The 288,358-nt window shown below is 40.3% G+C and overlaps 2 protein-coding genes across 5 annotated transcripts; both read left to right on the forward strand.

Annotated features, from left to right (window-relative positions):
* The first annotated feature begins 74,907 nt into the window (after positions 1 to 74,907).
* API5 (apoptosis inhibitor 5) lies at positions 74,908 to 96,750 on the forward strand. 2 transcript variants are annotated; one of them, XM_063289631.1, is made up of 14 exons: positions 74,908 to 75,100; positions 77,432 to 77,593; positions 78,015 to 78,108; positions 78,904 to 78,969; positions 79,612 to 79,763; positions 81,324 to 81,530; positions 83,546 to 83,650; positions 84,090 to 84,179; positions 85,136 to 85,317; positions 86,983 to 87,076; positions 87,956 to 88,012; positions 88,316 to 88,392; positions 89,125 to 89,261; positions 94,757 to 96,750. In XM_063289631.1, the coding sequence occupies exons 1-14, from the start codon at positions 75,032 to 75,034 to the stop codon at positions 94,834 to 94,836; spliced, it is 1,572 nt and encodes a 523-aa protein (XP_063145701.1). In that variant the 5' UTR covers positions 74,908 to 75,031; the 3' UTR covers positions 94,837 to 96,750. The 2 variants fall into 2 exon arrangements, with proteins under 2 accessions (XP_063145701.1, XP_063145702.1); XM_063289632.1 differs by lacking the exon at positions 74,908 to 75,100 and adding an exon at positions 76,506 to 76,525.
* A 1,164-nt stretch (positions 96,751 to 97,914) lies between these two features.
* On the forward strand, positions 97,915 to 191,604 carry TTC17 (tetratricopeptide repeat domain 17). 3 transcript variants are annotated; one of them, XM_063289639.1, is made up of 25 exons: positions 97,915 to 98,133; positions 108,968 to 109,057; positions 111,568 to 111,737; positions 112,036 to 112,147; positions 114,276 to 114,407; positions 114,940 to 115,049; positions 116,210 to 116,354; positions 116,635 to 116,774; positions 117,130 to 117,290; positions 117,885 to 117,997; positions 119,418 to 119,564; positions 119,984 to 120,099; positions 120,628 to 120,802; positions 121,879 to 121,956; positions 135,864 to 136,088; positions 136,808 to 136,994; positions 151,542 to 151,712; positions 155,697 to 155,959; positions 158,563 to 158,728; positions 162,612 to 162,732; positions 164,684 to 164,843; positions 166,156 to 166,239; positions 184,239 to 184,358; positions 185,259 to 185,402; positions 191,255 to 191,604. In XM_063289639.1, the coding sequence occupies exons 1-25, from the start codon at positions 97,915 to 97,917 to the stop codon at positions 191,384 to 191,386; spliced, it is 3,681 nt and encodes a 1,226-aa protein (XP_063145709.1). In that variant the 3' UTR covers positions 191,387 to 191,604. The 3 variants fall into 3 exon arrangements, with proteins under 3 accessions (XP_063145709.1, XP_063145710.1, XP_063145711.1); XM_063289641.1 differs by having other exon boundaries at positions 97,936 to 98,133; positions 116,686 to 116,774; XM_063289640.1 differs by lacking the exon at positions 166,156 to 166,239.
* Positions 191,605 to 288,358: the final 96,754 nt, after the last annotated feature.

Below are 288,358 nucleotides of genomic sequence, written 5' to 3' on the forward strand. Positions count from 1 at the left end.
TCTTAAGGAGGGTGCACACTACCACCTCTTTCAAAGAGGGGGTAAACAACCCCTCCTTCAGTGAAGCTGACACCATTGCATGGACCCAAATACATTCCAGGCTGCTTTAATAACCCAGAAAGGTCCTGGATCTAATAAGCAGGTAGCTCAACCCAGAGATCAAAGGATCTTGTCCACTTCCTCATGAATCACAGGTTCATACTCAGTCCAGATAACCCCACAAGACTGTGCCCCAGGAAACTCAATTGGATCTGCCTAGTTGGTGTCCAACTCTGAGTGAAACAAATTCCTCAGAGCAGCCCTGAAGATGTTTCTGTGGCCCTCCCTCCCTAGCAGGAAATGGTCACTCTAAGCCACCAGGCAGCTATCAGCAGATGCAATAAAGATAGAAAAATAATGAAATTTCATTGCACTTATCACCATGATGTTAGACTTAATATGGACTCTTACTTGTGTTCGATCAGACTCACTCTTTGTCTTCCTCCAATAGCACTCAGGAATCTCTTCTTGTGCTTCATCTCCCAGAGATCCTCAGAAAATCAAGAGGCATCATGGGATTGGCACTGAAGAGGTGTCAGTGCCTGCCAGCTTCTGACCAAGGCTTGCTTCATTCATTCATTCATTCATTCATTCATTCATTCATTCATTCATTCATTCATTCAATTTATATAGCTGCCCATATCAAACCAGTGACTCTGGGTGGCTAACAATCATAAAAACAGTTAAACAATGAAAAAGGTACAAAAAGAAATTAAATACAGATTCCAGATCTACTACCGGATCACATCACAACATCTCCCAGGTCTAATGTCATGTCAGCTTCATTAGGCAGACCAGACCAGGAAATCAACTCCACAGGAAGGCTAAAACTACTTTTATTGAGATTGGCTATAATAACAGAAACTTGCAAGTCTGATTGTGTCGGCCTCGTGGAGTAAACCAGGTAGGAATCACAACCAGGTGAGCTAATTCTAAAGTTAGATTGTCAGGAGGGATGAATGTTTACTGATGCCCATGCTGCTCTGATAGTCCCTGATGCTGCTTTCTGAGCTCCAGAGGTATCGCCACATGTAAAGTTACATTTACAGAATCTTGCAAGTATGAAAATACAATTCCCCCCCCCCATCTCTTTTACAGCCCAAGAAACTAGGGAGGGTTTCTTCTGAGCCTCTTGCCCCACCCAATATCCAACTGCGGGCTATGCTGTCTCTTATCTGACCATTCCCTTGGCAGCATCTCTTCACCCAGTCTCCCAAGGTCTTTCCCACATTTCATTATAGATTATGCTGTACCTCCTCCTCCTTATAGTTCAGTGAAATTAGGGAGATCTATGCCTGAGCTGCTTCCAAATGTTATCTCATTCTGGACTTTAAAAATGCTTCAGCCCCTTTTGCCTAGGTAATAGTTCCTGCATATCTCTGTAAAGGTCATCTTCCTTACTTTCTACAATACCCACCAGACAGTCTGAGACAATGTCAGGCCCCACTGAGAGCCAGTCCCACTAAAGTCAGCATCACTGCCCCTGCCACCAGTCTCATTCACCTTGCAGGCCAACCGTTTGCCATGATGTTTCCACCATTTGCCTTGCTGTGGCCAGTTGGTCCAAGTATCACATTACCTCAGGCCTCTGACTCCTCCACAGCATCTCCAGTACCCCACCAATCCCACAGCTCATGTCAGGGCTTACTTGCTTCTGGTCAGCCCTAGGCAACTGCATGTTGGTAGTCCTGATGGTCCTGCTGACTCCACTGACTCTGCTGGAGCTGCTAACTTTGCCAGTTCCAATGGCATAGAACTGTAGTTCTGAAGTCCACTTATAGGCCACAAACAAAGCCTCCCACTCCAATCTTACTCAGTTTTGTTGCCATGCACCACTCCTCCCATGTGGCGATACCTCTGGAGCTCAGAAAGCAGCATCAGGGACTATCAGAGCAGCATGGGCACCAGTAAGCATTCATCCCTCCTGACTTACTCTCTCACTGACTAAGGGCCCCTGTGACCCCAAGGCAACACAACAATCAGCAAACAGGCAAAATTAACACAAAATAAAATCAAATAAACCAACCAAAACCTGACAGAATGGCAGATAAACTCCAAGCCTCTCAAACTAACCAACATAGCTGGGGGCACTGTCATCCTTGCTTCCCAAGCAGCTGAACAGATCATGTTTGCTTTATCCATTGAAGTTGCCAGCACAGCCTGGGGATAGGCACCCTGCCAGGGTCTTTCTCTCATTATCTGTCCTCACTGCTCCTGCCATTGTCATCCTGGTCTCCTTCAGGTGACTAATCACCTACCAGCTTGTTAGATCAGCTCCTTCAACCTTTGAGGGCAGATCTGCACTTTCTGCTTAGCCCATCACCAGTATAGGGCACTCACTGCTTCCTGAGTGCAGGAACAGATGACATCACCTTCCTCCCACTCCAGCCCTTTGCAAATGCAATCTGGGCTTGTATTTTCCAGCTTCAATTCAAAATGGCTGTTTAATGAGCCAAGCCAGCTTCAGCCTTTCAGAAGGGATGGTCTTCAGCACTTCATTCCAATCTAGTAGCAGCCCCAATCTCCAATTGGCTAAAGTGCCTGGCATGAACTCTCTCCTCAAACAACTGGTTACTGCCCACTTCATCCTGCATTTTTTATCAACTTGAAGTTGTTCCAACAATAGTGCACTAACTCAATGAACTACCCTACAAGCTCATGCTCCTTGTTTTCCCACTCCTTCTCACAGTACTACAAAGCTTCCCTTCCTTTCCTTTTATTTATTTATATTTTTATACATCTTTAAATTGCAAAGAGAAACACTGCTATTCTGATTCTATGAAGTTCTCCTTGTTGCTTTGATTAATGTAGCAATGATGCTACATTCAGAGGAAAAAAAGAAAAAGAAAGGCTCTGGATTAGTGTCAAAACAGCTAATATGGGTAGAGGGTATGAAAGCATTTGTGTGTGCAGAAATCTGGGAAAGCAAAGGAAAGGCACAGGGACTAGTGGGAAAGGAACAGCCCCTAAAAGGAAAAAGCAGGTATTGGTAGCTGGTCCACCTAGGGGCCAGCCAGAGAGGCTTGCCTTTGCTGTGTGGGTGGGAAGGGCAAAAATCAAAGAATAACCAACCAGGTGTTGTGAAGGACATAGTCTGAACTGAGTGCCGTGGCAGCCCTGTTGCAAACCCACTGCAATCTGGACTGGAATTTCTGGAATTGGTTTAGGAAATAGTTGTGAGCTGCATGGGGGAGAAGCAGCTTAAGCTGCAGTGCAATTCCCCTGACTCCGAGCACAGAGTAGAGTATAACAGTTTATTGATTAATACTTACCTACTCTTATGTTTGTTTCTCCCATTGTGAAAAGTTGGAGGGAGGGAGGGAGGGAGGGAAGGAAGGGGAAATCATTGCTAATGTTGGGTCACACTGAACCAAAATCCTGAGACAATGGTTGCTTCTCATTAAAGATTTTAATTTTGCTTCTAGCAAATTGAAATACAATTGTGCTTTGTGAGGCTAAAGAATGTTAGTGTAGATTCTTTTATTGCACTGAATAGGATTGATGGAAGTTTCTAATAATAAATGTGTCCATGTAACACAATGCAGTCTGGAGCTTTTTCTTCTGCTACCTTTGTATAGTTTTTGTAAAAGACAATCAAATAATAGAAGGCATTTGTAAGTTCTCTTTGAAGGCGTAACTGAAAATAAAGTGATTCTAGTTTCTTCACAACACAAGGTTCATTGAGGAAAAGAAACTGCCTTCACCACAAAGCATCAAAGTGTTCTGGCTTCTAGATTAGGTCATTTAGCAACCTCATGGGTCAGAGAATAAGAGAAGGAAAGACAACACAACATAGAGTGGGGGGATGAGAAAACAGAAAGAGAGCAAACTGAACTTTTTAAGTCCATTCATATGTGAAAATTTAACAATTTGTTATAGAATGTGATCAATTGGAAATAATCGCACAATGCAGCCTTTCCAATATGGCATCACCTAGCTTTGCTGGGTTGGAAACTGTGGACACCCTGAAGAACAAGTTAGGAAAGTCAACCTACTGCAATGGTTTTCATGACAAGATAAGCCCTAACACAGTCCGAAAAAATACTGTCCTTTCTGCCTTTATCCTGTGCTTAAGGGGAGTCTATAGCAGATTAATGTCAAGATGAAGGATTTCCACTGACCTCTCCTGTACAAATACTTGATGTAAATAAAACTATTACCTCATACCTCTTTGCCCTCAACAATCCTTCCATGTCCTCTTTTATTTTTATTCTTCTGGTTTCTTAGTTATTGCATAGGGATTATCATGGGAGGGGGAAAAAAAGACCCAGAAATAACAAAGGCACTCCAAAGAGCTTTAAAGCCAGGTACATTAGTTCCAAAACCATGTGGTTGAACATCCAGAAGAAGAAGGCATGATAACCATTCTTTTCCAAAGCTCCTTGGGTATAAGGAAAATGCATGTGCTCTTTACTGCATCTATCCAGCCATAAATAAATAAATAAGATTTGTACTCTGCAGATATCTCATAAGGTCAAAGAAGAAGCAAAACCCAGAAAAAAATGAGCTGTTTTATCAGAGATAAGATTTACCTTTTGTCTACCAATACCTTGCACTTAGTTCTAGTGATATTCTTAATAATGAGCAGAAAGAGTTTGACATTGTTTGTGATGGGGGTAACAAGACACCAGATTTTAGGTTTCTATCCCTAAAACAGTAGACATTGCTATGCTGTCTAACATATATGAATAAGGACATAGCTACTCATACCTGTTATAGTACCTACTAGATGTAATCTTCAGAAATGAATCTTGTTACTCCAGATCACTTGGATCTGTCACTTGCTCCACAGGGAGTCATGTTCTGCATATACCTATCTGTGCACCTTTATGTGATCTATGATTTATGAATATATGGATATGGGATATTGTTTCTGATGTTGAGAAGTTCAGATGAGACTGGCAAGAAAAATGATGTGATTCATGAAAAAACTTAAAGAAAAAAAGCATGGACATGCATAAACTTATACACATTTTAAAGAGGAGGGGTGATAAGGGATTATATGGAGCTCCCTGTAAAACACAAAAGGCCAAAAACAGAAATCTTCACACTATTAGTTATGGGCTTTTCCTGAGATACAGAAGCAATAGGAACACAGTCTGTTAACAAAATCAGAGATTTGGCAAGAAAAAATACCTCAGCTCAGAGAGGAGAAAAGTGGCTTGGAAGAATTAAGCTGTTCTGAAAAAGTTGTAAAATCCAAAAGATATGGAAAGTGGGATAGTGCAGACATAGATGAGCTGGATCTGATCTCATAGAATCCAAAATCCATATTAAAGCAGTATCTTTACCAGATCAGTTTAAGGTTTACAAAATCATATGCATGCTTTTGAGTTCCCAAAAATTCTTCAGCAGGCAATGTGCTACAAAACAATTAGAAGGAAGAATGGAAAATTTAAAACAGTGTTAAGTATTTATGTCATGTCTGCATCATTTAAATCTTAGATATAGCATGGGAGGAATTTGCAATAAATGAATGAAGGGTGGGAGGAAGGTAAATAGCTCCTATCAAGTGAAGTTGTAATTTTAGGTTAGGTAGTAAAGAAAACTGTCTTAAATCACTGGTCCATAAAGCCCTGGATTGTTTAGAATGATTGGCAACATCTTTCCCTGTTTTCAGACAGAACATTTCCCAGCCTGTCAGGAGATGCAGGGACTGACCTTAAGATTGTCCACATGCAAAGGTTCTGCTTTACCACTGAGCAGTAATATCTAGGATTCACCCAAGACATGCTGGAAAGAAGAAACCAAACTGTTGGTTCTCCATTTTAGGCAATATAAAATCGATTTTTTTAGGTGAAATCTGTTTCCTTCCTAATGCCAGATATATAGATTCCATGGTTGACATAAAACAAGAGAGATTAATTAGGTGGGGTTTTTTATCACAAAGATGGAGATAATCTCTGTGTATGCCACCTTATCTGATTTTTAAAATGCTTTGTTGTTGTTGTTTATTCGTTTAGTCGCTTCCGACTGTTCGTGACTTCATGGACCAGCCCACGCCAGAGCTTCCTGTCGGTCGTCAACACCCCCAGCTCCCCCAGGGACGAGTCCGTCACCTCTAGAATATCATCCATCCATCTTGCCCTTGGTCGGCCCCTCTTCCTTTTGCCTTCCACTCTCCCTAGCATCAGCATCTTCTCCAGGGTGTCCTGTCTTCTCATTATGTGGCCAAAGTATTTCAGTTTTGCCTTTAATATCATTCCCTCAAGTGAGCAGTCTGGCTTGATTTCCTGGAGGATGGACTGGTTGGAACTTCTTGCAGTCCAAGGCACTCTCAGAATTTTCCTCCAACACCACAGTTCAAAAGCATCGATCTTCCTTCGCTCAGCCTTCCTTATGGTCCAGCTCTCGCAGCCATATGTTACTATAGGGAACACCATTGCTTTAACTATGCGGGCCTTTGTTGTCAGTGTGATGTCTCTGCTCTTAACTATTTTATCGAGATTTGTCATTGCTCTTCTTCCAAGGATTAAGCGTCTTCTGATTTCCTGACTGCAGTCAGCATCTGCAGTAATCTTTGCACCTAGGAATACAAAGTCTTTCACTGCTTCTACATTTTCTCCCTCTATTTGCCAGTTATCAATCAAGCTGGTTGCCATAATCTTGGTTTTTTTGAGGTTTAGGTTTAGGGACGCGGTGGCGCTGCGGGTTAAACCGCTGAGCTGTCGATCGGAAGGTCGGCGGTTCGAAACCGCACGGCGGGGTGAGCTCCCGTTGCTCGTCCCAGCTTCTGCACACCAAGCAGTTCGAAAACATGCAAATGTGAGTAGATTAATTGGTACCGCTTCGGCGGGAAGGTAACGGCGTTCCGTGAGTCATGCTGGCCACATGACCCGGAAGTGTCCTATGGACAACGCCGGCTCCAAGGCTTTGAAACGGAGATGAGCACCGCCCCCTAGAGTCGGACACGACTGGACTTTACGTCAAGGGAAACCTTTACCTTTACCTAGCTGCAAACCAGCTTTTGCACTTTCTTCTTTCACCTTCATCATAAGGCTCCTCAGTTCCTCTTCACTTTCAGCCATCAAAGTGGTATCATCTGCATATCTGAGATTGTTAATGTTTCTTCCAGAGATTTTAACTCCAGCCTTGGATTCCTCAAGGCCAGCTTGTCGCATGATGTGTTCTGCATACAAGTTGAATAGGTAGGGTGAGAGTATACAGCCCTGCCGTACTCCTTTCCCAATCTTAAACCAGTCTGTTGTTCCGTGGTCTGTTCTTACTGTTGCTACTTGGTCGTTATACAGATTCTTCAGGAGGCATACAAGATGACTTGGTATCCCCATACCACTAAGAACTTGCCACAATTTGTTATGGTCCACACAGTCAAAGGCTTTAGAATAGTCAATAAAACAGAAATAGGTGTTTTTCTGAAACTCCCTGGCTTTTTCCATTATCCAGCGGATATTGGCAATTTGGTCTCTAGTTCCTCTGCCTTTTCTAAACCCAGCTTGTACATCTGGCAATTCTCGCTCCATGAACTGCTGAAGTCTACCTTGCAGGATCTTGAGCATTACCTTACTGGCATGTGAAATGAGTGCCACTGTTCGATAGTTTGCACATTCTTTAGTGTTTCCCTTTTTTGGTATGGGGATATAAGTTGATTTTTTCCAGTCTGATGGCCATTCTTGTGTTTTCCAAATTTGCTGGCATATAGCATGCATTACCTTGACACCATCATCTTGCAAGATTTTGAACAGTTCAGCTGGGATGCCGTCGTCTCCTGTTGCCTTGTTATTAGCAATGCTTCTTAAGGCCCACTCAACCTCACTCTTCAGGATGTCTGGCTCTAGCTCACCGACCACACCGTCAAAGCTATCCCCGATATTGTTATCCTTCCTATACAGGTTTTCTGTATATTCTTGCCACCTTTTCTTGATCTCTTCTTCTTCTGTTAGGTCCTTGCCATCTTTGTTTTTGATCATACCCATTTTTGCCTGGAATTTCCCTCCAATGTTTCTAATTTTCTGGAAGAGGTCTCTTGTCCTTCCTATTCTATTGTCTTCTTCCACTTCCGCGCATTGCTTGTTTAAAAATAATTCCTTATCTCTTCTGGCTAACCTCTGGAATTTTGCATTTAATTGGGCATATCTCCCCCTATCACTGTTGCCTTTTGCTTTCCTTCTTTCTTGGGCTACTTCTAGTGTCTCAGCAGACAGCCATTTTGCCTTCTTGGTTTTCTCTTTCTTTGGGATGTATTTTGTTGCCGCCTCCTGAACAATGCTGCCAACTTCTGTCCAGAGTTCTTCCGGGACCCTATCTACTAAGTCCAGTCCCTTAAATCTATTCTTCACCTCCACTGCATATTCCTTAGGAATATTAGTGAGCTCATATCTAGCTGATCTGTGGGTCTTCCCTAATCTCTTTAGTCTGATCCTAAATTGTGCAAGAAGAAGTTCGTGATCTGAACTACAGTCAGCTCCAGGCCTTGTTTTTACCGACTGTACAGATGTCCGCCACCTTTGGCTGCAAAGGATGTAATCAATCTGATTTCGGTGTTGTCCATCTGGTGAAGTCCATGTATAAAGCCATCTCTTAGGTTGTTGGAAGAGAGTGTTTGTTATGCAGAGTGAATTGTCTTGGCAAAATTCTATCAGCCTGTGTCCTGCTTCGTTTTGTTCTCCCAGGCCATACTTACCTGTAATTCGAGTTGTCATTTGACTGCCCACCTTAGCATTCCAGTCTCCTGTGATGAAAATAACATCTCTTTTAGGCGTGTTGTCCAGTAGGTGCTGCAGATCCTCATAGAACTGCTCTACTTCAGCTTCTTCAGCATTTGTGGTTGGGGCGTATATTTGGATCACTGTGATGTTAGATGGCTTGCCCTGAATTCGAATTGAGATCATTCTGTCATTTTTTGGGTTGTATCCAAGCACTGCTTTAGCCACTTTACTATTAATTATGAAGGCTACTCCATTTCTTCTGTGGTCCTCTTGTCCGCAGTAGTAGATCTGGTGGTCATTTGATGTGAAGTGGCCCATTCCAGTCCATTTCAGTTCACTGACGCCCAGAATGTCTATCTTTAATCTTGACATCTCACCAATAACCACATCCAATTTGCCCTGGCTCATAGATCTTACATTCCAGGTTCCGATGGTGTGTTGATCCTTAGAACATCGGATTCGCCGTTCACCACCAGCACCGTCGGCCGCTAGCCGTCCTTTCGGCTTTGAGCTAGCTGCGTCATCACGTCTGGAGCTAGTTGAGCTCATCCTCTGTTCCTCCCCAGTAGCATTTTGACCATCTTCCGACCTGGGGGTCTCATCTTCCGATGGTATACCGACATATCTCTGGTTGTACTGATCCATTTAGTTTTCACGGCAAGAATACTGAGGTGGGTTGCCATTACCTTCCCCAGGGATCGCATTTAGTCTGACCTCTCTGTCATGACCTTCCCGTCTTGGGTGGCCCTTCACGGTTTAGCGCATGGCATCATTGAGGTGCTCAAGCTCCAGCACCACGACAAGGTAACGATCCTTTGCTGAAGTTAAAATGCTTTAAGATTCTAAAAAAAACCAACTACCATTCCAAGCAAATCAAAAGCAGATTCTCTCATCCATCCTTCCAGGTAAAGCAAAGATTAAGAGGGAGGGAAAATGGTGACTAAAAGAAAAGAATTAGTTGTGGGAGAGCACATAGAGTTCTTGGTCATATGGAGATTCGTATAGGGTAAGGCTTGGAGCTTTGACCATGTCTGGATAGCACACTTGTGCTAATTAACACATTGATAATCAAGGAAGTCAAACTTCAAATGGAAGTTCCAAAGCAGTAATTGGGCTCTTGATTTGTGAAATTCAGTAGATTAAAAAGATATCTACTGGGATGACCCACTTCCTCTCCCACTCTAGAAGGCTAGTAGACTTATTTCCTTTGCCATGAGCATCTGAAATTCTTCTGGCACCTTAACCAATATTCAGTGTCAGCTAAGGAAAGGAAAGGGAAGGGAAGGGAAGGGAAGGGAAGGGAAGGGAAGGGAAGGAAAGGAAAGGAAAGGAAAGGAAAGGAAAGGAAAGGAAAGGAAAGGAAAGGAAAGGAAAGGAAAGGAAAGGAAAGGAAAGGAAAGGAAAGGAGTTTTGCTAGATGAGGAGGGTAAATTATGACCTCAAAATAAGAGCTATTTACAGTTCCATAAGCATGTTTGAGATGGCTAGGTTTTCAATGCTAGGCTTGTTCGAATACATTGTTGGCCTTGTAATTGACTGTCAACTTGATTTACAATGGCAGCTGTGATGGGTTTGGTGATTTCATTCCAAAAAGCTCTTTGAAATATGGGAGGAGAAAAGTCAATCTACTGCAGCAACTCAATTTGTTAATATCATCAAAGCCTACAGAAGAGTTTATGTGCCACATCAACTCCAAATACTTGGCTCAAAGATGCAACAGCCTAGGAAGAAGCAGTTTATCAACCCAACTACCGTAGCAGCCAGAATGAGAGATAGGAAGGAAGAAGTACAGGGAAAGCAAAGCTTTTCACGCAGTTGTCTCCTAATGAAGAAAATATTCCAGTCCCTCACAAAAAGAGCAAATGGGAACTTGTTCTGTCACTACGGGCCCAAACACTTTCAAAGTCAAGACAGTGGCTATCAAAAATTATGAAACCCTGACATCTAATTTTCTTGAATTCTCTAAAGAGCTTGTATGATGTAAATAATAACTGGAATTATTTAGCAATTGTAAAGATTACAATGTTGTTGCAATGTTACAATGTTCTTTCTTTCAAATACTGCAGTACATATCTCCCTAGTTCATGCCTTGTCCATCACTTGATCTTCTACCTCCTAGCAACCATTCACTTTGGGGTTTTTTTCCCAAATGGCCAGGTAAATGTATACAACATAAACTATACAATGGGGTAGGTGTACTAGTAATTTATTTTGTTTTCCTTTTGTGTAAAATGATAGGAGGAAAAACATTACTACATGACAGTGGCCATTCCAGATGGGTAACCAATTAAATGATATTCATAGTATTCTCTTATTGGTCAGTTAAAGAGAACACTGGTTGGCCTATATTGATCTTAGCATGTTCTCAGTGTTTTGAAGCCAGCAGAGGTGAAGATAATCATAAGTGGGGTTCAAATTTCTTTGGAGTAGTAGGGAGAGGAAAACATGGTATGGAAGTACCCTAAGCATCCCTAATTATAAAAAGCACATATTACTTTCTTATTTGTTTACTTTTTCTTCTGCCATTACATTCCCTGGATTGAATATTAGGGAGAGCCAGTTTGGTCTAGTGATTAAGGCATCAAGCTAGAAACCAGGAGACTGTGAATTCTAGTCCCACTAGAATGAAAGCCGTCTGGGTGGCTTTGGGCCAGTCACTCTCTCTCAGCCCAACTCACCTCACAGGGTTGTTGTTGTGGGGAAAATAGGAGGAGGAAGGAGTATTAGGTATGTCTCCCCCCTTGAGTTATTTATAAAAATAATAAAGGTGGGATTTTAAAAATCTAATGATAAATACATTTAGGTTGAATGCTTCTGAGGGCAGGATTTGTCATTCTGAAATATTGAATAAAGAGATATATTCTAAGAGACTGAGCAGCCAGTTTCCAGAAACAGGAGCTCACCAAGGATGCAAATAGGGAGAGCTAACATAAATTTGGCAGCGTGATCAGTGGGGGAGTTTAAGGGGAAGTGCCTAACAAATTTTCCCTCTAAATCAACAATGTATAATTGGCTGATCTGAGATCCTGAGAAGAGAACAAAAAGAAATAGAGCCTTCTAGTGATGGTACCGTTAGTAATGAAAGTGAAGATTAGCAGACAGAACTATGTGGAAGTGACCCACAATTCATGTGGCACGTTTATCTTCTTGCTTGAAAATAACCTGCCTAGGGATGTGCAGCTATTTAGATCCAAAGCCGTTCTCCTGCTTCCAATCCAAATAGCTGCACATACAGAACCTGTTATATATATTTGCCATATGTACAAGCTTGCAGCAGGGGTTGAAGAAAAAGCATTGAAGCTGTGAGTAGACATATTCAGCTAACACGAAGGTATTAAATTTTATTAGATCACAAAAGGGGGCACTACAACAGAAGCAGATAGAGGAAGCAACTATCCACATTGATGAAACAAATGAACAACCAGAATAGACAAGAGTCACAACCACACATCAGAGACACAGAAGATATTTTGCATTGCCCGAAGTCAGAAATTGCTTTCAGGCTCTTGCAGAAGAAGCAAGCTCTGAGTCTCCAGATAAGGAATAAGGGGCTAGCCTAACCAGGAAATGAAACTGTGTTGTCTCCTAAAAGTGCAGAGGAGGGATGTGATGCAGCAGCTACCAAGACTCATCAAGCCAGATTACAGATATGCCTTTCTGCTTATCCACATGGAAACAAATAATACCAAGAATGGCTACAACCATATTTTATTAGGATTCAACACTCAAAGAAGGAAGCTAATGCACTTGGAAGTTTGGGTGGTGTTCCCAATGTTCCTTCTAGTCCCAGGAAGAAGAAAGGGAAAGAATACTGCAGATGGATGACTGGCTAGGGAAATGATGTTGACAAGAGGACTGGCTTTCTGGAACCATGACCTGGGTTACAAAGTTGATGAGCTGCTGGGATGAGATGGATTGCATCCGCACAAATAATGGAAGGAATGGGTTTGGCTAAAGCATTTTGAACTTCATCAAGAGGTTTTAAACTAAATCCTGTGTGGATTGGATATAGGATTCCCAAATTAGGAATTTCAGATAAGGATTTGTCCACTGCTGGAACACATGAGTGAATAATTAAACTGAGATCTAAAAAGCCATTCAGTGGAAAAAACCAGGAAGCAAATTCATTCATAAAGTTAATGGCTTTTATTGTCTATATTTTAACCCTTTCCCTTTTTTATCCTTAGGGTGGAGTGAGGTGGCTTAGCCTAGCTGGTTATGGACATTGTCTCATCCATGAAAAGGCCAGGGTGTGGCTAAACTAGCTACCTGTGAATTTTGTTATACTGGCTGGCTGGAACACCAGTGTAGATGTAGGTGAGGTTGGTCAATCTGCCTCTCTCAGCAGGCTTGGATGATTGAGCAGTCTTTCTTTGGGTTCTCTGACAAAGCCTGGACAATAATAAATCTTGTGTCTCTGCTTTTTCTTTTTTTCTGGAGGGAGTTGTTACGCTGAGCTTGGCTTTGAAAAGGAGTTTCTGTTTGCCAGTTGGGTGACTTCAGCACTGAATCTTCCAAGTGCAGAGGATTGTTTTCAGTCATGCTCCTCCTTTCTCTCACAGGCTTGTATGAAGAGGTGGAGAAAACTTTATCAAATTTGCATATGATAAAAAAATAATACAGTCAACTAATATGATACAAAATAGAAATAGTGTTCAAAATCATCTTGATAGATTAGGGCAGAAGATCTCAAAGTGTAGGTTGCAATCTCATGTGCGGTCATAAGCAATTTAGAGAGGGGTCACAGCATTTTATAAAGGTCTTCAGGCTGGGACAGGCAAAGCAAGAGCACTGTCAAAACCTGCATCTGCTTTTAGCAGACAAAGCCACAGCAGGCTTGTGCAGGGAAAGAATGTAGCAAGTTTTGAGAGTGTTCCCACTTCCTTCAAAACAAAGCCAGAATCAATGCCCACAGTGGGTTTTGAGAGATGGCCAAACCCATGGGCCCAGCCTTCTGTCAAAACCATCCAGAAATCACGGTAATTGAAAGATGGTTTCTTGCTGCCTGCTAATTCCAATGTGGCATGTACTAGTATATCCTTAGTCTTTGCAGTATCTGTAGAAATGCACACATTAATGAAATTCTGGGTGTTTTTTTTCCCATTATTTTGAAAGTAGAGCCTTTCATATTGGAAAAGGTTTTGTTGGGTGGTAACAGAAAAAAATAAAATGACCAATTTACCAGTAGTGTTGATGCAAATAAAATCAGTGAAGTATGATGAGATGTGCTGTACATATTTATTAGTAAGTGGTATATTTATTTATTTCCTAACTCAAATGAAATTTTTAGTTTTATTCATAGGAAAGTTGCACAAATTTCATATATCACCTTATAGGTCATGGTTGTTGGCAGATTGCTGGGAAAGCCTTTAGCCCAGGAGAGATCAGAAAAGTCACACACACCAGGCATATCTATAAAAATAATTTATTTACAGAAAGCAGAACAAAAGCAAAACATATTTAAAGGACTTGGCTCTCACTGAGAGCAACCTAGCTCTCCTACATGCCTGCACAGAAGAGAAAGAGGAACTGAAACAAGTCTGGGCAGGTTCCTCCCCCCAGGTGCAATAATTAACAAGCACGTGAAAGGAGACAATTAAAGTCAACCTCTTCACCCAGCCAAAATGATTAGAGACAATAGCACCTTAATCTGTTAGTAGGAAAACCATTAACAATGGTAACATAAAGTTTGAGAACTCCTGGATTACAGAAATAAGATGTAATTTATAGAATTAAATTTAATAGAAACAAATACGAAGTTTTTCAGTTTAGAAAAAGAATCAAATGCACAGATACAAGATGGGAGATATCTTTACAACTGTACATGCAAAAAGAGTTCTTAGCATCCTGAGCATATCAGCACAGTGCATATACCTTGTAGTTTATGGGATACAGGCAACTGTATAGTGGCTTGCAAGGTAGTCTCAAGAGTAAAGATTGTAGTTTGCATATTGAGTGAGCACATTGGGGAATGTGAAGGCAGTTGTAGCATACTAGTCAAAATGTGTTAAAACTAGGGCTGTCCTTATCAATAGCAGAGAAGAGTTTATGTGGCACAGAAGTGACTAAGGATAGTATCCAATATATACTGTTTCTATGTTTCTGAAAAGTTATGTCAAAGTCTTGATTGACCAAAACCATGACAAATGGATGGCAGAAGTTGATATTCATACTCCATGTGGCAATGACTATGTCATACAGAAGATTTCAACTTGAAATATAAGAGGAATAAATGGTAAACAACATGACTTTACTAATGAAAGAAACAACAATAGATCTATTGTGTCTTTAACAAAAGGAAAGGAAATAACAGAGCTGAATGAAGGTGTGATGACTGCCTACTCAGTTTGCCATTAAGTCCAATTCATATGTGTTAAGTAGAAATCTCTTTAATGGATTGTAGTGTGCAGTACAGAGAAAAGTTGCGAATAGAAGTTCCTGTGCTTTCATCAAGTTTAACAGCCCAATAAACTCAACCCCTCCCCCTTCTTCTGTATGCAGCCCCCCCCCTTTTTGTGCCACTCCGTTCAGTTCTGCGCAGATGTCTCCAATGGCTCTGCCGGTTGACCTTGGATGCCAGAGTTAGTCCAAACAAGATGCTTTCACACTCCTGGCTTGTCCCCCCTCCCACTTCTACTAACTCGCAAGTCTCAACCCGTGTTGATTCCATTCATGCATGCGAGTCGCATCAGATGTTCTGGGAACATTTGATTTGGGGGCATGACAGAAGTTGATCTAATCTTGTGGAGTGGAGTTGATGAATACCTGCATGGAAGTGAAGATATAGGTCTAATTATTATTATGAATAAAAGGGCTAAACGTATTTCAGAATGTATGAATTGATGTCATCTAAATTCTTGTGTGTATGAACATAAAAATTCACAGGCTAGTGACAGTGGCATGCTAAGTGAATAGTAATGATGAAAGAGTTGAGGGATGAATTTTGGAAAAATTGCACAACATTCTGAATGAATCCAATCTGATGGAAAAATTATCCTGATAGGTGAAAGAAATGGATAGTTGGAAACAAGGTGAGAGAGTATAGAAAAAATATTGGTCTATTCTGACATTCAAAACTGAATGAATATGATGACTGTTTGATATATATCTGTCCTAACTGCCAGGAAACACTCTGAGACAAGGAACTGGTCTCTAATGTTTTATTGCTTGTACATAACAGGAATCCTAACAAACTGAAGAAGCGTGGGAAAACCCCAGCCATATAAACCCCAAAGGTTAAGGCGGTTCCGATCTGTGTCTCTTTGAATGGCTACCTAATTCCTCAGTGCTACGCATGCGCTTAACAGTCTGGATGGGAGCCCCCTGCTCGCCATCCTTACTCATGACAATATCCCAGCCCTTTGGAATAGCCTCCCACATGAGATCTGAGGGATTCCTACCCTTCTAGCCTTCTAGCGGGCCATGAAGACGCCCCCCCCAAAGCATTGGGCTAGGATGGGGGTTGAGCTGGGAGGCTGTTTAGTTTGGCACTTGGGGGGAAGGGTACTTCTGTTTTTTTCTGTGTTTTTATGGATTGTTGTGAGCTGCCTAGAATAATTATATGAGATAGGCTGCCATATACAGGAAGTCCTGTAAATAAATAAATAAATCCTCTTAGAAAAAAAATGTTTCCTATATATAGATTAAGCATAAGGTTACTCATGTGCACATATGACAAAGGAATTATTGAAACGCATTATTGCTTTGCTTGTTTATGATGAAAGATGGAGATAATTTGTGAAAAGTAATACCAGGTTCTGAATGTGAGACAGACCATTATTTGATAGGATCAGGATTAGATTTTGGGAAAAAGTATCCATGGAAGAGATGAAACTAGAATGGAAGTAAATGATGACTGTGGATAAAGAAAAATGCATATTAGAAAATGCTGCAAAAATTAAGTTGAGAAAATATATTTGATAATATGTATCTAGAAAAAAGATAAATTGAAAAAAATGTAGTCAAAGAGAGCAAGGAACAGTTAACATTAGATAAAGCAGAGAAAATGTAGAGTGATTTTTATAGAAATTTAAAAATTAGATTTGGAAGCCAGTGAAAAGGGCTAAACAAGAAGAGTCAATGTAATTAAAAATAAAAGCCCTTACATTTTTTAGCATGAAACTGAATGAGGGAATGCCAGAAGGAGTGTTTTACAGATTTCTATGGGAATGACAGTGGTATGCAGAAGAGTGGAATTGAAATTAATGCTATAGATGTCAGCACCAAAGAAAATATGGATGAAAAGGAAGCCACAGATGCTGTGAAAATGTTGAAAAATGGTAATGCTGCATGGTGTAACTGCAGAAATGTTCACATATGGATGTGATGTGCTCATGGGGTGGATGCATGATTTGTTTAATTTATGTAAGGACTTCACTCGTGCCTGACAATACTGTTATTGTTCCCCTATTGAAAGAAAAACCAGAAATCTAACATTACAGTGAGATACTGAAAAAGAGGAAAATATAGGCTAGAAATGTGATTAGACAACTATTTTAGGGAAGAACATAGACAGTCATACTGAAGGACTATAGATTTCATGTGGAGAATTAGGCACATACTTACATTACAAGTAATTATGTTTAACTTTGGCTGGACTGTGGTTTATATTATCGATTTTGGTCAAAGCTCAGAATGACTTGCCACTATCAATGTATGCATATTTTCCAGAAAAAGATTAATTCACCACTTTGCAAATGACTGTCTTCTATGTTTTTCCTATGTTCTGGAGTTCATAACTGTGGCTCTTCTTCATCCCTAAATGGAAAGTACATTTTTGTTCCAACATTATTATAAGACTAGCTGAAGTGAATAGCAGATTGTTTTTTCAGTCTCTTGAGACATGTCTCTCACTTTGTTTAATTCTGGCTCTGCATATTATAACATACCTGCTAAAACCTAAGGGAGCTCATTAAAATGCTTTTCTTCTGCCTTCTACCCCAGAGGATAAAGTAGGACAACTGTATTAATTAAACCATAATTAGATCCCAAAGTCCCATTAACATTTCCCAAAAGGCATTTAAGCATGAAACTCCCTCAGTTTAACCTCCCAGGTAGAAACTTTATTTATTGTGTTGTCTGAAGTACTCCTGGGATTATTCTCTAAGAAGTCTTAAAAAGGTGACAAAGCAGTGACCAACTATACAGTACACCTGAGGTAAATCTGTTGGAGATTTCCTCTGAATTCCATATAAGAGCTGGGATTAATATACCAAAAGTAACAGTGAAAAGCAAACAAAAGCAAACTGTGGAATGAATTTCCTTGAAGAGTAATATTCCAGATACAACACACAGAATCACATCCAATCAGAAATAGGAAAAGTTGTAACTAGAGCAGGCAATAACAAAATACATTGTAATATGCCCTCCAGAAGTGTTAGACTACAAATTCTGTCACCCCCAGCATACATATCACTGAAGCAATATGTAAGTCAGCACCTTTGAAGGATACTCAATTGAAGATTACCTATTTATTTATTTATTTATCAAACTTTATCACCGCCCATCTCCCCCACACAGGGGGACTATATGTATATTAATAATATTGGTGTAACTACTACTGAGGACACTTTCTTGAGCTTCATGAAATTTCAAAATCAAATTCTAGGGGCAAGATTCATTTGGGAATTAGACTTTTTATCCCAGAATATAGGTAGGCATGATTCAAAGTTGCCCTCTTCACTAGACCTCAGAGTGACCTAACTGTGAAAATACAGAAGTGTCCTTGTAAATAGCAGTTGATACGGACGGATTTGCCCTTGTAATTTGCAAGTGTCTGGCACAATTCTGTCATTGTTTGGCGTACTTCATAAATATGTTCCTGATCTTGCCAAGATGTATCTGGCAAGGAGAATTCTACCTATAATGTGTGAAATAATAAAATCTCAGTCTTTTATCCTTGGGACAGAAAAACAATTCTTCTCAGGATCACTAAGGGTAAATATAAGGTTATTTAACTGATAATACTTCAGACAGTGTTTTTTACTTTACTTTTAATTATTAGTTTGCTTTACATAGTTCTTCTTTTCATCTGCACCTATTTTCACATCTTGCCCACTTGTACATGAACAAAGTAAAAAATGCCTATTAAAGCTTTGAGTGATTTTGATATTATTATAATGTGTTCTCTAAGTTATTAAACAATTCTGAAAAGCTGCCAAGAGCAACATATTGTTAAACAGCTCTCAGGATAAATTAATTTTTTTCTCTTTTCTCTGGAAGAAAGGTCAAGCTTGTCACCAACTGATTGACTGTGAAGATTCAACAGGATATCTCACTGATCTCTTGAACATTGCTAGGTGGCGATCTAAAAGAAGCTACACATTTTTCCTATACTTAATTGGATTTTTATTTTATTTTGTACAAGAGACTCAGAGTGTGAGTCTCTGCAGCTTGATAATTTTACATCCCTGTAATGATGTTTGGAGTCCAGTAAAGATTCCAGAGATAGTCTAGAAAACATTAACAATGCAAATTCCTGCGTTATTTTGAAAACAGCAGCCATCTCATTGGCTCACAGAAAAGCCATTATTAAGAAACTGGAGAAGTCTCCACCCTAACACACTGTGAAATAAATTGGACTCTAAAGTGAAAGTAATCCAGATGCTGAAAATTCTGTAACCTTATCCTGTTCGCTTTCAATAAATCTAGCTAAAGAAGATTTTGTGGAAATCTTGCTTTGGCTGAATTGGCTACCAAGATCCTGACAGTTCCACTTATCTGGGACCTCAGAGTGTCAAAGAAGAACATTTTTAGCATGCTTGGCAGTCTTTATCATGCCTTTTTCATGGCAGTCTTTAGCCTGCTGATTTCAGACAGACTGTTTAACATGCTTTCAGCTCTTGCCTATATGGGCCTTGAAACTAGATGAACATAAATTCTTATTCCTGATACGTATTACTCCTCAGCACTTACTATGCCAAATTAATAATGCTTGAGAGAAGCTGGAGGAATACACATCAGATCTAGCTTTTCAGCTTCCTGATGTGATTGTTTAATAGTAGGGGATTTTAATGCCACATTTGGTATAAATTATTAAATGTTGTTTAATGCTACGATAGTATTCCCCCCTCTTTGTAATGGGTGTGGAACACTCCATCCATGTTTTTCCCAAGTGCTGTGAAGTTCTTTGACCCTGAAGATGTAGAGAATCTAGAAGATGCTCAGACTACAGCTCAAGAGGCAGCAAGCAATCAGCCACCTATGAGTGTTGGGTCTGACTTAGTGCAGCTGGTCATTGGCTCTTTTTATTAGAGTTTTATTAAACATTTTTGGAAATGGAAAAAAAGACAAATAAGAAAAAAGAGGCAAAATGAGAAAAATGAGAAAAATAAAACACAGAGTAAACAAACAGGGAATGTACAAGTGTCATAGAATTAGATAAACTTCTTCAATATTCCATTAAAAAGGTAAAGGTAAAGGTTTCCCTTGACGTAAAATCCAGTCGTGTCCGACTCTAGGGGGCGGTGCTCATCTCCGTTTCTAAGCCTTAGAGCCAGCGTTGTCCGTAGACACTTCCGGGTCATGTGGCCAGCATGACGACACGGAACGCCGTTACCTTCCCGCCGAAGCGGTACCTATTGATCTACTCACATTTGCATGTTTTCGAACTGCTAGGTGAGCAGGAGCTGGGACTAGCAACGGGAGCTCACCCCGCCGCGCGGTTTCGAACTGCCGACCTTCCAATCGGCAGCTCAGCGGTTTAACCCACAGCGCCATCGCATCCCATCAATATTCCATTAGTTAGTTTTAAATAACTGATTACATCATTTAAAAACCTACAGGTCATTATTAAAATCCAAGTCATATATAAATAGCAATAGCAATAATCAGCATAGTATAAATCATAAAACCAGACTAGGAATTACATTAATTACTATCTGAGCGATGAAAGATCTATCCTTATTTAATAGATCACTGAAAGTTAAAATATTAAGATTGTATGCTTAAAAAGCCCTGCAGTTTAGATGGCACACAAGCCCATATATAGAATGATTGCCAAAAATAGTTTCCAAGTTGACAAAATGTCAAATTTACTTTGGAAATAAAAAGTTATTTTGCACATGGAGGCATTCTCCCACAACTTAATTAGCCATTCTTCTGTAGAAGGAACTATATGGTATGTTTGGTATACTTTATGGGAATATAAAATTTAGTAATATTTAGTAAAATAAAATTAGTAAAAAAAAATCAGGTTTTAGAATTTATTTCATTTTATTATAAATCATTTTCCAAAATTGTTGAGCTTTACAAAATTTCCCCCAACATGGAAAAATAATTGAATCTGTTACATTTATAACCATTTTAATATTTTAGCAAACAATACTGGTGTAATACACCAGTAGAAAAACTACTTCTACCAGTTTTTTTTAATATTGTATGAATTTAATGTTTTACTTCTGTTGAAATTTCCATTGCTGCATGTTGTTTATAAATTATCTAAATTCTGCATCCATTTAATAGCCTTTAACTTGTTCAGGCATATGGGACGCAGTGGCGCTGCGGGTTAAACCGCTGAGCTGCCGATCGGAAGGTCGGCGGTTCGAAACCGCGCGGCGGGGTGAGCTCCCGTTGCTAGTCCCAGCTCCTGCACACCAAGCAGTTCGAAAACATGCAAATGTGAGTAGATTAATTGGTACCGCTTCGGCGGGAAGGTAACGGCGTTCCGTGCAGTCATGCTGGCCACATGACCCGGAAGTGTCCCTAGGGACAACGCCAGCTCCAAGGCTTTGAAACGGAGATGAGCACCGCCCCCTAGAGTCGGACTCGACTGGACTTTACGTCAAGGGAAACCTTTACCTTTACCTAACTTGTTCAGGCAACTTGTTTTGAGTCATGTTTCACTAACAGCTTATAAATAAGGCCCAGCAAATGCTCTGAATTTTGTGTTATAAGGTTTTCAAATTCAGTCAAATCTCTAAGTGTTCCTCCTTGTTTTTACAGTTTTTTTTTTTAAGTTATATTAAGTATTTGAAGATACCGAAACCAGTCAAGTGATTCTGGCTATCTTTAATTGTCTTAATAATGAAATCTTGGAGTCTATGTGATTTGTTATCTCTCCCATGAGCAAATTTCTTTGTGCTTTCCTCTTCATGGAAATAAATGTTTAATAATGACCTGAGAGGTGATATGTTGGGACTGATTATTTTCCTGTGTTTATCCAATTTTTAAAAAATATACTTATTATTATTGCATCTCTTATAAGCTGATTGTTTCTGTTTGCATCAGTTCATAGATATTTATGCAAACCACTTGGGAGTCCTGTTCTATCAGTAGAGGTAGCCCAACCATAAACTGATCCAATCTGCAATCCAGATAATACAGTTTGAAGTTCAGGACTGCCAGATCACCTTATTATTTTGAATCCAGTAGTAACTTAAGCTTAATCCTCAGTCTTTTATTAGACCATATAAAGTTTGTTCCTTGTCTCTGCCAGTCAGCTAAGGAAGGCTGAGCAGCAGAGGTCAGCCCAGCTTTTCAAGAGGAGGAGGCATTAACTCCCCTCATTAAGCCCAACCAGGAACTTTGGCTTCCTTTGCTGGAAACGACGTTGCTGCTTGCAACATGTGTTCCTGTGATGTCCAGCTCCTAGTTCCTCCTGTTTCTTGCCATGGTCAGATCTTTGGTTTGACATTTGGACCAGCTTCTGTGGAATTCTCTGGCATACAGCCTATGGTTTTAGACTCCTCTCAGCATTCCTGCCTCTGAACTCTTCAAACTAGCAGCTTGTTTCACTGGCATAATTTACAAGGCCAGCAACATCTCTTTGAACTCTCGAAGTCTTTGTCTAAATTACCAGCTCTTAGCTCTCTCTGGGCTACTGGTAGAAGATTTACAACATGCTAATAAAAGCTCTCACACTGGTAATTGCCTTACTTTTTGTTTGCATCAATGTGAGGCTTGCACAGAAGACAAAGATTCAGGAATTAATCATGGGGGAATTGAGGTTGTCTTAGATGACAGTTAAATTTGATTTTCTCTTTTATATGGATCAGTAGAGAGGGCTTGTGAAAGGGAAACTCACCTACAGGGTTGGATATGATGCTAACACCATTGACTTTTTCCTGTTACTTTCAATCTTATTGCGTATCATTTTATTTTTCTTTTCAATTGGCAGTCACCCATATTGTAATAATCTTCCTCTTGCTGCAAAATTAGCTATAAATGCCCATGTTTATCTACAGGAGTTATATTGCCAAGCAAATCCCTGTTTGGGAAACGATCTGAAAATTATGTCAACTAAAGAAAGGGAGAAATCCACTTCATTTTCCCTTAATTTAGATGAAGCAATACAGTTTTAGCATACCATCTGTACAGGACTGTCTCTTTCAGCTGTTATATGGAGTTTTCAGCTTTTAATTTCTGACATCTAAGAGTCCCTAGCTAAAGCTTCCAATGAGAAACCCAAGACTAAACATAATACTATGATTATCGTTGATTGCAAATGTGTTGAAACTAGGGCTAGGTCAATTGAAGAACTTTGTATCATCTAAGATCTTTGTATCAGGGTATTGCCTTAAGAAAGTAAAAAATACATGAGGCCTTACTAGAAAGAAAAAAACTGATGTGGGCCCAGAATAAAAAGTGGAGAAAGCTTGTCCAAAAAGGAAAATAATTCCATTTTTTTCTGGTACCTTATAGCAGGGTTCCTCAACCTTGACAACTCTAAGCTGTGCAGACTTCAACTCCCAGAATTCCCCAGCCAGCAAAGCTGGCTGGGGAATTCTGGGAATTGAAGTCCGTACAGCTTAGAGTTGCCAGGGTTGAGGAACCCTGCCTTATAGCCTCTATCTTCCCAAAAGCTCCTGCTAAGCCACGTTGTACTGTTTATCCTGAGATTTTGATTGAACGTTTCAGCACTCTGATTAGTGATGCATTGGGTGCTATGGTTTTACCAAAGTTTGCCTTTGAAGTTATTGCACGCTGGCCCCCGTGTCTCCAAACTTATCTTACAGTCAAGGAATGGCAAAGTCACATAGGGAGACTTAATTTCACCTGAGTTGCTAATGGCAAGTGGTGATTGGCAAGAACCTCTAATGGCAATGTTGTTTACACATACAGATTGCTCATTTCAAATCCCAGCAGACTAGAGCAGATCCGTTACTATCACATTACATGAAAACAGAGACAATGTCTCATCAAACTGCCACCCAATAAGCCTATGAGCATAGTAAATAAATTCAGTTCATGGTGAATAACGGATTAAATGTTGCAAGATAGTATTTTCACAGAAAACCAAGCTAGATTGAAAGAAGGGTGATCAACATTTGATTAGTGCCTGGTTCTCCATCATTTAACATGAAGCACATTTCTCACACTCAAGAAAAGGTTTATGTTGCCTTTATTAATTTAAAGACCACTTTCAATTTGACTCAGAAACAAGTTCAGGGGAAAATTAGCCACTTCTTCCATTCACCAGCATCTTCTCATCCTAATCATAAAACTACCTGACATTCAACGCAGGGCTTCTGAAGTACTTCTGAGCATTTTTCTCTCTCCCCTCCAATTCCTAATCAACAAGAGGAAAAACAAAGATATATGTTGACACCATGTCTTTTTCCATTTCTATATCAATTTCTTGATGCAAGCTTTATCAAAACTGGAATTTCACTTTGTATTGGGACCAATAGACCTCTTTCAGTCCTTTGGTATATTGATGACACAGCCATCCTCCCTAGATATGAGGTGAATATTCACTTCTACCAAAAAGAGGCAAGTCTAATCATCAAGCATGACAAAACAAAAGTTGTTATATTCTTTAGAAGACCAGCAATTTGCCATCGTTCCTGGAAAATTGGAATCTGAACTGACAAATCCAAGATATTCAAATACATAGATGTCTCTTTTCAAACTTCAGCAATTCAGAATGAACAATTATAAACCTGAGTCTATAATATTGCAATGCTATTCTACATTATAAAAATCATAATGATAATAAAAATGTATTGATCAAAGTTCCTGAGCCTTTTGGCTTATTGCACTCAGAACTGATCTGCAATTACCATAATTTGTTTCCTCTTGGTTAGGTCCAATCCAAAAGTTTAGGAACTCTACTGTGAATCCTCCAATGTGTTTCCAACTCATTGGAACCCAGTTTAATTTCCACAGAGACAAATATGCAGCTTTGCCACTGAAACTTTGGCTTAAATTAATTTTCATTCAGAACTCCTTGCCACCTCGACCTTACAGGATAATTTCACATTAACATGGATGATAGATATTAATTTGTACCAAAAACTGTGCAGTGTATCTGCTCAGTATCTCATTTCAACTAGCTTTAAGAGAGCCTTGCTTAAGTTGGCAGCCCTTTGAGGTAGGTCAAGTCAGGAAACAGACTCCAGAAGAAATATTAGAATTCTACTTTATTGATATACACTATAGTAACAGAATCTTTAACACCTGACATTTTCCCATCCTTCCTCTTATACTGAAGAGAGTTAAGGTAAAGACAGTTTATGTTTCGTTCTAATATTTGCTTCTTTTCCTGGCTTTAAATCATGTTTTGCTAACTGTTACACTCCTTCTCCAAGGTCCTCTCTGGTTCTCTACATAAATTGAAACATATTTAAGTTCTACCCCTATGCTTTTTAGATCAGGTTTGCTGCCATTTACCATGCTAATAATTTATGCCAATTCACAGGAGAACCCTTACTTTAGATAGATTTGTCATTTGGCCGTTATCACAGATTTCTTTGGCAAGAGAGCTTTGCCTGTGCCCAATGGGGGACATTGAATCTGTTGTACACATACGTCTTCACTGTCCCTTTTATATGACTTGGTGGGAGGATCCAATAATGCTTTTGTTATTCAACTATAATGGAAAAAAACCAAGATGGCAACCGCAAGCAGACGCCATTCACTGCTCTAGGGGGGGTGAGTTTGAGATCACCCGAACTGCAGCCCCAGCCTTCGTTTGCAGGTTAAGGTTTTTATGGGGGCTGAAGACAACAATCTGAGCCCAAATTGGGAGTTGGCGAAATCCACCCCCCCCCCGGACAGAGTGGTAGGAAGCAGTGGGCCCTGTTGCAGTGACCTCTTATCAGAGCCAGAGCTGAAGCCATTCCTCTCTCCCCTCCTGTCCTTGCCTCCACCGGAGCCCCAGGTTGAAGCAGTGGAGGTAGCATTTCCACGGCAAGGCTTTGTGGCTTTGAGTCTCTGGGGCGCCTGGTGGTGGGCGAAGCAGCAAGCAGCCTGGCGGCTGGCAGCAAGGCAATCAGGCTGCTGGCAACCGGGTTGCTGGCAGCAAGCAGTGGGCAACCGGGCGGCTGGCAGCAAGCAGTGGGCAACTGGGCGGCTGGCAAAGCAGCAAACCTGAGATGCTAGTCCAGCCTTGGCGGGGTGGCAGAACCAGGCAGTGCAGTGGACTCTGGAGGCTGGAAGAATATGGCAGCAGTGGATCAACCAGCTGGTCGGGGGCGTTGGGTCGGCCTTGGCATTGCAACTTGGGACGCAAGACAATGGACAATGAACAAGAGGCTGGAATTGAAAATATGGCAGACTGGGGTCTGAGGCACCGATGAACTGCAGCACGATAAAGCAAGCCAGGCAGTCTTGAGAACATCGAGATAGAGACTATAGCAAATTAACTGACCATCCCTTCCTAACCGTCCCAGGATATAATTAGGCTATTAGGGATCCCTAAATGGTGAATGGTGGGCCCCCTCAGGTGTGAGAGATGTGAGAGGGTGCCCAGGTTTGGGTGGGTAGTGTGAGAACACTCACCTTCTTGAGTGAGAGGCAAGAGGTGAGGAGTAGTGGTTGGGTAGCCCCCCTGCTGACTAGCTAGAGAAGCCGAGAGGGGGCACAGTGTGTGAGTGTGGGCGGTGGTTGGGCTCTACTAGTGCCAAGAGCGTGAGCTGGTGCACTGGGGCGGCCTGCCATCGCCCTGTGATTGAGTTGAAGTGTGGTTGTGCGAATGAATGGAGGGGTCCCTATCCTTAACCAGTGATCTTAGGAGTCCAGGAGTGGAGGCTAATGGACCTCGAGATCCCGGGGGCTGTAGGGCAGGGCAGGTGATTGAGGTGGTGACAGGCAGGGGATGATATGACGGGAGCCAGAGGGCGGGTCATCATAGAGGAAGACACCCCAGTGCTTATTACCTGTAGCATGTTCTGGCCCTCTGTGCTCGAACCCAGGTCCTGGACAGCAGACTCGTGGTTGTCCTGACTGCTGCTCTGTAATGCCAGGTCAATAAACAACAAGGCCCCCTTCATATGTGACTTGATCACAGAAGAGGGGGCAGACCTGGCGTGTATTACTGAAACCTGGCTGGGCGTGGAAGGAGGTGTTGCTCTTTCAGAGATATGCCCGGCTGGGTTTCAAGTCTGGCATCAGCCGCAACCTCAGGGCAGGGGAGGAGGGGTGGCTGTTGTCATCTGAGAATCCCTAGTGGCCATCAGGGGTCCTGCTCCACAAGTGGCCGGGTGTGAGACCCTGTTCTTCAAGCTGGGTTCCCAAGAACAGTTGGGAGTGTTGCTACTGTACCAGCCTCCCTGCTGCGTAGCAATCTCCCTGCCTGAGCTGCTGGAAGCTGTCTCAGGTTTATTTATTTATTTATTTATTATTCAAATTTAATTACCACCCATCTCCCCCAAAAGGGGGACTCTGGGCGGTTTACAATAAAATCAGGCTCAAAATATAAACATTAAAATCTCATAAAAACAATGCTATCACAATTATTATAAAATACAATAATAAATATAACATCCAAGAAGACATAAAATCCAAGCTGGTGGGAGGGACTCTAGGGTGCGAGCCACCCCCAAGAATGGTTACCCACTTTCCCGCCCCAGGCGAGACAGCAGAACCAGGTCTTCAGGACCTTCCGGAAGGTCAGGAGTGAAGGGGCCTGCCTCACCTCCAGGGGCAAGATGTTCCAGAGGGTAGGGGCCACTGCAGAGAAGGCCCGTTTCCTGGACCCTACCAGATGAAATTCTCTTATGGACAGGGTCCACAACATGCCCTCTCTGGATGATTGGGTGGGGCGGGCCGATGTAATGGGGATGAGACGGTCCCTCAGGTAACCTGGCCCCATGCCATGTAGGGCTTTAAAGGTGATAACCAACACCTTGAATTGGACCCGGAAGCAAACTGGCACCCAATGCAGCTTGCGCAGCAATGGTGTTATATGTGCCGACCTAGGAGCACCAAAAATGGCCCAAGCAGCTGCATTCTGGACCAGCTGAAGCTTCCGGATACTCTTCAAGGGTAGCCCCATGTAAAGCGCATTGCAGTAGTCTATATGGGAGATGACCAGGGCACGAGTGACAGTTTGGAGGGCTTCTCGTTCCAGGAACAGGCATAACTGGCGCACAACCCGAAGTTGCGCAAAGGCCCTCCTGGCCACGACTGCCACCTGCTCTTCGAGCAGGAGTCGTTAGTCCAGGAGAACCCCCAGATTATGCACTGAGTCTGTCTGGGGCAGTGCAACCCCATCCAGAACTAAGGATAACAATATCCCGGAAGATGAAGCGCCATCAATCCACAGCCACTCTTTCTTACCAGGGTTCAGTTGAAGCCTGTTGTTCCCCATCCAGACCCCCACAGCACCCAGGCACTGAGAAATGGCAGTCACTGCATCACTTACCTCACCCGGGATGGAGATGTATAATTGGGTATCATCGACATACTGATGATACCTCATCCTGTGGTGACAGATGATCTTACCCAGTGGTTTCATGTAGATGTTAAATAAGAGAGGAGAGAGAACCAAACCCTGTGGCACCCCACAATGGAGGGGTCGAGGGTCGGATCTCTCCTCTCCTATCACCACCAACTGGGACTCGCCCTGGAGGAAGGAGGTGAACCAGTGCAGAACTACGCTGCCCACCCCCAACTCCCTGAGCCATCCCAAAAGGATACCATGGTCGATGGTATCGAAAGCTGCTGAGAGGTCAAGGAGAGCAAGGATGGATGCACTGCCTCCATCCCGCTCCCGCCAGAGATCCATAAGTGCAACCAATGCATATCCTGGCCTGAAACCTGACTGAAAGGGGTCCAGATAATCCGTTTCATGCAGGACCCTCTGTAGTTGCAATGCCACCACCTTCTCAACCACCTTCCCCAAAAAGGGGATGTGGGAGACTGGATGAAAATTGTCCAGCACGGTTGGGTCCAGTGATGGCTTCTTGAGGAGGGGGTGCGCCAGTGCCTCTTTAAAGGCAACCGGGAACACCCCCTCACTCAAGGATGTATTTACCATCGCTTGGACCCAACCACACGTCACCTCCCGAGATGCCTTCACCAGCCAGGAGGGGCATGGATCTAAATGACAGGTGGTGGCATTCACAATCTGGAGGATCCTGTCCACTTCCTCAGGTCCCACAGGATCAAACTGCTCCCAGATAACAAAGCTAAAACGTTCCCTCAGCATCTCCTCAGATCCTGCTTCACACATGGAGTCCAACTTGGACCGGATCTGAGTGATTTTATCCTGCAGATGCTCAGAAAACTCTTCCGCACGGCCCTGTAGGTGGGTGACTGGGCCCACCTTCTGATCTTAAAGAGGGCCGTCAGATGGCAATCTGCAGATGCAATAAGAGTGGAGAAATACTGACGTTTCGCCGCTCTTACCGCCACAAGGTGGGACTTAATAGCGGCTCTAGCTTGTGTTCGGTCACATTTGGTCCTGGTCTTCCTCCAGAGGGGCTCGAGGCGTCTCTTAAGCCTCTTCAAAACCCTCAGCTCCTCCATGAACCATGGGGAGTGTCGGATTGGATGAGGCAGGAGAGGCCACACAAGCGCAATCCTGTCTAAGGCCCCTGGCTACCTCCCTATTCCAGGCAGCGAATGTACATTAAAAAGGAAAGATGGAACAGCTGCACTTTGATTAGCAGTAACAATGAGAACATATATAAAAGCAAACTGAGTTTCCAGCTTTTATGTGTCCATGTTGGGTTCTATTCCTAAGTAGTATTTTAAAAGAATCCAGATCCTATTTAACTAGGCAGTAGCTAGTGCAATGTCTGTTGTAGGTCAGCTTCCTGAATCCTTGCTCTTTTTGGCCCTTACTTCTACCAGATACTGAATCAAACGTAATTGTTGGAACCCTTTATTCAGCCTTTTCTTGGCCTGGGTGAAGAGCCAGGTCTCCACAGTTCTTCTACACAACAGCAGAGTTGGGGTCATCTGGATTTGGTGGGGGGGGGGGACCTAGTTTCACAGGACAGGCACTGCTACAGAGAAGGCATGCTTCCAGGGTCCTGAGAGATGACATTGTTTAATTGAAGAAACCCAGAGTGTGCCAACCCTGCAGGATTGAATTGGCCAGGCAGATGTTATAGGAGACAGGTGGTCCCTCAAGTAACCAGGCCCTATGCCATGTAGGGTTTTAAACCAGCACCTTGAATCATACCAGGAAGCAAATTGGCAACCAGTGCAGTTCATGAAGCAGAGATATTATTTGAACATACCAAGGCATGCCCGTTACTGCTTGTGCCTCTGCATTCTGGACCAGTTGAAGTTTCCAGGTGGTCTTCAAGGGCAGCCCCATGTAGACAGCAGTGCAGTAGTCAAGCCATGAGCTAGTACTTTCCTAGTATTTCCAACGCCATGGTCAGCTTGCATTACTTCAGATTTGGAGGTGCCAGCCTAGAAAAAATCTGAGTTTACACAAAACATTTATTTAGAAAATCAGTGTGGTCTTGTAATTCACTGTGGGAGATAGAGGTGCTTTTCTTCTAAACTGCATCTTTTCTTGGGTAAAATCATGACTTTTGAACACTGCAACTGCAAACTATGCTTGCTGAAAAAATATTCTTCCTCCTTGCCACCTGAGAGATGTGCAACTTTGTTGTGCGACTATCATAAATATTCCACTGAGAACATTTCACTATCAAGAAACACAAAAATCTCTCACCAAACACACGTATGCACTTACATACACAGCATAATTTGGGTACTGCACATTAAGGTATTACGTTTATTTTTTTCAAGCATTATTTGTTTTAAAATTCGCTGCAACTGAAAATTGGTATGCTAGCCTTAAAAACCAATTGATACTGCAAGACTTTCTTTCTGCTTCAGCATTGCCTAGTTGTTTGAAAAATGTGTACTCTCTCAAATAACAGTCTGTTGGCTTTATTAAATACTCAAATGCATTTATTTTTATACTTACTTAATTTTATTACTCTTATTTCTTGCCCATATTCCTTATCTCCGTGGAAAGAGTGACTTAACCAGGTTGGTCTAGTGGGCTTGCAGCTGAATGAATGGGAACTTGGACCTCTCCAGTTCTAGGCCAACATTCCAGCGGGTGCATACAACACACTACAGCCAGCAGTTTCCCATTTTTAAAGTTGCAAATTGGATGTTCTTTTTAGCAAAGGTGAACCACAACCCATTATTTATTCTCCAGAGCTCCCCAAGACTGCATCACTGAAATTCAACAACAAAAATGAGACTGGCAGGATTTTTTCGTTAACAAATTGTACCCTAAACCGGTCACGTTGACCCTCTGAAAGGCTTAACACCCCTATTTTTGTGTAAACTGAACTCTCTCTCCTTCCCTCTCTCCAAAATGAAAATTTGTGCTTCACCATATAGACATTGGAAAAAAATAAAGTAGAAAGGCATGGTCCCTTGGCAAAACCGGGGGTAGCCTGTCCCTGTCCTGTGGTAAGGCTATATACTTCTACTGCAAAAGCACAGTTTTTACACTATTGCTTCCTGAAAGCAGAGCTAAGCATGAGCATAGTCTTAAATTGAAAATTGCTTTCGTGGCTCTCCAAAATTTATCACTAATAGTATGATTGCAGATTTTGGGATCAATGAAAGCCTATTGCTCTTGGGAACAATTTTTTTTTAAAAAATCATTTCTAGAAGAGAGAACAGGATGCAGATTCAAGAGGAAAGAAAGAGAAACTTTTGTATTCACAGTTCAAGTGAGATAATGGGTCAAAAATTAAAAAGGAGGAATCTCCAGGGATCATTTATAGCCTTTAAAATATTGCTTGAATTAATGTTCTATAATTTCCATTTCATGAAAGATGGAAACACTGGATGCTAGACCCCCAAACAGATAAAATCAGATTTTAACCATACCTCTTGAAAGAATCAGCAGTTTTTTGGTCTCTATGTATAAGAATCAATTACTATTTTTAAAGTTAATATTTAGAAGGTAAAAGAACTTGATTGAAAAAGTCATAAAAGGCAAGCAAAGGTCCTCAAAGGCAGTAAAGGGGTGGGGGGGGGAGAAATAAAGGAAAGGTAATGAGGTCAGTTTCATCATTATCAACAAGCAGTAATTCCACTGATAATACAGCTGTTTTTACCCCTAAAACTGCAGGTAGAATGTATCTAGAGCCCAACCATTCTCTAGTGAATCTCTGTAAAAGGCGCATCTCTCATTAGAATATATGAGCCCTATATTTTCTTTTCCTTTTGCCAAAGTAAAATTGGGGTTTCATGATGCATTTACATGAGAGATGCAGGTATCTCTCATGTAAATGCATCATGAAATCCCAATTTTACTTTGGCAAAAGGAAAAGAAAATCTTTTTCTTTTCTTTTTCCATATGTTGAGGCCTGCATATTGGCTTCCTCTGTAGGAAACTAATGCTATTTACATTTTCACCCAGCCATTTTTTAAATTAGATCTTTTTTTTTAAAAGGTGAACACACAGCCACTACATTTTTTATCCTCTTCTCGGTTTTTCTTTGGATAATTGCTTGGAGATTACAAGTTAACAGAAAATATCATGCGCTGATAGAATGCCAGGAGAAAATTATCTAGCTCTGACCCTCTTCCTGGTATTGAGGTTTACAAAGCTGTTCACTTAAGTTTGCCTTTCTAACCCATTATTTATCAGTGAGATAAAGACACTGGATATAAACAAATCCTCTTTTTTATTCTTACATACCGAACTGGAGAAACATTTTGACCTCTGAGTCTGAGAACTGTTCTGAGTGGTTCTGAGACTGGTACAGGCTTTTAGAACTTGGTGTTAAACTGTGTAGGCTTTATGGACTTTTTTTGTAAATAAAGTCACTTGTATTTGCTGTCAGACTGACAATACCTGAATTCAGGTACGTTTGAGGGTTTGGGGTTTGTGGAAGTTTTCAGCCAGTGCTTATTCTTTGTAAAGGGTTACATGCAAATGGAAAGGAAAAAAAAGTAAGTTAGCAAATAATGCATTGTCAAATGATAAAAATCCAAACTTCAATGAAGTTCATAGCACTTATTGCAAAGGAGTTCAGGAAAATAAGTCCTGGTCTGGTCACTTCTAATCATCCTGTTTTGAGTAGAAAAATCAGAAAACCTTTCCATATGACACTTTAACCCTATTTAACCCTATTCAGATTTTTGAAACTATAGTCCTTGGAGAAATTATGGAGCTGCACATACAAGCTCTGCCTTTTCCAATCCCAATTCTGTGCTGAGGCTTTGCTCATAATTTCTATATACTATATACTAAAACTCTTGTGTCTGTTTGTCTGTTTGTAACGTTCAATTGGGCAAAACGGTGCGTCATAGGGCAACGATTTTTGAAGGTATCAAGGCTATCTCAAGGTATCTCAAATAGGCTAACTTACAGAAGGCATCCAAAATCCAGGACCCATTACTCCTATGGAATTGAAATTTGGCAAAGTAGTGGCTGCTTCAGTGCCACAGTGCCTTCCAACTAGACTTCCCAGAAACCCATAGGTTGCATACCACCCAGGAAGATGGGAGGGTTGTATTCCTGCCCTCTTTCCCACCACTCTCTGGCCCCTGCGCCCAATGGGCTGGCAGCAAGGCCTGACAGGTGAGCAGTGATTGGCTGCTTTGGAACCGAGGACTAAATTTGAAATCACTTAACAGCTATGGGTGGCAAGGGGACTTCCAGTGGGTGATTGGCAACTTGAGACATGTCTCCGCGAGCTCTACAGTTGACCCAGCAATACGGACTTTTCTAGGCTCAGGCAGGATTTCCTAGAGCCCAGAAGTGTTCTCTGGATTAAGGAGAACCCCAGGGATTATCCCACTTGTCCTCCAGACGGCTGGAAGCAGCCAGATCACAAAACAGCATTTCGCAATTGACTGGTAAGCTAGCAGCTGGGAGGCAGGGATTGCCATCACTTCCTAAGCCATGTTGAGGCCTTAAATGGACTCAAAAAACACCTACCCCATTTCTAAAACACCATTTTTTTTCTTTTTTAAATTATTATTAAGGACAGGCTCTTTGCAACAAAGAAATGCAGAATCTCTTGGTAATTTTCATTACTTTTGGAAGTTATTAATTTGTTAATTTGGCTTTTTCTTTCTAAATATATATATATATTCTCTCTTTTTTCTTTTTAAATTGTATTGTTGGATATAAAGACTTTCATCTGTTTACTGTTACTTTTTTTCAAAGTCTGAAGGATTACAAAAGAATTAGCCACTTCACTGAACTTGCAGAGCTGACCTTTGATCTATCTGCTTTCCGGTAAGAAACGGCTTTGTTCACCTTTATTTTTCCACCGCTGCTGATTAACACTTTCTTTCTGAAAGACAGCCTTTTGTCTAATATCCTGAGGCACTAGAGGGCGCCATAACGTTCCATGGAGGGAAATGGAAGATTTTAAAGATATTTTTAAGGAGCTGTACCTCAAGGTTACTTACGCTTTGGACCACCTCTTAGAAAGTTATTTGGAAAATAAGGTCCCAGTCTCAAAGAAAAAAATGAGGAGTAACGTCCCAGAGCCAAAAAGTGAAGGGAAGAAGATGCACCTCCAGAATGTTAATTTTGAAGAAGGAAAAGCTTTGGGTGTAAAAGGAACAGAAATGGCTGCATTTTTGGAATATTGAGATTAAAGACAAGATTTAAGCCTCAAGGGATGGAAGGTCCTTGAAGATGAATTGGACTCTACAAGGCAGGTCGAGGATTGCAAGGAGAAAGCCTTGTGTGTAATAGCGTGATATATAAATGCCTTAGTTTACTTTGAAGTGAGTTAACTGTTTAATTGTGTTTATTAGGATGGTCTTTTAAAGGTTTAGACAGATGTTTTTGCTTTTGGGATAATGAATTTATCTTGGGTTAAAATGATATTAATAAGGTTATTGTTTAAATATGTAATGGTGGAGATATAATGTTTAACTATATAAATGCTTTGGTTAGGAGTAAAATTGTAATGAGGAAGGATAATATTTGTTTATCTGTCTATTAAGGGGGGAATTTTTTATGTTATAAAAATGTTTATATATATATATCTCCATCCATCTATCCATCCATCCATCCATTTCAAGGGGGAAAATAGTGTTTTGGAGGAATTGTTATATTGAGAATGGAAATGTTTTATGGAAGTAATGCTTATTCCAGTTTGAACTAGAGTAAAAGATTGATATTGACTTATTTATATCTTTGTTGTAGAAAGTTGGAAGTTAGCATGTATGTATTATGTAGTATGTAGTAGCCTTTTTTTGTATTTTCATGCTTTTTAGTTTTTTTTTCTTATAGTATACTTTATTTCATTTCTTGTAGTTTTATGTGTTTGTTGAAAAACTTAATAAAGCTTTATTTAAAAAAACAGCTGTGGGCAGCAAGGGAAGGACAAGGGGGCGACTCAGATGCCTGGTGGCAAAGGTAGGGCTGGCTGGGGGGCACCAGCAGTCAATGGGTGAGCCTCTTCCTCTCTGGAGGGAGGGGGCCCTTGGGGACATGCTGGGATGGGGAATGGGGGTGCAGTTTGCCTCACAGTCTGTGGCTCCCTTTGTTCCCCCTCACCCCAGCAAAGTGGCAGACAGTTCCACAGGTCAGCCAAGGGGGAGGTAGAGTGATTTCCAACACTCCCTGCCAGCTTCCCACAAGGAAGGTCAATGGGGAAGCTAGCAGGAAGTCAGAAGTCATTCCCACTTCTGCTTTTTTGCCCGCCCATGGTCATTCTGTTTCTCTGTTTAGGTAAGAAAATATCTCTGACAGGATGACCCAATGGGTTATGGGTTGTCTAGTTCATTACTGTTATTACATTCAACAGAATACAGAAAACAAATATAATCATCCTTCAGAACATCCTAAATCCCAGTCATTGCAAGAAGGCCCATAATAGATGGGTGGGACCAATAGGCACATCCCTAAGTCTCTTCAATAAAGGGAGTTTAAGAGCTTGTTAGGGCTGAAATGAAAAGATGTCCTTCAAATAGGGCATCTCTCTCTGCCCCTGCGGACATATCAGAGACCAGGTCCATTTCTCCATTTCCATAATCCCATCAGACCTAAGGAAACCACTCCCTTCCCAGGACAAAGCCCCTTAATCCTTTCCTACTGAAAAGAAAGAAGTGTTATTTATCTTAACAAAGGCAGAATGAAACTGAATCAAGGCAGTGGAGGTCCAGCCTCATTTAATTGTTTAAGGCAAACCTAGTAAGGGAAAGATCAACAATGTTGCTCAGCAAAATTGCAGTTGCTCTATGTAAATTAGAGATATGTTCCTAATCCCATCAGCATTTAACTGATCATCAACAAGGATACAATAGCTACATCCACTGTTGCTGCCACTTCCAAAAAGTGTTTTTTCACTTTTTTCACAAGCAGCTCTCCTTAAAACTTGCCTGGTTTTCCTTCTACAGTATGGTCCTAAAATGTTGACACCAGATGAAAGCCCTAGAATTTCCGACTCCACATTTTAAAATGCCTATGAAAGATCTTACCTTTCCATTGTGCTTTGTTCCTCTGCTTTTGTAAGCTGAAATCCAACAAGTGTTGTTTCAATAGAGTGTGATCACCCTCTTCAGAGTTGCCCTCCAATTTTTGCCATCCGCAACAAAATTTTACAAATGCCCTAAAAGGGGTACTGACAATGTAGAACCACTTTGACTGACTTCCTAGGACTAAATTACAATCCATTCATGTACAGCGGTTTATGAATCCAAGGATATTTTTTCCCTTACTTCTAAAAACTTTTGGAGAGGAAAACAATAGAACTGATATGTGCTATGATGCTTTTTACCAAAGCAATTTGATACATACTTTTATATTGTGGTACTTTTGTAGCCTTATATGTCATACATTGCTTTGAGAAACCCAATAAAAAATAAAACAAGGAGAAGAAAATGGCCACCCATTTACTGTCACCAAGAAAACTACATAGACACAAAGGAGTCAAGCTTGACTTGAGGGAGTCTTTATTTTTTTATGATGGTGTACAAAGTGAAGATAAACAGTACATGAAAAAATAGCAATCTGCCAACACATCCATTCATTTTCTCACCAAGTCATTTCCAATTTATATTTTATTCATATAAAAAAGCATCCTGACTGGTAAAGTGATCCTTTTCCTACCCGATTAATACAGCTCAGGAACAAAAAGTATAAAACAGAACATTTTTTTCTACCTATCCCCCCTTATCACAGAAAAACCCAAAAAGATTATGTTCCTGCATAGTTTGAAAATACTTCGTTGCATCTCTCAGTCCTCCTTAAAAGACTTCCAAAAAGATAGGAAGCTGGCCCTGACTGATTTTCAAGTAATAGTTCCCTACCTCCTTTCTATAGGGCCCACTAGGAAGCATTTATAAAAGCCAATAAATATATTCTGACACATTTGCAATGATTACTAAGTCGGCAGGACTGGAACAGACCCAAACCCTATTTTCAGCTTTCTCAGAAACTTATTTTTAAAAGCTGTTTAGATTTGGTTGAAGAAGTTCAGGAAGGAACCAGAAAACTTTATTTTAGAGAATCTCAACTTCAGCATTGGAATTGCTTCACTCAGAATTGCTTTCTGACTGGGAATCAGTAGAGTGCATATGAATATAATTGTTGTTATAATCTATAAGAAGGAACCCAAATTTCCTGATGCTTTTGACATATACCAAAGTCTTTTTTTTCTGCTTTGTTTTGGTCTGCAAAAACACTGGGAAACACTAATAATACTTGGCATTCTCAAGATGCATTTCAGATAAAGTACAGCAGTAAGATGGACTAGCCTTATTATCGCATTTCATGGAATGAGATCTGAACACTGAGGCGGCATTTCAGATGTGGCTTTTATAACCTAATCACCTTGCCTGATTTCACTGAATTGTAAATGGGGTCCAGATATTGTTCCACTTGTATTCCACAAAAGCTTCATATATAACTGTCCTGGGGTTTCTTTCTTTTCTTTCCTCGAAAACAAGTCCATTAAAGAATTGGTACGCAATGTCTTCTGCACTGTAGAACTAGTTACCTGATAGCAGCTTGAAATATTGTCAGGTCCAGCTCAGATGAACACCAACTAGCAGTCAGAAGACATGATGAAAACTCCTTAATCTCGCAACACATGGACAGACTCAACCATAGTTTCAACTGGGAAACTGTAAGCATCCTAAACCAAGCCAAATCCAAAAACGCCAAAGAATTCCTAGAAGCCTGGCACTCAGACCAAGCAGCCATCAACAGACACATAGAGGTAAACAACATTTACATACCATTCAAAAGAGACAATAGAAAAGCCAAAAGACCAGAACACCTCCTCGCCAGCAATCAACACCCAGGTATGCAAAAACCAACACTAGGATCAACACCAGATAAACCATAAAACAGCACAATACACCCTAATCAAGGAACTATTAACTCAGTCAATCAACCAAGCAGCAAACAACAGCCCAATCAAAAAACTCCCAAGGAGAGAACAACACCTCCACCAACAAAAGCTGGACAGTATATAAACTGAGAGCAAGGCCCACTCCCTCTTCGCACTGAAGATGTTGCCTAGTCTGGCAATGAAACTTCTGCAAGAAAACAACAAGGCTCAGAGAGCAGCAAGGACTCCACAGTTCAACCCTGAGCTACAAATATTTGCTTCAACTGATATAGGCTTAAGCTAAAACTCAGCAGCACATTCCTCTGTTTAATTTCTGATTGTTCAGACCAGTGAGTCCTTGGGGGCTGGGATAAGCTTGTTGCCCAACAAGCCACATTTAGAGCATTTAAGCTTGCAAAATGCCCCTTTCTCACATGGTTGAGAAGGAGTGGTGGTGATCTTAACATGTTGGCCACATGCAAAATGGCCAGATTCTCCTAAGAATCCTAAGAAACAAATCACATGTAGGCCAAACCAGCTTTTAGATGCTGTCAGTCGCCAGAGGCATTTTCAGTTCACTACGTAAGTACTGCTGGGGAAAAGACCCATCTGTCCTGGCCACCTGAAGTGTAAAATATAATTTTACTCTTTTGAGTTCAAGATCAATGTATTACAATTGTGACTTTCTGGATGCCAGAAATAGGAAAGATGCCCTGGAACAGTTACTAATAGATTTTAATGTAGAAGCACATGAAACTTCAGTATATGTTACTTGCAATCGTAACATGAAGCCATAGTGATAGTTGGCAAACAAATACTGTAGGTATCAAATATAACCTCTTGACTATAAATTAATTCAGGATCCACTAAAGCTGACAGAGTTTCTGTTCCACCCTATTCTTACCTGTATAACTACACAAGTCTTCATACATTTTCAAAATACATTGAAATATTAAAATTTTGTCCAAAAAAACTGTTATTTCCACTACTGAAGTTAAAAGAGAAAACAAAAACAATCAGAACTGATTTTTACCTTCCTGGCTGTTCTATATTTTACTAGAAAAGACCCAAAACTTGTAGTCTAGAATATGGTGCAATATTTTATGTCACTAACCTAGAATGAACTGCAACAACTGCTATGGCAGAAAGTGACATGTGGCTTTACCAACACCATTCTATCTTTATAACGTTTTTGTGCTAGAAGCAGATTTTATTTAATTGAGAAATTCAAAAAACACATTCCAGTTCACCATTCAGACTTCTTTTTACTTCATCTGTTGGGCTTGCAAATTCATAGCCTAGTAAGCTGGAGAGCATGAACACACAATTTATTCTCTGGACCATGGCTGCTGAGGATTTAAATATCATTTTTAAGCTGCCTGCTTCCCTTAAGTCTCTTGAATTCTCAGTCCTAGTTAGCTGAGGATTCCAACATATACATGGTACTGTGGTGCCAAGGCTATTCCATGGGGGAATGAAGGCTGAATACAGCTCAACCCTGATCTGTATTTGATCAGTGGATTTCGGGGTTTCTCTTGTACAACATTTTTACTCTAGTATGAAATCTTGCTGCTGAATTTACTTACATGTTCCTGTGTAATGTCCAAATTGTTTGCAAGCCATCTTTCCATATTTTATCTCAAAAGGTTCTGACTTCAATTAATTTGGTACAGTTACTCTATTTTGGCTGTAGCCCATAGGGTTAAAATCCAATGCCATTTCTGAAAACAAACTATACTAATAAATACTAATATTTAGATATTAATATAAATATATTCCTTCATATTATATATCAATCTAATAAATAGTCTATAAATAACGGTGGTGAATTATAGTTTTGTTGCCCGGTTTTATATGGAGTGTATTTATACGCTATCTTATTTAAAATTAAACACTCTAGCATTCCAACCTAAGTCACTTAATTGTTTTCTGATCTCTCCAAAGTCTTTCTGAAAGTCTTAGAAACCCTACTTTTTCTGTACCTGCCTAAAAATCTGAGCTTTGTGAATTCTCAGGGTTTTTTTCCTTAGTTCTGTAATGCTCTATTGTTACTGTCCAGCAGGGAGCCTCAGGTGGGATTCAGGGCTGAGACATCAGCTGCTTAAACAAGTGGAACGGCTATCATTAATCTTTGCTTGTGAGGCTCATAACAAGAAAATGAAGCACGCAGGGAATCTGCTCGCAATAAAAGAAGCGTCCTTCAGTCTTACAGAGTTTCATGTCCAGTCTCTAATCAATATATACTGTTCCCATAGATCAAAACAGTAGCGGTTGAAGAATTGCCCAAGCTAGAGACCTGTGCAGGGTGGATAGAGAAGCATTTCCCAGTCATACAGCGATCAAATCACTCACAAGGCTCTAAGAAAAAGCAAAGATAGGTCTGGGGTGACATTTCAAACCAAAAATTGGACTTGGGTGGTAAAAACATTGAAAGTAATAGCATAACCTGTGTATAACTGTGAGTCTTCACATATGTCTCTAAATATACTTTTATACACATACAGTACAGCATATTGAATAAAACCAATATTGTGATTGTTTACAATCCTTGGACGAATTCGCAAGGGGCAAGGTCTTCCCTAAATTCCACAGGTTTAATATAAAAGAGGTTGTACAGGAGAGAGAACAGTTTGCCTAATGCTCTTTTTTCCTGTAAAGACATCAGTTGGAACGCCAAAGGCAAACCAAGCTGATTTGGAGCCCTGCATGGTGTAGAAAGTCCTCTCCAGAGACCTTACCTAACCTGAAGAAAAAAAGAAACAGGTAAGCATTCTAGCAAATCACAAGATACCCATGATAAAAGATCAGCACTGGTTGCCGATTGTTTTTCAAGAATTTAAGGAGCTGATGCTAGCCTTTAAAGCCCTAAATCATTTAGGTCCAGATGCTAAGGTCTGCAGGAGAGGTCATTCTGAAAGCGACTGTTCTCAGAAGCCCATTTATCAGGCATACAGGAGAGGTGGTTCTCCTGTATCATTCCCAAACTTTGGAATGCAAGGAGTTGCCTTTGGCCTTCACTGTCTCTGCCTTTGGAGGAGCATCCAAAGAATACAGTATCTTTTTTGTCATGCCTTTAGCTCTTAATATTTTTAACGTTTTTAAAATATGTATTTTGTATTTTTGAATTATAATTGGTTTTGGCCACCTTGAATGTTTAATTGAATAGAAAAGCAGGATATGATTTATTATTTCTTTGACTACATTTATAGCCTTTGCTCTAAATGTCAAAGCAACATAGCATCTTCCCTAATTTTATCTTCATTTCAGTGACCTGTGAGGGCCGTTGGACTGAAAGAGACCGGGCAGCTCATAATCAGCACTTAACTCAGTGGTTGACTGGGGACTTAAACCTGGGTTTCCCCAGTCCAGTTCCAACAGCTTAACAATTTTATTGCACTGATACTTTATTTAAAACAAATGAAGAATGAATCTGGGACAAGAACGCAAGGTAAGGAGAGTACATAAATAATGAGCATACATACTTGATACTCTGAAAAGGTCTTTGGCTTACAGCTTGGCCTAAGTCTTAGCTTATCTTGGCCTAAGCTTGGCCTAAACCTCAGTGAGTTTAAACCTAACAATCCTTAAATGTCATGCCACTTGTTCTCACAGTGGCACACATGCTTTCTGAATATCCATAGCTACAATACTGTGGCTTTGTTCACAGACTGTTTGGCCCTTAAGATAAACAAATGGTGTCTTTGATGTACCAGAGTTTTATTATTGATTTCTATTATTATACCAGTATTTAATGCATTCGTTTGGACTGTGTTATTTCCCACCCAGAATCTATTAGGGTTGGGGTATGCTCTAAACATTATGAAATAAAATAAAAATAAATATGCTTGAACTTAGGCTAGCTAGTTAAGCATGCATGGCATTCTAAGGGACCAATTTAGGTAACTGTGAGTAGAATAAAATAACTACAGTGGTGTTTTAATGAATAGTACATTTAAAGCTGAAAATACTTCAGGATTAGAGGATATATCCACACAGGGCTGTACATTGGCCAAATGTAGATTACCTCATGTGTTGCCAGACTGATGACTAGACTCTCGGGAAAGTATCAACTTTTATCTGGAGTTCATATATTTTCAGAAGGGCAATTCTAGCAAATTCAATTAAAACAGGGCATAAGGAGTCATAAACTTTAAGTATATTAAGTTCTAGTGATTCACTGTCATGAGTGCCGTTGAGCTGAAGACATCAGCGCAATGGCACACATGACAATAGCAAGGAAACAGGGGAAGGGGCTCAAGATAAGTAGCCATCAACTCACAAAGACTGAAGGACAAGAAACAATGGCTAAACGGATCGCGAGGCACACCCAAGCTGTTAGCGCTAACGCAACGGAGATCGCCCAGCTGACAGCAATCACCGGAGGAATAGAGAAACCGATGATGGGCGATCCCGGAACGCCAGCGGGGCCTCGCAACCCCTCACCTACCGGCAGGACAACGTGTTGGACAAAGGGGGGTGACGTAACCGCGAGTGAGGGGGCGCTGACCGGCGCGGGGTATTTAAACCCCGCACCGGCGCGCTCCTGTCACTCTCAGCTTTTTTCCTATACTGTACCTACACCGTGAATAAATCAGAGCCTGTTCCACAGAACCAGTGTCTGAGCATTATTCAGAGGTAGGCAGCGCATGACATTCACACATTATCATTTGGATTCTTTTCCTCTTTGCTGCCCTGCACAGCCTTCTGAACAAACTGTTTTGATGCTGTCACTGTGGATATTTGTAAGAAAAACAAAGAGCATAATTAGAGAGATCTGAAGTAGCAATTGCTATATTAATTGCCACAGTCAGTTAAAACATAAATCTCACTTCTTCTCCCACTTTGAACAAAATCATATAGGAGTTTTCTAAGGCTGGGTAATACCGATTTCACCCTGTCTGTCCCCTGCTGATTTTCACTGAGGTCTCTAACCTAGAGCCACAGGATAGGTGGCATATAAATGTGGGTAAATAAATAATTTTATAGGGCACAGTGACAAAGATGAGCTGGGTTTACAAGTATGTCCAGAGAAAGAGTAATACAATCCCATGTATTATGACCCTTGTTTCATGGCATTTGGAGAAGGTGGGGTCTGTAGAAGTGCTTTTATACTCCTGTTTGTGTATTAGGGTGCCAGATATGTGACCCTGGGAAACTTATACGTGGTTGTATCCCCAGCTACAGTACTGCTTCAGCATCCTGTGTTCTACTACCATAAGAACTTCAAGGACAGAAGAACCTACCTGCTACTCCAATAAAATATTATTGCTCCATCTAGTTTACAGGTGCACTCAGTTAACCTGCACAGACTCTGTAGTCTTTCATGCCTGACAGTATATTTGTCTCTTGCCAGAGACTGAACTGTAGTTTTAGATACAGACCAATGCTTTTTGCTACTAACTGTAAAAACTACTCTACTATTTGGATACATTACATTTCTCATCTTGGGCCAATGACTTTGGATTCCTCCTCCCAAATCTGAATCTCCCTTATTTCTGACAATGATGAAACTAGATCACAAGCTGGATCTTCCATTTCCATAGTCCTTTAATTAAAATTTAAAAATACAGTACAAAGTCTCCTGTAATATGGTGGTGATGGTGACCCAGTTCATTAATCAAAGGAAGACAGCCTTCCAGTCATAATAAGTTTTGCCTTCTATTGTCAAATTATGCACATTCTGCTGGAAACTATGACAGCTGCTTTCTCTTTTCAGGGTTGTCATGTTCGCTGTTTCAATGTGCACTGTACATCGTAACGTTTCACATGCCATGGTGCTGACGCGCGTTTCTGTTGGGAGGGAGCTGCTGTGAATCCTTGTGCCAAGCTCTGTGTCTATATTCATTTCAATGGAATGTGCTTGGGTTATGTGCTCTGTTCAAGGACTTTTTCCCGCGGACCATCAGAAGCCATTAGGAGCACCTGGGATTGTGAGCCTGGGAAGATTCTACGGGAGGAGGGATCTCGTTTGCACCGAGGGTTTTTGAGTTTGCATTTGGCGTGCTTTTCCCATTCTCAGCTTTCTTTGTGATCCTGCATACTATTCTTTAATAAATCAGATACCTTTATGAACCTGTTCATGAGTCTGATGGTGTTTTAGGATAGGCAATCGTTACAAGGGTGAGGGTTCTTATAGCCAGAGTGGCAATATTAACCAAGTCATTCTGGAACCGGCCTTCAGATATCAAAGAAGTGCGAGTTTCATGGTAACAGATTTGTCTGATAAGTGATGCAGATGCCGTTTTAGTTCAAAAGTGGTTAGAGAACAGGCACTTGAATCCCCCAAAGGGCAAAAGTAATTCTGGTTGCATTACCAAGACAAATAGTGCAGTGAAATCAGTTCATACAGGCAAGAATGGGTCCCCAAAGGTTGGCTAAGCAAATTTTCAATCCAATCCAATCTCTATGTTTCCCTGGTGTATTCTGATTTTTTTTTTCCCCCAGGCAGAATAGTGTATGGCAGACTCCTCGCTTCTTGACTGAATGAGCATCTCTTGTCCTACCTCAAGATCTTATTCTTATATCTTTGTGACCTGCAGACTTTGCGGTTCAAGACCTTCTGATTTCGGGCACTAAATCAAGCATAGCACTGTCTCCTATATTTTCAGCTTGACAGCTGGAACACTGTGAAAATTACAGCTCTGATTTTTCTCCTAAACTTACTTACAGTTTACACGTATACAAGCATCTGTTAAAAGTCACCCAGCCATTTGGATTTAAAGAGCAAATTCAATGGCAATTTATAAACTTCTGAAGGGGATCTGAAAGAATGGCCACTGCTCTGAGTATTGTGCTATGTATCAGGATGAGGCAGAAATGATTTCTAAAATATTTTGCTTTGTTGCTGACATTTTAAGTACAGTTTAGTATGTTAAGACCAACTTTCTTCCATGTGGCATTCTCCAAACTGTTGGGCATTGGCTGTACTTTTGGAGGATTGTTAGGAGCTGAAGTCTGACACAGCTGGGGCGTACCAATTTAGGAAAGACTGGTACAGACATAACAATGCAAGCAGGTGGATCAGGATGAAATTCTGGTAGAAAATAAATTGGGACTTATACATAAAGTTCTTGCCTCTATTGTTGAATGGACTGCTGCCTTTCACTTTTTAAAAATAAAATATTTTCAAAAGGAAAGCCAATCCATAAAGCAAGAACATTCACAATTATGTTTGGTTGCCTTTTGGGGACAGGATGGCGCCTGTGCCTAGCACAAGGTTATCTTGAAACATATGCTTCAGTGTTGTGCTGCTTTTCATCTGAAGTCCTAGCCTCTCCAAAGTGATGGATGATGTTTCAAATGGATTCTCATGGCCAAGAAGTGTGCAGCTGGCTGATAAGCCTAGCCTTTCCTTCTTTGCTGTCAGGAAGACTATGGTTTGTAACATACATACCCATGTCTAACTTTGGTTTCTCTTTAAGGTATTGAAGATAAAAAAATGCAGGTATGTAGAAAGCGTGCAGCACTAAATTTTTCTGACAATTACTTATCCAAAATGCCACTCTAGCATAGAAGAGGAAAGAGCATAAAATATACAGTAGTGATAAGGCAGGGCAGGCTGAATTCCAGAAAACCTTTCAGCTGGTTAAAAAGCAGCAAGGACAGTATCTTTAAAGGTGGCTTTGAGAAAGGAGCAACCGTCAGTACAACTATCATGAAATGAACTTTCCATTTCTTGCAAAGCCCTGAAAATTCTTAGAACAGTCTTCTCCACCCTGGTGCCCTCCATCTCTGTTCAGTTCCCATAATTCCCAGCTCACATGGCCAATACATTTGGTTTTATAAAACCACAATTAAAACATATTTAAAACACAATTAAAATACACTCACCCACTCAGCAGTAACCCAGTTTACCTTTCACATGGATAGGCACATTTCTGCCTTGGCTGGATTAACCTTCAAGCTCCAGCCTATTATCAATATCAGATATCAATTTAGGACTTGAAGAGTTCCTTTGTGACAGAGAAGATTCTGTTAATGTAGCCTTACAATAAAGTTAGAGCTCGTACTTCTGGGTGTGCTTCTTGTCTGGACTACCTCTCAAGGCTGGCATCAGTCTTGCAAGTCTGAAGGCACATTTCTCCCCCCCTCACCTTTACAGTCCAAGAAACTGGGGGGGGGGGTTCCCTTCTGAGACATCTGCCACATCTCCATTCCTTCTGTGGAGTCAGCTGCCTCTTATCTGACCACTGTCTAGTCTGCAGCTCTTCCTCTGGTCTCCCAAGATAATTCCCACGTATCATTACAGAGGGAGATTCAGAATGAAACATTGTGAGGGACTGTAGGGGGACAGATGGCTGCCATGGCAATCCTAGCCGCCATGACTTGCTCTGAGGATCCTCTCAAAATGAGGCATTTAGGCTTCAAAGGCATTCTCAGGGAGGGTCCAACAAGGCAAGATGGCATTCACAGCAGTGCACTCAAAGCCCCACTCCTTTTGTACATGTGTTGAAGGACTGATGGGAGGAGAGGCACTATTCTGACAACTAGCTTGCTAGTTAGACAGAGAATAAGCAGACAGATAAGGAAATTAGCAAGGTAGCTATGGGGCAGGCAGGCAGACAAGAAACAATGGATTGGTGATGAAGTGGAGGCAGCAGAAGATGGCAGTGAATTATGTCCTAGTTCCAATCCTTTACCATACTTTCCTTTGCCTTTAGCCACCATTTCCCCTTATTAATACAAGATTCAGCCCTTAAATGAAATGCTCCAGTACATTCTTCGCTCAAGAATGGAATATTAGGAACTAATTGGGAATTGTTCCTGACCCTACAATCAACTAATTCAGAACAACAGAGCATAGAACATCCATTAATTTAACTTATAAGACCAACATGTCTTTTATCAGAACTCCCAACATAAATATCTAAGCATATCCAAGATATTTTAAAAATTGTACACCCTTAGAGCATCAGGCTCTATGGCCCAAACTTGGCAGAAGTTATCCAGATACTTGACATGACACAGTAGGTAAGAATGTTTTCTGTGTCCTGGGATAAAGCCACTTTAGATGGTCGATTGCCCTCTGTCAATATGAAGTGTTCCCCAAACAATAGTCACTATTGAAGAATTTGGTTAGAAATAACTCATATAAATACTCCAGTACAGAGAGGTTCAAAGTTTAACAGGAAAGGAGGGAGGGAGGGGAAGGAGGAAAAAAAGAGAGAGAGAGAGAAAAACATTTCACCATTACCTCTGAAACATAACAGAATCACATTTTGTTGCAATGAAATGTTCACCACTATTTTCATTCAGCTGGTTCCCTCAACCATTTTTTAAGCCAGGCAGGACAAGGCTGTAGTACAAACATTATCAATTTCACTTCACCAAGTCCCGCTTGTATCCATGGGCTGCATCAGTTGGAAAGTGCAGTTACCCCAGACAAGCAGAGGTTACTGAACCTGTACCAGCTGTGATAACAAAGTCATCTTGTTCATGATTAAGGATGAAAATTCCAAGATGTATTTCAGTAAGAGAACATTGGTGAGATCTGCCAAAATGGATTCCCACATGACAGTCAGAGCAGCACAAATGTATTTGTATTAGATGAGCCTGAAAAAGAACTATTTCTGACAGTTGCATATTGAGAGGGGTAGTTAGAAAACAAAAATAAAGATCTGAGGTTGGATAAATAAAAAGCCTGCACTGAGGAAATTTATGTAACCAAGAATACTCTCAAGGAAATTTGGCAGTTTGAAAAAAAGGTATCTCTGAGAATTTACATTCACAGCACAAATCAAAGGGAATTGCTTATGAAAGTTCTATATGTGAGAAAAATTAATGAACAAAACGAAGTGTTTTTACCAAATAAAACATAATGGACTGGAATACAAAGGGAAACCCACATAATGGACTGGAATATAAAGCTAGGCAATAAAAAGGACTAGATTTATACTGATCCACATTTCCCTAACCATTACCATCATGCTTTTCTGCTCAGAGGAAAAATACAATTAAAACAATTTCATAGGCATTTAAAGCAAAGCAATCTAACATTGAAATCAGTTTGAAGCTGCAGCTTTAGGATCTTTCCAGTAACTCAAAAGAAGGGAAGAATCAGACAGATTTATGATATTAATGTTTCCAGGATGTTCATTCCTACAAACCATGTTTGTAGAATTTAGAAATTTTAGAATAATTACTGAGTGTCTTTATTGATATAGACCTTGTAGTTCAGTTATCCTAACTCTTGACTATTACCCCAATGAAGGATGCAAAAGTTCTCAGGACCAAAAAAATGTTCTTCCTCGAATTCAAGAAAAAATGAACATATATTATGGAACTCTCTGATTGGGCCTTGTATGGCACTGTTAGCCTTATCACTGAAAAACAGGCAATTCCCACATCCCTTTCTCTCATTGCTCATCTCAATCTTCACAAAATTTTGTTCTCTTTAATCATCTCTTTGGATCTGCACACTTTTTTCTTCTACTAATTAACTAAGAATTGTCTTTATAACATTGTGAATCACAATGCATGTCTATACTGAGCTGATGCAAAAGCCTCTTCCTGGGTATAGTACAATTATATGGTAAAAATGTCTCCTGGTGCACAATCTATTGAATTCAGCTTCATAATGCCTGCACCTAAATTGAATGATGCATTCAAAGTCATAGAACAAGGGCTAAGGTCCAGAAATGCTAAGCTAGAAGTGTTTACTTTATCAGCTTGTTAATGCAGACCTCATCATCCTCTGCTATTTGACATGTTGGAAAAATCTGAAATCGGTATTTGTACGTTTGCTTCTCTTTTGAGTTTAAAGGGAAAAAAAAACAGGGAGTGTGGGTGTGCACATGTGATCTATCATTATTGCACTCCATTCCTATAGGAGTATACCAATGGCAACAGTTGAAGCAAACCACTAATGGGTGAATAGCACTGCCAGGAGGAAAAAATGACATAATGCTTTCACTGGTTTGCTAAGCAAAACTCGGAGAATTGCTAATATATTTCAGACCTGCTGCCATGGAGAAAGCCTTCAGTCATATTGCCAAAATCCATGTTTGAACAGAAAGGACTTGCTCAATCACTTTTATTTATTTATTCACTTAATATCAACAAAGCCTCATTATGGAAAAGGCAAATCATTTGCTTTTACTTCATCAAGCATTCCGTAAGAACTCTCCATTACTTTTTTAGAATAGAATTGAACAATAGTACGTCATATAACAAGGGCTAAAGCAGAACAACGAAAATGAAGCCTACAAGATGTAACTTTCATCTGTATACTAAATGCCACAGAAGCCACACCACTCCAAAAGAAATTATAAAAATGGAACAGTGCTATAAAAAAAACTACACATGAGAAGTCTGTTTGAACAATGGAACTTCTACTCTTCTACTCTCCTTATATCCCTTCCTTCAATTTTGCTTTCCCAAACTATCCTATATGGGTTGCAAGGCATATTTTGCTTTAAAAATATGACCTCTAGGTTGAACCTGGGACAACAAGAAGGCATTTGTATTTACCCTGTTTTCCATTGGGACGTGCATTGCTTCTCATATTCTGATGTTTTAAAATCCAAGGCCTCAGTTAAGAGAATTACAAAATCTATGCATACTTGTTGCATTTACACATAATCCTAAAATGGCATTTGTTTGTTGAACAACTCTGGCTTGCATATAACACAAAGCTTTGTGCATGATACTAAGCCAAAAGCAGGTATACCATATCATGGTTTACAAAGCAGTCTATGGTATTATGTTCAACCAGATTTGACTCTCCAATAAAAGAACTTAAGATTCCAGCCTAAATTCCAATCCATACATTAATCTTAGAAGTGTGCATCAGCATGTCAGTTTGTATCAATATGGGCAAAAATCAAGTTCATTAATCACTTCCCATCCTCTCTACCAGACAACTAAAAATTAAGAGTCTCATCAGTGTATATTCACTTCTCTAGACAAATAGCAATGAATGGTACAGTCTTGTTCCTTACTGCATCTGTGTCCTAAGTTATAGTATGTACTTGAAAGTAGGATCTATTTAACATCAGTTAAAATTGCCTAGGCTGCAAAAACCATAAGTACATTAGGAGTGAGCACAAGATAATGTGCCATGGAAGTGCATGATATTATCCACTTTGGGGCTGCCTTTCCCAGGACAGCCTGAATCTGTTTCAGCAAGATAATTTTAATAAACAGCATTAGTCTCAAAACACTTTGGTGTAAAAGTGTATCATTATTTTCTCACATCTGCTACACAGCCCTCCGTGTGTTGTTGCAATGCTGTCCTTAGAGCACCTGGTGTTTGCAATTAGAAAAAAATGTAACCCAGCTTCCTTCTCAAGGAGAAAAATCAGCTCCTTTGGAATTGATTCTCCTTGCAAGACTTTATTATGTACTAGTTGGGTCCCTACAGATAAATGCGACTCCAGCAAAGAAATCTATGAGTTCTGACTGCATGTGTGTTGTGAGTGGAAAGATCCAGCTAGCAAAGAAACAGCCAAAGGCCAAAATGCTTGAGGTGTTTTTGCTATAGAAAAGCACAATACAAAGTGTTTTTCTCATTAGTCTTTTCAGCTCTAGTGATGCACTCTTGCTAATCCCCAGCTCCTACTGTTCAACCCAGCAAATCCAGCAATCGTTTTCAGTGGCCTCAAATTAATGATATTCAGTACAGGAAAAGGGACCAGAGAAAACAAAAGCTGGAACACTAAACTTAACAAGAGTTGCCAGAAGAGGCTAGAAGGCTTGTTAGGAAAACCACATATTCTAGGCAAAGATATATCTTTCCAGTATAAAGATTTTATTTTTCCCAAAACTATTGGCAAAGATTGCCAAAGACAGTAAAGGCTTAAAATCTATTTTAGCTGAATGAACAAAAGATTTGCATATCATGGTCTTTACCATTTCCACAGAAATTTTGTTCTTTATTTTCAATAAAAGGTAAAGGTGTCATGTTCTCATTCTAATGTCTGGTTAACATTGTAACGTTTCACATGTCATTCTCTGTTCCGTGTTCCTTCACCCGGAGTTTTTTCATTCTTTCGCCCTCCATTGTTTTGAGGGCTTGGAATGCATGTTTGGGTTTGCGTTCCTGTTCAAGGTTACTTTCCCAGGCGCGTCTAACGGCTTTCAGCACCTGGGAGGGGGAGCGTCCTGACGAGCGACGGGGCGGGACCTGCTCACAAGCAAGGCTTTTAAGTTTGTATTTGGCGCGCTTTTGCTCATTCTCAGCTTTCTCTGTATTTGCATACTATTCCTTTAATAAATCAGTTATCTTTAAGCCCGAGCTTGTGAGACTGAGTATTTGGGTTTAGGCAATCATTACATAAAGCTGAGAATCATTTTATCCATTTTCCGCTAGCCCCATCCAATCATTGGGTAAGAGGGAACGCTAGCGATGACAGAACCTCAACTTCGCGCAAGTGAGGGAAGCGAAGAAGAGCGGGAGGCGGCCAAAAGCCGGCCAGTGCTAACTTCAAGAGCGCAAAGAGCAGCACGTCGGGAGTTGCGAGACATCCAATTGGACGAGCTGCTGATATCCATGCAGGAGAGTCTTAGGAGTGATCATAGAACCGTTATGGAAAGAACACAGGGGAGGGGGTCTCCACAATTGACCTGGGAGCACGAAGTCCCCTTGTCACCGAGGGTGGTGGTAACTAACCAACCCTCGGAGGAGCCAGTCACTCCGGCCCGAATGAGGGCATTAGAAGATAAAATGGAGTTAATAGTGACGATCCTCAAGGATCTACCCAAAGAGGATCTACCCAGAGAGGCAGAGCCCAACCTGGAGGATTGGGAGGAAGAGCCGTCACAGTACCCCAGGCATAGTACCATGTCGGGGGAGAAGCAAGACTCGATCAGCCCGTCAAGGAGGGGAGAGAGAGGCAAGACCTCCTAGGGATCGACCACCCATGGGGGCTCGGCGCACGCTGACATTCGCGGCACCGCCACAGCCAGCTGAGCCGGCAAGAACCTTCCCACCCTTTGGAGTGAAGTTCGATGGGGATCCCACAACGCTCTCCTTCTTTATTACTAATGCCAAGCACTATATAGAAGATTGGGGTCGAAACTTTCGGTCTGAACATGGCAAGGTCAATTTCATCGCCAACAAACTGAGAGGAAAGGCAGCGGATTGGTATGTGCAACTATGCCAAGCTGAGGCAACTGAGTTAGAGGACTTCGATGAATTTTTGTGGGCACTTAAAGAGCATTTCGAAGACCCCCTGGCTCAAGAAACGGCCAAAAATGACCTGCGGAAACTCTACCAAGGGTCCCTCTCAGTTGCCAAATATGCGTTGGAGTTTAAAGCTTTGGCAGGAAAAGTGGAAGACTGGTCTGAGCCAACAATCATCGAATTGTTCAAGCAGGGGCTTGAACCCGAAATCCTTCGATGGGCTCTGGGCAGAGATGATCCGAAAACGCTATATGGGTGGATTCAGTTGGCGGGCAGCGCCGAAAATGCCCTACGAACCTATGCCCATACCAAAGAGCTTAGACAAACACGTCTCGCTAGAGGAGCGCGCACATCTGGACTTGCCAGCCGCCCCAAACCAAAAACCTGGGAAGAAGAAAGGGAGCAACGGTTCTCCAAGGGCCAGTGCCTCAGATGTGGGAAAGAAGGACATCGAGCCACGTCGTGCCCAAGACGCCGTCCAGAGGAACGACAGACGAAACCCACGGTAAAGACACCTGCTCCTGCTCCACCGCGAAAACTGAAGGCAGCCCTCGCGGAACTGGACCCCCCAGACCTTCCTTTCGGAGAAGAGGAGGAAGAATTGGAATTCGACCAGCCGGCGGGAAATGCCTACCACCTGCCCTGAAGGGCGCCCTAGGGCAGGTGGAAGAAACCGGGCGTAACCATGATTCGGTGAGTGGAAACTTCCCCACACTGACTGTTAAAGTTAAACTGAGCTCAAAAACCAAAACGGTGGAAATGTGGGCCATGCTAGACTCGGGTTGCTCCCGTTCCCTAATGCACCCTGATGTCGTAGCGGCTCTGGAACTGGCCACGTTCCCTTTGTCAAGACCCATGATTTTCACCCAATTGGATGGAACTATGGCGGGAGGGAAAGCAGTCAACCTTTCCACGGGACTGGTCGCCTTGCAGATGGGCTCACATCAGGAAAAGCTGCCATTTGTGGTAGCTCCAGTGGGGGGTCCTCTGGTAATCTTGGGGATGCCTTGGTTTGTGCAACAAAACCCTTTTATCAACTGGCTGCATAGAACTGTTACGTTTGCAGATGGATTTTACAAAGTACCCGAAAAGGACCTACTGGAGGACATGGAGGGTGGAGGGCTAGCGTATACCACTGTGCCAACGCTACAACCTCTTGAGGGACTACCCAATCAATACCAAGATTTTGCTGAAGTATTTGGGGAAAAGGAAGCGGATCGCTTGCCACCCCACCGAAAAACGGACTGTGCCATTGAGTTTTTACCAAATGTAAAATTGCCTCACCCAAAAATATACCCCATGTCTCCCAAAGAGCTTACCACGCTAAGGGAGTTCATTGACAAAAATCTGGCGAGGGGTTTCATTGAGCCGGCAAATTCCCCGGTAGGAGCTCCTGTCCTATTCAGGCCAAAAAAGGATGGGTCATTAAGGCTTTGTACCGATTTCCGCGGGCTCAATGCGGTCTCAATATTAAATAAATATCCTTTGCCCCTGATCAAAGATATGTTATCACATCTGGCCAGAGGCAAAATTTTTTCAAAACTGGATTTGAGAGAAGCCTACTTTCGCATTCGCATAAGGGAAGGGGATGAGTGGAAAACAGCGTTCAACTGTCCTCTTGGGGCTTTCCAATATAAAGTCTTACCATTCGGTTTGTCCGGGGCACCTGGAGTTTTTATGCAACTAATCAATGAGGTCTTGCATGACCACCTATTTAAGGGGGTACTGGTATATTTGGATGATGTATTGATTTATACTGAAACCATGTCAGAACATATCCACTTGGTGCGTCAGGTCCTGGCTAAATTGAAAAAAGCAGAGTTGTACGCAAAACTGTCCAAATGTGCTTTTCACCAGTCGCAAATTGATTACCTAGGGTACCGAATTTCAGCTCAGGGCATTGAAATGGACCCTGCAAAAGTAGAAGCTATTGTGGCATGGGAGCCTCCCCGTACCAGGAGACAATTACAAAGTTTCCTTGGATTCTCTAATTTCTATAGGGCATTCGCCCAAAATTTTGCAGAAATCGCCCTCCCCCTTACTGAACTGTTGAAACTTAAAGGACAGGGGGATACGCGACGTTCAAAGAACCCAGGCGCGCTCCTTACATGGACTCCAGCCTGTCAGCAAGCGTTCGAAGCGCTCAAACAAATCTTTACCACAGAACCAATATTACAGCATCCAAACCCCTCTAAACCCTTCGTTGTACAAGTCGATGCTTCTGATTTTTCCATAGGAGCAATTCTCTTACAATCTGACCAATCTGGCGCTTTAAAACCCTGTGCCTACCTCTCTCGCAAATTTACGGAAACAGAGAGAAGATGGCATGTTTGGGAAAAAGAGGCTTTTGCTGTAAAAACAGCTTTAGAGACATGGCGACACCTATTGGAAGGCACTTCAAACCCTTTTGAAGTCTGGACTGACCATAAAAACCTGGAAGCCTTAAGCACCAGTCGAAAACTCAGTCCCAAACAGCTGCGCTGGGCTGAGTTTTTCAGCCGATTTGACTTCACTCTTAAATTTATACCCGGCAAGAAAAATTTTTTAGCTGATGCACTTTCGCGCAGACCCCAAGATGCTGGCCCAGGGCCAACGGTCCAGGGCACCGTCTGGACCGACAAACAATTAAGTTTGGCAGCTGTGACTCGCAGCCAAACCAGAGCGCAATCAACTCCGCCTCCAGCCGCTCCGCCTTCTAGCCGCCCGCCGTCCTTGTCAATTCCCTCCGATTTGCAACAACAGTTACTTTCCCACCTTAAAACAGATACTTGGTTGCAAACCAATAAACACATTTTAACTTTCACCAATGATCTTGCCTGGCGCAACGATCGTCTCTATGTACCCGAAGCAATGCGAAAAACCATACTCCAGCGCTGCCACGATGACAAGCTAGCTGGACATTTTGGCTACGTAAAAACTTTGCACCTCGTTCGCCGCCAATTTTGGTGGCCAACTTTACTCAAAGACTTAAAGGAGTATGTCACTGCGTGCCCTGTATGTGCGGCGATAAAGCGCAAACCAGGCAAGCCCCAAGGTCTTCTTCAACCCGTTGCCACTCCATCTGTCCCGTGGCAGGATATCTCCATGGACTTTATCGTTGATCTACCCCCTAGTCAACGGAAAACCGTCATTTGGGTCGTTAAAGACTTTTTCTCCAAACAAGCTCACTTTATCCCATGCGCTTCTATCCCCACCGCACAACAGCTGGCACGCCTCTTCCTCATCCACGTGTACCGCCTCCACGGTATCCCCGCCCGTTTGGTGAGTGACAGGGGCACACAATTTACGTCACAATTTTGGCGGGCATTTTTGAAACTTTTGGGTACGAAACAGTCGCTGTCTACAGCCTGGCATCCAGAAACGGACGGATCTACAGAGGCGGTTAATTCTACATTGGAACAATACCTCAGGGCTTTTGTTAACTACCAACAAGACAACTGGGTCGATTTACTCCCATTTGCTGAGGTCGCCTACAACAATTCTATTCATCAAACCACCGGTCAAGTTCCCTTTAAAACAGTTTTTGGACGTGAATTTGTTCCGATTCCTGAACTTCCTCATCCTCAACCGCTACCAGCCACCCTCGCTGGATGGGCAGACTCTCTCAAAGACTCATGGTCTAATATTCTCCTTGCTCTCAGCCATGCCCAAGCTACCTATAAACGACATGCTGATGCGAAGCGTTCCCCAGAACCATCCTTTGCGGTCGGGGATAAAGTTTACTTATCAACTAAGTTTATCAAGTCCCCTCAACCCTCTAAAAAACTTGGTCCTAAATTTGTCGGTCCTTTTCCAATTGTTGCTCAACTGAACCCTGTTACGTTTAAACTTGATTTGCCTCACAATCTTAAACGTTTACATCCTGTTTTCCATTGTAGCTTACTCAAACCCTGCCTGTCGTCAGACCGTTGGCATCCACAACCCATTCCTCCACCTCCCCTCATGATTGACAACCAGCAACACTTCGAGGTAGCATCTATCCTCGACTCCAGACGCCAGCGCTCCGCTTTACAATACCTCGTCCGCTGGAAACATTTCCCTCATCCTGAATGGGTTGCTGCTCCAGACGTGCATTCTCCTCGTCTCGTAGCCCACTTTCACTCTGCCTATCCTGACAAACCAGCTCCCTAATTTCTTTTGGGGGGGGCAATATGTCATGTTCTCATTCTAATGTCTGGTTAACATTGTAACGTTTCACATGTCATTCTCTGTTCCGTGTTCCTTCACCCGGAGTTTTTTCATTCTTTCGCCCTCCATTGTTTTGAGGGCTTGGAATGCATGTTTGGGTTTGCGTTCCTGTTCAAGGTTACTTTCCCAGGCGCGTCTAACGGCTTTCAGCACCTGGGAGGGGGAGCGTCCTGACGAGCGACGGGGCGGGACCTGCTCACAAGCAAGGCTTTTAAGTTTGTATTTGGCGCGCTTTTGCTCATTCTCAGCTTTCTCTGTATTTGCATACTATTCCTTTAATAAATCAGTTATCTTTAAGCCCGAGCTTGTGAGACTGAGTATTTGGGTTTAGGCAATCATTACAAAAGGTTTCCCTTGACGTAAAGTCCAGTCGTGTCCGACTCTAGGGGGCGGTGCTCATCTCCGTTTCAAAGCCTTGGAGCCGGCGTTGTCATAGACACTTCCGGGTCATGTGGCCAGCATGACGACTCGGAACGCCGTTACCTTCCCGCCGAAGCGGTACCAATTGATCTACTCACATTTGCATGTTTTCGAACTGCTTGGTGTGCAGGAGCTGGGACGAGCAACAGGAGCTCACCCCGCCGCGCGGTTTCGAACCGCCGACCTTCCGATCGACAGCTCAGCGGTTTAACCCGCAGAGCCAAAGTCTAGTTGTTGTTTTTGACATCCAACTAGCTTCTGACCCAAGTGGAATGGTAGCCATCAAACTGCAGGTATTCATATTTAGGGAGAGCCTCCAAAGCAGATGTTGAGGATAGTAGAGGGTTGCCAGAGAAAAAGAAGTAAGGGTTTGGACATCAAGTATTGCCATCATTGTTGTTTCATTTTGGAGCAAAAGACAGTTGCATGCTAAAGTCTAGGTACCCTGGTCATTTTGTATCTTTACTGAATCCCTAAGTGAACAGAAACTTACAACCTCTTCATGGTTCAGAGTTACACATATCTTTCTGCAGATGGTTTACAGCTTCAAAATAAGAAGACAGTAAGCACAGCAGATGCAGATGTTTGGACACCCTTCTGATCAGTACTGCATTCCACCCCCACCCCCACTATTCTTTACCGAAATCTTCCAGCTCAAGAATCTTAAGATCTCCTTTATCCAACCTCCTTTCAGCTTCAGCTTCTTCACCCACTGTGAACCCATTCTTCTTTCCTGCACAATATTGCTTAACACCTGGTAAGGTGCTTAGTTTTTTTCCTTCAAAGAGGTTGTCTATTTCAGCAAGGCAAAGCCTGAAACAGCTCTCCAATTAATTATGAAATATTTACAGGAAACAAAGATAAAGATGTTAACATGGGCTTTGCACATGGTCCCCAGGCTTGAACATTTCTGAAAACCTGGGGAGAATATCAGACACACAATGCATGCAAAGAGACCTAAGACTACTTTTGTACTACACCACAAGCAAACAAAACACATGATTGAGCCCAATGAGTGAACCCAGTCTCTGTCTTCAGTTTATACCTTTGAATAGATGGTGCTTCACATTTATCGTGTATCTGTATCAGACTGCCAAGCAGGGCCGCAACTAGGGGGGGCAACCGGGGCACGTGCCCCGGGCGCCACACTGGTGGGGTGCCAAAATGAGCACGGGGGGGTGCGCCAAAATGGGTGCGGAATCCATGTTTGCCCCGGGTGACACAGACCCTAGTTGCGGCCCTGCTGCCAAGTTTTGCTGTTTGGGTTTTTTTTTTTACATAAACTAAATGTAGAATAGCCCATCTGAGGGCATAATTATGCAGATACTGGTTAACTATATCACTTGTAAAAGCACCGATCACATTTATCTCACAGTAGTTTATACATGAGATTGGTGGATCCAGAAGAGATTCATGAAGATACTATATATTGGTGAAGCGATTCACTCCAACAAGAGGAAAGATACCAAAATTCCTGAAATGTAGTGTTTTTCTTCTTTTCCTTCCTTCCAGATCTATGCCAGACAAGATCATTGGAAGCTTTCCCAACAAAATATTAGCCCAGTAACAATTGCCTCAATTAACTATTCCATAAGACTTTGGGAGATCATTAGGGATGCAACTATATACTGAAGGTTCTAGTTTTATCCAAAATCTTTGGGATTGCTACTTTTGTATAACACACAACTGAACCCTGCATCAGGATTCTTAATACATTGTATAAAACTGGAACACTACACTGTTCTAATTCAGACCTGTCTCCTTTTGCGCTGAGCTCTTGCTTAGCAGCAATTCAGAAACAAAACATTTTGTGGCTGCGAAATCACTGCCAAATTACAGCAAGGTGATTTCTAACAAGGGGAAAAGCCTGTTAGTTGACAAGCAGCTACAAAGGAGGCTGGGCTACCCAGTTCTTTCACATGCTGGTTCATCCCCACCCACTTTCCATTGAATTGGCAGCTAATTGGACATTATGCGTTTAATTCCAAGCTGCCTTCTAATTCTGTATTGTTTCAAAGCACTTAGGGATCCTGTAGCTTACTAAATTTGCAATATGCTTTCTATTCATTTTTAGGGAAGACAACAGAGAATCTTATCAACATTCTGTTGGCAGGGCTTTCACTCAGACTTGGCTGAAAAATTACAAAGGCTGCTCCATGCACTCGGAAGAATTATTAAAAAGACATACAGAAGGGATTCTAGCCATTTTAGAATTTAGGTAGCCTACCCCCTACTGTATATTAGGATTGAGTAGTGCTTTGGGTTCAGTCAGCTTAGTCCAGGCAAGTTTCCTGCATGCCTGACTCTGGAAAGGGATATGGTTGCTTTAAGGTGTTGCAGATAGTTGCTCAATTCATACTCCCTGAATCGTACTCTCCGAAGCACCTTTTGGAGACAATCTGAAGTGCTGCACAGCTCTACTGCTGTTTTTCCCCCGTTATTCTTACAATGAATTAATTCTCCAAATGCCTGTCACTTGGCCATAAAGTTGCCATCTGCAAACAAGAATGAAGAATCAGCAAATGTGGAGGGCCCTAAGTTTAGCAGAAGTCCCCTCAAAAAATTCATGAAGAAATCTAGTGACAAGAACTCTCACAAAAACCTATGCAACAATAGTTGACCATGTTCAGCAGCTATGAAATGCTAACTGGCTGGCTGGCATCTTTAACAGAAGCATTCCACATTGCAAAATTTATTTCAGATCCACTTTTTAGGATGGATGGATGGATGGATGGATGGATGGATGGATGGACTATCCATCAAAATTTCCCTAATTGTACATTTTTCCTGTCAAGGAAAAGACTTGTCCCACTAGAATATAACCAGTAGATGTTTGCAGCTACCAAGCATCACATTATTCCACATCTGAAGCCTGATTCCACTCCCATCTTTAGTGACTCAGTCATAGGCTAAGTATCTACAGTAGGTGCATGAATAATTGAAAGCTAAGGTCATACAGTATTGATTTATTAGTGAATTCAAGCCTCTCAATGGGAGTTCCCACCCTCAAGTGGAATCTTCGTTTAGTATCAAGAGGTCAATAAAGAGACAAAGCTAGGTTTTCCAACTTGCACAGTCCCACTTGCAAAATAATAATAATAATAATAATAATAAAGAGCATGTTGTTCTTTCTCTGTGAGCTTTCTATCATTGCTCTGCTGAAGCTTAAAAGTCCCCTAAAAGAAAACACTTCCTAGTACCCCTCTTAGGAGCTAATGTATATTGTGACTAAGCCATATAGATGGGGGCTTCTCTCCTGGGCTTCCAAAAAGCCCTTAAAACCTGGCTTTGTTCCCAGGTCTGTGCGTAATGTGTTGGTGTGTGTGTTGTGTTTTGTTTTAATGGTTGTTTTTAGTCCAGGCTGTTTGCTTTAATTTGGTATTACATTTTGTAAGCCACTCAGAGTCTGTTGGAGTGGGCAGCTATAATGCATGCAATTAAATAAATAAATAAATATCCAGGGCAATCCAGAAGAGATTCAAAAAAGGCTTATCATCTGGGAGCTAGTTAGATGCTAGGCCTGAATCAGAAAATTAAACTAAGATCATGCCTCTTGCTGCTCTAGTTTACACATCCGGAATGATGAGCAAAGGATAAGAAACAAAAATGACTCTCTGAGGCCTCTTCTGTACTAACCACAACCAGGTAAAGCTGTTAAGTCCAAACTCATTCCCAGTCTGATTTCTTACTTTTTCAATCACTTTTTTTTACTAATTAAATGTCTTTCTTCAGCTTTGCTACCCAGCTCTGCCAATTCCTCTTAAACAAGAAAAGATTAGATGAACGTAGATAGCAAAAAGGCATCAGAAAGGTCATCAGAAAAACAAACTGTGAAGTAAAGATACCCCCGAAACTTTCCCCTTGCAACCCTTCAAATCAAATGCCAATTCACAGATGAGCATGATGGCAAAATGCCAAGTTAAAACTGGTCTGACACCAACTGCAAGAGAGAGAAATTGGGTGGAATTGAACTAATTTTGACACACCTCTACCAAAAAGAGTAGCTAATTTGCTTCATTTATTTGCTTGGCTTTCATGTGGCCTTCCAATTCAAAACAGATGTCAAGGTGGCTTACAAATTAAACATGGCACCTGGAGTTTGACTGCCTCCTTTGAAAAATGCTGGTGCTACCATGCCTAAGTTCCTAACCTTGCATATGCATTTATCCATGTTGTATCATAAGTACTAAGCAAAACGTTGACCTACAACACTAAATGACAACTTCCACTAAACTAAGTCTCCCACCTTGTCTCTGTTTCCCCACTGTGTTAAAGAAAAGACACAGAAAAGGACAATCAAAGGGATCAAAAGCAAAAAGGAAATATAATGTTCGGGGTTCTTTAACCTAAGAAAAGGGTGAAAATGGGAGTCATCATAGAGGTATACAAATGGTATGGGAAGAGAAAGGAGAAGTGTGTTGTCCTCCTGTCATGGGGAAGAAACCCAGGGTCATCCAATAAAACTAAGAACAGGATATTCAGTGGAGATAAAATGAAATACTTTTTCACATATGTATATTTAAACTATGGAATTTGCTACTCTAAAATGTAGTGATGTCCACCAGCTTAGGATGCTTTAAAAGGTAGGACTACCAGATCTGGGCTGAAAAAAGCCAGATGACCACTAGATGGCACAAAGAGATACAGACAACTCTAACTTGAAGCTGCTATCTTGTCTGGATTTTTGTATTCTAGATCTGGTAGCCCTATAAAAATGAAGAGTCCTATTATCAATGTCTAGTAGTCATGATGATTCTATCACCTCTAGGATTAGAAGTATGGAAGTGCAGCACTTCCAATATGAAGCAGGAAAAATGCTTCAGAAGAGTAGGGAATGTGCACACCACTCCCAGAGGTACCACCTTAAATAAGCTGCTGCATCTTTCCCTGGACTCACACCATGTATATGTGTCTTTGAGTCAGTATTGATTCTTGGCGACTGCCTGGAAAAGTCCCTGCAGTTCTCTTGGCAAGATTTTTTGTAAGTGGTTTGCCATTGCCTGCTTCCCAAGACTGAGAAAGAGTGACTGGCCCAAAGTAACCCAGTTAGCTTCGTGCCTAAGGCAGGACTAGAACTCACAGTCTCCCAGTTTCTAGCCTGATGCCTTAACCCCTACATCAGACTGGCTCTTGACTCACATAGTAGCCACTGGGGGAAAAAATCCATCTATGAAGTAAAGAGGGGCCTATTGTATGCACACCTCCACTCCAAAGCACTTGTCACACCCTATCAGCACCTCCTTCCTCTCTTTTCCTGGGATTGTGCAAGACCAAGAAAAGATGCAACTTCTTTAAAGAGGTGCTGCCAGGTGCAGTGTGCACATCCACATACCCCCAAAGCATCTTTTGTGCTTCAGACCAAAAATGTGGCATGTCCACAATTAGAAATGTTGGCCTCTTGACACCAGTGGTGAGAAACAAAAGCACTGCATTGCTATTATGCCCTGTTTCTGATTTCCATAGGTTTCTGGTTTTCCAAGTAAAAATTACTAAGTCTTTGGTCTGATTCAACATGGTTCTTTTTACATTTCCCTTGCAAAACATAAAACAGCTGGGGAAGGGTAATTTAGATCCATGAAGTTATGTGAGATGTAAAGAAGGCTTAAACAACCTCTTGTTTAACTACCTGCTGTTGGTACTTCGATGAAATTCAGAATTCCTCCAGAATTCTTTTAACTCAGAATTAAACCATTAAGAAAATCTATCACAGATTGCTACAAGAAGAGCTATTTTCACACACACATGCACACGCACACACAGAACCACAGACTGACCAATCACATTTTAGCCTACTAAGTTCACAGTCTTCCAGGGAAGCAATGGCAAACTGAAGACAGCTCCACTGAGATGGAGCCGATGGCCACTGTGGAAAGAGATGCTGGTGAAGGACCAGCTTCTCAGAATTCCTCTCTGGACAAGGAGAGACTCGGGATAGCTCACATGCACTCCATATAGCAGGTCCTCACAAGGAGACCATAAGACAAACCCATCTCCAGCGGGTCTAGGGCTCTGGGAGCTGAGGGATTGCCATCTTCGCCCAAGCCACGGTCAGCGCCTTTCAAAGAGACACTGGGTTCGCATGCTTCCTTTCTTAATCACTTCTGAAAATTGCTTGTAAACGACTGTTTGGGTATTAAGAACCTTCAGAAAGACAACTTTCATTACGGGTGACTTTCCTTCAATCCTTGGTGAAAGAAGTTTTATGCAAGTTTAAGGACTTAAAAAATTTTTATTTTGGAATAAACAGCAAAAGGGTGATTAGAACGTTGATTTTGGAAAGTTATAAATGGACTAAGGGGCCAGATGGATTTAAAATAAGATTTTGAAATTAATTACAAGAATCCTTTCTGTGGGTTGTTTAGAATTCTACAAAAATTGAAGATTTTGAAATCAGGTAGAAGAAACCTTCCCATGGAAAAATGCAGTTGATTAGAAAAAAAACATGGTAAGATGGGACTCTGAAGGTTGGACACTAGGGGGAACCAGAAAGAACTAAAAATTATAGTTAAAGGAAAAGAGACCTACTAATACAGAATGGAGCAAAACTATCTGACTTTGGAAGAAATCAAGGGTATTTGGGAACAATGCACTCAGAAATTACTCTTAAGATTGTCTGCTATTATAAAAATGAATTTAAAAGAGATTACATAAGAAGAACAGATTTTACTGGACAAAACAGAGACTGTGGCTGATTCAGATATGGATCTGAAATATGGATTTAAAAAGAATGATATGGAAAAAGGTGTTATGCTGGATTTACAAATGAAACCAGTTGATGTCTTAATAATTAAAAGGGATATAAAAATAATAAACCAGAAGAATGAGTTGGATAACTTTCTTATTTTGGATTTACAAAAGAAATGCGTTGAAGCTTTGAAGAAGCTTCTGAGAAGAGACAAAGAGAAAATGAAAAGAAATCAAGCACTGGGACATTATTTAAAAGATTTAAATATCAAGACTGTTAAAAGCAAAGGGGAAGAATATAAAGTCGGGTTGTTCAATCAAGATTAAAATACTGTATATGTTGTTATTTCTGGTAACTCTTATTGGATTTTTGCTGACCAGGACCAAATGACAAGGCTTTAAGAATTTTTTTATAGATAAGAGATGAGATATGGAAAGATCTTTTGCGGTAGTATCAGAGAAGGTGATAAGTTATTGAAATTGTTTGTACTTGTGATGAAGGGGGAAGTCATTTCTTTATATATCTCTTTTCTTTTTTCTTTAATATATATTAAAATGACGTTTTCCTTTTTTTCTCTGCACTTTTTCTTTTTGCCTTGGAGTAAGCAACTGTATAGTTATGGATAAGTATAAATTAGGAACCAGACAATGCATACTTTGATCTTAAGGAAAAGTTGTAAATGCCACTGGGTACCATATTCAGGACTATGACCTCAGTAAAAATTATTGTACAATCTTATACTAAGTTAGCACATTACATTCAATAAAATCAATCATATGATGACAATTGGTTGCACTCATAGCATCAAAAATTATTCTAGGACTTTTTCATTCCTTTCACATAGAATATTGTTGTGGAGCTGCCTCCCAAGAGCAAAACAACAGATTGACAAAATTTTAAAAAACATATTACAGAGCTAATTATTTTTGTAAAAACTGTCATACTATATTATAATACAAAGGAAAGAAAAGAAGGAAGATAACACATAGAAATACCCCAAAATAACCTGTAGCAATTAGCTAATTGTAGTAAATTGTGCAATGCAATGTTGTAAAGTTGTGTAAAACAACCTCCACAATTCATGCATACAGATTTGTTGATGTTCAGAATAATTTCTTGTGGTTTCCCATTTGTTCTTCTTTCTGCTATAAGTCTTTCTCCCTTGCCAAGGATCAATGATAATTATAATTAGATTTTTTATAGGTTTTACGTTTGCCATGCAGGTGTTATCCCCAGGAACCATCACAGTCTTTTCTTCTCTTTTATATCCCCCTAGCAATTTGAATCAGATTTTTCATATTACAGATATATCCCTTTTCCCAACTCATTCATCTCTGTAAATAAAGATCTGTTAGCTCCTTGATTGGGCACTTAATTAGAATTGCTAGAGGCGGTCACTACCTAGGAGATTAATTATCACAGAGGGAATTCAGTCAGTTGTTAGAATGACAGGAGAGGAAAAATAAGTCAAAAGAAGAGGAAGAGAGTAGATACACCTCTAGAAGCACAGAAATACCAGGAAAACTCTTAAGCAGAAAAATTGCTGCATTATTTGCATGAAGAACAGAAGAAGCGAGCCATAACCTAAAATAAGACAATATGAATTATTGTAAAGATTATTCAATGGGTACAACTGTCAGCCTGCAAAAACCGTCCTCAGTTTGTTGCTCTAGATATGTTGGACTATATAATCTCCAACCAGCATCATCACTAGTTCTGTTAACTAGTTATCATGGGATGAGGTTCATCATATCTAGAAAGCATCAGGTTGGAAAGGATGCAGCTTTTCAAATTGCTATTCTTGCGGATTTCTTTGAAGAGGAACATGCCACCATACTAACTGCACTACATATTAAGTTAAATATTGCTCCTAATAATGCAATTGATATTTAAGGATTATTGGTACGGTGCTACAAGATAGATAGTTTTAGCTTCTTTTTCATTCCAAGTCTGAATAATCTCTTTTCATACTACAGATATGCATCATCTCCGTTGAGAAAAGATTGTAGTAACAAGAAAAGTGTGAGTATTGAATGTCATCTGCTGGGGAAAGAAGGAACAATGTATCAGTAAAGACTCCTATTTTAACACAATATGGTTTTGAGAGCCCAGTGCACAAACTAGGTAATCTAAATATCTTGATCTAAAATGGTATTTTCATCACGTCTTAATGGGATTAATGCAGTTTAAATTCCAGCTTCGCATTACAGAAATGGCTAAATGCATTTACTTGGAAATAAACCTCACTGAACCCAATGGAAATTACTACTGTGAAAGCACACATATGATGATATCTGTTAACAGAAATGTGGAAAAGATCTATAAATAAATAGCTCTAGTCTTTTAGGAATAAAGCTTTGAATGTTCTTAGAGAAAACTCGTTGAAGGGATTCATTCAATGGACGAGCAAGGCAATAATTGGTTGCATTAATCAGAAAGATAAGTAATCATAAGCAAAATATTATAAACTGAGATATGAGTTTATGTTGTGCCTTCACTCTGAATAATTCATATAGTCATATTCATAAGACATAATATGAATAGCAAATTCACAGAGAATGGTAACAGCAGCCATTGGAGGCACCAGAGAGAAAAGGAATAAAATTACTGTTTACAATCAGGCAAGTTGGCACACCTACAGCACATCTTAATATGCTCTACAATCTTGTGAATCTAACCACAGTGGAGCAGTACTATAGAATTATTGGAGTCTTTTAAAACATTTATGGGAAGTATGTATTCCTAAGCATTGCTTCAAAAACAAGGCCTACCATTTCTGCGCTACCAAAAAAATCTGGATAATCACAAGAAGAAAGAGATAGAGAGTTTTCTGTATCTGTTTGCTGTCCTCTAGTGGTTGTTTGGATTTCTGCCCTATTGGAAGCCCCATATCACACTAATATTCCCTCAGTGCCTTGCATTCAGGTAAAGGTAAAGGTAAAGGTAAAGGTTTCCCTTGACGTAAAGTCCAGTCGAATCCGACTCTAGGGGGCGGTGCTCATCTCCGTTTCTAAGCCATGGAGCCGGCGTTGTCATAGACACTTCCGGGTCATGTGGCCAGCATGACGACTCAGAACGCCGTTACCTTCCCGCCGAAGCGGTACCTATTGATCTACTCACATTTGCATGTTTTCGAACTGCTAGGTGAGCAGGAGCTGGGACGAGCAACGGGAGCTCACCCCGCCGCGCGGTTTCGAACCGCCAACCTTCCGATCGGCAGCTCAGCGGTTTAATAAAGTTTTTTCAAGTAATAGGGAGATGTGTTCCCAGCTGACACGCACAAATCTGCTCATGACATCCAGTCAGTTGATGGACTTCAGCTTCACTGAGTACTTTTTCAAAACATACAGTTTCTAATTTCAATCTGTGTCTTAACGAATGATTGTCAGTATTAACAAATGCAATATATATGCAATTGAATTTATGAGATTTTGCACTGGCAGGCTGTACTAATGCTGGGACGTAATTCCGGAGCTAGGGAGAGTGTAGTATTAAATCACAAATACATCCATACATTATTGGGTGGCACTGGTAAAGCTCAACCAGTTTTTATGTGCACTGCATACTTACGCATGAGATGCAAAATGCCAAAGTGATACTAGTACTAAAAACCTAAGAGTCTTTTAGAATGCTTTCAAATGGACAGATTTTCTGGTGTGAGGCACACTTGCTCTACACTTTTGCCACTTTCAACCCTTAAATAATGTCAAGATTGAACCAACCTCAAGCCCACCTACCATTGTCCCTGGAATCAGTTTGATCAGCCAAGCTGATCAGAGGACTGAATCCAGCAAAGGCTTCCCACAGAACCAGCCACCAGAGCCTTTAAAAGACTTGGAGGGGGCTGGTGCAGAATCTTTGTTAAAGCATTCCCCTCCCCGCACAGACAAAGCATGCACTTTCTTCTCATTGCCTCCAATGTCAGTGTTTTTCCTCCATTGCTTTGTCCACTGACATCAATAACCAGAATGTGGAGAAACGTGAAATACTGAAATTACTCTTGCCATTATATTTTTAAAGATTTGTTTTGCTTTGAATGAAAAATATTGATCCATGACCAATCATTTCAAATACGAAATCATACTTCAGATAGGGCCTCCTCCATGTGGGGTCTAGGCAATTTTCCTCATTATGCCCCCTTTAAAATGCCTTGACAGAGAGTTCATTAGCAGGAGACTTTGGGTCCAGTAATACTTTTCTTCTGGCTGAATAAAGGAAGGAGACTATTTTTGCCAATTGCCCCTTTATTCAATGTGTTCCTTAAATCTGCTTCAGAGGGTTGGAGACCCTCTGAAATAGCGCTGGAAGAAGCTCCAGAATGGCAGAGTGAGGGGAAATCAGTTAAGACTGATCTCCTCTTTTCTGACAGCAAGACCAGTGCGAAGGTCTGATCCAACCAAGTTCATTGCACAAAATGCCAGACTAACCAGTGTTTCTGTTTGTGCCAATGTTTCCTTCACCTCCTCTTTAGGGCCAAATAGCCTGCTAGCGCAAGGCCAAATAGCCTGCTAGTGTAAGCATCCTGGCATGGTTGCATGAAAGACCCAAAAATGAATGAAAGTAGGACAGAAAATTACTGGAAAAAGCAGAGGGCACCATGGAGGACTATTTCCTGTCCTTCAACCTACTAACTGCAGTGAATATATAATTATTACTGTTTATACAACCTCTTTGTGTGCGTATGAACATGTATGCCTTCCAGTCAGTCTTGACTCCTGGTAACTGCCTGGACCGGTCCCTGCAGCTTTCTTGGCAACGTTTTTCAGAAGTGGCTTGCCATTGCCTCTTAATAGGGCTGAGAGAGAGTGACTGGCCCAAGGTCCCCCAGCTGGCTTTCATGCCTAAGGTGGGACTAGAACTCATGGTCTCCCAGTTTCTAGTCTGATGCCTTAACTGCTACACCAAACTGGCTCTCTTTATACAACCTTATACAACTCTGAGAAATACAAATGTAATAAAGATATATTGGTCAGTAGTGGAGGGAGAAAATCCAAACGTCCTACCTCTGCCATAGGATATCTTTAATAGGACCAACCAAAATGTTCAAGAATATTGAACCCATTTTGGGAAGCGTTGGATTTTTAAGCAACCAGGAGAGATAACATGTCATTGGGTGAAAGACATAACATCAGCAGTCATAACAGAGACGGCTTGGACTTCATGCTAATCCATAATATGGTTTGCTGGTTTGTGGCTTAGCATGATGTATAGACCAACCCCCTATGATTTAGTCAGTAAATCAGGAGAACTAAACCATGGCTTCACCAGTTATGCAAAGTCAGTCATACAAGGATTCTCACTAGTAATTTATGTATCTTCTAGAGTTTTCCAACCATTGTGCTGAAAAATGAGGGCAGTTTATATTGCCTCAACAGTGGCTGGTTGATGCTAGAAGATCCTGTAAATCAGTAGTGAGGAAATGACAATGATCTTAACTAATGTGCTGGAAGAAATCATCAGACTCAATGGGGATGGAATCAATTAGGCATTCATGGATTTCAGGCACAAAGAATCAGTCATGGCAGCCCTTTTCTGCTTTCATTTAGCCATATAATTCAGGCTCATCTCCAGCTCTGAATGAAATGCACAGGTTCGTTATGAAGCAGAGAAAAGAAGTGAAAGGAAACAAGGCAGTCATTTATAATAGGCAACAATAGAGAGTAATTTTTCGATAGTGTGCAAAAAGAAATTACTGGAGAAGAGCCTGAGAGATCTATTTAAGTCACTACTTTAGATAAAACCCAGCATAAGAAGTAAGATAGTTCAATAAAGGACTTTCCTCTGATTAGAGAGAAACAGATGCGGCATATGTATCTGTACAACTTTGAAATTTCATTATGAACGCTTCCAGCCAAACAGTTCAAAAATATCCTGGGAATCCAGTATTATAAGCATTTTCACCAGCCATGGAATTGAAATGTTTTGCTCCCTACTAGTGCCTTTTTTTTCTTATGACATAAATTGCAGGCTACCATGGATTCCTACTGCCATCTTGTGGCAATTAAATGTGGCTTGTTGTTTTTTTGTTCATGAGAAAACCCTTAAAAGTCAGCTTATGCCATAACAGGGACATAACTATTAAGGTCCAAGCCTGGCTCATTACAGCTGTGAATTCCTCAGATGCCCGATTCTGTTTGTCAGAGCCTTTGATGTTAGAGCTGACAGATCTGGTCTGGAGAAATTCAGATGATCACTAGATGGAAGTATTGTTTTCCTTATCTCTTTGCTGTGATCAGGTGATCTGTACTTGCAGAGTTTAAGCAGAGCCCCTAAAAGTTTGGAATTTTGAAATCATGAGCACTCTCACAAAATGGCTGCCCTGGAAGGCATGGGCAGTTATAAAATACCATTTATTCCACAAGAAGGCAAATTGTTGAGGTTGCTTCCCATTATCCCCTCTAGCCCTAAAGATGGTTTAAGGCAGTTTCTCAAACTTGGCCTTCAGCAAAGGATCGTTACCTTGTCGTGGTGCTGGAGCTTGAGCACCTCAATGATGCCATGAGCTAAACCGTGAAGGGCCACCCAAGACGGGAAGGTCATGACAGAGAGGTCAGACTAAATGCGATCCCTGGGGAAGGTAATGGCAACCCACCCCAGTATTCTTGCCGTGAAAACTAAATGGATCAGTACAACCAGAGATATGTCGGTATACCATCGGAAGGTGAGACCCCCAGGTCGGAAGATGGTCAAAATGCTACTGGGGAGGAACAGAGGATGAGCTCAACTAGCCCCAGACGTGATGACGCAGCTAGCTCAAAGCCGAAAGGACGGCTAGCGGCCGACGGTGCTGGTGGTGAACGGCGAATCCGATGTTCTAAGGATCAACACACCATCGGAACCTGGAATGTAAGATCTATGAGCCAGGGCAAATTGGATGTGGTTATTGGTGAGATGTCAAGATTAAAGATAGACATTCTGGGCGTCAGTGAACTGAAATGGACTGGAATGGGCCACTTCACATCAAATGACCACCAGATCTACTACTGTGGACAAGAGGACCACAGAAGAAATGGAGTAGCCTTCATAATTAATAGTAAAGTGGCTAAAGCAGTGCTTGGATACAACCCAAAAAACGACAGAATGATCTCAATTCGAATTCAGGGCAAGCCATCTAACATCACAGTGATCCAAATATACGCCCCAACCACAAATGCTGAAGAAGCTGAAGTAGAGCAGTTCTATGAGGATCTGCAGCACCTACTGGACAACACGCCTAAAAGAGATGTTATTTTCATCACCGGAGACTGGAATGCTAAGGTGGGCAGTCAAATGACACCTCGAATTACAGGTAAGTATGGCCTGGGAGAACAAAATGAAGCAGGACATAGGCTGATAGAATTTTGCCAAGACAACTCACTCTGCATAACAAACACTCTCTTCCAACAACCTAAGAGACGGCTTTATACATGGACTTCACCAGATGGACAACACCGAAATCAGATTGATTACATCCTTTGCAGCCAAAGGTGGCGGACATCTGTACAGTCGGTAAAAACAAGGCCTGGAGCTGACTGTAGTTCAGATCACGAACTTCTTATTGCACAATTTAGGATCAGACTAAAGAGATTAGGGAAGACCCACAGATCAGCTAGATATGAGCTCACTAATATTCCTAAGGAATATGCAGTGGAGGTGAAGAATAGATTTAAGGGACTGGACTTAGTAGATAGGGTCCCGGAAGAACTCTGGACAGAAGTTGGCAGCATTGTTCAGGAGGCGGCAACAAAATACATCCCAAAGAAAGAGAAAACCAAGAAGGCAAAATGGCTGTCTGCTGAGACACTAGAAGTAGCCCAAGAAAGAAGGAAAGCAAAAGGCAACAGTGATAGGGGGATATATGCCCAATTAAATGCAAAATTCCAGAGGTTAGCCAGAAGAGATCAGGAATTATTTTTAAACAAGCAATGCGCGGAAGTGGAAGAAGACAATAGAATAGGAAGGACAAGAGACCTCTTCCAGAAAATTAGAAACATTGGAGGTAAATTCCAGGCAAAAATGGGTATGATCAAAAACAAAGATGGCAAGGACCTAACAGAAGAAGAAGAGATCAAGAAAAGGTGGCAAGAATATACAGAAGACCTGTATAGGAAGGATAACAATATCGGGGATAGCTTTGACGGTGTGGTCAGTGAGCTAGAGCCAGACATCCTGAAGAGTGAGGTTGAGTGGGCCTTAAGAAGCATTGCTAATAACAAGGCAACAGGAGACGACGGCATCCCAGCTGAACTGTTCAAAATCTTGCAAGATGATGCTGTCAAGGTAATGCATGCTATATGCCAGCAAATTTGGAAAACACAAGAATGGCCATCAGACTGGAAAAAATCAACTTATATCCCCATACCAAAAAAGGGAAACACTAAAGAATGTTCAAACTATCGAACAGTGGCACTCATTTCACATGCCAGTAAGGTAATGCTCAAGATCCTGCAAGGTAGACTTCAGCAATTCATGGAGCGAGAATTGCCAGATGTACAAGCTGGCTTTAGAAAAGGCAGAGGAACTAGAGACCAAATTGCCAATATCCGCTGGATAATGGAAAAAGCCAGGGAGTTTCAGAAAAACATCTATTTCTGTTTTATTGACTATTCTAAAGCCTTTGACTGTGTGGACCATAACAAATTGTGGCAAGTTCTTAGTGGTATGGGGATACCAAGTCATCTTGTATGCCTCCTGAAGAATCTGTATAACGACCAAGTAGCAACAGTAAGAACAGACCACGGAACAACAGACTGGTTTAAGATTGGGAAAGGAGTACGGCAGGGCTGTATCCTCTCACCCTACCTATTCAACTTGTATGCAGAACACATCATGCGACAAGCTGGCCTTGAGGAATCCAAGGCTGGAGTTAAAATCTCTGGAAGAAACATTAACAATCTCAGATATGCAGATGATACCACTTTGATGGCTGAAAGTGAAGAGGAACTGAGGAGCCTTATGATGAAGGTGAAAGAAGAAAGTGCAAAAGCTGGTTTGCAGCTAAACCTCAAAAAAACCAAGATTATGGCAACCAGCTTGATTGATAACTGGCAAATAGAGGGAGAAAATGTAGAAGCAGTGAAAGACTTTGTATTCCTAGGTGCAAAGATTACTGCAGATGCTGACTGCAGTCAGGAAATCAGAAGACGCTTAATCCTTGGAAGAAGAGCAATGACAAATCTCGATAAAATAGTTAAGAGCAGAGACATCACACTGACAACAAAGGTCCGCATAGTTAAAGCAATGGTGTTCCCCGTAGTAACATATGGCTGCGAGAGCTGGACCATAAGGAAGGCTGAGCGAAGGAAGATCGATGCTTTTGAACTGTGGTGTTGGAGGAAAATTCTGAGAGTGCCTTGGACTGCAAGAAGATCAAACCAGTCCATCCTCCAGGAAATCAAGCCAGACTGCTCACTTGAGGGAATGATATTAAAGGCCAAACTGAAATACTTTGGCCACATAATGAGAAGACAGGACACCCTGGAGAAGATGCTGATGCTAGGGAGAGTGGAAGGCAAAAGGAAGAGGGGCCGACCAAGGGCAAGGTGGATGGATGATATTCTAGAGGTGACGGACTCGTCCCTGAGGGAGCTGGGGGTGTTGACGACTGACAGGAAGCTCTGGCGTGGGCTGGTCCATGAAGTCACGAAGAGTCGGAAGCGACTAAACGAATAAACAACAACAACTCAAACTTGGCAACTTTAAGACAGGTGGACTTCAACCCCCAGAATTCCCCAGCCAGCCATGCTTGAGAAACATTGGTTTAAGGTGTTGGACAGGAACCAGTGAGATTCAAGTTCAAGTCATTTTTTCTGCCTAGAAACCATGGAGGCCAGTCATTTTTTCTGCCTAGCTTACTTAACAGGGTTCTTATAAATAAGATGCTTTCTACCACTGCAGCATACCTTGAAGTTTTTCAGTGTAGTTGTAAATAAAGCATTGGGCTGCCATTGTTTTTACCATGTAAGAATGTCTCTGGACTCAGGAGCATTCCTGGAATTAAAGATTACACTGGAGGTTGTTGTTTTTTTGCTGCATAGACTCTTCCTCTTTTTGTTTGAACTAAAAGAATCCATAAAGAAATCAATGAATGTTTTCAGGTGGGGCACAGACTTTGAGAAGTACGAGGGAAGGGTCACCTGTATATTTGATCCCCTTAGATATTACACTGAAGTCTGTTCGTAGGGAATACCCTCTTCATGGTCAATGCAACTTGGTTATTCTTTACCTCATTTAGATTTCTTTAATGGTATTTTCAAATAGTTTGCTTACATCTTTCTTACGTATCTTGGCACAGTGAAGAAGATTGTTTTAATTCATTTTTCCTATTAATTGCCCCTCAATTGTGGCTTTGAAGAGGGAGCCAGCTTCAAGATGTATGTGTGATGGCATGTGCATCCATGGGTTGTCATGTTGACATCATTGTGATTTGCTGCAGCCAAATGACACATGGATGAGGACATCATGCAAAAAACTATTAACTTGCATACTTGTATCAGGCATCAAAGCATTTGTGCACCTTGGTCATCACTCTGATGCACTGTTTGCTACAGACACTGTGTGTAAGCACTGTATATGTTTGCTGGCTATCAGCATAGCTAACAAAGCACATAGACACAGGAAAATAATACAAATAACAATACTTTTATTTCAGCTATACAGCAACAAAACTTATGCTAAGCTCTTAAGATTTTTGCAGTAGAATACTAATATTCCTCTGCTACAGAGTGCATTAAGCCATGTGCGTTAAGGTGATTCCTCTGATCAGGGTAACCAGAGCAAAAGAGACTATTCATCCAAAATGCAAACTGCGAATTTAAACCCCTTGAATAATAATCTCAGAACCTTATAATAGCAGCGAAATGTATAAAAAGACACCATAACAATCCCATCAAACATTCAGAGAGACGGCTTGGGTTTTCTTGACTTCCCATTTTGCCCTTCTTGGTGGTCTTCCGTCCAGAGATGGAACTAATATAGTCTGATCTCTACGTGTATAAACTAACATTTTAAAAGATCAGAATTACGATGTGTATAAAAATCAAGAGCGGGTTGACTTACAGCTTTTAACGTGAGCCGTTGACACAACACAGCCTTTCAGGGCTGTTATTGGAGCCAGGCAACGCCCACCATGGGTAGCGCTACCAGATGCCCCCTTCAAACTCATAGCAGTCACCCGCGGCCACCCGCATGACTAGAGTTCGGCAGAGCAGAATCACGTCCCTCGCTTTCGGACGCTGCTGGACGACGTCATCCGCGCAGCCCCGCGAGCTGTATGGCTGCATTGTGACCTCCGCGACTGCAGGGCCGCTGTCGGGCGGGATGCAGCCTCTGCCACCGGATGCTGCGTAGCTGTGCGCGGCCTGCCTTGGCGGTATCGCTGGCTTCAGTTTGCGGTGTGGAGGAGGGTGGTTGTCTTCGCCGCTGCAGCAAAGGCGTCGGGGGCCAGAGGAGCAGACGCCCGCGCCGCACCATGCCCACCGTGGAGGAGCTGTACCGTAATTACGGCATCCTAGCCGACGCTAAGGAGACCGCCGCCGAGGTGGGGCGCGACGGGGTTTGCCCGCGGGGCTTCGGGCTCTGGGCCTAGCGGTTCGGCAGGGCCCAGACGGTCTCGAAAGCGTCCCCTTGGCCGCCGAGTCGTAAGCGGCGCGAAGGAGCCCGTAGACCGACCGAAGTCGCCGGGGGGGTTCCATCCCTCTCTCCCTCTTAGCTCGTTTTGTTTCCCCCAATCCAGATTTCATTGCCTTACTGCCAGTTTACGAAGGCGAGTGCCCTTGGAGGCTTATTCCTAAGGGGCGCGTGTGGAGATTGCTGCTGCTGTTTCTCCCGCGCTCGCCAGTTGTGCCAGGTGGATAGGATTCAACTTAAAAAAGAACAGAGTAGCAGACGCTGCCAGGGTTTGCATAAACAATCATTGGCCTGCCCTAAAATCCTCTTCCCCCTTCTCGCTTGGTTAGATTTTGCGAGCATCTATATCTGTCTAAAAATACCCTATGGCGGACTCCAGACCTAAAACGAAGTGGTAGGCTTCTGGAGTGTTACCATATCAGTCTGCAACTGGAAGATTTTGTAAACGGGGTAACGGAATCCTATGAAAATTGACATAAAAGTGTCCCTTTAAATTCTGTGGAGTTTTCTCTAGGATGTGGTTTGATTTGATCCTTTGTAACTGCTGGGAAGGAGCAGTGTCTTGTTAGCCCTGATCATTTCATTACAGGATTTATACAGACATTATACAAATGTTATACATACAGGCTTTTTCCTAGGATATTGTCACCTGTGCAATAGTAAGACCTCCAAGTTTCAGCCACTTGCATTTACTTTTCTTTCTGTTAATTAAGAAAGGGTGGAGAATGGAGTGCTTTTTTGTTGCACTGGACAATGTAAAATGTTAAATTTTTAAACAGTCTGTAGAGTTTTTCAAACAAAACCTGGTCCAAGGACACAAACCAAATTCTACTTCCAACAAAGTGTTCGTGGTTTTCTTTGAAAACATTTCTTAAAATATATTGGGATATGATGGTAAGATGTCATGTAAAAAAAAATCAAGTGTGTCTCAAATATTCAAGATCCCTTTTCTGCTTGGCAGCTTCTTGTGCCTTTAGGCTACCTATCATTCTATAAAACATCAAGTGTGTTTTTTTTCCCCTTCAGCTTGCCATTATCCCTTTTGGCACTGCAATTGGGGAAGCCTTTTTTTAATTTACAATTTCTGGAGAAAAGGGCTAGACAGTTACAGCAAAAAAAATGTTACAGTGGATCTAATATAGTACTCTTTAAGGAGTCACAGACACACTGTTCTAACTTACATGATTATGTAGTTTATATTACACAAACGTTTTCTATGTTAGATATGCCTCATAGAATATAACAGAAGTCCCTTTTGTCTGTATTTCATTTCAGTCTTATACTGAAGTTTTCAGCAGATTAGAAAAGAAAACTATCCAAGTAGTGCATTTATATGGTAAGAAGACTAGATTCCCCCTCTCCCCCCCCCCCCCCCGCACCTTTAAAATGAGTTGGCCATTTTAGTTTTGCTGAAAGTATAGTAACTATGTGTTTTATGTAATCTTCCCTTTTGGGGAGAGATGCATTCTTAAATTTACAGGTAAATACAGTATAATTGGTTTTAAAAAACATAGAACCTATTAAGTAGGGAAAATATGATTAGGCAAACACATCACAACTGTTGGCATCTCCTTAATTAAGGCAACACGATCCAAGGAGGAGATGAAATTGCTTTAAGGACTTGCCAGTAAGTGCAGCATGAATTTCCATGTGTATGCTGAATCACCTTTGCATTTGGATAACTACAGCCCTAGTCCTTTATCAGATTAAGCTTGGTACCCAAAAGCCAAAACAAATAAGGTATTGGAACAGCTATAAAAGGTGCTTACCCTCATGAACTTCAAAAGAAAGGCCATTCTTTACTGTAAAAAGGCAGCAGAACTTTTCTGGTTGCTTGTATGGCTTAGGGAAGATGATAAAAACAGTGCTTGTGAAAGATCAGAGTAAATTGCTGTCATCTGTACATTATTCATTATTTCATAGGCTAATGCTGTAAGTCATGTTAAGCACACTATTCCAGATGCTGGAGAGGGAGCTAGCATGTTACAGTTTTTGAGTACAATCTGTCAAAACTATGTGTCGCAGTAGAACACTCTAACATTGTTCGTTATAAAATTTGATACTTTTGAAGTAGTATCATGTCTCTGCTGAATGTTTAATCAGAAATGGTGGGATACTCTATAAATTGTTATAATTTGCTTATTATGAGAAACTAATTTCCAGGCAAATCGTAACTGTTTTTTAATTTTTCATTACCTACGTAGAAAGCTCTGCATTCTTAGAATTCTGTCTTCTTTTCTAGCACAAAGATGCTTATCAGGTTATCTTGGATGGTGTCAAAGGAGGTGCTAAGGAAAAGAGATTAGCAGCACAATTTATTCCAAAGTTCTTCAAACATTTCCCTGAGTTGGCAGATTCTGCTATAAATGCCCAGTTGGATCTTTGTGAGGATGAAGATGTTTCAGTAAGTGCCTTTTTCTTTACAAAAAGGGAAGATGCTGTTGGGATGTGCATTGATGCAGTAATTGAAAATCACACCAACAATTCATTTTATGTGGCGGTTTTGCCCATTCTCCTCATCCAGTTGCATAATCTGTTTTTGTTATAGTGTAGTTGCACAGTCCATTGAGATTGTTAACAGTAGTCCATAACCTGTATTATTATTTCTTCTATTCTTGCACAATTAAAATACATAGAACAGTTGCAGAATTACATGGTAAATCTTCTAATAGCATAACATGCCAGCTTTGATTCAGTGAAATCCTAAGTACTGCTTATGCTGGATTTTATATTTTGTATTGTGATAATCCTGATGCTGAATCATCTGTATGATATATTTGAATATATTTATCCAACTGGTGAATGTGTCTCTCTCTTGTTTATAGATCCGGCGCCAAGCAATCAAAGAGTTACCTCAGTTTGCTATGGGTGATAACCTTCCTAGAGTGGCAGACATACTTACCCAGCTCCTGCAATCAGGTAGGAAAGATCATTATATTAGTTTTAGTCAAAGATGAGGTTAAATAGTTATTCCACAGCTTTGTGGCTTCAGCTTTCTTACTGTTTTCTTATAAGAAGTTGTACTACTATGTTTCTGAAGAATTTATCTTCTTCCCTTTATTCCGGTTATCTCATCATATTCATAAATATTGTATTTTCCTACTGAAAATAACGGTGTGTATGGGGGATGTTGTGATCTAAAATATTGGTGCTGATTTTGAGTCTTTGTTAGCACTGCTGTTCTACATAATACAGGAGAAACTTTTGGGTAGAAGACACTATTTGCAGCTTCAAATTCTGTCTTAGGTGTTACCTATGTAATCTGTGTGGTTACTAAGAGTCGACACCAACCTGATGGCATATAATCAGTCACACTTGTTGGAAAATAGTGCTTTAGACACTGTTAAAGTGCACCACAAAAGCTAAAATGTGGCATTGATGTCTGTCTACTTTTTAAATACTGACACCTATATGTTCTATTTTATGTATGTTTCTTGTGCCAAATGAATGTTTCTCTGTTATTGTTCTAATTGCTGTCATATACTTAAATACTTGGTGTATTTCTATGCATACAAATTTATTGTAGGAAAGCAAAAGTTTTTTAGCTGGAATCAGTTTTCACTTAATTTTGTATTTGCACTGTCTTGGTTTCTGGTTTCTTTGTAAGGGCTTTGTCTGGAATTACAAGAATTTTTGTATTTCCTAATTTCCAGTATTTGGCACTTTTTAACTTAAAAGGATTTCTGATCCTTTGTTTTCTTGCCTTTTTTTTAGACGATTCTGCAGAATTCAACTTAGTTAACAATGCTTTGCTTAGTATATTTAAGATGGATGCTAAAGGTAAAGAATGCAGTTTTATGCTAAAGTATTTTATCACGTTAATGTTATCTGTGTTGAATATTTTGAAATAAAATATTGAGTATATTCTGCCTCATACAATAGAATAGTTGTCATAGTAATCAGAATAAAAACATGTTATGGTAACAATAACAAAATCATTTGTAAAGATAGCAAGAATTCAGTGCTTACTACTATGATAGCTATTTAGAAATATAATACAGATCAGTTAGAACGTTTTTGATTATTTTTGCTTCTTTAAAAAACCATCTTAAAGCTATGTTTTCCATATTATATTACTGGAAAATAATGGATTGCATCCAATGGGTGTCTCTCAGCATTATTTATTTAAAATATTTGTATGGCTGCCCAACTCAACCAAGGGGACTTTGGGCTGCTTACAAGAAAATTTGACAAAAGTATTCTTTTTCCCCCTTATTCCCCTTTTAGGATCTGCTGAGCAGACTTAGGATAAGAGGGAAAGGGGGCAGGGGGGCAGTTAAAAAGGGGAGGATTGCAAGGAGAGAATTTACATAAGCAAGTGCCCTCATATACTGTTGGATGTAGTCTTAAATATCTAACAAAAAATAATCTGTTCCTTTCAGTTATAAACAAGTGAACATGTGTCCTTTGTCACTGTTTTAGGAACACTGGGTGGTTTGTTCAGTCAAATCCTTCAGGGAGAGGATATTGTGCGAGAAAGAGCCATCAAATTCCTCTCTACAAAACTCAAGACACTGCCTGAAGAGGTGTTAACAAAAGAAGTAGAGGAGCTCATACTGACAGAATCAAAGAAGGTGAATATATTAATCTGGTTAAATGATTACAGGGACTTTTATAAACAGCATGAGGAGCTACACTGTATTATGAGTAGAAAATAATTAAATTATTAACTGCAGTCATTCTCAAAAACTAGTTGGTGATAATACTGATACCTTGGCATTGGTAAATAGATGTAACACACATTGTGTGATTTTAAAAAAAATGTTGGATACAATCCATCAGATGAACAGATTTTTACTAATGGAATAAGCTTTCCCTTCTTTTGGTTTCACCTTGCAGTTTCCATTTGAAGTTCCATTGTTGCAGGATGGCATAATACAACTTAATTAAGCTTCTGTTGAGTTTTTACCACATCAAAGATGACATTGTATGCTGTTATCTAAAATTAACGTCCAGCTTTGTCAAAATAAGACATGACAAGTTTTTCTTACTCATATAAAGGACTTGTTCCCAGAGACAGAGTTGCATGACTACTCGCTTTTATATTTTTCAGGAAAAAAAGTACCCATTGTTTCTGATGTTGTGCAAAATATTTCAATTTCATTTTCCCCATTTTGTTGTTGACCTTGCCGGAAAACTTCTTACTGTAGCAGAAGTATTCAGAGCCAAAACAAGACCATTTTGAGGTCAAAACACTTCCAATAAGGTGAAAATAACCTTTTTCAAGCTCTTAAGGTTTAGAATTCAAAATTGTTGGCACAACCCAGATTGTTATTCTAAGTCTGTACAGCATTAGTTCTCATCTTAAGGTTACTGCAGATTTTACACTGGGACATTGATTGTGTCAATATTTTTTTCTTTTTCTATTTTCTTTATTTATTTTTCAAATTTCTATTACTGTCCATCTCCCCCAAAAAGGGGGACTCTGGGCGGTTTACAATAAAATGATCCTATTTTGCTTAACATCCATTCTGAAAAAGAATTTCCTGGATTTGTTCATTACTTTTGTAAGGGGTTTAAGCTCTCATAGGAACATACATTCTTGTATCTTAATTTATGTGAGATTATACAGATAGAAGTCTTTGTAATACTAACACATTTTCTTCACTTTGACTTGATGCACTGTTAGGTTCAGTTGACTCCCATGATCATTAGCCTTTCATTGGGGGAAAGGCTGTTTTAGTTGATCCTAATAAGAATACTATTACTATAGGTTAATAGTACCATTAAACAGTTAGCCCTGTATAACAGTAGAATTACCTGCCTGAAGGTAAGAACCCTGCTTGTACACAGTATCTTTTGCAAAGTGCTTTCTCACGTTCTAATCATACTGGTATTACCTGTAATCAGTCTAATCAGGGATTCAGTATGATATAGCAAATAAGAGTGCTGGATTTGAACATAGGTGATCAAAATTCAAATATTTGCTTGGTTACTGGCTGGTCTTGGAAGAAATTAACATATTATGCATGGGCATTCTTAGGCTAAATGAGTAGAGATTTAAATAGTGTGTACATTGCAAGCAATTAAAAAAATCAATTATTGTTTGTAAGGAAAAGGAATATGCAAAATCTCCCCCCCAAGTGCACTATAATTTTGTATTCTTTATTTTCTCCTTCCTTGCATTTCTTCAGGTGCTTGAGGATGTGACAGGTGAGGAGTTTGTCTTATTCATGAAGATACTATCTGGCTTAAAAAGCCTCCAGACAGTAAGTGGGAGGCAACAGCTAGTTGAACTAGTGGCTGAACAGGCTGATCTTGAGCAAACCTTCAATCCATCGGACCCTGATTGTGTGGACAGACTCTTGCAGTGCACTCGCCAAGCAGTTCCACTGTTTTCTGTAAGTATTCGTGTTAAAGAATGTTGTGACTTTCATGCCAACTCAAAAAAACAAACTGGCTGGGTTGGAGTGAATACAAGTAGTCCCCACTTAATGACCACTCGTTCAGTGGCCATTTGAAGTTACGATGACACTGAACAAGGAGACTTATGTCTGGTCCTCATAGTTGCGGCCATCATAGCATCCCTGCAGTCACAGGATCGTGATTAGGGCACTTGGCAACCAGCTCGCACTTAAGACAGTTGCAGCATTCCACAGTCACTTGATTGCCATTTGTGAACTTCACTGCCAGTTCCCACCAAGCAAAGTCAATGAGGAAGCCGGCAGGTCACAAATGGCGATCACGTGATGTTGCACATAACGATTGTGCGGGATTAGCTTAACAACAGCAACCGCAATTGCTGTTGTAAATCAGTGCAGTCACATGATGTCGCACTTTACAACCACGTTGCTTAGCAACAGGTACCTGTCCCAATTACCATTATTAATCGAGGACTACCTGTGTTCTATAATGCAGGCCATGGTTTTGTATTTCTGGCACATGCATTTATTTTGAAAATCATTTGTATCCTGTTTTTTAATTGTCTTGCTCTCTACCACCAAAGCAGAGGCACCCAAAGGGGCTAACAGTAGAACAAAATAAAAACTGCATTAACTAAGTATCCATCTCTGTGAAGGGTACATGGGCCACAAGGTAGACCTTCTCTGTGATTGCTCCAACATTATAGAACTTGCTTTTCCCAAAGATAATGCTGGCCCATTCACTTTTGAATCTGAGAAAGCCCTGAAGAGGTCTTTTTAGGTGGGCATTTCAATATGAACTGGTGGTAACTGGGCAGCTGTTTGTAGACTATGTTAGTCTAAAGTGTTGAGTTTTACTGTAAACCATTATTTTATGTTTTATTGTAAACTGCCTAGAGTTGATCGATTTGAATGGTGTAAAAATTGCGTAAATAAATAACATTAAGTGAAAAATATAATCAGCAAGCAAGAATAAAAGATTTAAACCAGATTAAGATTTAAGTAGAATGAATAACCTGTAACGGTTTACCTAATGTTTGTAAGAGTAAATCTGTTGTTAGCATTTATTTAGCTCTGTAGTTCCTTTTGCTAAACTAGTCCTAAAAAGTTCATATAACGTAATTTTTATATAACTTCTGGCACGTCCATGAGATATTTGTAATTATCTTCTCCTCTTTTGTGGCTACAGAACAACTTAAATATTGTTTTTCTGTTATATTGTAGCAGCTCTGCCAGATGAATAATGCTGGTTTTACTGCATTCTCATCAGAAATGCTAAATGTGCAGCCATTACATCTATTCTTATAAATATTTTCCAGAGAGAGAGTCATGTTGATAGTGTTGCAGAAAAGAATAACACTTTTAACATTAAACATTTGAATATTACTCATTTTTGGAATATGCTTGCCCTTATTACTATGCTTCCTCTTATTACTCATACAGTATTAGGATGCATTTTATTAACTGTACCTGAAATAAAATTTAATTTATTCTACAGGATCTTCATTAAAAATAGTTTCAATTAAATTCCTTATAGCTTTATGATATTTGCAGCATGGAACAGCTAAAAGGGAATTGATACTTTTTTTCTTTTGCAAGTTCATCTTTGAACTTCAAAATATCTTACTCCTTGTAGTTCTTCTACATCTTCCTTGAATTTTGATTAATATACTTCTATTATTCAGTTTTACAGATGAGAATGAATGAAATGTCAGCCAACTCTTCATACCCTTCAAAATACCAATTTGCTTGAGTATGAATAAGTAGTTTACTTGGGGGGAATTTGGGCCTTGATGGGTGGTTACGTGCAGTAGTGCTACATTTATTGTGCATAAGTGAGTCTCCAAAAATTTTGAAGTTGTTCAGTCATCTAGAAAAATAAGGCCTGGCTTATCTGGTAACATGAGAATTGTAACAGCCATATTGATACATTTTTTTCCAGTACTAACTGCTACTAATCTTGCAGTAGTAATTGCTGTTCTGACTTTCCACAGAAAAATGTTCACTCTACAAGATTTGTCACTTATTTCTGTGAGCATGTGCTGCCAAATTTGAGTTCTCTGACCACTCCAGTTGAAGGCCTTGATATCCAATTAGAGGTGAGCTAATCTGAATATATAGAATATATAGCTAGAATTACAGTTATCCAGGGTATACAGTGTCAAATGAAGAAATGTATTGCTAGTACTGACGGGTGCTTCTAAAGTTTTATTCTCAAATTCTTTCCTGTAATTATATAGAATTCCCTTTTATTTTGCACACTGCAGTGTAAGATGAGAAAAAGTAAATCACTCCTTGCCTGGAGTTTTCAATCTAGAAGAATACGTAATCTAATTTAAGGTATATTGCATTCAGCCAAACAGGCATAATCTTTTTTACAAATAAGTGTTTTTATCATTTTGACCTATCTAATTTATGTCATAATCAAGTGAGCAAGATTTGATTTGATTTGTTTTTCAGATCTACTTATGTTTAACACTGTCATAGTACGGAGTTGTAAATCTTCCATTTTCTAAAGATAGAATTTGTCTTTTTCAGGTACTAAAACTGCTCGCAGAGATGAGTTCCTTTTGTGGGGACATGGAAAAGCTAGAATCAAATCTAAAGAAACTTTTTGATAAGTTACTGGTAAGAGTATTCATAATTTTAGGGACGTTGTAAAAGTTCGTAATTAGAGTTAAATCTCTGATTGAGTATATAAGCATTTCAGGAATCAAATAGTTCTTAGGGTACTAACTAGACAATTAATTTTAAAGTGTGTTTGTGTGTCATAATAGCTAACTGCTTTAGTGGACTAGTTAATACATTTACTATAAAGCATATGTAGCATAAGTTGAGCATTCTGCTTTCAGTTCTCTGTGATAGCCCAGCACCTAAAAAGTAAATGTTTGGTAGCTTGGAGGGGTTAAAAGGAAAGGCTTGCTTACTTTTTATATTAAAGGGCAGTGGTCCATGTACTGTGGTGACACATGGTGGCCAAATTATTGATTCTCCTAGACTCTTCTACTATAGGGTCAGAATTTTAAATGCCCTTAAATAAATTCTAGATGTATTTTTGTTGTTGTAGAAAGAGCAAGAAATGAGGATTAAAAGAATTTTCAGAAGTACAGTGGAAAACTGCAGATGAAATATAAAAGAAAGAATTGAAAACCTCTCCTCCTTAGACAAAGTAGGGAATAGACTAGTAGGAAAAATGCTTACAGTTATTTCACAAGGATGATGGAATGAAATTCTTTATTACTGTAGCAATCCTATTTGTAGATTCTTGTTTAAAAGAAAATTCAAATTGGATTCCAGTGTCATTCTCCTGACAAATGCTGTTCTCCCAGTGGGAAAGATTCATCATGCCTTTGTGTACCCCAGAATCTGCTTTTTGGAGTTAGAGGGCTCCTTGGAATAGATCTGTTTTGTGCACCTGGGTGGATGGATGGAGGAAAACAACAGGAAGCTCACTTGACAAATGGAAGTATTTTCAGATGATGTTGGAAAGAGCTCATAGTACATAATTTCTAATAATTGGAAATACAGCATGAGAAATATTAGCTGAAAATAAATGCTATATAATGTGCTTTTTTGCTTCTCAGGAGTACATGCCACTCCCTCCAGAAGAAGCAGAGAATGGGGAGAATGCAGGCAATGAAGAGCCTAAACTGCAATTCAGCTATGTGGAATGCTTGTTATATAGCTTTCATCAACTGGGACGAAAACTTCCAGACTTCCTAACAGCAAAGTTGAATACAGATAAAGTGAAAGACTTTAAAATCAGGTAGTACTATGCAGGCTTTATTAGAATGACAATAATGTGTCCCTGTTAGAAATATGGAATAGAATATTATCTTTCTGTGCTGCAGACAAGTTATTATAAATATTCATAAAAGAATGGTCAAAGTATTTTATGGAAGGGAAGGGTGGAAAGAAAAAAGTTTTCTGGGCCACAATAGGTGTATAGCCCAGAATTACAATTACAATTTAAGATATAATTGGTTTAACAGTGTCTTCCAAAGAAGCAGCCCTGTGATTTTACCTGTGAAGAAACGCTATTGAGTTCTGAGAGAAAATGCATATGATCGTAGTGTTAATTTTAGGATTATTCCAGTAGTTTTTTCTCCTATGTAAGTTTGAGTATTGATTTCAATTATCTCAAAGCTAATTATCACAATTTTAGGTTCAACTTCCTAAACAACACAACTGCTACTAGTACTTGGGTTCTAAACAATACAAATGAAATATAATTTCTTGTTATGAAACAAAATACATTTGTTCTATTTCACATTCACTGATCAAGCCAAAGGGATATCCAATAGATTTACTACAAAGTATTGGCTGCATGTTCATGTCCTACAGCATATTAAGTCAAAGTTGAACTACAGCATTCTGGAATAATGCATGAGGGCTTTCTTTGACAGAATTTTTTTACGAAGTTCTTAAATCTAGTGCTGCTTTTATTAACAGCAGCCAAAATGAATGTAATAGACATATGGTGGACTTTCTGACATTTGATCTTAGCCTATTTGATCTTAGCCTTTGTCTCTACATAAAGGAATTGTAGCCTGAAGATGAAGATAAGATGTCAGAGTTGTTGTTGGAAAGAATTTTTGTAGGTTTCTCAATGACGCAGTAATCTTTCTGGAATGCTGGGAATGCTGCTGTGGTCCCAGCACCCTTAGAATACCATTACTGTCTTAGTGACCCTTTTGCTTTCACGTTGTGAATTTCATAGTATAAGTTGTGAATGTAATAATATGATAATTTATGGGAAAAGCAGGAAGAAAAATCTATGGGTTTGCCTCACCATGGATATAAAAGGCACTTGCACATCCATACTGGTAGTAATGACAATCAACCATTTCATTTGGTTTATTTTTGTTTTCAGTAAATATTCTTATTTAGCTGAGTGAGAGATGGAGAGTTGACTTTTGCCAAGTGATAGACTAAGAACGATGTTCAGCTGTGTAAAGTCTGGAGGTTTGTGATTTCCTTCCAAGTCCTAATCAGAGGAGCCTGATGGCTAATTCCAGGAGTGTACTAGACAAGGAGAAAGTTTACAGAATACTTTGCCCAAGTTCCCATGAACTGCAGCCATCTTGGTTGCCCATTCAGTATGCAGCAAAGCTTGAGAATTTCAGAATTAATGCTAAGATACTTTGAGGGTAAAATAGTAAGTGGTTGCAGTATTATATCATTTGGTAAAATGCTACTTTTAAACAGCTACTTCTATTATTGAAAAGCATTGAACTATAATAAAACTTTTTCATCTAAAAAGTTGCACACATTTACTAGTACAAATTTGATGTTCAGACGTTTTTCTGACAGACAATATCGGTTTCTTTTTAGGTGGTCACCTTTTTTTATTCTTTCCTAAGATTAAGAAGGATGTTGGTTTTACTATATAGTGCTGCACAGTTTTATATTAAACGATTCTCTTTTCTAGATTACAGTATTTTGCTAGAGGACTTCAGGTTTACATCCGACAACTTCGTTTGGCCCTCCAAGGCAAAACAGGAGAAGCATTAAAGACAGAAGAGGTAAGTAGCCATCTGAAAACTTTGACCTTAAGTGAGTTTACTTAAAAGGCTGTTTTCATGTGACAGTGCAATGTAAGACCTGTACAAATAGGAAGTGGCTCCAACCAATATTCACTCTTTCCAGCACCCTCTCAACCAGGAAAAAACTATCACTTATGTTTACTTCGAAGTTCCTGAGTTCCTTGTTGTTTCATCTAGATCAGGGATTGCAATTTGTAAGCTCATAACATCATCTTCATTACAATATAATGATATGATGTATACACCTAATGAGTGTGACTTGGTTCAAAACATTAGTGTGTGAATTTTTCTGTTTCCCCAAGTATTCTAAAATTCCCTAAGTGTTAGAGAATCTCCAGAATAATAAGATGTATTATAGAGTCTGTCCAGGAACACTGATGAAAAATCAGGACCCTGTCATTCACTGAGAAAAGCACAACTGAACTGTGAGTTGAACAGAACAGGGTTCTCCAAGTTAGGTACTCTCACAGACAGGAGGGAGGGAGTTTTGCTGATAGCATCTGTGGAGGACCTTTCAGAGCACACCAGTACGTTGTTTACTTGGTTTTATCACTTCAAGAAATTGGAAAAAACCTACTATAAAGGTTGTAAGTAGCAAGTTTCTCGGCACAGTGATTCTTTGCAGAAGTTAGATAACCATAACATAATTGTATATTAGTTGCATATTAACATAGTTCGTCAGGCTTCTGTAAACATGAACATTTCCAGCTAGAATAAAGAGCAATATTTCTACTGGGAAATAATTAACCAGTACCCTCAGTGCCAAAAATTGAACTAGGGAAAATGGCAGAGGGTATTTCAGCATTAAATCATGTAGGTGTAGCACTTAATAAATAGTCCATATTCTCTTTTTTGCAGAACAAAATTAAAGTGGTTGCACTGAAAATAACAAACAATATCAACGTCTTAATTAAGGTAAGTGTTTACATACAGGATAAAAACATCAACAAGTCTACTTTGTCACTATTTTCTTCTATTTGAGCAATACGCGAAGCCTGTGTCAAATGTATGTGTCTTTGAAAACAGCCTAAGGAGAAAATGAGATTCTGTTACCTTCTTTTGAGAATGAAACATTTTCATCATTCTGAGATGTATGAGACATTCAGAAGTCAAATGTGCTTGTTTTTAAAATGAGATTTTTCTAGGAAATGTTTTTCATAATCCAAGAAATTTGATTTCAGGAAACTTAAAACAGACTTCTTCCCGTTTTGCCTCTAGGATCTTTTCCACATTCCTCCTTCATATAAAAGCACAGTTACACTCTCCTGGAAACCTGTACAGAAGTCTGAAGTTGGGTAAGATAACAGTGAATGATAATAAGTCCCTATCTTTTCTACAGTCCAGGGAACCTTATTGTCTTTAATTATGCTTTTGATATGCAGAGATAAGGACTTAGCAAAATATGGTGAAATGAACTAATGTTTGTGCAAGATTTAAAACTCCATGTTCAGACCATGGGAGTATAAATGTGTTGGTCTAACATAAGGGTGACAACTTGTAAATACAACATTCCAACCTGATAGGGGGTGACAGGAGGTGTTCTGTGTCTTGATGATGTTGCTGGGTAGGAACAAAAGTGTTCAGCCTTTTTAGGGGGTGGTTTGGGAGTTATGGGAGATGGAGATCTGTAGGAGGCAAATTCATCTATTCCCATATTTAAGCTCCTAAAAAAGATCCCCCAAATGGTCAAATCATGCCTTCAGATTTTGGTCCATTTTTCAAGGGCTTCAGTGGAAACAGTTTGTCTCCCAAAGGCCTCCTGTTCCTATTCCCAGGCTTATTTTATAAGAAAGGAAAATCATGCCATTAAAATTCAGCTATTTTGCATCACAGGAGAAGCATTAATTATACACGAGCTGCCTTTTGCTTTAAAGCAAACATACAACTCTATTAATTTTGCACCTCTTTAAAATAATTTTCCACAGAGTACTATCATTGACATATTCCGAAACTGAACATTAGGAATCTTACATTAATCTTTGACTCTTGTCTTCTAATTATATTGGTATTGGCTTGTTTTTATGAAGGCAAAAACGGGCCAGTGAAGATACGTCTTCAGACTTGCCAGCAAAAAAGACCCAAGCTGGGCCCAAAAGAGATGCTAGGCAGATTTACAATCCACCCAGTGGGAAATACAGCAGTAACCTGGGCAATTTTTCATATGGTGAGTATTACAAGGTAATTCTACTGCAGTTCTGTCTTATGCATGAGCAGCCAGACCCTGTGTTTCGATTTTTTTTTCCCCTTTGTATCCTTTTCAGGATTATGTGTGTGTCTTCCTGTTTTTGAAGGTATCATCCTAACATTATTCCATTTTAAATGCTGAATGTCTAGGATAAGTTATTAGCATGTATCTGTATTATGTAATTTAGGAAATGATTCAACATCGTGGTATACTAGAAGATATTTTTCTGAATGAACGCTACTTATATTAGTATATAGGTGTATGCAAACCTGGTCAAACTGTGTATTTCAGTGAAATCCCTAAGTGAACAGATATTGACCCAACTTCTACACGATACAAAGTTAAACACAGGTTTCTGAAAATTTGAATGCACACTTCCTATTTATGTTCAGTTGTTTACTGAGTCAAAGAAAGAAAACAACGAATGGGCAGATGCAGACATTTGGGCACCCTTTCAATCAATACTTGTAACATCTCCTTTGGTAGGAAACATCAGCTACTATTTATTTGGGGTTCATTGAAATATACAATTTGACCAGATGTTCCTAAACTTTGCATGCAGCTGTGTGCTGGTTAGGATGTAAGTTTTTAGTGCAGTTTTTTTTGCTGTGCTGTTTTCCTTTTAATACTCTGTAAGTCAACTTAGGATATCTTAAAAATGTTTAAAGTTGAAAGCATATATTTGGAAGTTTTAGAATTAGGTCATTAAAAGAAAAATCATTTTTGTCTTTTTAACAGAGAAAATTGATGAGCAGTTTTCATGTCAATTAAATAACTATGTTTAGCTTTCAGGCGTCATTGCGATAATTTTTTCTTATATCAAACAGGTTGGCTGGATTCCAGAGTTTCTTAGATGTACATCAGCAGTTAGTCCTTCATCAGGACTTTCTCAGAGTTATAAATAATTGTCTGATTAGGAGGAGACAGTCTTGGAAAGTGGCATGCAAATATACTCTCAAAATGATGTCTTGGTTCTCTTTCCCTTAAATACCTGTAAATTAGTGGGAAGTAATGACTGTACATTATGGGTTTTTTTCCCCGTTTCTGCTTCAGAGAGGAAGGATAATTTGTGTAGCACATTTACGCATTTTTCTACAATTTTGTTAATTTATTTCATCCTGCTGTTACTGGTTTTAGTAGCGAGGGCTTCTGACAAATATTTGCACACACCCCCATGCCACTCACATTTATTTGGAGGGAGATCTCCAGGATTGGCTTCAACTGGAGCAGGTAACTCTAGGTAGACCTGGCAAGAAAACTGAACTTTGCACAGATTTTTTGGTGTGTGCTTACAACTTTTTCTTTTTTGAGGGAAGAGTGTATTACATTTAGGTTAGCTTCCTTTTGAGTAAATACAGTATAAGCAAGCCAGTTGGAATTTGCATTGTGGTTTTTTGGGTTTTTTTAGACAGATAAATCTCTCATATAAGTCCAATGATACTTCCAGTAGCCAACCTGTACCTCAGATTAATAGGTTAGGGAAATAAAAACTCATTTCCACTTTCCAAAATCTTGCCTTTGCAAATTTGTCACAGGTGACCAGGGAGGTAACTGTTACTTGAAGTAATCAGTAACTGTAACTTTTTCTAACACCTGGAAGTCACCTGAGTCACCTATACTGTACAATATGATAGCATGTATGTGGTATATGCAAGCATGAGTAATAATTATAATGTTAGGATAAATAGTAGAATATTTGATTTTGTATAGCAACTGCTCGTGTGCAAAAGGTAGAATGAAGTCATTTGTCCTGTTAAACGACAGCTGGAGTGAAAGACTTTACTCCACATAAACGTACTCATCTGAATACTTGGCGTTTTTACCCTTTCAGAAGGAGCAACTTTTGCTGCAAACTTCCAACTTCTGCCAAGTGGTTAAAAAAAAATACAGTAAGCCTTAGGTTTAATGGATCATTGGAAGGGATGTCTATTACTCCTGAATGTCCATTAAAACTGAAAACACAATTTGCATTTATATCATGATGTAATGGCACAATTTGTCATTTACATAATGACAACATTATGCACATACTGTCAATTGCATCGTGACATAAATGTCAGTTGGTGGAAATGAATTGTCTGAATTGGTCCGGATATAGTGGATTCATCCATTAGATTTGGACAAAGTCAGAATCGAAAACTTGACAATTGTATCCAAAATCTGTTACACTGCGGTCTGGTTAACCAAGGATTCAATGTATCAGCATTGCAGTCCCTATTCTTTTTTTTTTTATAAGAATTTTATTAAGTTTAAGCAAAGGTAAAAGCTACAGAAAAACAAAAAACTACAAAGAAAAAAAGCTATAAAAGTGTAGAAGCACAAGAGAAAATTTTCAAAATTACAAAAAGAGGTGACTTCTGACTTTTAACAGCAAGGATATAAAACTATTTTCCATAATCAATCCCTTACTCTATATTAAACCAAAATCACATTATTTCTATAAATCATTCCATTGGCACATTATAAAAATCACTAAATACAGTTGTTCCCTTCCCTTATATTAAAAGATAGATAGATAGATAGATAGATAGATAGATAGAGGGCTTATATTTATATATATTTTATAGATAGATAGATAGACAGACAGACGCACACGCACACACAAACCTAATCAACTTTCCCCCCAAAGATAACATTTATTTAATTATTTCCTTCCTATTTTCTATACATTCCTGTCTACTATAATAAAGATCAAACAAAAACATATAAATTGTCTGCCATTGTACTTGATAATACAACAATTTTAATAATCATATTAAACCCAAAAACGGTAGTGCGCCCAGTCACCCTCTACAGATGGTAGTGCTGGCCAGCGACAGCAAAGGCCCTGCATGTGATGGAAATGTGAATGCTCTGATGGTGCCTTGGACTAACGCAATTTGACCATGCCATGAACGATGACATCCAGTGACAACTGGGAGTCACACCAATCGTGGCAAAACTGTGGGAAGGAAGGCTTAGATGGTATGGACATGTCATATGTGGCAAAGAAGACTCGGCGAGAATAGCCATGCGTCTGGATCCTGGTGGCTGGTGGCCCCGTGATATACCCAAGAAACGGTGGATGGACCGCATTAAGGAGGACATGGAATGCGTGAACATCACCCCTGAAGATGCCTTGGATCGAGCCAAATGGAGACGGATATGCCAACAAGCGGACCCTGCCATAGTGCGGGAAAAACGCTAAGAAGAAGAATCATATTAAACCCAAAACCAAATAATATTTTTATATACTTTAGTAATCTTAATCCAAACAATTAAAGATAAATGAAATCAGCCAAACCCTAAAAGCAATCCAGATAAATATTCTTAAACCCTTATCCCACTTCAAAATAGACCAAAGCATTTACATGTCTCCACAATGCGCACAGAGCTTTTCTCTTTAAAAAATTGAACGGCCCAACTGGCCCCCTCAAAAACTCCAACTTCTCTTCAGGAGACCCCCCATACACAACAACCCCTTCTTTTCCATGGCATTCCATCAGAAGATCAATTTCACTTGTGGCTTGCAACTCGATCTTTCCTTTTAATTTCTTCAGCTTGACTATCCGATCTTCATCCAGCATTTCAACAGAAGCCCCGATCTCATCCTTAGAAGAGACATTTCTGTCACTGTTAAATTCCTCATTTTCATCCACGACATCCCCAGCCAGATGACACATTTTAGACCTCGTATTTTCCACAATGTCCTGAATCCCTTGCATAAAAACTTGGTAGGAATCAGAAATAATCTGTTTGAAATCTCAGAGAAAGTCTGTTTAAAACCCTCCATGTCTCAAGCAGTAGATTATGGTGTCCCCTTGAAGCTTAACCAGCAAAAGTTGAAGATATGAAAGAATTCCAGAATGTGTTTGCAGAAGTGAAAGTGAGATATGCAGACAGTTCCCTAGGGAAAGTAGAAGCAGAAAACCGAAAGTTCAAAACAGCTGATTCAACATGTAGGAAAATGCTAATATCTTCAAATTTAGTACAAAAATAATAACAGGGAGACAATTATTTACTCTCAGTCTTAATATTTGGATGGAAAACAAAGCCCAAAATTTAAAAAAATTAAAAAAATTAATCCCAGAAATAAATATAAGTACCAAGAGAACCCGCTTCTCACTGTAGAAAGCCTCTCTTAAGGTACGTGTACTTAAAAGAAATATAAGTTGGGTTATTTAGAAATGGGGTGGCCGGTCTTGGTGTCCCTTTAAGGCTACGGCGCGGCTTGGAAATGGTGATGTCCCAGCCTCCCAGCTGCTCTTACCAGTTGAATGTGAACACTGTTTGCAATCTTCTGGCTGCAAGCAGCCGTCTGCAGGACAGATGGGGTGATTCCAGGTGTTTTCCTTATCCAGAGAACATTCCTGGGCTTCAGGAAAAACCTTCCTGAACCCCAAAAAACTGCAGTGTTGTCAGTTCTGCCCGCTGAGTGTGCGGGCACAGCTGTTCAGTCTGCCATGTCCCCATCGGAAGTCCTGCAGTCCCTATTCTTAACTACATTTAAAGATACTCAACACAAAGATCCATATGTTTTTTTTTTTTTAAACTGTTCAGAAAACCCCTTGTAAAGAACTGCTGTTACTCTAAATTTCATCCAATGCTTTAAACACAATTATGGTCATTAGTTGATTTCCAGATATGGGAAATTATACTGTTTCAGATTTCGGAATCAAAGTTCAGCACTGGGTTTCAAATGGGATAGAAGCAGTCCAGTCTGAAGCAGAACAGGCTGGTGTTTTTTTAGATAGAAGCTGAACTGTTGAATTTCAATAACAATTAATACTGGGTAGGAATAACACAGTTTGCTAAATATTACAAAGTAAAGCTTCTTCACAGCATATTAAAAGTCAAAAATATATATTTAATTAAAAGATACTCCTTCAAGGATATGTTCATATTGTCACATTCCTTTAGGAATAACTGGTCAGAGCAGTTCTGATTCTTACTAACCTTACTAGACACTGCTGTGTTCCCCTTGTACAAGGTAGCCCTCAGTTAACAATCATAATTGGGACTGGGAACTCCATCACTAAGCGATGAAGTCATAAAGTGAAAAATCAGGTGACCCCACCAACTTATAATTGCAGTTCTAGTTGTGGTTGTTAAGCAAATCATGTGTGGTTGTTAAGCATGATGTCATGTGATCACAACTTCCTGCCAGTTTCCTCATTGACTTTGTTTGATGGAAGCCGGCAGTGAAGGTTGCAAATGGTGACCGCAAGGATGCTACAATGGCCGCAACTTTGAGGACCAGCCGTAAGTCTCCTCATTTAGCACCACTGTAACTTCGAACCATCTCTGAATGAGTGGTCACTAAGCAAAGACTCTCTGTATATGCCTACATGAAGGAATGTAAGAATGGGAAGTGTTCTTAGCACTTTTTATTTTGGATTAAATCAGATATTTTTAAAAGCAAAACCAACAATAACTGCTACACTATGTCAGTTTAAATGCACTGGGAGAAAACTTTTTATTTTCTTTGATTTCAGAGCACAGAGGTGGTTTCCGTGGTGGACGAGGAAGAGGATGGGGTGGACGTGGTAACCGTAGTCGTGGAAGAATCTACTGAAAGCATTTCCAAAGCCATTACTGTATGGCTAAAACATCTTTAAAGTTTGAAGGATTGCCTGTAGGGGGCTGCATTGTCTAAAAGACTGCCTTCTGCAAAAGACTGGTTTAAATGTTCTTACACCTTTGTATGTATGATCTACTTTTCTAATGGACTACAGACTCTCAGTGAAACGACAACTGTATTTTTGGATGTTTATCAGCTGGCATTTTAAGTTTGTGTTTGTTTTTAAAGCATCTTCAGGATTTATTCAGGAAAAAGCATGGGTGTTCAAGCTGAAGCTGCTTCCGTACAGATGTTACATTCATCTATAAATGTGGTTTATAATACAAAGTGGACTCAGTGTATAATAATAAAATACTAGATAATGGATGGAAATGTCGTAATTGAAATCAGTAGGAACTTCTCTTCAAACTGAATCATATTTCCACACTTGGGAAAGAATTATATTGCAAAAGAAAAAAAAGTATAAACTGCCAATAGTGGCATGGTTCGTTGACTGAATTCCTTGATTTTTAAAGTGTGCAGCATGGATGCAGAACAATCTACACTGTTATCTTACACCAATCCAATTATTTCTGGGGAAACGTGTTAATTTTAACACTACATCTTGCTCTTCTCCATATATGGTTATATAATGTATGTGTTGCAAATGGATTTTTTAAAGTTCTCTATAAATGTATCCCCATGCAGACACATTTTTGTGTCATAAAATTCCAATGAAAAATAATAAAATGCTAGAAAAGCATCCCAGGAAAAACTAATGTTCTGGCAGATATTAAGGTGGCTGACCAGTAACCTGACTCCTGTTAAACTTAAGATTTTTTTTTTTAGTCTTGAACAGCTATTTGTTTTTCAAATCAGTTAAATGGCTGCATTTTAAAGTAGGTGTGGCATTATATACTTAAAATTACAACAGTTTAGTTGCACTTTGGTTAAAAAAAACTTGCAAATGTCTTGGTAATTCTTACAAAAGGGAAATGTCCTTATTATGATAGGCATCTTCAAAACTTTATTTAAAAGACTATCAGATGCAATTTCTTCAGTGTTTGCCACTTAAACCATTTCTTCCTTGAGAATTTTTCAGTTTTGTTTTGGACTGAACATTGTAAGATGCAGATGTCAATACAGATGTCAGACAGGAGCAAAATATAGTAAAGATGATATGCCGAAGAAACATTGAAATCAGTTGAGCTACAACTGGATTTAAAGAACTGCAAATTCCTTCTCATCCCAGACCCAAGTCCTTTTTACAATTTTGGTAGGCATAACAAAACCAAATTTCTGTACATAGGTATTTCTGACAAGCTCCTAATGTGTATTAGCTGAAATTAGTTTGTAAAATGGACAGAGATGTATTTCTTGGTAACTACAGATTGTTTAGGTTCTGATGGCTGGTACGCCCTTTTCTGATATAGAGGTGTTGATGAGCAAAATGATTCAAGTTAAGGGTCTGCTCTACATTTGTTGTACTCATGTTGTAAGGAAGGTGATTTTAAAATTTCTAAGTTGGATTGCAGAAAAAGGATTCTAATTTGGAGGCATAATTTATGTCTCCAATTAAGCCATTGTCCTAAAAACTGACCAGTTCAAAATATAAATTAATACTGGATTAATAGATTTTAAAACACTTTGTTAATTCAGTACATTGCTTATTTAGACACTCCGTTTTCAAAAACCTAACCTTTAAGGAAGTTTAACCACTTTTGCTACATAGTTTTGGGAGGGGGCTCTGATGAGTAATAGGATGACCATATAGTTCTACTCAGAAATAATGTGCAGATTGTCAATTAGAAATAGCTCTCATTTTGTGTTAAAAATGCAGTGAATTATTTTGGAGACACCCTTTAACCGCTTTTTATTTGTAAAATTTCCTTTATGCTTTTGCAATAAATCCATTTTGTAATTTTGTTAGTGATTTGTGGCTGTTCATTTTTTTAATGATACCTTGATAAAACATGCAGAATTATGAAGCATTTGATCTCTGCATTTTCAGAATAGTATAAATATCAACAGGGTTGATAGGTAACCATATTTAAAATATAATTTATTCAGCAACAAGGGCATACCTGGGTGTTTCTGCTTTTGTTATTCTTGGTGTAATACGTTTCCCATGTCCTCATTCTGAATTAACCAGGAAAAACGGCACCTTAACAGCACTAGCAACTTTCGTGAATTTCCAATTGACAATGAAGCAACTAATTCATTTCCTTCTCGCACTCTACAGTTGACAAACCAATTAATACGTGCTTATGTAGCATGAATGGATGAATACTGCTTCAACTGGACTTCTGTGTCTGGTTCCTGTGGTTAACCGCTAATACAATAGGACATCGAAACAAAAGGACACGCTGAAAAGCATTTGTTTGAATTTAAACCTGATCAAAACCGATTAAAAACCGTGGACCGCAATAACCGGCCACCATACAAAGATAGAAGAAAAAAGCAACTCTCCGTTAACAAATGAAAAAGGGGACTTGGGCGGGCTTTCAGTTTCCAAAACACTCCCTCAGCGCTCTTTCAGGAGGCTGCCCACCGTGCAGTCCGAGAGGAGGCCGGCTCGCTCGCTGACCCAACAGTGACTGGGCGCTTTCTACCGCCGCAGGAAAGGGGCAGCGCGGGAGCAACCTCCCCTTCCCTCCGGGCACTAAAGGGGCGCGGCCCTCGCTCGACCGACGGCGCGACGAGAGCTTGGGATTGGCTGCTGACTCCGAGCTGCACGTGGAACCGCAGGACGGGCGAGGAAAACAAGCAGCACGCCCTCGCCTCCTCTCTGGAGGCAACGCCCTCTTTTGCCACATTCTTCCTCCCGCCTCCTGCAGTCACATAGAGATAAAAAAAATGAAGAGTCGCATTCCTACCGCCACTTTATACAAGTTAAAAAGGGAGCTCGCGCACCACTCTTTCATCCCCACGTCATAGATCGCGTACATCTATATACAGAGGTGTCAAACTATTCCAAGAGAGCTCAGAATTTTCTTCTCCGATTCGCGTCGTCCGAACTCCTCCTCTTTTTTTAATCTCCCTTTCTTCTCCTTATAGTATAGAAAGTAGACCACATGCACTTTCTTCCCCAAAATGGCGACTCAGGTGCTTCCGGTTCCGGGTAAGGCGGGCAGACAGGGGTTGTGGAAGATGGCGGTGGCAGCAGGAGCGTCCGGATGGAGTGGCCGAAGGCTGGCGTGCGCCTCCCTGCGCTCGCTCTTCGGCCTCTTTTTGCTGCTGGGCTTGGCGCCTCATCCTGGCGCCGCCACCACGCACTGGGTCGTCACCGAGGACGGCAAGATCCAGCAGCAGGTGAGGGAGGGGATCTTGAGGTTGACATGAACGTCCCTGTGGAAATACTTCTCCCTTCCTCAGTTTTTCTCGGGCCAGCGGGAAGAGCTGAGGGCTGCGCGGTCTCCTATCTAGGAAAAGAGTAGCCGGATCAGCTTCCCTTGAGAGTTGTCGGTAGGTAGGTAGGGATGCCCCTTCAGTAGGGCGGCTGAAGCTGAGGGGAGTTCCAAGCCGAAACTTTTCTCCCTTGGTGGTTCGAGATGCCCCTGACGGCCCCTCGGCTTTTTCTCTGTGGCCGTTCTCGAGAGAGGCGTGCCTGGCTTTTCAGTTAACAATGTGGCTGGATCCGCCTAGACGGGCGTCCGGTGTTTCCCTGTGGCCTGCGAGATCTCACAGGCGAGGGAGGATGAAGTTAGCGCGCTGTCCTTTCTCAGCATCTCCTCTCTGCATAGGGTCATCCGAGATAGGCTGCCTGTACGCGTGAAGGTGCTGTTTGGCCATTTAGATATGGGTGACCCTACTTTTCATATTGGGACAAGGGGAGTGAAGACACGACATCATGTTATAAGCATTTCATGTATCTCTGTGTAGCCCTCTTTTTTGGTAAATGCAAAAAGCTAGAATATTGTAAGCTTTCCATGTTAGAAATGTCTAGGCCCTTAATAATTTGCTGCTTTTATTTGTTGCATTGTCTATTCCTAATCACTTGATTCTTTCCATCCATTTTTTTCATAACTACTGCATCCTGAGGTAGTGTTTTCAAGGGAAGAACTGCTATAGCTGCCTAGTATTTCTCCTTGGTATCCTAAAGTACTTGGTACCCACAACTGCCATTTTATTGCTCATTCTAGTAATTTAATAACATCATTGTAGAGTTTTTCAGAGTCTGTCTTTGCTGAATTAGGCTATTTGGCCAATTATAGCAATTGTAAATCTTTAGAAATCGCAAGCTAACATTGCAAGAAAAACATCTAGCAGTACTAGATTGCAAGGAAAACATCTCTGGGAATTTTACTGCTTGCTTATGGTTATTTTGGGTTTTTATTATTTATTATTTTGCTCTGCTGTTTTGTTATTTGAAAGCCTTAATCAAAGCACTGTTTTTACATGAAAATAAAACAACCCTGACAGGGGAGGGTAAATTAAACATTACCATATTCTCAGTGAATCTCAACTGTCCTCCATTTTAATGACAAATTATTGGGAGAAAACCTACACTCTTCATGTAAAGTTTACATCTCTCATTTTTCCTGCCTATATATGGAAATGAGAAGTTTGTTGGAGGAGAGTAAAGTCTCATATGCTGCTTTCTGTTCGCCTTGTAGCAAACCAGATGCCTATGGAATCTAATATAAAGCATAACATCTCTTTTCAAAAGCCATTCTAATCCATTAATTGTTTTTTTAAAATCTTCTAGGTTCAAGAATACTTTCTATCTGATATACTAATTAGGATGAGCACTGTATTTTCTCAGATCTCCTTTGATTCTTTCACTCATTTGATTCAGCAGACACCATCATCAGCTTTACCTTTGCCCTCTTCCTTCCATTTGCTGTTTAGTGTCTACCATTTGGTAAAAGATGGAGACTCTTAGCAGAGTTTCAAAAGTACAAAGTCCCATTTTGCTGTGAAGGGACACAACAATTCTCTTTGGTGTTTACTCTTATGATTGCACCAAACCAGATTGCTTTGTCATTTTTAAAATAAATTCAATCAATAATAGTGCAGATATAACCTTCAAACCACATTTACTGCTGAACAGAGAACTTCCTATGACATATATTCCTTCTTCCCACATGTCCTTATATCTATTTATCATACTGCACATATATTGCAGGGTTTCTTTTTAATAAGGAAATATATTTAAAATAGACTTGTAATGAATCAATCTTATGACCGATAGTCATGAAAATTTGTGAAATTACTTAATATTGTAGATAACTCTGTATTTTCTTTTTTCCCCTGTGTTTCCATTCTCTCTCTCCCCCTCCTTTTTTTTTTTACCTTGGCTGAGACCAATCATACAAAACAGCAAACAAAAATTATTCCGATTCCTATATTAGGAGGTATAAATTAGCTGTTGAGTTAATAGAGCTATAGCTAATGTTCTAATTCATATTGGATACTAGGTAACTCACATCTTAAGAAAAAAATAAATTTTAAAAAATGTTGCCTTAAATAATCAGTTTGTGCTGGAGAGAATACAAGGGGCACAGTACTTCAGATCACTTTTTCGGCCTTTTTCTTTTCTTTCTCTCTTTTTTTTTTGAGAGAGAGTTTTTAGGCTTTTTTGTTGTTGTTTGACAGTGAAGCTTATTGATCACTCATTATGGAGAAGTTTGCCTGTTCTGAAATTTTAAAAATTGCATTATTTATTTCATTAAACAATTACTAGATGAGGTATAAATGATGGTATTCATATATAACTGTACTCGCTGATGCAGATAACTAGATATATAACATAAAAGTAATGCCATTACACCTTGTTTTCCATTCTTCACATGTTGCATGTGTTTGTCAGCAGAGGGGAACATTATTGCCCAATGAAAGAGTGCTCATATCTAGGTTCTGCAGTGTGGTGTTTATGGGCACTAATATGTTTATGGACTTCTTATTTGGGGCCCATCACCTCTTTCCCTTTTCAGTTGAATTTAATTTAAATAAAATTTGCAATTGTGCTGCAAAGGATCCCCGTCCACAATCATAATTATTTCCAGAAATCCTCTCATAGGCATTTTGAGGCAATAAAGTTGGTGGGTGGTGGCATCTCATGTTTTGTTTGTAAATGTGCTCTCCCTACACAGAAAGATAACAAAGGTAAGCTGAAAGCTAGAGAGAGTATGTAAAGACTCCCTTAAATTGAGCTCAACTCCTAGTGACTACATATATTTTCTTGACGATGATACAATGCTGTTGTATTTTTCCAGGATTTGAACTTTTTTAAAAAAATTAATTCTTGCTATAGATCTTAAATTTTCTTGTGATCTTCCATCCAAATAGTAATAGGGTCTGATCCTGCTTAGTTTTATCAATCCCAGAGAAGGTCACAGGGAAGAGTTTTGCCCATTGTGGCATCTAGGTAATGAATGGTCAATGCTTTCCCTTGGCAGCCATTTTCTTTTGAATACCCACAACAACCTCTCAAAATATCTTATTGTATAAAAATATTAGGGATCTTTCATTTACCTAAATCAGATGCTCTTCTGTTGTTCCCTTTATCTCTGAATTCAATGTTTTTCTTTTTTTCTTTAGGCTTATAAATCTTTTGTTGTTGTTGCTCTTTTTTAAAAAAAATGCTTTTCTTTTTTATATTACACCGCAACTTTTCTCAATTCAATCTCTCTGTTGATTTGTGGGCTAATTTCCAAAATTCTCAGCAAAAGCCATGATTGCTGAGTAATTCCAGAAGTTGAAAGCTGGGATAGATGAAATCTGTTTTATTACACATAGTGGATGGCATGTTTAAACTGGGAGAAGTTTAGTTACTTTTAAAATTCATGGTTGAAAGCCAGAAGGTTAATTTATGTTCTGGTCCCAGCTTTCCTACTTGCTATTCAATAACTCCAGTCATTGTACCTATGTTTGCAAATTTGTTACCTTCCAATTAAAATAATCTTTGCTGATATGCTTAAAGTGTACAGAATAAAAGTATTTGAGTGATTTTTTTAGAAAATAGAAAATATACAACAATTCTATTAATTTTAACTTGAAGAAATTAATTCAAACTGCGGTGCAAAATAAAAAAGACAAGGGCACTTTCTTCAGTGGAATTGAGGTAAAACTGGGTTTGGAAACAGAACTTTTACATGAAGATGGAAGAGAATGTTCAAAAAGGTTGTCCGTCAGCCTGGATCTAGGCCAAAGATAATAAAAAGGGCCCAAAGTGGATGCCCACAGCACTGTAGAACACTGGGATAACTTTTCCTGTCCTCTGGGCTGGGACCTCAGTGTTGTATAGTACCTTTGAACTGCAGCCCTTGAGAAGTTTTAGTTCTTTAAGAACCCTGGTGAGGAAAAACACCAGTCTCCTCTACAGTAAGTGCAGTCTTGGCAGTTCCTGTTGGCTTCAGGTTCTAGAGGCCAGAGCAGGGGGGTGGAGCTTTAATTTTCTATTTGACGAGGAAGTAGAAGGAGCAGGGGCTGGCTGGAATTGGGGAAAAGGCTTCTGAAACCTTTCTGCAGAGGCCATCTGGCTGTCAGTTTGCTTAAGCTTTTCCAAGAAGCACTGCTGAAAGACCATGACCTATTGCAAATTTCAAAGGAACATATGTCAGTGAAATAGGGTTGGCTTCACTCAAGAGATGTTTGCAAGCAGCATTAGCTGACCAGATTGTATGCTGCCCTCTGAAGCAACAGTGCAAGTCCTGTTTCTGCGCCTATTTATCTATCTATCTATCTATCTATCTATCTATCTATCTATCTATCTATCTATCTATCTTTTTGGAGAATTACTTCTGATTTGGGGAGGACTAAGGCTTCACAAAGGTGGTTTACCTGAAACTCTGTCCCTGACAAAAATAAAAATATATTTAAGCCTACTTCTTTTTTTTTAAGCTATCTTCTGAGATCCTTTATACCTACAACATAAGCAGCTACACACACACACACACACACACACAGACCACATTTATTTCTCCAGACAAGAGGCAAAGAAGCTTGACTTTTCAGAGCAGGAGACAGCTATAGTTCTAGCTAGGGAAAAAGAAGATTTCTCTTTAGTCTGCAAGAAATTTATCCTGCTTGGGCTTCCACAAAAACATACGTCTTGTGATTTATCTTTCTAATTTACAGTCTCTCTGGGTTTCTCTGGAAATAATGGGAGAGAGTAAGCTTTATGGCTGTGGGAAATTCACTCCTGCTATTTGACTATGAATATGGGACTGGCCAAACAGAGTAGGTGAGTAGATGCCAAATTTCTGGTCTTAGAAGACCCTGGTTAGAGAACTAAAAGAAGAAGGAAACTGGACTCCATATTAATTGGTATTAGCTCACTAAAATATAGAAGCATCCTGGAAGCAGGATGAAACTGTCAGGAAAGGGGAAAAATATTGTTATTCAGATTTGATCATAGTTTGAGTGAATTGTTAGTTGGAAAAGCAACTCTTGACTGGATTAGCACATGACTTAGACTATTGATAAAGTTAATACCGATAATGATTACCCTTAAAGTGTATCCTTGGAGATATGCTAGGTATTCAGCAATATATAGTTTTAATTGAGACTAGAAAAAAACACATTAAAATATCTTTAAAAGTAAAATAGGATGAGGCTCTTCACAAGGACCCCACTTGTCTCTTAGTACTCAGAGTTATATTTGCATTTTCTGATTGGCCTTTAAACATAAAACGGATTGGATTTCTACCATGCAGGGATGGGAAACTGGCAGAAGTAATCACATTTCTTATTTGTAAATTGTAAGGCAATAATAATATTTTATATTTTAATTTTAGAGGGAAATTAGCTGAATTCTCCCCATTTTACCTTGCTTTGAAAGTTACCCAAGAAGGAAGTTCTGATGTCACTGCTATAGTTTCATTTGCTAATGAAGCTGTTTTTATCTGGATTATAGGTACCAAAAATAATATTGCAATATATAACACTTTTGAAAAATAGGTGTTTGCACAAGTTTTTGAATTTCACTGAGTATAGTACCCAGCAGTCACTGAAAGTTATCAACTCTAGCTTAAGGCCAAGCTACTGCTATTTAATACAACAATCTTTTCCCTTTGGAAAATAAATATTTTTCTCTCTAAGCCATTATAATATGTAAATAGGATTGAGAGTAAGGGTGGTACAGATAGAATTGTGAAGGCTCAGTGAAATACGGATTTATTTGATACAAAAGAAAATGTAGAATAAAGTAATATTAAATGATATTTATACTCTTTTAATGCTACAAACATTACATGGTTCTGAGAGTGAGTGTTGGGTTAGCTGAAAGCGTGCTGATCTCTACTCGAAGAATCAATTTCCCTCCTTGGCTCTCTGTGGAAATCTACTTCAATTCCCCTTCCTATAGCTGAATTGTTACTTCCTTATATTTTCTCCTCCTTCAGCTGTGCTCATCAACTAAGTTAAGGGAGTAGATTCTCTGTGTTCCTTCATGTGAACAAGTTTACATTCACAAAATGCTTCCCCTTCTAAATATGCATCACCAAAAGATCTTTGTGCTGCCTCTTCAGGACCTTGGTCAGCTCACTTGTTAAGGCAGCAATGGGAAGGAGCAGCAGCTGAAGTTTTATCCCTTTCACTTTATCCCATGAGTTGCTTGTTCTCAAACCATATTGTTTCTCGCCTGTCTTTTGACTTCAAAGTAATTCTGTTCTTTTCATTTCCTTTTCCTTGTTTATTTTTTATTTCTTCTTAGGTTTCATCTCACTTCTGCAGTGGTTTTCAAATCTGGTAGCTGCTGCTGGTGCTCTCTTACATTCTGCTTTCCCTCAAATCTGCTCTCAGCTGAAAAATGGTGCATCTTCCTTTTTATAATAAATTTTATTAAGTTTCAAAGAAAGAATAAAAACTACGATAAAAACAAAAAACTACAAAAAAGAAAAAAACTAAAATACAGAAACACAAGAGAAGAAAAAAAAATTAAATTTACAGGATGTGGCTTCCGACTTTTAACAGCAAGGATATACAAAGTTTCAATAATCGATCTCTTACTCTATATTAAACCAAAACACCACATTATTCCTATAAATCATTCCCCTTTAACACATAATAAAAATCACTAAGTACAGTTACTCTTCCCCCTTACATTAAAATAAAGAAAAAAAATTTATAAACCTCCTGAACATCTTTCTCCCCTCCAAAAGATAAAACATATATAATTATTCCCTTCCAAGTATTCTATACATTTCTGTCTACTATAATAAATCAAATTGAAAGGCACATAAGTTGTCAGTTATTATACTTAATGGTGTAGCAGTTTTAATAATCCCAATCATAATAAACACAAAATCTTAATAAACACAAAAAACAAAGCTATATTAAACCAAAACACCACATTATTTCTATAAATCATTCCCCTTTAACACATAATAAAAATAAACAAAAAAATTATAAACCACCTGAACATCTTTCTCCCCTCCAAAAGATAAAACATATATAATTATTTCCTTCCTGCAACTATTCTGTACATTCATGGCTTGCAGATCACTCTCTCCCTTAGATTTCTCCAACTCCATTATCCAGTCTTCATCCAGCATCTTAACAGAAATCCCAATGTCAGTCTTAAAAGAAACCTTTCTATTGCTCTTAGATTCCTCAATTTCATCCACCACATCCCCAGCCTGATGGCACATTTTAGCTGTCATATTTTCCACAGTGTCCTGGATATCTTGCATAAAGGTTTGATAAAAGTCAAAAGATATTTGCTTGAAGTCCTGGTGAAGATCAGAAAGGATCTGTTTGAAATCCTCCATGGCTCACACAGTAGATTATGGCGCCCCCTAGGAACTTAATCAGTGAATGTCAAAGATATGGGAAAGTTCGAAAGTTGTTTACACAAAATGAGAGTGAATAGCAGACTATTCTCAAGGGAAAGTGAAGACAGAAAGCTGAAGATTCAAATCAGCCAATTCAACGTGTAGGAAAATGCTAATAACTTCAAATTTAATACAAAAATAACAGGAAGACAATTCCTCAATCTTTGAAATTGCCTTTGGAAGGAAAACAAAATCCAAAACTTTAAAAAAAAATTAAAAAGTAATCCCAAAAATAACGTTAAGCACTAAGAGGACTGGCTTCTCCTCTCTGTCGAAAGCCTCTCCTGGGGTACATATACTTAAAAAAAAAAAATTGATGATTTAGAAATGGGGTGGCCGGACTTAGTGTCTCTTTAAGGCTACAGTGCGGCTTGGAAATGGTGACATTTCAGCCTCCTGGGAACTCTTACCAGTCAAAAGCAAACCATGATCTTCTGGCTGCAAGCTTACATTTCAAAGGACAAATGGGATGATTCTAAGTATTCTCTTTAATCCGAAGAACATTTGGGTTTCAGGAAAGCCTTCCTGAGCCCCCAAAAAGTTGCCACATTGTCCACTCTGCCCGCTGAGCCAGTGGGCACAGCCATTCAGTCCACCATTCCCACCAGAAGCCCCAAAATGGTGCATTTTCCAAATCACCTGTTTATTGGCTTTTAATCCAACCATTTCATTGGTCCCTCATGTACTTAGTTCAGGACTCACTCAGTTATTGCTTTCTAGAAAAACTTCTTTGTGGATGAAAACTTTATTTTTTCAGTTTTCAGTCCTTTTGCATAAAGACCATTGTTCTGTCCCTGAAATGTTAATCACTTGCCCAAAACACTGTATCATAATGGTAAGTGCAAAACTTGCAGAATTTTTTATTGTTATTAAAAGGTTCAGAAATTATATTGCAGCCTACATTATTATGGAATGGTTCTGAAACTAGTCTCTCTTTCTGCCTATATCAGGTATACCCATTATTTAATTGTTCCTGCATACTTAATTTCTCACAGTTTCTCACAGTTAAGCCTTTTGTTTCCATTGTGGTGTTTTCTTTTTATTTTTGATGGAACTTCCTTCTGTGTATTTATAATGGTGCAAATCTGGTATTCCCCCCCCCCCATCTGGAGGACAAAATTAGTGCCTTATGGCCCCCTCAAACTGAACATATAGGCCCCAGGTATTCCAGTGATATAGTGCCACTGGCTTCTCTCTCTATAGCCCTCAGACTGCCCCAAAATGTTCCTTGGCCCAAGAAGTTACATCTCTGTACTTTATATCATCTTTCCCACTTCATTGGGGATTATTATGAGTGTTGAAAGCCAATACATTTAAATAGCACCTGGCTAGGATAGTTAGTTTATAGTGTTTTTATTAATAGTAATACTTTTATTAGTTTTACTTTTAAAATGCTCTTCCACCCTTTAGAACCCAAAGCAGTATACAGAAGAACAAGACATAGTCTTCAATAGAAAAATAAAACAGTCAATGCATAAAGCCACCTTTCATAGCAGTTTATATACAAAAAAACTTTTGGACACCCCTTGAGTAACAGTGTGATATGGGACAAAAATGAAATGCCTCAGAGTTCTCCAGAATGAGATTTGTTTGTTTGTTTATATATCTGGTTGTCTACCTTATCAATTTGTGAGAAAAGAAAAATTGTATATCTTCTAAAAGTCCTCAAAACTGTTAAATGTTTGGAAACCTCTATTAGTATTAGCTAGATGGAAGAAAGCTTCTTATTTAAAATACATGTAAAAGATAAGGCAATAAATAAGATATTCTGTTGAATTTGCTTTCTCCTGTAGGTATTATTGAATGTTTATTTTCTTGTAGATGTGAGAACAAAATGGCAAAGCTATAATGTGGAAGTGGTACTATCAGAGAATAGACATAGCTGTCTAAGGCCTCTTCTCTAGGGGCATGAAAAATGTCTTGAAGTGCCCCATTTCAAACTCACAGCAGTTATTTTAAGTTTGAATTAGATTGTTTCAACCTTGCCAGAAATTTTCCAACACTGTTCCTACCATTCCAATGGTATTTCTCATTCAAAAAGTGCTGCTTTAATCTTAGAACACTTCCAGAATGGTTGAAACAGCTGTATTGAACTTGAAATAGGATGTTTCTAGCATGAAACATTTGAAACATTTTGCATGCCACTTTTATTCTGTAGTGCTTTCAAATAAGAATTCAGCCTTTCTGCTAACATTTGAAACTATCTCTTCAATGCCAACTGAGCTAAGTCTAGTTCCATTTCTGAACAAATACTTCCGTTACAGTCAGTGACCAGAAACATATACAGTTTTGTAACAGATTGATTCCATTCCATTACTGAATTATAAGGAAGTACTGAATGTGGCAACTGAAGTATCCCATGAGAAAAAATGAGAAAGAGACTAGAGGAGGAGGTACTGATAAAACTAGTGTAATCTTAATGGTGTGCATTGAACAAAACTGTTTTAAGTCCCTGTTTTTGATGACCCTCTCACTTGCAATTTTGTATTTTTATTTTGTTAATTCATCTATGTCCATTGAATATTGTTGCCTTTTATGGAGTAGAATTTTCTTTTCCCTGCTTTTGAATAATGGGGCAGTTAGTGAAAATTTGATCTACATTTGCACTACATACAAATTCTTTCCCCTCTTTCCAGAATGTTCTCTAAAGATCTATGAATAATGAATTTTGCTTTTTCTTTTCTCCTATCTAGACAGCAGCATATACTGTACCTGATACCACCTTGAGTCTAATTTGTTCAGTTAACTATGATTTTTACTCCATTGTCTAATCATTTTGGATAGGAAAGAGGCAAATTCTGTGTTCTTTAGTGTTCTGCAATTTTAAACGGGGGGTTGCTGAAGACAAATACAATCCTTCCTGAAGTACCGCAAAATGAGAATTGAGAAATAATTAATATGATGAAAAGTTCAATATATGATTTATCAATTATATCGAATTGTTCTAAATAAATTTTGGTAAAAGTGCCAATTTGAATATAATAAATCTAGTTCGTAAACAATGGTTTAAAAAGACACAAGAACTAGGCATACATGTTTCCCAGCTTCAGAACCTCAACCCTGATTGCTTTTTCTGTTATGTCCAGAACTGTGCTTAATACCAATTTTCTAACTAAGAATGTAAAATGTGTCAAAATTGAAGCCGCCATTATCTTTTTCTGCCATATAAGAACCATAGCTTAAACTAACCAAGATCAGAAGTCCAAAGCCAGCATATAAGTAGTCCTTGATATAGGCCCAGGAGTGTTCATCATTCTCAGGATGCTACAGTATGATTTACTAGGGTAGAATAGCTTTGTTCAAAAGGATGCAAGAAAGTCAGTTTGAAAGAAAAATAGTAACAGTGGCTATTTTGGACTGTATTGCAGGTTGACTCACCAATGAACCTGAAACATCCTCATGATTTAGTAATATTAATGAGACAAGAAACAACTGTTAACTACCTCAAAGAGCTGGAGGTGAGATTGGTGTAATGATTTTATTTATGAAACCTACTTTTTGGCAAAGAGAAGTAGGAAACAATAGTTTTCTTTGTCAGTTTGAATTTGTAGTTTTAAAAATATTGAGTCTGGAACTTTTAAGTTCCAGTTCTACATTTTTAATAATGTACATTTGTGTTTGGTCATCCAAGCTGATACATGTCCCTTATGAGAGTTTAACTGAACTCTTTGGATCCCTGTATATATCTAAATAAGATTTGTTTAGCATCATTGTAAATAGATTTTATCTGCTACCTGAAATAGTGTATTTATTCATTTAGAAACCAACAAAACCTACAGTATATAGTTCTCAGCTGGTGAAGGCTTTGCCCTCTATTTGCCACCTTACATCTGCTGGCAGACTTTTCTAGAAATTAATAGATTTTTTAGAAAGCCATTTTGATGCAGGTGATGGCTAAAAAATTTCAGAAGATCATTAATCCAACCACTTTAATTAAAAAATAATAATCATGCCATCCCTCCTTGCACTGTAGATGTTGCCTAGTCTGGCAATGAAATGTCTGCAAGAAAACAACAAGGCTCAGAAAGCACCAAGTACTCCAAAGTTATCTTATCCAAATAGGGGTGTGTATATGTGTGTTTGTGTGTGTGTGTGTGTGCATGTGTTTGTTATTACAGGTAGTTATATGCCTCTTTGGTAGGTTGGATCTAAGCAACTTACAATTATAAGACATATGACCAAATAAATAACAGTACAATCTATAAAATCATAAACCTTCATTCAATTAATTGCATAAAAACATAATAAATAGTAGCACTATACACCTCTGATTATTGTATCCCTAATTCCCCAATGCCTGCTTGAGTAACCATGTTTTTAACAATTTTCTAAATATGAATATATAATACCTTGTATAAATAATGTTCTTGTCAATTGGACTTGTGTTACTAAAGTAATACTAAGTAATCCTTCAACAAATATGTGTACTCGTGATAGATAACATTAACAGGATTACTAAAACCTATTAATTTTAAGGAGTCCAATTTCTTCATTGGATCATGAGGAAATCTTAGTAAAACTGTTGGGTGCTGTTGTATGTAATATTTTAATTGGTAGAACTATCAGCAGAATCCACTATTAAAGAAATGTATGTATTACATACTTTTGTATACTACCTCCATCTCAAGACTCTGAGCAATAAAAATACAATAAGTATAAATCATTTATTAAAAAACAAATGTATATGTAAACAAAAACAGATCCACAACAAGGATCAGCCCCCAAAATATTCCTAATTCTCAAAAGCCCAGTGGAACAAAATTATGTTAACCACCTTCCTAATAAATAGGGAAGGGGGTGATCTAATCTCAGGGGACAAGAAAATCGCTTCTGGCCCCTGACCCCACTAACCTAGTCTAGGATGGAAATTCAAAGCATCTTTTCTCAGGAAGACTATACTAGATCAACAAATTTTATTTAGAGGGGATGTTTCATACAGATGCTGAATAGCATGAAAGAGAAGATGGAACCTCATAGCTCTCCACACAGAAGAGCCATGAGTTTGGCCTTTTTTCACCCATTACTGCTTCCTGGAACTGCCATCTGAGGAAGGAGTACAACCACAATGAACTCACTCCTAGACCTCTCAGATGTTCCAGTAGGATATCATGGTCAAGGATACTGAATGCTACCAAGAAGTCTAATAGGATCAAGAGGGCTGTTGTCACCCCATCCAGATCTCAACAGAGATTTCCACCAGAGCATCCAATGCAGTTTTCATTCCACTTCCAGATCCTGCGCCATGACTGAAAGGAGTCCAGATAATCTGCATTTAAGACTCTTGGTAACTATAGCCCCACCGTCTTCTCTGAAATCTTCACTAAAAAAATCCAGGCAGAAGTTGTCTAAGAAAGTTGAATAAAGAAATGATCTCTTCAGGTTAGGGCACACCACCATCTCATTCAAGGTGCCAGTACCATGCCCTTTTTCAAAAATGCAATGAGAGAGAAGGCAGATTTGGAACTAGGAAAAGATAAATAGAACTGTAGTTGTATAATAAGGTACAGGAGGGGGGCTGACCTCTACACTTAAGGTTCTTCCTTGTGTACATGCACCATATAAGCAGAAAGTTATCTTTGAAAAACAGGAAACTATTTCAGATCGAAAGGAATTGCTGATTTTTGGTGGTATGATTTAGGTGCAAAATGCCAATTTTCAGCAGAATTATCTTTGGCAAGTTTTTGCTTAAATAAAAATAAAGATGAACCTAAGACTTAAAGCTCCCATTTTAACTCTTAAAATCCTAACCAGTCCCCAACCTCAAAAAATAGGCATAAAAATTTCAAATCACTAACTAGTAACATCACTGTGCATGACCCCTACAGGCCCTAAGGTTAAGGATCAAGAAACAATTGCCATGTCATTTTCGTAGAAACATAAATGCATAAGAATTTTTGGTGATGTTTGCATTTTGAACTGTGCATTTTATTTTATTTTGGTGGGTTTTTTGTTTTTTGTTTTTTTGTAGAAACGATTAGTAGCTCAGAAGATCCATATAGAGGAGAATGAAGACAGAGATACAGGATTGGAACAAAGGCATAATAAAGAAGATCCTGATTGCATTAAAGCAAAGGTGCCCTTGGGGGATTTGGATCTCTATGATGGCACTTATATCAACCTAGAGAGCAAAGACATCAGGTACTAAGATAGATAATTGTTCAAAAAATTAGAAACGCTATAATTTTGGGAGGTGGGAAGGGGATATCATAACAATCCCTACTTAGTAACAAGCTGTCTGGATTATTGGTTATCCTGTTAATTCAAGCTGATTTGGGAGGTGGAAGAATAAACAGTGAAGTGAAACAGAAAAATATTTTTAGTACAGTTAAAGATTTTTGGCAGTATTCCCACATTGCTTTTCCTAATTAGTATTTTGTAATTTCTTCCATTGCATCAAAATTCTGTTATTTACTTGTTTGTTCTATTTATGCTTTAGTCCTGAAGATTATGTAGACACAAAGTCTCCTTTACCTCTAGACCTAGAAGAACCAGAATGTACTAAGATTTTAGATCTGCCATACAGCATACATGCCTTCCAGCATTTACGGGTAAGTAATCAGTTATATTATTAACTGAAATAGTGCACACTTAACAAGTTGTACAGCTGCATTGTTAACACAGTAAGAGAGAATTCAGAAATCGCAACTGCTTTCAGTGATGATGGGACAGAGCTTTAATTCTATTTATTTATTCATTCATTCATTCATTCATTCATTTATTCAAATTTTGCTACTGCCCATCTCCCCCAAAAGAGGGACTATTTAACCTTTTAAACAACTGTTCTAGCTACTTTTTTGTATTGTGTTACAGTCTCAATCTCAGTTTCTCTATGCTTATAAACACTCCTATGGACAAACACAGTTTTTCCAAACTTTACATCCTTCTGAATTATTGAAGGAACAATGCATACATGTAGAATGATAAGCCTACATTTTAGGGAGTCTCTAGTTTGTAACATGATTTCCTTGGAATCCTGGTTCCATGTGAATGAACTCAATTGTCTAATGTCATTAGGCATTGAACACAGCAGACCAAGGCTATTCTTTTCCATGCCTTTTCTATGCCTTGTACTTCATTTCTGTTACACTATACCCAATCAGGTAATTTTAACAGTAAGAAAATCAAGGATGCGGATGTGATTTTTTTAAATTAGTACTATTCTTCCATGCCGCTTCCCCATCTCCTCTTTCCCTGCTATCAAAGGAAGCATTGCTTGTGAACATAATAATTAACATTAATATGTTTGTGTGTATCCTTATTTAATGTTGTCATAATAAGGTTTAATGGTTGTCTGTGTGACCTTCTGTCACCTATACTATAGTTGCTAAGAAAAATTAGTGTGGAAGTATCTTAATGTGTGTATCTTAAGTCTTCTGAGCAGAAACTATTTCACTTGTTTGCAATGCTCAGTAACTTTTAAATTATATATAGCATCAGATAATGCCAGCAGCAGTTCACTCTTCTAAATAGTTAATTTGTCATCTCTCTTGATCTTTGAATTATTTGGGGAGATACACATTCTTTTATAGATTTTACATATAATATTGTATTTAATGTTGTATAAATTTAGTTGGGTTACAGTTCTGCTGGTTATATACTCACTGAATTGTTTACAGCAGGGGTCCCCAACCCCCAGGCCGCAGACCAGTACTGGTCCGTGGCCTGTTAGGAACTGGGCCGCACAGCAGGAGGTGAGCGGTGGGCGAGTGAGCGAATTTACAGCCGCTCCCCATCACTCGTATTACCACCTGAGCTCCGCCTCCTGTCAGAGAAAGCAAACCCATTGGCTGCTATCTCCAAACGGCGTGAAGAAAAAAAAATAAAAGGTTGGGGAAAAGTGGAAGTGCTTGAATCATCCCGAAATCATCCCCCACCCACCCCTGGTCCATGGAAAAATCGTCTTCCATGAAACCGGTCCCTGGTGCCAAAAAGGTTGGGAACCACTGGTTTACAGTGACATTGTGTAGTCCTTTAAGAATCATATTCTGGTATCATATAATTTGGTCGTTTGGTTGTGAACTATTATGTATCAGTCAAGATAGTGGTTCTGTATATATGAAAATGCAGTACTTACAAGTATTGCATTGAATACTCTTTTCTTTTTTCTTTGAATCAGATATGACTCTTGGTGACTACATGGACAAGTCCATGCAGTTATCTGGGCAGTATTTTTCAAAGTGGTTTACCATTGCCTTCTTCTTAGGGCTATGAGAGAGTGACCAGTGCGAGATCACCAGCTGGCTTTCATGACTAAGGCAGGACTAGAACTCAGGTTTCCCTGCTAGTCCAGCACTTTAACTACTAGAGTAAACTGGCTATCCAAATCATAATAGTTTCCTTTTCAAAGCTAGTATATCTTTTGTTCAAGTACAAGTGGGGAAGTTGAATATGATGAAACAATAGCCAATTTCTGTTGCATGGCGTTGCCTGCTTTATTGGGATTTTTATAAAGAATGCTGACCTATGTTTATCTTGATGTCATGCATCCAGACATTGCTTATTTTATTAATCAGAGTTGCACATCTCAGAGTTGTGCCTTAAGAAATATTATATATGCACAGTTACTCCATAAATCTAATTAACTTTAAGGGAACATAGAATCTGGTGGAAAAACTTTTTTTCTTTCAAAAAGTCAAGCCATCTTAAGAATTCAAATGCTATACTCTTTCCATCTAGGGTATTCAAGAAAGAGTTAATCTTTCTGCACCCTTGTTACCTAAAGAAGATCCTGTATTGAATTACCTTTCAAGACGATTAGGAAAAAGTATAGAAGAGATAGGCCATCGCATATATGAAGGTCTCATGAAGGTATGAATATACTTTTGTTGTGTTGTCTAAATCAGCATCATTTAGAACAGAGACAAGTAGCTTTGCAGGCCCAGGCAGCATGAGGCCTGATTCACCTTTCTGTGGCCCTAAATGCCCCTTTCGACCATGATTGCTGAAAACTGACAGTACGGTTTCCTATCATTTTGAGATGGAAACTCGTGAAGAGAATGGGATAACTCTTTAAAACAGGCATATCACAGTTAAAAAATAACTCCTCCCCCAGAGCCTAATTTATAAGTGTTTGTGTGTGATGTAGCTCCCCCCAGTTTGCAGTTGTCAATCTCTTCACAAAGTGCAGCTTCCAAAAACTTCCTTACTCTCTTTAAAAGGTCTGATATAATACATACATACATGAGTATGATATCTGAAAGGTCTTTGGAAGGAAAAATTACTCCAACGAAATTATGGTCATATACATGAAAATTATAAAAATGGGGTTATGTTTAAAATCTATTTGGGGCCATATTTAGCTAAAAAGCCATCATTTCTTTGTTTATTATTCCTTTTACAGAATTCATCTTCTTGGGTGTTATACAATATGGCTTCCTTCTACTGGAGAATAAAGAATGACCCATATCAAGCAGTGGAATGTGCAATGCGAGCTCTCCATTTTTCTACAAGGTAAGGTGTTTATGAGGAAGATAGAGGGCTTTACTAACAACATAATGTAATGAACATATAATTGAAAATTAAGTTAAATGATTGTTTGCATTTCACTTAGGTTTGATAGGAAAATGCAGTTATATTGCAGGATATGAACTTTCATGCACTAACTTATTATTACTAGGCCTCGGTATGATTTAATTGCTGAAATACTATGTGAATGGGGAACCACCTGAGAATTTCAGGGCTGGTGGCTAGATTGGAAAGATTTTTAAAAAGACAAGAAGAAGGCTGTGTAAGCTACTTTGCTAACCATACCAGTCACCAGGTATCAGAGTCAACTTAAGGGCTTCTTCACCTTTCACTTTGCTGAATGCATCTAGTAGAGAGTCTTTAACCTAAATAATTATAAGTACTATTACTGTTTGCCCTTGTTCAGTTTCAGTTGGAGGAAACAAACATTTGAGGTCCTAGAGGAAAAGTATAATATAAATCTAATCAGTGTATAGTAACACTATCAGCTATTCTGAACCCAATTACTAAATTTAAATTGTATGCCATGATACTTACACAAGGTGCTGTCTCTGTCACTTATACTGATTTTAAAATGTTTCCTATGCCAGAATGTAAATGACATAATTGTAACTTATTTTACTATGTCAATATGGTAATTTTTTTATTAAAATGATTGTTACAGTTCAGATAGAGATAGAAATAGATATAGATATACTGTAGATACACACACACACACACACACAGATTCATTCATTCTTTTATTTTCATTCTGCTGGTAACCAAGAAAGAAATGGGTTCATGTATGTTTTTTAACTCACTGGAAGTATCAGCTAAATTGGTAACTTCTAAACATTAGGCTAAACTAGTGGCCTTTTTAATAATATGTCTGCTCATTCAACTCATGTGCTTAAAGGTAATCTTTGAATGGCAAACTAGGTGCATAATGGGTTTGAAATAAAAAAATCCGTCATATTGGGTTGGAGCAGCAGTTTATCAAGCCCTGTGTATAGTTAGCACTAGCAGTTTGAGTGAAATGTGTTTTTCCATAGTCTCAGACTGATAGCTTCCTGCTTCTACTGTACATATTAGAAATCTATCAGCTATTTAGAAGAAAAGAAAACATAAATGATCATACTTATTATTTTGTCTCTTTTCTCTTTCAGGCATAATAAAGACGTTGCACTGATAAATCTGGCAAACGTGTTACACAGAGCGCACTTCTCGGCTGATGCAGCTATTGTAGTCCATGCCGCTTTGGATTACAGTGATGTCTTCACCAGCTATTATACTTTAGGAAACATATATGCAGTAAATAAGACCTTAGTTTCAGTTCTCTTGAATGACAGTGTTGCATTGTTTTACTCTGTTACAAACTATTCTGTCTTAAGTTAGCAGATCATTTATATCCTGGTAGGGACGGGGAATAGAAAGCTCACTGAAGTAATAATATAATAACCATAATTTTACCTCCAACACAATCTCATGGTGAAATTGGTAATCAAAAAGGTAGTTGAAATTTTAAAACTGATCTCTCTGTTATAACATTATTTTAGCTGACAAAACTTTTTCCTTCTCAATCTTTTTTCAGATGCTTGGGGAATACAACCACTCAGTTTTATGTTATGATCATGCTTTACAGGCCAAGCCAGGGTTTGAGCAAGCAATTAAAAGGAAGCATGCTGTCCTATGCCAGCAAAAGCTTGAGCAGAAACTTGAAGCTCAACACAGGTAGGACTTTCTTTATTCTACCGTCATCAGAGGAAAACTAATGGGTTTCTGCTCTTTCATCATATTTAACCATTCTCATATTAGTTATATTTTATACTGTGGTTTAAAATAACACATAACCTTACTTTAAAAAAATAAAACAAATAATAATTTAAAGTGCATTCTTGTTTTTGTCTTGGTTTTCTTTTTAATATTTTTAGGTAATAATAATAAAATTAACATAATAAAAAGTAGCAATGTAATATAACAATTGTGTCTGGTAACAATACAAAACAATACATCAGAATTAATACTAAATTAAATTTGCAAGACGTTTAAAGCAAGTTGAATGGAATTTTCTCTGATGTTTTTCAAGATCACTTCAACGAACATTAAATGAATTGAAGGAATATCAGAAGCAACATGACCATTACTTGAGGCAGCAGGAAATCTTAGAAAAGCACAAACTGATTCAGGAAGAGCAGATCCTGAGGAATATTATCCATGAAACACAGATGGCAAAAGAGGCACAATTAGGTATCTGTCATATAACAAATGTTCATAAAGAAACATGAAAGCCAAATAGGCACCCAGGTGATTGTCTAAAGAATTCAGTTCTGTTTCAGGAAAACCAAGGCCTTTGTATTCATTTACACATTGAGCAGAATAGTTGTCAGATAAATGTTAGCATGATTTTAAAAAACACATATTATTAAGTTTTATTTAAACAAAGTCAATGTTGCTGTTCAAATAAACATTTATAGAAACACGTGAAGGTTTTCAGGATCTCATTTCAAGCATTAAGTCCTTGTATTCTTCCCAGAAAGCCATCTTGCAGGGTCATGGGACCATCTCCAGCAACACCCACTAAGTTGTGGCTTCCTTCTGAAATTAGTAACTACATTGTACAGAAGGCAAAGGCATGCACATCTCTCTCAAGTCAGATCTATAGACTTGCAAAATGGGAATCCTCTGAATTATTTGAAGAGTTCCATAGAAACTTAAACTGTGCTGAAGGTTTTTGTCCCATAGCTCTTTATAGCTGTTGGCAAACAGATGTTTCTAGATATACCATCTGTTTGTCTGTCTGCCTCTATACATACACACACATACATGTTTCATATCTTTCAGGAAACCATCAGATTTGTCGCTTGGGCAATCAGCAGCACAGTTTGCATTGCCAGTGGGATCAACCTGTTCGTTATCACCGTGGTGACATGTTTGAAAACGTTGAATATGTTGAGGTTTGTCTACAATGAATTTGTCTTTCTGACGCATGATTTGTAAAGGTGAACACGAGTCATCCTAAGATGCCTAAATATGTGATTTTTTAAAAATCTGTTTCCATGAAGTAGCAAGGCTTTTAAACAAAATGTAGGAATGGCAATGTCTAGCCTGCCCCCAAAAACTCTGTTTGGAGCTCCAAGTTCCATCTTTTGCCTACTTCTTGAACACCCCATACATAACACCTGAATCTGGTGGAATTATTCCAGAGTATCCTTTAATCTAGGTTTAACATCTGTTAGAAAATAACCTTTTCTACTTCTCAATGCTTTATGCCCAAATGAAGCATGTTGATCATTCCTTTTGGATCTAGAGGCTTTTTCAGAGTGTCTTCTGACATAAACTTCCTCATTCCACAAAAATATATTGCTACATGCCATTAACTCCTGGAAAAATGGAGATTCTTCAGTACCATAACAAGTGAAGATAGGCATTCTTCTTGGCAAGACAGTGTGTCTTTCCCAAAGCTCAAGTAATGAACAGATACCAGGCTAAAATCCCTTTACCTATTTTATTTTTATTTATTCCTAAAAAAGCAAAAAAATAAAACAGCCTATCCCTTGCCTCTTGATTTCATAGAGATAAAACTAGTCTGAGGCCCTCCATAGATTTCTTTCTACCCACCATTCCTTTCTACCACTCCATTTTTGAAATTAAATACTATTAATAAATATTTATTGAATATTGCTTTAAAACAACTAAAGAGAAAAATCACTTTTAATAGAACAGTCTTCTCTTACAGTTAGAAATCATCATTCTCCTGTACTCACCCATGTCCAATTTAATGTTAAATTTGATTATTTATATGTTCGCTTTTAATCTCAAATTATGGATTGGGGAGTCGTACATCACTCAAGGGTTGGTTGATTGTGGTTCCCTATAATTCCTTTAAATAAATAAATAAATAAATTTCCCATTCTGGAAGTTGAAGAGGTCTTAGTGAATTTTTCTTTCATAGCGCTTACCTGCCTCTCCTTCTTGCAGCTTCCCGAGCAAATTCTGTGCCTGATTGAAGTAAGCAATATTAGAGAAGATTATCTGCTCCTAGATCCACATGTGTTCCATGTTTGCTTGAATATGCATAATAATAAAAAATAAAAGTATTGCTTTCAGTTTTTGTTACACTCAACAAGTGTTTTCAGGAAATGTAAAAATCAAGTTATAGGTGGCTAAGGAATTTCTTTGCACCTTAAGCAAAGAACAACCCAAAAAATCATATATATTATCTGTCAGTTAGTTTATATGTTTTTGTGAATGATCCAGAATTTTGAAGCAAAAGTGGGTCTAGTCCAGGTATTTTTGTAAGAAAGTTTTTTTTTAAATATCTCCTTGAGGTGTCAGTTCTATCCTTCATTTTCATTCCTGTATTATTCTTTGCAGTTTGGTGGTGATTCTTCAACTGCTACTATGGAATCCGTGAATTCTGAACTTCAAGTCAACAGCAGTGACCTCAGCCACTCCTTGGAGTCCTCGCCTTGGGTCCATTCTGTATTCTCATTATGGGGTTTGGAAGCTGATGATTATAGGGTAAATGATACAACAGCAATGATTCTTTTTTCTGCTGGTCTGGACATTGTGGAAGATTTGTAATATATATTTTGGATGTTCACTACATAATGCAATAATAAGACTTCGGTTAGTCTGGCTTCCCTTTCCAGTTCAGATATTTTAAACTTGCTATAATATGTAGTATAAATAAAAATAAAATTATTGCCACTGCGGTGCTCAGAGCTTCAGAAACTCTGCTGGATCTTTGAAAAGTACTGGCCTTCCATGAACAAGGATCAATCTAGATAAATTGGAATCACTGTCATTGAGTTTGACCACTTTTAACGAAAATTTTTCTGTGTCTGTTTTATTATATCACATTCTAAAAAGTTTACTAGTAGTTAGCAAATAAGTGATGATTAACAAAACCACTTCATGAATCTTTTTCCTTTGATCAGGATAAGCATAATGTTATGTGGCCTAAAAGATCAGATTGTGTAAAATCTTATCCGGCTATCCCTCCCCCAGAGGAATTGCCAACTTATATCCTGCACCCAGAAAACAGGGGACAAAGGTAAGAATAGTGCATTTTTATGCTGCTTTTCTATTGTACCCAAAGCAGTTTATATTGCATAGTTTAAAACATCATAATGTAATCATAAAAATATAAAAACCCTAAATTGCTATAAAACACAAATTGCTGTAAGCAGCACAAAATAAACAGTTGTGAAGTTATGCATCTTCATCAATTATGAAACTGCTATCTTAATAATAAATTACACTGATTTGAATGATCTTTTTCAATTTGCCATTAATATGTGGCTTCATAGGAGATGTCAAACTGCCCTCTTGACCAGTGTTTCTCAACCTCAGCAACTCTAAGATGTGTGAACTTCAATTCCCAGAATGCTGGCTGGGGAATTCTGGGAGTTGAAGTCCACACATCTTAGAGTTGCTGAGGTTGAGAAACGCTACTCTTGACTATTTGCAATTAATAGGTCTGCCTCTACTAGTTTCCCCCACGTGAATTTAGCTATGCTGTCTGGGATTATTACTCTGCAGTCTGAACCATGTGGTTATTCTAATGTGTTTTGATTGTTAGAATCCATTCGATACTTGGCAATCCAGGGGAGGACCTCGCACAGACAGAAGTTCATGAGCCAGATTGTTCTTCTATTACTGACACCCCTAACAGTGACTCTGTGTATTTCTTGATCAAAGAACTAAACAGTCATCTAGATCTGACAGAAAAGATGCCAGATGATTATGCAAAGCAAGTAAGTTCATTGATTGTGTATATTAGTTTGTTAACATGCACATTGTTTCTGTTATAGAAGTAGATACTTCCAAACCTGACAAATTCTTAAAAGCAAGAATATCTCCTCACATAAAAATCAAATTTAGAAATAGATGAACTATTAAGGAAAGGAAACTACTGCAAGAGTTGTGCTTTAGCTGATCTCAGAAAATAATCAGCATCTCAGTCCTCTATTGTTTTCTAAGATAATCCTGTAGGTTTGACATTTTTTCAATAGTTGTATGATATATGTAAAAAGATGGTAATAAACTGAACCAGTGATGGTTTACCCTTTGTACTAACATAAAGTGCACTGTTTTAAACTTTGCTGATGGTTGAGAGGTTGAGCTGTGAATGATGAAAACCTTGATTTGAAATGCCTTTACTCAGCCTTAATGCCAAGCTACCATTACCAACCAACCAGTGACAGTAGTGTCCTAATATTGATATACTTTACATTATGTAGTAATGACTATTTTACCTTCTTCCCCTCTATTCACAATGAGAAATACACAGTATGTTGCTAAAGTTTTTGTGGGGGGAGGGAGAAGGCATGGAATGGATGTTGCAGTGGGCATAAGAGTATGGCATGTACATTGTGCAATATTAGATTTGTACCCCAAATTTAACTGACCTTTTAAATATTTATTTATTTATTTATTGTCCCTGTTTATATGGCTGCCCATCTCAAATTCATGACTCTGAGCAGCTAACAGTAATTAAAACAGCATAAAAAACGTAAAACAATTAAGTCAACCACATGTAATCCGTAGCCAAGGTAAAAAACAAATCCACAAAGCCATCACACAGGCTCTGCCCTATGGCTGGATCCCCAGAACCAGTGACAAAACTATGTCTTTAAGACTTTGTGAAAGGCTGACAGAGTGAGGGCCAATCTAATCTCTGGGGGAATAATGTTCCAAAGGGCTGGTGTCACAACCTTTAAGATTTCAGTCAATTCTAGTCCTGTAATTTAAACAGAATCTCAGCTTTTCTTCATTAAAAGCTTACTTTTTATATTTTCTGATGTTTGGTTTTAAAAAATTTTCCTTGCAGATCTTATATTCTCGTGTCAACAATCAGTCAGTTACACAACAGCAAATAGGATCATTCATCCATCATGCCATTTTAAATGTGAGTTCCATTCTTTATAAGAAAGCCTCATCGTTTTTCTGTATTAACGGTGTGATTTACGGATATGTAAAGTTGTTTGTAAAAGCAGTACAAAATGTTGATCACTGACTTAGTAGCAATTGCAAGAATATTTATGCAAAACAATGTTATACTAGTACGGTATTCTGAACTTCAAGCCAACAGCAGTGCACTTGTGTTTAATATATTTTGGACTTATACCTCAAAATGAAGTGTTGAGATTTTAGTTGTTCTGGCTTCCTTTTCCAATTTCAAATATTTTATACTTGTTCTAATACATAGTATAAATAAGTGTACTGTTATTATTACTCACCTGCGGAATCAGGCCAGGGCCCATCTTCATTCACCATGTTGTTCCTCACAGTGGCTAACTAGATGCATCTGGAGTGCTCACAAACAAGAGATGGTTAGTTGATGGACTGCTCTCTTACAATCAGTATTTGGAGGTGTACTGTCCTTTGAGTGTTCAAGACTAATTGCCTTTGATAGACCTGTCCTCACTCCATGAAACTATCCAGTCACCCTTTAAAAGCATCTTGATTCGTGGCCATCACCACATATTACAGTAATAAATTCCAGTTTAATTATATGATCTGTAAAAAAGTACCTTCTTTTGTCTGTTCTAAATTTATTTATTTATTTTATTCAAAATTTGGTACCACCCATCTCCCCCAAAAGAGGGACTCTTTACATCAACGTCATTGAATGGCATTTTAAAATTGGAGAAAAACTTAACGCTTTTAGTATTTCTCCATTTTGTGCATTATTCTTATACACTTTAATCGTGCCCTGTTACTTTTTTCTAAGGTGGAGTCCCATATATTCTAGCCTTTTCTCATAAGGAAGGTCTTTGAACCCCCTATCATTTTCCTTGCCTTCTTCTGTGCTTTGCCATCTGTTTTTCAGATGTAAGGACCATAATGTACACAATACTCCAGGTGCTGATGTATGATACTGTAGATTTATGTAAGGGAATGTTGGCAGTCTTATTTTAAGCTGTTTCCTAATGATCCCAGCATGGAATTTACAGCCCTGCACACTGAATTGCTGTCTTCATTGATGTATTTATTACCTTTTTTTCCCTGGTTAGGTACAGACAGCTCAGATCCCATCTGTATGTATGTGAAATTAAGAGACTTTGCCCATCAGAGCAAATTTTGCACTAATATGCACACATTTACATTTATTTAAATTGATATTAAATTATTTGCCATTTGGTTAATCATTCATCCAGTTTAAAGAGAGGTTTCTAGAGCTCTTCACAATCACCTCAGGTTTTCATGCTCTGAATACTCTGCTATTATTTCCAAACTTGTTTAGTCATTGATAATTCCTACTGTAAATTAATGTAATTTATGAACAAGTTAAAAAGTGTAATCCAAACATAGATCCTAGAGAGCACTGCTCCTTATTTCCACTTTTAACCAATTAGTAATCCATAAATAACAGGTCCTCTTATCCCATGACTCCCAAGTTTGGTGAAAAGCCTTTTATGGAGAACTTTATCAGATGTGTTTTGAAAATGCAGCTGTATTGTATCAACAGGGTCACCATCATCCACATGCCTGGTGACACATTCAAAAATTTCTTGAACTTTGGTGAGGCTTTACAAAGACCTCTAAAAAATAGCATACAAAGGTATGCAGTGTGATTAAGAGTAAAATAATAACTAATCTCAAATAGTTGAGCAGTGGCTAACTATGCCTGGCCATATAAGCCATTAGAATAAGTAGGGGACAGCAGTGTGCGTTTTTTATTTATATGCTACTCCATCTCATGAACTCTAGTCTTGACCCTTAACAATTTATAAAGTAATAAATCCTAAAGGAATATATGTACATAGATATTTTCATCATTGTAATGTGAGCTGTTTGATTTATAAAATACTAAAGGATATTAAAGTTAAGTGTGGATTTATATACAGTAGCTATTCAATTTAAACCCTTTCTTTTTTACTTAAGGGAGTGCTCAAAGTGACTAGTAATAATTAATTGGACTCATATGCACTGCTACACAACTGGAACAATTCTTTTTATTCATATAAGTCAGTCAAATCTCAGGGAGGCTGCCATTGTACTTTCTAAACCAGAAGTCGAGGACACTGTACTAGTGGATTCCTGCACTGAGCAGGAAGTTGGACTAAATAATATGCAAAATCACTGCCATCTTTATATTCTGGGTTCTGTGAAGTATGCAAAGATTTTGGGTTATGGCCATGTTTTGGCATGCTTCAAAAATAATAGGGAGGGCAAAGGCAAAATTTAAATATTACTTCATTTAATTTACAGTTTAATTAAAATTAATTGTAGCTAATAGAATTACTTTCCAGGACATAATTCATCTCTACCATATTAAAAATGACACTTTGATAACAACCTTAGGAGGACTGTAGAAGCTGAACACAAGACTTTCAGGAGCTACATGCAGCCCTGGAGCCCCAACACTCCCATTATAGGTGATAGGAGAAAATGTTATTTTTGTTTTCTCACCTCTCTAAAAAGTTTTTCAAAGGTGCAAAGAAAAAAAAAGTGAATGGGAAAAAAAGATCATTCTCATCTGGGAACATCCAAGTCATAGATGTCTGTTCCAATCAAGTCTAGATTTGACTTGTTTTACAAATAAGTGTTTTTTTTTTAAATCCAGCTTATTCACAATTCACTATTGTAGAGCTAGTCATATCTCCCCCTCCCAGTCCTCACCCAAAATGTTGCAAGCTTTCATGATATATTAATGAATGCTATTTTTAATATAAAGAAAACCCAAGATTGCTATAGCTTCACTCTGGAAAGCAGTATCAGTGCAAGGAAGGGCCCCATTCCTTCCAGTAAAGAAATTTTGGGCCCAAAGATATATAAGCCAGCACAAGTAGACAGCTCTTTTCCTTCTGAGCCTTAGCACTACTAAATTCTAGATCCTTGGACTCCTCCATGGTAAAGCAAAACTGTGTTTTTTCCTGACCATGTTACCCATGTTTCTTTTTTTTTCTTTTTTATAATATTTCCATTAATAAAGAGGTTCACTTCAAAATCACTTTATTCCAGTGTTCATTAAACAATTTACCTTTGGGCAGGAAAAAGAAGAAAGGAGATTTATTCTGAGAAGATAGCATATCTTTTAGCAGCTTTGTTTTAATTTTGGAAACATATTGGAAATAGTAAAAAAAAAAAGGTGACATCTATACTGTGTGTCTTATCCTAGAAAAAAGTCCATTATTGTTTTGAAAAATAATGTACCTTTTAAACAGTGGCAAAAAGATATATCTACATGGGGCTACCCTTGAAGAGTATCCGGAAGCTTCAGCTGGTCCAGAATGTAGCCGCGCGGGCCATTTTTGGTGCCCCTAGATCGGCACATATAACACCGTTGCTGCGCAAGCTGCACTGGGTGCCAGTTTGCTTCCGGGTCCAATTCAAGGTGTTGGTTATCACCTTTAAAGCCCTACATGGCATGGAGCCAGGTTACCTAAGGCCTCATCCCCATTACATCAGCCCGCCCCACCTGCTCATCCAGAGAGGGCATGTTGCGGACCCCGTCCATAAGAGAATTTCATCTGGCGGGGTCCAGGAAACGGGCCTTATCTGCAGTGGCCCCCACCCTCTGGAACATCTTGCCCCCGGAGCTGAGGCAGGCCCCTTCACTCCTGACCTTCTGGAAAGCCCTGAAGACCTGGTTCTGCCGTCTTGCCTGGGGCGGGAAAGTGAATAACCATTCTTGGGGGTGGCTCGCACCCTAGAGTCCCTCCCACCAGCCTGGATTTTATACCTTCTTGGATTTTATATTTATTTACTGTATTTTATAATAATTGTTTTTATGAGATTTTAATGTTTATATTTAGAGCCTGATTTTATTGTAAACCGCCCAGAGTCCCTCTTTTGCAGGAGATGGTCGGTAACTAAATTTGAAAAATAAATAAATAAATAAATCTAGATTTATATGGCAGGGGAAGAAACCAAGGGTTAAATATAAAATTCTTCAAGATACAAAGGAAAGAGGAGGACTAGGGTTGCCTGATTTCAAATTGTATTTTGCAGCCTGCTCTTTAGTTTGGATGAAGGAGTGTGCGTTGCTGAGAAACAAGAGAATGTTAGAATTAGAAGGACATAACCTGAGATTTGATTGGCATGGCTTTTTATGATATAATCAAGTTAATACAGATTTTAAAAATCATTATTTGAGAAGTGCCATTTTAAGAATATAGAATAAATACAATGCCAGGCTATGCACAAAAATACCTTTTTAGTTCTCAGCAAGAGAAACATTTTACAGGTAGTCCTTGGTTAGCAACAGTAATTAGGACTAGAATTTCCATTGCTAATGATGCATTTGTAAATCCTCGACTTACGACCATTCGTTCAGTGACCGATTGAAGTTACAGCAGTGCTGAACGAAGGGACTTACAGCCAGTCCCCAAAGTCATGGCTGTTGCAATACCCTCACAATCATGTGATCAAAATTCAGGTGCTTGGCAGCCCACCTTCACTTAAGATTGCAGGGGTGCATTGACTTCCCCCACCCGCCTATCTCCCCACCATCTATGACCTTTTGGGCCTCTGCACTCTGCACCCCCTGCCACTCTAGCTGACCTTTGGCGTTTTCTTGCTCCCACTGCTGACCAAGAATGCCTGGCCTGGCCCTTCACAAGGCAGCTGCTGGCCGCATGAGGCTTTTTTCCCCAGGTCGTGCACAGCAGTTTCTGTGCAAGACCTGGGGAAGATGGCCTCACGTGGCCAGCAGCTGCCTCACGAAGGGCCAGGCTGGGCACGCCTCAACACCAGCGGAAACAAGAAGATGGTGAAGGTCAGCTGGGGCAACGGAGTGCAGGGTGGTGGGGGCCTTGGAATGCAGGGTGGTGAGGGCGGTTGGGACTGGTCTGGGGTGGCTGTGGCTTCCTGGGTTGGCTACGGCTTTGCGCCACACTGGTGAGCCGGGCTGGGGCTGGGCTTTGCGCTACAGAGGGCTTTATGCTATATTGCGGCTCAGGGGCTTCTTGCAGCCCCAGAGCCGCAGTTTGCCAAGAAAGCCCTTTGCACCATGCTCCTAGGCCAGGCTGGGGCAGGTGAGGCTTCCAGGGACGGCCGTAGCTTCGTGCTACAACTCGGGCTTCTTGCAGCCCCAGAGCCACAGCTTGCCAAGAACCCCTGGGCCATAGCATGGCAAGCAGCCCACAACCCCATGGTTCTTGCCAGGGGGCTAAAAGGGCAGAGATGGGTAGGAATAGGCAGTTTGGGGGAGTTGAAGGAGAGACAGTCTCTTACTTTGGAAGAACTGAGACTCAGGGCTGGGAGGGACCAAGCCCAAACTGGCTTGGATTGGGTTGGGTCCTCAGCTAACAACTGGTGGAATTCAGTTAACAACGGCAATGGGGAGTGCTGAGATTACCATTGCTAGGCAATGCGGTCATGTGACATCACTCTTTATGACCACATTGCTTAGCGATGGATATTCCATTCCCAATTGTGGTCGTTAGTCGAGGACTACCTGTATGACACCAGAGAAATTATCTAAGACGTATCAAGGTACTTCTAGTCATTGCTAGAAATGTGAAAAACTTGAGGGGACATTCTACCATGCATGAAGGACTTGTGAAAAAGCAAAAAAAAAAAAAAATGGATACAAATACATATGTTGATACAAAGAATTTTAAGGATAAATATTGAGATGAACCCAGAACTTTTATGGGACTTATGGGTAATCATTTAGAAAAGACATGGAAGATTTATTTTATATATGGTAACTGCAGCAAGATTATTATACACACAATGATGGAGAAATAATGAAATACCCACAATGGAGGAACGGATTGTAAAGATGACAGAATTAGCAGAAATGGCAAAACTGACCTTTTGAGTCAGGGATAAAACAATAAGTATTTTTATAAAAGACTGGAAACCATTTACTGACTTTTTACTGAAAATGGAAAAAAGGTGAAATGGTAATTTGTGGATTTGCTGATTGAAAAAAGGAGTTGAATATGGGACAGAACAGATCTCTGTAATGTAATTTGAATGAGGGAGGAGGGATAATAACTTTATTTGTAACTGCTGCAAAGAAGATTAGAAGTTGCTTCTTTAATTATCTTCTTTTTTTTCTTTCTTTAACTGTATTGCTTCCTTCACTTTTTGTTTTATCTTTTTTCTTTAACTTTTCTTTATATTTTTTCATGTTTATTTTTTTGTATTATTCCCTCAATTAGTCAACTCCTTCCCCACCTTCCCCTTTTGCTCTCAGTCAGAACAGTGCTTAAAACTTTGTGTCAGATATAAAATTAATTAATTTATACTGTATAGGTTTGCATATTTAAGCTTGTAATCACAGCTTCTGTCATGTTCCCTGTTTCAATGTTGCTGAACATCATAACTGTTCGCATGCCAGAGTGTTGACGCGCGTTCCTGGCTGGGAGGGTGCTGCTGATAAACCTTGTATAGAAAGTTCTGTTTGCCTCAGCCGTGGAGGAATGTGTTTGGGTTATCTCTTTAATGTAAGGTCTTTCTGCCCGTTGATCAGCAGAGCTCGTTAGGAGCACCTGGGAATGTAGGATTGTAATGAAATAGGGGGGGGGGACATTGTTGGAAGCGGGGCTATTTAGTTTGACTTTGGGCGTGCTTTTCTCATTCTCAGCTTTCTTTCTGTTTGCACTCTATTCTAAATAAAATCAGAACCTAAACTTTGATTTGGAGTCTGAGCATTTTATTTGGGTTCAGGCAATCATCACAGTTTCTCTCAGTGAATGATTCACAGGACAATCATGCATGGGTTGACTGAAGCCAAGTTCCATTACTCTAGGTAAAGAATACTCTCTCTGAAGTACATTTAGCATTGTAGCTTCAACTTGTCATCATTATATCCATTCCATCAATACCAAAATCCCATCCATGCTATTTATTTGTTACTCTCACATTGCCCATCTGTGGTCACAAGGAAAGGGAGGGATAGCACCAAGTGTTTGGTTTTTTTATTTTTTTTTAATAAAGCTTCATTAATTTTCAAGATATAATTAAAACACAAAATACGGAATATAGAACAGGTAGAATAAAAGTCTAAAAAAGAAAAAAGAGAAACTAAAACAGTGCAAGAATAGACAGAAAAACATAAGACAGGTGACTTCCAACCTTCTCCAACACAGATATAAAAGCACATAAAAATTAATCTCTTGCTATTAATTAAACGTTGTAACATTATTTCTCTAAAATCAAACCATTTAATCATCAAAACCCAAAATCAGAACTTCATTTTTTTCTGTTACAAGCAAATAGTCCCAAAGTGGCTTCCAAATAGAAACAAATCCAGTTACAGTGTTTTCTCTTATCAGCGCTGTCAGTTTAGCCACTTGCACCAGTTCCATTAACTTAATCATCCAATCCTCCATTGAGGGAATTTGTGCATCCTTCCATCTTTGAGCGAATAAGAGTCTTGCTGCTATTTTCATATATAAGGACAGAGTTCCATGTTGCTTCTCAAGCTGTTGGTCCATCAACCCCAAGAGAAACAGTTCCGGTTTCAGTTCTAAGTCCGCTTTGAGAATCTTTTGAATAATAATACCTATTTGATTCCAGAATTTCTTAGCTTTTCCACAAGTCCACCATAAATGATAAGAAAGTTCCTTCACCCTGTAAACATTTGCAACAAACATTTGATACCCCAATATACATTTTGGACAACTTATCAGGAGTTAAATACCAACGGTACATAATTTTATAAAAATTCTCTTTCAAATTATAATTCAAAAAAAAATTTCATACCTTTGTTCCACATATTCTCCCATTGTTCAAGCATAATATTATACTCAAAATTCTTAGCCCATTTAATCATACAATCTTTAACATATTCATCTTCTAAATTCAATTGCAACATTTAATACATTTTCTTAATAAGTTACTCATCAGTTGTACAAAATTCCATTTCAAATTGTGTTTTTTCATTAACAAAATTATATACCCTCTTACCCAAATTAAACCGTTCTGACAGTTGTATGTAATTAAATGTGATGGTTGCCTTATCCCCAATGAGACACAGACTCACTTAGTTAGGTCTAAGGATTTCCGGTTTATTAGAGATAGGATGCATACACTGAGAAAGACGGGAATCAGCTCATGGCGTCCGAGGTACCCCGTAAATACCCCCGGTGCGGACCTGGTCCACCTCCACCCCCAATGTCCCAAAGTCCGGCTCCGGAGCTCTTGATGGGCGATCAGGGTGCGATCCCGGAGTCTTGATGGGCAATCAGTGGGATTAGCGCCGATTGCCTCTGTCCTCTCCCTGTGTCAGGCGCAGGTGTGTCCCCCGGGGTAATGCAGAGATGTCAGGGAGATAGGATGATGGCTTCTCGAGTCAGGGCAAAGGTATGGCTTCTTTGTCCTTATTGATATTTGTTCGTTAGTGATTGAAAGATCATCATTAATCCCTTCCTCTTCCCTTCCCTTATCCGGAAAGGCATGTTCCCCGTTGTGACGCATGTATGCATCGCAACGGGGGACATGACATTAAACCAGTGACAAATATGACCTTCCAATTCTAGTTGTTCCCTTGTTTTAAGTTTAGGTATCCCTTCTTCAAAATTCAGCAAATCTTCATATCTCAGTCAGCTTGGTTTGCCTGCCATCTCTCTTCTAAAAACAGCTTCTTGAGGGGACAACCACACTGTTATGGAGATTGCTGGTGAAGAGGAGGGGGCCCTCTCCAGGGGAAAAAGCACACGCGCAGTGCTGAACTGCCATAGCTTTCTGGGGTTTTATAGTTGGATTTGCTAGTGTCTTTTCAGTTTAGCAGGATTTTGTTTTCTAGAGTAGAGCAATAAACACTAGAGCTTGATCTTTCGGTCTCAGCATGGTTCTTCGCTCTAAATCCTAACACACTTAGGTACATTAAGAGACAATATTGGTTTATATTTATTCCAAACCCTCAGTATGGCACGTCTAACAAAATATTTTTTTAAATCTTTATTAACTTTAGTGTTATCATACCACAAGCAGGCATGCCACCCAAATCGGAGATCATGTTCTTCTAATTCCAATAATTTTGTGTTCTTCAAGTCACCCAATCCTTCATCCATAACAAACAGCAGGCAACAAAATACAATTTCAAATCAGGCAAACCTAGACTTCCTCATTCTTTGGCATCTTGTAATAATTTATACTTGATTCTTGGTTACTTCCCTTGCCAAATGAACTTAGAGATATCTTTCTGCCATTGTTTAAACAGCAAATCTGTTGTCAAAATTGGTATTGTCTGGAACAAAAACAACATTCTAGGCAAAACATCTTAATCACAGATACAGTATCTGACCCATCATTGACGGTTGTAATTTTTCCCACCTTAACAAGTCTTTCTTAACATCACTCCACAATTTAACATAGTTATTCTGAAACAACATACAATTTGTGTTTGATAATGTCACCCCCAAATATCTGACCTTTTTTTCAATTATAAAACCAGTGTTACCCATCAACATTTCTTGATTGTGTATAGTCATATTTTGACCAACATCTTTGTTTTTTGCTTATTTACTTGACCCAAATTCCTTTAATTTCTTCATCAAATGTTCAACAACATCCAAAGGTCTTGTAATATTAAAACTAAATCATCAGCAAAGGCTCACAGTTTGAAGACCTCCTTCTTTATCTTCAAACCCTTTATTTGATCGTCTTGTCTAATGTCTCTGTTCAGGACTTCCAAAACTAGGATAAAGAGTAAAGGTGACAAAGGACATCCTTGCCTTGTTCCTTTCTGTATATGACAAGGCTCATTTAAATCGCCATTCACAATAATACACACTTTTTGAGGCACATAAATTGATTTAATTCCTTGAATAAAATTATCTCCAAAGTCCATATTTTCCAAAATTTTAAACATAAAAGTCCAGTTCAAATTGTCAAAAGCCTTCTCTGCATCTAAAAAGATGAGAGCTGCTTGCTATTTGTTATGGTGTTGTAGATATTCTGTAATGTCCAAAACTATTCTCACATTGTCTCTTAATTGCCTTTTGGGTAGAATCCTGCATTGATCTTGGTGAATAAAGTCCTGTAAAATTTTCTTCATCCTTTCAGCCAATATTGAAGCAAATATTTTATAATCATTGTTCAACAAAGAAATTGGTCTATAATTCTTAGTTAGAGTACTATCTTGGCCTTCTTTTGGTAAAAGTGCAATATTGGCTTCTTTCCAAGAGTCAGGCATTGCAGAGCCTTGAAAATAGAATTCATCAATCTTTGAAAGGGCTGAAGAAGCTGATACTCAAAGTATCTATAATACAGCTCTGGCAAACCATCTGGACCTGGTGCTTTCCCCAGTTTGGTTCTTTTTATAGCTTCCACTATTTCAAAAGTAGTTATAGGATTGTTCATTAATAATTTATGTGAGAGTTTTGGTAATTTTTGTTTCTCTAAATACTCATCTATGTTTTCCAGAGAAACTTCTTGCCTTTTATACAAATTGGAAAAAAAGTTGTGGAATGCTTTCTTAATTCCTTCATTATCGATTAATTCAATATATCCTTCTTGAATTTTTAATATCATTTTCTTTTCTCTTTCCTTTCTTAATTCATAGGCCAACTATCTTCCAGGTTTATTGGCAAACTCAAAATGTCTCTGTTTAACATAATTCAATTCAACTTCCCTCACAGTCAACAGAGATAACTGTTGATGTAATAATTTAAGTTGGTGTAAAATACCAGTATCCACTGGGTTTTTCTATAACTCAATTTCTTTTACTTCAATTTGATCCAAGATAGTTTGCATTTTTTGTTGACACTTCTTTTTTATATTACAGTTATAGTAAATAAAGTGACCTCTCATAACTGCCTTACTGGGGTCCCAAACAGTTTTTAGGTCAGTCCCTTTATCCAAATTGATGTCAAAAGATCTTTTAAACTCCTCTTGCAATCAACCAAAATGTTTTCTCTTTGTAAAATAGCTTCATTCAATCTCCATCAAAAAGCCATAGAAGATCTCTTTATTTTCAGACTTACTGGATTGTGATCGGAGAAAGTCTTTGGTAAAATATCAACCTTACCAATTTTATTAGCTAAATTATTTGAAATCCATATCATATCAATTCTTGAAAAGGATTTATGTCTTTCTGAGTAAAAGGTTTCTGAATAAAAGGTCCCTTGCCAATCCATTTTTGTGTCACCAGGAGTCTACTAAGGTCAAATTGTCTATCATGTCAAAAAAGGACTGTGGGAGTCTTCCTTGTTTAAGCTTAATTTCCTTTTCAGATGTCCTGTCCAATCATGGGGAAGTTACACCATTCCAATCTCCTAGTAGGCACCAGCTTTGATATGAAAAAGATGAGAATTCATTCAGAAGGTGTCTAAAATTTACTTTTATCCTTATTTGGTACATATATCCCCACAACATTAGATTTAAGTCCATTAAGCTCGATTTCCACTGCTACATATCTGCCATGTGCATCAGAAAGCAGTAAAAGTGGTTTCAATTGTGGGTTAACATATATTACAAGTCCATTTATCTTCTTCAAACCTGCATAAATAAATTCCTCTCCCAATTTTTTATTCATCAAATATTTTATATTTTTTTTCCTTTCATGAGTCTCCTGTAAGCATATCACATCATGGTTTAATTTCTTCAAATAATTAAAAAAAATTGTGTGGGGAATTTTCCCCATTCACATTCCAAGTAAGGTACGTGCAAGCCATGATTAAGCAGACATCAGAGTCCTTAGATATAGCACCCATGTCTACATCTTGTAGAGCAGATTCTTGGAGTCTAGTTCCAGGTACAGGTTTCTCATCTACACCCCGATCCAAACTAGATCCGTATCTACGAGAAAGTCCTTGGCATTATGGATGGAGGTCAATCTGAATCTTTGCTGTTGGAACATAAAACTTACAGCTTCCAATCTTTCCCATCAAAAAACAATTTTACTCTTTTTCAGAATCTCTGTTAAAATAGCATAGTCTTTTCTCTTCCTCAAAATTCTTACAGGAATCTCTTTCAAAACTATTATCTCTACATTGTCAATATTTAATCTTGATTCAAAGTGAGTTTGCAAAACCTGGTCTTTTGTTTTCCTTCTAGCAAAATGAACCCAAACATCTCTTGGTTTATTATTTACAGCTACATATCTTGAGTTGATGTGAAAAATTTTATCTAATCCATCCATTCTGTCTTCCTCCCAATCCAAGAATTTTGCCAAAGCCTGTAGGATTTTTTCAACAATATTCTCCCCTTCACTTCAGAAACTCCTCTCAGTCTCGGACAAAAATCCATGTCCCTAAGTTCCAACAAAGCCATTTTATCAAGCTCTCTTTCTCTCTGTTGCTCAGTATTCTTATCAGTATCTTAGTTTCTCATACCTCTACTCGATCTGTTACTTGTTTCACCTCTCCAGCAGTTTTTTCCATTTGATGTTCAGTCTTTTTCTCAAAGTCAGAATATTTACTTTCCATCATTTTCTCAAAGTCTCCATATTTAATTTCCATCTTTTTCTCAAAGTCAGAATATCTATTTTCCATTTTCTTCTCAAAGGCATCAAAAGATTGTTTAAAGGTATTAGAAATTTCATCAATCATATTTCTCATCATCTCCCCATTATCAGAACCACAATGAGGTGGTCTCCTAGAAACCATGATTAGTTCCATCTGGTGGTTAAAATTAGCCAATACAACCAAATCTTAAAGTCAGTGGAAAAATACTAGAGACTTAGATGGTTCAAAAGCGAAAGTCTGGCCACTAGAGGTGCTTTCAGGAAGTATCCAATTAACTCACTAAGAAAAGAGCAACAACACTTACTTTCTCACAATAGCCATGAAAGTTCCAACAGGATAGATTCATTAAATCCCAAAAGGAGGGATTGGTGGTAGAAATACCACCAATTAAATCCCCCCAAAAATATAGTCCTTTGCTTCTATAAAATAGATCCACAGTTCAGCTTTCAGTTCTTTTTGCCCAAAACGTAAAATACCAAGTTCAAATGTTCAGCAGTTAAGTTTCAAAAATAATGTAATAGTTACCAAAAGAAATCTCATCTCTGTGTTGGAAAAAGCCTCTTTTAAACAAAGAAAAGGCAAATAAATTGGTGCATTAAGAAATGGGGTGGTCAGTTTTAAAGTCCATTTAAACAGCTGCAGCATGGCTTGGGAAAGGATGACAATCCCACCTCCCAGCTGATCACTCACTGCTCGATCTATAAACTCCATTTACAATCTTCTGGCTATGACCAGCCATCCGGAGGACACAGGGCAATTCCTAGGGTTCTCCTTTATCCAGGGAACTGGTCTTGGCTCCAGGGAATGAATGAATGAATGAATGAATGAATGAATGAATGAATGAATGAATGAATGAATGAATGAATGAATGCATGCATGCATGCATGCATGCATTTATTTATTTATTTATTTATTTATTTATTTATTTATTTATTTATTATTCAAATGTAATTACCGCCCATCTCCCTCAAAAGAGGGACTACCCGAGCCCTAAAATGCCACGCTGCCAGGTCTACTTGCGATGGTAATTTGCAGAGACGCTGTTCAAAACGCCATTCCCACTGGAAGTCCAAGTGTTTGGATTTTTTATATTAAAAACATTCTGTATAATATAAAAACATTTATATTAAGAACATTCTGGTAGGGTTAGCTTCCACTGTGGTGTTATTCCTCAAGTACAGTGCTTTATTTTCTCCTAATGCCTAGACAGGTTATTCAAGAACACTGGCCCTTTTGGAAGTAAATGTTTTATATGCAACTTTTTGGGGGGTGGGGGGGTAAGCATGACTTTTTGGTAATCAGAGGAAATTCTCTAGATCTGTAGCTGCAGCTAGGGTGACAGAGGTTTAACACTGCAACTAATAGTGTGTGATTAATGAGGGCAATGTTTCCTCTTTTTTTTCTTTTTTCTTTCTCTCTCCCCTTTTTTTTAAATGACTTTTAGGCAAGGGAACCCTTATGGCTGGTGCTCAATGAGGCTGGCCTTTATTGGCGTGCACTTGGAAACGGCACTTTTGCCTTCACCTGTTTACGAAAAGCATTTAACTTGACCCCTCATGAATTTCAAGATATCCCTTTAGTCAACCTAGCAAACCTTCTCATTCATTATGGCCTTCACCTGGATGCCAGCAAGCTTCTCCACAAAGCTTTAGCCATCAATGATTCTGAGGTGAGTGTTTTTTCTCGGCGAAGAGCAAGGTTCCTTGTTGCCACTTGTGTTCTTTCATACAGTTTCAAATGGAAATGTGGAAATATTTCTCTTCTTCAAACTTTGAAATGCAGATTTTTGTACTGTTTTATTCTAGGAAATGAATGTTCATATGGCTTTATTTGTGCTGTTATTTCTTACCTAGTAGAAGCCAGGAGAACTACGAAAAATAAAATTTTAATACGTAAGATTAAAGTTGCTGTCTTCTAATTTTGGCCAGTTCCCTTGTTGTCCAGCAGGCCTCAGATTCCCTGGAAGGATTAGAACTAGAGATGGATGAGAAATTTACTAGCTGTACTTAGGATCCAAGAAATATATTCAGAAACAAGGAAATAAGTAGCATAACCTCACTGTAGTAGAGAGAACATGTTTGTTTCCTCCCCATCCTGTTAATTTGGCAGTCCATATTTTTGGTCTTTACTTGAAATTAAAATTGTGTTAATATAAGGATGTATATAGTTTAAATCAGTTTTCTAAAAAAGCACACCCAAGGAAGTCGTTATTTTAAAATTTCCAGTTCTTTTTACCAATTAACAGTAGTAGAGTTTTTAAAAGATTGGTTTCTTTGTTTTCCTGGATCTCTCTTGGAAAAGTTGAAGCTAGATAATTAGTATATGCAAGTGAAATTCTGGCCTTCCCATGTTTCTATACTAAGAAAAGTTTGGTTTTTTTCCTTTTAGCCTCTGACTTTTTTGAGCTTAGGAAATGCCTATTTGGCTTTGAAGAATATCAGTGGAGCACTACAGGTTTTCAGAAATGCTCTAGATATTGCCACCAAATGTCTCGAGTGCGAGAGGAGCCTGAAGCTGATCCGTTGTTTGCAGTTCTATCCGTTTCTGTACAATATCACTTCTTCCACCTGCAGTGGTAAGCAACTAAGCCCAGTTTATTTATATAAAATTGTATTTTTCAAGGACTTAAAAACAGATTGCAGAGTTGTTGGGAGTCGGGAGTAATAATAATAATAATAATAATTAATTCCAGATTTATTTCTTCATTCATGCTTGATAAGTGCTGGACTTAAAATCTGGGTACCTAAGAATCTGGTTTTAAAACTTCAAGAAGGCAGGATTGAAGGGGCAGAGCAAGGACTTCTTTGTCATATACAGTTGCTTATTCTTCTCCAGTTGTTAGTGGTTCCACTTCCATTCTCCACTAAATCTTCACTTCCATTCTTCTCCTTTCTTCTTTCCTGTTACTCCAAAATGTTATCAAAATATTTCCATTTCTTGGGCTAAAAACAGAAAATGTACACAACACTACCACATACAGATATTTACTGCTTATGGTTCTTAAACCCTCTTATTTCATGCTTTTCCGGGTGGCTAAATGCAGGTTCCTTTACTTAAAAACTGCCAAATGGGAGTTTTGACTAAAGAATTCTGCAATTAAAATTTGCATAACTATTGGGATATGTGCCTTTTTTGTGCTATATTTCTTGTATATCTTGGAAGCAATACCCTATTATTTTGTTACATTTTAAACACATATTAAAACAAGACCAGGGGTGTTGAGGACTATATAATTCTTCTGTTTTGTTAGCTCTTTTAGTTTGTAAGACTCTTAATAGCAGGACACGTAAGATCCTGAATCATTAAGATAATGCTTCTAATAGGGACATGGCCAATTTTGTACTAATTTGTTTTCATGTGGATTTTACTTCTGGCTTTTATTAATAATTTTGGTCTCCTCATAAATATTTAAGATCTACCTGGAGAGAAATAGTCAAGTAGGTTTACATTTAGAAGCTTCTATAATATACGTTGTTCCCTCCGTGTTGCTCTTCTTATGCTTCCTTCCTATTTATGTTTATATTTATATGAGCAATATTAATCTTGTTTATTCCCTGCTTATGTGAGAAGTGGACATTTCTTTTTAGAAATAAAAATAAATAAAATAAATAAATGTGAAATAAACATTCTAGTAAATTCAACTTCTGATACTGGTATTTTTGCAGATTTCAAAAACAAAAACCCAAAAACCTTTTAAGAGGTATGAAGAAATTGGTAGATGTTTAAAGGCTTTTTGAAATGAGTTCAAAAGAAAACATATGAATTAAAGTAAGCCCTTCAAATATATCCCAACAACCCAAGTGAAATGTATTTCCAGAGTTAATAAGAACTCACATAATGCCAACTCATATCATAGGTCTAATCTATACCAGAGCTGTGCATAAATCCAACTAATCTTCAGCAGAGAGTTTTAGGCCAAGATTCAGATTTCACCTATGAATGGCATGCCAGCAGCTGCATTCTGAAAAGTGGGTGGAACTAGGATGTGTAAATCAAAAGGGGGTTCAAAACCTCCTCCCTGTAGTCCTTAGCCAAATAAATACTTACTGCACCCTTGAGAAGATCAGCAGAAACTCATATACTTTAAGCATGTAGTATGAGTGGATGATGGATTTAAAAAGTACTTGGCCAGATTGAGAATATGGAAGAAGGGAAGATAATTATTTATATATATATCATAGCTGCCCATCTCACCACAAGTGACTCTGGGTGGCATACAACAATCTGTAAAGGATATGGTAGATGGAAGGGATCAAGGAGATTACTGGGACATCCCTGGAAGATGGTATAAGTTACTACTAAAGACAAGTTATAATGATAAAACCATACAGTCATCAGGAGTTGAACCCAAACATTCTACTGGTTAGTATCCATTCATAGCTATACTATATCTTACAGAGGTGGCAGAAACCGTAAATGTAGGCATTGAAGTCATAAATTCATAGCAGACGCCCAGAAGAGGGGCATAAATTTGTAAAACCAATCCTCCAAAACCTATACTCAAGACTGATAGGCTAGAGGTCAGAAAGTAGCTTTGAAATTGACAAGGAGAGGATGTTACATAGTCATGAGGTATGTAAGTGGAGTGTGTACAGTCTTCCCATCATAACATGATGTGTATTTGAACACTGTAATTGATCCAACCCAATATAATGTTGTAAAATTGTTCCAGACATTACATTACATTATTCTGTAAAATCTAATATTAAACCTATTGAGAACTGAACATATAAATCAGATAACAACTTCACTCATGAATAGTTTTCATGTGCCAGTTGCTTTCTAAAAATGAGAGCATACAACAGAAATAACAAGCTGGAATAATAGGCCCCTTGTTTTAGATGTTGATCCTCCACTAGCTTAAAATGATGTGCATGAGAGATTCCGTTGCAGCTACTATGAAACCACATTTAACCATAAGGAAATTTGCCCAGAAGCAGGACCATATTAAATGAATGAATATCTTTATTATGGTCTTTGACCAGCCTTTACAATAAAAGAAAATAATTTAATCCAACAAATCATTGTCAGGAAAAAGGAAAACAATAAAACAGTAAAACAATATATCTAATTAAAAGTTTTGAGTAATTGTATAGCTTGATAAAAATATTTAGCCACCTGGTGTGCAAGTGTAGAATCAGCATCTCTTTGAAAGAAAGAAATGTAAAATCTATCAGTATGACCCAAAAATTTAGAAATAATTGGGGAGATCAGAGCACGTCTTGGGGCATCATAAAAAGGATACCCTATGAGGACATGGGCAAGAGTTTCTACCTCTCTGGATCCACAAGGGCAAAGTCTCTGTGAACAAGGAGTCCCGTGAAATCTTCCCACCAGCAGTGCTGAAGGGAGGGCATCAAAGCGAGCTCTGGAAAAGGCCCATCTACATTTGCTTAAGGAGAGATTGTATAGATACCCTGCAGTAGAGGGTTTGCGACTATCTAGAATTTGACGATAGAATTCAGGAGCACTGGTAGTATCATTTTGGCAATCAATATCCCTAATTCTTTTACTATTGATTTGGCCTTCTCCAGTGTTAGTTGGCCTAAATATTCAGGAGAGAGGCCAAGACTGCAAAGTTCTTTTGTACAAGTACGGAGCCAATGAGATTGGTAGCTGTCTGATAACAGCAAAGGCATCAGGCCTGTAGGGACAAACATGATTTTGAGGAGGACCATATTAAATCTGAATTGTGACAAAAGCATCTGTGGTTGCTCCCTGGCACATATTTAGTAATAAATAAAGGTAAAGTCTTCAAATCCAACTTAATTCCTGGTGGCTTAACACCTTGCCCCACTAAGTTTTACTATGCTAATTTTGTGCATTTGACAGTAAGTTTCTTTCAAACTCACTATGGAATTTGGCTTTGTGTATAAATGAATTTGAAGCAGCAATAATTGGGAGGAAAAGGCAAGGCAAAGGAGCTATATTTACTGTGTTCTTTATTTTTAGTATGTTAAGATTCTTATTCAAAAATTATCCCACACTGCAGGATAAATAGTATGATAATTAAAGACAAATAATGCTTAAAATTAAAATATGCACAGTGATTTTTGCCATAAAGAATATTGTCAGCACTAGACTATTCAGGCATTCACACAATGACAGTCAGGAGACAAGGATCCTTTAACTGTTTAATGAAGCGAAATGACTAGGACAGAGGTAAAGCTGCGAATGGAGAATTCCTGCTAAAACATACATTTAAAACTACATTCCCTTGATTGCCTTCCTTTCCCACGAAAGTATGTCACCCCCCTTTCCCATCCAGGTGGTGTTGCTGGTGTATCTCTACTGACTGGCCTTGATGTGAACCATTATAAATCTGTAGCCATAATAATGCAATTCACACTCCAACTCAACACCCCCTCCCATCCGGCGACAGAGAGTCTACCCCATTGATAAGGAAGTGATGGAAGATGCTCCGATAAGGGGTTCTGTGAACCTTTTAATTGGAGGAATCTGACATATCGCGCCCCTCCCCCAAAGAAAACAACACAAAAGAATAAGATACAATAAGTCTAAGAAGAAAGAGAATGGATAGGGTGGGGAAACCTTGCTAGTAAGGGGAGGGTTTAGAAGGGTACCTTAAATGAAATTTCTTTGTTAGAAGGGGTGCGTTTACATGACATGCATCAACCCATTCAGGATCTGGAAAGTGTTTCCATTGCATTAAATATTGCAATGATTTGCGATGAAAACGAGAGTCCAGAATTTATTTAACTTCAAAATGCTGATGGCCATCAATCATGATGGGTGGAGGGGTTGGTGCAGGCTGGTGCCACTTAGAACAGTTCAGCACTGGTTTAAGCAAGCTGCAATGAAAAACAGGATGAAGTCCTTAAGAGTTGAAGGTAGTTGCAATTGTACAGTCACCGGGTTAATGATTCTAGTGATGGGAAAAGGTCCAACAAACTTAGGAGCTAACTTTTTCGAAGGTTGCTGAGACCAGAGAAATTTCATGGCAAGGTAGACTAAGTCAGTGACTTTCATTTTCCACTCCGGGTGCCTGTGGTAGTCAGCAAACTTCTTATGGGTGTCATGGCATGATCCAGAGCCTGACGAATGATCGGCCAGTCTGTGGTGACCTGGGTAGCCCAATCGGCAACTGAAGGGTCAGGGAAAGATTGTAGCTGAAGTTCAGGAATTGGAACAAAATTTTGGCCATAGACAATGCAAAAAGGTGAAAATCCAGTGCTTTAATGCACCGCATTGTTGTAAGCCACCTCAGTGAAGGGGAGGAGATCAACCCAATCATCCTGCTGAAAGCTAATGTAGCAATGCAGGAATTGTTCTAGAGTAGATTGAGCCCATTCAGTCGCCCCGTCCATCTCTGGATGGCTAGACGAGCTAAGGGATTGTCGGACTGCAATTAATTTTAAAAATGAGCACCAAAATTTTGAAGTAAACTGGACACCGTGATCTGAGTTCACAAGGTCAGGACATCCGTGGATCCTGTAGATGTGTGTTACAAACAATTTAGCAAGTTGCTGGGCAGTGGGGATCTTGGCACAAGGGATGAAGTGGGCTTGCTTTGAAAATAAGTCAATAACAGTCTAAATCACTGTCTTATTTTTACTCTCTGGCAAGTCCACAATAAAATCCATGGCAATTACTTTCCATGGGGCTTTGGGGGAGGCAACAGGTTGTAAAAGCCCTTGCATTTTCCCCCCCTTTCTCTTTGCTTGGGCACAGATGTGGCATGAGGTGACGTAGGATTGCACATCAGAGCGAAGGGAGGGCCACCAAAATTGGCACCTAACCAAGTGTAGAGTTTTCGTGAAGGCAAAATGACCAGATTTAATGTCGTGGGAACTGTGCAGAATTGTTTTGCGCAAAGATTCAGGCACATAGATTTTGTTGTTGCAATACCAGACGTGGTCAATTTCAGTCAATTGGACTTTGTTACATTGTAGCCAGGGATCATTAGGGAGTGCCTGAAGCAGTTCCTCTTTTTGGTCTGCCTGCACTTTCACTTTCCCGGCTACTGCTTGTTTGTGCATTACGCAAGCCATTCCAAGCTGTTTTGGGGGGAAAAAACAGTATCCACAATTTCAGAGTGGGTGGTATTATATTGTGGAAGGCGAGAAAGCGCATCAGCTAGAAAGTTCTTCTTTCCAGGGAGGAAATTAAGGGTAAAATTAAAACGGCTGAAAAATTGAGCCCAACACATTTGTTTACCATTCAGCTTTCTGGGAGTTTGTAAGGCTTGGAGGTTTTTATGATCAGTCCAGACCTCAAAGGGATGTTTGGAGCCCTCTAACAAATGCCTCCAGTGTGTTAAGGCAGTTTTGACAGCAAAATCCTCTTTCTCCTAAATGTGCCAATTGCGCCCCGAGTCAGTGAACTTACGGGAGAGGTAAGCACATGGGCGGGGGAAACTGTTCTCATCCTTTTGAATCAAAACTGCCCCTACTGCTGAGTCAGAGGCATCCGCCTGTACAATAAAGGGGCGGTTTGGGTCAACCTCCCCAGCCAGGCAAATCCATTCTTTTAGAGTGGGGGGGATCTCCTCTGCAGAGTGCCCATCTTAGGACCTCCGGCTGCAAGCCTCCCTTGAAGTTATTGATCTTGGTGGTCTCCGACCAGTCCATAACTTTCCCTGCCAGGGCTTTGAACTCCATGGCGTACTCTGCCACACTTTTCCCCCCTTGCCTAAGCTGCTGGATGGTCGATTTTGCCCTCATCTTGTCCAGCAGGTCCTCGAACCTCTCCCTCAGGACTTTCATAAACTCCCTCAAACTGTGTAGCTCAGGAGCCATGGCATCATGCAGCTGCACATACCAATCTTCTGCAGCTCTGCGAAACCTCGCACCGACCTGGCTCACCTTCTTGTATTCTGTGGGAAAGCAGGACCCAAATTCTCACATATAAATGGACACGGTCAAGAAAAATGCCAACTGTCGGGGATCTCCATTGAATTTGACTTGTATCTCCTTCGGAGTCCCCAGAGGTGCTGCCTCACCTGTGGTAGGTCACTCCTCTTGGCTTTCCACGTGGCCTCCGCTCCTTCGTCGCCTCACTGGGGATTCAAACCCCCTGGGTGGGCTTATGGTACGGCATCCCCCTCGTGGGTCTGGCGATACCACCCTGGAGAGTTGGGTCGAAATTTCCACCAGGGGATATGCCACAGTGTCAAGGGTTTTCAACACATGCTGCATCATCACCTCCATGGCAGACATCCTCGCCTCCAACCCACGAATCGCTTGCGGGGTCCCATCGGTGTCTGTCGCAGTTCCACAAGACCCCGGGCCCAACACCCTCACATGTGCCTCCAGGGGTGGAGGTGCTCTCCCCTCCACCTCCTTGGCGCTCGACTGTGAAGGTCCCATCTGTGGTTCTTCCAGTATCGCATCTAGAGTCTCAGGTTCTCTCATGAAGTCGAGGTTAAGGAGTGTGCTCTCCAGCTCGGTAGTGTTGAGCCGGGTTTCTGTTTCGCACTCACTTTCCCTGCTCCTGGAGCTCCCTTCCAACTCTACCTTCTCTTCTTCCTCCTTAGCATACAGCACCATCCTCTCAGTGGAGGTTGAGGGCGATGGCTGCTTCACCTTAGTTCTTCCATGTTTCGGCATTATTTTGTCAACTCTCAACTGAGTTACTTTCCCAGGAAGAGTTCTCGAACACAATGGATTTGCAGCTTAATGTCAGCACTAGACCATTCAAGCATTCACACAATGACAGTCAGGAGACAAGGATCGTTTAACTGTTTAATGAAGCGAAATGACTAGGACAGAGGTAAAGCTGCGAATGGAGAATTCCCACTAAAACATACATTTAAAACTACATTCCCTTGATTGCCTTCCTTTCCCACAAAAGTATGTCACCCCCCCTTTCCCATCCAGGTGGTGTTGCTGGTGTATCTCTACTGACTGGCCTTGATGTGAACCATCATAAATCTGTAGCCATAATATTGCAATTCACACTCCAACTCAACACCCCTTCCCATCCGGCGACAGAGAGTCTACCCCATTGATAAGGAAGTGATGGAAAATGCTCCAATAAGGAGTTCTGTGAACCTTTTGATCAGAGGAATCTGACAATATTCTCTATTATTTATTGGTTACTGAATAACAACTAAAGGTATAGTACTAATACTACTGCTGGAGAAGTGTACTATTTCCCTCTTTGTTTCATTGTGGCAGCAATATATGTCTTAGGACCATAGTTGAACTGAATAATGATTTCTAGTTTCCTGTTTCAGTATTAAAAATAGAATGTATTTTAAACACCCCAGGAGGAAGTCTGAAATTGTGCTAGTGTATATTAAGACACTAGGTTGCTAGATTCCAGATAAAATTCTATTACACTGAAATGAATGGAAGAAGTTAATAATTATTACCGTAAGTCACATTGATTTCAGTTGGAGTAAAGCATGACTAAAAGACTCTAACCCATTATGAACAAATCATTTTACCAAAGAGTGAAATAACTCATATTAAGAGAGTTTACTTTTATTATAAATTAACTTGGCCTCTGCTTCTGTTGCTTATTCTAATGATCAGTAGTCAGAATTGGTTTGTAGAAAGAATGTAATACCTATATTTATTTAGGAAGTCCAGAAGTGAAACAATTCTTCATACAAGCTGATTTTTGCAGAAAATAAATTATGGTGGGAAAAAAATAAAAATAATACTTGAAATAAGATTTTAAAACTACAGTTTAGATCACAAAAGTTTGCCAACTGCAAGTTGTCACCATTCAGAATGCATTCATTCTCTGCTGTCTTTTAAAGGACATCAGGTTATTTTTGAGGTACTAATTGAAATTCGGGCCACAATGCTACTTATTATTCTGCTCTATACATAGCATCAGAATACCCTGAGAAGCATTGCAAATAGCATTTTGTAGCCTTTTTTATCTGCTGATGATGTTCACAATTTAAATTTAGAAAACCGTCTTCCATGTTGGGCCTCATTCCCAGATACCACTGAGAACGTACTGTGGTCTCTGTCCACGTCACAAAAAGAAAAATCCTGTTATATCCAGCGATGCAAGAAGAAAAGATGGAGTGTAACTAATTAGGTTACCAACCTAGCCATTACTAATGGGTCAAAAGCATGTTTTTAAAGGGATTGTGATATTGTTATCCATCCCAATAGATTCTCAGAGAAGCAGAAAAAGGCTTTGTGATCATGTGTCCCATTCGTGCCACATAGTGTCTAATTTTCTTTTCATTATTTATTTACGATAGAGTTAAGAATTACCTTTGTGAAATATACAGTATAATGTCTAGGAACAGCATTTATGCAATGATCAGGTGTTGGGTTTTAGTGTATGTTGCTGCTACTGCTTTGTTATAATGCAAAAGAAATATTTCATAACTTAAAAAAAATAAAAAGTATCAGAGAAATGCATACATCTACCCCGCTAAAATTGTGGATGAAGCTAAATCAGAGAGGAATTGAGGAGTAAAGCAGAGGAAGGAGAAATCCTACTGTGCAAGCAGAAGCCCACTCATGTAAAGTTTGAGTCTTTGAATCTCTGCTGAATACTGCAGCATCAGGCAGGCATTGTGAATCAATTTTGATTAGTGTGCCTGCTTACTGGCATACATGTGGCAATTTATGTGAAATAAATGGAGAAGAGCTGAGCTTGGCTATAAAAGAAATTGAGGTAGGAGATTTATCTGTTACACTGTCAAATATTGTAAGCCCAATTCTAAGATCTCTAAAATAACAAAATCATAATGTAAGAAAGGACTTTGAATAACCTTCGCTGATGGAGGATTTGTGGCATAAAACACTGTATTAATCTTGCTTCCTTTAGACTACTTCTGATTTCCTAGTTAGCCTGGGTCAACTGTGGGCTTAACAAAAAACCCCCACAAGAATTAACCTAGATTCAGTTTAAATATACTGTATTTTGACATTACCTTGCTCTACATAAAAACACTTTTGCAGTAATGTTGATATGTGCAGCTCATCTAATTTGTTTCCTGTAAGATGCATATACTGTAGGTGCTTTCTTATCTGTACTTTTTATTCCTGGTGTTACATTTTCATGAAACACCTATAAAAGCTACAAAGCTACAATAATCTACAAAGCTGCAATAATCCCTGCAGTCTCCTGACAATGTAATGGACATTCTACACAAGAAAAATATATGGGGAGAGGAGGAGAAGTCAAACAGTGAAGCTGCAAATGAGTCTTTTGGAACAGAATAAGCCAGGTTGTGCTTCCCTGTACCCCTAAATCCAGGGCAAGTGGCTATTGGAGAATTTTCTTGGTTCTCTGAGGTCAGTTGGTCTTTTTGTTACTTTCTGTGCTTTGTCTCAATGGTTCATAAAGTTAAAATAGATTGCCAACATTGACAATCAGTTCTGAGCAGAAAGTTTACACTGGCTCCCACATGTTCAATTATACCACTGATAACAAAAAATGTGTATGTGGTAATTAGTCTTTATTCATTTGTTGGGTTTAAATCCTGCCTTTTCCAGGAGCTCAAGACAATGTACATAACACTCCCTACTCCAATTTTTCCCCAGAACAACCACCCAATGAAGTACATTGGGCAGTGAGAGAACAAGTGGCCCAAAGTCACTCAGTGAACTTTGATGGCCAAATGACTTGAATGAAAGTTTGATGGCTGAGTGAGTTGAACCTGGGGCTTCTAGTCCTTAAGCAACACCATAACAATTGTATCACATATCTTAAGATGTTGACTAATACTAGATTATGCTCTTCTAATACAGGACAATCTTTTATTGACTAGGAACTGTGCCTTGTTATTAGGTAAGAGACAGCCAAATGCTGCACTGGGCAAGACCAAGATACACTACAGGTAGTCTTTGTTTAGCGACTGCAATTGACACCAGCAACTTAGTCACTAAGTGACAGAGTCGCTAAGTGGAAAATCATGTGACCACAACTGTGCTTAGGATTTTACTTCAGCTTTCCTTTTCTGCACACCCCCACTCTTTGGAATGCCCACCCCAGCCCTGGGATAATTAGCAAGAAGGGAATTAATGTTTGCATTTACATTTATTGGAGAGGAAGGGATTATAAGAGAGTAAGCAGACACACAGTAGAGAATACCTATCAAAAGCAATGCATTAGCAGCGATGGGGTGAGCATTCCAAAGGGCAGAAGTGGGGAAAAAGAAAAACTAAAGTAAAATTGCTAGGAGGCAAACAAAAGCCTAAGGTGTGAAAGTGATTAAAGTATTGTCAGTTGCAGGCATAGTCTGGGAGCTGGATAATTAAGGTCACAGAGCTGGGCTCTTAACTTGAGGTTAGCACCTTTTGGGGAAGCGCTGGGGAGAAAAGCAGCTCAGGAAGAGATGGCTTGTTTAAGCAATCTCTCCACTCTGCAAAGAGGGAAAATAGGGAAAAAATGGGTCAGGCATAGAACAACATGTACTAACTGACTGTAATGGCTAACAAGTGACTGAGAGAGAGATGCTTCAAAGGTCATAAATGCATGCCTTGGTCACAAAGTTATTTTTTCAGCACTATCGTAACTTCGAACAGTTGCACAAAGCAGTTGGTAAGCAGTGTCTACCAGTATGTCATTTTAGCAGGCAGAGCTGGGATTTGGGCAGAGAGGGGATATTTGTTTTTAATTTGCTCTGGTGTGTAAAAGAAGACATATGTCTCTCTTTTTAATTGCTTGTCTGCCAAGAAATGGCAGAAAATCATACCTTTATTTCATGGTTTCCATCCAAAATTAGGCAACATGATTTATAGAGCTACAAAGAAACGAAACAGTTTATAGACAAACTTCTCTGCAATTTCTAGAATCTCTGGTAGTTGCAAAAAAGGGGAGGGGTTGGTAGCCAGATGTGGCTATGGGCTGTTTGTCATTGTGTTTGGGGATCCAATGGTGGCATGGAGCCTGTTAGTTTGCTGTAGTGTTAGTCATTGTATGGATTGTACACTCCCGCAAATTAAGTTTTGATTATTTAATTGATTTTGATAGTTTTCATTTTCAATGCAAATAATTTATAACTATTGATAATGTCTGCATTTTTATACACACATGTACTTACATATGCATACAACATACTTAAGTAGCAAGGAGCACTGCACTTTTAGTGTTCAAAGTCTTCATAATCAGGCTGAAAAATTAGTCCTGTAAAGGTGGTAGCTTTCTAATCAGCCACCTTCCTTTGTAAATCAATAAAAGAAGTAAATCCTAATGTAAATTTAGGATTAGTACCTTTAACCCTTTCCTAATACAGCAGAGTATTTGCTTCCAAAATGAACAGGCCAGCAATTTAGGCACTTAAAAAAAAACTAGCCTAATTACTTGAAAATATTGTCATTCTCCTCGTTTGTGCATAAAAATGATTGAAGTTTGTTTATTTATGTATTTATTTATCAAATTTGTCACTGCCCATCTCCTCCGACCAGAGGGACTCTGGGCGGTTTACAATATAAAACAATAAATATATAATAAAATTCCAATAAAATCCCTCTAAAACAATTTCTCAATTATCCCATCTATAAAATCCAGATGGCTGTGATCTCCTTCAGTCATTATGTAGGAGGGGCACTTCAAGGCACTAGCCAACCCCAAGTATGGTAATTCTCCTCCCTGCCTCAAGCCTGGTGGCAGAGCCAGGTCTCCAACTTCCTCCGGAAGGCTAGGAGCGATGGGGCTAATCTCACCTCCAGGGGCAAGATGTTCCAAAGGCCGGGTGCTACTGCAGAGAAGGCCCGCCTCCTGGATCCCGCCAGATGGAATTCTCTTATTGTCGGGGTCCGTAGCATGCCCTCTCTGCATGATCGGGTGGGACGGGCTGATGATCCGGGGAAGAGGCAGTCCCTCAGGTAACCTGGTCCCATGCCATGTAGGGCTTTAAAGGTGATAACCAACACCTTGAATTGGACCCAGAAGCAAACTGGTATCCAATGCAGCTCACTTAGCAAAGGTACCAAACATAGCCCGTGCGGCCGCATTCTGGACCAGCTGAAGCTTCCGGATACTCTTCAAGGGTAGCCCCATGTAGAGCGCATTGCAGTAGTCTATACGGGAGATAACAAGGGCATGAGTGACCATCTGAAGGGCTTCTTGATCCAGGAAAGGGTGTAACTGGTGCAAAACACGAAGCTGTGCAAAGGCCCTTCCGGCCATGGCTACCACCTGCTCTTTGAGCAGAAGCCTTGAGTCCATGAGGACCCCATGAGGCAGTGCAACCCCATCCAGAACTAAAGATGACAAAGTCCCAGATACGGAGGAACCCTTAACCCACAGCCACTCTGTCTAACCAGGGTTCAGCCAAAGCCTGTTGTTCCCTATCCAGTCCCCTACAGCCCCCATGCACCGAGAGAGGGCAGTCATAGCATCACTTACCTACCTGTGATGGAGATATACAATTGAGTATCATCAGCATATTGATGATATCTCATCCTGTGGTGACGGATGATCTCACCCAGCGGTGTCAGGTACATGTTGAATAGGAGAGGAGAGAGAACTGAAACCTGTGGCACCCCACAAAGAAGGGGCTGTGGGGCCGAACTCTCCTCCCCTATCAACATCAATTGGTACTGGCCCTGGAGGAACCAGCATAAAACTACAGCACCCACCCCCAACTCCCTGAGCCGCCCCAAAAGGATACCATGGTTGATGGTATTGAAAGCCGCTGAGAGATCAAGGAGAGCAAGGATGGATGCACTGCCATCATCCCGCTCCCACCAGAGATCATCCATAAGTGCGACCGATGCCGTTTCTGTCCCATATCTGGGCCTGAAACCTGACTGAAAGGGGTCTAGATAATCCGTTTCCTCCAGAATCCTCTGGAGTTGTAATGCCACCACTTGCTCAACCACTTTCCCCAAAAAGGGGAGGTGGGAGACTGGACGAAAATTATCCAGTACAGTAGGGTCCAACGATGGTTTCTTGAGGAGGGGTTGTACCAGCGCCTCCTTAAAGGCAGTTGGAAACACCCCCTCCCTCAAGGATGTATTAACCATCGCCTGGACCCATCCACACGTCAGCTCCCGAGCTGCTTTCACGATCCAGGAAGGACATGGTTCTAGATGACAAGTGGTGGCATTTACTGTCTGGAGGTTCCTGTCCACTTCCTCAGGTCCAACAGGATCAAACTGTTCCCAGATAACATGGTAAGTACGCTCCCTTGGTATCTCCACAGACCCTGCCTCACGCTTGGAACCTAACGTGGAGTGGATCCGAGCGATTTTGTCTTGCAGATGCTCTGAAAACTCCTCTGCACGGCCCTGTAGGTGGGTCACTGCACCCACCTTCCCCAAAAGGGATTGAGTGATTTTAAATAGGGCCGTTGGGCGGCATTCTGCCAACGGAATAAGAGTGGAGAAGTATTGACACTTCGCCACTCTTATCACCACCAGGTAGGCCTTAATAGTGGCTCTAACCAGTGTTCGGTGGGATTCGCTCTTTGTCTTCCTCCAGTGGCGCTCTAGATGTCTCTTAATCGTCTTCAAAACCCTCAGCTCCTCTGTAAACCACGGGGAGCATCGAGTATGATGAGGCAAGAGAGGTCGCACAGGCGCAATCCTGTCCAAGGCCCCAGCCACCTCCCTATTCCAGGCGGCGGCCAGGGCCTCTGCTGGACCATGCAGCAGATCCCCCAGCTCCCTCTGAAGTTGATTATAGCATATTCCTTAATTAAACTTTTTTATAAAGTATTAGTGGATGCTACTTTTTTCTGTAACTAAATGGAAGAACAGATATCAGCATATTAAAAAGAAAGTCCTACTTATTGCATAGATCTTGCTTTAGTTTTAGTTCTCCTTTCTTTGTGATGTATTATCTAAATTATATGAGAACTCAGGTTCTCCACATCAGAGATGAGTATGCAGCCCTCCAAAAATGCTATTTCACCAGTAGTGAAGTTCAGCCATGAATACTGGGAAGGAAGGGAGAGAGATTTGCCTTTTCCCTGTAAGATTCCTGAATATTCTATGGTATCATGTCAGTGCTGTGGGAAGCTGTCATTGTGCTCTTAGCATGATAAAGATGTTAAACCACTAAGGAATCTATCCAAACAGTGTTGCTGCTTGACATCCATTAATCTCAACAGCATTGTACATAGTTATTCTTCCCTTTAGGCCTTCTATATATCAATAATTCAAGAGATGTAGCAAGTGTTTTGCCCTGAGGGAATCATGTCTACAGTCTCTCTTTTTCTGTGCATATCTCACAGGTTACTGTCATGAGAAGAGCCAAGATGACAACCATGCCAAGCAGAAGTATTTTAACCCACAGGATTCTGATATCATACTAATAGAAGAAACTCTTAAGACAGCAACTGAAGATGATCTGACAGATCAGGTTCATAGTTCAGCAGGAGATTCATCCTCTTTGACTTTAGAAAGTAAGTGAATATTCCAAACCAATATAACCATTAGGCAAAGGCAGCTATCTCAGGCAGTGGATTTTTAATGACTCAAAAATCAGCAAATCCATTTAATATTTGTCCTGTAGTCCTAGTAAGAAGTCCTGCTAAATGTTCTGGTTCAGGTGCAAAATAACTTAATTGATAGGTGATCCAGGCCCTAAATGATTCATTTAAGTTTAAATGCATAGTGGCATGGACCACTGACTAGTGGCTAACACTGTACAATTATGGACTACTGATCATTTTGTCAGGATAACCACAGAACACCTATACATCGTTTTGGTCAAAATTAGATTGCATGCTAGAATGAATAGGAATAACGCAAACATTTTTCTGATTGTACCGAATTATTTACAGTTTGTATCATTAAAACATTTGCATGTCTAAGGTATCCAGAAAACTGTTAAGCTAATGGTTCATCTAAAACAGGTTGAGCAGAAACTCACATATTCTTCTGAACTTAAAAAAAGATTCTGTATAGGACAATCTGAGTCAACATTTAATTAGTAGAGTGTATAGTGTATCAGAGCACAGATGTAAGATCATAAAACAGCTGCCTATCTTCCCAGGATTGCACGCACTGGAGCACCTTTTGAAGATTGAATCTAAAGCACTGCACAGCCATGCTCATCAGTAAAATACCTTACTGGTGTGGAATCTTTTCTATTTTTGCTGGTTTTAGCTAAAGCCAAAGAGTTATGTAGGCAACTGAATAACGTTTAGTTTTATTATGAAATCATACAGAGATATTTTTGAATTAATGTTTTTAGATGAAAAGTGAGGAGAGCAAGGGAAGTGATAGGTGAACAGAGCACATTAAATTTAGCACAATCAGTTGTTGACTGCAGAAGCCCAAAACTGCCTATACCATTCCCTTCCCCATTAGCCAACTAAGACAAATGAGCAAGATGCACTTTCTGCAACTGCCAGCTCACGCTGAGCCATTCACATTGTCCTTAATGTTCTCTTTGGCCTCAGTGAGGGTGGCAGGTCCATGCAAATCCTTCCTCTGTATGCCAGCAGGAAATCTACTGTGAACAATTCTGGTGTGTAATCCCCTTCACTTACATATCTCAGCGAAACGTTCTATTTTCTGGAATTGCTGTTCAGTTCAAGTAATGGAAATATATTTCATTAAATTTTAAAACGAGAAACACACAGCTGCTTTAGATATATTTTGCCTTTTGAGTGATTTCAGTATAGACATATTTTAGGAAATAAAATAGAAACCCCTGCACAAGAGACTAAGAGCTTGAAAAGCAATTGAATACTTTTTTCAATAAACTCTACATTCTTACCTCTTCAGACAGTATATTGATAAAAGTCTGTTTATCTCTCTTTCATATATACATGCGCACACTCACACACTTGTATCCCAGTTTAGCAACCAACAAGTTGGTGACAATATATCAAAAATATGTTGAATATAAAAACATACTCAAGAGAACAATGTTTTGCAAAGTGTTTTCAAAACAAGTTTTGAGAATAGGTAAGAAATTATTCTCAACAGTCAAGTAAAATAGATCATTTTCATCCATGTGAATTTTAGATCTTATGTCTCATGTTTTCTAGGCATGGTCACAGACAATATTTGTTCAAATTATGGCTTTGTGTTTTTTAAATTAAACAATTTAGTAAGGATTCTGAACTGACTAGAATGTACGTTTAAGGTGGCATGTACTCTATGAGGATGTAACTGGTTCTAGACAAAAGCAGGGACAAATAGCTTGACAAGATAATGTGCAAAGCTATTGATTGATTGATTGACTGCCATCAAGTCAATGTCAGCTCTTAGTGATCACAAAGATAGATATTCTCCATGATGATCTGTCCCTAATCTGGTCCGTCAGTTCTTCCAACAGTGTGATGGGTACACTATTGGAAGAACTGAAGGACCAGATTAGGGACAGATCTAATACCATCCACCTTGCTGCTGGTCATCCTCTTCTTTTCCTTCCATCTTTCCCAGCATTAGAGCTTTCTCCAGAGAGCTACAGTCAGGACCAGAAATATTGGAACAAGGATAACTGTTTTGGCATTTGGCCTCTGTACACCACCATATTGAAGTTGAAAGGAAACATACCCAGATGGGAGCAAAGTCAGGACTTTCAGCTGTAATTCAAGGGATTTGACAAAAGTGGGTCACTAACCATTCAGGAAGTACAGCCAGTGGCATACACACACACCCATCATTGGTAGCTCATAAGTAATGGAACAAATGGCTGACAAGCAGCTGCATGGCCAGGTGTGGCCTGTTTCCTGGGTACGCCATGACCAATCAAGTAGATAAAAGGCCTGGAGGTGGTTCTGAGTGTTACATTTGCATTTGGTGGCTGTTCACTGGCACTCTCAACATGAGGTCCAAAGAGGTGTCCATGCGAGTGAAGGAAGCCATCATTAGGCTGAGAAAACTAAATAAACCCATCAGAGAGATAGCAAAAACATTGGGAGTGGCCAACACAACAGTTTGGAACATGCTGAAAAAGAAGGAATTAACTGGCAAGCTCAGCAACAGCAAAAGGCCTGGAAGACCATGGAAGACAACTGAAGTGGATGACTGCAGAATTCTGCTCATGGTGAAGAGGAACCCTTTCATGACATCTAGCCAGGTCAAGAACGCTCTTGAGGTAGGCATGTCATTGTCAACATCTACAGTCAAGGGACGGCTTTATGAATGGAAATACAGAGGCTTCACAACAAGGTGCAAACCACTGATAATGCTCAAGAACAGAAAGGCCAGATTAGACTTTGCCAGCAAACACCTAAAAAAGCCTGCCCAGTTCTGGAATAAGATTCTTTGGACTGATGAAACCAAGATTAACTTGCACCAGAATGATGGGAAGAGAAAAGTATGGAGAAGGAAAGAAACAGCTCATGATCCAAAGCATACCACTTCATCTGTCAAACGTGGTAGAGGCAATGTTATGGCATGGGCATGTATGGCTGCCAATGGAACCGAGTCACTGGTGTTTATTGATGACCTGACTGCTGATAAAAGCAGCAGGATGAATCCTGAAGTGTATAGGAATATACTTTCTGCTCAAATTCAGCCACATGCTGCCAAACTGATAGGATGCTGCTTCATATTGCAGATGGATAATGACCCAAAACGTACAGCAAAAGCTACCCAAGAGTTCCTCAAGGCAAAGAAGTGGGATATTCTTCAATGGCCCAGTCACCTGATCTCAACCCAATAGAGCATGCTTTTCACTTACTGAAGACAAGACTGAAGGCAGAAAGATCCACAAACAAGCAGCAGCTGAAGGCAGCTGCAGTAAAGATGGCAAAGCATCTCGAGGGAGGAAACTCAGCATTTGCTCGTGTCCATGGGACGCAGTGGCGCTGCGGGTTAAACCGCTGAGCTGTCGATCGGAAGGTCGGCGGTTCGAAAACCGCGCGGCGGGGTGAGCTCCCGTTGTTAATCCCAGCTCCTGCTCACCTAGCAGTTCGAAAACATGCAAATGTGAGTAGATCAATAGGTACCGCTTCGGTGGGAAGGTAACGGCGTTCCGAGTCGTCATGCTGGCCACATGACCCGGAAGTGTCTATGACAACGCCGGCTCCAAGGCTTAGAAACGGAGATGAGCACCGCCCCCTAGAGTCGGATTCGACTGGACTTTACGTCAAGGGAAACCTTTACCTTTACCTACTATGGGTTCCAGACTTCAGGCAGTCATTGACTGCAAAGGATTTTCATCCAGGTATTAAAGGCAATCCTTATGTTTGTAATGATGTTGGTTTGTTCCATTACTTATGAGCCACCAACGATGGGAGTGTGTGTATGCCACTGGCTGTACTTCCTGAATGGTTAGTGACCCACTTTTGTCAACTCCCTTGAATAATAGCTGAAAGTCCTGACTTCACTCCCATTTGGGTGTGTTTCCTTTCAACTTCAACAGCACTGGAACTTAAAATAACTTTTGAACAAAGCAATACATTTTGTTGACTCTCCCTTTATAGGTACTGTTATTGCAGAAAACAATGACTCAGAAGAAATAGAAAGCTTAGGAGATGCTCAGATGTCTGAGGAGATGCTAGCATTAGTGGATGAATTTGAAAACTCTTGGCCCCTTGAAGCTTTTGAAGGGGCACTGGAAGTAAAAGGCCATCGGATGGACTTGCAAGGGATCCGTGTTCTCAAGAAAGGTTCTCAAGATGGATTTGCCAGCTCCTGTTTGGGAGATTGTGGAGATGATGACGGTGATGATGGTGAAACTGAATGGGTAAGGACTCTCAACAGAATTATCATAATTGAATTCTGATATATGTGCAGTATATTGTATCTAGAGGTGACGGACTCATCCCTGGGGGAGCTGGGGGTGTTGACGACCGACAGGAAGCTCTGGCGTGGGCTGGTCCATGAAGTCACGAAGAGTCGGAAGCGACTAAACGAATAAACAACAACATATTGTATCTGAATTGCCTTTGGTCTGAGTCAAGGTTACTTGATATTCAAACATTTTAATTCTATAGCAGATTTAACTTTTGAGACAGATATATGTTGTGTGTGTAGGTAGTCTTGGTTTAGGTAAAAGCAGAGGTGGGCGTAAGACTGAGTTTGAAATAGAATTGTGTACAAATGATGAGCATATGATTGCTAAAATGTATAAACTTTCACTGAAATGTGAAACAAGATGAACAAGTAAAACACTGTATGATAAAATAGGATAAAAATGTTGGTAATAATATACAGACGGAACAGTGGGAAAATATGTGGTTGAAAGGTTTGAAATTTATACCTTGTTATAATCTTAAAGAGAATTTTTATAAAATAATGTACCATTGGTATATGTCACCAGAGTAATTATCTAGAATGTATAAAGACACTTCAAATCTATGCTGGAAATGTGAACAACAAGAAGGGACCTTTTTCATGTTTGGTGGATGTGTAAAAAAGCTAAAAAATTCTGCATTCAAATACATACACTGATTCAGAGGATTTTAAAGATTAATACACAATTGAGACCAGGGGTTTTTCTTTTGTGATTGATGGATAAACAGTTGGAAAAGAGTCATGGAACTTTTTTCTTATACAAGATAACTGCAGCAAGATTATTGTATGCACAAAGATGGAAAGATTCGGCACTACCCACAATGGAGGAATGGTTGGTGAAGATGATGGAACTTGCTGAGGTGGCTAAATTGACTTCTTTGATCAGAGAAAAGAGAATATCTACAGTTATTGCTGACTGGAAACCTCTTATGGACTTCTTGCATAAAACAGAAAAAAATGAACTTATGATTTATGGTTTTGATGATTAGACTATAGATTATAGAAAGAAGAGGGATATGTTGCAACCATAGAGTAAGAGATAAATTTATAATTCTACTTAATAACTGCTGTAAAGAATATCAGAAGCTACTTCTTTGTATCCTTTTTCTTTCTTTCTTTTACTTTTTTTTTCCTTTCTTGCATTTTTAGCTTTCTCTTTGATTTCTTTCTCTTTCTTTTCTCTTTTTTTCTTTGTATTAGTATTTATCTTTCTTATTAAAAATCTTTAATAAAAATTATATTTAAAAAAAGTAAACGCAGAGGTGGGCAATTCAAATAATTTTCAAGGGTGCTATGTTTTTTAAAAAATTATACAAAAGTTAGATTGTTCTGCGAACTACAAAGAAATACTTCATTTTAACTTTATTTCTGCTCTTTTAGCCACCATGGTTCACCATCACAAGTCTCTCTCCAACCACTTCCGCTGTTTTCCTCTTTTTTCCTCTGTCTCCACTTTCTGCCTCTCTCTACTTAGAGACACCCTTGTTTCGTTTGCCCATAGCACCTTTTGCTTTCGGGACCTCTGATTTTCCTATTTTTCTGATTATTACTTTTTTATCCCATAGATCTTTCTGTATGCCGGTTTGTCTAATTTAACTTCCCCATTTACTTTGCTCCTCTCCACTTTCCTCTTTCATTTCTTCTCTGTAATTTAGCTTGCCAGTGCCACTTTATTTGAAATAGTTTGTCATAACTCTTGGCACTGGATGACTCTTGGAGAAAAAGTGAATATAAATCATTACAATCACCGTCATACAGTATAAATTCCTTTTCTTTGGAAAAAAAATATTGTTATTTTCCAGTTTCGACAAGCTATTATAATGTAAATGTCAAATTGAAATTTGTTCTCTTGGCCAGACCATAAATACGGATTATTAAACACAAAACAGACCATAATGAGCAAGTCTTCTCCACCATCTTACAATAATCTCAGAAAGTGCCCTTCCCCAAAAAAATTCTGTTCAAAATTATCTTCTTGTATGGGACTAAATTGGACCATGTCTCATCTCTTCTCTGATGTGTTACTTCTCATATCTCCATGTTCAGGAACCACACATTATGCATAGACATGCACCTACTCCTTCTTCAAAGTGCACCTTTTGCAAATGCCTATTGCCAGCATAGAGGCAGTAGGGCACACAGAAGCAAAGACAGGAGGCACATTAGCTGTTGCTTCTGGTGAGACTTTGGCTCTGAAGATACGGGATTTTGGCAACTTCTAGTAGTCTAGCCTATTTATTTTAATAGTACAGGATCATTGCCTGCCAACTTTCATACAATTAAAAAAACTTTTCTGAGGGGCCTTCAGTTCTGAATGTGTTATCCAATTCTGAGCTAAACAGATTATTGTTATATGCTTATGTTTGTACATTTGATGTATTAAGGTGTGAGCAGAATAAGAGTGGCTAGAGTTACCAAGAAAAAGGAAGCTGTCTGGAAATTGCCTTTGAAAATCAACTTAGTCTGAAAGGAATCAGCTGAGCTTTTCATTCTTATCAGCATACCTGATATATTTAGTCCTGTTACCTTCACCCTTTTTTTTTAATTTGACAGATCACATTTCAAGTAAAACGTGTAAAGAAACACAAACCAGAAAATATAGACCCACAAGAACCTGCTGGAAGAAATGGAGAGGAAGGAGTAACTGGAGAAAATGAAAACCTTTACCAAATGGCATTGGAAATCAGTGGGCCAAAAATACCTTCCCCTGGGCCACCTGGTAATAATGCTTTTCTTTTAAGAACAACTGATACTTTTTTAGAACATTAGGATACACTTGGTTCACACATTAAATAAGTTGTGATAAAAGCATACTGTATACATTGTGCAGTGAAATTCTGTGCATATTCATTCAAAGATATGTTCCAGAACACCCGAACGGGCTTATTGCCAACTACGTGTGTCTGGCTTTGCAACCTTGGCCTCTTTGACAAAGGGAAACAAGCAAAATCCTGTCCTGGGAGGAAACTGTAGCATTTCATTATAGTTGGTAAATGAACTATATTCGGGTTTTTTTTATTACATGGTAGAAATTTTTCAAATAGCCAAAATAATGTCCATAAAACTAGCTGCAATGACGGCATAATTGAGGTTCTTCAGCTTTAACAGATAACTGTGCAATTAATTGAAAAAAAGACAGCTTCAGAGCTTTGATACAACTCTGGGTTGTTTCAGACATTTGTTAATACTCGCTGCACTTTAGATTTTTGACAAAACATAAATTTCACTGCAAGTACTGGGAATGAAAGCTTCCCATTTCACCCTTGTGGCTATGCTGGTGGAAGAGGAGGGAGAGTATACAAGAAAAAGGACTTACAAAGCTAAGCATAGATTACACACACACACACAAACACACAAACTGGAGAGCAATTGTGGGGCAGTGGTGAAGATGTTTGACTAGAATTATGGAGACCTAGTTTCAGATCACCCTCAGCCATTGAAGCCCACTGGATGATTTAGAGCCAGTCACGTTCTCTAAACCTTCCTCAGAGGCTTGTTGTGGGGTAAACTTAAGAAGAGCAATAATTATTATTATTGCTATGTATGCCACCTTGAGCCTCTAGAGAAAAAGTGAGATATACTGTAAATCTAACAAATAAATACTCATCATAATATTCCCTTTCAGAGTAAGCAACATTAGGAGTAAGAAATAACAAGACAAAGAAAAAAGAAGCACAGTTAAACTAGTTCAAATTAAATTAGTATAAACCAGCATCATTCACTAGACCTCTCCACACCTTCCTGTCCCTGAAAACCATACTTATTTCTATCATGTTCATACACCAGTTCACATACTGCCTTTTTCCTTCTCCATTCCATTTTTTTAGGATGCCATCAATTCTACCCACCATTTCTGTCTTAGCCTTCTCCCTTCTCTTGATTCATTCATTCTTCCTTCATGTATTTACTTTTTAATTCCGCCCTCATTCATTCTCTCTACATGACCCAGCCACCTCAAAGTACTTCTGTCATACTGGTCACTTGCTTTTATACTCAGTAGATTTTCATTCAGCACCCATTTCCTCTTGACCCTATCTCTTCCTGCACTACCATACATACTTATTTCCCATTCCCACTGTGTCCAACTTACTTTTATGTTTCTCTTGAAATACCCAACTCTCACTTCAGCATAATGCAGTGGGCAAAAGCATGCTTTTTTGCAGCCATTTTCATTTCTCTTGACAAACATTCCTCATAACAGGCCACATATTTGCACACACATGCTTGGAGGGCCATTGGAGGAAGGCAAAGAGTAAATATGACTGAAGATGAGTAAGAGCCCATATTCAGGCCTACATCATGGTGATAAGCATGGTGAAATGTTATTTCTCTGCCCTTATTGGGTCCTCCAATAGCCTCCCTGCAGCCCCATTCAGAGAGACCTGTTTCCCTGTTTGGGGGGTATGGACCACAGCACAATCTGTGGGGCTGTGGGGAGGAGTATTCATGCTCCCTGGAGGACAAAATAGCTCATATTCACTTGAAGTTGGACCCTGACCAGGCAGATCCAAGTGGGTTGCATGGGGCCCAGTCTCCAGGTGTTATCTGGATTGAGCTTGATTCTGTGACTCATGATGAAGTGATCAAGGTCCTCTATACTGTAAGTTCAGCCACCTGTCCTGTTCGACCCAGGCTGCTCCTGGGTTATTAAGGAGGCCCAGGAGATGACCTATGGGTGGATCCATGCAGTGCTATCAGCCCCTTTAAAGGAGGAGGTGATTCCCCCCAGCCTTGAAGGAGGTGCTGGTCATCCCCTTCTCAAGAGGCTGTCACTGGACCCCTTCATCCCGGAAAGTTATTGTCCAATCTCCAACCTTCCCTTTGTGGGGAAGGTTGTTGAGAAGATGGTCAGGCAGCAATTGCAGAGGGTCTCAGAGGAAACAAATTATCTGATCTGTTCCAGTAGGGTTTCAGGCGAAGTATAGTACAGAGACAGCATTGGTCATGCATGTTAATGACCTTTGGCACAGCCAGGATGGGGGTGGCGCATCCATTCTTGTGCTCATTTCAATAGCTATTTTTGCAATATTGTCAACCATGGTATCTGCAGGGGTTGGGAGTGGGGGGCATGGTGTTGCAGTGCGTTGCTTCATTCCTCAGTGGTTGGTTCCAGTCAATGTTGAAGGGTGGGAGAGATCACACCCATAGCCCCACAGTTTGGTGATGTCTTAGGGTTTGATGCTCTCAGCCCTCCTAGTTAACATCTACATGAAATCACTGAGGTTATCCATTAGTTCAGGATTCAGTATCATCAGTACAGGTAGTCCTCGGTTAACAACCACTTGTTCAGCAACCATTTGAAGTGCATCCAGTCCTCAAAGTTCTGGCCATCCCAGCACCCCTGCGGTCATGTGATCACAATCTGGATGCTTGACAACCAGCTCGCACTTAGATGGTTGCAGCATTCCAATGTCATGTGATCATGATTTGCAACCTTTCCTGCTGGTTTCCTACAAGCAAAATCAATGGGGAAGCCAGCAGAGAAAGTTGCAAGTTGCTCAGGTAAGCCTCCCCCACTCGCACACCCTCCCCCAGCCCTTCTGCGCTCATGCCGTGCCTCACCAGCCACCCACACACCCTCACACACCCTCCCTGAGCTTCACTGCGCTCTCACTGTGTCTCCCCGGCCACTTGCCCACCCTCCCAGAGCCTTGCTCAGATAGCACCACACCTTTCCAGCCACCTGCAGAGCCCCTCACTCCCTCTCCCATCCTGCCAGCCTGCTTGCAAGCCACCTGGGACTTGCAACTTCTTGCCAACTTCCCCACTGACTTTGGTTGTTGGAAGCCAGTAGGAAGTTGCGAGGAGGTGCTCATTTAACAACCCACAATCCTTGCTTAACAATTACAACGGGAACTGCAGGGGTGGCCGTTGCTAAGTGGTGTGGTCACATGACATGCTTTATGACCACATTGCTTAGTGATGGAAATTCCAGTACCAATTGCTATCATAACTCAAGGACTACCTGTATGGCGTGTGGCTGTGAGGAGATAGGGCAAGTATGCTGGGTAGGTGCAGGAAGCAGCAAAATGATCATTCAGAAGGAAGATGTGCTTCTGCAGAGAGGGAGGGCAGGTCCATTGGGTGGGTGTGGGGCAGCAGCATAGAGGTAGAGCAGTAAAGGGGAAGAAAGCACTGGAAAGATTGGCAAGGAAGCTGGTGCATAGACCTTATTGAGGAAGGGAAAGAAGGATGAAGAATGCCATCCTTCTCACATCCTTTTTGCTGCTCAACACTAGTACATACAGTAGGTGCTTTAACTAAATTACGTGGGTGCCTTTTTGGCAAGACCAACTCCCACCCAGAATGGTCCAGAGACATTTTTGAGGCACAAGATACTTGCTTTTAGTATAGAGCAAAGCACTTGTTTTGTTTCTTGCACATCCATAAAATACAGCCTTTTAAAATGCTTTTTTGATTTCAAAGTCAATACCTGTGCTTTTGCTCCTGATATGGAATCAGATAATCATGAACTCTAACTGTGCTTTTTACCCTGTACTGTTCTAATAGTTGAACTTCCCAGTATAGAAAAAGAATTAAATTAAATTAAATTAAATTGAAATTATTCTTCTTTTTCAAAATACTTGCTTGCTTCTTTGCAGGAAAAAAGAAAGACTATCGCAGCTTGGGCTGGCCAAGTCCCGATGAGTGTATTAAGTTCCGCAGAATGGATCTTACTACAGTAGCCAGCACATGGCTAGCTGTTTCTGCTAAAAATATTGAGTGAGTATTTTTGCTATAAACAAAATTAGGTCAGTGCATAACTAGGACAGATATATATGGCTTAAAATATTCATCCTAATGGGCTGGTACACAAGCTATGACTGTACTGTAGTCTTTCACTTACTTTGACAATGCTATTATTGGAGCTAATAATACAATCCATAGAAGTCTGAGCTTCTGTGAGTGTCTGTGTTGTAATGTCAGACATGTCATCTCCAGCATTATGTACTGTCCTGCAGAACATCATGACTTATTACCTAATGGCTTCAGAAATGAGCGGAAGTTAAGGGTGAGCAGTGATTTAATCAAGTTTTGTCCAAAACAAACTCTGAAGGGTTCCATGATTATCTCTCCAAGTGAGACAAAAAATATCAAGTGAGATGTAAAATGTGCAAAGTGATACACATGGGAAGCAAGGGGAATTGTAATTTCACATCAATTTTGAATTGGTTGTGACAACCTAAGAAAATATAGCTTAGGATTGTGTTTGATGCTTCATTAAACCTCACTGTCTGGTACCAGTAAAATGACAGATAGACCTGGAAAATCCTTAGGATACTGTCTGTAATAAAACCATGATTATGTTATCAAGCTGTGATTGATTTACAACTTGATTTGGGCTAAGATTAACATATTACCCATCATTGTCTGGTGCCTCAGAGTTGACACACTCCTTCTATTTTAACATGAAGCCACTGGGGCAAGTCATCTGTCTTCATGGAACCAGGTATTACCAGTATGCTGATGTCACTCAGTTATACATCTCAGCTTCAGAGGAAACAGGAGATGTACTGAGAGTCTCAACAGGCTGAATCTCAAACCTAACAATACAGAGAGGTTCTTGGGTATGAAGGCCCACTAATTTTAGAGATATTTCATCTTTGACTCCGCACTGGCTCACGTTTCCCTGTGCAGAGTTGGTCCATAATTTAGCAGTCATAGGGAGGAGGGCCTTTGTACAGCTTTATCCACTTTTTGGAATGTTGCCCTCAGTCCAAAAAATGTGTGCATTCCTCTTTTAGCTTTATCTACTGGGGGGAGAGGGATGGATTAAAGTCCAACTCAAAACATTTGTTGTTTGCTTTCTTAATTTGTTTTATCTACACGTAAGCACTTGTATATATTCTCATTAACTTTGATGGGTATATGCAACAATGACATTCTCCAGATGGCATCTTTAGAACCATTTTATGAAGCTGCCTTCTATGGAATGCAGTTTTGAAATCAGGTGTGTTTGTCTATTAAAAATGTGCTTGATATTTATAGAGTAAGCATCAAAGACTAGTAAATATAATGCAGTAATAAATGAGCAGCAAGGATGTCATTCCACAGCAGAATGTATTCAGTCTGGAACTTGTTGCTCACCCACTTGATAGATTTTGAAATCCATCCTACTCTAGAAGGCGGAGCATTATGCTGAAAAACATAATGTTGTTGGATTCAGACATTGCTCTTAATCATCCATCCATTTTTGTAGCAACACTTAGCCAGCTTTAGCTAAGCAGCATTCAACCTACTTGGTCTTTGAAGGGGAAATTCATCTACCAGAAAAGCCCAAGGCTGTAGGCCAGCTTAGGAAGTGGAAACAATATCTCAGAAGAAAACAAATGCAAACCACTTTTCTGGGGCTGCAAAGAATACAGAATCCAACTCATCCGCAGGAGTCTTTCCCTTCCCCTTAACAATTCACATGTAGGAAAACCTCTGATTGCTTTCTTCCTCTGGTATAATTTTGGAATGATGTAAGGAAAGACAGTACTGGAGTTGATCACCTGCTGTTCACATAAACTTTTTTTTGTAAGGGAATGTTCCAATAGCTGATAGAAGCATTAGAAAATCTGCAAAATATGAGTCAGGGGTACGGCTTTTGAAATAAATCTTTGTTAGAATTGGTTTCAGTGTTGATACATTTGTTTCCTTTAATACGTTAACCATCCTCTGTCTTCTGTAGCATCACAGAGCACATTGATTTTGCCACTCCCCTGCAAGAGCCTGCCATGGAGCCTCTCTGCAATGCCAACCTGCCTGCCAGCATGCATACACTGGATCATCTCCATGGTGTTGCCAGTCGAGCCAGTCTTCATTACTTGGGAGAGAGTCAACTGAAAGAGGTAGGGTTGTGCTCTCATATGGGCTTGGGGTTGATCTAAACTTAGCGTGCTTAGAACAGACTCACTTGAAATCAGTATTGCTTGATTTATTCATGAGTTAATGATTTCAGTACATCCATATGAAGCCTGGCTGATAGGAAGCTACAAGTCTTTTTCTAGGGAAATGTTCACTATGGTTAACAATTTTTCAATTCTGTGCCACTAGTTGCTCAGCAGCATGTACAGACTTGATGTTAATAAACTGATTACTGATGGACTTAAACTATATAATTATATCATCTCAAGAAATTTCCTGTGAATCTGTTGATACTTAAGCATGAAATCAGATGCACAGAAAAAGAGTATGTAGTATAAGAACACTGCACACTTACTGCTACCCATTGGATATTTATTTAGCATGAATAGAGTGCTAGCTCATGGTATTAGTTGTAATGATAGTGTACCCATACAGAACATACGCAAGGTAACCACATGTGAGGATCAGATGTTCTGACTGAATGAACCACATTCCAATACCACTCTAACAAAATCATGCAGAAGTGTTCTTATAGGAAAAAGCTAGAATTTCAGTTATAGAATGTGCTTATCTACATTCTTGCCACTTTCATAAAACAATGTCAAATAGCTTTGTCTTGCTATTTCCCTACTATGGAACTTAACTGCATATAAAAATTACTTTGGATAATTTCATGTTATCTTCACAGATACTTTTCAGTGTTCTATATTATCTGGCATTCGGGAGGCAATAGTATTTACATTTCTGTTCATGTTTAGAAAATCAGATTACATAATCAGATTTCATTAAACGAATAATTGCATTCATTTAACTTTCCTATTTTGAGGCATGAAATCTATGATTTTGGAGAATATAGTTTGCAAAGGATAAGACTACACTGGGCAGGTGGGGAAAGAATAAAATATTTTGTGAATAACAGATCCATAGGAAAAATGGGTACCCAATCTTAGTCAAAGACATATTATCTAATTTCTGGAAAATTCACCATGGTTACTTGATTTTATCATGGGATGTGCTCATGAATTTTTTAAAATCTGAGGATTCCAGGTTTGTAAATCTTAATCATTGAACTAAAACATTCTTAAAGCTTCTTAAGCTTTAAAAAACTTAAAGCTTTTTATATGCACAGATTTGGAGGTAGTAATTTTTAACCATGTGCATTAATTGCAGAATAGAAATATGCAAGAATACTGGGCTCAGCCTTTCAGAAGGGAAGAGACTGTATCTTCAGAAGAACCTACCAGACCAATTTGATGGCAATTATATCAGAATGTCTGTTTTTTTCTTGATTCACAGGTATTGCAGAATCTTGGAAAAGACCGTTATCCACCACAGTCTTTAGAACAAATTGGTACTCGAATCGCCAAAGTACTCGAAAAGGTAGCTGCGTGCATTTGGAAGAACATAAGTTTACATTCTTCTATTTTAGTTGATGATAGCTGTGGTTGTGATCTATAGGGCTCTCTAAACACCAGCCATCCCCCAAAGCAGTGAATTCCAAGCATGTTGCAATCGCAATTCCCAGAACTGCCAACATGAGGGCCAAGTTGCAAACGCACACATCTAAAGAGAGGAAGGTTGGGAAAGGCTGATTTCTACAGACCAAGTTAATACTGATCCCTCTTCCTGCTATTTGCTATTTAGAAAAAGAATAGGTATCTGAGAAGATCAAAACCATCCAGCACACCATCTCTGAGGCATTTATCATACCTCTCATCTCAAGAAGATTATTTGTCTATACTACAGCTGTAGCACAGATCACTTCTTCATCACACTTGATAAGAGAGACTCTAGTACCAGCCTCCTTACTGGAATGGTTATGCTGAAGTGGATAGTGTTCAAATAATAAGGAAATAGAGATCAGTAATGCCATCATGGAGTAACTTGGCATCTAATAGAGGTTTTTTCCATTCTACATTTTAGTATACTGTGTAAATCCATTCTCAATATGAGAGGGCAGCCCATTTAAAGAAAACTATGTTATTTTGTGTCTATATTAAAATGTCATTAATGTTCTAAAGATCCTTACATAGCAATAAGCTCTTAAAAACTATATAATAACAACATCAAATAATACTTACCCTCTTCATAGTGCTGAGAATATAATATTTTGATTATATCAAGTGTGTTCCAATAGGTAGTTGTTCCTTTGGAACTAATTAGATTGGGGTATTGTTAATATTAGACAGCCTCGTGTGGCGCAGAGTGGTAGGCAGCAGTATTACAACTGAAACTCTCCCCACGACCCGAGTTCAATCCCAGCAGAAGCTGGATTCTCAGGTAGCCGGCTCAGGTCGACTCAGCCTTCCATCCTTCTGAGGTCGATAAAATGAGTACCCGGCTTGCTGGGGAAAGTGATGACTGGGGAAGGCAATGGCAAACCACCCCGCTATAGTCTGCCAAGAAAACATCGCAAAAGTGGCGTCCCCCCAAAAGGGTCAGACATGACTCGGTGTTTGCACAGGGGACCTTTCACCTTTCACATCATTCTTAATATTGTCTAGTAATTCAGGAAGTTGCAATCTCAATCCATCTGGAGAGCACAGAATTGCCGGTGCTCAGGAGAGGACCATTTTTGTATCAAAAGTGTTTCAAAACTAAATTATGATTTAAAGTGTTGCCTTTTTGTGATGATGGAGGAATCCATAATCAAGATCAGACTTCCCCATCCAGGTATGCTGGACAGTAATTCCCATAACTTCAAGCAAGCATAACCTGTATTTAAATTGATTGAGGAATGATGGGAATTGTAGACCAATAAACATGGGCTTTGGACTTGGCCCCAGGTTGGAGACATCTGGGTGGGACTATATATTTTCTTTCTAGAAAATCTTTCTATATTCTATATGTACATGTTAGTTGGTTCACAACAGCTCTTACAGACATAAACTGTAAAATCCATCAAAAACTGAAACTAATGCAAATATATTTACTTACTTACTTACCTGCTTGCTTACTTACTTAGCTTGTATGCCATCCATTCCTGCAGATTCTACGCAGTAAACAATATAAGCATATAAAACAATATAAACATATAAAAATACCCCAAAATACTCATATAAGCATAAAATTAAAATTAAAAAATGCCATGTACCTGCAACCCCACCATTGAGTCACAGAAAGTGTCATGAGTGCCGTTGAGCTAAAGTAATCAGCGCAATGGCACTCATGACAATGACAAGGAAATAGGTGAAGGGGTACAAGTTAAGTAGCCATCAACCCACAACGACTAACGGCTAACAAACAATAGATAAACGGATCACGGAGCCACCCAAGCCATCAGCAGCAATACCACGGGGATCGCCCAGCTGAAAGCAATCAGCAGAAGAATGAAAACCTGAGGATGGGCGATCCTAGAAACCCTCAACCAATGGCAGGGCAACGCATGGGACAAAGGGGGGTGACGTGACCAAGAGCGAGGGGGCGCTGACCGGCGCGGGGTATTTAAACCCCGCACCGGCGCGCTCCTGTCACTCTCAGCTTTTTCTAACAACGTTGTACCTATCCTGAAATAAACCAGAGCCTGCTTTGCAACCCAGTGTCTGAACGTTATTCAGAGGTAGGCAGCGCATGACATAAAGCTGAGAGTCGTAAACTCAGCCTCGCCGAGCCCCACCGGACGACAACGAGCCGCGGGAGGAGTAGACGGCGAGAAGACCAGCAAGATGAGGCCGGAACGGCGCGGGCAAGGAGGGCGAGCCGCGCGGCAAGAGACAGAGGAGGACCGACCGAGGCCAGAGGCACCGCGGACTCCCGGAGCCATGGACGCCCGCCCCACCCGACCCGAGCCTCAGCTCCAACCCCAAGGGGAGATGGCGACGGAGGCAACCCGACCGCGGGAGGGAGCAGCACGACTTCCGAAACCAGCGGAGGACCCCGCGCCCCACATCGCACCCCAGCAACGGGCGTGGAGCGACAGCCCCACGGTGCTCGACACGGAGGAGGACGACGGAGACACCCATCAGACGGAGGAGGAAGCGGACCCGCGGCGGAGGGACGATGAACCCCCCCCCCCCCCGAGGACGCGCCAACGGAACCGGCCCCAGCGGCGGTGCGGGCTGTGGACGAGGAGGCACGAGCTGAACTCGCGGCCATGCGGGCTCAGCTGACGGAACTCCGGACCATGCTCCAGGCGCTTATGCCCCCCGCGCCACCCAATGACGTCCCCGCACAAGCCCACACCCCGAGCGAAGCACCGAACCCACACGAGCCAGCGGAAAGCCAGCAGACGGCACAGGCGGCCGACACCACATCCCGGGAAGCGAGAGGCGGGGCCGCGCAAAACGCCCGGGCCCCAAAGGACTTCCCCATCTTCTTCGATGGGACCCCCTCAAAACTCTCGTTTTTCGTCACCAACGCTAGGGAGTTCATGGGGAGGCACGGACACTCCTATGACTCCGAGGCCGACAAGATCGGCGCCGTGGCAATCAAACTCCAAGACAGGGCGGCGGACTGGTACGTCCAACTGTACGAGTCCAGCTCCCCCGCCCTCGCCACCTTCCCTGCTTTCATCAACGAGATGAAAAACTATTTCGAAGACCCCCTAGCCAAAGTACGGGCGAAAAGCGCACTCCAGAGACTTAAACAGGGCGCACGCACGGTCCCTGACTACGCCCTGGAGTTCAAAGCCCTCGCGGGAAAGGTCTGCGACTGGTCTGAGACCACCCTGCTGGAAATCTTCAAAAAGGGGCTCAACCGCGACGTTCTCCAATGGGCCCTCTACCGCGACGACCCAGAAACGTTACACGGGTGGATCCACCTCGCGGGGAAAGCCGAACACGCGCACCGCACCTTCCTTATGACAACCACGGAAGACACAAACTACGTCGGGAAAAAGGTACCCGCACCACACGGGGGGATGGCCGGCCCCATATACCCTAAAAAGAAGTTCAACCGGGAGCCCTGCGGGAGGTGTGGCAAATTAGGGCACAAGACGGCGGACTGCTTCGCCAACCGACCGCCGACCAGCGCGCCCAAGCCCGCCCCGAAAATTAGCCCCAAACCACCCAACCCGGGGCCGCCCCCTCACCGCCGAATGACCGTGGCCACAGCGACACCGGAAGAGGGCTGGGACGCTTACTGGGGAGAAGAGGACAATACCGACCCCGACCAGCCGGCGGGAAATGCTCCCCGCTTGCCCTGAAACGCGTGGCGAGGCAGGCGGCGGGACAGCAACGCGAACCACCTCAACGAAACGACAAAAGCTCCGTAATATTGGCAGCAATTCAACTCTCTGCCGGCAACGGAGCCACCACGGCCGCGGCACTAGTGGACTCGGGGTGCTCAAAAAACCTAATCCACCCCGACCTAGTCGCCAAACTCGAACTCCGCTGCTTCCCCCTCCCCACGCCGCTGGCATTCCACCAGCTGGACGGCTCCACAGCGGGGGGGAAACCAGCCACGCTACAAACCGAGCCGGTCACCCTGCAAATGGGCACTCACACCGAGCGCACATCGTTCGTAGTCACGCCCATCGGACGGCCCATTGCAGTCCTGGGGATGCCATGGCTCGCGAAAAACAACCCGCGGATCAACTGGGCGACCCGCACCTTCACATTCGGCGACGGCGAGTATCGAGCACCAGTACCAGCTGGCAAAAGCAACCCCACGGTAGGACGAGCGGAGGCGACCACACAAGACAACGCCGCTACCACTGCAGACCTACCGGAACAATACGCCGACTTCTCCGAGGTCTTCGGAGAAGCAGAGGCAGACCAACTACCCCCCCACCGCAAGACGGATTGCCGAATCGACCTACTGCCCGACGTCCCCCTACCTAGACCAAAGATCTATTCGATGACCCCGAAGGAGATGGCAACCCTCCGGGAGTTCATCGATAAAAACCTAGACAGGGGATTTATAGAGCCAGCATGCTCACCGGTCGGAGCCCCCGTCCTATTCCGGGAGAAGAAAGACGGGACCCTACGGCTCTGTACCGACTACCGGGGCCTAAACGCGGCTTCCCTGTCCAACAAATACCCCTTACCCCTGGTGAAGGACATGCTCGCCCACCTGTCCACGGGCAAAGTCTTTTCCAAATTGGACCTGCGCGAGGCGTACTATCGCATCCGAATCAGGGAGGGGGACGAATGGAAGACGGCGTTCAACTGCCCCCTAGGCGCTTTCCAGTACAAGGTACTGCCCTTCGGACTCGCGGGGGCCCCTGGGGTGTTCATGCAGCTCATCAATGAGGTACTGCATGAACATCTGTTTAAAGGGGTCCTGGTCTACATCGACGACGTCCTTATTTACACAAAAACATACGAGGAACACGTAACCTTAGTCAGGCAAGTCCTCGACAAGCTCAGAAGGGCGCAGCTCTATGCAAAGCCCACAAAGTGCGAGTTTCACAAAGACCGCCTAGACTATTTGGGGTATCGAATCTCCGGGGACGGCATCGAGATGGACCCCGCAAAAGTCGAAGCGGTACTAAACTGGGAGCGGCCCCGCAACAGACGGCAACTACAGAGCTTCCTGGGATTCGCGAATTTCTACAGGTCCTTCGCCCGGGGGTTCGCTGAGATAGCCCTACCCCTAACGGACCTCCTCAAAACCAAAGGGGTGGGGGACACCAGACGCGCCAAGAACCCAGGCACAGTGCTGAATTGGACTCCCGCGTGCCAGACCGCATTCGACAAGCTGAAAGCGCTGTTCACGACGGAGCCAATCCTCGCGCACCCGGACCCAGAACGGCCGTTCGTGGTCCAAGCCGACGCCTCAGACTTCTCCCTGGGAGCCATCCTCCTACAAAAAGACTCCACGGGGCTCCTGAAACCATGCGCCTACCTGTCAAGGAAGTTCTCCGAGACAGAGAGGCGATGGCACGTCTGGGAGAAAGAAGCCTTTGCGGTGAAATCGGCACTAGAAACATGGCGTCACCTACTCGAGGGAGCCACCCAACCATTCGAGGTCTGGACGGACCACCGGAACCTCGAGGCCCTACGAACGCCTAGACGCCTTAGCCCAAAACAGGTCCGATGGGCACAATTCTTCAGCCGCTTTGATTTCCAGTTGAAGTTCATGCCGGGCAAGAAGAACTTCCTGGCCGACGCCCTCTCCCGGCTGCCCCAAGACGAAGAGCCCGCCCCAGACACCATTGGGACGGTCCTATCCGCCTCGCAACTGGGGATGGCCGTGACCACCCGAAGCGGCGCACGGAGGCAGCTCGACGCTACGGCGCAGCCGACGGCGGGACAACCGGCGACGGAAAGAAGGCAACCGCAACTACCAGGGGGAATGCGCACGGACCTCGCCGCCGCCCTCAAAACCGACCCCTGGTTCCTGGCAAACCCCGACAAGGTAACGATGGCGCAAGACCTAGCATGGGGGGAAGGCAGAATCTACGTCCCGGACTCGCAACGCCAGGCGATCTTGCATAGGTCACACGACGCCAAGCAAGCGGGACACTTTGGGTTCCTCAAGACCCTACACCTAACACGGCGGCAATTCTGGTGGCCCGCGCTCAGGCGAGACGTAAAAACCTACGTGGCGTCCTGCCCAACGTGCGCTCGGGCCAAACGGGCACCAGGCAAACCCGCGGGGCTATTGCAACGGGTGGCAGAACCCTCCCGCCCATGGGAGGAAATCTCTATGGATTTTATAGTGGACCTCCCACCCAGCCAGAAGAAAACGGCCATTTGGGTGGTGAAGGACTACTTCTCAAAGCAGGCCCACTTCATCCCCTGCACGTCAGTCCCATCCTCACAACAACTAGCCAAACTCTTCCTCATCCACGTGTACAGGCTACACGGATGTCCCGCACGTGTGGTGACCGACAGGGGCACACAGTTCACCTCCAAATTCTGGCGGGCCTTCTTGAAGCTGACGGGGACCCAACAGGCCCTGTCTACGGCTTGGCATCCGCAGACGGACGGAGCCACTGAGGTTCTTAATGCCACCTTAGAGCAATTTATACGATCCTATACGAACTACCACCAGGACGACTGGGCTGAACTGCTCCCGTTCGCCGAAGTCGCATACAACAACGCCGTCCACACGAGCACGGGAAAAACCCCGTTCGAAGTAGTCTCGGGGCGCAACTTCGTCCCCATACCGGAGCTACCTCAACCCCCGGAACCCCAGGTGGACGCCAGCGACTGGGGACGGAAGATCGCGGAAGCATGGCCAGTAATCACGGCGGCGCTGAAGGAGGCACAGGCTGCTTACAAAGAGCAGGCCGACAAGCACCGGCGCCAACAACCGACGTTCCAGGCGGGGGACATGGCCTATCTCTCCACCAAGTTCCTAAAGTCAACCCAACCCTCGAAAAAACTGGGGCCTAAGTACATCGGGCCGTTCCGAGTCACGCAAATAGTGAACCCGGTAGCAATACGCCTGGACCTGCCACACAACCTCCGGAGGCTCCACCCGGTGTTCCACACCAGCCTCCTAAAACCGGCAACCACCTCCCGATGGCACCCAAGCACGCCTCAGCCCGCACCGCTTATGATCGACGGGCAACACCACTTCGAGATAAGGGACATCCTCGACTCACGCAAGCAACGAGGAACCCTACACTATCTGGTCAGGTGGAAACACTTCCCCCACCCGGAATGGGTGGCGGCGCACAACGTTAAAGCGCCTGACCTGACCAGAGCATTCCACCGGGCATACCCCGACAAACCGCAATCAAGGTCAGCAAAACCAACCCCCCCCCCCCGCAGGCCTCCCCCCGCCTCCCGTGCCCCAAGGGAAGGGGCCCCCCCCAAGCCCGCGACTTGGGTGGACCTTCCCCCCCCCGGGACTCACTCCCCCCGCCCCGGGCCCACGGGGTGGTGACAAACGATCGCCAGCACCCTCCCCCCGCCCCCTGGCCGCGGGGGAGTGGCAAGCAAGTCAACAGGGCAACCTGGGGGCAACGCCCAGGAGACACAACAAAGGCGACGCACTCCAAATAAGCAAAAAAGGGCCCTACCTGGAGCTGAGCAGCACCCGACCAGCCACGCCTCTCGCCTCGCCGAACTGAGCCAAACAAACAGGGTGTGGTTGGAGCATGCGCACGCCAGGTCAGAACCCGAGCATGCGCACCATGGACACACCCTGGGAAGGCACGTGGTAGAGGGAGGAGCAAAGGGAGGGGCGACAACTACTCCGGCGGGAACTTTGAAAAAAAAAAAAAAAAAAAAAAAAAATGGCGTTTTGACAGCTCCATGGGGGAAACCCAGAAACCCGGGGGAGAACACTATTCGGAAAGGGGGCAGTATGTCATGAGTGCCGTTGAGCTAAAGTAATCAGCGCAATGGCACTCATGACAATGACAAGGAAATAGGTGAAGGGGTACAAGTTAAGTAGCCATCAACCCACAACGACTAACGGCTAACAAACAATAGATAAACGGATCACGGAGCCACCCAAGCCATCAGCAGCAATACCACGGGGATCGCCCAGCTGAAAGCAATCAGCAGAAGAATGAAAACCTGAGGATGGGCGATCCTAGAAACCCTCAACCAATGGCAGGGCAACGCATGGGACAAAGGGGGGTGACGTGACCAAGAGCGAGGGGGCGCTGACCGGCGCGGGGTATTTAAACCCCGCACCGGCGCGCTCCTGTCACTCTCAGCTTTTTCTAACAACGTTGTACCTATCCTGAAATAAACCAGAGCCTGCTTTGCAACCCAGTGTCTGAACGTTATTCAGAGGTAGGCAGCGCATGACAGAAAGTCCCCCTCAGCTAGGTTTTCACAGTTTTCCTGAAGCTTAGGAAAACCATTGGTGAGATTGGAAATTGGAAGCCTTCGATGAAAACATTCTTTCCTGCTATCAAAATGCCTTCTTGACACTAGGTTTTACAACCCTATTTAAATTGTCAAAGCTACTTGCTACTATAATATGTTCTGGGAGCAAATACAACCATTTCAGTAGTGGCTGAGAATGCCCTGTTTTTGCAGCAGTGGAAGTGGTGAGCTAGCACATAGGAGGAATGAATGCTTTGAAAACTTTAAAGTAAGACTGGGACCTTCAGCTGTGTCAAACGCTTTTCACAGTGGTTGAAAACCCCATCTCTTTATACTTTCAGGAAGATGGGCTGTGATATTCTCTACCAGGTGAAGTTTCTGAGTCATGTTCAAGGACTTAAAGCTTCTTACAGTAGTCCATCCAAATGGTACAAATAGATAAAAATAGTTCCTCTCTGTTCTTTTAAGGAGAACGGTCTCCCTATTAGATGTCATCTATAGAAGATACTTCTGACTACTACTCTAGTTTGTGTCTTTATGTACAAAGGTAGATAATCCAGAAGTACACATAAGGCTGCAAAATGTTTTGAAAAATCAACCACAATTTTGTCACTGACATAATGGAGATTTCTTTCCATAAATGACAACTTTGCCAATAGCATAGCTCTGTTTTATCTATATTCAGGCTGCTTTTGTTCAGCTCTTGATTGCATAATGAGATAAATGAAATAGATAGTTAGGTGTCATCTGAATATCTTTTACACTTCTCTCCTGATCTACGGAGCATTATATAGATGTTAAAGAAACAGTCTGTTAATGTCTCCACCAAATAAGAATAGAATCTCTGATGTGTCTGCATACTTCTAGCCAGATAAAAAGTGATTAATGGAATAATTCTTCTAATTGTGAAAACTGGGGTTGATTATTGGCTAGAATATCAGGGAGCTAGTAGGAGCAGGGCAGGTCTAGTGGGAGAAGGCTGAGGAATTCTGGGAGTTGAAGTCCACACATCGTAAAGTTCTCAAAGTTGAGAATCCTTGGGTTAGAGATAGTTAAAAGTAGATAGAATGTGAGAGAATCAGTTAAGGATATACTAGCTACTTTGATAGATAAGTTTATTGCTATTTTTAATTTCTTTGCTATTGGGAAGTTACAGTCCATGGGCTGTAATTTAATGCTGTTTTCCCTATGTGTTCTCTGTGTATTGTGTTTCTTTTTCAGGCAGGTTGCCGAATGCAAACATGTGCACAGTGCATGTGCATTACAGATAGCGTTGCTACACTTTTGAGCCTTCAGGTTGCCAAATGCAAAAACTATATTACTATGTTAGTTGAGCTTTGCAGGCAGATTGCCAAATGCAAAAAATGTGCACTGTGCATGTACATTAGGAAAAGCCTCAAGCCATTAGCTTCAGGCGTGATTTTGCTGTTGTTACATTGTTCATAGTGTGTGTTGAAGTGAGTTCATTATTGTTGCTTCTTTGCTAGGCTTGGTGCTGTGGCTGTGCAGGCAGATTGCATATAGCATGTTTAACTGTTGATTCCATTGTTATATGACGGCATAATATTTTTAAATGTACAAAATGTATGTACCAAAAGTCAGGCTCCATAGACTAATCACAGTATATTTTATTAATATTTTTTCAGAGAAAATGTTACTGAGGAATGTTCAAATGTCATGCATCAAATGAGTAAGGAAATGTTTAGAAGAAAATGACAACCCATTCAAACATTTAGTATAATTTATATAATACATTGTCTGTGGGTCCTGGCTTTTGGTACACCCCGTATATCAATAATTTCTTAAATCAGTTTTTCTGTAAGTTGGGTGGTAGGTAGCATATATTAAAAACTGCCTCCCCATTTATTTCTGAGTCCCTATGACAAAACCAATGAGGGATCAAGTTTGTTTTTCCTAAGTCCCATTGTTGCCTATGACAGACCGTCCAAAACATTTTCAGTTTTGTTCAGTTTAAATACAAGTGTTGCTCAAACATAGTGAACATTTTGTGCTTTTTTCCTTAAATTCCCAGCAAAAGTCAATTAGAAGTAAGTTCCTTCTTGAGTTTTTGTTTAAATGTGTTATATACCTTGGCTCAGAGTTTGCATCAAATTGGTTTAATATTATTTTCACAATAAAATGCACCAAGATGATGATGATGATGATGATGATGATGATGATGATGATGATTCCTCATACATGGAATCTTCTCTCTCCCCTTCCCTCCTTGCCCAAAAGACCCTGAGAATGTCTCAAAAGATTCTCAACGAATGTACTGAATTAAATTGTAAAAGAACTTAAGTTCTGTAGTTGGCAGATTCGCTGAGAACTCTAGTCAGGTCACCTACCTATTCACCAACACAATTTGGATGCTGTATCCAAATTGATACTCTTTCATCAATAAGGAAACATGACAGGAAGCTAGTTCCTTGTTAAGTAAAAGATGTGATTAAAGCAAATGAAAAACAATAGATTACATTAAAAATGGTATATAATACTCCAAAGGACACTATTCTGTGCTGCCAGTTACACATATATATCCAGCTTCTGATAACAAACTCAAGCTATTTTTTTGCAGTCATAAATCTTTCCCCAAAGTAATACAAAGCACACTACAAACTCAAAGCTTTCTGAGTAGAAAATAGGCACAACGTCTTCCTTTAGCAAAGGATTTTGGAGAGACCAGTCTTGAGTTCAGGAAGATCAAGGTTTCAGGTAATCCAACAATAGCATACAGAGTCATGGGTATGAATTTAGACTGTTTGCCACAAAGAGCCAATCACTAAAACCATCTCTTAGCTTGATTGATTGGCTGAGTCATGCTTCTTTTTTTCAAATTGATGGCTTGCTCTTCCTTTGTTCATAATTTTCAAAATGTTGCTGGATTTGGGACCTTGCCTAACTTAGGTTGAAAAGCTGAAAAATTTAACCAGTCTAAGCATCAGCCTGCACCCATATTTCCTCAGGTGTGCTTTCTTCAGCCAATTTGTGTGGTGCAGGCTGATGCTCAGACTGGTCTGAATTGAAGGCTCAGATGGATCCCTAACAGTATTCCTCTGTTCAGCACCTGCCCCCCACTGTGCATACTGAGGTTTTAGGCTTCAGGGAGTATTATAGGTGGAATCAATAACTAACTTGGGTTGTCCAGGCCCATATCCCTTCCAGTTAATGAAGTGATATCCCTGTGTTTCTAAGAGTCTAGGACAGGCTTGCACAACTTGTAGAGGGGAAAGGGCCACATTGATAAATTAAAAATCATTGTGGGTCACAAAAGAATACCTGGTGCACCAGTCAGCTGTTTGGTGGCTTGCAGAGCAGCAGCAGCAGTGGAGCTGACAACAGTGGTGAGGCCTGGAGGCGCTTGGCAGCATGGCTTTCACAATGGCTATGAATTTACTTTTTAAAAAATGCCAATGGGCTGCACAAGGCTGCTTGGCAGGCCACATGCTAGACCCAAACGTGGATATTGTGATTGTCAGACTATGGATAGTAAGCTGATAGATCTTGACATCTAGTCCTTTAAATAGAGACCACCAAAAGCATTCTGTAGATTGGGGTCCTCAGTCTAAATTAACATACTTGGGCAACCCATGAAACTGAAAAATGTGGTCCAAGAACAGATGAACTGTCTCAGTGCTATCAGCAGGGGTGAGCAACATATAAGGTGAGTCATTTTAGAAAAATCACTTACAACAACTGAAAGGGTGTCAGCACCTTCTGATTTTTGTAACTCAGGAATAAAATCCAAAGACGCTGGTTTCCAAAGCCAGGTGTTTTGGGCAGAAGTAATAAAAGGCCTGTGGGTTAAGTCACTGGGGCATACATAAAAGAATATAGAGATGACATTGAGGAAGGAATTCAACAACCATTATGTAAACATCAGCTTTGCCCAAATAGGAGGGGGTAAGCAAAAAAACTCAATATTGCTCCACCTTGACTCTCTTTAGTATAAGGGGGGAGAGAAAGAATCTGTCAGGCTTTCAAGATGCTGTTATAATATTCCATAACAATAAAGTACAGTTCTAACAGTTCATGTAGTATCTGTTTCCTGACCTAGTCTACCTTGAAGAACTGACAGTATATAGCAGCAGCCCAAATAATGAAGAAGATCTTGATTTCATGACCATGGTGAAAATTGGTCAGTAGGAGTATTCTGCAGTACTTATATATGTTCCTGTGCATGGGGGTTCCCATGCAACTACTGCTTATCCTGATTTATTAATGGGACAGAGGATGTCATGGTGGTAAAATTCTTAGGAGCGCTGTCAAGGGTAGTGGTGAGTCCACCTTCCCTTTATATTCCGGTTCCTGGGGTAGAGCTATAACTCTTTTGTTCTGAGTGCTTCGAATATAAATTGCTCTAAAATTGAACCGGGAGAAAAAAATAACCACTGGATTTGCTGTTGAGTCAGCTTCTGAGGTGACTGCAGGTATTTCAAGTTATGATACAGGTAGTCCTTGGTTAATGACTGTAACTGGAATTTCCATCGCTAAGCAGTAGGGTCATAAAGCTGGATGTCATGTGACTGCACTGCTTAGCAACGGCAATCCTGGCAGTCCTCATCGCTGGCGTTAAGCAAGGATTGCGGGTCATTAAGCGAGGACCTCTTCTTACTTCCTGCTGGCTTCCAGCAAGCAAAGTTAGTGGGGAAGCTGGCAGGAAGTCATGAGTCCCAAGCAGTTTGCAAGGCAGCAGATGGGTAAGTGGCTGTTGCAGCATGGCACAAGCACAGGTGGGCCAGGGGTTGCTATTGCTGGGGACAAGAGGGCACACAAGCCTCCTGCACTCCGCCGTCCATGCCGCCCTCAGCTGACCTGTGCCATCTTCTTCCCCCTGCAGCTGACAGGGTGTGCCCAGCCTGGCCCTTTGCAATGCAGCTACTGGCTGCACACGGCCTTCTCACAAGGCTTTAGAAAGCCACACATGGCCTTGAGAAGAAGGCCTCATGAGGCCAGCAGCTACCTTGCAAAGGGCCAGGCCAGGCGCACTTTGTCAGCAGCAGGAGGAAGACAGCAAAGGTCAGCAGGGAGCAGCATGGCAGCAGGGGTGGCAGAGTGCAGGGTGGCCAAAAAGGCAGAGATGGTGGAGAGAGAAGTGGGTGGGGGGAGTTGAAGCACCCCTGCAGTTGTAAATGCAGGCAGGCTGCCAAGCACCTGAATTTTTATTGCATGACTATGAGGGTACTGCGACAGCCATAACTTAGAGGACCAGGCATAAGTACCATTCATTCAGTGCCATTGTAACTTTGAACAGTCACTGGTCATTAAGCGAGGACTACCTGTACTCAGTTGGAACTTCCATGGGATTTTGAGCCCCTTCCAGTAAATGCCTCCAAGTTTCAAAGGGTACCTTAATTAGAAGAATTAGAAACAATATTTCTTTGTCTCATTTAGTATAGTCCTGTTCTGGTGCGTTTCACTTTCTTAAGTATTTAGCACAAAGAGTCAAGATCTGTATTTTCACTACAGTTTGTAGCAAAATAGCTCCCACTACAATGTCAAAGCTATCAATTTCTACTACCAGTGGTCTAGTAGTGTCAAGATATTAGAGGGTGGGCCTGGGAGAGGAAGCCTCCTTTAGTTTTTCAAAAGCTTTCTGGATTGGGACATCCCATCTGAACAATATACCTTTTTGAAGCAGGTTAGTTAAAGGAGCTGTGAGATTTACAGAGATCAGGATAAAGAAGTAATAATCGTTTGCAAAAACGTTTAACCTCTGACCATCATTAGCCCCCATTGGAATTGGTCAGGACAAGAGAGCTTCGACTTTGGCAGGATCCATCTGTATCCCTTTGGCAGAGATGCAGTGTCCCAGAAAATCAATAGTTAGAACTTTGAACTCTCATTTTTCAACCTTTGCATACAAGTGATGTTCTCTGAGAGGTTACAGGATCATTCTTACGTGGTGTTTGTGTTGCTGAAGGAAAGACAAATCAGGATGTCATCTAAGTAGATGATAACAAACTAGTCCATGAAATCTCCCCAGTATCTTTTATCAGGTGCCGGAATGACGTGGTGATGTTGCAAATGGATTTACCCTTTATTCAGAATGGCTGCACCAAGTACAAAAAGCAGTTTGCCTTGCTTTCTCAGAACCATATCAAGTTGTAGGTTCCTCTTGAGGTGTTTTTTTTTTCAATTTGGGGATTCCTTAGATCAGGCCTGCATAACTTGTAAAACACCACATTGATAAATTAAAAATAATTGTGGGCTGCAAAGGAACATCTGGCACGCTGATCAGCTGTTCAGTGGCAAGCAGAGTGATGGCAATGCTGGAGCTACTGATGTTGGTGAGGTCTGGAGACATTAGAGGGACTCAGTAACCTGTCTTTCAAGACAGTGACAGCAGTGAATTTATTGGGTTTTTTAAAACATCAGCAGGCTGCATGTTGTACAGGCCTGCCTTAGATACTCTAGGAGTCCTGAGATGCAGAGAATACCAATTCAGATAGTGAACTTGCTGAGGGCCCAGTAGTCATTGGAGAGCTTCAGTTCTCCTAAGTTTTTCTTGACAAATATAGGAATGCTAAGAGTGAAGTGGAAGGATGAATGAACTCCATCTGGATTTTTTTTTCTTTTTTGCTATGAAATTTTGCAGAATTGTAAGTTCAGATTCTGAAAATGGGTATATCCACCCCACTGAGATCTTGACTCCTGGAACCAGATCAGTAGGACAGTCATGGGGATGATGTACTGATAACTAATCAATTTCCTGATATCAAGCTGAAAACATTACTGAAGTTTGCATATTTAACTGGAAGTCTGATCATGTTTTCATTTCTATTTTGGTTGCTAGGACCACTGGATTGGACAGGAATTGCCTCTCAAAGTTGTATGAACTGAAATATACCATTCCTTTTGACTAGATGATTTGAGGGTCATGTTTATGGAGCTGTGCAGTACCCCCCAGACTACTAGTCCTAGTAGCAGGCATCTACCGTCAATTGTTTTCATAGGTACAGAAGGCTGGGTGGAATGTTCCAAAATCCCATGATCCTCCACAAATGTCCATGAAAGTACCAGTGGTTCCAGAATCAGTCATGGCCTGTAGAGCTGGACCACCAGGCATTTGGATCTTTATAAGAAAAATCAAGTGCTGGCTAAATAGTGCACTTGGGGTTGGGTCTAGCTGAGCAGTTGTGGTTCCCCAGTCTGGGAACACCTCTAGACTGGATGCAGCCTGTTTCCTGGCATATGGTGTGTGTAGTGGCCCAATGTCCCTGGCCCTCTTTCTATAGATAAATGAGATCTGGCTCCTGTTTGCATTGGCTCTAAGGGATGTGGCTGGAGGTCCCTGCATTTGAGGTCTAAAGGGAGGTTGTATCCAAATGAGGTCTGGACAGCACCAGCCTCAATGTTCAAGGCATCCATCAATAAGCTGGCATCAGTAGGCAGGTCTTACAGGGAAGAAAGGCATTCCACTCAGGTCAACTCATCCAGTATCCCATCTGCAAGTCCTTTCTGGGAATACTCCATCAGAGCCACTTCATTCCACTACAGTTCTTGTGCCAAGAGCCTGATGTCATTTACATAACCAGCTATTGACTGGCTTCCCTTATGTTCTGATCTATATGTCTCTAATACTCCATTTGCTGTGACTGATTTAGTTGGGTCTTCAAACATCAACTTGAAATGCTTGACAGATTTGTCATAATTAAACAGTAACAGGCTCTGTTGGAGTAGCAGAGGAGTAGCCCATTTTGTAGCTCAGCGGGGAATAAGGTGATAACAAAACCAGCTTTAACCTGGTCTGTGGGAAAGATTTCAGGACATTTATATCACAGTGCTGGAGGCACTCATAAATTGTGTGCACTTTGCATGGTCAATCAGAGAAGCTGTACATTCAGTACTTGAATTTCAACTTGTAATTCCTCAGTTTCAATGACTGCAGTTAAAGGAGTCAACTCCTTTGATGTGGGGGTGGCAAACAGTCTGTTCTGTGCTGTCAGTTACGCACACATAACTAGCTTCTGATAACAAACTCAAGGTATTTATTGCAATCATAAATCTTTCACCAAAGTAACACAAAGCACACTGCAGACTTAAAGCTTTCTTCATAGAAAACAGGCTCAAGAGCTTGCTTTAGCGAGAGAGTACAGAGAAACAAACCCCAAGTTCAGGAAGATGCAACAATGGTCTTTTTCGAGTCCAAGGTTCTAGGTAATCCAACAACAATATACAGAGAGTCATGGACAGGAAATTTGAACACTGTTTGCCACAAAGAGCCAGTCATAAAAGCCATCTCTCATATAAAGTCATTACCACCAGCTTGACTAATTGGTTGAGTCACACTTCTTTCTTTTAGGTAAATGGGTTGAGTTCCTTTGATCTTCTGTTCATAATTTGCAGTGTGTTGCTGGGCTCAGGACCTTGTCTAGCTCTGGCTGTGGGTCCAGTGACTTAGCCTGTACCTGTATCTCCTCACCTGGTGCAGGCTGATGCTCAGACTGGTCAAGTACTTCAGCTTCTCAATCTGAAGATTCAGACTGATCTCCAGTAGACACCTTTTCATTTCCTTTTTGGAGTGTGCCAGAGCCTCAGAGCAGTTCAAACAACCATGCATTTTTTTAGGGAGACTACCAGTTCTTTGTCCTCAAAAGAATAGTCACATGCCAGTGTCCATCCCAAACTCCCTGTCTGACTCCCATCCCCATCATCATCTGACTGCTTCAAGGCACTTCATCGGAGAATGGCTCTCAGAACACTTGGATCCCTGACCTCCCCTAGAGTCTTCAGGGTTTCCTGCTTCTATTTATCAGTCTGTCTTATCTATTACGTAATTATTCTTCTTCAGAACAAAGCACCACTCTCCAACACTGTCACTATTTTTTTTCCAAGGAACATTATTAAAAAATAAGAACAGGTGATTTCTTTGTTGTGAAATGTGTTTTAAAAAAAAGTACACCAGCAGGGGACAGGTGGAGAACATCCTGTAGGCCAGATGGGGATGGTTAGGAAGAGGGGACCTCTTACCACTTATCTGTGTGGGTTTGTGGAACAACGTGTTGATTCTAGTGTGGAGTCGGCTTTGCGCTTCGGGTTTTCTGGGTGAGCAGCATGCACATCTCACCATTCCTTTTCTTGTGAAAGTGTGGGGTGGCTGGACATTTTGCCTCAGTATGTGTATTTCCCTGCGTGTCACCTGCTTGCCTTTTGTGAAATGGTATTTTATTCTGTTTCGTGCAGGTAAAATACATGTTTTGGCTATTTGGGCTCAGACTCCACCTTTGCTTTGTATTGAAGTCCTTGGAGAAATTACTTTATCTTTACCTGTTTGCATTTTAGTATATGAGTGTTTTATGATTTCCCACTTTGGTAATCATTGATTGAATAGACAATCTCTAACGCTTCAAGAACCATTCTGTGAGAGTGGCCCCACTATGGCTTCAAAATTCCAAATGCACCCGCTAGTTCAAAAACAGATTCTTAAGGAATTGTTTTAAATCACCACAAAGTGGCGGTATTTCTCTGCTAAGCAAAAATCAAAGTTTTGATCTTGAAATAAGAATTAAACATACTTGTATTACAGTTTGACATACATCCTCTGACAGTATGGCTCCCTATACAAAGTGTACCTTACTAAGAGGTGTTCTAAATTGCTATACTTTGAACAAGCATGAAATGGTAGGGGAAAATAGTAAAAGCATGAAACAAATGTAATCAATGTAAGGCGACATTTTCCTTCTTTCTTGTGTTTTATGCCAGAATCAAACTTCATGGATCCTTTCCAGCATGGCAGCCCTTTACTGGAGGGTAAAAGGTCAAGGGAAGAAAGCAATTGACTGCCTGCGGCAAGCCTTACATCACACGCCATATTACATGAAGGTGGGTGTAATAAATAACACCGGGCGCGATATGTCTATGATTACAGCTTTCATTTTATATGTAGCAGTGTATATGCTTTCACTGAGTCTAAGGATTCTGGAATGGTGTTCATATGAATAAATTATGGAATACGTTATATGGGCTGTCATCAGCCCCTTGGTAAAATATATAAATGAGGATGCAGATGCAGAAACACTTCACTCGCAAAATGGAGTAGTTTGCTGGTTGTTTTCTGTGACTGCACCAAATAAAAAGTAGCCACAGGAATTCAGAGAACAAACACGAGCTGAATGCATTGCAGTGGGGAGGAGGCAGACCAGTGCAAGTGAATGTCCAGTCTTATTCCTGTGTTTTAGGTTTACAGTAGACCAGTGTTTCTCAACCTTGGCATCTTTAAGATGTGTGGACTTCAACTCCCAGAATTCCCCAGCCAGCCATGCTGGCTGGGGAATTCTGGGAGTTGAAGTCCACACATCTTAAAGTTACCAGGGTTGAGAAACCCTGCAATAGACAGAAGAAGAAATTTTGAATGACTATAATCCTGCTTCCCTAACAAGATGGAACAAGTTTCAGATCTACCTATTAATGTAGAAATAAACTGATTTTTCAAGAGTGCCATTTTAAAAAATGTGTCCTCTCATCTTCATTGATTTAGATGATTGATATTAATTGCAGAAATCCCTCTGTTGACACTTTGCTGGTTAAATGAGGCAGGAGAACTTCTGCACTGGAACAGTTGACTTTTTCCCCTTATTGATTAAAATCTGTGTATTAGGAACAAGAAATGGAAGCTGACATTAATAAGTGCTGATTCTTTCAATAACCATTATTTTAAATAGCCTGATTTTTAAAAGCAACATGTTCCTCACGCTGGATTTGTTCCACTTTTCTTCTTTTCAGGATGTGCCTCTCATAAGTTTAGCAAATATATTCCACAATGCAAAGCTTTGGAATGATGCTATCATTGTGGCTACAATGGCAGTAGAAATTGCCCCACACTTTGTCGTCAATCATTTCACCTTGGCTAATGTTTATGTAGCAATGGTGAGTAAACAATTGCTAAATTTTGATCCATTTCTTTTTATAGCCTTCTGAGTCTCAGTGACAGAGTAGTTTAAAAACAGGAGACAGCAGTCCACACCTACATCACGTAACAGCAGTTTGTAAAATAAAAGAATCTTTTCCTTTTATTATTTTTCCATTCTGAAAGTTTTTGGTAAATTTTACTCCACCCCACCTCTCAATTTATCATTTGGATGTGACAGAACTTTCTGAACTGTGCTTTGGGGTGCTCACCCATATTTTAGTGTGGGGAGAGGATGAGCTTTGCTCAGCATCCATGTGGTCTTCTTTCCTGGAGTTGAATTCTGGACCTTCACCTGTCCCCTAGGCTGTTTTTTTTGAGCCTGAAGCCTAACTGTTTAAATCCATCTTAGTCATACAAACTCTCAACTTGCAGGGAAACCCCATAACATATGCAGTCTCTCAGAACAAGCATCATCATCATCAGAGAGCTAGTTTGGTCTAGTGGTTAAGGTGCTGGGCTAGAATCCAGGAGCCTGTGAGTTCTAGTCCCGCCTTAGGCCTGAAAGCCGGCTGGGTGGCCTTGGGCCAGTCGTTCTCTCTCAGCCCAACCCACCTCACAGGATTGCTGTTGTGGGGAAAATAGGAGGAGGAGGGAATATTCGGTATGTTCCCCGCCTTGAGTTATTTATAAAAATAATAAAGGCAGGATAAAAATTAATTAATTAATATTATTGGCAGTTTTAACCATGCTTCTCTTGATGGGTTGAGTTTGATTGAGCCACAATCCTGGCAACCCTGACTGTTCTGCAACTCCTGGAGCCATAGTAGGCTCTTCTCCTTTATACCTAGTTGTATAAATATATATAGCACTTATGTGAAAACTGCCCACAGAACTCTTCTAATAGTGAATTTATATAAGACGCAAATGATGCATCTACCTATGTGTTACTTGAATCTAACACAAACATGCTGCCTGCAAGAGCAAAGCACATCCTTTTTTCATGAAATCACAGCAGCCCTACAAGTGTAAATACAAATGAAAAAGTTCTTATGATCAAATTGGTAGAGAGAGAGTGGTCTAATGATTGGCTGCAGAACATTAAAGGCAGAGATAATTGCTGATCATCCACCATACATTTCTTTGTAAATTGCATTGTAAAGAGATGTTCTTTGTCTACATTATCTAATAATGGGATAATGACCATCTTCATTCAAAAAGTTGGAGGTTAGAAGTAACTTGTGGGGAGGAATTGTGATAACCAGTCACTTGTCATCCTCTTCTGCCAAATCTAATGTTTGATAAAAGTATCAAGTTTTGGCATTAGGAGGACTAGTAATCTGTTGAATTAACACATGAAACAAAGAAACATATTGACATGAGAGTATCAGCAAGTAAGAAGTCATCTCTTTTGATATAGAAGTGAAAGAGATGAGGATCCCGTGAAATCCTGCCGTTTTTTAGGGTGATGTAATTTAGTTTATTCTTTCTACCATGCGGTTCATTTCTTCTTACCAGAATCCACTATTGTATGCTGTATCTCATAGCTTTCATTCAGAAAGTATAAGAGTTTAAGAATGCTTTAAAAAGCCATACCAAGCAGCAGCTTATTTCCATTGAAGAAAAAAAGTGATAAGCTGGGAAGAAGTTGTGTTGGGCCACTGAGCCATAATTTTATAATAATAAAATAAATAATAATGTTTATTATTATTATTATTATTTTAGCCATAGCTAAAAATGAAAACATAATCTTAATTCATTTAATGAAATTATATCTGTTCCCTTTCAATTATCTCTAAATTATTTTTAGATGTTTCTAGATTAAGTAATTATTGTGACTTCTGTGTGATAGCCATCCATTTTCTCCACAGTCATTACATACTGACCTAGGACATTAATCTGGTTCATATGGTATTTTTATGACATTATAGTTAACAAAGGGGAAAATGCATAGTTTTACATTGGATGTGGTTTATATATCTTATGCAGCACTGGTTTGATTGAAATGACAAAGTGTGCCTACACTAAATTAGTTTAAACATATAGCTGTTTATGTGGAAAATGTGTATGTACTTCCATTTTTACAAAGTTCTCTATAACACGGGTAACGTGAGTTGAGCACAAGATCTCATACTTTATACTTAGGTTCAGAAGTAACACAAAGTTACGTTTTAGAGACACATGAACCAGAATAAATTAATCTTGCTCAGGCTCTCTCCTCCCATATCTGCAAAACAGTGATTGGAAGCAGATAGTTGCAGTTAACTGCAAACCTGAGAAGGGCAAAGAGTAATTATTATAACAACAGAAAGGTGGTATATAAATTATGTACTAAAGAAAGAGCTATGTCTACTGAAACATGCCAAGATCAAACATTGATCATTATCTCACCCAAACCCTTTTACCATGTGAATTAAAACAAAATGCCCACTAGTGTCTAGAACAGTGTTTTTCAACTTTGGCTGTTTTAAGATGTGTGGACTTCAACCCCTAGAACTCCCCAGCCAGCCCCACCTATTCTTAGCCTTTGAATCAACATGGATTCTGGACTTTTTTAATGGGAGTCCCACACCATCCCTTATATAGCTGGCTAGAGGTTTCCCTTCCCCCCCTGCTCTTTTTCAGCCATAGAGCAATATTCTAGAAATATCTTCCAGATATTCAGTCTCCATAGAACTTGGGTTTCCTCTTTTGTATCCTTCCTTTGTATTTTTTTATATAGCATTATAACGAGGTAACATTTCATAATATCAGTCAAGTGGCAGTAAGATACTACTTCCAGATGGTTACTCCTTGTACCTGATGGAGGGCCATAAAATAGAATATTACCTCCTGCTATGAGGGAGAAGCATTCTTTCTACCATTGGGTACTGATGTGGATGGCCAATTCAATAGTTCAGGATGTTCCTGGCCCAATTTAAATAGTCTCACTCTGCCCATTGAACATTCTTACAATGGAACTTATGTCAGGGATACATGATTTGGTGTGGTGCAAAAAACTAAACAGGAGAGGACACTGTACACCCTACCCCTCATCCTTGGTCCCATTCTGATTAGTAACACCAGACCATTCCAACCAGTAGCCTCCAGCTGAGTCAAATGATTCCAGATGTCAAAAGAAAAAGGACAGGATTAGCATTTAACACAGATTGAACCATCTATGACCTTGAAGTAACTTTGCTACCTGCATTTCCCTTTGCACTACTACCTGAGGAACCCATTGCTAATACCACCAGCACCTATGCTCCTTTCACCAATAAGATGAGGCAATCAAAAGACAAATAATCCTACTTGCCTGACACAACCAAAGGTTCCATCTTGAAGGGTGACATTAAAAAACATTTACCCAGAGTTTTATTCAGATTTCATAAATTCCATTTGGTCACTGCACTGAGGCCAATAGGCCTTTCTCTGAGTTCCAGGGTTTAGAGGCTTCTAATCATCTTGGTTGCCTCATATGCCTGACTGATACCAGTAAGTATCAACCTGGAATTTGAAGCTAGGAATGCCTTAGGACTGTGAACTTCGAAGCTTTACTCCTTACCATGCCTTCCTTTAAAGTACTGTAATCCACATTAGAACCGATCTTTCTAACAATACAAGGACATCTAACTTCCTCCAGAGAGGGACATGCCATTGCTAAAGCACAATGATTATGGGGGATATTATTTCCTAGATATAGAAGACTCCAGGGCTTGCACAGTAGCCATCTGAGTCTGGACAAATACACATTTGAAATTAAGGAGGCACTGATAGGGTGTGACAAGGTGATTCAAAGTGGGTCTGGGCATGCACTTAACTCACATATTTTCTTGGAATCACTTGGCTATCACCCAATCCCAGGAAAAAATGCAGCTCCTTTAAGGAGGCACTGACAGGTGCAGCATGTACACCATCCTCTTCAAAACACCTTTTTAGTTTTGGATACAAAGTGCAGCAAAACCCTAGGTGTCACTTGTTCCGATGGGCAGCTAAAGAAATCAAATAAAATAGGTGTCACCTCTTGTCTCATTCAAATATAACCAACAATATGTCTATGGTTTTCAGCAAACAAGACCTTCATCCTACCCTTTGGTTTTGAAACTAGTGTATTTTTGCAATGAATTTATTTCATCATAGTTCATATTTCAGGCCAGAACGATGTCCTGACAAACTCCCTTTGTTGATCACTCCAGGTCTCCTATGAATGGAGAATCAAGCATGTTGTCCTCACCTCCCTTTTTAGGGGGTGGAAATATCACATACCAGATCTATTTGCCTCTCAGAGCAACTGTCAGTGCAGCAGATAATGCAACAGAATGAGATTGGAACAGGGATCTCCAGGAGATATTTCTATTTTTCTGGATGAGACAACTATTCTACTTCTTTCCCCAATATTATTACTAGTCAGGCTCATAGCAAAGATTCAACAGCAGTGAGTACATATTAATTACCCAATTTTTGCTTAGCAGACAGTTTTTTAATTGCCATATCAGTGAGAAGAAACTAGTGAGTTAGCAGCCGTATGATTACACCATCGCTGTTAGATTTTCCTCTGCCCCAATCCATCCTTTCTGTCCAAAACAGTTTTGGACTTTCATCTGAATCAGAACATGCTCTTGCCTGGGTTTTTTTTTTTTTTTTGGCAAACGACTCTCTGCCTTTTCACACTCTAGATTTGCGTAGGGTCATAACCTTCTGCCTTCATCAAACAGCATTGTTCCAAAAGGATATATGCCTCTTCCTTTGCTATAGGGAATCTGGAAAAGAAATGCCAGTTTCAACCCTGGCTAGTATCAAACTATGATACATATTGGCTAATATGCATGACCAGAGAGTATTGAAGGCTACCCCACCTCTGTTGTGCCCACCTCAGTATCCTGAGGCACATTCCCACTTCAAGAGCTTTGTGGGGCAGCCTCAATGGATACAGCCTTCTCCATTCATAAAACCCTAGATATTGGTTCTTGGAGGCAGACAGCAGAATAGTCTTGGCATCATTGGCTTCCTTCATAGAAAACATAATGAAGAATTAGCTACTTATTGTAACTGAGGTTCTTTCGGTGGTCATCTGTGAATTCACACAACCCATCCCCTCACATTCTTAGAATTGCTTTCTTTTCCTTGGTTTTGTCATTGCTGTGTTGAAATGGAGAGGAAGAGGGATCCGTACCTGGCTGTATAAATGTGTGGCAATAGGACTTCCACCAAAAAGTGCTTTAGCTGTGGAACATTCCAGTAGCACTAACGTGCAGGTACAGAACCCCCTATATGTAACTTCACAGATGAGTACACAAACTAGGTATAGGTAAGTAACTATTTCCTCCCAGTTTTGGCATAATAATAAATAGGGCTTAATTTAATTGAGGAGGTGGAAGATTTTTCTTAACAGGGGAAGTGTACGCAGCTTGGGTTTTGGCCAAGGAAAGAGAGGAGGACATACTTAAGCCCAAGAGTTAAATAAGTTCATTCACCAGCATTATGTTATATTGTAATGGCTAATTAGGCATACTGAACTGCTGGAGGAAAGGCAGAATATAAATCTGATAAATAATGAGTATTAGTACTTGCACAATTGTGGCCTAAAAGCTTCAGTAACAATATTGTGTACTGCACGTGAAACTTTACTGTATTCTGCACTAAGTATCACAGAATAATTCTATAGCAGGAAAATCCACATAATCTTCTACCGTAACAGAGAAAAACATTCTATTAAAAGAAAGCCCTGTTTCTTATGTTCATTTGGCTGTGCTTATTAATATCCCAATGCTTGAAGATACTTACTTTGAGATTCAGCACTCTGTCCCTAATAGGTTAACACAGTATGGTGTATACCATTATAAAATATACGTTATTTTGAATGCTGATCATTTTGGATCTGTGATTCCTACAGGAGGAGTTTGAGAAGGCGATGAGGTGGTATGAATCTACACTGAAGCTTCAGCCTGAATTTGCACCAGCAAAGAATCGAATTCGTGCCATTCAGTGTCATTTACTCATGAAAAACGAAAGACATTCTCCTTAAATATTACAATCTTCTTCCCTTTTTTTTTCCAAGACAGCAAAATCATTGTTCATTAATAAGCTTGAAATGAGGTGAGCTAATAGAAATTGGAAAACACTATTTCTAGTAAGGATTGGAGGTTGGTTGTATTATTCAGAAACAAGAATATCTTTGGAGAAAATATAGTAAAGATGTTATTTCAGACAAGTGTATAAATAAATATTGAGCCCAGAGAACTTACACATGCCTGTGACCCAAACATCATTAGATTTCCCACAATACTTGATCGGATGCCAGCATAAAATTTAACCTGCTTCTTGTCTTAGCACATCATTGCACCAGACACCATATGTAAGAGGAAGGCATAATTAGCTTTTCATCCGTCAGGAGCTCATGTTCTACCACTTCATCCGGTCCATACTGCAGCATTACCAGCTCAGAGAAAGATTGTGAGATAATGCAGGAGATTGCAAATCATTTTAATACATTTTAAGAACAAACAGCCTTCTATCTATTGTTGCTTTTATTGGGGGGCGGGGGGCAATAGTGAAAACAACATTGTGTGAAATCATTTATGTTATGGTTGACAAGAAGAAAAAAACAAGAAAGAAAGAAATGTAATTTCAAAGTCTTCTTTTTAAACCCATATATATTAGAAGCCCTTTGCAGCCTTTAGCCTGTCTTTACTAACTATTTGTTTTACCCAACTGAGTGTAAACTGCAGGTGTTAAAGGCATATGCAGACATGCTCTTTCTCTGTACGTCTAAAAGCTTAAGCAAGAGAGAGCATGTTAGCAAATAGGACAAGTGGTCTGTTTCTAAATCAGCATCCAGTTTGGTCAGTGAAAGGACCAAACTGCAGATTTCATTGTTGAATCGATAAGGGCACAAAACTTGAAGCAAGAATAAACAATTATGTAATAAACAGAATATTGATGCCTCTCTTTTTTTTACAGTGAAATGTGTGTTACATGATACACCAGTACCTTTGCCCAAAATTCCACATTCCATGTCCCTTATTAATATACACATATTATGGGGTAGGAAGGGGTTTTTGCTTATGCATGTAGAATCCTCCTCTGATTTTAACTCCATATTTTTTACAAGATTAAATATCTAAAATCCATTCAAAGGAAGTAGGCAGTTACAGTGTGATTTCAAGCAGAAAAGTAGTTGGTAGAGTTTCAGCTTTGCTATTACAGTTGATTTGCTCTACAAAAAAGAGCCATGGTGCTGGTTACTAAACAAACATATTAAGATGTTTTGTTTAGTTGTGGCTGAACACAAGGCTTGAATCCAGCCAGATGTGATTTATATAATAAATCACGGTTAAGCCACAGTTTAGCACAATATGTGAATCCAGGAAGATAATCTCTTAACCCACCATCAACAGTCCCATTGCTTTCCCATTTCTAGACATTTCAGTAACATGCAACTTTGCTAAAATCAGTGAACTCTGCCAAATTTATAGAAAGGTTTTCTATAATATCTAAGACTCAGTTGTAAGGAAAAGCTATGTATTTCTCATACAGCCAGTTTCTATTTCATTGGTAAAATTTGAAAGCTAAATTTAGTGCTCCTTTTTTCACTCAAGTTGAATTAAATTGAATTAATTTAAATCCAGAGCCAGTTTGGTGTAGTGGTTAAGGCATCAGGCCAGAAACTGGGAGACCGTGAGTTCTAGTCCTGCCTTAGGCACGAAGGCAGATGGGTGGCCTTGGGACAATCACTCTCTCTCAGCCCTAAGAAGCAGGGAATGGCAAACCACTTCTGAAAAACCTTGCCAAGAAAACTGCAGGGACTTGTCCAGGCAGTCTCCAAGAATCGAACACAATTAAACGGGGGGGGGGATAAAATCCAGTGTTTGCTTTTTACTTAGTCCTATTGTAGATTTCTCAATGGAAGTGATTCAAATACAGCTTGATGAGGACCTACTAAAAATCTTAATTGAGATAATCCAATACCTGGCATACCATGGCTTCTTTAGCAGTTGTTGCAATCAAGTTTAAAATACTGATATTCTTTACTGTCAATTATACAGTTCAGACCTCTTAAAATGTCAGAAATCTGGAAGGATGGTGGCATTGCATAGTCCAGCATATAGATGTTATATGTTTCGTCTAGAGCAGGAAAATTAGCTCTCAGTTTTAAATAAAATGTGAGAAGAGCTGTTCTTTTTCCAGAAAGAACTTAAGTTCACTTTCATGAGTAATGTGAGGTTCCTAAAAAACCAGATGAACCTGACAATGCCGTAACACAGAGATGTATACTTACCATCTTCATAAATCAGTTTCTTGCTAATACAGTGATGCACCAATATTTTCAGAAAACATGAATGTGCTCTCGCTCACTCTCCCAACTACTCTCCCTCCAATCAGTTAAACTGTTGAACAACAGATTGTAAGGAAAATAGCTGCCAACACATCTGGAATCCTCCAGGTGGCAGCTTGAACCCATATTTAGCACTACTGTTGTTTTTTTTAAAGGCCCTAAAAATAGACACTCCTGCATAAAACAGGATGGGCAGTTCCCTTACCTCCAATAGCTAAATATAGGAGGATGCTTCTACTTCTTGCTTGAATGAAAACCAGAAAAAGGTATCTCTATTTCATTTCCATACGTATATTTGCACCATTTTGTGACTATTTACATTTATTTGTTTTCATTTTTAAGCAAGGCTGAGCTGAGTTTCTCAGGGCTGAAATAGATGGAGAGAGCTGTTTTCTTCCTGCCAAATACCTCTTTTGTCTTTGTCTTTCTGACACTCCATGCAGCAGGCAGTGGGAAATGGGACAGGTATCTCTTATTAAAAATCTAAACTTAGCCCTCAGAGGACTTTTGAAAGTAGGCCATGGACTGCCTGCAGCCTTAGAAGAACAGGTTGCTCGTTCCACATCTTTGCTTCACTAATGCATTCTGAATTTACAAACACAAGTGCAAACCCAGAATATCTTAATGAGTTTTGGCATAATTAATTTGGGATATGCATGGAATCTTCCTTAAGTACACAGGATGTACACTGTGAGGTCCCAAGTATCTCATGATCCACTAGAAGCTAGCAAGTGACTGTTAATCGGACTGGTCATTCCTTTTGCTTCTCTACTTTAGATGTGAGTTTCCTTGCTATACTATTCAATTGTAGGTGTGTTTAATATTTAACTAACCAAAAAAGGGTATGTCCGCCTTCTCTGGCTTCCAAACCTTTTCCTTGATAAATTTAAACAGACTTTTTAGAGAGATGTTTCAGAGTTTTGGTGGAATTAGTTGATCCACAAATTAAGCCAAATAAAGCTTTAAGAATAAAGTATGTCAGCCTTTTAAAGTGATTGATCTAGTCCTATTTGAAAAGAAGACACTAATAAATTGGAGAAAGAACAGTCCAGTGAATATTAAGCTCATTATTTCTCCTGCACCTAAGATAAAGCAGATGGTTGCAAAGAAATCTGAGATACAAAAATTTGGAGATTTTTTTTAAAATCAGCCAGTGAAGAAGCTCCAATATTAATAAATGGATTGTTGTAGAAAGAACTGCAAATCTGCTGAATCGTACCATTTCATAGTGGAAACATTAATAGAAAAGAATTGCCTTATGCATATCTTTGCAAGCTTTGTCCAATGCTGAATAGATTTCATCCATCTATGTTCATAACTAATGACAAGGAACTAAGGGAGCTGTAGTCTAAAGTACCAGATTATCTATTCTCAAAGATTGTCATGCAGATATTTTTATATCATTAGATGCATATTAAAATTTTAGGTATGTTCCTTAATGACATCTGAGTCTTTTACAACATCACTATTTATCTGAAGTCTGCTCTAGTCAAGTAAATAGACTAAAATTGATGTCTGGGATCCTAAAATCATCACAGGGGTCTAAACATTTAGATGGTGTGTTCATTAGAACCATATTTATTATTCTCCTTTGAATTAAACATTGTAACTGCTCTCCCTCCCTCCCTCCCTCCCCCCCCCCGTGGTATTTTTCAAGCTTTGATAAAAACTTGATAAGCATGGGCACTGGAAGATTAAAGATAATGGTGACTTGTCTCCCTAGTGTATGTTCTCGGGGGGTCTTATAAAAAGAGGGAGAACTGCCAACTGCAAAGAAATCTTAACAAAAAAGGAACAAGAATTTTCAATCCAAGCTAAGTGCTGCACAGGCAGAAACCTTGCTCTGACGTACATGAAAACCCTGCCGGGATTAACTCTTCAATGCCCATGAAAGCCAGGCTCCTCACAGTATTTGTCTTGCCATGAGTTTCATATTCCTTCTGTTAGAGCACCTGCACCCTTACTTAATCCTGCTAACTAGTCACTTTACATGTAGATATTGGAGGCAAACATTTGTACACAGCATTGATGGATGCATTAGAAAATCATTCTCCACCCATTGATTCTTTTTGCATGTGGTATATAGATGTCCATTAATTACAAAACGGGGGACAGAGATTTCCTTTCTGAAATTGATATCCTCAGTAGCAACTATTTTTCTTACCTCTTTTCTCTGGCAGCTGGAACAAGTGTAGGGCACTTTGTCAGTGGCATCTTTCATTCGAAAATTTCAAAGCAACTGATAAAGATGCAGTTAAGGGAGACTTACATCATCTCAAAAGTTTTTTATTTTCCAAATAAGATGTAGCAGGATGAAAAGCTCTTTGCAGATGGGACAGCTGCATGCCATTAACAGAATTCAGAGGCTAGAATCTCTATCAGATATACTAGGTGCCTCCCTCCTACAAAACTGCAGTACAGCTATGCTAAAAGATTTCCAGAATTCTCTTTGTGATAACGTGGAAAAGAAATGGACAGGAATAGGAGAACATAAATGATGCTTAAACTGCCTTCCACGGGATCCTACCTGTAATTCTCCAGGGTAGCTTCAAATATGGGAACTCATTCTTTGGGCTGCATAAAATAACATCCTTTTGACTAAAGATGCTCTGTCTTCTGCAGTCATTTTCCAGCATAGTGCCATCCAGATGAATTGGAATTGTATCACCTAGAACTCTAGGCCAGCATGCTAGCCAAGAATTCTAGCTGTAGTCCCAACAAATCCAGAAAACACCAGTTGGGGAAAACTGCTTGATTTGACTGCCCACTTATTTGACCACACTCCTGAATAGCTCCCATTTTCTTTAAATGAAATGTACAGAAAATAATTTTCCAATGGATTATGTTCTGACCAGCAGTCTTCACTGCATTATCCAGAAACAAGCAGAAATAACATTATTTCCTACATCACCCATTTGGTGTATCTGATGTTACAAAAGCAAATGCAGAGGGATGGCATACTGAACCATTTCTCAGGCCAACTGCATGATGTATGATTGTATTTTTTAGAGCCAGTTTGGTCTAGTGGTTAAGGTGCTGGGCTAGAACCCAGGAGTCTGTGAGTTCTACTCCCACCTTAGGCATAAAAGCCAGTTGGGTTTCATGCCTAAGGCAGGATAAAAATAAATAAATAAAATAGTGCTCCCAAAGAGTTCCTCCTCCAATCTCAAAGATTGACACCCTATCCCCATCCTATGGGTTTGTTTAAAAGTATAATTATGGTTACACTAGCACAGGCTTCTTATTCAAATCTAGGCTGGACTGTAGGCTTAAATATTCACAACACAGCTGGAAGTGTAGTTTTTAAAAATCTTCATACTGCACCAAGTTATTGAATGACATAGCTTATTTGCCAGAAGTCCCTCAGCAGAAGACTATACAATACCTGAGCCAAGAAGCTTCAAACCCCATTTTCCTAAACTATAATCCTTGTACTGCTGCCATGACCACGATATCAGAGATTCTCCTTAACTGATTACCTCCAACATTAATCACCTTCCTGCCTCCATTTGTTAATTGTGAATATGAAAAATTTGATATCTGGTAACCTAATGCTAAAACCTTGCAACTCTCTAGTTTACAAAAAGCCCATAGTACACTCAGCAGCCTAATTAAATTGTAGCAGATGACGTTTACCAATGCCACCAACACCTGCAAACTAATCCTATGTGTCCAGTAACATGACTCATTTTGTATCTTTCTGAAAATAGTAAAATGTGAATAGAAATCCAATTTAGTTCTACTAGATGCAAGAACTACTTATGGTCAAAACTAAGGGCATCTCATGAACATTTGTAGAACTCCTAAATGTCTGCTATTGGCCTTATGGAGAAATACAACACCTCAATTATCAGGAATTGCATCCTCATAATTTGCTAGTTCTCCCTAGTATTGCATGTTTACTTCATCTGCATTTTACATGTTTAAAAATTATTTGAGTTGGCAGTGATTATTTGTGGACAAGCATCAAATTATTCTGGGGGCTAATGAAATAGGGCAGGAAAGAGCTCAAGGCTGGCTGCCCAGCAGGGTGGCAGGGTAAGCAAAGCACAGGGCAACAGGGGTAGTGGGGGCTTTGCACTGGGGTGCTGGAGTGGCTGGTCATGGTGCGGGACTTGAGGCAGCACTCCTCAGCAGTGGTCCTGAAACTGAAGTCGAGGTGGGGGGGGTGGCTAGCTGAGACTGCTGAAGGCCCAGGACTCTACTTCAGCCCCACCACCACCACCACCACCACCACCACCACCAAGAAGTGCAGCTGTGCAGGGCAGCCAAAACACCAGAGATGGGGGAAGAGATCAGCGGGTGGGGGAGTTGAAGTGCCCCTGTGATTTTAAGTGCAGCCAGGCTGCCAAGCACCCAAATTTTGATCACACAACTATAGGGGGCACTGCAATGGCCGTAACACTGGGGACCAGGCGTAAGTACCATTCATTCAGCACCACCATAACTTCGAATGGTCGCTGAACAGATGGTCGTAACTCAAGGACTACCTGTAAAGAGCTTTCTGATAAACTGAGAAACAAAAATAACAAGTTTAAAAAATGGAAAGAAGGATATATAACAAAAGCAGAGTATTGAGGAATAGCTCAAATCTGTGATGATGAGGGACAGGATGATTAAAGTAAGACTGAACAGAAGCTGTTGATGAATATCAAATAATAACAAAAAAAGCACTTTGGATATTTATAGAACAAAAGAAAAGTCAAGGAAGTGGTTAGTCTGCTAGTTGCAGAAGATGGCAAGATAGTGATAGGCAACAGGGAGAAGGCTGAATGGTTTAATTCTTGTTTTGTACCTGTCTTTTCACAAAAGGCCCAACTTGTCAGAAGACACACCATGGGGAACAGAAGAGAAATGCAGGTCAAAATAGGTAAGAAATTGGGAACATACTGTAACATCTAGCTGCTTTGAATTAATTCAAGTTTCTGGGACTGGATGGATTACATCCCAGGGTGTTAAGGGAACTGGTAGATGTGATCTTTGAAAAATGGAGAAAGACTGGAGAACAGCTAATGTTGTTTCAATCTTTTAAAAGGGGGGAAAAATAGACCCAGAATGACAGACAGAGACCTATTAGTTTGACATCAATACCTGGGAAAATCCCAGAAAAGATCATCAAGCATTGGGACTGCAGGCATTAGGAAGGAACAAGGTGATTACTAGCAACCAGCATGGATTTGTTAAAAATGACTGTACCAGACAAATCCTACTGCTATTTTTTTACAGTGACCAGATTACTAGACTAAAGAAATGCTGTGGGTGGAGTGTAGTTAGACTTAGTAATCTGATAAAGTTGACCATAGCCTCCTACTTGATAAAGTGGAACAATGTGGGATGGATGGTCCCACTACCAGATGGATTTGCAGTTTGTTTAAGAACCATACCCCACACATGGCCCTAATGAATCTACGCCTACATGGAGGGAAGGTTTGCAGTGTGTTACCCTGGATTTCCATGCTGGGCCCAATGATCTTCAACATTTTTGTAAATGACTTAGATGAGGAGATAGAAGGAATGCTCGTCAAATTTGCAGAAAACACTGCTGACAGCAGCTGTTCCAGGCCTTTGAAATGCTCCATCAAGAAAAGTCAGAGTTTAATCCTTCTCTGGTATCCTTCTGTTATTAGAATAGCTTTTTAAAAAATGTAATCCGATGTAGTATCTGATCGCAGATACAGAACACAAAACTGCCAGATTCCTTCCTGAGTTCTGGGGTATCTCAATGTAATAGTTTGCCAAGATGAAAGAGTTCTATATAGGATAGTAGATAAACTGCCACCAGGGCATCTACTTGAGGAACTGAAAAAGTCAAGATGGCTATTGCGACCACACAATCAAAGCCCCACCCTCTTTTTATGTGCATGCAATATATGAAAAAAAAGGCAGGCTTTGACTGCATGCTTACAACTGCAATCTTGACTTTTTTTTTGACAGACATTCCCCCCACAACACATGCTTCTGGCTGCCACCACCTGTTCCTGAGTGGGGAGATGTTTCTCTGAAATCTGGATGGGGCAGAATAAGAGATTGCCCCTTCCCATGACTGCATTTTTAAATAAATAATTTCAGTTTTCTCTCTGTTAACCAGGGTGATCTGTCCAAAGAGGTTCTGGAATACAGTGTGCTATTACAAATATGACCTGCAGCAATAATAGTAAAGGATCTTTACTTTAAGAAATACAATAAAGTGAGTACTTGAAAGTTAGATAAACCTAGATTTAGAGGCCTAGAGCTACGCATAAGAGTTATATATCATTAACAGCAACGAACTAAGACATAGAGGAACAGAAACTGTAAACAAAGGTGAAAGTACCCAACTGAGCAAAGCAACACTGAAAAGAAATAAAATTTCCCAACACATCTGCCTATATTTTCCCTGCCAATGTTTCCCTATCAATTCCAGTTCTCTCCACCAGTTAGGAAATCCTTGTTATTCTCAGAGGTTTCGGTCAACTGACAGAGGAAAGAGTCCTTTCACTGGAAGAAGATGTTTTCTAAAAGCTATAGAATCCCAATCATCAACCAGCAGGCAAGCTCCTTTATCCAGTACACTGTGGCATGTAAATGGATTTGGGTTGCTGGAGATGGGCATGTTGTCTGTTTTTCTTATGTGTTCCTAATGGTGTTTTCATGAGAAAACTTTGTTCTAAAGTGCAACTACATTATTAGAATTCTATTATTCATTTTTATTGTTACTGTCAGTTGCCCTGAATATCATCTGACAAAATGATAACGTGTCCAAAGTATGATAATTTGAACCTGGTCGTCTGTGCTTCAAGTGAGACCTTTGGGTTGATTTGTTTAATGAATCATTTGTTTTCTTGGCTATCCAATCCTATTTCAGCAATCAGAGTAGTGTCATCAACCTAGTGCAGGCTATTGATGTTTCTTCCTCCAGTTTTAAAACCATGCTCATCTTTTTCCAATCCAGCTTCCCTCCATTTATACACAAGTATTTGAGCTCACTTTAATTTAACTTAGTTGAGGTCAAGGATTCTGAAACAAAACAGTTCAAGAGGAGCAGAAGACAAACATCTAGAATCCATACCTTCCTCAGAAAAATGTCTTGCTCGTTGTACATATGAGTGAAGCTCTTTAGAGTTAGCTTTTAAGGAACAGAAGACATGGCTTGTAGTCTGGAGCAAAGTAAGCTAGTACCTAATGGCTACTAGATAGCACTCACATTTCCAAGCTCTGTCTTGATGGGCAGAACGACTGTTGAGGATTTGGTCAGCGTGCTTCAGAAAATACAGTTTCTTCTGCTTTTTCTGATGATTTCAGTTGTAAGAATCTGTAGTTAAGTTCATGCCTCCAATTGAGGACCAAAAAAGAACTCATAAGCCTATGCAAGATCATTTTAGCAAAGGAGTCAGGCTGAGTGAATGGTGATTACATCTCTGCATTTGATGTTACCCATATTTTCACAGTTCATGAAATTGATTGACATTCTGCCATAGTACAATAGCCTTGATCATGTTTGCCACTTTGTTTCTCAAAGCCTAAGCATCCCACACTTGAACAATATATGGGGTGGGAATATTTCTAAAATCACAAGATGGGCAACATAGGAACATCATAAGCTTTTGATCACCAAATGCATCAGTGGCATTTACTGGTAGTTTGTGACACTTGTACACCCACATACGTACTCTATGTCATCAAGAAAAGCAATGGATACACTTGGAGAAAGAACTTAATTTTCCCAGATTATATACTGAAGCTTTATCTCAGGGAAACTTAAGATATCTGCAGCAGAAAAACTACAGCATGCAAAGACATCTTGGGAAAAGACTTATTTGCAATGAAGAAACAGCTGCAGATTTTAATTCACAAACCAGACATCCTCTCCCACCTTGAAAAGTGGGAAGCACAGTATATCCTGTTGATGTCATGTTTCATTCTAGGCATAATTCCCCCTGCCCTCACCCCTAAACTGCATATATTTACTAAAAATCAAAGCAACCTTTCCATATGTACTTCAGGGTGTATAATTTGCTTCTTTATCTCCTTATCTTAAGCAGACTTCTGATGACTTAGCATATAATAAACCAGAAGAGCACAGTGTGTGTATACCCACAGCTACGCATATAAAGCGCCTATTTCTCAAAGCATATTTAAGGATACGTCTTTTAAAAGCTTCCCTAAATTCCCTTGACACAAATTGGACTCACTTCCAAATGAATTAAGATATTTCCTTCCAAATGCAGCCTGAGTTTATGTATATGAAATGCATGAAACCTCACAACTGCAAAGTTGAAGGTAGGTACTCTCCAGGTTTCAAAATATTTGTTCTCTCTCCAGCCTTGTCTTTTATCTCTCGGACTTCTACACGTCACTACAGCAACATCCATGGCTCCAGCTGGGGCTGCCTCCCTGAATGTGCTCTGCTGTTATTAATGGAAGTAAGCACTGTTACACCTTCTTCTAAATATAGGCAATCTGTGTGTGCCTAATGACTACAATGTGAGAACTGAGGGGGACCAAAATATTGACATCCACTAGGTGTACATAATTTGTTTTGGTTCCTGCTCTCTTCCAAGGTATTATCCACACCTTCATGGAAAATCTGTTATTATTTCACAGGAGGAATGTGCAAACCATTATTTAGATGTGAACTTGTTAGATGGAGTTTCCTCTGTTTGTTTTTCCATGCTCTAGCCAAGCCGTGTCAATGAGAAAGCATTTGCTGAGCTATTTTTAACCTCTCCCTTCCCTCCTTCTCTTTCTCTCTGCAAGGGGCTGCACCTTTTCACCAACACTGCAGGAAAATGGCATCATGAGCCCAGGGATGGGGGACTCTTCTGGGGACACAGTTGGCCTGGCGTGCAATATGGGAAGAGAAGAGAGGGGCTGAGGAATGACTCTTTCTCCCTGAGAAAGAAGGGAGCAGCAGGTCTCTTACTATAGGCAAGAGAAACAATAAAGAATCAGGGGAGAGAGAAAATCTGGGCAAGAAAGAGAACAGCAGAAGGAAACACAATGACGTTGTGTTAAAGGGAAAAAGCAAGGGGCAAGTCCGTGTTCATTCAAATATTATCTTGAATGACAATGTGTCTCCTTCACTGCTACCTCTCCACTTTCTTCTTCCTCCATCTGTATGGCTCTCTGTGATCTTGATCCCGTTAACACCCAGTCAGCCAACAACCCTCCTCTACTAGTGATACTGGCAGGGCACAGTCACACAAGGTCAGTCATCCTTCTGAGAATACAAAGTTCCCACCCATTTTCTCCAGAAACAGCCAAGTGTCCCCTAAGCCCTTGTAGCAGGAGAATACTGATAGGACTTCAATAGGAGGTAGCAAACAGATGAAGACAGAACAACACGTGTGCCATCACATCAGGATGCAATGAAGGCACAACATTTGTCTATCATTATGCATGTCATCCTTTTCCCCTCTTGCTTCCCCTCCCTTGTAGCATGCAGCACTTTGGATTCAAAGACAAAGTGCTTCAGAACATGTGGAGTTGCACACCTGGTGCCTGTCTACAATGCTCTAAAGCAGCAGTATCTCTTCCTGGGAGTTGCATGATCCCAGGAAAAGGTGCCTTTGGTTTAAGAAACTGCAGACAGATGGTAATGACTATCTCCACATGCTCCCAAACACCTTTTCGCCTTTGAAACCAAAGTACATATCACCAGTCCTTTCACCATTAGCCAAGGAAGCAGCAGTTAATGTTTGGGAGGTATGTACTGTGCTGCCAGGGGTTGGCAATGGATTCTGGAATGGAGAGGCTTACTTTTTCAGCCACCCAGCTCTTTTTTTCTGGAGGATTAAGTAAGAAAATTGAGTGGCCTTTAGTACTGGTACAACACCACTGGCTGTGTTTAACCTTATGCAAGACTGGGTCTGTTTTGGGCTAAACCAAAGCTTGAGTGAGTTGATTGGATCAAGTGATCCAAAGCTGATTTACACATTCTTCAACACATTATTCCCCTACCCCCCACCCCTGCCCTTTAACCCAAATAAAGCATGCCATGGGAACATGACGACTTGTGCCTCCCAGAAAATAAATAAATAAATAAACACACACACACACACAGACATATTTTGGTGGGACTAGAACTCTCAGTCTCCTGGTTTCTATCCTGTTGCCTTAACCACTAGACCAAACTGACTCTCTATTCTGAAGTTAGATCATATTTCACCCTTTACAGCAAGTTCTGGTCCATTCTCCCTTTAATAACAGCCTTCTTCCCAGTTTGTAATTGTAATGACAAATTGCCTGTGGTCTGATTACATACATGGTATATGTAGTGGAAAGGGTGGATCCATATCAGAGTTGCACTTGTGCTGGCACCATTGTTTTTGGATTCATTCAGGTTATGTGTGTGTTTTTTTAATAAACAAAGGACAATTTGTCTCTGTAGATTTACCAGAGCAAAGCTTTACTGCAATCTGTAAAGATCAAGGTGATAAACACAAAAATATAATCTGCATGTGCCCCATCTGTTACAGCTATCAAATAGACCATCTGCTGCCATCAAATAGTGGTCCAGATTTTTGCATTTGATGGTCCTGTTCTGTGTAGTGAAAGCCATGAGCATTCAGGGAGCATTTATGTTAATATAAAGGAGATGGGTCTATGAAGTCCATATATAGACCCAGTTTCGTCTAGTGGTTAAGGTGCTGGGCTAGAAACCAGGAGACTGTGAGTTCTAGTCCCGCCTTAGGCATGAAAGCCAGCTGGGTGACCTTGGGCCAGTCACTCCCTCTCAGTCCAACTCACCTCACAGGGTTGCTGTTGTGGGGAAAATAGGAAGAGGAAGGAGTATTAGGTATGTCTGCCGCCTTGAGTTATTTATAAAAAATAATAAAGGCTGGATAAAAATTAAATAAATAAATAAATAAATATATTTCTCATATGGACAGCAGTAAATGTATGAACATATGAAAACATCATTAGTCTTCTGGCCCACCACTGTTTATCACTGTGACTGGTAGCTAGACGTCTGTGTTTGAGGCCTTTCTTGGACTTTCTGCTCAAAATGACTTTCCTTATTTAAATGCCAGCTTTAAGACATAACTGCTTGAGTCAAACCCTGGAATCCATGTTACTGTTTTATTTCTTTATAGGATAAATACACAGTCATTCCATAAAAGTCACCGAGGTAGTATATAGCAATCTTTTAAAGAAAATTCATAAACTAAGCTTTAAAACAGCATACAAAACTATTTGCTACTAAAGATCAGACTGAAGAAATCTGGAAAGAATGATTTATTGTTGCAATTTCACACCAGTCTTCCATTTAATAACACTGTAACTACACACATATTGGGTTTACACTTTGCACTAAGACATTGTTTCCGAAGTATTATTTGCTGAATAAACGACAAGGAGGGTTTTCATGAAACCCACAAAGCCAAGACCAAACCATGTGATGGCTTAGCAGAGTTTGTGAACCTAACCTCAGAATAATTTTCTCTCACCAGAAAGCAGCCTCATCAACTTTACATACTAGGAATCAAAATAAAGACATCCCAATTAGGCACAGAGTTCTGATACAGGATGGTCCCTAATCCCCCAAATCAATCCATTTACAAATTAAACAATTGATTGTGATGGCCACAGCAACTCACCATTTGCAAATAAAACCCATGGATGCCCTGCAGCCAAGACTAACTCAATGTCGGTGCATTTAGCTGCAGCATGGCAGGTAAATGTTGCTTATTCACTATCCCACCCACCAAAACATTGGCTTTTGGTCAGTGTTTTGCCTAGCTGGTTTGCCTGGCAGATGAGATTATCTGCATCAGTTGAGAGTACCCATTCTTTCTCAGCATCATGAAAACATCACCCTCCTGAGCTATACTGATGCAAATCACACCCATCCCCTAGGGTTAAGTCATTGAGAATTGAAGCTGAGAAATAGGAAGTGGCTAGTTGTCCTTAGGACAGGTAACCAGATGGTGCACAAATGCTCCTTCCCCATGTAAAAGTCAATTGAATTGGCAACTGAATCTACTTCAGATCTGACATCTGGACAGCATTCTGTATTGCATCTGTGGGCAACAGACTACCTTAGAAGTACAGGCCATGTGGCACAGAAAACTGTTGCCGTAACCCCACTGCTCATTCCTACTATCAGCATCTGCTGCCCAAAACTCTACCTAATGGAAGGGCCAGTCCTCACTATTTTTCACATGGAAGAGAAAAGCATAGGAGATCACTCGTGTTCTCATAAGACTGTCTCACAGAGCCAGACTGGCTTTGCACTCTTTGATTTGCCAGGTTTGAAAATCCATGATGGCCTCCATAGGCTTCCAAAAGTAGATTATCAGATGGCAGGTCCTTTCAGCAGCTGGTTTCAGTGATCTGTCAGGCACAGGGACACATCCAGTAACGGGGGCAAAAGGGAGTAGTTAGGCAGCATCAGTGCAGCAGACCCTTCTTAAAGCAGTCATAAGCCTCTTACAGAAGATGGCTAATTATGTTAGTTAAAAATCCAGATCACCACTAGATGGCAGCAAAGAGAGCTTTCTGTGTCTCTCTTATCATCCCATGGTCCTTTAGATGTTTGCAGCCCATATCTGGTAGCTCTGCTATAGACTAGTGTTTCTGTCCTAACAACCAGGAAACACACTGAGACAAGGAACTGGTCTCTAATATTTATTGCTAGTAATAAATTCATCAGTGCTACGCATGCGCTTGACAGTCTGGATGGGAGCCCCCTGCTCGCCATCCTTACTCATGACAGTTTCTCAACCTCAGCAACTTCAAGAAGTGTAGACTTCAACTCTCAGAATTCCCCAGCCAACCAGCCAGGGGAACTCTGGGAGTCGAAGTCTACCCATTTTAATGTTGCTGAGGTTGAGAAGCACTGCTATAGACCGCATGCAAAGCCACAGCCCACCATCACTTGAGTAAGTCTGTACAAAGCACAAGACACTTTAGAAGCTGGAGGACATTGAAAATGTAAATGCACAGATAATTGTAAATGGTTCTTGCAACAAAATGTCTGAAGATGAACTACCTTTATTCAAGTTCCTAACAACTAGCAATGCTTTCCTTCAGGCTACTACATTCCATTCAGTATCCTGTTTTCTTGAACCTTCTTCCATACACTGTGACTGCATTCACAAAACAGAGAATGTGTTTTGTTCTATTTTGATTTACCTTCTTGAAACCAGCAATTATCTTTCGTAAACCTTTATATTTTAGCATGTTCCATACAATCAATTGTGGCTTATTCAGTAAGCCAAGCGCATCATAGCTTAGCATGCTGGGTGAACACAGCCATTCAACCGTGTTTAGTCTTCACTGGATTGTATTATAATATGGTATTTTTATTTGTTGTGTTCTTATATCAAAGTGCAGTACAAGCCTTGTTTGTTTCCACTATTACCCAGTGAGTGAAGTTGGCCTGAAAGAGAGTGACTAGCCCAAAGTCATCCAGTGAGTTTCCATGGCTGAGGGTAGACTAAAAACTAGGCCAACACCTTAAATCACTACATCATATTAGAAGGTACCTTTGTTTGTTACTTCTCTATTTTGTTTCCTTTTTGAAGGTGTTTTCATTATTTTTTTGCAAATGTTCCCCAGGATGCTGTTAGTTCCCTCTTGTTTCACAGGGGCCCAGCATTAATTTATGATTTGAAATCGGTATTTTAGACCAATGTTTCTTAATCTTGGCAACTTTAAGATGTGTAGACATCCACTCCCAGAATTCCTCAGCCAGCAGAACATTACACTGCCTGTTTCCTGCCCTTCCCCATTCAATGAATGCAGAATTTGAGCGTCTGGGCGCTCTATGGACAGACAGCCTGTGACCATTACTCCACAAGCGACTTTCAGTGTCTTCACAGCATCACTCAGCCATCACTGAAGTGACCTAAAGCCTGTCCTAATTGCTGTTACATTGACACAAGGATGGTTGGATGACCCTAGAAGCTGTACCTTGCTTAAGGCTGATCAATATCATAGTCTGGAGAGAGATGCAGCCCCAATTTCTCAGTTCTAATATATGTATTTTGTGGGTTCTGTCATACACCATGACTCTCAGAAAGAATTATGAAGGAATCACAGACACCCCAGCGTCCTTCAGTCCTTATCACAGTTATTCAGGAACTGGTTATTGTGAGATAAAATTGTTAAGAAACAACATAAATACTATTTTCTCTTTTTAAGTGTGGTTTTAGAATTTGTTTCCGCAATTACGATGGGTAAGATCCCCAAGGAGGCTTCTAGACTTGATTCTCTCCTCCCCCAGTACGGAAACGCGAAAGGGCACCGTTTGCCCTGACACACGGTTTCCTATTCGACAGGGTGAGCAGTTTATTCAGGCGAAGGTTTCTGGACACTGCAGTGAGGCGGAGAAGGTGGCGGAGGACCCAGCTTGCTGCTGCCAACGCCGGCGGGCGAGGGATTCTGCCGGGCACCGCGCTGCAGGCAGGCTCGAGCTGGCACGGAGCGGAGGGAGGCGGCCAGATGGAAGGCTGAGGGGAGGGGCAGCGCTGGAGGCAGCCGCGGGAGGGAGCGAGACACCTACGCAACTAGCGAGCGAGAGGAGATCCTTGGATGCAAACACAGGCGTCCTCCTCACCGCCGCCCCCCCGCTCCGCTGCTCACATGCCCGTGATTCATTTCCACATGCCATACACGTGACATGCTAATTCAGGGCTACTACACAATTCCAAGGCGGCGGGAGGAGAAGAACTCTGCGAAGCAGCGGCGGGGAAAAGCGAGCCGCGCATTGCAAGGAAAGGCATAGAGCTGCAGATTGTCGTGGAAAAAGGGGGAGGGGGGGAGGCTGGAAACGGGACAAAGCAGGAAAATAGGGTACATTTAAGGGCGCCCACAGCATCCCACCCTCCTTTCCCTTCGTCCCCTTGCTTTTCGCCTGAGCGCCTCCACCGCCGCCCTCCCCGCTCACCCTTCCTGGGGACACGGGGTGACGGCAGACCCAGGCGCCGCTCGCCCACGCTTCCCAGCAGCCGCAGGAGGGGCTGCAGAGGGCGGGGCTAGCTGCTGCCCGCCTCTGTCCTTCTCCGAAGTTGGGAGCCGAGGAATGGCTGGGGCTATATTTAAACACAAACAAACGCACGGTCTTATTCGCCGGGGACAGAGCGGGGGGAGGGGGGGAGCGAGGTTAACTACGCAAACTACGTTTACTGTTTTCCCCCCCAAAGCTTAGCAGGGACTGCAATCCTTTGCACGCGTCCTTTGAAGTCAGCTCCTTGCAGCTCAGTGGGACTGCCTCCGGAGTAAACACGCATGGAATCGGACTGCAAGGATAGAAACCAGTGTGCCTTCGGTGGCGTGCGCCATTTTAACCATCAGTCTGAAAAGGGAACTCCCTGAGTGGAAGAAGCCGCAGTCAACCCGAGTGACTGGCTTTGTTGTTCTTGCAAAACTTGATCCGCACGTTTCGCGGATGGTGTTGGTGCGTGGGGATGGAACGAAGAGTTATAAGTTGGGGGGCTTGCCACATAGGGAATATAGATGTATATTTCAGGGTTGATTCACAATCCATCTCACAGTTGATAACTGCAAAATCCTGGGATAAAAAGCCTTCGTTAAGGTAACCACTTGGAAGACCACTCACACATTGCAAGTGTTGTGTTTTTCGGTGGGTTCTGTGCATACGTGTAACTTGCCAGTACATCAGGTGGGTTCATGCACGTTGAACCATGGTTTGACTAACGATGTTTTCTTAAACCAGAGTTGGTTGATTTACAAGTCAAGATGACTGTTCACCTAACATGCTAAATCAAAACCAGACAAACCACATTAGATGTAACAATATGTTTCCTACCAAGTATGACGCAGACATACTTATGCAGTGTGCTTTCTTAGTGTAATTTGACTATTCTGTGATACTTAACAGCTTTTTATTTTGTGACTGTAGATGTGGTAAGGACTGTAGATGTAGAACTTTCTTAGCATTAATTCCAAATGAAATTAACAAGACCACTTTAGAATAAATGGGGTGGTTTTCCTAAATTTACCCCTGCCCTTTTCAAGAGAATAATTATTCTTTCCCCAAATAATTCTGAATACTTGCTAATAGCCATTGCTGATAAGTTCTAGTGGGACGATTTATCAAATTCCTGGGAGTGCTAGGGAGTGCTTTTTTCTGGCTAAAGCTTGTTAGCAGAAAGACATCACATTTGGAGTACCTTTCATCAAAGCCATGGTTTTCCCAGTTGTAACATATGGCTGAAAGCTGGAGCTTAGAAAGGCTGAATAGAGAAAAATAGGTGCTTTTGGATTGTTGTGCTGGAGAAGAATAAATCTTTCCATATTAGGTGAAGTAAGAGCAGACTGCAAGCAGTAATAATAAACAATTATAATAATAAAGTTAAAGTTTAAATGTTATGGACAGCTAATGCGAAAGCAAGAGTCACTGGAGAAGAGCCTGATGCTTGGAAAAAATCAAAGGCAATCAAAAAAAGAGATAAGGTGGATAGATACCATCACTAGGACACAAGAACTCAAGCAGTTATGGGCAGACAGTCCTGGCAAACATGTCCATTGCATCATGAAGCGTCAGACATGATTGAATGACTGAACAATATTTGTCAGCCATGATTTTTTCTTCAGAAAGTTAATATTGTACAGTCCACCTAGAACTATACCAGTCAGCAAAAAAAAAAGTAGTTAAAACCAATATCAACCTTTCTTTTCCTAATAAACAGCTGTAGTACCTGACCTTACAGACTGAAGAAATTGGCCATTCATCTCAAAGGTTCCATGAATTTTTAGAAAAATAATTGATGTAAATTTTAAAAATCACAGTGGTTTTCACACCCACCCACCCTAAGCATATAATTGCATTTCAGACAAGATAAAGGACAAAGTCAACTGAGGATTACAAAAAACTTTTCTGTGGGCATTTCCATGCTGAGCTGAACTGCTAACCACCTATCCTGGAGTTAGAAGAAAACTACCAGCGTAACATTTGCTGTCCCCATTGTTGATGCCTATCCTGCCTTGATTGCATCTGTTCCCAGTCAGCTGACTTTCTTCCAAGGCAGTGTTTCTCAACCTTGGCAACTTTTAAGATATGTGGACTTCAACTCCCAGAATTCCCCAGCCAGCATGGGGAATAATGGGTCATAGTGCCTATCAGATGTTATAAATCTTGAGGATAATATTGGAATAAAGGGGAAACACCAGTTTGATACCAGGGCATATAACGACAGCTTAAGCCTGTCTAATTCATGGTCGGGGGGTAAGATGAGGCCAACATTATAGAATGACAACCTTGTATTTGTCCCAACCTTAGACAACTGGAGAACATCTAGTCCAACCTCTGTTCAGTACAAGATGCACTAATGCATCTCTGACAGATGGCCATCCAGTTTTCAGACGCTACCTTGTATTCTTCTTTGTTCCCCTCCTTCTATTTCATTTTTCTCTTTAGTATTATAGAGAGCTCTATTGTATTCATGCTGGCCTCTTTAGATTTCTCCCATTTTTTCTCTGGGTAGGAATTGTTTCAACTGTACCTTCGGTATCCCATTTCATAGGATTTCCCATCCTTCAGGATTTCAAGCCATTGGATCTGACCAATTCCTCCCTGTTGGTGAGGATTAGGTTTAGGATAGCCAATCCCCTTGTTCTTTTGATTCCTGACAAATGAAATTGTCAGTGAGATGGGAGAAGAATTTGTTGGATTCCTGACTCTTGGCAGAGTTAGATTCCTAGTAGATGTCAGGATAACTGAAATCTCCCATTATCACTGTTGCATGACTCCGATTCAGAAAGACCTCAGCAATATCTTTTGCCTTCCCAGATGGTCTAAAATAAAGTCCCACACTTTTGTTTTTCTCCTTTTATTCTTGCCCAGTTTCAACAGGCCTTCCATTCTCTTGGTCCTGTCATCCTGCTTCTTCCTTTGTGCTCCATTCTCTTAACTTCAACCTTTGGCTAAATATACAGTTCTGAGTTTTAGCAGCCTTCCTCTTTTTGTTCCAGTTTAACGTGTCAAACACCTCTTCCCTTGTCTTCATGCATTGTAGTTTATCTCTTCCCAGGAATCCTTTGTGAAGGTAGCATTGACCTTTGTGTTAGAAATCCAGATTCTTCTTTCTGAAACCATCTATATAGTGAACTGTTGCCTTCAGGATCCTGTTTCTTCTTGCACTATGACTCTTAACTAAAAGGACTGATGTAAAAGCTATTTGTGCTCCCAATTCCTTCATCTTCCTGCCCAAGGCCTTTCAAAATCTCTTCTGACCATATTATTTCTCCCCACATGAATATCTCTATTGCATATTAATGAGACTCTGTATCTTTGTCTTCTAGATACAGCCACCTGGAAGGAAACACATCTCCCGTGATATCGGATGACATCTCATGCTTATATGTAAGGGCAAGTAAGTTTTCATTCAAATCTGCATGGATCTGCCATGGCTCCTCTCAGCCATCATCACCACACTCTTCTTTCTCAAAGTGGCTCTTGGGTTTCTTTCATCCATGTGGTTAAAGTGGCCTCCACAGTGTTCCAGGGCAAGGTATGCTGAGATAGCTATGGATTATCCTCTTGAGGGAGAGACCGGTACCAATTCCCGAGCTCCATTGGCACTGAATCCTTCTTAATCCTTTGCTTCTTTGGATCCCATGCTTCCAGTCTTCGCCTCTGCCAAAGGGAGTTTTTCCTGAATACTTGTGTTCACTTCTCTTCTATCTTCTTAAGAACTTCAGCTATCCTGTTGAGGAAATTCTCATCTTCCCTGTTGTGTTACAGTGTAGAAATTCTCTCCTCAAGCCCCTTTATTTTCTCTTCCAATAAGGACACAACGTTTGCACTTGCAGCAGTTATAATTCAATCTTCTTCAGGCAAAAGATCCCTTAATTGTCCATGTTGCTTGGAGCCTCCCCTATCAACATTCCTCGCCAAAATCCTACAGAAACTTCTCTGGGTCCTTCTTTGCTTGCCCTGGCCAAGAGTTCCCAGAAGCTGCTTCTCTGGATAAGGGGTAGCCTGTAATGGAAAAATACCCCCTCTTGCCAAACATACCTGTGATCTGTCTGTTCATTTAATCAGTGAGCCTGCTCTCTGTAAACTGAGTTTCTTCTTGAACACAGAAGAAAAGAGATGTTACCAGGGCACAACACCATGTGCTGTGGTTAGGTGCAAGTGGAGAAAGACTATATATACTTAAAATTGTATGGTTACTGACTCTGTCATCCCAGTCAATAGCTACGAAAATTTAGGATCGATCATATACCTGAACTAACAAGTGAAAAGTCATAGCAGAGATGGGCAACCTGTGGTCATATGTAAACCCACAGCCTCATGTTTTATTCCCCAAAATTGCATTGCCAACATTCAGCATTGCTGGTTCCTTTCTTGCCAGCTTCAGTCCTTACTTGAAATTTACCACATTCCCAGAATGGCCATGTGTGGCTCCTGCAGATGTTCTGACTGTGGTCTGGTGGATGTTGTGTTTCCTCCTTTTAAAGTTTGGTTGCAAGGAGCTTAAGGGGACCTGTAGAAGACACTAGGGACTTGAAGTATCCTCACTGGGGACAGTGGCTGAATAATTTTGGAGTTCTGTTTTTTTTTTTTTTTTTTGGTATGTTGTTTGTGTGTGTGGTGATGAGGGGTATACACTGAAAACATGTCCTTATTTCCCCCTCCCCATTAAATGGGCAGCATGCCTGCTTCATTATCAGCAGGGACCCAATTGGTGAACACTTACAAAGTTTCTGCCATTGTTAAGCCATTTTTTAATGTTGTGATTTTTCTCCTCCACACAAACATGCACTGAATATTCTGTACCATATTAGGAAATGATTAAGCTTGTGCAGATGATCAGCATTGTTTTCATTTGCCAGATGCAAGGATTCAATCTTAAAGCTCATCTTCATATATTTTTTTTGCCAGCCTAAGTGTCTCTAGGCCATGAAATGTGATTTAAACCTAGTACAGAAATTATCAGAATTGATCATCTTTGCCAAGTATTGCCAAGTAAATATAAAATAGTAATTGATAGATGGAGTCACTACAATATGTAAAGAATTCCAGTATTATCATGAAAATACAATACAGATAGTCCTCTCTTAACCACACTAAATGGGACTGGTAACACCATCGCTAAGTGAAGCAGTTGCTAAGTGGGAAATCATGTGACCGCAACTGTGCTTTCTGACTAGAAAGAGACTAGACTAATCAGTCATAAATGGGCCGTAAAGTTATTTTTTCAGCACTGTCGTAACTTTGAACAGTCACTGAATGAATGGTCAGTAAGCGAGGACTACCTGTACTGCAGATATTGGACTGAATACTTTAATGTTTTCTTAGTTTTCTTTTTTAAAACTTAACTGCAGTGAAAATCTAACATATTAGCAAGTAGATAGACCTCAAGTATGTTGTTGTTCCTAATATGGTAGCATTTCACTGAAAGAAGCAGTTTTGTGCGGAAACATTTGTATATATAGACTTCCATATCAGCATAATGCAGTACAGCTAGTCCTCATTTATCAACCACAGTTGGGACAGCCAACTCAGTCATTAAGCAAAGCAGTTGCTAAGTGAAACCACAACTGTGCTTATGACCTTACTTCAGCTTTCCTTTGCTTTACAGACCTGTGAAGATTGTAAATCTTGGTTATATTAAAATTGGTTATAAAGTTACTTTTTTGTCACCATCATAACTGAATGGTTGCTAAATGAAGCAGTCACTAAACAAGGACTATCTGTACAACCTTTGCATGATCTGCATGTTTTGATTGATCCTGAATTAGAACATTTTGCTGATGCAACCTGATCTCCCTAGTTGGGGCAGCTACATTTTACTGAGTCCAGGGCAACCACTTGGTCCTCCAATTAGTTTGCTAGGCAGGAGTAGAAGTTGCAGTGTTGTTTACATAATTGTTGAAATGTTATTCGCCATATCACTTGAATCATATGGAAGAAAGGCAAGGTTCTACCTCTTAGCAATTAGACTACTGCTGCATCCCTGCCCTCTTCAGATTTCTATAGTGTCTGGATTCTTCCCATTAGATCCCTCATGGGTGATAGGAGAGAGAAAGGGGGGAGAGATGCCTAGATCACAGTAATCTTTTAGAATTTATTCTAATGTCTAGATATCAAGAGAGAATGGGCCAGGGGTGTGTGTGGACATGATAATGGTGGTAGGGGCAGTAGGCCTGATCAAAATCTCTTCCTCCATATGAAATCACATAGGAAATAACACAGGTAAATGTTTTCAGAGAGATTCATAGCAATACCCAGAACTGAGGCTGTGATTATAATGACAAATTCATTTCAAAGTTTTTCAGCTATATAAGGACAGCAAAGCAATAGCACAAGGCAAATAGGAATGGGCTAAGAAGGTGCAAGATGATTTTGCAGTCAATCTTTATCCCTGTCTTGGACAAGGAACCAATCGAGTGGTAGAAAGGAGAAAATAGGGATACACGTGCAGTATACAGGTAGTCCTAGATTAACAATGGTAATTGGGACCAGAATTTCTGTTGCTAAGTGACGCGGTTATAAAGCATAACGTCACATAATCACATCTCTTAGCAATGGAAATCCCAGCAGTCCCCATTGCCGTCATTAAGCAAGGATTGTGGGTCATTAATCCAGGACCTCCCCACGACTTCCTGCCAGCTTCCAACAAGCTAAGTCAATGGGGAAGCTGGCAGGAAGTCACGAGTCCCAGGCAGCTCACAAGCAGGTGGGCAGGCAAGTGGCCAGTGTGGTGCAGCACAAGCATGGCCAGGTGTGGGGTGGATGCTCCAGAGGGTGAGAGGGCACACAAATGGCTGCTACAACCTGGTGTGAGTGCGATCAGGCCAGGGGTAGCTGCTGCTGGGGGCAGGAGGGTGCGCAAGCTTGTGGGAAGCTGGCAGGGAAGGTCACAAATGTGATCACGTGACCATGGGCTGCTGCAACCACTGTAAGTGTCAGCTGGTTGCCAAGTGCCCAGATCACAATCACATGACCATGGGGATGCTGGGAAGGCCAGAACTTCAAGGACCAGTCATAAGTACCACTCATTCAGCACTGTCGTAACTTTGTATGAGTGGTTGTTAACCCAGGACTAACTGTATACTGTTTGGTTCAGTATCTCAAAGGTCTGAAAAATTGGAGCCACAGAAGATCAAGCCATCTCCCCATCCCCCAAAAAATGTTTGTGGCATTTATCTCTGCCACCATCAGTGAATGGCATATGATGGTATGAGAATATCTTTTACATACTAATTGCTATGTTTATTTATTTATTTTATTTATTTTATTTTTCAAATTTCTATCACCGCCCATCTCTCTCGAACAGGGCAGTCTGGGTGGTTTACAATAAGATCACAATTAAAACATATACATTACAATATAAAAAGGTCAGTAAAAAGATGAAATAGATATAAAATATAAAATTCAAGCATATATAGGACAACAATCATTCCACTGTCAAGACATGCAGAACATTAAAAGGGTGACAGGTTTCAGGGAAGAGTTAGTACTTCCTTTAGTAATTGTTTATATCTGGGAGGAAATATTTGAATCTAAGAATATCTGGTTTCATCACCCCTATTCTGGTGAGCATTATTATCTTCTTCTGCCCTCATAACGTGAAGCAGTACAGAAGTACGATCGCTACGCAGCAGACTTTCCCAACCTAACATCCTCCAAATGTGTTGGACTGCAATTCCAAACTCCCCCAACCGGAATGGTCATTGGCCGCATTGCCTGGGGAAGCTGGGTTTGCCAGTCCACCAGTCTGGACAGCCCCATCCTGGGGGAGGTCAACACAGAAACATTTTACCTCCTGCTGGAGCTTCACTCTCACCAGAGCTCATTAACAGCAAGATCAACATTAGCTTCCTTTTGTCACAAGTACTTTAAGGGGAAGGAAGAACAAAAGATTTCATTCTTCCTTTCACTCAGAGCTCCAAAAAAGGAAGTTACAGCTTGAATAATCCCACGATTTCCTTGGGAAATGTTACCAATTCATTTATGTATTTATTGTTCATTTACTTATTTTTAAAATGTATATAGCTGCCCATCTCATACATATGACTCTTGGTGGCTTCCCCCCCCCCCCACCCTTCAAGTCAGTCTTGACTCCTAGCTACTGCCTGGACAAGTCCCTGCAGTTTTCTTGGCAAGGTTTTTTGGAAGTGATTTGCCATTGCCTCCTTCCTCAGGCTGAGAGAGAGTGACTGGCCCAAGGTCACCCAGCTGGCTCATCGTCTCCCAGTTTCTAGCCTGGTGCCTGAACCACTACACCAAAGTGGGTGGCTTACAAACAATTAAAACAAATATAAAAAGTACAAAAAAGAAGAATGCAACAATTGAAAAACAAGGGAAAAACCAATATAAAAACATATAAAAACATTATAAAAAGCATAAAACTCACAGCTGAGGTATCACATTTATCAAAACAATCAGTATAGCCCAGTGTTTCTCAACCTTGGCAACTTTAAGATGGGTGGACTTCAACTCCTAGAATTCCCCAGCCAGCCTGGGAATTGAAGTCCACCCATCTTAAAGTTGCCAAGGTTGAGAAACACTGGTATAGCCACAGACCAACTCCACCATATTCCCATGCCTGATAGGAAAACCACGCTTTGTGAAAAGCCAGCAGGATTGGGGCCACCCAATCTTTGGGAGGGACGATATTCCACAGGGTGGGTGCCACAGCAGAAAAGGCTCTTTTCCTAGGTCCTGCCAGACAACACTCCCTGGCAGACAGGACTCACAACATGCACCTCTTGCATGTTTTAGGGCAACCTGTAGATGCCCTTGGAAAATGGCAGACTCTTTTACTGCAGTGCTAGCAATGAAGGGGTAAATTTGAAAGTGTAGAACTGGTCCTGGCAACCACCTTGGCAATACCCCTAAGAGAACCAATAGCTAAACTCTCAAAGAGATACTCAAAATTCAGATTCTTGTGTTGATCCACAGACAGATATACGGAGAGTGTTGGGTTCACTTCACTAGTCAGCTATGCAGTAGACTAGATGACCTGAGGCCAGTTTGTATTTAACAAAAGGATTTTGTGTCAGGCAAGGCTTGTTCTCTGTTCAACTTCTTTGCCATTTTCTGTGCTGCTTCATTAACTCCTTTCATACTTGAAAAACTAGGCTTACCCTCCCTAGAGTCTCTGTCTCCTGTGCACTCACATCTTCTTTTTCTGCTCTTCATCAATCTTCAACAAAAAGCAAAACTAAAATATATCCTAAACAAACCCCAGTTCAGAGCTAGTTACAAATGTTTCCTTGAGTCTCCCATCCCCTTATTTCAGGAGTCCTCAACCTTCATGTGGCCTTGTGGGCTCATTCTGAATTTTGAGCATTTGTGGGCATTCTTGTAAAACAGCCTGCCATTCATAAAATAGCTGCCGCAGGAGACATAAGGGACAAAGTTGCTTACAAAGCACCTATTTACCAGAAGGCTACCTATCACTCCTTCTACTCTCCACTCCCCACGCCCCAAACACTGCTTATCAACCTTGCTTACATTTGTCCTTTTCTAGGCAAGTTCACACACTCTATTGTAGCCATGCTTTGGAAGCCCATAAAGATGGTACTGGAGGCAGGCTGTTTGCTTTTATAATATGACAGGTTCCTATTTTTCTGTCATTGAAATAGTTTTTTTTACAAATATAAAGAGTTGGTTGGAGAGGAAGACTGGCAGAAACCAAAGGATGGGTAGGCATGCTGGCACCACCAGGCATGTTGGGGATCTCTACTCTTATTATTTCTCTTTGAAAGTCAAATAGCATCTCTTATCTCTTGTTGTATTGTTTTCTCCTGGTAGTTCCTTGATCGGGCTGCTGTTTACAGCTTGATGGCTCGTCCGGGTTGGTAGTTCCTTGATCAGGGTATTGTTTCCTGCTTGATTGTTTATCTGGTGTTAAGCCAGACAACCAACCAACTAGTAAACAATACTCTAATCAAGGAATTACCAAGTCAGACAAGCAATCAAGATGTAAACAGCAGCCTAATCAAGGAACTACCAGGAGAAAACAACACCCCCACCAACACTGACAGAGCAAGCTACTGTTTATAAACAGAGAGTACACCCCACTCCCTTCTAGGACTGAAGATGTTACCTAGTCAGGAAACAGGAAAACAACCAAGCTCAGAGAACACCAGGGACTCAACAGTTCAACCCTGAGCTACATATATTCTCTTCTATTGGAACTGAAGTGGTGAAGCCATAACACAGGTTAGCTGCCATTCAGATGAAGGCCATGCAATTCTAAAACCAACACTCAATGCACTGATTTACACATGCCTAACCAGCATTTGCTCACAAAGGGCAGCAGACTAGAAGTAAAGTGTGTGAACTGTTGATTCCATTGGAAAGCACAGTTTGAGATGACATGAGATGGCATTAAAAAACACTTCTAGTGAGTTTTGGAATGGCTCACTTGATGCACTGTGAAGTGTACTTCTTGAAAAAGATCAAATAAGGTGGGTGCTCACACAAATCAGTGAAAATAGAGTAATTTCTAATGAGGGAGATACAATGCTGCAGTTGAAGTTTGCATGCTTTTACCTCATCTCTATTGTGTGAGCTCTGACAGGGGTCACTCAAGGGTGAGCAGGAAAGAGGATTACTAATTTTTTTTAACAGCTACTATCAGGAATTGCAGAGGGGATGTTAGATACAAATCATCCTCAATCTCATCCTCATCAGTTTAAGTCTCAAGTTAATGGATTGCTTAGCCAGAATGTTTTTAGCTGATGTTTTTTTCTCCCAGTGTTGAGAGTCTTACTCTTCACATGCTCAAAGGCATCCTTTTAAATACTGCAGGAAAGGCTGAGCCTACAAGTCAAAATCAGTTCTGGGACTGGGACTGACAATTCTGAGAGCTCTGGTTGCAACAAGAAAGGGGAGGAAAGTACAAGTAAAGGAAAAGGAAAAATTTCCCCCCTTAATTTCAGATGAAAAAATCTGGATGACTGGGGACACCAAGTGGATCCCATGCAGGTTAATAAAGGCTTCCATAACAATGCAGAATCATTGGAAGAGTATATGGGGAGAATCTTAACTTTCCCTGTATATTAGAAATCAAGCTAGGGAAATGGTGGGCTTTGTCATTCACCTACCCTTTAAGCCAGGGATTCTCAACCTCGGCAACTTTAAGATGGGTGGACTTCAACTCCCAGAATTCCTCCACCCCCATGCTGGCTGGGAAATTCTGGGAGTTGAAGTCCACCCATCTTAAAGTTGCCAAGGTTGAGAAACACTGCTTTAAGTGCTGGTTGACGATGTGAACATCCCAATCTGCTTTAGCACTTGTGAACTCAGTCAGGGCAGTAACTAATTAGAGTTAATTAACACAATGCAAGCATGAGGTCTCCTGCCTGACAGCATGCACTTGGACCAAAAATGATTTCTCTTCCTTTTTCCTCCTCCGCTAACAGTGGCTATCAGCTCCTGTCTTCCTAGGAATGCTTCCTTTCTTTCTGCATTTGTGCCCTTTGATTGGAGCTGGTCATTTGCCCAAAATGGACACTTTGTTCCAGCAAAAACTGCCCTGTTTTTTTAAAGCACGGGCAATGCCTGGAGAGCTGGAGCATTTCCTTCTCGGTTTCAGCCGCTCTGGATGCAGAAGGAGCTCGCGTGATAGCAAAGGGAGCCAATGACAACCACAAGAGGGCATGCGCTGTTCTAATTCATAAAATGTGCATTCATTGACAAAAAGGCTGTAGAACTCTTGGTGAATGGTGAGTGCCTAAGTTAATGCTGCTGGAGTCTAGACACTCTCAAATGCTGGGAGGGCTGGCTGCAAAGGAAGAGAAGAAGGCTGATCTGGAGCTGAAATTCCAAAGTGCAGATCTAAGACGTGGATTTGCAGGCCATTTCTGGCTTGACGGTTGAGGCATTACTCTGGTAGTAGCCACCACATTTCCAGAGGGCACATTTTGCATTATTTCATTTCATTTCACAGCTGCACAAAAGGACGCAGCATCATTTTTCAACATGGTTAAACTGAACTCTGATGACACACAATAATTCATTTGTATACATGATGAATGTTTATGAGATATGCATCTACATGCATATGATACTTGAATACATGCTAAGAAATAGCTTCATACGATATCATTTAGGCTCTATGGGGGAGTATAAGACTGCAGTTGAGACTCCAAAACCCTAAGGGATTCTCCAGAGAAGGGTGAAGATCTTATTAATGATTAGAAGATGGCCTCCGCTATACATAGAAGCATTGGAGTGAAACTGGGGGGGAGTAAGTACACTCATTATGTTTGTGCTCTTTTAAGAAATGCCTGAAAGAAGACAAATTTGGGGAATGTTGGAAACTTTTCTTGCCAGTAAAGTTCATGTTCATAAGGCAGATTTCTTTCGAATCCCTTAAAATAGAGTCTTCCAAGTGCTTCCATCCAGATGTGTTGGGAAACAGCTTTCTCTTTGCTGGCTGAGAAAGGTGGGTGCTGTGTTTCATTCCATCTGAAAAGCAGCAGTTTGGGGAATCTACTTTAGAGGCAACCAGGTCACTGAGTTTTAGCTGTACTGGGATGGTTAATTGGCAGGTGCCTAGCAGCCTTACTCAACTTAGTGCCTGCTGGGAAAACTGGGAGTTGTAGTCTCATGAGAGCTGCAAAACACCCAGACTGAAGCGTTAAACTTTTGCTGATTTGTTCACAACTGAAAACAGCAACAGAATCATTCTGGTTTCCATTCCATTGGCCCAGGTAACATTGAGGATCTGAGCCAAAGCTGTAAGCAACCCCCCCCCCCAAATCCTGATGGAAATTGTCAGGCCATCTGTGGGTTGTCCATAGCAGTGAGGAAGAACATAGCATGATAGGCAGGTACGAGATGTATGAAGAGTCCCCAGTGCTTGAAGTTGCAAGTTTGAGACCCAAGGAATTTTTTTGATTATTTTTTTTCAAAAAGAAAGACTACATATCATAAATTGATTTTAAAACAAAGGATTCCATTATGACTGGCATCCATAGCAAAGTTTCATGTTACAGGGAGTCACTGAAGCAAACATTTATCTTTGATGTTCAAGGCAAGAGACTATATTCTAGTTTGGCTCCAGGACAGCTGGAGACATATGGACAAAGATGCCAGGGATGAGTACTACTACTATGAAAGCTACCATTGCTATTCTTGGGACATGTACCTTACTCATTTAAGACCATCATTTGTTGACTGACTATGATATCAGGTCAGGGCTTGAATGTTTGAGTGAGCCATTACTTGTCCCCAAACTTTTCCATGCAGTCAGTTTTCAGAAATACATAGTGAAAAAATTGACAGATGATGAATAAGCATGCAACTTGTGCACTGCCAAGCCCATTGTGTGTGGTCTTGCTAAAGGTGTTTAGACCTTGTTTTCACTTTAGTTCGTTATATGCCCTGTCAGTACCAATGTGCTTCATCTCACTCTCAGCCTGTGAGTGAAAATTCTTATCATTCGTGTGTTTGTGTGCAAATAAAAATAGCCCCTTTATTGTTCCACTACAGTTCAAGGTATGTAAAATCCATGATGCTATGTTGCATTATCTTGGAGTTGAGGCAGTTGACCTGCTGTGAGTGTGATCTGAGATGTGTTCCAGACCTCCACACCTGGGATCTCTTAGATAGAACTAAGCCATTTCCAAGCATCTATCTTCACTGACCCATTTCTTAAGGAGTATGATTTATGGTTGTTTTTCTTGCTGGTAGTCACTCAGGGGAAATGAGAACAAAGCTGGAGGAATCCACCAATAGCTTTCATTAATTTGTCCCACGTTAAAATGGTGAGGACAACATCATTCACCAGCTTCATTATGGAGGCAGAATAGGGCTTGGGAATAAGGGTAGCACAATTTATGCCGGCATACTTTTCTGCTGGATTAGAGGATAGCATTGTAACATGGCCATCTGGCTGTCTGTGAAATGTACATATATGGTGCAGATTTCTCATATTGTGGTGTCCAGAAATAATAAGGGATTTTGAACTGGGCTTTCCCTTGTTAGTTTCTCTAATTCTCCTTGCCCTCTCTCACCCCCACTCCCATCCCCAGCCACATAAGAGACTGGTAGCCCAGCAGCTAGTCAGTTTCAGTTCTTCTACTCTACAGGATCTATTTTAATTAATTAATTAATTAAATTTGTCCCTGCCCATCTCCTCCCATCCAGGGACCTAGTTAGTAGTAGGAACATGGCAGGAACTACCTCCATCATATCTGGAGCAATTTCTGTCCTAGTATCTCTCCATATGAGTCTTTATTTCACACATTTTTTAAAACTTGAGGTATACCCAAAAGGGTCTGGAAGGACAAGGAAACAACTGTCCTAGGGAACCTCAGATAAGAGTCCTGAAGACAGACCTACCCCATTTGTTCTGATGTGTCCTGACTGGTGGGTGTTTTCCTTCCTGGCTGTTGACATGCTAAAGAGGAGCAGCAGCAAAGCCAGAGGGGAAACCCAATCACTTTACTTATAATGACTGGCACATTCACAAGTCAGTACAAAACCCCTTGGCAGTTATTCGGAACAGATGCAATAGAGGCAGAATGAGAATTAGCAGTGGGGACAGGAAATGCTATAAAAATGTTTTCTGCTGATTCAAGAATGGATGGATAGCATTTTAACTCAGTAGTAGGGAAAGGCCCCCTGAAAGAATAACTTCTCAAATCTTGTCAGACCATGTTTGATAGATGAGACACAGAATGGGAGTGGAATGGAATAGGGCTTTCTACAACAGAAGGTGAAGTAGCATCAACCAGATCTTCTTTACCTGCCATTTTGCGTATAATTTCATTCCCAATCTTAAATGTCATTGAAGACTAGATGAAGACAAGTTGTTTTAATCTCATATTTTGTGCTTAATATAATTCATGGTCTAATTTAAATATTGCTTGGGACAGAAGATGAAGTGCGTACAGGGAGCCACTTGGATTTATGAATAGAAAATTAAAAAAAAGGGAATCCCATTTGACAGAAACTCAGCAGATATGTTAAATTTCTGTGGGGGGAAGTAGGAAGTTTAGTTTGGGGTGTGTGTGTTGTAAATGGAAACAGCCTTTTCCACACTGATGTGAGAAGTTTGCCACGGAGATAATGATACAGGCTTAGCTTCTTCATGAAATCTTGCAAAAAACATAGTGACTGCTTGTGCTGAACATTACATCACAATGTACTGTAATCCCCCCAATACCTCTTATTTTCTCCAGTCTCTCTCACACATGCAAAGATAACACACCAATCAATGCCCACTGCATTTCAGTGGATTTGAACAGCACCTCCAACATCTAGTAGCTATGTTCTTCAAGACATGACACAGCTTTCATACTTCTGGATCCAAAATTAACACAGTAGCTAATGAGAGCTCTCCTTCTTCTTTGTCTCCTTGTTCCACTGATTGCCTTAAAGTAGAACATCAAAACCTGCCTTATGTTTTCTCAAGTTTTTCCATCAAGAACAGGAAAAATGGCAATACTTCACAAATGGACCCACGCAATTAGTCAAGGAGTTTGTGGGTCATACTTGTGGGAAGAAGGAGATCAGAAAGAATGGAGTGCCCTAAGAGTGGTTGTGAACAAGAGCCAAGGAAGATCACATATGAATCAAATGATAACCTGACCTGCAGTTGTACAAATACAAACAGCATGTGGAGAAGTTGAAAGGGTTTCTTGAGCCGAGCATGCAGCAGATTAGAACCACAGTCTTATGTAGACATTTACTAGCGTGTTTTCTTGGAAAAATGAGATTAAATAAAACAGGCATAGGATCAGCCTCCACAGTGATGACACCCTTAACTGCAGTTACAGTATCTTCCATCCAGCTAAAAGACTGGGTTCATTATAATGTGTTTGGTTGGTTGTTTTGAGTTAACATGTTCTTTGATCCCAGCAATTGTGGTTTGTAAACTATAGTTTGTTACTTAACGTTATCAGCCGCTTTGGCTTTTCCCACCAACTATGGCTTAAAACTGTGGCTTGGTGCAATGTTAGTCCAGTGAATAGGATTTAACTCTGAATTAGTATTTCTCAGCGTCAGCAATTTTAAGACTGTTCTAAATCATCATGCTTATGATTGCATGAAGGAAGAATAAAGATAAGAGAGACACAGAAGAGATTTAAATATTTGTGTATCTTGGCTGTGGGGGTGTGGAATGGAGAATCTACCCAATCCTCCCAATTTAGGACAACATTCCATTTAACAATGAGAAAAATTGTCTGAACTAGAAACGTAATTGTGCCATAAAACCAAATTGTCTAATTTGTTTTCATGAAGTTGCCAAAGAAAAACCTAATAGCACTTGGATTTGCTAGGAATATAAGATTTCAGCTGCCAAAATGGTGTTGCCTATGGGAAGATTTATTCACAGGAGTCTTCCCCTTCTCTGCCTCTAAGAAGAAATGAATACTCAGATGGTAACAGTTCGTTGAGGATTTAGTTGTATCCTTCCAAGGCTGGAGAATGACTAGGTTAGACTTCCATTAAGTCATAGTTTGATGAATTGTGGTTTATTGAACAAGCTGTATGTTAGGTTCACACATAATGCTAAGCTTCCATGTAGTTTTCTTGGTTTGCTATTGACTTCTTCCAAGATACTTTTTCAACTTCTCCATCTAACTAACTTCCCTAGGATTTCTGGTTGCTCTCCCACCTAAATACTAACTGAATCTGATCCTGCTTAGCTTTTCTGAAGGTCACCAAGATCAGCTAGATACAGCCACTGCTGTGACAAAACCAAACACACCCAGCCTCCTTTCAGTCTCTATTACCGCTACTCCTTTTTTGCAATTTTCCCCTCCTAAATGTTCTCCCTGGTCAATAGGTTGCCTGGAGGAAGCAGATCAGTTTTGCAATAGGTCTGAACCGATCTTTTAGGGCGGATTGTAATTCAACCAAAGAACAGATGACATTAGGCCAGGCCAGGCCGGCCGGCCGGCCTGCCTTTTTAATTTATTATAGCCACCCACTCTAATAGAGTCTGGGCAGCTTACAAAATACAAAACAATTAAAACAATCAAAATCGTGCAACAACATGGGCAGCCTGGACTAAAACAATCATAACAATAACAAACCACACCAGGGCCCCCACAAAGACATTATCCCCAGGCCTGAGACAGGCCTTAAGGGTCTTATGAATAAAGCAAAGTCTTAAGGGCTTTACAGAACCCCAGGAGAAAGGGCACTGCCCATATCTCAGCAGGGAGGGGGGATGCTGTTCCAGAGGGTGGGCCAGTGACGGAAAAGGCATGGTTCCTCGGTCCCATAAGATCACATTGTTTAATAGAAATGACCTGAAGCATACCCATTCTGTTGGAACATACCAGGTGGGCAGAAAGAATTGGAGATAATAGACAATCTATGACTGCAGGTCACCAATCTCTGGGATATACAGTATATCTCATTTACCTTGCAAAAGTTCTTTTTCTCCTGTCTCCCAGACGGTGTATAATTTGGAATATTATTTGATGTTTAGCACAGATTTTTTGCAGCGCAGATATGATAAGCCTAGAATAGTTACGTGGCTAAAGGCTGTTGATGGAACCATGCAGCAAAACCTCTATCAGATCTTCTAAATTGATGTCTACATAAGCAACAGAATGAGATGTAGAATCTTAATATTGCATGATGAACATTGGGCAATAAGTTGTCTGTCTTTAGTTAGAAAATAACATTTTTAATACTTCTGCAGATAAAAAAATACTTGAAACTAAATGAGGAAACAACAGTAGAGAGACAATATTTCTGTCATCTAATATCTTTTGGTGCTAATTTTTCACATTTCTGTCCACTTAATTTTTTTAAAACAATGCAGCACAGAATTTAAAATGTGCTACATATATTTTCCAGTGCTTATGCTCCAGCACCAATTACTTCTGTGGCATATATACTGTATATAGGCCAGACCTAAGTCAATGGCCATCAGTTTCTCATGACAGCAAATTCATAAATAAATTATGCACTGTTGAAATATTTACTCCTGTTTGAATCTGCTGCCAGTCAATGTTGTTGGAGGACTTCAAATTGTAGTATTATGAAAGTAAGAAAAAAGCATTTCTGTGCATTTGCTTCACACCAGTCATACCAGTCAACAGTCTTTAGTTTGATTTAATCCTCAGCCCCAATCTTGGAGAAGGAAATCTGGTTGTGGATTCCTCCTCCTGCTTTCCTGCCAGCTTCTGGAATCTGATCAAATCCTCTATTTAACTACTGATACTTTAATATCATCCTTGGAAATCTTTTCCCAAACTTCTCCTCATTCTAAGACTCAGCAAGGAATAACAAGACAGTGCTATCCCAGTTACAGTCTTCTCCATACTATAGCTCTGGAAAGTTCTCTCAGCTGATGACTGTCTGGCATGCACCACTACCTTTGGGGTACTAGGCTAAGGTTTTTCCATTCTTCCAGAAAACCCTAATCCCACCATCTACTTAGTCCTGATGGTACCTTGAGTTCTGCATTTATACTGTTTTAATAAAGTTATTATGTGGATTTGTTTTTACTGGAAACTTGTACAATGCACATGGAAAGTCCACTAAAGTTGGTATGGGTTTCAAAAGACAGAGTTTTGTTTGTGCATGGGTGTGTGTGTTAGATTTATATCCAGCCTTAACTCCAGGAGATCAAGGCAGCATACATATCATTCCCTTCTCCAATTTTTCTCCACAGCAGCAAAGGTTTGTGGTAGGCTGTGCTGAGAGACAGTAACTGTCCCAAAGTCACCCAGTGAGTTTCCATGGTTGATGATGGGCCTGGATATCTCTGGTCCTAGTCCTATACCTCTATCACTGTGCCATACTGGCTATATTACCAGCCTACAGTATAATACTGATTCATATGTGTATGTCTAAACATAGTGCATCAGTAACAATACATGGATAATGTCCATAATCTCTCTTGTGTTTTCTGGCCAAATGACCACAATAAAACTGAGGATAATGATGAAGGCACCCAATGCACCATACCTATAGAAAATATTTATGGGGCATTTAATAAATCAGGTAGAAAATAAATGCAATCAAACCTTTTATTAAGGATCAGTCTCTGACTTTACTTGGAACTGCCATGTGAGTTATTTTAAGTATTTTGTTTTAGTTATTAAAACATTTATTTTTGTGTTTATTATGAATGTTTTAGGCCATTTCAGTAATCAGACACTGATTCTTTAGCATTCGTTTAAATAAAAAGGCATAGAAATTATTAATATGTAGTGAGATATTAAATATATTTCCTGTGTAATCATTGCTCAAGGTCAGTTCTGATCAAAATTAAAGAACAACACCTGAAAATTAAAGGTCAAAAGATAGAAGATTCATAGATAAAATAACACAGATTCATAATCCAGGGAGTTAATTAAAATACTGAGTTTCAGCAGATCAAAAACATTCCCCCCTCCTCCAGTCTATGTGTAGAATTGTAAACCTTTGTGAGATAGTGGGAAATGGGAAATATTAGAGGAAGGGTAAGATGACCTACTCTACATAAGAAGTTCCAAAATTTAGGTATGGCAAGAATTCAATAAATAAATGATATTACCTAGTCAGGCATGGTCTGTTTGTTCCATTTAGATTTCCACCTGATTATTTTCATCTTCCTAAATCTCACAGCACAGCCCTGTAAATGTTGTTGCCAAGGAAGCACATCCCTTTGTGATTTTGAGTTCCCTCCTGTGCAAATGTCTTTCTTACACTCAGTCTGTAATGCAGTCAAGTCATCCAGGCACACCCACTGTGATGTGTGCCACTTCCCTATGACTTGGTTGGAACTCTTGTGTTAATAAGAAATTATACTCAAGATTCATTCAGGTGTTTTCACTATCACTATTACCACTCCCTGTTTATCAGATATTGTAGTCAGTTCAGGAACATCCCTGTTTCTACACAGCATCATTAGACCTGCTTAGCATACAGAATGAAGAATTTGTGTCAGAGGAAGTCTGTGAATCCCTAAGACTCCCTAAGATCATGCCATCAAATCTACCAAAAAGCACAAATGAGACTTATTTATTTGTAATTAGAAGGTCACGGCTGAAATGAAAATCAAGATCCTACATATTAATTGTAGGGTTGGGGGTTGGGGGACTTACTGTAATCCTGAGTATTATAAGAGTTAGGATCTTATGATTATACCTATAGGCTGCATTTAACCAAAACAAAGAGAACCCTGAATTTAAGATGGTATCTGGCCCTACCCACCCCCCAAAAAAGGATGCTCAGATACAAGAACTCATTTGACTCTTTTACTGCAGTTTAAGATGATCCTTCAATTTTAAGTGTAAATTATTAGGGGGAAAAACCTAGTAAAACCTTTCAAGTAAATCTTGAGTGTATGGGTGAGTGAGATTGAGAGAGAGAAAGAGAAGACTAGCTTCTCTCCCTCAGGCCAATTGCCAATACTTTACAACTCTTAACCCCTTACTCATCTTTATTTATTTGTTGGTTGGCTTTATTAGAGAACTCTGAGTCATCCAGTGCAGCCAAATACTGTAGTGGGATATTCAGAACAGATAGGAAGAAGTATTTACTTCCACAGCACATGGGAATTTGTGTATACAATTTGCAACTGCAAGATATAATGATACCCACCAATTTGGATGACTTTCAAAGGGAATTAGACAGATTAATGAGGCACAAGGCTATCAGTGGCTACAAGTCACCCGGCCTTTATGTTACCTCAGAATCAGAGGAAACATTCTCATGAGTACCAGTTGCTAAGGAACCCAAGCAGGAAGGTACTACTGCACTCATGACCTGCTGTGAGTTTCCTGTAGACCTCTGGTTTGCCACAATGGGAGCAGAAAGCTGGACTAGACTGGGCTGATTCAGCACCACTCCGTTCCTACCTCTTTGCTTCACTTTAGAGTGAAGGTTATGCCTGCTTTGATGAACAAGGAAAGTCTTGCCCTTCCGATTTTGCTAAAATGCTACGATTTGTTCCATTTGAGAAAGTCCAAGGAGGAGTCATACCATCATGGGGTATGCGGAATGAAGAAAATCTGTAAATCATGACCTATCTCCATAATTTTTCCCCTTTTCAATTATGCTTTGTCATTTAAATTCTGGGGTTTTGCACTTAATTTATTCCTGTGGCCCAGTTCAAAGTTTTGTCCTGGGTTCACAGTGAGGACTTTAAGCACAGTAGGAATACCCCCCTTTTATGTAATTGACTTTCTGGCATTCCAATCATGCATATGTCACCCAATCTATTTCTTCCCTCTTCTCTTTCAAGCAGCCATCCATAGCTCCATTGATCAAGTTATTCATATTTTAGTCCAGTGTTTCTCAACCTTAGCAAATTTAAGATTCTGGACTTCAAGTCCCAGAATTCCCCAGCCCCTTTGGCATCTTGTTATTACTACATTTCTGTTTCTATCTCCCCCCGCCCCCCAGCAGCATCGAGGGGAGTCGTAGACTGAGCATTGCAGTCTAAGCCCTATGTGGAATGTGCATGTGGAATCAATGCAAGTACAAAAGGAGCAGGACTTGCACCACAACACTCTGTCTGCCACCGTGCCAATTTGGACACACACACACACTATGGATGCTGCTTCGTGCCCCTCAGATCATTTTATCATTTGGATGTATTGTTCCAACTCACCCTTCTGAAACATGCAAGCAAGGTCTTTTGCCATGATGTCTGGCAATTATGGGATTCATAGCCCAAACACTTCTTGATTTACAGCCCAAACACTTCTATAGCTTAACCAAGATCAGCAATGCCATCTGAATGCTGCACAATATTTTTTTCATCTGTCCATCAATTAAAATAATGGAGGCTATCATTCAAGTACACGACTACTAGATGATTACGCCTTCCTCTTTCACACCTAGTTGCACCAAATCCTGAAGCTGCAGGCCATGACTATTAGTCAAGAACCTTTACAGGAATAATTGAGTACTTGTATAATGAATATACTGATGTACAAGGGGATAAGTGGCAACACTGCCTACTCAAAAATAAGCCCCACTGAATACAATAAATGTCCAGGTAAGTGAGTATAGGATTGTAGCCTGCATGTTACACTGGCCTTTTAAGAAATGGCAAGCCCTTGATCATATGGCACTGACCTTATTTTGCCCCTAGCCCAATATTTAAACAGTCTTATGCAGCTCCTTTATGTACTGTAAAAAAGCGGTTTTTCCTGCTCAGATTTGACACAGACACATAGTATGGTCTTCTGTCCTTGTTTTGGTGGCAGAGAAAGTATGTTTGGGGGACCAGACAAGCCTTGCTCATTCATTGGTAGATTCCTGGGAATTTACCTGTATCTTAGGAGGAATTATAGGTAAAACATACCACTGAATATTCATCAGCCAATTAGTACCCTCTAAATATTCTCCCGAAACACCCGCTCAAGTATGTGGCAAGTACATTGTAGTATCCATCAGGACAACAGATTTCTGTCCTGGCAAACTGTGATTTTTGATACAACAAGGACTGAGTTATACTAAGAATCCCTAGTGAGGAAAAGCTCCCAGAATTCCCAGTCAGCTTGACCACATCTGGAGAACATCAGTCTTGAGAAAACAGAGCTATGCCTAAGAAGTCAATTGAACTATTTGTGTTATATGCACCAATAATTAAATCCAAAAATTATTTTCTGATTAATCACACCAGGCTAGGTTCCCTTAGTATTTCTATAAAGGTTGGAGGATTTTTTTTGTACTTGTTTTGCCCTAATGTACATCTATTTATTTACCTTAAATTGCATTTGCCTTTTTATTACTCTTGTTTGTTTCAGTCACATCCATTAGCTTTATATCATCAATAAACTGTTTCTCTGATGGGTGGTCTTGAGTGGGATATTTAGGATCCAAACCTATTTTTGTTGAATCCACCAAAGTGTGAGGGTTTAATCACATCAGTCATTCTAATCAATTTCCACAAAAAAACTGGAATTATGCTGTGAAAAAAAGTTACTCATTTTAACAAACATTTTAAAATTTTGCAAAACTTCTGCAAGATGTGTTATGAATAAAAAATCAAAAAGTTCAGGCAATCTAAGGAAGACATGGTGAAATATTCCCTTCTGGTTCACAGCTGATACAGTTATGTGAGGTCTGAATTGATTAAATACATTAATTAATGGGTAAATTGTGGAGATCATAGAATACAGTTTACAGAGACCTAGCCTGTTGAAATCTTTTGCCAATCTTAGGTAGCATCAAGTTAATACTACCTGGCATGATATTAAATATTAGGTAACATCATATTTAGCATAAATATTATACTTTAGGGGGACAGGATATTGAAGGATCACTGTTTCCTATATTTATTTATCTGGATTGTAAGATATTTTATGATTTTTGTTGTTTATTCGTTTAGTCGCTTCCGACTCTTCATGACTTCATGGACCAGCCCACGCCAGAGCTTCCTGTCGGTCGTCGACACCCCCAGCTCCCCCAGGGACAAGTTTTATTTTATGATACCTTTATTAAGATATCCAAGCAAAATAATGTATTGTGGGTGGCTGATTACCAGAGAAAGGGTCTTCAGTGTGGTGCCCCGGTATGATGCCCTATAGTTAATATTGTAGAAATATGTACAACCACCACCACCACCACCACCACTTTAGAGGTTCTGCTCTTTTTCCAGAATTCAAGGCACTTTATTTGACCAATAAAGTCCAGCAGAACTTGAAACCTAAAACACTTTTCCCATTTGTGGTGAGCCCTTCTGACAATGACTTATTCTGTTATCACCACATCATTAAACCTCAGCAATGTGCTCTACATGAAGCTACCTTTGAAGATGACTTAGAAAATGAAGTTAGTCCAAAATGTAGGGGCCTAGCCATAACAGTTTTAGCAGCACAACACCCTTAAGCATATTGGTTACCACTAAGTTTCCAAGTCTAATTCAAAATGTCGGTGTTAACCTATGCATTCTTACACAGCTCAAGTCCCATGTACCATCAGCCTAATCTCTCACAACCAGACTATGCCCAATCTGTGTGTTCATCCCAACAGGAGATGCTGCAGGTCCATAGAAGTAAGGGGGATGTAGAGCTGGAGGCAGTTCTTCCCAAAGATAGCTCCTACATTATGGAACATCTTACCCCCTAAGATTTGTTGGGTCCCAACTAGCTAGCCTTTTATAAATCCATTAAGACTATTGTGTTCCATCAAATATTTGAGCACTAATGGTGGTTATTGTCTGCTTTTTGTTATGAGTTATTTTTATTAGATTTCATTTTTTATATTCAGACTTCATCCATCCCGCTACCTCCTCCCTGGCCAGGCCCAGTGAGTTCCCTCTGGCAGATGAGGCTCTGCCATCCTGCTGCACTCACTGTGCGCATCCTGGGGCTCCATGCCTGGATCCTTGGCCAGCAACAGGAGGAAGAAGACAACAAAGGTCAGCTGGGGGGGGTGGCAGCAGGGGGTGGTGGTGGCAGGGGTAGGTGCATGGTGGCCAAAAGGGCAGAGTTGGGGCAGGGAGATAGGCAGGAGGGGGTAGTTGGAATAGAAGTAGTTTGCATAGGGCAGAAGAAGCGTGAGGTCCTTGCCTAACGGCTGCAATCAGAACTGCCGTCACTAAGTGGCACGGTCATGTGATGGTTTGTTTAATGACCGCTTTGCTTAGTGATGGAAATTCTGCTCCCAATTAGGGTCGTAACTTGAGGATTACCTGTACTTCAGTATCTGTACTTCAGGAAAGGCCAGTTGTAAGGTAGTTACATTCTCTATGTGTCTGGTTTCAGACACCACCCAGTTAGCCATGTATACAATTAATTTCTGTTTTAAACCATGGAACAAGTTTTTCTTCAACATGAAGCCAAAAAAGATAATTAGGAAGTAGTATGCTGGAAAAAAAGTGAGACATTATACATTCTGCATAATATGGGTAGCATGCATAATAGTAATTCCTCATCTCGAGAATGGTGCCTTAAAAAAAAAATCCCTGTCTCCCTTTTTTCCTAGCCAGGCTGCCCCCAACATCTTTTGGCAACACATGTTGTATGAATTAAATTTCCCACCACCCTCCATGGTTTTTTATCTGCTATTGGGAACGACTGCCCTATTGACGGGGAAATGCATTTAAATTAGTCTCAGTGTGTGAATTTTAAAAAGCAGAATAAAAAAAAAGCAGGAAGGGGAGCTGAAAGATCCTATCTCTGCTGTCCCCCTCCTCTGTTTTTCCTGCTTAAGATGAATTCAGCGGAAGATGCAGTGAGCCGCCGTAGATTTTAAAATCTGCCCCCTCCTTCCCGCTTCTCAAATTCCTCCGGTCCAGGGTGTCCTTTCAATGAAATCCACCTGCATGAAAGAGGCAGCGTTGCTGTTTGTGAATGTACCATCTCTGCACATTACCTACGCTCTGTTGCATTGTATTTGTATGAATGGGGGGTGACATGTGCTTGCCCACACGTCCACGTGAGATAGGAGACCGGGGCAGGAATTGTATATCCCTTTCTCTCGGGGTGTGTTTTCTACAAAGGAGTTGAAGGGAGGTGGGGACGGTTGAAAAATCTGAACGCTCTCCTAAAATGCCCCTTTCCTCCCGTGCCCCCGGCCCCCACCCCGGGCGAGATGCCCCTCTCCAGCAGCTCCGGGGGCAGCGCCCTTCATTGGCCCTGCGTGTCTGTGTGTGTGTGGGGGCGCTTGTGCCTCAGCTCCTGCGAGCACCCTTCAATGGCTCAGGCGAAGGCTAAAAACAGAAAGATGCAACACAAAAGATACCGCAGTCAGCTCTAGCAAGGGAGCTATTTTTAGATCAGAAAAGGAGAGGAGGAGGGGGGGAGAGAGAGCGCGAGAAGGGGGAGGGCTGGTCTGGGGAGTGCAATCTCATTTGATTCTCTTCCCCCCCTTGATTTCTATCAAGAGTATTTTTATGCAATTTTATTCTTTTTTCTCTTATTTCTCTGTCTCTCCCCCCCCCACTCCGAGGGAGGGGAGGTTTGTGGGGCGGGGGAGGAAACACGGCAAAGCTAAGCTGAAGATTCTGGAGTTTTATAGCTCATTCCAGCTAGTGGCCTCTCTCTGACAGTTGAATTAATTTGATACTATTTTTGAAAGTCAGTGTTTCTAAGGGAGACCTAATGACGCAATGACGTCAATGCAGGTCAATAGCACACACTGGAGGAACTGACTGTGCTACCGGGAGGGAAGAGCTGGGAGCATTTCCAACCTAAAAAAAAAAACAGCGCTCTTGCACACACACACAGACCCCACAGTGAAAGAGCCCTTTGCAAAAATGACCCCCCTCCAGTAATATGCTTACCAATATGAATGTTTCGACCCCCCTTTCCAAATCCTCCAGAAGATTCCCCCATTATAAAAAACGAGGCGTGCTATTTGCACGCACATGCACCTACAAAAATATATTTTTAAAAAAGCTGTGATCAGATGCACTGCAGTGCAAAAAAAAAACACACCCCACCTTTTGCCTGTCAAAGTAGCTTTATTGATACACACACACACACACACAGAGGCGCGCGCACGCACACACGCACGTTGTGAATGCAACACACGCTCAGCATTAGGAGCCTATAAATAGAGCTAGTGAAGGTGCGTGCATTGGCAATTTACTCCCCAAGCGGGGAGGGGGAAGGGGAAGGGGAGGGAGGGAGGGAGGCTTGCGAACGTGGGTGATGAGTTATTCTGCACCGCTCAGTTACTCAGGAGGTGCCTGTAGTGGTGGTGTGGGGGTGGATGCGTGGGTGGGAGGGTGAGTGGGAGGGGGGGTTGCTTCTCTCTGTCTCCAAGTCAGGCAGAGAACGCCAACCGGTTTTTTTAAATGATTTTTCCGTTCCTCCCCCCGCCCCTCCTTCCTGGAAGAGTTCAGACACACATTACGCGAAATTCTCACAGCCTTTTCCTTGGGTGCCCAGCATCAGCCGCCGGAGTTCTATTTATGTAAACCCCCCCCCCCTTTTCCTTCCTTTGCGGTCCTCGCCAAAATTCCCTAGAAATCCAGCTATGAGACTCGTGCGGAGGAAGTTCATGCGGGCTCCCTGCCTCCCCCCCCCAGTTGATTTTCTTTTGGTTCGCCGCCGTTGTTTTGTGAACTCCCCCCCCTCCGCCCCGTACACATAAGTGAAGAAGATGTGGCAAGGTAGGTTTCTGTGCACTGTCTCGTCTTGCCTGTGTCTGTTTTGTGAGTGTGCGCTGTGGTTTTTGCTTTTGACAAAGTTTTCTGATTTCAGTGGCTGAATGCTTTTGGTAAAGAGCAGACTTCGCTGTTGCTGCCTGCCTTTGGAAAGCTGCACGAAGCACTGGCCAGCAAACCCTCCCTTTCAGGAAAAGGGGAAAAAGTTCCAGACTGTCACGGGCTGTATTTTCAGTGTATTTAAGGGGGTTTGCTGGGGGGGGGGGGACAATGCAAAAGGTGGAAAATACAGGCCACCTTTGGAATTTAAGGATGATCGATCTTTCAAAAACAAACTCCAAATTGGGGATATGTGTGTATTAAGTTGTGCAATAGGCTTTGCTGGTGGTTGTACTTTGTCACCCATTGGAACCAAGAGAAAAGTTATTTGACTAAGGATCATGCATATTCAATGCAGATTGCATAAAAAAGATGGGCAGTTTGCTGATGAATCCAGGCACAGGTAAGCAAGAAAAAGGGACTGGTTTTCTGGTACTGTATAAAGAACTCTCTGACAAACACAAGGATAGGCACAAGATGAATGGGGAGAAGAAACGAAGATTGAAATAATCCTCTCTTATGGAAGAAGAAGATGCTGCCACTGTCTTCAACCACCTGTAGAGGGAGATCTTTATACACCAAAATTCCCCCTCCCCTATAAACTGTATCTGGAAGAAAATGAAAGAGAATTTCCCATTCTAAACTTTACTACGAGGCAGCAAGGACATCATGCAAGTGCCAGATTTATGCTAAGATATCTGTCAATGGCCCTGGCTTTTTGGAATCTCGTTTATTTGAATGAGTCTAATGGAAATGGGAAACAGCCCTTGGATCTTTTGACATACAGTTCTCATCACCTTTCTAGCGCTGCCTTCCTAGTAGAAGTCTACTGCATCAACAGGTGCTTTGCTCATGAAGTTTCCATTCATGGTTCATTTGAAGGAGCTTTCAGAATGGAGACAAAAAGAGTGGAGGAGCACACTGCACTCCTGCTAGAATGTGTGGGGTGAGGTGGTCCATTAACTCTTCTTTACCCATGAAGAATTTGATTCAACTGACGAGAAACTTTCTTGCCATTATCAGTCATATGTTCATAGCACATCATGTTTCGACGTGACCCTGCTTCTTACAGTTGTGTCTGCACTGAAAACTGCTTCATTGAAATCTGATCTGCTACAAATTTCAGATTCAGAAACAAGAACTGAAGTGTACTGAGACAGGAGAACTAGCATAGCTTACTCATGGGCTCTAACCTGAACAGATGCAGTAGTGCCATTTGTTATCGTAACATGGAATTAAGAGACTTGGGAACCCTAAAGTTGACTGGATGTGAAAGCATCAACAGTGTTACCTATGGTGGTAAATGCATCATTGCAATGGGAAGACTGGTGCCTCAGTCATGATCTGATACAAAAGAATATTTCTAGCTTTAGCAAAGGCTTTACATCCTCTATGAACTCTTGTTGTCATGGTCAATTACATATTGTTTTTAACTTACAAGGAACTGCGAGCGCACTCCATTTTATAAGCCACCAAATACACCCTAGACTGCAGTATTGATATATTTTGCTAGCTTACCAAGACTGCGATCCTGTGTCCATTGACTTTGGAGGAACACAAACTGAACTGAATGAGAAGTAAGAAGACATGGATAGGATTGTGCAATAGGTGTTCTTCGGCAGACACTGCACACACAGAGGTTCACCCATTTAAGCAATCAATTAAATGGAAGACATAGCAAAGGTTAAGAAACAGTGTCCCTAATTTTAACAACTGGATCCACTATAGTTATCATTTAAGAGCTTTGGGGTGTTGTCGCTGCTTTCTATCCCTTAACGAAGAATGATAAGGGTAGAGAACAAAACTTAATTTCTTATCTTTTTTTCCCATGGCTACATAGTTTCACCAAGTGAGTTCAGTTATTGCCATAAAGCTTCTCCTCAAGGAAATCCATCCATGGTTAGATTATTAGACAGTTGTCTCTCAAATGGATCAGTTCGTATGCTTCTTTGGAATAAAACTGAATGAAACAGTGAGACACCAAAAGCATAACATTTTTAGATCAGTAATTCCAAATGGATAAGTCTGCTTGCAGTGTTACAAAAGAGAAAAAATGAAGTAACATTGGCTGTTACTGGACATTTCACACACTTTAAGAACTCAGCCAACATTGCATCTCATGGAAAGACCAAGTAGAAACTGATATTTTGATGCTCCACATAGACTGTTCTGTATCATCCACAAATGTGATTCTTTTTGCACAACACTTCCATTATATAGAGGAATAATAGCAGTCTTTTTATTTTATTATATGGAATATAGTATCAAAAGAAGAGCATTAATAGTTTTTTTTTTAAAAAGCATAATTTCAAATCTTATCCTTTAGACATAAAAAATAAATCAATCCAAAATAAATAGACATTACAATATGAAGTAAATGATACAGTAAAATTTTGTTAAAGCCTAAAGTAATAGTGTCATGTATATATTTAATATATGACTCCATTTTTGGTACTAGACATACACACTAAAAGTATTTAATTTAGACATACATTCTTTCTCCATGAACTTATGTCCACAAATAGTGACAATTACTAGACCAGCCTTTCTCCACCTTTTGACCCTGGAGGAACCCTTGAAATATTTTTCAGGCCTCAGGGAACCCCTGCACATTCAGGTTCAAACAGAGGCCAGAAATTACAAAAGTATTATATTCGTTTCATGTGTAGGCCTGTATATATGCATTAATGGTGTTCTTAAACTAAAAATAAAAAATGAAACTTACCTCTTTAATGTGAAGTTGCCCAAACCTGAAATAATTTTTTAAATAAATGGTGATCTCCCAGGGAACCCCTAGTGACCTCCCGCGGAACCCAAGGGTGCCACGTAACCCTGGTTGAGAAACCCTGTACTAGACTAAGAAAAGATCTTTATTGTTTTCCAAATCTTTGTGGATATAGTGGGTTGTAATTTAGAAATAAAGGAGCTGCATTCATTGAGTTAATTCTGGGAGGCCATAGCCAAGAAAACATTCTGGATTTGGGTGTAGATTTTTTAAAAAACTGATTTCCAGGACCCACTCTGATATTCAAACCTGATGTCCACGTAAGTTTGTGGTAAACAATATCTTAGCACCTGGGTACTTTGAAACAACCTTCTGGTGCCCTGTACTCTGGCAATCTTCATTTGGCAGCCCTGTTTGTTGAAAGTTTAAGGAAAGCAGATGGACGCTTGCAAAAAGACTATCAGAAACGGCAAGATGTGAATCAAATGTAAACCCCGTAGGTCATCTCTCCTGTCTCCCTAATACTGTAGAAAAATGGCTGACTATGGCCTCTGAAGCTGTATAGCACGAAAAAAGACTTGGACTGTGAACATATTGAGTATAATCAAAGGGCACTGTCCTATATTAGTCAGGTTGGTACAACTATTTGTCACATTTTGTAAGGCCTTGTGCCTTAGTAAGAGTAGGAACTTAAACACATTCCTATCTCACTGAGAAAGACTGATGTGACATAGGAATGTTGCATGCTTATACTGACTTCCCTTCATGTCAAGTAAACTGATCAAGGCCTTCTCAGCCACACTGGGCTGTTGTGTGTTCACTATGATTTGCATGTGCTGCATGTCCAAGATGAAAAGCTGAATTTTAGAATTCAGTTTACACCCAACCTTACACTTTATGGTTCAAACCATTGCAAAGAGATCTGTTTTCCTTCTGTTTCCCTTCTGTCATGGTTTGAGTGCTAGAAATTGTTAAATCATTGAAAGTACTGAAATTGACTAATGCAAAAGAGGTCAAGGATAATGTTAGGATGCAGATCTTTGTTTGTAGAATGCAACCTAGAATTCTGCAACACAGATTTACTCACATCAGTTCTCATTATGGTTGAAGATGCTGGTTCATATGCCAGTTTAGGCCACAGGTCAGCATAGGTGGTTTGTGTGTGTGTGTGCGCGTGCACGCACACCTTGAAGTCAATTTTTGACTCGTGGCGATTGCCTGGACAAGTCCCTGAAGTTTTCTTGGCAAGATTTTCAGAAGCAGTTTGCCATTGCCATTCCTAGGGTTGAGAGAGAGAGACTGGTCCAAGGTCACCCAGCTAACTTCGTGCCTAAGCTGGGCCTAGAATTCATGGTCTCCCAGTTTCTAGCCTGGTGCTTTAACCACTACACCAAACTGGCTCTCTTAGATTAATATTAATATTACCAGTTTATGTATTAGATCCAAGCTTTCAGCCAAAGATCTTAGTGAGCCTTACCTGGAGGTGCCTTGAATTAATGCTTTCATGTGGGCTCCCAAGCTTTGGTAGAGCTGTAGTTTTTCTCTATACAAAATTAGATATCTGACTGACTGACTGACTGACTGATGGATTGTACTATTCCAGGACAATTTATGAATCAACTCTGACAATATTTATAAACAGATTTATTGATATTGATTTCTGGGCAACTGAAAGCAATTGTATTATTTAATTAGATGTATATTGTGTCTTTGTATGTTGTATATGTCCAGACAGCAACAGTTGCATACCAAATATAGAAATAACTACAAAACAAATATACCCCTTCCCCAACAATTAAAACACAATATATAAAATCACCAGTGGATGTAAAAGTCATAAAAGCAGTAATGAAATCCAATCTACTTATATTTGATTGAAGTATAAATGAATTGTTGGTCAAGGATTAATATTTTTAGCTCCTTGGCTAGAAATAATAATAAATCTTGCCAACAGTAAGTATGCAGGTATTTTGTTTTGAGATTTTTATCACTGTTACTGCACTTTTGCTAAAAGTCAGTGCACGATAAATGCAAACTAAAACAATAATGAATAAAATTAGAAAATATACTAAAACATTGAAAAAAATAAACCACTTAAACAATAACAGTTATTTACAAGTAATTTTAAAGAGCTGAGTTTTAATTAAATGTCAAGAGTGGAAGAGATCAGTCATTCTCAATATAGATGCAATTGCTTGTGTGTCTGGAAAAAACCCCTCCATAAGCAACAGTATGGTTAAAAAAAAATTGGCTGTGAGTTCTGTAAAGGAAATGTATCTATGAAGCATTTAGTTTCCTTTAAAAATAAAGTGCAATGAAAGAGGGGCAAAACTGATTTCCAGCCATTCCATTTTATGTTACTGTAATTAGAAAATATCTGTAGGAATTGGAAAAATAATTGTGTTCAATATATGCAATACTTCAAGAAGACTTTAGATTTTGTCTGTGTGTGTTTGTGTGTATGAATGAATGAATGAAACATCTTCATGCTACTCTGTTTATATACTGTTTGATCTCACCATGAGCTGAAAATTACCTACAAGTAACCCATGTTGCATATTGTAGAGGAAGAAGATTGGTAACAGAGGAAAGCTGTATTTTGAGAACATGGGATTTGCCGTTATTAATCTTCTTCATGTTGAAGAAGCCCCAAACAAACTTCTGAGGAACCTTAGACAACCTCATTATGCAGTCTGAGAACCTTCACTGTAAAGTTTCTAATGAATTCTTAAATGTTCAGAAACCGTGTTTATACATCTAAGATCATTTTAGTCAATATACTTCACATTCTTCACACCACTCTGCTCCCATGATGAGTCATATTCCTTCATTTTCATAACTTGGAAATTAATAACATTGAGTTTAGGACATACTTCCAGAAGGCTAGGATTGCATCCTACAGAAACCCATTGTTTCTGAAAATGGGTGAGAAATATGGACAACATAGTAACTGCTTAAACTTCAAACATATTACCATAAGAAAATCAAAACATGCATATTGAAAGGCAACTATAGCGCAAGAAAATTACGATAAAGATCGTACTAGAAAAAATTAACTGGAAAAAAAAAATCTTCCGTAGGCCATTGTAGTTGAATTGTTCCTTCTTTGTGAGTTTCTCAGTCTTGCCCAATTTGTCTTGTGTTAGTGCTTCATTTCACATATTTTAGTAGCATGGTCAACTCCAAAGAAACACTATCTTGCAAATGCATCACTTGCTGTTTAAATGTCAGTACATAAGGAAGAGTCTATCTGGCCAACACCCTGTTTTCACAGTGGCCAGTTAGATAGCTGTAGGAAATCTACACACAGGACAAAAGAGCAATAGCTTTTATTTTCCAAATCACCTTTCTCTTCTGATGAATAGAAATGCACTTTGAACACTAACACACACACCCCTGTTTTTTTCCTAAGTAAAAAAAAAATATATATATCTTCCATTCCACTCTGAAATCTTGGAAGAAAAAAGTATCGTAGGTCTGGCTGAATTACTACTAAATGAGTGTGTTTAGAATCAAGGTGCTAGGTGAGCAAATCAGAGTGGTTCTACTGTGCTAAATAAACAATTTGCTGGTAAGGAAAGTTCACAGGTACTGTGTCTACAGCTGAGACAGGTCATCCTGTTTTCCTGTTTGTGAGGCAGAAAGTGGTCTTAATGTTGTAGTGTTTACATGTATAGTATATTGCTGCTGCTGACCAAATCATATATGTTAACAATTAACATTTAGAATCCAATGAGCTATAAACATTTTAAATTGTCTTTCCATCATTTACTGACAAAAAAAACAGGTTTTAGTCAATTAATTGAGCCCATTTCTTTGATGTTATGTGTCAGTTTCTACAAATCTTCTGGTTAATAATTAGAAATATTTGAACTGTGTTGGGAATATGGACCCAAACCTTATTCTGAGAACTATGAAAAATTGAATTGCAGAACCAGCATTTCTAAGGTGGTTAAGCCAGATGTGTTCTCACCCTGAATTTCTCCTTTCATTCTTCCGTGTCTCCTTTAATGAACTTCCACCATACTCTTGTTCTCGTTGTTTCTCTTTCCTTTTTTCTTGGATTACTATAATGTTCTCTAACCTAGCAGAGTGATGGGAGATCAAGTCCAATATACCTGAAAGAGCACTAGGTTGGGGAAGGAGGTGCATTACGTCACATCCTCCCTGAAAGCCAAGTGATGTCTATCCCTGACTTAAGTATCACTCTGTTATTTCTGATCTTACATATTTCATGCAGCTTTATTTATTTAATTATTGTTCTCTTTCAGTGATACTTACATGTTTCTTTAGTTAGAGTCAATGGATGTTTTCAGTTAACAGTTGCCTCAATTTTATTGCTCCAAAGACTCTACAAGTCTACAACCTTTTTTCCTATATACACATTTACACCCACATCATGTATTGTTTTTCTTAAAAATGACCTGGAATACTTAAACAGAACTTTTTGTTTATGCTGAAGATCACTGGTAATTATGCCTAATGCAAATTAAAATGCAAAGTAAATTTACTAATAAAATGTTACAAATATAAGGTTTTTTGGTAAAAGTGATCTCATGAAAGAATATGTTCTCTCTCTAATTTCATTATGCTGATGACATAATCCTAATCACTCTTTATTTCCATGCAACTTCATCAAAGGCTTAGACTTAGATAAATTTGAGCCTCAGTTTACTGGAGCTAGGGCTGAACTGGAACTTAATCTAAATATCTGGACTCATGCCAGAAAATGTCTTAATGTAACAACAACATTATTATCTATATAGAATGTCTGTCCTTCAACACTGAATGAAAACTATAGTTCTTCTATACTGAAATAAAAGATCAATTTTCCTTGAAATCAGCAGTTGGATTGTTTGTCCTCTTAGCCATTATTGCTTTCTCTGTCCAGCAGTGGCTCTCCAAAATCTTAGTCTTTTCTAGCTCTGCTACTCTTAACATTAAAGTTAGTCAGAATTGGATTTTGTATTGTACACATTCAAAATATGTGTTGAACCAGTGAGATTTGAGTCTTATGATCTATTACTGAGATCTTTTGTCAGTGATATATATTTCTAATTTAAGTATAATAAACATTGCAATGGATTCAGCATACTAGAAGTGCTGTGATGAGTTTGCATTCACAATTTAAACTAATGGTACAATTTTTATGAAATACAAGTCCTCATTATGCATATGTGCAATGTGCAAAGACATTTATGTGCAATGATTGGCCCGTTTTCTTGGATAGGAGGCTTCAGGTTGCAGAGCCAACTAACATCCATGTGCATTAGCAATAATCCTATGAGCTTTAGGCCAGTAGGCCCATAGATGTTCCATGTTCAATTGTAACACATGTCTAAAGCCATTCTAATTCACAGGCCAGATGCCCCAAAATCTTGAAAGATAAAAAATATTATTTTAATGAAACTTATTTATACTTGAAGAAATCACTTCTCAGCTGGAATTGCTGGTGGTAAGTTCTTTTGTCCAAAGTAAATACAAGTAACAGAACGATATAACACAGACTCTTGATGTTCTGTAACTGTAAGCTACATTCTATCAAAACTAGCTTCTTAAAATTACAAACAACAACTCAACTACCTTTACATTAAATGGTGGAAAATAAATGCAAAATGTAAAATAGTAATGACTCTGGCATCATTCAGATGAAGAGTGATTTGGAATTATTTTAAACAAACACGTATCAGTGTGAAATATGGGTGGATGCAAAACAAACATTCAGAACAGTCTAAATATGTTACTACCAATGGGGGGAAAATTGATAACATGAAACTGAGATTTTATTTATCTGTTTGCTTATTTAAAAGAAGTATAAACTATATCACTCCAGAGGCTCTGAGTGGCATACAAAGTCAAAGTGCAAGATGAAAACACAGATATTATGGAGTAGCAAATACAGCACTTCTCCAGCACACTGTAGCACTGCTGTTGACCACCTGCCATAGATGCAGAACCACTACATGTGAAATACATCAAGGAGACTCTAAGATGAATCTTTGAGGTTGGTTTGGCCATAGTAAGACTCCTCCCTCTTTTCCTTTCTCTTGAAATGTCTTATTTTTCATAATTTTTTCTCAAAACTCATAGTGTTACTCATAGTGTTTTGAACCCTATATCTATTACTTAAATACGTTCTTTAAATGTGTTATAGAAATGCATTAATGCATTAAATGCATTATAGAAATGCATTATAGTATTGATATAGGATTCCCTCCCTTCCTCCCTCCCTTTTTTTTTTTTTTTACAAATATGCCCAATAGAAAAGCCTGAGTCTCACTTAAGTACTCTGGATATGCTGGATAGTTTTTATAATACCCACCTGAGTAAGAATGGTCACGCTCCTTAAGATGGAGGAATGAGTGAGAGTTCTCTTGATTTTGTTATTTCCTTGTTATCATGCAAGTAGTTTTATTTCTTTGGAACTAAGACTGCCTCCAGTCTTAGTTCTTTGGAGAGCAAAGAATTTTGGTAATATAACATGCCAAGCTGCCAATAAAATCTCATTTTAGTAGATATAATGATCTGGAGAAGCAAGAGTAGTAGGGTGGTTTTATAATACACATTTTGCTATTGAAACAAGTTATTCTTTAGACTGTATTTTCACAGGTGAGGTGTAAGGAGATTATACCACTCAAATATGATAGAGATAATTTTATTATTTACTGAACATATTATACTACTGAATACAGAAGTCTCTCAGAAGGTTATTATAGAACATAAAATCAAAATTAACACTGGGCGTATTACAAATCATTTAAAAGATCCAATAAGGTAAATGAAATAATTAATGGACTTCTGAAAAAGATGAACTTCACTGGCTTTTAAAAAGCCAACAGAGAGGTTAGGTCCCTCAACTCAATAAGGACTGTGTTACAAAAAAAATTGAGGCAGTTACTGAGAAGACTCTACCATGAGTCATCATGAGATAAGCCCCCAGAAGCTAAATGCACCTCCCCTGAAGATCTCAATGAGCAGGGTGGAGGTTTTCTCAAGCAGCCTATGCTTCCAACACCATCCATTTTACTGAGATAAAATAGTTGCTGGTAAGAAAACAGGAACCTATTCCATGGTTCTAATCTCTCATACAGCATTAAATGTGTAAGAGAGGTGCTATGCTTGATAGCAGATCTCTTTCTTAAATTTTATAGAACTGCTCTCTGATCAAATCAGATCAGTTTATAGCTGGATTACCTGAACTGCAATTTATTTTTCACAATACAGTTTGATCTGTAATAAATATTATGTTAATGATAAATTTTGCAATCCTATGCATATTGCTGCTTTTTTATTTATTATGCCAATAGAATCAGGATAAATCAAAACTTACCATAGGATATCCTTTCGTCAGTTTTATGTGATGCTGCCTGGACTGTTCCATCATGAACTGGAATAATAGAAGGATGAATTTGTTAATCCAGATGCTAAGCATTTTGTTAGAGGAAACAAGGCCTAACTGTAATGTTCCTATACACATGATGACCTTGGTAATTCAGAAATCAGTATGAAACCTTACAGCTCTTCTTAGACTGTAAATAAGTATGAAAGTAAGTAGACTGCGAGTTAAGTATGAAATCTGACAGTCCTTCTCGGACTGATTTCTTGAGTCAAAAAGCCTGAGAAAAACAAATCGGATGTTTTACAAGATTTCCCTCACCATTATTTACAGGATGATAAATACCTCATTACATATATGCTTTTAAAAGAGAGAGAGAAAGAAATCTGACTTTCTGAAGTAGTCTGCCCAAAAAGATTGTGTGCAGTGGTTTTGGTGAACTTGCTATAGATTTATGGATTTAGGTTTTTCTGGGAATTTTGCACTAATTTGATTGGTGTATGCTCCCTTCACAGAGAGAAGACCTCTCTATATGAGAGCGATGCAGAAATGAGAGGCATTCTGAATGAGGCATGTAGCAGATGCAGACCACTGCATCTGATCACAGCTGCCTAAAGATAAAGACTGCAGCTGGATGATGTTTTTAAAGCCAAATAAAAGCCTATCTTGTAATATTTATCTAGGTGTATATGGGCTATCCTAACTTTACTGTGCCATCATTGGTAATGCTAGTGTCTCTTCTTATTTCAGTCAATGTACAGTATGCCTAATAGGAAAAAAATAGTGCTGTATTACAAAGTTAATAATAACTGGCATCATTAATAAACTGGGTTTGCCCATGCAATTTAGATAACAGCTTACTACCTCTCGTCTGCACCTTCAGCTTCTTTCATTCATTTAAACAAGGTGTAGAGTGAGCTCTTGGAAAAGACAAGCCCTTTGGTGTATGATTCACAATATATAATTTTCATTTTGATCCACAGATCTTGGTTTCTCTTGAGTGCATGTGTGTTTTTCCTGATTGTATATCCTACATTTTTCATTTTTATCTGGATCCATTTAACCCTCCTTTGCCAGAACCAGGATCCTTAAAAACAGCATCAACTAACTCATTGCACACTTCTTTGAAGTTGCTTATAATTTTTGGAGGAGAAGGAGGAAGAGGCGAAGGAGAAAGAAACCTATTTTGCAGTAAAGATTCTGATTAATACCCATGAGGATATACAGTGCTTTTCTCTCTCCACCCACACCTATCTTTCAACCTCAGTGTTTATTTTTCCTGCCAGTGTTTGTAATCTGGGTCTTTGCAGGTACATTTTTTTAATGGAGTTGAGGGGAGGGAGTTTGTATGTGGAGGAAATACCCTCTTTGCCAAATAAACTGCATTTTTTCAATGAGACCATTTCTTTTGGAGTAATTGATGTTGCATTGATAGATGGGCATTGGTCCTCTGGATGAGTGTGTTGTGTGCCACTGAAACATCAGATTTCACCTTGGGTGTATAGACTTACAGCTGTTAGTTATAATTTTTAATTGCAATCTCTCTCTCTCTCTCTTTTTGCCTCTCCATCTCCTCCCCCTCTTCTCTAATCTGGATCATTGCTCTCTGTAGCTGATTCCGTGGGAGACCAAGCAGAGTGCGTGGGTGCAGAATATAGAAAGCCAGAGCCATAGAATTTGTTCTTTGCGTCACTCTAGGAGACAGGGCTGCTTGCCTGCAAATATACAGAATTAATCTCTGCTTTATCAATATATGGGTTTTGCTCCTGTAGAGAGATAAAAATACGAAGTGTGTGTGCAGTATATGTGGCTCTCTGTGCAAAAGGGAGAGATGTTGAACACTATTTTTCTCCAGATATTTCAATGTGTGGGTGAGAACGAGGGAGGGATATTAAAATGCATCCACCACACCCTCCAGTTTGCTTGATAAATATGTACTACCTCAGATGTTATATCCCCCCACTCTTCATCTTACTGCACATCAGAATAAAAAAGGTGGGAAAACATGAGAGAAATCCTTCCAGAGTGTATGCATAGGGAATAATAATAATAATAATAATAATAATAATATCACCAACTCATTTCTAGCAGGAATATGTGTTTTCAATAAATCCAGTTCCCCACATAGCCTTTCAGCAACACCTTTGTCTCTTCATTTCTTCCAGTGCCCCCCACTCCCATTGTGTATGTGTTATGTTTATATGCTTTTTTTTAAAACAGCAATTTAATTGCAGGAACGGTGCAAATGTATAAGTAGATGCAACCCTCAAAAAGTGGCTCTTGCTAATTAACTCTTTTCCCTCGATCTCAATTGCTTCTCTGCAAGCACAAAGCTCCAAGCATACACATCTTTTATGATGAACTGGAGCCTCTGAAGAGGAGAATCTGAACGTGACGTCAATAGCTGATAACTGACGCAGCCTTGGAAAGGAGTCTCAGGCAGCCTTCTTGCAGCCTGAAAGCCTTAATGATTCTATTTTTCCCCTCATCTCTCATCCTAGTGATTTACTAGAACGCAATCGTGTATATACACACATTCACGTTTTTAAAAGTGTGTGTGTGAGAGTGTGTATTTATAGAGGCTTTATTCGCAGACAAAGGATTTTTTTAAAAAAAATGGGGTGGGGAAAGAAGAATGTTAAAAACAACCTTTCTTTGTGCTGAGTATAATTCCTTCTGTGCAAGGTCTCTCTTTTTCTCAGACAAGCAAGCAAGCTTGCTTAAAAGCCACATTTGTGCATGCTGGTAAAGTAGTGCATGGCTATTATGTGTGCGTTGCTATTGTTGCTATTGTTACTGTTATTATTATTATTACTGTTAGAATCTACTTTATAAAGACAATGCAAGAGAGACACAACAATGCTTGCAAGGCAACAGGCAGAGTCACTCTCAATAAAACTGGGGGTGGGGGGGAGGTTCAGCAGTAGGACAATATGGAAAGCGATCAATATCGCCCCTCTAAATTCTCTGCAATGTTGCACCTAAAACAACTCTTAACGGTGAAGGAGAAAGAAACTGTGAATTGGGAAAGGGGGAGCAGGTGGAAGACTTAATGCACATTTAATATTTTGGACATAACGTTCGAGCGAAATGCCTTTGTGTGGATTTTTTTTTCTCCCCAGCACTTGCTAAAAATAGCACCAGGGTTTTGATCGCGTTCCAGAAATAGACAGAGAGTTGCACTTGTATATAAACGCCAGCGCGGGTGGAAGAAAACCTGGACATCACCGCAGTATATTTTGCCTAACAACTGTCTGGAAATTAATTGTTGGATTTTTTTTCCTCCTCTTTCTGTCTGTATGTTTTCTCTCTCACCCCCCCCGCCCCCCCATCAGCACCACGACTTTTCCTCCACTCCCCCTTTCCTCCAACTCTCTTCCCCTCCCATCCCTACCAAAGGAGTTCCCGTTTGGGTAAGTAGTAATATTTCTTGTGCATGCGGCAGAGAATGTGTCGGCGAATCTTGGCTATATTGTATGCATGCTTGGATTTATTTCGTCTCTCTATTTGTATAATGGAGCAGGGTGGAGGAAGAGGGAGGGAAGATCGTACTTGTCTGTTTAACGAATTTGGTGCATGCACGGAGCCCCAGACACAGGGAATTCTTGCAGAAAGGGGAATCACCCTGTCGGTAAATCTCTGAATCAATAGCAAACTGCAACTCTCTCGATCCCTCTCTGTCGGCGCTATAGAGTCCCTCTTTCTCTTTCGAGCTCCACTCGCTCCCGCCCGCCCCATTTTCCGAAGGGTGGCTAGACGCAATCTAATGGCAGGATTTCTGCTTAGCTTGAGAGAGCAAGAGAGAGAAAAGGAGAAGCAGAGAGTAGAATTTTCGCTGTAAGCTGCACAAAGATGGAATGGTTAGTTCGCTGCTCCTCGCGCTCGGAAAGCCACCCAAGCGTTCTCTGCCTGGGAGCTGTCCACGGTTCCGGGTGCTGAAAGAGCGGGCAGTCCTGCTTAACTTTCGACTCCCCCCAGCAGATCGACTCTTCGCCGTACAAGCGCTAGGACACCATTATTGCACGCCGGCGAGGGAGGCGGATAGGAGCGATGTACAATGGTGGTGGGGCCGAGGGACAGAAAGTGCCGGGACTTCCGCACATTGTGACTTAAATGCCAGGAGCTTCCTTTTATAATCCAGGTTTTTCCATCAGGTGTGTAAAAGCACAGCTCTGGTTTGACTTGTCTATCCTTTTCCCGCCTGTGCGTTTGAAAGAGCCGGCACCTGATGATGGTGCTTCTCAAAGAAGAGTCTATAGGTTGTTTCATTTGGACTCACCCCTTCTCCTCCCACCTCGTTTCACCCCTCCGAAATGCCCATACCTTCTGCCTATTCTCGCGTGTATGTCTTCGTTATTATTGCCCTTTCTTCGCCCCTCTTAGAGACTTCCTCACCACATGAGTTGGTGGAAGAATGGAAAGTGGAGGCGAAGCAATGCTGAGAATTTGTTGTGATGTGTGCATTCAGCAGATACAGCATTGCCCTGAGGATACAAAGCCCAGTCATTCCCCCGTATCTTCTTAAAGCCAGGAATGTTATTTTTAGCCAGCGATCATGCTATCACAGAAGCATTTCTGGTTAGCAGAAGAATCTGAAACACAGATGCACCCCAGTGTTCATATTTATAAATCCATTTACTCATTTATCTCAATACTTGACAAGAAAGGGAGAGAGGAGGTGGGTGTCTGGACACTTTTAGAAGAAGCCTAAAATCTGCCCAAAATGAAGTTTTAAGGCAGCTAATAGTGAAAATGAGTAGCCTGCTTCGTAGAGTAAACCAAGCCACACATGAAGCTGAGAAAAACGGTGCACCTACCACATGCAAAGCTCAGCAACACCTCTGGTTCTGAAGACACAGAGAGAGGCAGACAGGATCGCCAGAAGAAGATGATAGAGTAGGTAATAGATAAATAGAGTTCGTTAAAGCAGCCTTGGCTCAGATTGCCTGGAATAGCTTGGACAGTTCTTGCTACAGAGACAACGCAGACCAGGAGTCAAGTATTAGAGCACAGCAACACTCACTGATGTCCTAAAAATATCGAAAGAGGCGGCCATTCCCTGGGCTTGCCTGGCCCTGTTACAAAAGGGTCCGTGGTCCTGAGAGCAGACCCTTCCCGGTGCTGTCTTCCATCTCCAAAGTCACTGCAAACTAAGAAGCCCTTCGTCCTTACCACTCCCCACCCTCCCATCCTCTTGCCAAAGATTTCCCCAACCTGCCCGCACTTTTGCCAGATCACACTCGGGCACCTCCCAGGTCAGTGTATAAAATTACCCTTCACTGGATCCTATTAAATAATTCAATGGTGGTGGTGTGATTTCGCTTGCAAACTGCACGGATTTCCAAGTCGTGACTGTAAAAGTGAGTAATGTGTGCTGGCTGCGTCAGGGCTCCAGTCACAGATGGTTCCAAACTGAGGAGAAATCGTGACTTCGACTTGAGACGTCCCCTCTACATGAAAAGACCATCCAATCAAAACAGCGTCCGGGGGGAAACTGGACTCCTCTGAGCTTCTTTGCCTTTTTTGCTTCCCCATCCTTGTGCATGTATGCGTGTGCGTGTGTGTCTCAGGTTTTACACATTCGTGTGTGTGTGTGTGTGTGTGTGTGTGTGCTCAGAGAGACTTGTCGCAACAAGTTGCAGAAAGAGAACTGAGACAGCGCGGAAAGGGTTAATCTTGGGGAAATCTTCTGCACTTAGCAAGATCGTGACCCTCCCACACACTACAGTAGTTTATACATACCTGGAGGAAGGGATGCTTGCCACGAGTTTCCTTTTTTAAAAAAACAACAACATACACACACGCGTGCACACACGCTGGGGTAGGCGATGCCTGTACCTCCAAGCAAGGATTATTCCTACCCTATTCTCACCAGTGGCCGCTAAGCGCCTGGCGAAAGAGGTAAGTGAAAGGGGAAGGGGTCCCCAACTTTGTGGTCCTCTCTCCGATCCTCGCTTCCCCAGTCCAGAAGGTCTCGAAAGCAGAGCAAGTTGGGAGTGAATCCGCAGCAGCGGCGGCGGCGGCGGCGGCGGCGACAATAAGATCAGTACTAGAAGGGAAAGGGGAAGCAGGTACTGCTCAGTAGGAGCTTGCCTCTCGACGGGGCTGCGCTGCTGCTGCTGCTGCTGTTGCTGCTGGAGGAGGAGGAGGAGGAGGAGGAGGAGAGCTGTTGCTTGTCAAGGTGGATCTGGCGAGGAAAAGGCAGCGGAGAAGGTAGGGGCTTTCGGGTCTCCTAGAAGGAAGGCTCTCGCTCTGCGCTCTCGGGGGGAAGTGGCTGGGCGGAGGAAGTCAGGAAGGGCTCTACCAAGTTTCTAGGGCCCCCGGAGGAGAATTTCGTCTTATTTAACTTGGCGACGAACTTCGTGGGAAAGCGTCCACTGCCTTTCACAGCCGACCTGCTGTAGACCGGGCACTTCTGCGAGGCTTCGGTGCCCAGTGGGGCGGTGGAATTAGTTCGAGGCCACCTCCTGCAACTTTTCGCTGGGAAGGCGCTTCCTCCTCCCACGCCTTTACCCCATCTTCGGGCTCTTTGGAGGGTTGGGCAGAAGCTCAGAAGCCGCTGATGGGCAAACGGAACGCACATCTCTTTGAACTAGCCACGCTCCCGGGGCTGTGGGACCTCGTCTCCAGTAGCCAGCCTAATGGATCAGCCACGGCCATCGGTTGACTTTGGCCACCAGTGGGCTTTCCTTGGGTGGAATGATTCGGTGAAAAGGGATCAGGTGAACCTTCACGGATCTGAACTTTCTGACTCGTGGTTTTGGTCTTCATCACCCCCTCCCCCCCTCCCCCCTCCCCCTCCCCCTCCCCATCATCTTGCCCACTTGGCTCACCAGCTGGTCCTTCGGGTGCGTTTGATGTTGTGTTGTGCTTATTTTTAAATCTTGCTGCTCTGTGTTAGGACGTTGGGATGGCTGTTTCCTCTGGAACCCTATTCTATCATAACACCCTCTCTTCAACCCCGGGGCAGGCAGAAGAAAGAAGTCTGGCAGGCATAGCAACACTAAGAATCGTGGTCTTATCTAGGGTTTGTTGAATAATTAGACAAGGAAATGTTTCTTCTCTTGCTCTTTCCCCCTCCCCTTTGGGGAAAAAAGAGGGAGAGAAAGAAAAAAAAGTAAGGCGCCACCTGATTGGCGAGTGACGATTTTAGCTCGCACCAATGAACGGCGGGCCTCGTCTCTATTTATTTAGTGCTCAGGGGGAGAGTTTTCTCTTTACGCAGCGCCAGTGCTCAGCGCTAGACCCTCTGCTTGGGAGCAGAGCGATGGAGGGGTGTGGGGGGAGCGCATTCCGAACTCTGCCTTGCTCACGGAGCCCCCTGCTTCTGCAACCCAGTGCTCTCGGCCCCTTCACGGGGACAGCGAAGGAGGGGGCTGGATGTGAAGGGCTGGGCCAAGGACCCCCCCCACCCTACCCCACCCCTCCTTTCTTTCCTTCCCCTCCTCTTACTCTCCTGAGTTGGATCTCTCGGCTTGGGCTCGCCGAGGTACTCGGTGGTGATGGAGCGTGTGTGAGTGAATGGACGGTGGGGCGGAAGGTGTTCCCTAGTGCCTGAGAAATCAGCAGTCCGCCGTCTTGGATCTATACACACATTTTTCCTGTTTGGTGGCAGCCGGATGGATGAATGTAGGAAGCCACAGGAGACTTTGTCCTTCGCGAATCTTTTTGCGGTCTGGGCTTGCTGTATATAAGTACCTAGCCGGGAAGCCCTTACCCCAAAAAGCATTCGCGGAGGGCGCTTTCGCCGAAGGAGCCACTGCGCGACCGCCGAGACTTGGACTTACCTAGCCTCTGGGCTTTCCCTCTGCTGTCCCTCTGTAACCCCCCTGACCCCTCCGTCCTCGGTGTGTGTGTGCGCGCGTGTATCGCGAGGATTAAACGACTTGTCCCCGTCCCTACGATCCCCTCCTAGCTTAACTTTCTGAATCGACTTCTGCTCGTTCTTTTCCATGGATGATTTCGTGGTGCCTTTTTATTTTTTTATTTTTTTAATCACCGAATAAAATGCAATAAAACTTTCGCAAAGTTTGGAGGACGCCCCCTCCCCTGCTTGAAGGGTGTGATGTGCTTCACCCCCTTCCACCCCATCAGGATTGGAGTTGATGTGCATTTGACCTCCCGTAGACGAAGGCAAGGAGCGTCGTCTGTGTTTCAAATGGGGGAGATTTCCAAACGGGAGTGGGTGGGATATTGGGGAATCACCCCATAAATAATAGGGTGGGGGAAGGACGAGAAGCAGCCGCGGTTGAGAGGCTTCTCGTATCAGGCGATGCCCTTCGTTCCTCCGCCTCTTCCAACCTCCTTTTGGGCAACTTGTAATCCTCTGATCTCCCAGGTCGCCCCTTTTCCAACTCGGAGCGATCCTGGACGTAGCAAAAAAGGCCAGATCCCGCAGGGAAACCGACCGAGGCGCTGCTTTTGGACGAGTAGGCTGGGAGCGAGAGAAGCCGCCTCAGCCTCAGCCTGAGCCTCCGCTGTCTAGAGCCGAGGAAAGTGCCTCGTCTTCCTTCGGCCAGACCCAGCGCGGCGAGGAGTTCCAGGCAGCTCGCTCGCAAGCTCTCCCGTTCCCCTTGCTTGGAAGGAGCAAGCCAGATTTCGTGGCCACCCGAGAGGAGGGCACGGGGAGGTTTCCCTTAATGGTTGCCCCCACCGCCTGGGAAGATAAATGGGCGAAGAGCCCCGGCCAAGAGACCAGACCAGTGAGAGGGAAGGGGCGAGCAGCAAGGTGCCAGTAGAGTGCCCGATTGTCGCAATCGAAGGGCCTATTGGTTGCAAAAGCCTTCTTGGGAGGGAGGGAGGGGGGAGGGAGGGAGGGAGGGAGAGGGAACCCAGATATTCCAAAGGCTCCTTCTCTAACTATTGACAACTCTCAGGATCCCCCTTCGCCCAGCCAATAGAGAGGGGAAAGTGCTCCGCTCAGGAAGGAGTTCCCTCTCGCCCAGGAGAGAAAGCTGCAGTGGAACAGGGCGCCTGGCACAGCCCAGGCTAAGGGTTGCTCCTTCTCCAGAGATAAAAGACCATTTGTCAACCTGAGGGGGTTTCAGAGAAGAGTAAAAGGCTGCCTAAAGGGTGAGCAGGGAAGCCCCACAGAAGCAAAGAAGCAGCTCAGCTTCCTTTCCCGTCAGACTTCCCAGCCCGAGCCAAGATTGGTGACTCCTAAGCGAGGTAGCTAGAGAGAGGTTACATCACAGGACCACTCCATCCTGCAACCAAGCCTCCCTTTGCCCAGCGGGTTGCCTTTTTTATCTTCGCACACAACCTTCAGCACCACCAGCCTTGCCTCCCTTCCTATCTACCTGCCTACCAGCAGCAGCCTCTCTCTGCAGGTGCAGAGTCCTGGGCAGTTCTTAAGAGAAAGGGGTCCTGAGGGAGCGGCTGGGCAGACAGGTCTCTGTTTGTGTTGCACACCCCCCTGGCAGAAGAATCCCAACCTTGGCAAGCTGGGGGGTGAGGGGTGTCTGAAGAGAAGCTTTTTGAAAAGCCCAACCACCCAAGGTTAGCTTCTTGCCTTGGTTCCTCAGTTCTCACACTGGAAGCCAACTGTTGCTACTAGTCTGGGGAAACTGCTATAGTTGGGGAATCTTAATGCCCTTTTCCAGCTCCAAATCCCGAAGGGTAAAAGCAGATCCTAAATTCTTGCTTCCTTTATGTCCACTCCCCCAGTTTTTCTCTTTGTGTGCATGTTTGTAGCATCTGGGGGTGTGTGTGTTCCATTTGGGTGACGTTCCACCATCTCTGCTCCACAAACAGCAGCTGCCTAAGCAGCTTGAGGTGACGGACAAAGAAATGCCCACACTTGCCCCTTCAGAACCTCACCAGTTTGGGTGTGTTCCACCTGATTGCATAGTTTTATACCAGGTTTCTCCCCAAATGAAGAAACTGGGATGTAAGCCTCACTCATCTGGAGTGCAGGGAAGGCCTCAGCCTCCGTTTGCTTTTCTCCCAGTGAAAAGTTCTCACGTTTTTGCAGGCAAAGGCTGAGGGAAAAGCTGGGGATGCATCATAGGGGCTGCTGGTTTCCTGTCCCCCCCCCCCCCCCCGCTTCTCTAGGAAGGAGGTGGGGGAATAGCTTACCTTTAATCATTCTGCATAACTCACTTTTATGTTATTCTTGCTTGCTTGTGGAGAGGAATTGTTTCCAAAGGAAAAAGGGATATTGGGAAAAAAGCCCTTCTAGTTGCCCCCCCAAAGGACCCTCCCTGCCACACGTGACCAAATGCTAAGACAAGCTCTCTGAAAGATGAGCTAAGCTGAGTCTGAAGATTGAAAGAACCAAATAAACTCCTCTCAGACAAACTCAAGAAATCTTGGAAGAGATGGGAGAAAAATAGGCTCTGTTTTTCAAGGCGTTCTTTATGAACTTCACCTCTTACTATTCCCTCCTCCCGCACCCCAATGTATCTTGGAAGAAGTTTCCAACCGGAGTTTGCATTCAATATTTATCATCTGATGTCTGTCCTTGAGACATCCCACCCTTTCTCTCTGCCCTTTTGTGATGCCTGCAACAGAATCTCTTTTCCCCCCACACTGCATGGCAGCAGCAACAGCTGTAACCATTAAAGCAGAGTACACTGTGCTTCCTTGCAGGTGGGCCCCTACATTTGGTCTGAGAGAGGCCTTTCTCAGAGATCCGATCTCCACGGAAAGAGAGCCGAAGAAGATTCACCTAGCTGGGAGAATGCAGGTGAGAAAGATGCCTACGTTCCCACAAAATCCTTAACAGACTGAGCTGAATTACCACCAAAGGCCACTGAACCACAGCTTGATTTTCTGATCGACCCCATTATTCCTGGTGCAGAGCAGAGGGGATCATCCTGAGATTCACTAGGTAGGCACAGCTTGTGCCATTTTCTGTTGTCATTAAGGCAGATCATTTGTAGGGTTCAGGGCCTGCAAGCAAAAGAGGAGTGTATCTTCCAAGGTTTTGGGAAAGGGAGAGAAAACCCAGGATAAGCAAACTTACTGATGATATGATTTATTTTTTAACCATCTTGGAGACGGAAATGTGGAGGGGGAAGGGTGCTGACATAATTTCAAGTTGGTTCTTTCCAGAACACAGGAAAAAACATAACGTCAGCAGTAAAGGGAATCCAGATTGCATTCTCCCCTTGCCCTGCAAACCTGAAATCTGCCTCTAAAGTTCAACTGAGAATTGTCAGCCTTCTTTTTCTATTCTCTAGAAATATAACTCAGTTTGAAGTTGAGACTCTAAGCAGAGATGCCTGTCCTGCCCGTCCCTTTCCAAAAGGAATGTTTTCCAGCCCCAGCTTTTTTGAAGGGCCTTCCTTAAACGTGCTGGGATGCTAGGCTAAGGATATCCTCCCTAAACAAACAAATATAACTTATCCAGCAGAATGAATAACTAGATAAAAATCAAGCAGAAAGAGATGATTACTCTACATTTGTCCTTCTGCTGGTGGAAATAAAATTAGCAGTTTAATTGGCCGTGGAAGCCTGTCCTTCTGGAAAAAATCGACACCCAAATTGTAAGGTTTTCTCATTTCATGGTTTGGCATGCATCTATAAGACATGCTTTTCAGCACAAATAACTTGTTCTATGTCTGGGTTAAGCCTAACTTTCCATCTTTGTTTAAGAAGTGTAGGTCAGATAAGATGTTCATGGGTTAGCTAGTCCCAATTAACTGGTCCAAGATAAAAGATCTGGATCTTCCTACCTTGAAATAATCTTGCTGCATCACCATTTGAATGGCCCCATTCACCTGTGGTTAGAAGCCCATTACAGCATATCTGAGATGCAACCTTGATGGAAGAGGATTTTCTGGAGACTGAACTGACTAGGATTAACATGTACATGGACAGTGAAAGGGGGAGGAGAAATCCAAACTATTAATATGCATCATGATTTCCATTTACAACAACTCCTATTCCCAGACTGGCCAGTGGTTTGGTAGCAAAAGTTCTAACCCAGGAGTAAAATAATGTATCATAAAATTGCAATCTAAATAGGCTTCATGATTTACCAGTCTAATGTACTAGCTCATTTGTTATCACAAAGAGGATTGGGCCAAAACATGGAATTCCTTTATTTTCCATAAAACAAGAATGTGTATGAATGAGGTGCAGTATTGGTCACAGATATTATATTTTTAGTTTATACAGTATTTCTGAGTTGTAACCCAACTCAGCCCAAGTTGTAACTGTGGGCAAGATTGCAGCTATGAACGTTGCTGCACCATGAAGGAACTCTGTTATCTGCTGACCTTTATGGAGCTTCAAGACTACCGTTAAGCAGTGGTTAGAGACAAGGAAAATCCAGGAAGATTTATTTTTACCTGAGTCTCACTTAGAAGCAAATTGTAGTTATCCTGGGTCAATATCTTCAGAAATAATGTCACCATTTATCTTAAAATCTAGAGAAGTTTGCAATGTTATTCATGTATAGAACAATAGCTGCAGACTAAATTTAATTCATTTATAGCAGGAAGATACTGACCTGCTTTCATATTCAATCTGTTTTTTTTTTAAGAGGAAGAGGTTTAAACATATGACTTTGTTTTGTTAGTCAATTAGAAATAAACAGAATGAGAATTGTTCAATTAATGATGGGTTTTTAAGTATTTTAATTGAATATTTGACCCCAAAGAATATTTAAGTTGGCTACATTTGGTATTTTGAGACTAAAAGTAAGGGTTTTTCAGGATCTCTTTCTATTAGGGACCATTTCTGTCACTGCGTCTTGGCCCTTAATTGCATAGGAAGCCATTATCTTATCATGCACAATTTTCTGTAACGTAGCAGAATGTTCTTCAGAAAGGTGCTATTATGGTCTGGTAGCATTGCAAATATGGTGCTATTTATTGAATTGTCTTGGGCCATGCCTTTTTTTACAGTGTGGAAGGCTTAGATGTGTCAATACTTAACATCATCTGTTATTGTGATGAAAAGGTTGCTCGTATATTTATATATAGAAATACAATGCTACGCAATACAAATTCTGTGCACAATTTCTTGGAAATAAGCCAGTCTGACTGAATGAGACCTATTCCTAAGTACATCTCATAGGACTGCAACCTTAATTTAAGGCAGGAGGGCAGAATATCAGCCATGCAGAATATTTTTAGTAGAGAAATGTGGAATATATTTCAGTGAATAAATATCTCTAAAATATTTTTTACCCTACTTAACCACATACATGTTATTGGACTATATGAGTCTTTTGCAGGAAAAATAACATAGAAACTTGTGGGCCCCTTAGAAGCTAGCATTTGACGTGCTACAAATCTCTATTGTTTTCATATTCATTTTTATATTGGTCCTAGGTGGGAGTTTGATAACAAAGGTAAGGGTTTAATCTCAAGAAAATTAAAGGGACATTTCTTACTTGAGGGAAAGGCCGCTTATACACAGTGAAACCTGTTTCAGGATCAAGATTCAGATGATATCATTGCATATTAGGAAATATAATTCCTTTGTTTTAGCATGAAGTAAAGCATAAAAAGACATACCTGAAAACAGGTATGTGGTTGTTTTGCCATCAGTTGAGGTCTGCTTCTTCACCACCATTCTCCTTAATGGCATTCATAATCAAATGCCATTTCTCTCTTTTCTCCCAATTGTATTGCTTTGCTCACTTTAGGCTGTTTTTCCCTTCAAGCACTTTGCACTTTTTACCTGACAAAATACCGCTTTATTTATTTCAAGAAATTTCCATCTTCTCTCTCTCCCTCCCCCCCCTCTGAAAAACTGCTCCAAGAAAGGAAAGGTACATAGTTTGACAATGCACGTCCAGTATACCAGAAGAATAGGTTTCCCTTGCATTTGATACAGACTGAAACAGGATTACAAATCTATCCAGCTGTGATGAATATATTTCTTAGCAAATCTACCAATAGAAAGATACATATTCATTTCACCCTGGTTGAGGGACAGTTATAATAACCTTATTGGTGCCCCAAAACTCTTGTGCCCTAGGTTCCATCACTCACCTAACTCCTTCCTTGTTCAGTTCTCATTTCGTTCATTCAGTAATTTCTGTAGACCATTCCGAATTCATTCTTTGCTTTAAAACAATACCAAGAAACTGATTTTCCCGTATTGTTTTATAGTAGCTTCTGGTTTACATGGAAATAAAACTGAACTGATTGATGATAAACCTCCATATATTAAATGTATTATTCTTGAAAGTCTGGGAATTGGCTGGAAAGTCATGGTGCGGTTTTGAAGTTTTCAGCACCTCTATATTCCCACTGAACAGTTTACAACTCAAAAGTGCAGATTTTTCTTCGCCAGTTCTTTTTACAATCACAGTGAGTATATCCCATTAAACTATGACTTGGGTATCTAATCTATGTTCCCCTTTGTCCAATAAGAATACTAATTTGTGTGCATGAGTATTCAAGCACTCTATACAAATGTCCAGTAAATCCTGTTTCACAGGTTTGCAATATCTCACACACTTTACAACACTATATTAAAACCAGAAGCAGTTGCATTCCCCATATAGGTAATTTCCTTTTTTTTTTTTTAACAGAACTGTAAACTCAGTGAGTGAAGAGAGATCTTGTAATCCTTCTTACAATTAATATCCCTTCTTTAGGGAGGCCAAGTTGCCACTTTACAAACTGTGCATCCCTATTTTCTATCTAGTGATTCCCATCACACGGAACATCATGCGCTTTTCTGCTGACTCACTTAGGAAGAGAAAAGAATCAAGCTTTTTTTCAACGTAAGATGAAATATCAGCAACAACCTCCATCTCTAGTGTCATCTCAATGGTTGCCAACATTTAAATTGGGACTTCTATTTTTGCTGTTTCTGCGAAGCATTATTTTTAAAATGCTGCATATATATGAGAACCAATATTACTGGGGGCAAATATTAGGCCCAACTAGTGGTAGTAAGATATGACATTTTAACTTTTAGTTGTTAGTGCAGATAGTACAGTATTTGGATGCAGAGGGCTGAAAAATGGACTAACCAAATCTTGGTTGAGAAAAATTAAGATTTTTAGGGGAAAAAAGCTTGGATTCTTGAAATACAATTTCTTTTGAAATTATAGCTACATCCAAAGAAGGTGTATATGTCACATAAATTTAGGAAGAATGTGTAATTTTTTAAATTTTCATTAGTCTATACAATATGTATGTCAACAGGTGTATGCAAATAGATACATGGATATAAAACAGATCTTCTCCATTAAATATAGCTGAGACCTTTTCAGTAACTCATTTTAACTTTAAATTATCAGATCAGATAATTTGATATCAAGAGCTCTGAAGCCAGACTTTATACTGCAGATATAAAATATAGAATTGTACATTTTAGGGGCCCTGTTCTTGAATTATAATGCAGCAAACTCTATTTATGTACTTAATTTCACCTTAGAATTCTTAAAGAAATGTATACATTAGTACAGCACAAATATGGGCCTTTCATATAGTTTCATGAGGTCCCAGCCTCGTTTGTATAAAATAAGTCTGGAACTACACTAGTTCTTCAAAATGGCCATCGCTGTTATCTTAATCAGTACATAAGATCAGGTTTTAAATTCCAGGATTTTAAATATATTTTTTAAGTAATAAACTTTTTCCTTTATTAGTAATACTCGCATGATCTAATTATAAGCAGTTTCATTAGAACTTGTATTCAAGCATCCATTTCCCCAATCTCTGGCAAATTTGATTGCATAGCTCAAATTTATATTCTACCTTTCCCCTTCATATGGAGCACTTACTTGACATTTTGGTAGTTCTGAATAAGTTCACATCATATTATTGTATCCATCAAGGAGAAAATGTTTCTCCCATGAAGGGGGCAGTAGCAGAAATCAGTTCAGCTACTGCTTGTTTTGTGTCCTTCAACATGGTATGGCAATGGACTTTGACAAGGGGGAAAAAGAAAAACTTGCTCCCCTGATTTTCTTCTTTTCTAACACAGGACCATTAATATGTGCACAACTGAATAACGAGAAGGGAACTTGTTTTCCCTTAGTAGGAAAAAATGTAATTGAATATTTTGAAATATATCATCCTGTTCCCATTACTTGTAGGCAAGGTGATTGCAAAGTGACTGGTTCCGGTTAATCTGCTCAGAGGTGGAAAGACAGTATTATTCTTTTGGAACACCTGTTGTTCAGTAGTATGGAAGATGCGTACAGAAGGTCCCTCTGTCAGTACTGACATCTCCAAATAAGGCTGTGGGAAAGTAAAAGAACGGAGAGATGCTGCTCGTCGGTGTAAGCAGAACTGAACTTGAAGGGCTAGCGGTCTGACTTGGTCTAAGCAAGTTACCAGTATAATAATATATGTTTATTCCATTCTTCCATTCCAGAGCATTCCCACTCCATTTTATCTCCATAATAAGCCAGCAATGTGGGCGAGGCTGAGAGCATGTCAGTGATCCAAATTCATTAAGTGACTGTTTATGTCCAAAGGAGAATCTCTCACTGCTCCCAATCTGGCTCAGTCACTAACCATTACAGTGCATTTATTCTCTCCATAAAGACCCAAACTAGCTTCACTATTTATGACAGAGCTGCCTTTTAAAACAGACTCCTTTCCAGGAGTGCTTTTTCATGGAGAAACAAAGGATGCTGTTGAGACCATAACGTTGATAATGGTTTGTAACACCAAAAACCAAGGGGCAAATATAGATAAAAGTTTTTGCAACCTAAGGAAAGCAAATGCCCTCCCCCTGTGTTTAAAACCACAAATGTACCTTTGTGTCTTTTTAAGTTGCAAAGGCCTGATTTGGCTTAAAGACTGAAATTCTCACAAGTTAATGTCAATCACACATACCGTTTGCTAAAAGTGTTCCTAATGATAATAACATTCTCCTATAACATTGCTACTGTCCCTGCTCCCATGTGATTTATTAGCCTCATCCTAGTGTACGTAGCATTAAAGATGAATAGCAAGAAAGTGCCTTGACCTTACTTGGGCTGGATTCTTGTAGTCACTTACCTTATTGTCTGTAGAATGGCCACCTCTTCTTTCATAATCTGTTTTCTGACCTAACCATAAGACTGATGATTGTATTAGACTAGCCAAGTGCTTGTCAAAGTACAGCTTAGAATGTATGTGGGAGAAAGACATGTGTGCTGCACAGATTCCTGAAGTTGCCACATGTCTCTGTGTGGTCTCTGTGGGACCAGTTTTATTTATTTTATTCATTTTTCAAATTTCTATCACCGCCCATCTCTCCCGAAAAGGGGACTCTGGGCAGTTGTTGTTTCATAAAGACCAAGATACAGGTAGATTTCATCTACAATACAAGTGGCAACTGCAGAATATTACTACTGTCCACTGGAATTACTGGAAGCCATTCATACAGAGGAGAGAAGTCAAAAAGAATTTAGCTGGAGAGACAGCTATAATTTTGCTAAGTGAACTACTTGCTTTATTATGTTGTGCTGTGGTGGGAGGACTTAAAATGAATGGGACAACAATCCTCTTTCCCTGCACAGGATATTATTTTGACCACATAGCATGTATAGCTCAATCAAACTCTTACCTGCATAGCCTCATCCTACATTGTATTTTAGTTGAATGCAGTGGAACCTTGAGAAGAGGTAGGTAGGTAGGTAGGTAGGTAGATAACCTGAGTAATGACTGTATAGACCAGACTTTCAGAGATGGCCCAGAGGTCATATTTCAGAGACCAATTTGGATAGCATGGAGGTATCAGAGTGGATGACACAATCAGTCTTGAAGCAGTCTACTGCATCTTCTATTGACATGATTAGGAGACATGTAAGCCTTTTAAGTAATATGTTTATTTCTATTAGGCTTGTATTAAATAACTTTCTCTGAATAGTGTCCCGTCTGAAAGAGTTGAAAGGCCCGCAGTTTGTTTTGACCTTCATCTTTGGAATAAAAGAAATGTTGGGTTGGTCCTAGGAACACCACTGCAGTGGGGAAAAGATGAGGACTAGTGGAAAACACATTGGAAAATAATATTGTCCTTAGGAAAATCAATGCTTTGGGAAATACAAATGTTTGAGTCAAAATAGACTATATGAAAAAACAGTTTCCCAACATTTTAGCATTTATCATCTAACTATCTGACGGCATGTGATAAAGGGTATACAGAGTTTTCCACCCTAGTTTTCATGTACCAAATCCTATCAGGCAATCACTTCATGGATTTGTATAGCACAGGTCCAAGAAAGATACTGGAAACTCTTTCAACAGTTAATAGACTTCAACTTTGGACTGGTATGCTCTTTTTTTTTTCTTTTTCTTCCCCTTCCCCTTCCCCTTCCCCTTGCTTTTTCTTTTTCTTTTTCTCTGTTTCTTCTTGGCCATGATTCAAAAACTATCTCATGTTCCTTATGTCCTCATAAAGAAAAAAAAAAAGCCTGTCCATCAGTCAGCTTGGTACTACTCAGCTTCTGTGCTACAGCTCCTGTCTATGAGTATTCCATTCATTAAATGAAGAAGCAGGAGAACTAGGAAACAGAATTTAAGTTTATGAATCTAGTGGATTCTGCCCAGAATATTAGGATGGTATAAGCCACTTGGTACCAATTTCAGAAGAGCATGAGGTACTACTTGTACTTCTGCTTGAGGATATCCCTTAGGCATACAAGGGAGCAGAATGCTGGATTAGATGGGCCTTAAGTCTAACCCAACATAAGTTATCTTATTTCTTATGAGAATAACCAAGGTAGATGAACAATCTTGCTCTGAGTGTTGTTTATCCAAGATTGGAACTTAAAAAGTCAATAGAAGATTGGTTGCCTCAGGTTAGAGAAGATGCCAGTTTTACATTAAGATGAATAATGTTTCTACATTTTTATCAATGTCAGAGAAAAGATAAGGGTTAGACAAATCATTGCCTAACAGTTGTTATGGTCTTTGAATCCTTTTTTGAGCAGATGGAATAGCATACAATATTTCATGAGACTAATATCTGCTAACTACTTGCTGGTAACACCTAAAATATCTAGCACCCAGCAAGAGCCATTCAGTTTTTCTCTCCTCCCACTTCTTTTTATTTTTCATAGGCTATGAAACATATAGACACTAATGATTCCTCTCAAATATTATTCACACAGTACACATGAACTGCTAGTAGACACAATCAGTGTAATAAATTTATATGTAACATGTATATGCAGTGGAAAGTTCTGAGGACCAATAAAACAGCACTGAAGTGTGCCTGCAAGAAGAATATTCGGATCCTAATGGAATTGTACATTTGTTGGATAAAGTTGTCCATACTCTGTTTGGCCTTAGCACAACCTCTCTCTTCAGTGTGCTTGGAACCCATCAGAGTTGTCATAAGAATGTTCATTGTAGTGAATTAATTGTCATATTAGTGATCCAATCATCAATCTAGGGAGATATTTAAATTTAATTTCTCAAGATGTAGAGCTTCCCCACCTCACTTCAATACAAAGAGGAGGTTTCATATGATCAAAGGGTTACACAAGTACTTTCTCCACCCTCCAAAAGCATTAGCTGGAGTTCTGTGAAGAAATTTCAGGCTTTGAAGTGGACTTACCTGGGAGAATTTAAATTTCATTAACATCAATGGAGTTCAGGCAATATTACTTGACTGGATTGCTAACAGTGTTGGAAACATGCTTAGTAACACCTGCAAAATATGCATTTGCAGACTTATGCATAGAAAAATTATTTTGGTACAATCAGAACTACACTGCTTTGAATTAAGTTGCAGATGAGTACCTGTGAATTAGAAGAGTTTGGAATATTGCCTCATTATTACAAATATTTTCTTGATTCCCCTCATATTAAAATCTCCTAACCAGCTTTAGTGTTTTTAGAAATGGTGGACAGAACTTCCATGACACTTTATAGGCTGGATGACATATCCTGATTTGAACTGCAAAAAATTTGCAACGTTTACCAGATAGTCTAGTACCTAGACTATCAATAGAGAAGAGGGAAGTTATACTAAGAAATAGAAATACTGGACTAATTCTACCTTATTGAAATTAAAATAATTTTCTTTTCCAAATAGCAATTTTCTCATTTTTGCCCATGAAATTAGAAAAAGCAAAAAGCAAAAGCAAAAAGACCAGTTTCAGGGGACACTTTGAAAAAAAGGAGAAGAACTGACATGGGCCGTGCTTACTGTTATCCAAATGTACAATTAACCAGGCATCCTCTGCCTTAAAAAAAAACCCAAAAACCTTTTAAATTATATTTCTAGTTATCAACACAACTAGAACTTACACATTCAATTCCAGCTATTCTCAAACAATAAAACTATTTATTTAAATAATATAATGTCTTTATATTTTAACCCCATTGAACTATAAAAAATATCTTATAATCTAATTTAGTGACAGATAACAGAGATGGTGATGGGTCTTGGCTATAAGAGACTAGATTAAACAGGAGTCTAAATTGATTTAAGCACTTCTCCTTTGCAAACAACAATGAAAGATAAAAGATCTGGGCAGAGGTTTGTGTGATACAGGTAGTGGGTATCATATATGAATGACATCATCATTAATTGATTGTGCATATCACATGCTTTGCTGATTGCAGTCATGTTCACATCTCCCAAGAGACAGACACCCAGGTTTAATCATGATGATTTTGTGCTTGGGAAGAAGAAACTGGAAATGGATTGCTACTAAGCCTGACTCCCATCTTGCTGGAGTTGGAGAGTGAGAGAAAGTGGGAAAAGTGACTATTCCAGCCTTCAAGGCATGTTGGGAAACACAAACACTAATTTCTTAGTGCAACAGGCCACAATTCGCAAAGAATTAAACCTGGCTAAGAGTATCTTACATAGTAACCACACAGGCTTTGTCACAATCTTTAACAGTGTTATCACTGTGAAATGGTGTTTATACTTAGATTTTGTACATTTATACCCATTTATATATATATTTCTTAAGTAATAACTCTGCATACTCTGCGCAAAATACATTGCAGGCCACTTTTACAATCACAGACATAGTACAGTGGGAACAGAAGAAAAAAAAAGAATGCAAACTAATTCAAATATAATTCACCATTAATATGATCTTAAGCAATGTTATTCATTCCGAACATTTTCTAAAAATATATATATCTGCAACTGATTGATTAGAAACAAGGATATATATAGTACTTTAAGGCTAATCAATTTATAATGCATAAAAGTAATTGGGGGACCATATTAAAAAAAAAAAACAGGCCACAGAATCCCTACAGGGCAAGATTAGGCCAACAATAAAGGCATCAAAAAGTGGGTGAAGGGTTAGGTATTGCAGATTTTTTCATCAGGAAAGATGGAAGAGTACAAAATATTAGCTGAGGTTCAAGCCATGGAATCATAATCTTAACTTAAATATAGAAGGATGTTGCAGAGTTTGATATGTGGAATGTTTCCTTTTATTGATCTATATTTGTTTCTATGTTGTCCTTTCAATATAAATCTTCTCAGGGCAGTGCAATACAAAAAGGGTTAAAGTAAACAAGTTCCAAATCCTTCAGTACTTGTGTTATTGACTTGATTTCACTGTGCATGGCCAGCTCAGTTTATGGCTGGAAAACGCATAATAATGCATCCTTCCCTAGCCTGATGCCCTGTGAAGGAACTGAGCTACAGCTTCATCCCCAGATAGTAAGTGGCAGTTTGGGATGAAAACATGATATATATACACACACACACACACCACACACATACATACATACACATACATACATACATACATACGTACTTCTGTTTAATTTTTATCCCATCTCAAGAGATGGGAAGCGGCCTGGTGCATTGGTTGAGTCTATCCCACAAATTACCTTAACTTAACCAGAAACAGCCACTTTAGGACTGACTCACAAAGCAATGCTATGTCTGCTTACTTGAAGGCAAGGCTCAGTTTTCCAGTGTGATTTGTTCTAGGTAAGAATTACAAATGACTGCAGTCTTATATAAGTTAAGATTTGCAGATATATATTTTAGTCTGGTATACAACTGCTCTTAATATTAAATTACGTATTATATAATGCTACAAATACAGAGTATTGTGGACTTTCAAATCTAGATCAGCTTTGGGAAGCAATAGTCCACGTTGTCAGAAGTATTAGACAAAGCAGATTCTAATCCACAAAATGTATATAAAATAAATATATTGCTCTTTAAAGTGTCACAGGACTCTTTTTGTTTTTACCTCAGTATAAACTAGTAGCCTTCTGGAAATTATTAGCAAAGTCAATTATAGCACACAAAATCAGTAGTTATATATAATCCTTTGCAGAACTAAATCATATTTGTTCTGAATCGGGCACCTTATAGCTGAATCCAGTCATGTTTGTCCAGAATTACTAGCCCCTGCTGGTTTGAATTCAGAGTAATTCAGAAAAGGATCCTTAAAACTGTAGCCTGTGATAGGAAACTCTACAGATATTTTAAGCATGGTTACTTTATTTTTGTTTTTGTTTTAATTATTCCCTCCTTTGAAGAGCAGGCCTCATTTCACCTTGCAACGTCCTTTGAAGATCCTCTCTTTCAAATTTGGTTCACCACGTTTGCAAGGGGGCTCACAAGAGCCTCGGAAATAATGGACAACTTGCGTAGTTCTTTGGATCCTAGCCTTGGGGGGTGGGTCTTTTTTCTCTCCCCCCTTTGCCTTCTATGCAGAAGCCATTTAATTATTTTCTATTTGTCTTATGCTACTATAAAATTCCAGCAGGACAGAGAAACCCTTATTTACTTATATAACGAAGGGCTTCCTCATTCTCAAAGCTGCTTATCAGCTGCAGAGAGCAAACCAGCATCACTACTATCTACTCAGTACTATATATTATAGGCCTATCTCTGTTATGGAGTGGAATTGGCCCCAAACTCTACTGGCATGAAATTTGCTGTCCTCATTGCTAATCCCTGCCCTGCTTCTATTAGCTACCTCCAAGGTTAAGGGTGACAAGGCTAACAGATCTTATATACCTTGGATGATGTCAGAATAAAACTGTAATATGGGTGCGGCTAAGACTCATTTACACCTTTTCATTCATGCGTTGGGGTTGAGATGAAAGCAATGTCATGGGAATAAGGGGGGAAATAAATGTTGCTATGACACATTTGTGCTGTGGCCTAAGTCCTGTTGTAGATTCTATGATCATCTGAGAAAACCCTTGTATACATTATTTTGCATGAGCAAAGCTTTAAGGGTACATAGCATTTTCTTAGTGGTGGCTGTTCCTTATTCTGTAAAATACTTTCCCTTCTCATGCTCTTGAGCACAAGTTTTTCCAGAGGTTATTTAGTAGCTGGGAATAAGTAAAAACTTATTTTATAGATTAAACAATTTCATGCATTTAAAACATTTATTTTATTTTATTTTATTTATCTGGCAATATAGGGATGGCAACAGATTCATTTGCAATATTGCATTATTTACCCTCAGCCCTTGTCAAAAAGAACAACTTGTGTTATCAGGTAAGTATTTTAACTGTGTAGGACACAGTTACAGGCTCAGACAAAAAAAGGGGTTCAAAGCTGAGTCAACATTTTGGCCGATCTAAACCAAGCATTGCATTTCTTAGATAACATCTATACTCTTTTTAAAAATGAAATTGATGTGTGTGTGTGTGTGTACATGTGTACACACACATACACACACACATGGACCCTTACAATACTACTTTGAAAATAAGGCTTTCTCATTCCAGGTATTGTCCTAATATAGATTTTGGAGAATTTTAAAAAGCCATCAACAGTACGTTCTTTTCTGTTTATGATTATATTAATTTGTCAGTAAATAGTAATTAAAATGGCTCATAATACAGTAACAGGAAAATACAAGCAGCAATATACTGAGAACAATGTCATAACTGTTCCAAAGGAGAAAAAGAAAGCTACTTGTTTCTAACTGTGCCTGAAATCTATATGTGTATGGCTTGTAGCCATGATTATTAGCCATGTCTTCTCTTCCATATGTAGCATTCTTTGCTACATTATTTACAATATAGTATTTTAAAACTGCCGTTAATATTTAGAGTAAATAAATTGTATGCTTCTGTAATTCTATCTATAGATTTAGTAGGCAAAGAAGGGTAGGAAAAGTATACTAGAAATATACTGTACATTTAGATTAAAGAATTGTTTTGGGATCTTTCTATTTACTTAATTGGTTTACTGCTCCAGATCTTCAAATAATGTCTTTTTTTTAAATCACATTTTTTAAAAAGTTAACAGAGCATATAAAGGGGAAAAAAACAAGTCTGGTGCAATTATTTTATTTAATTGAATAAAATAAAATAATTGCAATTTGAGTAAGTAAATAAAAATATCTGCTGTAAAATGCCAAAAGAAATAATAGTTAACACTGGTATTTATTTTTTCATTCTAACTACTATGAAGGCAAATCTGTTTGCTTTCTAATTTATCAATGAGCAAAAACATTTCCCTGATCTTCACATAGTCTGTCAAAATTTCCCATTCCTCAATATTTACTATTAGGGATTTCTAACCTTTTCATTTCTAATTAATACAATAATTTCTAATTAATAAAAAAGTTCCCAAGCAACTAGAAATGCAAACTGCATATACTAGGCTTAATAGAGTTATTCTTTCACTTGCATTTTTTCCTGCCACATGTTAGTCAGTAGAGTTATCTGCTTTACAATTATGTCCAGACAAAGCTGAATGGAATGATTATGAACAAATCTTGAATGTGATTCTCCCCTCCCCATGCTTGCAGATTCTGCATAACTGAAATTTAGCTCTCTTGTCTAGAAAGATTGGCGTCCAAAGTTTTGAGATACAAAGCTACTGAGTGTTGTTGTTGTTGTTGTTGGGCCTGCTAAGCTCATAAATAGTGAGATGACATACAGAAGTAGTAGCACTGGAAAAATGAGATCTCTGCACTTAATGAAACCTAAACATCTTACTTATAGCCAATGGAATGGGAAGGGGAATTGGAAAGAGGAACATCTGGCAGATTCAGGGCCAAATTTGATTTCTTGTCTGAAAAATATATAAGCTTTCCTTTCTTCCTTCTAAAAACCCCAGGGGGTGGGAAAAAGTCTGGGAATGGGTGTGGCAGGCATTAAAATTGTTCCCTTTTCAAGATGTTTCTCACCTGGGAAAAGAAGCTGAACTTGGTCTAATGTCAGCATTGTCACTTTTGGTGGCACTGTGGCTTATTTACCAGGGCAAACAATAACTTCAGACAAGTAATTTTCACTCAGTTGTAGAGAGAAAATATTTTAAAACTCGTTCTCCTGTGCTTTCTCTTCTTCCTGAGCCCCCCTCTTTATGGCTGTTATTTATATAAAACAATATGTTAAATGTTTATATGCATCTGACAAGTTTTACCCTACTTGATGCCTTCCAAAGGTGTGGAAAGGTTGACTTAATATATTATTTAGGTTTTTAAACCTTGCTTTCTCTGATTTTCTAAATTTCGTCCTCACTTGCTGGGCTTGATTACTTCTTCCTCCATATTTTCACTTCTCCTAGTTCTACTTGGGAAATGTCCACATTAAAAAAAACCCAAACCCAAAAGGGCTCTAGATGAAAGGCGTACTTGCAAATATATATCTGCTGCCTCTCAAAGGAAGAACGAGAGGCATGAAATAAACTGGCCAGTTCAAAACCCAAATGAATGTCTTGTATATTCGAAGTCCAAAAAAATAATTTTAAAAATGCTAAAGCTTAAAAAAGAGAGAAAAGAATGTTGACCATCGTGTCCTTCATCTGAAGATCTCACTAGATAGTAAATATATGTAGGATGCACTGCTTGTATAGGACGCTGTGGTGACTGATTGTTCCCCACAACAATGCATCCTCATGATAATGCCTGAACAGAAGCTTTAAATGTAGGGCTCAACACCACACTTGCATTAATTCTATGTGAATGTAGCGTCAAAAAAGAGCTAGGAAGGAAGTGAAACTCTGAGAGTTGCTGGATCTCTTTTTATTTTTTTCTCCCATATTCATTTATTATACCTTCTTTTATGTGATATCTTTGCTAAATAACATTGAGGACAAATGAGAGTTACCCTACTTGAGTCTTGTGAGTCTACAGTGTTTATTGTCAAAGTGAAAACGTTAATACATCACAAAAGGAACTTTAACAATATTTGTATTGCTTGTATAGTAAAAAGATGGGTTTTGAGTGGATTTCCCTAACTCCTATAGTCTACTCACCACAGGCAAAGCTAAAGAATCCACGTGCATATTCATAAAACCCTTGTGAGATATTTTGGTTGTTTCATTGACTGTTGTTTTTCTCCAGACTTGCTTTTGGATTATATATTCTGTGTTTTTATTGTGTTATTTTTTAATGGTTATATCCCATGTACATTGGGGTGGCCTATAAATTTAATAAATAAATATTTTAAGGATTATGTTTCAAAGAATACATTATTTGTCTGAAATATTCAGCCAGTGAACAGAATCCATTGCAAGTGAGATGCTATTATATTTATGGAATTAGTTACTAAATTTCTGTATCAGTGAAAATATCTTTTTTTAAATCATGAATTGGTTGATATCCTTCATTTTGTTGGGGTTTTTTTAAGCACTAATGGCCAAACTAATATTTGGGATGGGCACTTGGGTTTTATATTTATTTATTTTAAGCACAGACATTAAGTTTCAGCACTTGGGAAAATTAATGTAGCTGAACTGCAATAATCCTTTGCAAGCCAGGGTCTGTTATGTATAGCCTAACAGATGTGAATGTTAAAGTCCCTAAAACAAGCTATGGTATATCATGGGCATAATACATTCATTTTTAACTTCACCTGTTATGGATCTTATATTCTGGCTTTTTTTTTTTTTTTTTTGCAATTTTTAAGAAGCTTTTGTACTCCTCTGTTGGGGCAGATTTCCAGTTGCAAGGTGTTTTTCTCTGGTGCCTTGCTGAAATTTTGATATAGTATGTCCTTCTCCACATCTTGGTTTTCTGCACAAATAAGTTGGATTATAGAGCAAGATGATGATGGTTGAAGAATTCCCTACTTTCCTGGGCATTAAACCTAGTTTAAATTCATGCAAACAGTAACAGCAAAGACATAAAAATAGCACTAAGAATAATTTTCCTTAGTCATGTTTAATTTCTATAGTAGCTGTAGTAACTATTGAATATACCAACAGTGTAGCAAAGCTCCGGATAAAGTAAATGCCTTGCTTTGTGTCATCATTACAGGGACTTCAGGACAGATCACTTGTTTTGTGCCATAATAGGGCAGCTGAATAAAATATTTCCTTGGAAGTAAGTTCTTCTGTGTTAGTGTTCACTTGTGGATAAATGTGATAGGACTGCAGCATAAGTGACGGTGGTTGTGAACAGTCAATGGATCTATGTATACAAGTTCTGCTTGACAGAGGTACAAATCCTGTGGCTAGTTGTGCTTTTACCATTGCTCTTGATGCATATTGCTTTTTTAAAAGTTTAATTTTCATAGGACTAAGGAAAATATTTCACACTATTTGAAGGCATCCATTTAATTCATGACAACGTTCCATGAAACTTGTAGTTTTCCGTTCCCAGATCTGCACAGATTTTTAATTATCACTATCCCCAAAATATGCAACCCCAGCAACATATTTTAAGATACAGCATATATAGTTCTTTTCAGTGTTCAAGCCATTTGCAAGAACATTTAGAATCAGAGGTTAAGCATAAAGAGAAAACTTGGTAACTATTGAGTAACTTGCTTTTGCACTACAATTAGTTTAGGCCAGTAGATACCTGATACGATCATTTAAAATGTATCAGTATCAATACTGATTATGTGTTAACTTTATATCGACTCCTTTCTCCAAGAAGCTTGAGGTGATGCATCCAGCTTTTTTCCTGACCCATTTTGTCCTGGCAACAACCCTCTCAAGTAGATGAGACCCAAAGAGCTAGCTGATGCTTCTGTAATCCAGAGCATTTCATAGCTGCGATGACTAGATCATTCTTCAGATCACATTGAGAGAGCATCTCAGCCCAACTTGGCTGAATCAAAGTACACTATCATTCATCACTCAAGTCATTAAAAATGTAGTTACAAATTTTAACCGAATTCCATAATAGTTTAAACTCTACATTTCAGTTCTGGCTGGGACACCAACTTTTTAAAAAGGTTTGATAACAGGATCAATCATTTTACTGTAAATGATACTATTTTGTATCACTTTTAGAAAATAAATGGCCATAAATAGTCTGTAGGTTTGCAATAAAATCTGCTAATATTAACTGGCACAGAAAGGGGCAAAAAAGGACTCCCAAATGCGGTTTCTGCCCGGCGCATGTCATAACAATGGCAAATGCAATGTACGCCTATCTATATCATTTAGGCATTGTTTTCTGTTTCACAAGGATGACATTCTACAGTATGTCTTTTAAGCAACTGATAGGAATTTAGTTTCATGGGTTACGAGATTATAGGTCATATCCATTGCAACATCATGGTTGCAGATTCAAAATGCCAGTATATAACTTTTGTACTGAATACAGAGTGCTGAGTACAAGTCTGTTTACCTTGTCTTGAAAAAGACATTGCTGATTTTACAAAGGTGTAGAGTAAAAAACAGCAAACTAGATTACTAAAGAATTGGAGCCCCTTCCCTAGCAGGAGGATTTGATATTTTTAAATTTAGAAAATCAACATGTATAATTTCTTCTTTTCTCAGAAGACTTGGGAGTACCTTTCTGCGTAGTTTTTGGGTTGCTCCTAAATTTGCACCGCACTTTTATGCTTTTACAATATTGATTGTTGGGCAACTGGGCTAATTTATTCTGATTTAGTTGTAGTACATCCAAAGCCAAAGGCACTGCATGGAGTTTGTGGCTAACCGTTTCACACTGGCGGAAAATCCTGGGCTGTGCCATTCTGCAGAAGCTCAATTGCAGTGGCATAATTCTGAGTTATTACAGTTTCATCATTCACTATTCCTTTAAGTTGTGAATTCAGGGATGGTGCAGCGGCAGCTTTCCATCAGTTTAGTGAATGTACCAACTTTTACCAGTCACCAAAAAATTGAACACGGTGTATTTGAGTGCTGTTTGGTAACTATTTTTCTGCTCTTCCATTGGTCAGCTAGAAGGAGCATTGTTGGCTCATGTGGGTTCTCAGTTGTCCAAGGGTAGCTGCATTAAGGACAAGGAGACATTTGTTTGGATGTGTTTCTGAATTTGAGAAGTGAAAATTGTGGCAGGATGGAAAGGATCTAGAACTGAGCTATCCATAAAGACATAGAAAAGCTAGTTTGTTCAGATAAAGATCACAATGCTGGTTACTGATAGTATATAGCAGAGTTTCTCAACCTCACTGCTGGCTGGGGAACTCTGGGAGTTGAAGTCCACACATCTTAAAGTTGCCAAGGTTGAGAAACACTGCTATATAGTATCATGCATAGTTGAAAAATCTGGGTGTCTTTAGGCAGGGAAAGAAAACATTAAGAGAAGACCTGTATATATCTTTTCAAAATTCTGAAGCATTCAGAAGATGTTGCAGACTAGTTCTATCCTGCTTCAGATGACAGGATTAGAACTAAAGAGTGAAACTTGGAGCGAAGTTGAGTTCAATTAAAAATTAGGAGAATTATCATAACAAGCTCTTTATTAATTTAGTGGCCTTCTTCAGTGGTTGTGGGCTTTTCTGTAAATGTATTTTAGAAGAGTCTGAACATCCATCTGTCAGGGATGCTGTAATTTCGGGTTCCTCACCCTTTCAGACTTATGGACCTGTTTGGAATTTTGAGATCATGTTATAGATCAGTATTTCATAAACTTTTTTCTCTCAGGACCCCTTCCCTCTTTTAAAAATTATGGAGGACCCCAAAGGAGCTTTTGTTTGTATGGGTTATATTTATCAATATTTACTATATTATAAATTAAAATTGATGCATTTACTGCCACTACCACTTCTCACAATGGTTTGATGGGATTTTAATATTGTATTATTTTTCAGCATAGGCTGGCAAATAGTTTTGATTTGATAGACCCCTGAGAGGGTCTTGGGGGACCCTCAAGGGCCCTTGGACCACAGTTCAAGAAACACTGTTATAGATTCCCTTGTGAAATAGCTGGTGGAAGCTTTCAAAATAGCTGCCAGAATGACCAGGCACAAAGCATCAATGTATCATCTTCCTATCCGCTATCCCTTCTAATCCTTTCCCACAAGATGCTCTGTACTACTCATCAACCCTTGACCTTTTCCAGGGCACATAGACATACTTATAGACAAGATACTGAAGCCTGATGGCAAGCATTCTCTCTGGGGTCTCCCCTCCTATGAGATAGCCTGCCCATCAAGGCAAAGATGGCTCATACTCTCATGGCCTTCTGGAAACTGGTAAAAACTGGTTTTTCCAGAAGGGCTTTGGGAATTGACTCAGGAGGAATTATCAGTGCCAATATTAATTTTAATGACTTAAAGTAATGCTGGAGGATAGTGCTTTACTCTGAGACATGACAGCCTTCTGTTGTTTGCAAGTAAAGTATTGGTTCTGATGTAAAAATCCAGATGGAACAGGGAGCCCGGCAAGTACTCAAGGAGGCATCTCCAGGAATACTGGGGACCAGTGCACCATGTGGGGACTTCAACTGTAGTTGAATCCTGCAATGACCAAAGAGTCAACCTGATGACATGCAAGCCCCCTTCCAGCTAGGAAAGGCTATGATTCTTAAGCCAATCTGTACTAGGTCAGGACAACTCAAATGAAACACATCTCGCACAAACACTATGAACTTTTAGATTAATTACCAAAGTCACGGCCATTGGTTTAAGTAGCTTTCAGTAAAGATTCAGGGAAGAGTTGTCTATTTGTTGAACTTCCATGCTCAGCTGCAGCAGACCTCTGAGAAGCAGATGCCAGGAATAAGAAACAGAACATGGCCCTTATTTTAATGCTTCGTTTATGAGTTTTGAGTGGCATCTGGCCACAATTAGAAATTGGAAGTTGAATTAGATGCATATTGGTTTCATCTAGCCAAACAGTTAATTGGTTCTTACTTTTCCTCCCACTGATTCAACCCTTATTAACAAAATACCAGTAGGATCTACACTGGAGCCTGTTTCATTTCTGAAGTGCCATTATGCTGACATTTTTTTTTTCTCCAGATGAAATTGCTTGGTCTGGAATCACAAGTATTTATTTATTACAAATGTTTATATACCACCTATTAGTACAAATATTTGTATGCTGCCTACTCACACAACCCGAGTAAATGAGTGCTTTTCAGGGCCATACCATAATGTTTGGTTCGCAATTGCAGGAGAAGCAAGCAGATGTTGAAAAGTTCTCTTTTGTCATTGGTGCTTAGTAGTGTGAGTACGTACCATAAGACCCCTATCATAATGAACTAGGGGACAGAAAGAAAGCTATGCCACCATTTCATGTGTGTTTTTTTTAAAGAATGGGAGTTTCATGTGCATCTCCACAGGAGTACAGATTTGTTTGTCTGGATAATATAGTTTCTAATGGAATCTAGTGGATCTAGTTTGACTTTCTTCTTCATGGTAAAGTTTGGTGAATTCAGGTTTTGATAGCTCTCCATTCATTCTACTACCATTTCAGGTTTTTCTCTCATTCTCAATCTCTTTCTCTCTCCCTGCCCTCCTTCTTTACATTTGACAGCTACATACACAAATAGCCTGAGGGGTAAAAACAATCACCACAGCTTTTTGATCAAGGAATAGGTAGGGTTGCAGACATATTCTACAGCTTTTAAACCACTTCTAGCGGGAAAAGTAAAAATAATGCTATATTGGAACACGTACAATACAAGGAGATTCCAGTAATTGAAAAAGCCATTGTAAAAGTAGACTGGGAAAAAATGGGATGACGGAGGAACAACCTCATGCAGGAAAATGGGTTAACAAGCATGTTGTGCAAAGCATGAGTGAATAAGACATTACAATACAAACTGAAAATGTGGTAGAGTCTGTCCATGTGTTGTGAGATTAAGAAGTTTTCATTATGTCTTCTGACTGCTAGTTGGTGTTCATGGATGTGCTCTGCTAGTCTTCTGCTTGTCTGTCCTACATAGTGGCTGTTACAGTCCTTGCATGGTATGTTGTACAATGACTCAACCACAGTTTCAGCTGGGATACTGTTAGCATCTTAGACCAAGCCGAATCCAAAAATGCTAGGGAATTCCTGGAAGCTTGGCATTTAGACAAATCAGCCATCAATAGATACGTAGAGATAAACCACATTTACACACCATTCAAAAGACACAATAAAAAAACTAGGAAGGAAACAAAAAGACTACAACACATCTCCTCCAGCAGCCAACACTCAGATAAGCAGGGATCAATACCAAGCAATCAGGCAGAAAACAATACTGTAATAAAGGAACCACCAAGGAGGAAACCACAGCCCCATCAAAACTGGCAAGGCAAGTTACTGCATATAAACAGGCAGCAAACCCCACACACTCACGCTGATGATGTTACCTAGTTGGGTAATGAAATATCTGCAAGCAAACAACCAAGTTTGGAGGGCACCAAGAAATTTGCAATACATATTTGCTAAGCCTCACTTGCTACAAAGATACACCTCAGTGCAGAGGCCTGTGTGTGTTTCATTACTGATGCAGAGTTCCTGAATGTATGGCTCATTCACTTCACTGGAAAATGAAGGCCCAAACTTACAAAAGACTCAAAAATGTTTTTGCTGACTCAGAGTGAGGAACAATCTAAGTCAATAACCTTGTTTTGCTAGGAAGCTTATAAGAAGTGTCAGCTTCCAGGGGCAATTCAAGGTGCTGGTTGTTACCCATAAAGCCCTACATGGCTCATACCTATGGGACCACGTGTTCCCCATGGCTATCAAACAGGGCAGGCTCACTCCTTAGGGATTATCACCTACAGGTTCCAAGGAACTGGCCCTTCTGGGTTGTATCTCTGCTGGGTTGTATTTTTTGGAATAGTTTACTGTCTGAGATCAGATTAGCCACCAGCCTGTTGGGTGTAGGACAGCCATTGAAACCTGGTTTTTAAAGAAAGCCCTGGGAAGAGACCTTGTATACATTAGAGCAACCATTGTTTTCGAATGTTTTTTGTTCTTGGTGGCCTTAATTTCTTTCTTAGCAATGTCTATTGTTATTATTTCTCACCATAGTTTGTTATTTTATTATAGCCTTTTTTTATTTTAACCCTTTTTACTGTCAGAAGGGAATATATGCTACTCAGAATCCTGCAGGGTTGGAACAGCATATAAACCCCAGCAAATAAATAAATGAAAAAATACGTGCAAGAAGACATCAGGTTTTTCTTACTGGTGCTTCCATTGCCTTTATTTACAACATTCCTTTCCTTTGTTTGTTATGAATTTTATTTGACCGCCTAAAACCAGCCGGACTCTAGGTGACTTAAGAATTCAGTAAAAACAAAGTGCAAAATCAGAAAACAATATTCAGAATAGCAGCTAGAGGTAAAAGACTAAAATTAAAGAATTATGGAAAATGGCACCGCTGTGTATAGTTAGTTCCCCAAGGTCCTCCAGAAGAGCCACATTTCCATCCACTTTCAGAAGGCCATGAAGGTGGGGGCCATCTGTGGTTCAAAAGGCAAGCTATTCCAGAGGAGGGGAACTCCTACAGAAAACACCTGCCATTAGGCCACCTCATGCATACCTCCTAGTAGGTGGGAACTCTTAGCAGACATTCCTTAGTTGTCCAGGTAGTACAGGGAGGAGCTATTGGAAATGACAGACCCTAAGATTCCCAGACCCTGAGCTTTATTGGCCTTTATAGGTAGCAATCACGTCCTTGAACTACACTCAGAAACCTAGTGGTAACTAGTGCTTCTCATGTAGTAGACATGTAACATGACAGTACTGTGATTGATCACTAAGCATGTGTGTGTTGCTGCATTCTGGACCAGCTGAAATTTCTGGGTGGATGGTCTCCAAGGGTAGCCCCAAGTAGAGCAATCTAATCTAATGACGAAGGCATGAGTGACTATCTTCAGTGCCTCCTGTTTAAAATAATGCTGTAGCTTGTACACCAGCCAAAGTCATGCAAAAGCCCTTCTGGCCACAGTGTTCATTTGTTTTTTGGGCAGGAGCTGTTAGTTTATGAGGACCCCCAGGCTAAGAAGACCTTGCTCTTTTTGGTGGAGCACAACTCCATCTCGAGCCAGAGGTGGTACAGATCTTGAGTCAGTTGGTTTTGGAATCAACAGCCACTCCATCTTGTTTGGGTTGAGTCTGAGTTATGACTTCCACTGTATCTTCCAATGGGCCTGGGGTGGAGATGCATAACTGAGTATTATCTACATTTTGATGATATTTCACCTCAAGCCAGCAGATGATTTCTCCCAGCAGCTTCAGGTAGATCTTGAACAGGATAGAGAACGAGTCTGAACCCTGAAGCACTCCATAACATGTGCCTGTGGGTTTGACCTCTGCACCCCAACAATCACCTTCTCAACCCACCCACTCAGGTAGGAGTGGAACCACAGTAAAACTTTGTCTCCAACTCCCAACCCTTACAGACTGTCCAGAAGGATACTGTGGTTGACAATACTGAAAGTTGCCAAAAAATCTAAGAGGATAAGAATGGTCACACCACCTCCCTCCAAGGCTTACCACAGATCACCCATGAGAGTGGCCAATGTGGTTTTCATCTCATGCTCAAATCTGAACCCAGACTCCTATGGGTCCAGATACAGACTTCCCTGACTTCCTGCTAAGATTACGTTCTCCTAAAACTTCACATAAAGTGAATTTGCATAAAGTGAGATATTGAACCAGTAGAAAAGAAAGGGATTGCTGGGTATTGTGTGAAATTTTGAAATCCAGATGCACAGACAAATGTGCTAATAAATTTCTGAGCTTATCGAACTTACTTGTTTTCTTCCTTGTCTCTATGTACAGTGAGGCTAGAAAGGGGGTTTGGCCAGGAATATGTTCAAGCAGTTTGGTGGGAAGAAGTCTAAGCATATTTCCAGACCTTTGGCTCAAATTGACTATGCTGGCACAAATCATATGATGGCAATTTTTTTTACATAAAGTGAAAAAAATCCTATAAAGCGAGGGAAACATAATTTGTGTTTCCCAGAGCCCTCTGCCACTGCAGCCCCACCACTTTCTCAATAACCTTCACCAAAAATCAAAGGTTAGAAATGGGTTAATAGTTGTCCAGAATGAACTTGGAAGTCATATTTATTAGAAATAGTAGTGACTGATGCATGCTACTAAATTGCTTTAATCTCCACTTAAGTCCATTTAAGACTGTGACTGTTACTGCACTCTGTGGCAACAAATCCATAAATATATGATGCGAAAAATAATTTCCTAGAATCTTTCCTGTCTCTCTTGTCAGTTTCTTATGCTAGTCACCTTTGTGTATGATAACCATTCTAAAATGATCATAATTTTGATCATCTTGATTGCTGTGTTGCGCACCTTCTTTTTGGCTCTCCCCTATTCCCTTTGAGATGACTATACACTAGGCCTATACACAGCTTTATTTAAAATGTTCCCTCACCATCTGATTTTTTTTCTTTCTTATTCCATTCCTAATAATCTCTGTCATGAGATATTGAGCCAAATATTTTTATTTGTTAAATTTAGGATTAGTATATCTGGGTTGCAAAAGTCTAGATGACCACTAGATGGCAGTAAAGAGATACAGAAAACTCCAAGTCTTCTGTGTTAGTCACAGCCAATCCCAAACCACCTATGCATATGTAAAGGAAGATAGGATTAACCAATAAAATAGGATTTACCAATAGAAGAGAATATATGTAGCTCAAGGTTGAACTGTGGAGTCCAAGCTCAGAGAGCACCAAGGACTTCACAGATAGGATTTAACTCAAGGACCTATTACTTTATATTCACATTGCACCATCTTTGTCTTGTTACTGCCCATTCCCCCATTTTGGGTTACACAGATGTACTTTGCTTTGCTGCCATATTTATGGGTGCACTTTTAGGTGCGTCTTGTGATAGGATTGAGTTGGCCTTTGTTGTATGGTTAGAATGAAGGGGATCAGAGTGAAACTGCATTTTTAATGTGGCAGCTGCATGCGCTGAGGCTAATCTGGGAAGTCTGAAATCAGGCAGGCTCAGCTTCATCCACCCTAAATGCAGGCTTGCCTCCAGAAATGACAATGACAAAATTGTCTGTTGGATTCTTCACAAGATCATCATTTACTTTGTATTCAGTATGTTGTATGAATGCCCCCTACTAAAAGCATTGCCAGTCAGAGCTGTTGTCTTTGAGTCCAGCAGAGCAAACTTCAGAGGATAGTGAAAAACAGTGGTGGCTTCCTTCCTCTTGCTACCTCTTCTTATGTTTTTATGTATGAGTTAACAGGCTGATTCAGACGGTCTGTTCCAGGTACTTCATGGATCTGGATAGGTTCTAGCAGGTACTTGGAAAATTTCTTAGTGATTTGTTAGGCAGTTCCATTGACTACAGTGCTTGGTTAATCGCTGGCAACATGAGGCGACCTGGGCTCACAAAGTGATTGCTGTGGAGAAGCCTTTCTCTGTTCAGCAATCCCAGCTGGCTTCTTGGATTACTGAGGAGTTCCAGAAGATGGAGTGGCAAAAACAACTGGAACAAAAAGTGAATATGACTGAGCTTGGGTAAAAACTCTAGTTCAGGCCTATATTGTGATGATTAGGGAGGCAAAGTGCTCTCTTACTGCATTGGTGGGCTATTGACCTGCAGTTTAGTTTAGTGTTGCCAACTTTCTTTTAGGAAGAAGTGAGCAGGTAGGTTTCCTGTCTGGTTGCTGCGCCCATTTTGCCAATGAAGTCACTCAGATTCACCAAAATCTGTTCATGGCAAGGTGACTGGAGTGATATCTAGCCACTTGTTTTGGCTTTTGATGAAATGGATAGGATTTCTCTGGCATGACTACCTCTGGGCTAGATCATTTCCCTCCTGGCTCCTTCAGGGACAGGAATGGATGTGACTGGATAGATCCAGGAAATTATGAACACCTTGTATGGGAGGGGGTGATGCCTGCAGCCTTGAAAGAGACTGGGTTTCATCTCTTCCTCAGAAGGCCTTCCACAGCTCCAGCTGTATTTGACAATTATAACCAAGTCTGCAACCTTTTGCTTTGGGGGAAGGGTAGTGGGAGGGTAGTGAGAATCTAATTACAGAGTGCCCTAAAATAAATAAGATCATCTACTCCTCTTTTAATCAGGGTTCAAGTCTGGGCATGGGACAGAAATGGCATTAGTCATGCAGGTAGATTGCCTTTGTTGGAACTTAGAAGGGGGGTAATGCACCCTTCTGGTCTTATTGGGTCTCTCAGATGTCATCAAGCATGCTATGGGTGTTGGATCAGAGACTTTATTCTGCATGATTCCAATTCTTCCTTAGTGGGTAGTTATGATAGAGGAGAAGCTGGCTTGGGGGGACCCATGCCTATAGGGTGTCAAAGTTGTTTCTTTTCTCTTGTGAAGCTGCTAGACAAAGTCATTCAATGGCATGGGATCAGGTAATATCAATATTGGTATGATATCAGTTGTACATCTCAATTCTTAAGTTGACCAAGTGCTGTCAAGGTTCTGTCACAGTGCCTGGAGGCTGTTGGATCTGGCTTAGATTCATTCCTAGCAAAACCAAGTGCTCGCTGTCTTATAAAATCTGACCAAGTTGGCAGGCTCTGGAGCCCATCAATATGGGCCATCTATTTCCAGGGATCTTCCAAATTTAGCTCTGGATGGGGTAGCAATTACCCAGACAAATCTGGTGTGCAATTTGGTGGCACTCTTGGACTCACAGTTCCTGTTTGAAGAGCAGATTAACATCTGCTGAAGAGCAGATGTTAGCTGTGGTCAGGAGGGTCTTTGCACAGATTTATCTTTGCACCAATTGTACCTATTCCTGAAGCAAGATATCCTTCTCACAGTCAGTCATGCCTTGATCACTTTACAGCTGGATTACTGCAATGTGCTTTACATGAGACTACTGAGAAGCTACAACTGGTCCAAAATGTTGCAGTAGTTATAGACAGTGGAGCAAACAGTATACCCATGTAACACCACTATTTTGTAAGGTGCACTGATTACTAGGTAGGAGTCCTGAGTACAGTTAAGATGCTGGTGGTCACCTACAAAACCCTTCGTAGCACGGGTCCTAAATATTTGTGGCATCTCAACTGCTCACTGTCTTATAAAATCTGACCAAGTTGACAGGCTCTGCAGACCATCAATTAAACAATGTCACTTTATGGGATCTAGGAGGCATACCTTGTCTGTTGTGGAATAGTATTACCCCTGAGGTTCATATAGCTCTGACCTAGATGGCCTTCAGGAAGGAACTTAAGACCTGGTTCTTCCAACAGGCTTTGAGTTAGAGTTATGTGTGGTCCCACTAAGCACCAGCAATGGTGCAATACATCTGATTTGCTCCTTCCAGCACGGTTGGTTAATTTTTTTTTATTGTATTAACCCTCCATAAGTGGCCCCAACTTGTGGATGAGCAGGTGGCCGTAAAAATGGATTAAATAATTCTTTTTAATTTTTAGTTTTTTAAACTGTTTTTTGGAAGATTTTCTTTTTAAATAAAAATGATATAAAATTGCTAAGAAAAGATAAATAAATCTGCAAGCCAAAGCAGGAAGCAAATGTGATTTGGTACACGTGGGTGAACTTGGGCCTCTTTCTCTCAGCCTTACTTTACAGGGTTGTTGAGGACTGGAGAGTAAACGATACCCACAGGCAATAATCTGAGCTTAGTTTCAAAAAGGTGCAATACAAATGTGAATGTAACAACAAGAACTACAACAATAAAACACAGTGGGGTGGCGGGGGAGGTCCTGTTATTCACCAATTTCTCTATCATTGTTTCTCTCTGTCCAATAAGAAACACAGGGTAGAGTGTGGAGTATGGCTGGGACATGATGATACCAAAATATCTGGTAAATGAATGGATTAGATTTGGAAATATATGTATTATGGTCTGAGTGAAAAACTCTGTATAATATTGAATAATAGGATTTGTATTCAGAGTATATATTGATCATTGAAATTAGGATAAAAGCTTTAACTCTCCTTTTATTTTTTTGATGATGAGATATAAGGCAATGTGGAGGCTGATGCTGATCAAAGGGGATGAGTAGGAAAGCATAGGCTACTTTATCAGTAATATACTTTGAGAAGTTATTTTCTATATAGACAATATATGTTTTAGGGTGTACTATTGGATTTCTGTTGTTATTGGTAAGATAAAATTAGATTTACATTTGAGAAGGTGCTTGTTTAAACTATTTGGGTTTCTTTTCATATTTTGCTAATGTATAGCTATAACATTTCATTATCCATTAATTTAGAATATTATCAATATATCAATATTATCAATATTAGAAACAGTGGAGAAAACCAGCTGTGGCTTTAACTTTAATTTACCTATTAGAACCATAAATAACTTTAATTTACCTATTAGGACCCTAAATATTTGAAAGCCTTGAGGAGCACCAAAGATGAGGGTGCTTTCAAAGCTGACAACATATTACCATTAGTTGTTTAATCTTGTAAATTCATAACTGGAACTCTACCAGGATAATCTGTTGCGTCATGGGATGTCATTCTGAACTATGCACAATGAATTTTGTTGTACAGTATGACAAAGCATTCAATCACATGGCAACTTTACTGCCAGTATAACCTGAAATAAGGTCAAATTCACATATCCACTAATTATAAGAACCTAAAAAGTACCCTTGGATCACACCAAAGATCCACCTAGTCCAGCATTCTATGTCACACATTGGTCTTCTGAAGGAATCTAGGAGTTGACAAACAAGACACATGTGCAAAAGCTTTCTTCTGCTGGGGCTCTCCAGCAGCTGCTAATATTTAAGGCCTTCTGCCTGTAAATCAGGAGGCAGTATATACAGCCATCAAAACTAGTAGCCACTGATAGCTACATCCTCTGTAAATTTCTATAGTAGCCTTTTAAAACTATATAAATTGGGCATCATCAACCTGGCAGCACCAAATTCCATTGTTTAGTTATATGTTCTGTAAAGAGTCATTTTCCTTTATCAGTCTGAAATCTCCCTGTTTTCATCTTCAGTGGATCATTTTGAGGTCTAACGTTGCAGAATGGGAGGAAGGGGAGGAAGAAAAAGGAGAAGAACACATTTCTTTGCCCAATTTTTTCATGCCAATGTTTTATATACTATACCTCTATTGGGACTCCTAGTATACAGTATGTTTTCACCCTAAGCTAGCTAGCTAGCTAGCCAGCCAGCCAGCCAGCCAGCCAGCCAGAACTTTTCCCCATAGGAGAGCTATTCTAGCTCCCTAGTAATTTATCCTACTTGGGATAGTCATTATTTTTTGTTATCATCCCTGCTGACAACTGTTCCAGTTTTGTACTTATCTTTGATCTTTTTGAGGATGCCTGTTAAACCTTTGTTAATAAGAGTTGCTTGAACTGAAATTCTTCCAGGTTTAGTTCAAGGTTTCTAGAAGTTAATAGACTGATAGCCCAATCCTTACTCCTATTTACTCCCCCCCCCATTTAATTGCATTATCTCTGGCATATATGCATATACACTAGTGTGAATAACTGTGAGACATTGCCATTTTACCAACAGCAATTGCTGAAGTTCATTGAGCTAAACTATGTCAAATTATGATGCAAACCCTAATCTAAAGCCATGCACTGTGTCTCTCCAGGTGGGTGGCCGTGTGTGAAATAGCCTTTTCAATGGTGGCCCTCTAATTGAAGAATGCCTTCCTTAGAGATCTTTGTGGTGTCTGACTTACTGTCTTTCTGAAGCAGGCAAAAACTTCTTAATTTTCCAAGTTTTTAATTTGCATGGTAGTACTATTTCAGCTTTCTGAATTCTTATTTTTCTGCTTTTCATTCTATAATGCTGTACAGCCGTGTTCTGCTATTTTTAAAATGGTACGTTTGGCCCTATTGTTGCGTTTTGTTTTCTGCATTTTCTGCTAAAGAGAGGTCTGTTGAATGTATGCATGATGTATGAATATGTGCATGTGTTTATAATCAAGCAACCCGCCCTCCCTTTACGGTTTTAATTCTAGAGTCCCTCTAGTGAGAGGAGATGGGCGGTGACAAATTTGATAAATAAATAAATCGATGTAGGAGAGTTTATTGCAATATATATCAATAATAGAGCACATGATGATGAGTTTTCAGCCATGTGTAGAATGGGTGGGTAAACCACTGGTGATTCATCATCAGTTGTCATGTTCCATGTTTTGTAGGAATTGTCAAGTTTACTAAGTATCTGCAGTTGTTCTTTTATTGTTTGATCATGTATTTTGCAAAATACAGTAATTCTGTCTATTCATATTCTGTATTCCCTTTCTAACTAATTATGTTCCCTATTGCAAAGTTCTGATTGAATTCTCCAGGCATCTATTGAGATTTCCATTCCAGTGCATGTCAGTAGGTTTCTATATCCCTGCTTGTGACCTTACCTTGCTGGATGGTGCATTGAAAAAACAACCTCAGGGCTTCAAAAAAGGTTACATAAATACATGTCCATCCTGCTGTTCCCGTTTAGTGTAAGCAATGTTATGCTAAGCACACAAAAGGTGTTATCAATAGATATTAGCCTCCATTACCCATTTCACTTTGATCAATTGAAGCTTTCACATAATGCTTTCCAGTGAGATAAAAAAGTAGTTTTGATTATCAGCCTTGTTTATACCTGTATTACATGGAGCATTCCCTGCTAATGATAATGGTACAGCACAAGCAACCAAACCCTAGTTTTATCCCAAATATATTCACACTATTCCATGCAAGAGAGGCTCTCTAATCCTGAGACTATCTTGCACGTCAATATAATCTTGACTACATTCTACCAGCCAGAGAGTATGTGCAGTATTCTGACAAATAAAATAAAATTCAGGATTGTATGCATAAGTGATCCTTGCTGGAGTGGGTTTACATTTACTCATTTATTTATTTATGGGATTCATCTATTGCCTCAATCCAGATGGACTATAGGTGTTGTACAGATACGGTGAATATGAAGTAATATAATAAAAACAAATAATACAGTGGCCATACAATAACAACAAAACTAATACTGGTGCCGATGATTCCACAGTCAATCCCCAGAGGCCTTCCAGAAAAGCCAAGTCTTTACCAGCTTCTGGAAGAAGAGAGGGGACTATCTTCACCCTATGGGGCAGACAGTTCATTATAAGGGGAGCCCCCCCCCCAACTCAGCTCTAGTAAAATAACCAGTTTTTTTTTTAACAAGTAACCAAGAAAAGAAAAAAACAGTTTGTCACATTGTTTTCTCAGTGCTTGACATTATAGGGCTTGTATAGAGTATGTTGCTATTTGCAGAATATATTCTTCATATGGATTTTTGACCACTCTTGAAACATACTAAAATCCAAAGCTATCTTTTTGTCAAAGCAAGATGTACAGTATTGGTGAAAATTACTACAACCACAGGAATCCATTGTGGACAATCCTTTAGAGCAGAAAGAAGCTACAATACAAAATCTATTTTAATTACTATTATATGTCAAGAGATGGGACAATCCATTTGGTAACTAAGCAATGAGCATCCAGCCCCAAAGAGGTATCTTCTTGTAGTATCATCCTTTAAAATTTTTGATAGAAAATAGAGAAAAAAACTAATGGCTGAGTTTTGTCACCCAAATGCCTCCTGATAATCCCTGATAATCCTTTCTTATATCAAGAACTCCTGAATCCTCTGGAGAGACTG

This window comes from Candoia aspera, chromosome 1 (genome assembly GCF_035149785.1).
Source record: "Candoia aspera isolate rCanAsp1 chromosome 1, rCanAsp1.hap2, whole genome shotgun sequence".
In the NCBI taxonomy this organism is placed as follows: domain Eukaryota; kingdom Metazoa; phylum Chordata; class Lepidosauria; order Squamata; family Boidae; genus Candoia; species Candoia aspera.

Coding starts and splice junctions, on each gene's coding strand:
- TTC17 (XM_063289639.1), top strand. CDS start 97,915: ATGGCGACTCAGGTGCTTCCGGTTCCGGGTAAGGCGGGCAGACAGGGG. Junction 111,738..112,035: donor CTAGAGAGCAAAGACATCAG/GTACTAAGATAG, acceptor TTTATGCTTTAG/TCCTGAAGATTATGTAGACA. Junction 121,957..135,863: donor TCCATCATGCCATTTTAAAT/GTGAGTTCCATT, acceptor AATGACTTTTAG/GCAAGGGAACCCTTATGGCT.
- API5 (XM_063289631.1), top strand. CDS start 75,032: ATGCCCACCGTGGAGGAGCTGTACCGTAATTACGGCATCCTAGCCGAC. Junction 78,109..78,903: donor TACCCAGCTCCTGCAATCAG/GTAGGAAAGATC, acceptor CCTTTTTTTTAG/ACGATTCTGCAGAATTCAAC. Junction 85,318..86,982: donor GTGAAAGACTTTAAAATCAG/GTAGTACTATGC, acceptor TCTCTTTTCTAG/ATTACAGTATTTTGCTAGAG.